The sequence below is a fragment of the Lagopus muta genome, chromosome 15 (genome assembly GCF_023343835.1).
Source record: "Lagopus muta isolate bLagMut1 chromosome 15, bLagMut1 primary, whole genome shotgun sequence".
Classification (NCBI taxonomy): Eukaryota; Metazoa; Chordata; class Aves; order Galliformes; family Phasianidae; genus Lagopus; species Lagopus muta.
In genome coordinates, this window is record NC_064447.1 from 86,735 (window position 1) to 362,528 (window position 275,794).

Sequence of the window (275,794 nt, forward strand, 5' to 3'; positions counted from 1 at the left end):
GTTCAATGATTAAATGTTTAGCGTTCGTTTTTCAGCACTTCTGTGTGCAGTCAATTCTGCAGCTCTAAAGACCCCCCCCGTCCCCGTCCCCGTCCCCGTCCCCGTGCCCACCGCCGGGTAAGGACGGGGCGGCACAAACCGCTGTCATAGGACTGCAACCACCAGCCCCGTTCCTTCCCCCAAAATCCTTGCCCCTCCTCAACGCCGCGTGGGAAATGGTTGGGGTGGGATTCTGGGAGAGCTGGGGCAGCTCAGCCTGCGCAAGAGGAGGCTCGGGGGGATCCCGGGCACGGCCATCGGTCCCTGCAGGAGCTGCGGAGAGGACGGAGCCGGGCTGCACCCGGCGGTGCCCAGCAGCGGGACCGGAGGCTCACGCTGCAGCACAGCAGGTTTCCCTGCATGTCACCGCTGAGCTCTGGTCAGCGCCGCTGGATGTTTTTGCCAGTGATCACAATGCGGGAGATGAGAGCATCCTTGTGAAATCCACCGGGCATCCTAAGGCACGAGGTGCTGCTGGCATCCTGAGGTTTTCAAGGGGCAGCAGGGGGAACTGGAGGGCTCAGGGCAGTAGCTGGGGGCTCTTGAAGGGACCGCGAGGTGGCAGCAGGACCCCCAACAGCGGAGACGTCGGCTCCCCAGAGCCCCGTGTATGGCTGTGAGAAGGGTGGAGGGTGTAAGAAACGTAGAATGTGCACAGGGCTTATGATTGCCATGACTCAGGCTTGACATATTCATATATCCCTTTCCCTGTTTCCCTTTTTCCCTTTCCCTTTTTCCTCTCCCTTTTTCCTCTCCCTTTCCCTCCACAAGAGAAGACGGCTGTACTCTGAGGGCAGGCGGAGGTAGGACAAGGGTCAGGAGCAAGGGCAGAAGGGTTTCTTTGTTGCTCAGTGGAAGGAAGGGCTGTGCTTAGCGCAGGCGGATTTGCCCTGGTGTTTCTTACAAGGACTGAGGGTGGGATGAGAGGCGCCCTGCAGTGGGCGTGCTTGCCAGTAGGCAAAGGAGAAATGCAAATGATGCCAGTCAGTCTCTGCGCTGTACTGGGGAGCCAGCCTGGGAGCAGAGCGACGTGAGAGCCCCACTGCCTTCTGCCTGTGAGCTGAACGGAAGGATTCCTGGGCTGAGATGGATCTCCATCTCTGCAGCTCCTGACCTCTTGGATTTGGTGATCTGGTGCAGGGAAGCTTTTGGCCATGATTTATCATCGCCGTAGCTAACCTGCGTGGGAAAAGTTGACGTTAGATCTTGCATCCAAGCTTTGAGCACAGCTTTGACTTGCCAGTGCTTCCCGTTGTCTCCACTTGTCTGGTGCCTCCCTGAAAAGTATGCCTGGTCTGGAAATCTGTTCTTATGTCCTAGCTTTTGTGCAGTAAAGGAGCTTTTGAAACGTTGCTTCTTGCAGCAGTTCAGTGTTTCAGGAGAGAGAAAAACACAGCTGGCAGAGGCTGGATTTCTGCTGTTAGTGAAGCTGAGCTGAGCTCTAAACTGGCTCTTACACTGGGAACGTGAGCAAAGCCTGCAGGCACAGGGGATTAGCTTTTCCCTGCGGGCTGAGCACGTCAGAGGCAGGTCATCGCTGGGAGAGCTCGTGCTTTACAGCATCAGGCCGTACAGAGAAAGTAATTCTAAAAGCAAGCTTGCCAGTTCTTTTTGAGCTGAGCGGTTGTTGAGCAAGGAAAGATTGGAGATGCTGTTCGCTCATGGAAGGCGGAGAGGCAAAAAGCAAGGAAAGGGTGTGCTGTGCATGGCCAGCTCATCGCACCTGCACCGCTCCCCCTGCTCCAAGGAGGAGCAGCTCAGCGAGCTTGGCCTGGGCCACTGAAGGGAACACAGCAACATCTGGACCAACCCCTCCATTCCCGCCCCCTCCGCACGCCTCGCCACTTTCCTGCTTTTCATGCCAGGGTGGGGCGGAGTGGCTTTCAGCTGAGTCCGGTCACGGCGCCGGCGGAACCGCCGTCCCCAGCACTGGGCCGTGTGGGCGACTGGCGGTGGTGCTGGGATGGATGGACTGCTCTGCACTGCAGAAGGAAAGCAGCAGCCCATCCGACTCCGTTTAGACTGCAATAAAGGAAATATCTCACCGTAGCTAGGAGCCAGTTGAGTCAAAAGGAGCTCAGCACCTCAGCTTCCTGGAGCGTGGCATCTCGTTTAAAATAATGGGGTTTGAAAGCTGAACAGTGTCTAGTCCAACCAGCTTATTCTCTTAGGCCGTGGTGAAGCTGAGGAAACCAACTCAGGAATGGGACACGGCATGTGTTGTGTCAAGCAGGCGATGCCTTTATTACAGCCGGGTGCGTGGGATCGCTCCACCAACACGCACAGCCAGAGAAGCAGGGACTGCAGATTTATAGGCGTAGCATGTACGTATCCATCACATTCCAAGGACATGGGCAGAAATTCCAAGAAATAATTCACATCTCTGGTGGTCATGAGATGAAGGCTAATAGTCATCCTCGCTGTCAATTTCCAACCTTTTAAGGGGGCCTGCCCAAACCGGCTCCCACTGATGTTACGTCATGCTGAGGCATCCGTTTTGCCATCTGATCTTCAACAAGAGGACGTCAATTCTAAGCCGATTCCAGAAATCCCATCAGAGGGAGCAGATGTTCCGGCAGACAGAACAAACTGTGATCTTCAAGGACCCTTGCGGCACAAACCGTTCTACAGTTCAATGATCACTAAGAAACATCCCAACCCATGCCATCCTGTGCCTCTCTGATCTTCCAGGACCCTTCCAACACAAACCAATCTACGGTTCTTTGATCATCAAGGAACTCCCAATGCACGCCATCCCAACCGAGCCATCCTGTGGTTCTTAATGATCTTCCAGGACCCTTCCAACACAAACCGTCCTATGGTTCTATGATCTTCCAGGACTTTCCCAACGCATCCATGCTGTGGTTCTTCATGATCTCCAAGGACCCTCCTGTGCTGGTGATGTCACAATGCCGTGCTGAGCTCACAGAGGCCCCGGGGCGGGGCGGGGGCAGTGGGTCAGCGCTCACCCTGCCGGCCCCATTCTGCGGGTGTGCAGGTCTGCGAGCAGCTGTGCGAGCGGTGCAGCCATGCGGGCCCAGTTTGCCAGCGGAAATTTAACAGCGCTGCAGCGCGTGAAGCTGCTGCAGGAGCTGATGCAGGTGAGCTCTGGGTGGGCGGGCACAGAAGGGCCGGCGGGACGAGCTGCCGGCTGGAGGGCGCCCTGCCCGTGGCGCGGCAGCAGAGGGCCGGGCACCTCCGGCGGGATGCAGAGCTGCCGGCAGCGCCTCGGTGCCAGCGCCGCTCCTCTCTCCTCCCACAGGCTCATGAGCGGGTTGTGGAGAACCACAGAGCTGAGGCCAAGGAACTGCTGATGAAGGTGAGCGGATGCAGCGGCACGGGCCGGTGTGGGTGTGCGGGCTCGGCAGTGCTGCCGTGGGGCGTGGGGTGGGAGAAGTCCCCCCGTGCGGGGCTGCAGCTGCAGCCCTGCGGGCGCCGGTCGCCCCGATGGAGGAGGTGGGAGGGGACGGCGGCACGGAGCTCCGTGGGAGCGCCGGTGCCCTGATGGCCTCTCCTCCTTGCCCGCAGGAGTGCCGGAAAGCACGGGATGAAAGAGGGGCTGCTAGGCGAGAGGAGCTGGAGCAGGTAGGGTGGAGCGGGGGCTCGTCCTCAGAACTCGGCGTCCTCACGGCTCTGGCTGTGAGGAGGACCTCGGTCCCGGTCCCTTGGGTCCGTGGGTCCCAGCACAGCCATCCCACATGGCCCAGCTGTTGTCTTGCAGAAGAAGCAGCTCATCGCCCAGCTGGAAAAGCAGCTGCAGGCTGAGAGCGAGGAGATTGAGGTAGTGTGGAGGGGCGAGGGGATCGGGGCTGCCCGCCCCCAGGCTGGGGACCTGGAGGAGGGCTGCAGCGGGCACGGCGCTCACGCTTTTGTCTGCCAGGTGCTGCGCCAGGAGAAACAGCGCCTGCAAGAGGAGCTGGAGGAGCTGGAGGTGGAGAGTGCCTGGTGAGTGGGACTGGGCCCTGCAGCCCACGCCTGCACCCCGGGGTCTCTGCAGCACCCGGGGCAGCAATGGGGCTGCAGCGCTGCTGGGCTTGGGGCTCGGGTTCCGTTCGGCACGTGGCGGGACGGAGCAGCCCCATCCCAGCCCTGGGGTGGGCGCACACTGCTGGGGAGCCCCTGCGGTGACAGAGGCCGGCACCCTCCGACCGAGCCTTGTGCCCTACAGGCAGCAGCATCAGATGGAGCTGGAGGCAGCCCCCGTGCCTGGGGCTGTGCTGCCGGAGCTGGTGGAGGCACAGCTGGTAAGGGGCAGAGCCCACCGCACCCCCAGCCCACCCACAAGGGTCTCCCCGGGGACGGGGCTCCCTGCAGCACCGGGGCTGTGCTGCTGCGCTGCCGGCTCCCGCTGTCCCGCACGAGCCCCGGCTGTGCAGCAGGGCCTGACCACCGTCCCTGCCCCGTGTTCACCTACAGGAGAAGGAGGAGCGGGCGAGGAGACGAGGACTCGCCTTCTGGATGGAGTGAGTGTCCCCTCGTTGCCCCGTGCCCAGCCGCCAGCAGCCGGGCTCCCGGCGGGGGGCTGATGGCCTGGACCCCCACTGCAGCCGGCGGGGCTCCCAAACGGCCCCTTCGGCACTGTGTGGGGCTGTGCTGCCGTGGGGGGGGACGCCTCATTCCCGGCCCCCTTTCTCTTTTGCCCCGCAGGACGATCTGCGTCATCCTGGTCTGCCTCCAGCTCCTCCTCGTTGTTGTGCTGGGCTCTGCAGTGCTGTACGCCCAGCACTTCGACCAGGAGCTCTTCTATCGGCTCCTGCCTCGAGTGCTGCCCCGGGCAACGTACGCTTCCCTGGCGTACTTTGCGAGCAGCACCCTGCGTGTGGTCTGTGATGGGCTGCTGCCCATCTGACCGCCGGGCTCGGTAGCCCCTCCCAGCTCAGGGCTGCGCGGTGGGGCGCGGGGAGAGGGCTCTGTCCCCATGGAAGGGGCCTCTCCTGTGCTCCTGCCCCCCGGGGCGCACAGGCACAGCTGTGGGGCAGTGCTGACAGGCGGCTGAGTGCCACCCCTTTGGACTTCTCAGTGAGTTTCTACTGTCGTCGTGAGCCGTCGTCGGCTGAACACCACCTCCTGCGACGACCCAGCGCACTGGAGGGGTCCGCACCTGACACCAGGACGTGGCTGGATCTACGAGCGCTTTGCTGCCTGTCCCTCTTTCCCCATTTTCTGCCTTTTTGTCATCTGGTATTCTTTGGCTCTTTGTCACAGCCATTGCCTACAGTTGTTACATCTAATGTTATTCATTGCAATCAGCCCATTGGCCAATGTTACCACCAATTGGTTGTTGCTGGCTGTTAAGAAAGCTCTCAATAAATGGTCATCTATTATTCCTCTGAGTTTGGATGACTCCATTGCGGTAGCGGCCCTTTGCTGACCAGGGGAGGCACGACTCAGGAGACGGAAAGAGATTCCGCCCTTCAAAAGGCACCGAGTGGGACGAGACGTAGATGGGAAGAGAAACGGGATGAGCAGCGCCCCTCTGCACACAGACGTCTGCTGCTGTGTCTGCACAGATCTCTTCTGCCCAGTGGAGTTTGTCCATGAAGGCTGCAGCAAAGAAAAAGTGTCTCTGCTGGGGGGCTCTGGAGAGGCATAGAGATGGAAGACAGGAGAAATGAAAACCAAAAGCAGAAGCCCAAGGTCAAATGGTGCCAAACAGCATAACCCCAGGAACAAGAGGCTGAACCCCTTTAGCAAAAGCCTGAAGCCAAGGCCCAAAGATTTCACCCTTTTAACAAGAAGTTGCACCCCAGTGCCAAATGCTGCACCCCTTTCACCAAATCCCGCGTTAGCAGGACTGGTGGCTGTGGCTTTAGACCCCTGCCAACATTTATGGGCGGAACAGCTTCAGGGAAGGGTTCGCCGGGTGGTCAGGGGACGGCGGCGCGGGGGCACCGCCGCCGGCCCCGTCCGTCCTCCGTCGGAACCGAGCCGTCCTCCGTCGTTGCGGCGGGGCGCCGCCGGGCTGCGAGAAGCGGCGGCTGACCGCGAGCGGCGGGACCCGGCCGGTGTCCGGGAGCGGCTCCTGGCTGAGCCGGGCAGCCCCGGAAGAGAGGGAGCGACCGCACGGATCGAGACGCGTTCGAGCCCGGCACGGAGTCCGCAAGAGCCTTCGGCTCTCGCCGGCTCCAATCATCGGCAGCGCTGTGCTGAGCTGCTGCCCCGCAGCCGCAGTCCCCAAGTGCCGGTTTCCGTCTGTGCGTCCCCGTGCGGAGCTCCCGGAGCCGCGTGGAGCCGCTTCGTGTTGGCCCCGAGGAGGGAAGCCGTGAGGGGGGATGATTGTTCGGGTGGGAGCTGGTTGGGAATGCGGTCATTTCTCTGTTTATTGCTCTGTATGTTCAATGATTAAATGTTTAGCGTTCGTTTTTCAGCACTTCTGTGTGCAGTCAATTCTGCAGCTCTAAAGACCCCCCCGTCCCCGTCCCCGTCCCCGTCCCCGTCCCCGTCCCCGTGCCCACCGCCGGGTAAGGACGGGGCGGCACAAACCGCTGTCATAGGACTGCAACCACCAGCCCCGTTCCTTCCCCCAAAATCCTTGCCCCTCCTCAACGCCGCGTGGGAAATGGTTGGGGTGGGATTCTGGGAGAGCTGGGGCAGCTCAGCCTGCGCAAGAGGAGGCTCGGGGGGATCCCGGGCACGGCCATCGGTCCCTGCAGGAGCTGCGGAGAGGACGGAGCCGGGCTGCACCCGGCGGTGCCCAGCAGCGGGACCGGAGGCTCACGCTGCAGCACAGCAGGTTTCCCTGCATGTCACCGCTGAGCTCTGGTCAGCGCCGCTGGATGTTTTTGCCAGTGATCACAATGCGGGAGATGAGAGCATCCTTGTGAAATCCACCGGGCATCCTAAGGCACGAGGTGCTGCTGGCATCCTGAGGTTTTCAAGGGGCAGCAGGGGGAACTGGAGGGCTCAGGGCAGTAGCTGGGGGCTCTTGAAGGGACCGCGAGGTGGCAGCAGGACCCCCAACAGCGGAGACGTCGGCTCCCCAGAGCCCCGTGTATGGCTGTGAGAAGGGTGGAGGGTGTAAGAAACGTAGAATGTGCACAGGGCTTATGATTGCCATGACTCAGGCTTGACATATTCATATATCCCTTTCCCTGTTTCCCTTTTTCCCTTTCCCTTTTTCCTCTCCCTTTTTCCTCTCCCTTTCCCTCCACAAGAGAAGACGGCTGTACTCTGAGGGCAGGCGGAGGTAGGACAAGGGTCAGGAGCAAGGGCAGAAGGGTTTCTTTGTTGCTCAGTGGAAGGAAGGGCTGTGCTTAGCGCAGGCGGATTTGCCCTGGTGTTTCTTACAAGGACTGAGGGTGGGATGAGAGGCGCCCTGCAGTGGGCGTGCTTGCCAGTAGGCAAAGGAGAAATGCAAATGATGCCAGTCAGTCTCTGCGCTGTACTGGGGAGCCAGCCTGGGAGCAGAGCGACGTGAGAGCCCCACTGCCTTCTGCCTGTGAGCTGAACGGAAGGATTCCTGGGCTGAGATGGATCTCCATCTCTGCAGCTCCTGACCTCTTGGATTTGGTGATCTGGTGCAGGGAAGCTTTTGGCCATGATTTATCATCGCCGTAGCTAACCTGCGTGGGAAAAGTTGACGTTAGATCTTGCATCCAAGCTTTGAGCACAGCTTTGACTTGCCAGTGCTTCCCGTTGTCTCCACTTGTCTGGTGCCTCCCTGAAAAGTATGCCTGGTCTGGAAATCTGTTCTTATGTCCTAGCTTTTGTGCAGTAAAGGAGCTTTTGAAACGTTGCTTCTTGCAGCAGTTCAGTGTTTCAGGAGAGAGAAAAACACAGCTGGCAGAGGCTGGATTTCTGCTGTTAGTGAAGCTGAGCTGAGCTCTAAACTGGCTCTTACACTGGGAACGTGAGCAAAGCCTGCAGGCACAGGGGATTAGCTTTTCCCTGCGGGCTGAGCACGTCAGAGGCAGGTCATCGCTGGGAGAGCTCGTGCTTTACAGCATCAGGCCGTACAGAGAAAGTAATTCTAAAAGCAAGCTTGCCAGTTCTTTTTGAGCTGAGCGGTTGTTGAGCAAGGAAAGATTGGAGATGCTGTTCGCTCATGGAAGGCAGAGAGGCAAAAAGCAAGGAAAGGGTGTGCTGTGCATGGCCAGTTCATCGCACCTGCACCGCTCCCCCTGCTCCAAAGAGGAGCAGCTCAGCGAGCTTGGCCTGGGCCACTGAAGGGAACACAGCAACATCTGGACCAACCCCTCCATTCCCGCCCCCTCCGCACGCCTCGCCACTTTCCTGCTTTTCATGCCAGGGTGGGGCGGAGTGGCTTTCAGCTGAGTCCGGTCACGGCGCCGGCGGAACCGCCGTCCCCAGCACTGGGCCGTGTGGGCGACTGGCGGTGGTGCTGGGATGGATGGACTGCTCTGCACTGCAGAAGGAAAGCAGCAGCCCATCCGACTCCGTTTAGACTGCAATAAAGGAAATATCTCACCGTAGCTAGGAGCCAGTTGAGTCAAAAGGAGCTCAGCACCTCAGCTTCCTGGAGCGTGGCATCTCGTTTAAAATAATGGGGTTTGAAAGCTGAACAGTGTCTAGTCCAACCAGCTTATTCTCTTAGGCCGTGGTGAAGCTGAGGAAACCAACTCAGGAATGGGACACGGCATGTGTTGTGTCAAGCAGGCGATGCCTTTATTACAGCCGGGTGCGTGGGATCGCTCCACCAACACGCACAGCCAGAGAAGCAGGGACTGCAGATTTATAGGCGTAGCATGTACGTATCCATCACATTCCAAGGACATGGGCAGAAATTCCAAGAAATAATTCACATCTCTGGTGGTCATGAGATGAAGGCTAATAGTCATCCTCGCTGTCAATTTCCAACCTTTTAAGGGGGCCTGCCCAAACCGGCTCCCACTGATGTTACGTCATGCTGAGGCATCCGTTTTGCCATCTGATCTTCAACAAGAGGACGTCAATTCTAAGCCGATTCCAGAAATCCCATCAGAGGGAGCAGATGTTCCGGCAGACAGAACAAACTGTGATCTTCAAGGACCCTTGCGGCACAAACCGTTCTACAGTTCAATGATCACTAAGAAACATCCCAACCCATGCCATCCTGTGCCTCTCTGATCTTCCAGGACCCTTCCAACACAAACCAATCTACGGTTCTTTGATCATCAAGGAACTCCCAATGCACGCCATCCCAACCGAGCCATCCTGTGGTTCTTAATGATCTTCCAGGACCCTTCCAACACAAACCGTCCTATGGTTCTATGATCTTCCAGGACTTTCCCAACGCATCCATGCTGTGGTTCTTCATGATCTCCAAGGACCCTCCTGTGCTGGTGATGTCACAATGCCGTGCTGAGCTCACAGAGGCCCCGGGGCGGGGCGGGGGCAGTGGGTCAGCGCTCACCCTGCCGGCCCCATTCTGCGGGTGTGCAGGTCTGCGAGCAGCTGTGCGAGCGGTGCAGCCATGCGGGCCCAGTTTGCCAGCGGAAATTTAACAGCGCTGCAGCGCGTGAAGCTGCTGCAGGAGCTGATGCAGGTGAGCTCTGGGTGGGCGGGCACAGAAGGGCCGGCGGGACGAGCTGCCGGCTGGAGGGCGCCCTGCCCGTGGCGCGGCAGCAGAGGGCCGGGCACCTCCGGCGGGATGCAGAGCTGCCGGCAGCGCCTCGGTGCCAGCGCCGCTCCTCTCTCCTCCCACAGGCTCATGAGCGGGTTGTGGAGAACCACAGAGCTGAGGCCAAGGAACTGCTGATGAAGGTGAGCGGATGCAGCGGCACGGGCCGGTGTGGGTGTGCGGGCTCGGCAGTGCTGCCGTGGGGCGTGGGGTGGGAGAAGTCCCCCCGTGCGGGGCTGCAGCTGCAGCCCTGCGGGCGCCGGTCGCCCCGATGGAGGAGGTGGGAGGGGACGGCAGCACGGAGCTCCGTGGGAGCGCCGGTGCCCTGATGGCCTCTCCTCCTTGCCCGCAGGAGTGCCGGAAAGCACGGGATGAAAGAGGGGCTGCTAGGCGAGAGGAGCTGGAGCAGGTAGGGTGGAGCGGGGGCTCGTCCTCAGAACTCGGCGTCCTCACGGCTCTGGCTGTGAGGAGGACCTCGGTCCCGGTCCCTTGGGTCCGTGGGTCCCAGCACAGCCATCCCACATGGCCCAGCTGTTGTCTTGCAGAAGAAGCAGCTCATCGCCCAGCTGGAAAAGCAGCTGCAGGCTGAGAGCGAGGAGATTGAGGTAGTGTGGAGGGGCGAGGGGATCGGGGCTGCCCGCCCCCAGGCTGGGGACCTGGAGGAGGGCTGCAGCGGGCACGGCGCTCACGCTTTTGTCTGCCAGGTGCTGCGCCAGGAGAAACAGCGCCTGCAAGAGGAGCTGGAGGAGCTGGAGGTGGAGAGTGCCTGGTGAGTGGGACTGGGCCCTGCAGCCCACGCCTGCACCCCGGGGTCTCTGCAGCACCCGGGGCAGCAATGGGGCTGCAGCGCTGCTGGGCTTGGGGCTCGGGTTCCGTTCGGCACGTGGCGGGACGGAGCAGCCCCATCCCAGCCCTGGGGTGGGCGCACACTGCTGGGGAGCCCCCGCGGTGACAGAGGCCGGCACCCTCCGACCGAGCCTTGTGCCCTACAGGCAGCAGCATCAGATGGAGCTGGAGGCAGCCCCCGTGCCTGGGGCTGTGCTGCCGGAGCTGGTGGAGGCACAGCTGGTAAGGGGCAGAGCCCACCGCACCCCCAGCCCACCCACAAGGGTCTCCCCGGGGACGGGGCTCCCTGCAGCACCGGGGCTGTGCTGCTGCGCTGCCGGCTCCCGCTGTCCCGCACGAGCCCCGGCTGTGCAGCAGGGCCTGACCACCGTCCCTGCCCCGTGTTCACCTACAGGAGAAGGAGGAGCGGGTGAGGAGACGAGGACTCGCCTTCTGGATGGAGTGAGTGTCCCCTCGTTGCCCCGTGCCCAGCCGCCAGCAGCCGGGCTCCCGGCGGGGGGCTGATGGCCTGGACCCCCACTGCAGCCGGCGGGGCTCCCAAACGGCCCCTTCGGCACTGTGTGGGGCTGTGCTGCCGTGGGGGGGGACGCCTCATTCCCGGCCCCCTTTCTCTTTTGCCCCGCAGGACGATCTGCGTCATCCTGGTCTGCCTCCAGCTCCTCCTCGTTGTTGTGCTGGGCTCTGCAGTGCTGTACGCCCAGCACTTCGACCAGGAGCTCTTCTATCGGCTCCTGCCTCGAGTGCTGCCCCGGGCAACGTACGCTTCCCTGGCGTACTTTGCGAGCAGCACCCTGCGTGTGGTCTGTGATGGGCTGCTGCCCATCTGACCGCCGGGCTCGGTAGCCCCTCCCAGCTCGGGGCTGCGTGGTGGGGCGCGGGGAGAGGGCTCTGTCCCCATGGAAGGGGCCTCTCCTGTGCTCCTGCCCCCCGGGGCGCACAGGCACAGCTGTGGGGCAGTGCTGACAGGCGGCTGAGTGCCACCCCTTTGGACTTCTCAGTGAGTTTCTACTGTCGTCGTGAGCCGTCGTCGGCTGAACACCACCTCCTGCGACGACCCAGCGCACTGGAGGGGTCCGCACCTGACACCAGGACGTGGCTGGATCTACGAGCGCTTTGCTGCCTGTCCCTCTTTCCCCATTTTCTGCCTTTTTGTCATCTGGTATTCTTTGGCTCTTTGTCACAGCCATTGCCTACAGTTGTTACATCTAATGTTATTCATTGCAATCAGCCCATTGGCCAATGTTACCACCAATTGGTTGTTGCTGGCTGTTAAGAAAGCTCTCAATAAATGGTCATCTATTATTCCTCTGAGTTTGGATGACTCCATTGCGGTAGCGGCCCTTTGCTGACCAGGGGAGGCACGACTCAGGAGACGGAAAGAGATTCCGCCCTTCAAAAGGCACCGAGTGGGACGAGACGTAGATGGGAAGAGAAACGGGATGAGCAGCGCCCCTCTGCACACAGACGTCTGCTGCTGTGTCTGCACAGATCTCTTCTGCCCAGTGGAGTTTGTCCATGAAGGCTGCAGCAAAGAAAAAGTGTCTCTGCTGGGGGGCTCTGGAGAGGCATAGAGATGGAAGACAGGAGAAATGAAAACCAAAAGCAGAAGCCCAAGGTCAAATGGTGCCAAACAGCATAACCCCAGGAACAAGAGGCTGAACCCCTTTAGCAAAAGCCTGAAGCCAAGGCCCAAAGATTTCACCCTTTTAACAAGAAGTTGCACCCCAGTGCCAAATGCTGCACCCCTTTCACCAAATCCCGCGTTAGCAGGACTGGTGGCTGTGGCTTTAGACCCCTGCCAACATTTATGGGCGGAACAGCTTCAGGGAAGGGTTCGCCGGGCGGTCAGGGGACGGCGGCGCGGGGGCACCGCCGCCGGCCCCGTCCGTCCTCCGTCGGAACCGAGCCGTCCTCCGTCGTTGCGGCGGGGCGCCGCCGGGCTGCGAGAAGCGGCGGCTGACCGCGAGCGGCGGGACCCGGCCGGTGTCCGGGAGCGGCTCCTGGCTGAGCCGGGCAGCCCCGGAAGAGAGGGAGCGACCGCACGGATCGAGACGCGTTCGAGCCCGGCACGGAGTCCGCAAGAGCCTTCGGCTCTCGCCGGCTCCAATCATCGGCAGCGCTGTGCTGAGCTGCTGCCCCGCAGCCGCAGTCCCCAAGTGCCGGTTTCCGTCTGTGCGTCCCCGTGCGGAGCTCCCGGAGCCGCGTGGAGCCGACGTGGAGCCGCTTCGTGTTGGCCCCGAGGAGGGAAGCCGTGAGGGGGGATGATTGTTCGGGTGGGAGCTGGTTGGGAATGCGGTCATTTCTCTGTTTATTGCTCTGTATGTTCAATGATTAAATGTTTAGCGTTCGTTTTTCAGCACTTCTGTGTGCAGTCAATTCTGCAGCTCTAAAGACCCCCCCGTCCCCGTCCCCGTCCCCGTCCCCGTCCCCGTCCCCGTCCCCGTGCCCACCGCCGGGTAAGGACGGGGCGGCACAAACCGCTGTCATAGGACTGCAACCACCAGCCCCGTTCCTTCCCCCAAAATCCTTGCCCCTCCTCAACGCCGCGTGGGAAATGGTTGGGGTGGGATTCTGGGAGAGCTGGGGCAGCTCAGCCTGCGCAAGAGGAGGCTCGGGGGGATCCCGGGCACGGCCATCGGTCCCTGCAGGAGCTGCGGAGAGGACGGAGCCGGGCTGCACCCGGCGGTGCCCAGCAGCGGGACCGGAGGCTCACGCTGCAGCACAGCAGGTTTCCCTGCATGTCACCGCTGAGCTCTGGTCAGCGCCGCTGGATGTTTTTGCCAGTGATCACAATGCGGGAGATGAGAGCATCCTTGTGAAATCCACCGGGCATCCTAAGGCACGAGGTGCTGCTGGCATCCTGAGGTTTTCAAGGGGCAGCAGGGGGAACTGGAGGGCTCAGGGCAGTAGCTGGGGGCTCTTGAAGGGACCGCGAGGTGGCAGCAGGACCCCCAACAGCGGAGACGTCGGCTCCCCAGAGCCCCGTGTATGGCTGTGAGAAGGGTGGAGGGTGTAAGAAACGTAGAATGTGCACAGGGCTTATGATTGCCATGACTCAGGCTTGACATATTCATATATCCCTTTCCCTGTTTCCCTTTTTCCCTTTCCCTTTTTCCTCTCCCTTTTTCCTCTCCCTTTCCCTCCACAAGAGAAGACGGCTGTACTCTGAGGGCAGGCGGAGGTAGGACAAGGGTCAGGAGCAAGGGCAGAAGGGTTTCTTTGTTGCTCAGTGGAAGGAAGGGCTGTGCTTAGCGCAGGCGGATTTGCCCTGGTGTTTCTTACAAGGACTGAGGGTGGGATGAGAGGCGCCCTGCAGTGGGCGTGCTTGCCAGTAGGCAAAGGAGAAATGCAAATGATGCCAGTCAGTCTCTGCGCTGTACTGGGGAGCCAGCCTGGGAGCAGAGCGACGTGAGAGCCCCACTGCCTTCTGCCTGTGAGCTGAACGGAAGGATTCCTGGGCTGAGATGGATCTCCATCTCTGCAGCTCCTGACCTCTTGGATTTGGTGATCTGGTGCAGGGAAGCTTTTGGCCATGATTTATCATCGCCGTAGCTAACCTGCGTGGGAAAAGTTGACGTTAGATCTTGCATCCAAGCTTTGAGCACAGCTTTGACTTGCCAGTGCTTCCCGTTGTCTCCACTTGTCTGGTGCCTCCCTGAAAAGTATGCCTGGTCTGGAAATCTGTTCTTATGTCCTAGCTTTTGTGCAGTAAAGGAGCTTTTGAAACGTTGCTTCTTGCAGCAGTTCAGTGTTTCAGGAGAGAGAAAAACACAGCTGGCAGAGGCTGGATTTCTGCTGTTAGTGAAGCTGAGCTGAGCTCTAAACTGGCTCTTACACTGGGAACGTGAGCAAAGCCTGCAGGCACAGGGGATTAGCTTTTCCCTGCGGGCTGAGCACGTCAGAGGCAGGTCATCGCTGGGAGAGCTCGTGCTTTACAGCATCAGGCCGTACAGAGAAAGTAATTCTAAAAGCAAGCTTGCCAGTTCTTTTTGAGCTGAGCGGTTGTTGAGCAAGGAAAGATTGGAGATGCTGTTCGCTCATGGAAGGCGGAGAGGCAAAAAGCAAGGAAAGGGTGTGCTGTGCATGGCCAGCTCATCGCACCTGCACCGCTCCCCCTGCTCCAAGGAGGAGCAGCTCAGCGAGCTTGGCCTGGGCCACTGAAGGGAACACAGCAACATCTGGACCAACCCCTCCATTCCCGCCCCCTCCGCACGCCTCGCCACTTTCCTGCTTTTCATGCCAGGGTGGGGCGGAGTGGCTTTCAGCTGAGTCCGGTCACGGCGCCGGCGGAACCGCCGTCCCCAGCACTGGGCCGTGTGGGCGACTGGCGGTGGTGCTGGGATGGATGGACTGCTCTGCACTGCAGAAGGAAAGCAGCAGCCCATCCGACTCCGTTTAGACTGCAATAAAGGAAATATCTCACCGTAGCTAGGAGCCAGTTGAGTCAAAAGGAGCTCAGCACCTCAGCTTCCTGGAGCGTGGCATCTCGTTTAAAATAATGGGGTTTGAAAGCTGAACAGTGTCTAGTCCAACCAGCTTATTCTCTTAGGCCGTGGTGAAGCTGAGGAAACCAACTCAGGAATGGGACACGGCATGTGTTGTGTCAAGCAGGCGATGCCTTTATTACAGCCGGGTGCGTGGGATCGCTCCACCAACACGCACAGCCAGAGAAGCAGGGACTGCAGATTTATAGGCGTAGCATGTACGTATCCATCACATTCCAAGGACATGGGCAGAAATTCCAAGAAATAATTCACATCTCTGGTGGTCATGAGATGAAGGCTAATAGTCATCCTCGCTGTCAATTTCCAACCTTTTAAGGGGGCCTGCCCAAACCGGCTCCCACTGATGTTACGTCATGCTGAGGCATCCGTTTTGCCATCTGATCTTCAACAAGAGGACGTCAATTCTAAGCCGATTCCAGAAATCCCATCAGAGGGAGCAGATGTTCCGGCAGACAGAACAAACTGTGATCTTCAAGGACCCTTGCGGCACAAACCGTTCTACAGTTCAATGATCACTAAGAAACATCCCAACCCATGCCATCCTGTGCCTCTCTGATCTTCCAGGACCCTTCCAACACAAACCAATCTACGGTTCTTTGATCATCAAGGAACTCCCAATGCACGCCATCCCAACCGAGCCATCCTGTGGTTCTTAATGATCTTCCAGGACCCTTCCAACACAAACCGTCCTATGGTTCTATGATCTTCCAGGACTTTCCCAACGCATCCATGCTGTGGTTCTTCATGATCTCCAAGGACCCTCCTGTGCTGGTGATGTCACAATGCCGTGCTGAGCTCACAGAGGCCCCGGGGCGGGGCGGGGGCAGTGGGTCAGCGCTCACCCTGCCGGCCCCATTCTGCGGGTGTGCAGGTCTGCGAGCAGCTGTGCGAGCGGTGCAGCCATGCGGGCCCAGTTTGCCAGCGGAAATTTAACAGCGCTGCAGCGCGTGAAGCTGCTGCAGGAGCTGATGCAGGTGAGCTCTGGGTGGGCGGGCACAGAAGGGCCGGCGGGACGAGCTGCCGGCTGGAGGGCGCCCTGCCCGTGGCGCGGCAGCAGAGGGCCGGGCACCTCCGGCGGGATGCAGAGCTGCCGGCAGCGCCTCGGTGCCAGCGCCGCTCCTCTCTCCTCCCACAGGCTCATGAGCGGGTTGTGGAGAACCACAGAGCTGAGGCCAAGGAACTGCTGATGAAGGTGAGCGGATGCAGCGGCACGGGCCGGTGTGGGTGTGCGGGCTCGGCAGTGCTGCCGTGGGGCGTGGGGTGGGAGAAGTCCCCCCGTGCGGGGCTGCAGCTGCAGCCCTGCGGGCGCCGGTCGCCCCGATGGAGGAGGTGGGAGGGGACGGCAGCACGGAGCTCCGTGGGAGCGCCGGTGCCCTGATGGCCTCTCCTCCTTGCCCGCAGGAGTGCCGGAAAGCACGGGATGAAAGAGGGGCTGCTAGGCGAGAGGAGCTGGAGCAGGTAGGGTGGAGCGGGGGCTCGTCCTCAGAACTCGGCGTCCTCACGGCTCTGGCTGTGAGGAGGACCTCGGTCCCGGTCCCTTGGGTCCGTGGGTCCCAGCACAGCCATCCCACATGGCCCAGCTGTTGTCTTGCAGAAGAAGCAGCTCATCGCCCAGCTGGAAAAGCAGCTGCAGGCTGAGAGCGAGGAGATTGAGGTAGTGTGGAGGGGCGAGGGGATCGGGGCTGCCCGCCCCCAGGCTGGGGACCTGGAGGAGGGCTGCAGCGGGCACGGCGCTCACGCTTTTGTCTGCCAGGTGCTGCGCCAGGAGAAACAGCGCCTGCAAGAGGAGCTGGAGGAGCTGGAGGTGGAGAGTGCCTGGTGAGTGGGACTGGGCCCTGCAGCCCACGCCTGCACCCCGGGGTCTCTGCAGCACCCGGGGCAGCAATGGGGCTGCAGCGCTGCTGGGCTTGGGGCTCGGGTTCCGTTTGGCACGTGGCGGGACGGAGCAGCCCCATCCCAGCCCTGGGGTGGGCGCACACTGCTGGGGAGCCCCCGCGGTGACAGAGGCCGGCACCCTCCGACCGAGCCTTGTGCCCTACAGGCAGCAGCATCAGATGGAGCTGGAGGCAGCCCCCGTGCCTGGGGCTGTGCTGCCGGAGCTGGTGGAGGCACAGCTGGTAAGGGGCAGAGCCCACCGCACCCCCAGCCCACCCACAAGGGTCTCCCCGGGGACGGGGCTCCCTGCAGCACCGGGGCTGTGCTGCTGCGCTGCCGGCTCCCGCTGTCCCGCACGAGCCCCGGCTGTGCAGCAGGGCCTGACCACCGTCCCTGCCCCGTGTTCACCTACAGGAGAAGGAGGAGCGGGCGAGGAGACGAGGACTCGCCTTCTGGATGGAGTGAGTGTCCCCTCGTTGCCCCGTGCCCAGCCGCCAGCAGCCGGGCTCCCGGCGGGGGGCTGATGGCCTGGACCCCCACTGCAGCCGGCGGGGCTCCCAAACGGCCCCTTCGGCACTGTGTGGGGCTGTGCTGCCGTGGGGGGGGACGCCTCATTCCCGGCCCCCTTTCTCTTTTGCCCCGCAGGACGATCTGCGTCATCCTGGTCTGCCTCCAGCTCCTCCTCGTTGTTGTGCTGGGCTCTGCAGTGCTGTACGCCCAGCACTTCGACCAGGAGCTCTTCTATCGGCTCCTGCCTCGAGTGCTGCCCCGGGCAACGTACGCTTCCCTGGCGTACTTTGCGAGCAGCACCCTGCGTGTGGTCTGTGATGGGCTGCTGCCCATCTGACCGCCGGGCTCGGTAGCCCCTCCCAGCTCGGGGCTGCGCGGTGGGGCGCGGGGAGAGGGCTCTGTCCCCATGGAAGGGGCCTCTCCTGTGCTCCTGCCCCCCGGGGCGCACAGGCACAGCTGTGGGGCAGTGCTGACAGGCGGCTGAGTGCCACCCCTTTGGACTTCTCAGTGAGTTTCTACTGTCGTCGTGAGCCGTCGTCGGCTGAACACCACCTCCTGCGACGACCCAGCGCACTGGAGGGGTCCGCACCTGACACCAGGACGTGGCTGGATCTACGAGCGCTTTGCTGCCTGTCCCTCTTTCCCCATTTTCTGCCTTTTTGTCATCTGGTATTCTTTGGCTCTTTGTCACAGCCATTGCCTACAGTTGTTACATCTAATGTTATTCATTGCAATCAGCCCATTGGCCAATGTTACCACCAATTGGTTGTTGCTGGCTGTTAAGAAAGCTCTCAATAAATGGTCATCTATTATTCCTCTGAGTTTGGATGACTCCATTGCGGTAGCGGCCCTTTGCTGACCAGGGGAGGCACGACTCAGGAGACGGAAAGAGATTCCGCCCTTCAAAAGGCACCGAGTGGGACGAGACGTAGATGGGAAGAGAAACGGGATGAGCAGCGCCCCTCTGCACACAGACGTCTGCTGCTGTGTCTGCACAGATCTCTTCTGCCCAGTGGAGTTTGTCCATGAAGGCTGCAGCAAAGAAAAAGTGTCTCTGCTGGGGGGCTCTGGAGAGGCATAGAGATGGAAGACAGGAGAAATGAAAACCAAAAGCAGAAGCCCAAGGTCAAATGGTGCCAAACAGCATAACCCCAGGAACAAGAGGCTGAACCCCTTTAGCAAAAGCCTGAAGCCAAGGCCCAAAGATTTCACCCTTTTAACAAGAAGTTGCACCCCAGTGCCAAATGCTGCACCCCTTTCACCAAATCCCGCGTTAGCAGGACTGGTGGCTGTGGCTTTAGACCCCTGCCAACATTTATGGGCGGAACAGCTTCAGGGAAGGGAAGATGGCATTGGGCTACGGATGTGAAGTGCAAAGGGTGAAAAAAAAGCTCTTCGTCGGTTCACTGCTCTCTGATGTGGCATCTTGGATGGGGAATGGAATAAACCCCCCACAATTCAGGAGGAAACAGAGTCCTGTGTTCCACCTGGACTGCCACAAGTCTGTGGGGGCAGATGAGATTAATCCAACAGTGCTGGGGGAGCTGGTGGAGGTGAAAAGCCAAGCTGCTTTCCATCATCTGTCAGCCCTCCTGGTCAACTGGAGATGCACTTTGGCCACAACAACAGGCACCGCTATGAGCGTGGGGCAGAGCAGCTGGAAGTCAGCGTAGAGCAAACAGACCTGGGGTTGACACTCAGCTGAACACGAGCCATCAGTGTGCCCAGTGGCCAAGAGGACCAATGGCATCCTGGCCTGCATCAGAAATGGTGCTGCCAGCAGAGCAGGAAGTGATTATCCCTCTGCACTCGGCTCTGGTGAGGCTGCATCTCCAGTGCTGTGTCCAGCTCTGGGCCCCTCGCTGCAAGAAGGGTCCTGGGGAGACCTCACTGCTCTGTAACTCCTGAGGGCAGCAGTGGTGAGCTGGGGGTTGGTCTCTGCTCTCACCTAACAGCGAGAGGACGAGAGGGAATGGCCTCAAGTTGCACCAGGGGAGATTCAGGCTGAACGTTAGGAAATATTAGTGCTCCAGCAGAGTGGTCGGGCTGCAATGGGCTGTACTGGCAGCAGTGGAGTCGCCGGCCCTGGAGGTGTTCAAGGAACATTGAGATGTTGTGTTGAGGGACGCGGACTAGTGAGAGCTATGGGTGATCTCAGCCTTGGTGATTGTGTGATTCTGGGTGGGGGATTGAGGGGAGACACTGGGGGGGGACGAGGATCAGAATGGGGGAACAGAAGGGGTGGGACGGGGGTTGGGGTGAAAAGGGATCCTTAGGGTATGAATAGGGGGACTCATTAGGGCAGAACGGAAGCCCCTGGTAGTCAGAATGGGGAGTTTCATGGGGGAGGGAAGGGGGGGATGAGGAAGGGATTCTAGGGGTCAGAATGGGGGTCTGAGGGTTTGTCCTGGTGGGGCGAGGGGGGTTAAATAGGATCAGAATGGGGGAATAGGAAGAGTGGGACGGGATAAGGGGAGGAGGAAAGGGACCTTGGGGGTCAGAATGGGAATGTGGGGAGAACTCAAGGGAGGCAGTGAGGTGGGGGGTGGAGGAGGACTGCAGGGATCAGAATGGGAGAATTGGAGGGAGGAGGGGGCTCCAATAGCCAGATGGGAGGGGGACCACAGAGGAGGGTGTGACCCTGTGGGTCAGAAAGAGGGATTGGGGGGGTTGCTGCTGAACCACTGGGGGGGGACACAGGGCACCTCCTGCCGCCAAGCAGAGGTCCTGAGCGATACAGAAGCTCCACTGGGCCAAAGCAGAGCAGCATGCGAACCCTGGCTCCCTTAAGCCCAGTCCCCTCCTCAGTGCCCCCCCAAATACCTGTAGAAGCTGAGGTGGTGCACACTCCCCATCTGGAGTGCTGTGTCCAGGTCTAGGGCCCCCAGTATAAGAAAGACAGAGAGCTGTTGGAGAGGGTCCAGAGGAGCCACAGAGATGATCGGGGGCTGGAGCAGCTCCCTTACGAAGGCAGGCTGAGGGAGCTGAGCTCGTTCAGCCTGCAGAACAGGAGGCTGCGGGGTGACCTCATTGCAGCCTGCAGTACCTAAAGGGAGCCTACAAACAGGAGGGGAGTCAGTTCATGGAAAGGGGAGATAACTGCAGGACAAGGGGAAATGGTTTGGAGTTGAGGGAGGGAAGATTGAGGTTGGATGTCAGGGGAAGTTCTTGACAGAGAGCGGTGAGGTGCTGGAACAGCTGCCCAGAGAGGCTGTGATGCCCCGTCCATCCCTGGAGGTGTTCAAGACCAAGTTGGATGGGGCCCTGGGCAGCCTGGGCTGGTATTGAATGTGGAGGTTGGTGGCCCTGCTTGTGGTGGGGGTTGGAGCTTCGTGATCCTTGAGGTCCCTTCCAACCCGGGCCATTCTGTGGTGCTGTGATTTCTTTGTAGGAGAGGCGCTCCAGCCCTCTGATAATCTTAGCGTCCCTCCATCCGGACCCGTGGTCGCGTTCTGCATTCTTCGCTCGTTGCTCTCATGGGATGGTGCAGTGATCGCACAGCTCCGCTCAGCACAGCCGCAGCTTTCCCCGCCCGCTGCCTCCACTACTCCGTTTTACCCCGCTTTCCATTTCCTTTCCTCATTTCCCCTCATTCTCTCTCTTTCCCTCACGTTCGCGGGGGGCCGCGGAGGCGCGGTGCCGCCCGGCCGCGACGCGGGGCGCGGAGCAGCGCCCGGCAACACCGCGACGGCCCCGGTGGGACAGCGAAGTCCCGCGCGGTGCGGCTCCGCCCGGTCCGGAGTTCCGGCGGGGGGCGGCGGAACGGCGCGGAACGGCACCCACAGGGGAGCGCGGCGCGGCGCGGGCGCCCCAGGAGCCCGGCGTGGAGCAGGGCGGTCTCCCCCCGCCGCCCCGTCTCGGCACCGCGCACGTGCGCTGCGCTGCTCACCCTGCCCGCGAGCGTCGCTGCCGGTGCGTCTGTCCCACTCTGCGTGAACCGCCGCGGTGACCCCGCGCTCCGCCGCTGCGTGCGGAGATGCGCCGCTCTGCGCGCCGCCGCCGTTATGCGCGCAGCTCCGCCCCAGCGGGCCCTCGGTGACCGCCAGAGCCCACGGACGCCCCCCGCGGCACAGCAACTCCGTGAGCCCGCGCCGGGGTGCTGTGCTGGCGGGCGGACTTGCAAATCCGCGGATCCTCATGGACGCCCCCCACCAAAAATACCACAATGGGAGATTCCCCCCCCCCCCCCCCCCCCCCCCCCCCCCCATCGCAATATGTACTAAAACGAAGTAGGGGAGGACCGCCAACCCCCCACCAGACCCCAATATCCGTAGGGACACCCTAAGAAACCCCAAACAGGAGGACTGCCCCCCAGGGACCCCGTTAGCTATGGGAACCACCCCCCAAGGACCCCAGAACAGGGGAGGACCCCTCCAGGGACCCCTAGGGGGACCGCTCCCACGGACCCCACCACAGAAACGATCCCAGGGGGGTGGGTGGTGAGGGTCTCATAAGAATGGATGGGGGGCTGTGGGGCTGCCCCACATTGGGTCCCAGTGGGAAGTTGTGGGATAGATGTGGGACGGCCCCCTATGCATGAGACTCAATGGGAGCTTCTGGAGCAGCTCCATGTGCAAGACTCAGTGAGAAGCTGTGGGACAGAGATGCAGCAGCCCCAGAGGTGGTGCCCAAGGGAGGATATGAGGCAACCCCACGTGTGGGTCCTATGGGAAAGTGTGGAGAGAATCACAGAATCACAGAATTGTAGGGGTTGGAAGGGACCTCCAGAGATCATCGAGTCCAACCCCCTGCCAAAGCAGGTTCCCTACAGCAGGTCGCACAGGTCGGCATCCAGGCAGGTCTTGAACGTCTCCAGAGAAGGAGACTCCCCCACCTCCCTGGGCAGCCTGTTCCAGTGCTCCGTCACCTCACTGTACAGCCGTTCCTTCGCACATTGGTGCAGAACTTCCTATGCTGCAGTTTCCAGCCGTTTCCCCTTGTCCTGTCTCCACTCACCACTGAAAACAGTCCGGCCTCGCCATTCAGCCCCCCACACCTTAGATATTTATAGACCTGGATCAGGTCCCCTCTCAGTCTTCTTTTCTCAAGGCTGAACAGACCCAGTTCACTCAGCCTTTCTTCATAGCAGAGATGCTCCAGGCCCTTCACCATCTTCGTGGCCCTCCGCTGGACTCTTTCCAAGAGATCCCTGTCTTTTTTGTACTGGGGAGCCCAGAACTGGACGCAGTGCTCCAGATGAGGTCTTACCAGGGCAGAGTAGAGGGGGAGGATCACCTCTTTTGACCTGCTGGCCACGCTCTTTTTAATGCACCCCAGTAAGCCATTGGCCTTTTTGGCCACAAGGGCACACTGCTGGCTCATGGCCGACCTGTCGTCCACCAGGACACCCAGGTCCCTTTCCGCAGAGCTCCCCTCCAGCAGCTCATCCCCCAACCTGTACCGGTGCATGGAATTATTCCTCCCCAGATGCAAGACTCTACACTTGCTTTTGTTTAACCTCATCCGGTTTTTTTCTGCCCAGCTCTCCAGCCTATCCAGGTCTTGCTGAATGGCAGCACAGCCTTCAGGCGTGTCAGCCAATCCTCCCAACTTCGTATCATCGGCAAACTTGCTGAGGGTGGCCATTATCCCCTCATCAAGGTCATTGATGAAGATGTTGAACAAGACCGGACCCAGCACAGACCCCTGAGGAACACCGCTGGTTACAGGCCTCCAACCGGACTCTGCACCACCAACAACGACCCTCTGTGCTCTGCCAGTCAGCCAGTTCTCAACCCACCTCACTGTCCACTCATCTATCCCACACTTCCTCAGCTTTGTTATAAGGACGTCATGGGGGACAGTATCAAATGCCTTGCTGAAATCAAGGTAGACTACATCCACTGCTCTCCCCCCATCCACCCAGCCAGAGACAACATCATAGAAGGCTACCAGGTTGGTCAAGCACGACCTCCCCCTTGTGAACCCGTGCTGACTACTCCTGATAACCTCCTCTTCTTCCAGTTGTCTGGAGATGACATCCAGTACAAGCTGTTCCATCACCTTTCCAGGGACAGAGGTGAGGCTGACTGGCCTATAATTGCCTGGGTCTTCCTTCTTGCCTTTTTTGAAGACCGGGGTGACGTTGGCTATCTTCCAGTCTTCAGGCACCTTCCCCGTCTTCCAAGACTTCTCAAAGATGACAGAGAGCGGTTCAGCAATCACCTCTGCCAGCTCCTTCAGCACCCGTGGATGAATCCCATCGGGTCCCATGGATTTCTGAACATTGATGTTGCCTAGGCGCTCCCGGACCACCTCTTCCCTGACAGAAGGGGGGTCTTCCATTCCCCAGATCCTCTCACTAATCTCCAGGGTCTCAGATTCCCAAGGGGGAGCTTTTTCACTGAAGACAGAAGCAAAGAAGGCATTCAGTATCTCCGCCTTCTCAGCATCCCCCGTTACCAGAACACCCCCGTCACTTAGCAGGGGAGCCACATTCTCCCTAGTCTTCCTTTTACTGTTAATGTACTTGAAAAAACCTTTTTTATTATCCTTTATCCCCTTTGCCAGATTTAATTCCAGGCGGGCTTTAGCCTTCCTTGTCGCATCCCTGCAGACCCTGACAACATTCCTGTATTCTTCCCAAGTAGTCAGACCCTTTTTCCACATTTCATGGGCCTTCTTCTTTCCTTTGAGTTTGCACACAAGCTCCTTGCTCATCCACACAGCTCTCCTGCCACCCTTTCCCGATTTCTTCCTCACAGGGACGCACCGATCCTGAGCTTGGAAGAAGAGCTGCTTAAATGCCGACCAGCTCTCACAGGCCCCCTTGCCTTCCAACACCCTAGCCCATGAGACAGCTCCAAGTAGGCCCCGAAAGAGATCGAAGAGCTCCACATGTGTCCCAAAAAGAAGCTGTGGGGCAGGTGAATATACATGGGTCCTACAGGAAAGCTATAGGGCAGTCCCACATGTGGATCCTATGGGATCCACCCCACAGCGCAGTCTGAGCCATAGCAAGATTCATAGCACAGCCCTGACCCAGAGAGAGAAATATGGGGGGACCTACAGAGAGATCAAGATCCACAGTGTGACCCATAGTAGGGCTGTGATCCACAGAGGAACCCATAGCAGGATCTGATCCATTGTGAGACCCATAGGGGGACTCAGACCCACAGGGGAGCTGTGACCCATAGAGGGGCCCCAAAGCAGGACACGTAAAGCATCCCATAGCAGGATGTGAACCATACTGAGGTGTGGCCCATAGCCCCTATAGCCAGACCCACAGGGAGCCCTGACCCATACATACGCCACCTGTTGCCCCCCCTTCCCACTCCCAGCCCCACAGAATTCCTTGGCCTCATAGAACTGTGGGGCAGTGACATTTATTGCTGAAAGAGCAATGGGGCGGCTCTACAACAGGCTCCGGCCCTGCACCAAGACCCCCAACTGCCCCATATCTCCCCACAGCAGCTCTACAACACTCCCAACCCCAAAGCAATCCCAAGCCCCATAGCAGCCCCAGCCCCACACACAGCGATGCTCCCCAGCCCCACAGCTGCCTCACAGCAGCCCCACTCCTCCCCCCAGCCCCACAGCACACCCATCCCCATTGCTGCCCCCTATCTCCCCATAGCAGTCCCATGTCATTCTCCAGCCCCACAGGTAGCACCCGCACATTTCTCCATCGCTGCCCCATAGCGCTCCCCAGCCCCACAACCACCCCCCATTTGCCCCCCCCCCCCCCCTCATTCTTTTTGAGCACCGGCCCCGCCGCCACCGGCCCCGCCGCCACCGGCCCCGCCGCCACCGGCCCCGCCGCCACCGGCCCCGCCGCCACCGGCCCCGCCGCCACCGGCCCCGCCGCCACCGGCCCCGCCGCCACCGGCCCCGCCGCCACCGGCCCCGCCGCCACCGGCCCCGCCCTCCCTCATCTCTTTGTAGTGCCGCCGGAAGAAGCCGACCTGGAGCGGAAGGGGCGGAGTCAGCGTCGACCGCTGTGGGCGGGGCCTCTCTGTAGCCCCGCCCCCCCCCCCCCCATTACCCCCTCAGAGACTGCTCCCCGCGCAGCCCCGCCCTCACCTTACGCAGCACCGCTCCCGCCGCAGCCGCCAGCAGCAGCCCTGCCGCCACCGCGCCCAGCGTGGGGCCCAGCGGCACCGGCGGGGATGCGGGGCGGAGCTCCGTGCGGACCTGCGGGACGGGGCGGGGTCAGCCGGGGGGTGGGACCAGGGGGCTCCGAGGGGCTCGGTGGGAACTATGGGGCTTCATTGGGTCTACGGGGCTCTATGAGGCTCCGGGGCACCCACGGGGTCTGTGAGGAGCTATGGGTTCTGTACGGCTCTGTGCGCCCAATGGGGCGCTATGGGGTCTACAAGGTTCTGTGGGCTCCGTCGGGTTTATGGGTGCTATAGGGTCTATAGGGTTCTAGGAGGTTTCGCGTGCTCAGCACGGTGCGTGGGGCTCTACGGACTTTACAGGGCTCTGGAGGGCCTGCGGGGCTCCACGCGCCCCACGGGGCTCAATGGGTCCCCCCTCCCAAAGCCCCGCCCACCTCCAGGCGGTCCCGCCCCACATTGCGGTAGCGCGGCTCGGGCTGCAGCTGAACGGAGCTCTCCAGTTCCACGTGGGGGAGGGGCAGCTGCCGGGAGAGGAGGGGGGGCACTGCGCCGCGGCCCCGCCCACAGCGCTCCCCCATGCCCACGCCCAGCCCCCCCCATCTCCCACCACATCTCAGACCCCATAGCACCCCACTCCTCCCGCAGCCCCACGGCACATCCAGCCCCGTGGCTGCCCCACACCTGCCCCATAGCAGCCTCGGCCCCGCAGCACAACCCACACGATAGCGTTCTCCAGCCCCATAGTAACCCTTTTGCAACCCCACAGCACTCGCCAGCCCCACAGCTGCTACCACATCTCCCCCTAACAGCCCCATAGCACATCCCAGCCCCGCGGCAGTCCCGCATTCCCCCATATATATCTCACTTCATAAAGTTCTCCGGCCCCACAGCCACCCCGCAGCACTCCCAGACCTATGGCAGCCCCATAAACTTCCCCAGCCCCATTGCATTCTCATGCCCTACAGCTGCCCCATGGCTGCCCCACAGCACCTCCAACCCCACATGTCCCCATCGCGTTCCCCATCCCCAAAGCTGCCCCCCGGGGCCATGCAAAAACCCCACAGACCCCATAGATCCCAACGGCCCTTCCCACACCACCACGCAGCCCCAATACCCCACCCCACATCTCCCTGCAGCCTCATATTACATACCACGTAACACCGTTCCACACCTCCCGACATCCCCACACCAAATACCGCCATATCCCCCCTACATCCTGCTGCCCCGCACCCACCTGCTGCACCCAGTTCCACCGCAGCCGCCCCCCAACGCTGAACTCCACGCCCCCGGGGGGCAGCGCGCGGCCCCACGGACAGCGCCACTCCTGGCAGGCGGCCACGCTGCAATCCTATTGGTGGAGAGCGGCCGGGGGGCGGGACCGGGGGTGGGGTTACAAAGGGGCAAAGGAACAGGGCGTGGCAAGGGGGCGGGGCGTACAGGGTGGGGTTACGGGGAAGGGGCGGGGCCATATAGAATCGATGCGCGAGAGGAACGAGGAGCACGTCCCAGGAAGACGGCGGGGCTAAGGGGAAGGGCGGGGCCATGTGGCAGCGGGGCGGAGCCGACGAGGGGCAGAGTTATGGGGAGAACGCGGCTTGGGGCGGGGGCAATAAAGGGGCGCGGCCAAGAGAAGGGGGTGGGGCCATGGGGCACTCACCACCACCGGGTTCCGCAGCAGGAGAGGGGTGGGGTCCTGAACCCCCGAGGAATACGGGGCAGGCACACAGCCCTGTGAGAGAATGGGGGGCACAGTGGGGCCAGCAGTCTGTGGGGGCAGAGCCCCCATAGCAGGTCTCATCTCTACAGAGGGACGCATTTCTATAGCAGAACTGTAGACCCTATAGCAAAACCCCAGCCGTGTAGGGAACCCCCACACCCGCAGGAAACCCCCAGCCCCACTGGGGACCCCCACACCTGGAGCAAATACCCAGCCCCATAGCGGACACCCCCATACAGTCAGCCCCATATCGTCAGCAGCTTCCAGTCCCAAAGGGAGCTCCCAGGCCCGCAGCAGGACTCAACCCCATTAGGGAACCCCCAGCCCCATAGTGAGGCCTATGAATGTCCCAATAGCAGGCCCCGATCTCCACAGTGGGGCCCAGCCCCATAAGGAACCTCTAGACCCATGGCTGACCCCCAGCCCCAAAGGGAACCCCCCAAACCCATAGGGGAACCCCTGACACATAGAGAAATCCAGCCCTACAGCAGGACCCATACCCATAGGGGAAACCAGACCCTATAGCAAAACCCTATCCCTGTAAGTGTCACCACCCCCCAACAATCCACAGCAGAGCCCCAGCCTCATAGGAGAACTCCAGACCCATAGCAGAATCCAAACCCGTAGCAGAACCTAGCCCCACAGTGGGACTCAACCCCATAGAAGATCCCCAAACCTACAGTGAGCCCCCATCCCCATAAGCATCTCCAGCCCCACAGAAGAACCCCATCCCCATAGGGCATCCCCAGACCCATAGAGGAATGCAGACCCACGGTGGAATCTGGCCCCATCGTGGTACCCAGACCCATACAGAACTCCCAGCCCCACAGCAGATCCCCGTGCACCTCCAGACCCATAGCAAGACCCGGACCAATAACAGGACCTGGCCCTGTAGCAGAACCCACCCACAGCAGGACCCAGGCCAACCCCAAACCTGCCGACCCCAGGAAGGGGGTTGGGGTCTGAGACCACTGGGGAGCGGGGGGCAGAGCTGTAGCGGGGGGGGGGGCAGGGACAAATGGGGCCGAAAGGACGCGACGGGACAGTGGGGGCCGCGGAACGACGAGGCCCAAGGAATTCTACGGCGCCCCACGCGTCCTGCGGGGCTCTACAGGCTTCTAGAGGACGTCGGGCTTTACGGGGCTACGGGGTTCCGCGGCGCGTCCCCAGGGCCCTCCGGGCTGCCCTTTGCTTCCGCGTCCCTTCCGGCCCCGCCCCCACCCGCGGCCCCGCCCGAACCTGCGGCCCCACCACCCAGAGCTCCTCCCAGAGCTCCGCGCCGCGCAGCCTCGTGGGCACTCGGACGGTGGCGTTGCCGGGGGGGCGGCGCGCGCCCTGCGCCGCCAGCTGGTAGCGGTGCTGAACTGCGGTCTGTCCTGCGGGCACCGAGCGCGTGGAGGACGGAGAGCTGCGGGGCGACGGGACGGCGCGTCAGGGTGCGGCCGGGCACCGCGGGGATGCGGGACGGCCGCGGGGACGGCGGGGGAACGCGTGGGGATGCGGGGGCGGCCGCGGAGATGTGGGGACGCTGGGGAACCCGCAGGGACGTCCCCTGTCCGTAGGGATGCGGCACGTTGGGTCGCGGGGACGGCCGTAGGGACGTGGGGTGACGGGGACGCCCATGGGGATGTGGGGAGGGGGACGGCTGTGTGGGGCGAGGAGACGCGGATACGGGGCGGCGGCACCGGGGGGATGTGGGGCACGTGGGGGGCCCACCTGGTGAGTAGCAGCACAACGCTGTACAGCACTGGGAGCACGGCACGCACCTGATGGGGGCTCACGGGTGGGGGGACGCTGCGGGGACAGCGGGACACGTGGGCTCACGTTGCATCACTGTGTCAGCCCCACAGTGTCACCACCTCACCCTGTGTCACCCACTGTCAGACACACAGCATCCCATCACGTCACACCGTGTCACAGTGCCACACAATGTCACAGTGTCACAAAACATCACACACAGTGTCACTGTCACAACCCCACAAGGGTCACACTGTGTCACATACTGCCACCCATGTCACTCACACCGTGTCACACCATGGCACATCACTGCGTCACTAACCGTGTCACCTCATGTCAGTGTCACGGTGTCACACTGTCACGCAGTGTCACACAACATCAAAGGAACCACCCCACCAGTGTCACATAGCACAGCGTTAGCACCACAGTATCACACCGTCACCCTCTATCAAATTCCCAATGTCACACCATGTCACACAGCATCACGTGATGTCACCGTGTCACACTGTCACCCAGTGTCACACCACGTCACACCATGTCACGATGTCACAGCCCCACACAGCACTGCAGTGCCACCCATGGCCGTGCGGTGTCACAGTGTGATGCTGCAGTGTCACCCACCTGCTGGCCAACGCCACCACCTCCACTCTGTCCCCCAACTCAGCCTCGTGGGGCACATCCATGGTGACAACAAACACGAGCTGGGGGGCACAGGATGTGGGGCTCAGCCCCATAGCACCCCATGGGGCCCCATGGAGTCCCATGGAGCTCCACAGGGCCCACAGCACCCCACAGAGACCCATAAGGCCCTATGGAGCCCCATAAAGCACACAGTGCCCCACAGAGCCCATGCAGTCTCATAGCTCTCCATGGCACCCCATGGAGCCCTTAGAGCTTCATAAACTACCATAGAGCCCACAGCACCCATAGCTCTCCATAGCACCCCACAGCATCTCATAGAACCCCCTAGATCCCACAGCACCCCACAGCATCTCACAGAGCCCCCTAGATCCCACAGCACCCCACAGCATCTCATAGAGCCCCCTAGATCCCACAGCACCCCACAGCATCTCATAGAGCCCCCTAGATCCCACAGCACCCCACAGCATCTCACAGAGCCCCCTAGATCCCACAGCACCCCACAGCATCTCACAGAGCCCCCTAGATCCCACAGCACCCCACAGCATCTCATAGAGCCCCCTAGATCCCACAGCACCCCACAGCATCTCATAGAGCCCCCTAGATCCCACAGCACCCCATGGCATCTCATAGTGCCCATAGGCCCATAGGGCCCATAGAGCCTTGAAACACCCCACAGAGCCCTTGGAGACTCACAGACTCCCTTAGAGCCTATAGCATCCCACAGAGCCCCACAGCACCCCACAGAGCCCCACAGCAGCCCACCTGCTGGCCGGCCCACAGCACAGGGTGGCTGATGTTGCAGAGGATGCGCCCACCTCCTGGAGACACTGAGCTGCAGTGCTGTGCCAGGGACCTGTGGTGGGGCTGTGGAGCACTGGGTCAGCAGTGGGAGGTGTGTGGAGGGACCTGAGGTGGGATCTGGGGGTGGGGTAAGGAGGTTTGGGGCCATCTGATTGGGGTTTGGTGTTTTGGGGACATGGGATTCTCTGTGGTCTTGAGGGCATCTGGAGAAACTCAGGGGTCTTGAGGGCCTCTGGATGGGATTGGGGTACGGGGACATGCAGGAACCTATAGGAACTTGAGGAAATCTGGGGCCTTGGGGACATCTGTAGAGGCTGTGAGGATCTCAAGGGCATCTGGATGGAGATTTGGGTGCTGTAATGACATCTATGGGGTCTTGAGAACACCGGGATGGGATTCTGGGGGTCCTGAGAGCATCCAGAGGGGCTCTGGGGGGCCTGAAGGAGTGTGGGGCAGCCCCTGTGGTGCGGCAGTTCCCCTGCTCCCCGTGGGCACCTGCAGTGCGGTGGCCTTGCGGTAGGAGAGCGCCTTGGGGTGCTGCAGCTCCACGTGGGCCCCATAGGCGTCCTCCCCGACGTTCTGCACGGTGACGGTGACGGTGACGTCCTCAGCGGCACCCACCACCAGCTCCTCCAGCCTATGGGGCGGCAGCATTGGGTGTGGGGCGGGGAGGTGGGGTGCCCCGCATGAGGTGAGGCCACGGGGGAGACATACCCTTGAAAGCCGAGGGCCACGCGCAGCTCGGGCACACACTGGTTGTCCTCACCACAGTTCTTCTCAAAGGGCAGCTGGGGGCCGGCGCACATGCCTCCATCCCAGCCTCCCAGCGCACGCCCCGGCTGCATCCATTCTGCTCCATCCCCCACATCTCCGTCCCATCCCTCCATCCCCCACATCTCCGTCCTGTCTCTCCATGTGCCCCACGTTTCCAACCCAACTTTTACATCCATTCCATGTCTCCATCCCTCCCAATGTCCATCCTGAATTTCCATCCCTTCTCCACTCACCCCAACCATCTCCATTCCATCCATCCCATCGCCTCCATCCCCATCCATCCCTCTCCCCATACCAATTCCCACCCCACATTCTCCACCCACCCCACGCACCCATCCCGTCCCTCCAATCCCATCCCATCCCTCCATCCACGCACCCCAAATTCCCACTGCAACCGTCTCCGTCCTGTCCCTCCCTCCCATCGCACCCTCTCCATCCCCATCCCACCTCCCCCCACCCCACACTGCCATCCCATCCCATCCCACCCCACCCCACCCCACCCCATCCCATCCTTCCGTCCCACCTTCTCCAGGCGCCCACCGCAGCTCAGAACATTTCCTGAACACCTCCCGACCACCTCGCCCGCCCCAGGCCCCCACCCACCTCTCACCCCCCGCTCTCCCTCCCCTCTCGCCCCCCGCCGTTCCCGTACCGCGGCGCTCACGGCCCACTGCGTGTCGCGGCTGAGCGCCACGCGCAGCCCCTGCTCGTGCTGCAGCGCGTCCCCGCGCGCTTCGAAGGCCACCCGCAGCCCCACGGGGCTCAGCGTGTCTGCCGGGCAGCCCTGGGGACCCACACACAGCGCCCGTGGCGGCGGCGGCCCCGCGCGGGGCAGCTCCGCGCCCCCGGCACCCGCGCCGCACGCACCGCCAGAGCGACGCCGAAGGTCCGGCAGCGGAGCCCTTCGGCCACGTGCGCGGTCCCGTTGCTCCTGGCGCCGCCCGGCACGAAGACGGCGCGCGCGGCGCGGCCGGGGTCCAAGTGCAGGCGGTAGCGGAGGGCGGCGCCGAGGGAACCTGCGGGCGGCAGGACGCGGCGCTGCGCGGCTCCGCGGGGCGCTGTGGGGCCCGGCGGGTCGGGGGGCGTCGGGAGGGGTTGCTGGCGAGGGCCGATGGGACTCGAAGGGTCCTGAGGGCACCCGGAGGGGCTGGGGGTCCCACGGGTAGCCGATGGGTGGGCGCCCGCCCACGGGGGGCCCGTGCTCTCACCCAAGCTGTCACGGCTCTTCTTGGTGCCGACAAAGCATACTTCGGCTGTGGTCACCACCGCGGCCCCGGCGGCGCTCAGCTCCTCCTCCTCTGCCCGGTGGCAGTCGAGGGCAGACGTCGGGATTTCCGGGGGACTGAAGGTCACCGTCACCTCAACCTTCAGCAGGGGTGGGGACCTGCGGGGGCGGCGGCGTGGAGGAGGGGAGAACGTGGGGTGGGGTGAGGTGGGAAGGGGTTGCAGGTGGGGGTCGGGGTGGGGACGTGGACAGGTTGTGGTTGGGAATGGGAATGGGTATGGAGATGGGGTGGGGGTGGGATGGGACGTGGCTGGTTGAGTTTGGGGATGGGGAGTTAGGGCTGGTGTTTGGCCGGGATTAGGGTCAGAGATGGCAATGTATGGGGCTAGGCCGTTTGAGCTGGGGATGGTATGGGGCTGGGATTGGCAATGGGGCTCTGGTGCGGCACTCCCACCTGAGCAGCAGCACCTGTCCCTGTGCGCCTACGGCCAAGTCCGGCAGTCTGTCCCCTGTCAGGTCGCGGCCCCCACTCAGCGCCTGCCCAAAGTGCTGCGGGGCGCTGCGGAACGAGGAGCCTGCAATGCGCTGTGGAGGACAGAACGCACGAGGGTGGGACCCGACCTCCAAGCGGCAGCTGTGCACTGTGGGGTCTGTGGGACCTGGGGGCTCTGAAGGGCCCTTCGGGGTCTTTGGGATCTATGGGACGCTGTGGGGTTCAGTGGTTCTCAGTGGGGTGGTCCCACCTGGCTGTAGTGGTCACTTATGCCACCCTTCTCCCCACAGAAGATGTAGACGGCGCCACGCTCGTCATCCTCCATGGGAGCACCCACGGCCACATCATGCAGCCCGTCCCCGTCGATGTCCCCAAGGCGAGCAACGCTGGCCCCAAAGCGCCCCAGTGGGTGTCCGGCCTGACCCCGCAGCATCCGGTGGCACCACAGTGCACGGCCCTACAGCAAGCAACACGTGGGGGGCGCGGGGACAGGTGTGGGTCAAGGCTGGGACAGGAATGGGAATGGGAATGGGATGGGATGAAGATAGGGGTGGGGATAGGGATGGGGGTAAGGATGGGATGGGTGAGGAGATAGGGATGGGATGGGGTGGGGTGGGATGGGATGGGATGGGATGGGATGGGATGGGATGGGATGGGATGGGATGGGATGGGGTGGGATGGGATGGGATGGAATGGGGTGGGATGGGGTGGGGAGGGATGGGGTGGGATGGGATGGGATGGGGTGGGGTGGTGTGGCATGGGATGGTGTGGGGTGGGGTGAGGATGGGATGGGTGTGGGGATAGGGATGGGGATGGAGTTGGGATAGGGGTTGGACTGGGGTTGGTTTGCAGTTGACTTATTGACTAGCTGAGCACCATGGGGCCGTGCTGGGGGTCCGTACCTGTGGCAGCACCGTGCAGACCTCCACGCGTCCCCCGGTGCCGTCTCCGTAGAACATGGGGACCCCCACCAGCAGTGCCACACCATCCCCTGACCCCTCCAGAGCGCAGAGCGCTGCCCCAAAGTAGGAGCCCACCTGTGGGTGACAGTGTCAGCCTCGGGGCTCCTCCCGCCCCATGCCATGCCCCACACGTCCCCCCCGCCATCACCTGCCGCCCCATGGCGTCAGAGCGCAGCTCCCACTTCCCCCCGTGGTGCAGCACGAAGAGGAGCAGGCGGCCCACGTGGTGATACCGGGGGGCACCCAGCACCAGCGCCCGGAGCCCCCCCAGGGACAGAGACTCAGTGGCGTAACCTGCGGGCAGGGGGGCAGCGGGTCAGACCCATGGGGGGGGTGGCCCTGCAGCTCCTCGTGGGGTCATGGGGACATCCACAGCTCTGGGACCCCCATGGGATCATTGCCGCACCCAAGACCCACACAGCGACAGCTCTGTCTCTATGGGGACCCCGTCATCTCCTGGACTGTCACAACAGCCCCAAGAGCCCCGTGAATGCCCTGAGACCCCCCCCAAAACTCCGTTATCCCCATGGGATCACCACCATCCCATCGCCCTTGTGAGAGCCCCTCTATCTCCATGACCCAAGTGGGGACAGCCACCGACCCCAAAACCCCCGCGGGTGGCCCACTGCCCCCTGATCATCAGGAGGACTCCAACATCCCCTCGGGGATGCCCTCCACCAAGAGACCCCCATGAGGGTGCCGAGACCCCCCGCCAAACAGAGACCCCTCTGAGGAGCCCAGGACCCCAGGTCCTCACCCAGGTACGCGTCGCTCGCGCCCCCAGCCCCTTCGGATGCGTTGACAAAGGCGACCTTCCCATCGGCCCCGTAGACAAAGGCCCCTCCGGCCCAGTCATAGGCGCCCACTGCTCCGAGCACCGCCCCCTCCTGCAGCGGGGAGGGTGGGGAGGGGTTGGGGGGCTGAGCAGGGCGGGATGGGGCCCTGAGGATCTCAGGTGGGCTTAGGGGTGTCTGAAGGGGGTCGAGGAGTCCTGGGGAACTCTGGCAGGTTTGGGGGCATCCGGTGGGTCCCTGTGGGTCTACGGAGCTCTGTGGCGCTCCGCGGGCTCTATGGGGCTCTGCGGCACCTCGGGGGCCGCATGGGGTTGTGACGGGCTTCAGGTCTGTGCAGACAGGCGTGTGGTGCTGGGCTGGCGGTGGGGACACTCACGGGGGTGAGCAGAGCGCTGAAGCCCTCCTGAGCCATCTCCAGCTGGAAGGAGCTCCCGAAGGCCGGCTGGGTCCCTGGGGGCACGGTGGGGTGAGCTGGGCCCTGGCGCCCCACGGGGCCGCGCCGCAGAGCCATACCTTCGATGGCGAAGATCTTGTCCTGCAGCTGCTCCTGGATGCCGCGCAGTGCCTCAAAGTTGTCCACACGGAAGACGTGCGCCTCGGGGGGGGGCGAGGCGATGGTCTGCAGCTCCGCCACCGCCTTGGGGTCCTTGAAGGCGCTGCCCACCTGCGGGGACGTCGCTCACGGTGTCCCACCGCCCCGCCGTCACACAGCCGTCCCCGAGCTCTGGGTGTCCCGCTGCCCCTGCTGCTCCCCACGCCGTCAGTGCCTCGGAGCTCGCGGGGCCCGTGCTCTGGTGTCCCAACCCTCTTGGCATCCCCACAACTTGACATCGCACTGGCGTCCCCCGTGCTCCTGGTGTCACCGCAGCATGAGGTGCCCTCGCGTCCTGCGTCATCTCTGCGTCCCCATGGCCTCCATCTCACCTGGGTGTCCCCCAGAGCTCCCCGTGTCCCCGCGGTGCCCCCACGCTCCGGTGTCCTGGCACTCTGCGCCCCTTCTCACTGCCCCACGTTCCTGGTGGCACCTCCATGCCCCAACCTCTCAGTGTCCCCAGTGCCTCTGTGTGGAGCCCCCGCCCCCGTCGCTCTCGGTGTCCCCCCAATGTCCCTCGGGTGCCCCCACAGCTACTGGCGCCCCATAGAGCCCCCTACATCCCACAGAGCCCCGTGGCGTCCCATAGTGCCCGACGGACCCCACGGAGCCTCATGATGCCCCGCAGAGCCCTGAGAGACTCAGAGAGCCCTATAGAGCCCCACGGTTCTTGGGGAGGATTTGGGGGAATTTGGGGTTTGGGGATTGGCATTGGGGTTTTCTGGGGGGAGGGACTTGGGTTATGATTTGGGGGCAGTTTGGAGGAATTTGGGGCTCGTGATTTTTGGGGACGGTTTGGTGGCAAATTGGGGGGAATGTGGGTTTTGGGTGATGAGTTTGGGGTTTGGGGGAAGGGGTTTGGGGCATGGTTTGGGGGGAATGAGCAGAATTGGGGCCTTTGGGTGGGTGTGGGGTTATGGAGTGGGGGGGGGGGGGGGTGGAGCTTTTGGTCAGGCTTCGGGTGGGAGCCGGGGAGAATTTGTGGGGAATCTGGGGGACAGGTCTGGTTTTGGGGATTCGTTAGGGAGTTGTGGAGGTGCATCGGGTGGATTTGGGATTCTTGGTTTTTCCGTGGGGGAATTGGCGCTTGGGGGCGAATTTGGGATTTGGGAGCTTTGGGGATTGGGTTTGGGGCACGGGAGATGGATTTTGTGGTTTGAGGGTTTTGAGAGGCGGATTGTGGGAGAGGAATTTGCGGCCTTTGGAGATGAATTCAGGATTTCGGGTTTTTGGGGGATGATTTGGGGAGAATTTGCAGGAATTTGGGCATTTTGGGTAAGGACTTCGAGGAGAGCGCGGGCATTCGGGGCGTTTTGAGGACGGATTCGGGGCAGGATTTGGGGTCCCGCAGGGATGCGGGGCGAGGAGCTCGGCACGCCGGCTCACCCCGATGGCGTAGCGGACGACCCCGGCGCGCTCGGCCTCCGGGATGACGTCGCCGTACTGCAGCGCGTCGCCGTACTTCTGCCCGTCCGTCACCACGATCAGCGCCTTGGAGGCCCCCGCGCGGCTCCCCGCCAACACCCGCGTCCTGCGCGCAGCGGCGTCAGCGCCGGGCGGGCGGGGGCGAGGGGAGGGAAGGGGGGTGGGCGGCAGGGGGACGCACAGCGCGACGCGGATGGCGGAGGCCGTTTGCGTGACGCCTCTGCGCTGCTCCACCCCCAGCAGCAGCCGCTCCAGGTCCTCCGCCGGCAGGCGGTCGAAGTCGGGGAAGCCCACGTGCACCTCCACGCCGGTGGAGAACTGCAGCACTGCGAACTGCGGGCCGCGGCCACGGCACCCATCGTACCGCGCGCGGCCCCCGCAGAGCCCCTCAGAGCCCCTCGCAGCCCCATGGCCCCGCAGAGCCCCACAGCGCCCCGCAGCCCAACGTGGAGCCCACGTGGCCCCACGGAACCCCGCAGAGCTCCGCTCCCCTTAGCCTCCAATAACGCCCCGCAGAGCCCCACAGCATCCCACAGAAACCCACAGAGCCTCACAGGGCCCCACAGCACCCCACAAAGCCCCACACGTTACACTAGGTGCCCCATATATTATGTGGGGCAACCACAGGTACCCATAAATTTCATGGGGCAGCTCCAAACACAGCGGGACGCCCCGCAAGGGATGTCAGGCAGTGCAGAGCTGAGTCTGGGCGCCCCATAGATTCACTTGGGTAACCCAAGAATTCTATGGAGCGCCCCATAGATTCTGTGGGGCCCTGCTGCGGGGCAGCCCCATAGCACCGTGTGTCACGCACGCGGGTGTTGGTCCCACGGAAGCGTTTGATGATTTCGATGACGAATGTCTTCATCTGCCAGAAGTCAAACGCTGCCACGCTTCCGGAGCCGTCCATCAGGAACACGATGTCGGAGGACGATGTGGGGCAAGCTGTGGGGCAGGTGGTGGGGCAGGCGGTGGAGTGCAGCAGTTTGGTGAGTCTCATCAAACCCGTCCCCACCCACAGATCCCACTGAACCCAACGCTGAGTCTTTGCCCCACAGATCCCAATGACAACAGCATTGGATCCTTTCTGCCTCGCGTCTGCCCCATAGATGCTATATCTGCCCCATAGATCTCACCAACAACGGCACTGTGTCTTCTCCGCCCCATGTCCACCCCACAGATCCCAGTGACAATGACATTAGGACTTCTGTGCCCCATCCTGGCCCCACAGAACCCACAGACGACGGTGCTGGGTCTTCTCTACCCCACAGAGCCCCTCTGCCCCACCGCTGCCCCCCACGTGCCCCATACCTCGTGGGGTGGTCACTAGGGAGCCATCGAGGAAGCACAACCCCGGAACCTCCGCGTTCTCCCCACACATCCGCTGCGCCATCGGGCCACAGGCCTGCACCCCACAGCATCCCACAGAGATCCACAGTGACCCATAGCACTCCATAGAGCCCCACAGCACTCCAGAGAGCCCCACAGTTCCCCATAGAGCCCCCATAGCATCCCATAGAGCCCCGGAGAGATCCATAGTGCCCCACAGAGAACCACAGTGACCCATAGCATCTCATAGAGACCAACAGCACCCCACACAGACCCACAGTGACCCACAGAGACACACAAAGCCCCATAGAACCCATTGGGCTCAATAGACCCCCATAAACCCCATAGTAACCCACAATACCCCACAGAGCTCCACAGCACCCATAGAGACCCACAGAACCCCACAGAACCCATAGAGCCCAGCAGACCCCAAACTCCATAGTGACCCATAGCACCCCACAGAGACATAAAGCCTACAGAGCCTGACAGACACCATAGACCTGTGAGAGCCCCACAGCACCCCATAGCACCCACCAGGAGCTGGGATCCGTTGGCTGCCATGGACATTCCCATTGCCATGGGACCCGTATCCAGGAGGTCTGTGGGGCAGGGAACCCCATAGCACCCACACTTGTGGAGCAGCTCCAAAACTTGCCAAAGGACTCATGTGTGGGGCAGCACCACACCACCCCCTGCCCCATAACCTGCCATTGGGACCCCCTCCGATCTGCCTGATATCTTCCCATAGGACTCATACATTGAGGCCACCCCACAACTTCCCACTCGGACCCATACATCAAGGCTGCCCCATAACATCCCATTAAGGTCCACATATAGTACTGCCCCACAACTCCCTCAGGACTCACACATTTGGGGCTGCCCCACACATGTGAGGCTACCCCACAAACTCCCCATTCAGTTCCACATACTGTGGCTGCCCCACATCCCTCCCCCCTTCCCCGGCCCACCCCACAACTCCCCATGAGACACACATTTGAGGCAGCTGCACACCACACCATGTGCCCCACATGTGTGGGGCTGCCCCATAGCTCTCACCACCAACATCTGCATCCCTGCAACTCTTCTCCCCCACACGGCATCGATAGACACGGCCTCGGCCTCCCAAGTCCAGGGGAGCCCCAACCAGCACCCTGTGATGGGAGGATGTGGGGCTCAGTTGGGTGCTCCATAGATCCCATTGGGTGACCCACAGATTCACTTAGATACCCCTTCAATTCTATAGGGCACCACACAGATTACACTGGGTCCCCACAGACTATGTGGGGCAGTCATAGAGTCAGCAGGGAGCCCCCTAGGACATATGGGGCGCTCCATAGGTTCCATGGGGCACCACTAAATTCAGTGGGGCACCGCATAGATTAAACAGACCACCCTACAGATTCAGTGGTGTGTCCCACAGATTCCGTGGGGCAGCCCTAGATTACTTGGGGGGATAGATGGATTCAGTAGGGTAACCACAGATTCCCATAGGGTGCCCCATCAATTCTGTGGGGCAGTCACAGAGTCAGTAGGGAGCCCATAGGTTATGTGGGGCACCCCATGGATTCACATAGGTACCCCATAGATTATGTGGGCTGCCCTATAGGTCACACTGGCCACCCTATAGCTTCCATGGGGCACTGCACAGACTGTGGGGCATCTCAAAATTCAGTGGGGCACCACACAGATTCTCCAGAGCATCCCACAGGTTATGTAGAGCGCCGCACAGCTTCTGTAAGTCACCCTCTAAGTTCCATGGGGTGCCTCATAGATTTCTATGGGGTGCCCTACAGATAACCACAGTGGGCTCCCATTTGCCCCATGAGCCACCCAATACATTCCACGAGCCACCCCAAATATTCTATGGGGCACCCCATGTATTCTGTGGGTTGCCCCACGGAATCCTGGGGAGGCTCCACAAGCTGTGGGGCAGCTCCATACCCGTCGTCGCTCTGTGCCACACTGAGGCCGAAGGAACCAGGACCCTCAAAGGCCACAGCAGAGTCCAAGTCGAGGGCAGAGCTGCAGCTGTGGGGCAGAGCTGTGGGGCGGGGGACACCCATGGGGACCCATACAGCCCATAGCCTCCACAGAGTCCACATTGCCCCATAGGGCTCTGTAGACCCCACAGAGCCCCACAGAGCCCCATTAAGTCCCAAAGGATCCCACAGAGCCTCATAGAACTCACAGAATCCCATAGAGCCCCACAGATCCCACAAAGCCACACAGGCACCCCATGTTCCCCATTGTCCCTCTGTCCCCATATGTCCCCATGTCCTCCCCCACCCCTGTGTCCTCCAGGTCCCTCCACCCCTCCATGTCCCCATGTGCCCCCGCATCCTCAAGTCCCCTGTATGTCCACATGTCCCCAATGTCCCCACATGTCCCCAGTGTGCCCCCCATGTCCCCCGGTTTTCCCCATCCCAATATATCCCCCCTCATCACCCCACATCCCAATATCACCCCTCCTCACCCGACCCCCCCACATTCCCATATTGCTCCTCGTGACCCTGTATCTCCACTGACCTCCAATGTCCCCCCATGTCCCCACATCCCTCCACTGTCACACCGCCCCCCCATTTCTCCCCACATCCCCACGCTCCCTCCCATCCCCACGCGCCCCATCCCAACGTGTCCCCGGTGGCCCCAAAAGCACCGCATTTGGCTCCAGACCTGCGCCGAGCAGCAGCAGCACCCACAGCCCCATGGCGGGGAGCAGGGAGGTCTGCCCCACACCCACAGCCCACGCGCGGCCGTGGGGGGCGGAAGTGGGGAGAGGGGGCGGGGAAGGGCTGAGAGAGCCAAAAAAGGGCAAAAGCCAAACGGGTCTGCTCCGGAACTCTGCCCCACAGCCACCCCGTAACTGCCCCACAGCTGCCCCATAGCTGTCCCGCTGCGCTGCCCTGCATCCCCAGTCCTGCAGCCCGTGTCCCCACGCCCCCAGTTCCCCCGATGTCCCCAGTGTCCCCACGGGCAAAGATGACCAGAAGTGACAGAAACGGCACCGACCGGAGAGTGGTGCTCAGAAATGGGCAGGAATGGGGATGGAGCCAAAGGGCAAAAACTGGTGGGACCGGAGCAGGATGGAGAGCTCAGAGCCCTGCTGCCCCAAAGGGTGGGGGGGTCCCGGGTCGGGGCTGGGGGGAAAAGGGGCAGAACTGGGTAAAGAGGGAAAGGAATGGAAGGAAATGGGGAGAAAAAGGGGAAATGGAAAGAAATGGGGAGGAGGGGGAACTGTGATGGGGGGAACGGGCAAGGAAAGACCTGAAAGGGTGGAAATGGGGAAAAAGGGGAAACGTGCAGAAATGGGGAAAGGGGGATGGAATGGACAGAGGGGGGAGGAGGCAGAAATGGGCAAAAAAAAAGAGGGGAATGACAAAAAGGAGAAGAAATGGGCAAAAAGGAGCAGGAATTGTCAGAATGGGAGGGAATTGGATTGGGCAGAGGTGTGGAAAGAAATGGAAGAATATTGAGAGAAATGGTCCAAAACAGAGGCACAGAATGGGAGGCATGGAACTCTGGGGAATGGGCAGCAGGAAATGGGCAGAAATGGGCAAAAATGGGCAGAAATGGGCAGAAGTGGGCAGAAATCATGGGCAGCAAAGTGTCAAATGGGAGCGGAATGGGCGAGGAACGGAAGCAGAAATGGGCAGAATGGGGAAGGAACTGGGAAGAAATGGCTGAACGTGAGAGAGCCACCCAGCTGTGGCACTGCCGTGCTGCCCCACAGCTGCCCCACAGCTGCCCCACAGCTGCCCCATACCTTCCCCATAGCTTCCCCACAGCTGCCCCACAGCTGCCCTACAGCTGCCCCATGACTCCACTGTCCCCCAGGACCTCTCCATGTCCCCACATCCCCACGCTCCCCCATCCCGGGCTCCCCCCCGCCCCCCCGCGCCCCATCCTGACATGTCCCCAGCGGTCCCAATGTCTCTGTGGGGTTGGAGGGCTGTGGGGCAGCAGAGCCCGGGGGTGTCTGTGGGCCTAGGGTGCCGCCGCCAGAGGGAAAACGGGGGTTGGGGATTGGGGGCACTTTGGGGTTCTCCCCCATCTGTCCGTCAGACCTTCGGACTCCCCCCCTGCCAGGGTCTCTCCCTCCACACCCCCCGCTCCCCCCAGCCCCAAAAGCACTGCATTTGGCTCCAGACCTGCGCCGAGCAGCAGCAGCACCCACGGCCCCATGGCGGGGAGCAGGGAGGTCTGCCCCACACCCACAGCCCACGCGCGGCCGTGGGGGGCGGAAGTGGGGAGAGGGGGCGGGGAAGGGCCGAGAGAGCCAAAAAAGGGCAAAAGCCAAACGGGTCTGCTCCGGAACTCTGCCCCACAGCTGCCCCATAGCTGTCCCGCTGCGCTGCCCCGTAGCTCTGCCCCACATCTGCCCCGTAGCTGCCGCACAGCGCTGCCCCACGTCCTCAGTTCCCCGAGTGTCCCCGGCGTCCCCGTGGGCAGAAGTTGTCCAAAAGAGGCAGAAATGGCCCAAAGCAGAGGCACTCGGTAACGAAGCGCCCCTTCGAGGCGGAGTGGCGGCCGACCCGACGGGAGCGGAACGGAGTGAACGGGGCGCAGCAGCGCTGGGGCCTCTGGGACCCCCGGGACCGCCGCGCACGGCGGGACCCCCAACCCGCAGCGCCGCCAGCGAGCGCGTAGCCCCGGCCGTTCGGGGGGGGTCAAGGCCGCCGGGCGTCCCGGGCCGGATGCGGCGCTCTGCGGAGCTCCGCGGGGCTCTGCGACCGCCGCTCGTGGGCGCGGGGGCTGCGAGGGGAGCGCCCACAAGTGCGGTGCGGAACCCCCCCGGGGCTCCTTCCCCGTCCTCAGCGCCCGCCTGAAGCGCCGGGGGGGCACGAACTGCCCCACACCGCCCCGCACCGCTCCGCACCGCCGCTGCTTGGGCTGCGGGGCGGTTTCGCTTCCCACGGATGTGGGGCGGCCCCACGGCTATGCGGCAGCTTCCCCAATTGCTCGGGGGGGAGGGGAGGGGGGAGGGGAGGGGGGCGCGGGGCTGAGCGCCGCTTAGAGGGACCGCGGCGGCAGCGCGAGGGGAGCGGAGCCCGGCCGGAACCCGCGACCCACCCCTACCCCCCGCCGGGCGCTGCCTCCGACCCCCCCCCAGACACCCGCCGACATCCTCATCCCGAACGGATCGCACCGCCCCTGAGCGGGCGAATTGAAGGGAAATCGGGAAAAGGGGAAGGAAGGGGAAGGAGGAAACGATGGAAAAGGAGGGGGGGGGGGGGGTGAGACAGAATGCCAGGAAACGGGAAAATGGGACAAAAAGAGGAAGTGGGGAGTGGGAAAGTGGGAAAACGGAGTGGGGCTGAAGGGGGGGAAATGGGAAAGGGCGGGAAGTGGGGGGATATAAAGGGAAAAGGGCATAAAGGGAAAAGATGCAGAGGAAAGGAAAGGGAAAGTGGGAACGTGAATGGAGGAGAGAAAAGAAAGCAAAGGGAGTGGAAAAATGAGACGGGAAAATGGGGGGAAACGGGAGAAAGGGGAAAGCGGGGAAATGGGAAAAAAACAGAAATGGGTTCATGGGGAGAAATTGGGAACGAGAGGAAAAGCAGCGGGGAGGAAAACGGAGGGGGGGGGGAAGAGGGGAAAAGAGAAAATGGCAAACGGGGAAATAATGGGGAAATGGGAAAGCATTTGGAAATGAATGAAGGCGATGGAAAGGGGGGGAAGGGGGAGCGGATAAATGGGGGGAGGGGGGGGGGGAGGAAGGGGAGGGGTGTGAAACGGCGCTCGGCAGCTGAAATGGCCGGGAACCGTGGGAACGGCTGGGAAGGCGGGACAGCACGGACAGACAGACGGACAGCTCGGGGCGCGCAGCGGGGATGGGACGGGACGCACGGATGGACAGATGGAGCCCCGCCAGGCGGCGCTGAGCTGAGCCCGACCCGCAGCGGCCGGGGGGCAGGCGGGGGGGGGGAGCGGCGCGGGCAGCGCTCGGTGCGGGAAACGTCGGAACGTCGGCAGCCGAAACGTCGGCGGGAAGCGCGGGAGAACGAATGCGGAGAGCGGGCTTAACGGTGCCGCCGTGCGGCCACACGTGGGTCCAACACCGCCGTCCGCCGTGGAGCGGAGCGCGGCGGTTTCCTATTTTCTGAGCCGGGTTTCTTCCTAAACGCGGCTGGGGTGCAGCGGGGGGGGGGAAGGAGCGCGGAGGGGCGGACGCTCCCGTACCCACCGGAACACACAGAACGGCCGTAAGCGCAGCGGCCGCGGTGGAGCCCATAGGAAAAAGTGGACTGCGGGTGCGGGTGCGCGGTGCCGCGATGTCGCGATGTCCGCCCCCGTTCGGGCTAAGCGCTCCGGCACTGAGGAACAACGGCTGCGCCGCCGCACCTCGGCCCGGCCGGAGCGCCCCGGGGACACGGCGGCACGGCGAGCGGCCCCGCGCATCGACGGACCGCCAGGAGCCGCGAGCGGCAGCGAAGGGATCGCGGCGTCAGCAATGACAGCAACAGCGCCGGGGAGAGAAGGGGCCGGGACGAAACCCGGGGGCGGGGTCACAGAGTCGACGCGGGGGGGGGGGGGGGGCCGACGTCGGCGCGGACGGACCGCGACCCGGGAGCGCCGCGTGCAGGAGGAGCGGACCGTCGGTAACCCGGCCCGACGCCGTGCGGCGACCGCGAGGAAGCGGGAGGAGCTGCGACCGTGCGCTGACCGCGGCGTCAGCGGCTCAGCGGGACGCGGCGGCTGCGGCCCGTGGTGCGGAACGGGAGGGGAGGAACGCGTTGGGGGCCACGAACCCCCTTACCGGCGGCCGGCTGCGGTCCATGGGGCTGCAGTGACCACGAACGGCAGGGTACAAAATCCTCGGGGCGTCACAGAGGGAGCACGGCAAGGGGCTGCTCTGAGCTTCAGGAGAGCGAAAGTGGAACTTGTCAGGGCACCGCTTGGCAGGGAAACGTGGCAGAAAGCACGGGAGGGGAGGGGGCCCAAGAAAGCTGGTTGGTATTCAAGGCCCATCTCCTCCGAGGCCAGAAGCCATGCATCCCCAGGAAGAGGAACGCAGGCAAGGGTACAGGCAGGCTTCCGTGGATCAACGAGGAGCTCCTGGACTTCCACTCAAAGAGGAGGTCTGTGGGGGTGGAAGCAGGAACAGCATTACCTAGGGGGCTGCAAAGGAGCTGCCAAAGCAGTCAAGGATTGGGCTCGGAAAGCCAAAACCCAAACAATTAAATCTAGCCAGGGACATCAAGGGGAACAAGAAATTCTTGAACAAGAAATTCTTGTAACCAAGGTGGATCCGTGATAAAAGGTGATAGTGATAGGACCATAGGGAATGGTTTCAAGCTACGGCAGGGGAGATTCAGGCTGGACATCAGGAAGTATTACTGTTCAGAAAGGGTGGTCAAGCACTGGAATGGATGCCCAGGGAGGTGGTGGAGTCACCGAGCCTGGGGGTGTTCAAGGAAAGGCTGGATGTTGTGTTGAGGGACGTGGTTTAGTGGGAGCTGTTGGTAAGAGGTGAACGGTTGGACTGGATGAGCTTTTAAGTCTTTTCCAACCTTGGTGATTCTGTGATTCTATGATTCTAAAAGGAAGGCCAGGGAGGATGTGGGCCCTGTCCTGAAGGAAACAAGCCCTGGTCATGAGGGATGTGGCCGAGGTGCTCCATGACTTCTTTGCCTCAGCCTTCACTGGCCAGGGCTCAGTGCCACTCTGCCCAAGCTGCAGAAAGCAATGGTAAGAACTGGGAGAAGGCAGAGCTGCTGCAAGCGAAGATGGGGTTTGCATAATCAATAAATACACACAGTTGTTATAATTAAGAAATATACAGGAAAGCTAAGCTCAACAGGTAATCACACCAAAGAAGAATGGATGGAAAGCTTTCCCTTGTCTTGGGCTCGCTGAAAAGATGCCAAGACGAGCGACTTCCAGCAGAGATTCTGCCCACCAGCAGCCAGCTCTTCAGTGGGCCCAGGAGAGGCGCAGCCAGGCTCCCCCCTTCCAGCAGCACAGCCGAATCGCCTCACCTGTGCTCCCAGGGCTGCCTCACGGCTCGCCCCAGGTGGTCGTGGTTCAGGCCGTGGTTCAGCAGCGCCCGCACAAGGTTCAAGACCATCTAAAGAACATAAAGGCACAGCTGCGTGGGAACCTGATGAGTTCTGAGGGAACTGGCAGTGAAGCTGCCAAGCTGCTGCCCATCATATTTGTCCTGGCAGTCTGGAGGAGTTACCAGCGATTGGAAAGGGAAAAAGAATGATCGGGGAACTGCAGTCGGTGTCAGCTCTGTGCCTGGCAAGATCGTGGAGCAGATCCTCCTGGAGGCCCCACCGAGGCACGTGGAAAATAAAGGAGGTGATTGATTGTAACCAGTGTGGCTTTGCCAACATCAAATCATGCCTGACAAACTTGCAGGTCTTTTAATGACAGTTACAGCATCAGTGCATAAAGGAAGAGCAGCTGGCATCATCTATTTGGACATGTGCAAATCATTTGGCACTGTTCTGCACGGCAGCCTGGTCACCAAGGCAAGGACAAATGGCTGTGATGGAGGGATGGCTGGCTGGATTTGGCATTGGCTGCATGCTTGCACTCGACTGCTCAGTGCCCACGTGGAGACTGGTGGTGAGCAGCGTTCCTCAGAGACCAGTGCTGGGAGCAGGGTGATCTTCCATCTTTGTAGGCAGCACGGGCAGCAGGATCCAGCCAACCTCAGCAGTTTTACAGATGGAACCGAGCTGAGTGCAGCTGAGGGAAAGGACGTCGTCCAGAGGGATCTGCACAGGCTGGAGAGGTGTGCCCGCATCAGCTTCGTGAACTTCAACAAGACCAGGTGCAGGGTCCTGCATCTGGGTTGGGGCAACCTCAAGCACAGTGCAGGTTGGGCAGAGAATGGCTTGAGAGCAGCCCTGAGGAGGCTTTGGAGTGTTGGTGGACCAAAGATTCAACATGAGCCAGCAAAGCGTGCTTGCAGCCCAGGAGGCCAAACAGATCCTGGGCTGCATCAAGAGAAGCGTGACCAGCAGGGAGAGGGAGGTGATTCCATCCCTCTGCTCTGCTCTTGTGAGATCCCACCTGCAGTTCTGCGTCCGGTTCTGGAGCCCTCAGCACAAGGACACAGAGCTGCTGCAGGCCATGAAGATGATCAGAGGATGGAGCACCTCCACTACGAGGACAGGCTGAGAGCCGGGGCTGTGCAGCCTGGAAAAGAAAAGGTTCTGGGGAGACTTTATAGCCCTTCCAGGACCTGAAGGGCCTACGGAAAAGCTGGGGAGAGACTTTTTATAAGGGCATTTATAAGGACAAGACGAGGGGAAATGGCTTTAAACTGGAAGAGTAGATTTACACTAAACGTTAGGAAGAAATTCTTTACTGTGAGGTGGAGACACTGGCACAGGCTGCCCGGTGAGGCTGTGGATGCCCCCTGCCTGGAAGCACTGCTGGGAGGCCAGGCTGGATGGGGCTGTGAGCAACCTGGGCTATGGGAGGTGTCCCTGCCTGCAGCAGGGGGTTGGGATGAGATGCTCTGAAAGGTCCCTTCCAACCCAAACCATCCTGTGATTCTGTGATCTAATTCTGACTTGTAAAAAAAAAAAAAACCTTTGGACTCCACAATTAGGCACGTTAATTAAATGAAGTGGCTACAGGAACTGCTGCGCACCTGAGCAGCTCCATGCTGTGTCTTTCCAGCACAAATGAAAGCACTGAGGAAGACAGCAGGACTGGCAGCAAGGGCAGTTTACACTCAACTGTGAGTACATGCCTTCCCAGCACAAGCTGTGAGAAGCCATGGTGAAGTTCTTTGTGCCGTTCACTTTCTTCATTTATGCAGAGCCGTGTCTCGGGGCCCTGTCCCAGCACACCGGCTGATGAGGATGACTGGCACCCCAAGGACTGTTTTGGACAGGTAATTTTCACACCAGCTCACTCACCTTATTTCCTCCGTGCAGCTTTATTTTGAGATACAGAGCCAGACCAAAAGTACAGGTACTGCTTCAGGGAAAGGAAAGCAACACAGAACGTACGAACTCAGCACTTTATTTGATCAGTGCAAGCTCACAATTACTCCAGATTCGTTTTCTCCAATAACTGAATTCATAAATAACAAGTTAGTGATTCCTTTAAGCACAGGTGACCGACAGCCAAGCCCTGAATCCGCCTCCCAGCTTTGTTCTTACAGCTCATCGAGGAAGGGAGTATTGCCCAGGTCTCCGCTGGCTGCCATCGATTTCTTCCCGCTGACAAATTTCTTTGCAGCCTGAAAATACATCAGAAAATCAGTGTAAGGAAACGTTCACTACAGCAGTCAGAAAGCAAAGAACGCAGCACACCCACAGTGGGCTCCCTTGTGCTGCCTGAGCTTCGGCTGCTCCAGCAGGACAGCACAGTGACACGAGGAGGCGCTGGCTCCTCAGAAGGGGTCACCCTGCACGGCAGTGAGCGACAGCCTGCGGGATCCTGCGGCCCTGCCACAGCTCGCGTCACAGCAGCAATGGGCAAGCGGAGACTGGGAAACATTTGCTGACTTACAAGTTCCGTCCCTGACGGACTTTTGGACAGAGTTTGCTTCAAGTATCATGAAGGCAGGAGCTCAGAACGGCACATGTGGTTGTGCCAACGTCCTGCTGGCAGTGCCGCAGCCCCAGTCTGCACAGCGAGCACTTCGCCCTCGGCAGTCCAACAAGCTGTGCCACCACGTGCCCAGACTGAGACTTGCGCCAAGTCTCAGTGCTGTGTGGGGCTTTGTACCCTCATCTACACTCATTTTATGTAAGTCAGTAAATATATCGTCTAATTCATTGACTTCTGTTAATAAAGATGTTAAAAGCCAGCCAGCTGTATTGTTGATGAACCGCCTCTCTCGTGATTTAAGGACACACGGATGAGCGGCGCCTGTCAGGAACTCGCACAGCCACGAAGGCACACGCGGCAGGGACTCACATTCACAACATCAGCAGAGGTTACAGAGTCGATCCTCTGAGCGACCGCAGCGGGCGCAGTGTGCGTGCCGGACTGCAGCGCCTCGCAGCCGATCTCATTCAGCAGCCCTTGCGCCGTCTCCACCGACATCAGGTAGGCAGCCTTCAGCTGATTCCTGCCCCACAACAGGGAGAGGTGAACACACCCGCCCCAGGACCACCACAAGCGCAGCGAGGCCTTCAGCCCCTGCAGCTCTCAAGACCCCTCTGTTCTGCAGCTTCTTCCCTTTCTGCAGTGAGCAGAGGGGCACTGCAGTCACACGCAGGCAGTGGGGAATGAGGCGCCGTGCCCCGGGACCATGCACTGCCCTCAGGGCCGGGGATCCCCAGCTGAGCAGCGTCTTTCTGCTTGAACTAATGAATGCAACTGCTCCACCACAAGACAAAATCATCAAGCTGACAAATCAGATGTGAAACTGGTCACAGACTGTCATCAAGACCAGACACAGAAAAGAGCCATTCTCGCGTAACTGACAGAAGCACAGATGGGAAGTGGGGAGCTTCCCTGCTGAACAGTTCAACCTCAACCTTTTGTTAAGGACCAACAGGCTCTGGCTCTGTTTCCCTTCTTCCCCTTGAGTCAAATCTGCACAGCAGTGCTGTTCTGTACAGCCCAGATGTGGCAGCTCAGTGCCTGCAGCACTACTGAGCAAAACGCAGCACAGCCCAAGCCAGGAGCCCCAAGCCAGGCTGGCACTGCTGGCACTGCTGCCCCTCTGGAGGTTTCCCCGCACTGAACTCCCCTAAAGGAACACAATCTTGGAGCACCTGGATGCAGTGCTGCTAATCCAGTGCTTCACATTTGCAGATCCTCAGCACTGTTGTCTTCTGAAGGCTCAGAGCACAGCTGCTCAATACAACTGTTGCTGCAGTGTGAGTGCAGAGCAAACTGCCGACACTGCAGCCCAGGATTCCAGCATGCTGGTTGTAGTATGAAGCAGCTACCTGCAAGAATTAATTTACCTAACAAGATCCTTACAGGAAATACTGCAAGCAGAGGGTTAGTGTCGCCCCTGAAAAATACTGGAGAGCAAAGCAGTCCATTGGTGGTGCTCCCACATCACTGCGAGGCGCTACAGAGCCCTTCCCCACAAAAAGGGCCCCAGCCGCAGCGCAGCACAGCCTGCACTCACTTTGCCTTTGCGACGTCCTCCTCCGTGACAGCGCCCTGCGCGGCTGCCTTCAGCTGGTTCATAGCAGCTCTGATGACCTGAGGAAGACGAGATCGCTTAGGGCTTCTTCCAGCATTAACCGGCAACGCGGCGTCTGATCTTCAGCTGCAAGCTGAGCAGCTTTGCAACAAAACTAAAACTACTGCAATCGCTGCCAGAACAGACTAAAGAAAGCAGCGTGGGTTGGAACCACCACAAATTAAGCTGTTAATTTGTACGGCACCTCCACCCTCCACGAGAACATTTCACCCCAACCCACACCTCTCACGCTGACCCACGCAGCCCTGCAGACAGCAGCACGGCCCGCAGCGCGGCGCCCCGCCGCCCACACCTGCATCGGGCGCTTCTCTCCGCCCAGCTGATGCAGGGAGCCCAACGAGCTGCTTCTGCTGCCCCATCGCCGTGCAGCTCTGGCACAGGCTGCCAACACCCCCATTCCAGCCAGCCGCTCACCTCCCCAGTGTGTGCAGCCTGAGATATGGTATAAAACCCAAAGATTCCGGAATCCGAGTAATTCACGTTAAATGCAGAAGCCTGCAAAACAAACACCGTTATCCATTGTTTCAAGTATCACAATGATGCAGCATCAAGCAGAGGAAGACATTTACTATCAGGGTCCAAAGGCTGGAGGATGCCAGGCCACATCTGTGCAAGGATGACACTGAGGAAAGAACTACAGGGGCTGTACTGAAGGTAGTGCTCCTGTTTTATTACATCAGCCCACGCCATCAGAGGAGGACGTGGGTGGGATGGTGGCAGAGGCTGAACCTTCCCACCAATTTAACTGCATTTTGCTGCTGTGTCGCAAACGGCTGCAGGGGGGCACTGACAGAGCAGTGTCTGACATGGAAGTGTGTATACAGCCAAGGGGTCTCACTGACTTTCCCCCACAGAAAAAATGGCACCCACTGACACCATGAACAGCTGTGAACGCTGATGGAGACCCAGCGGTGACTGCTGGCACAGTGAGAGCTGGGGGTGCCGCATTCTGCAGTGACAGCAGCTCACCTCCGCTGGTGCAGGTTTGTACGAGTGCAGCATGCAGCTCCTGTTCACTGCTGGTGAAAATGCACAGCGAGTGGCTGTGCTGAAGAACTGTGTTCTGTAGCTGAGGATTTGTTCTATCACATGGCATTGCTGTGCTCTTTGTATCTATTGTCATTTCCATTGAAAGGAAAATTGAAAAGGAAGCACTACTTTCAGAATGAGCCACGTAACTAATTATGACCCTAGATGGAAATGGCAGCTCTCAAAGGACAGCACGGCTCTTACTCAAAACCTCAGAGTGCAGGACCCCCTGGAACTTACATCAAAAGGCTGCGTGGTTGCTTTGGCAATGCCCTGGTACAGCTTGCTGGTAACATTGCCTCCCCTCTTGATAAGTGGTCCAGCACCCAAAACGTGCTGCAGGACACTGAAAGCATTTGCTTCTGCACTTCCAAAAGCAGCTCCTTCTGCTACAACAGCAGCGTGGACAAGGCTGTGGCCACTCTGTTCTCGGATTTCTCCTAATAGTACAGTAACAGGAAAAAAAGGTAATGCACTGTTCAGTTAAAAACTATTAGAGGAATAAAAACATTTGTAGCCAGGAGTTTCCTCAGAGGGAAATCAAGGTGTGGATTTCTACATCTGCACTCCTTTTACTTTAAAGCCAATCCCCCTTGTCCTCTCACTGTGCTGCTGCAAAAGGTCGGTCCCCCTCATAAGCTCCCTTTAAGCCCGCAATGAGGTCTCCCTACAGCCTTCTGCTCTCCATGCTGCACACCCCGGCTCCTCAGCCTGCCTGCACAGCAGAGCTGCTCCAAGCTCCGAGCATCTTCATCGCCTGCCCTGGCCCTGCTGCAACAGCTCCCCCCCTTGCTATGCCAGGCCCCAGGCCTGGACGCAGCACTGCAGCTGGGGGCTCTGAGGGCAGAGCAGAGGGGGACAATCCCCTCCCTGCCCACCTCCCCCCTCTGCTGCTGCAGCCCAGGATGCAGTCGGCCTTTGGGGCTGCGAGCGCACGCTGCTGCCTCACGTCCAGCTCTTCGTCCACCAGAACCCCTGCGTCCCTCTGCGCAGGGCTGCTCTCTGTGAGCTCTTCTCCCAGTCTGCACACACCTGGTGCTGCCCCGACCCGAGCACAGCACCCCGCGCTGCGCCTTGCTTGGCCTCAGCAGGTTCTCGTGTGCCCCTTCTCCAGCCTGTCCAGGTCCAGCCGGGTGCCGCCCTCCCTTCTGCTGTGCCATCGCAAACTGCTCCGCGATCTTCCCAGGCACAGAGGTGATGCTCACCAGCCTGTAGTTCCCCAGCTCCTCTTTCCTCCCTCTCTTGCAAATGAGTGATGGTTCCCTCTTCACCTGACAGCCACAACTTTTCAAATATGATGGAAGCAGCTCAACAGCCACTTCAGCCAGCTCCCTCACCCCCACCATGCACGTCACCCAGGCCCATAAGGTGGACTCGGACTTGTTCTGCACATACAGTGGGATTCTGCTCCCCCATTTGTCAGCAAGAAGCTCAGGAGTGTGAAAAATATGGGCATCCTGCCACCAGTGAAGGCTGAAGCAAAGAAGTGAGTACCTCAGCATTCTCAGCCCCCCCTTGTATTTACCACAGGGGGTATGCTCTCCCTTGTCTGTCTCTGCTGACCAATGCACCTACAGGGCCCCTTCTGTATGTGGGGATGTCCTGCCCCTCACCAAGTTCAGTTCCATCTGTCTCAGCCTCCCTAGTCCCATCTCTGCAGGACTGGACAGAACTGCAGTGCTCTTCCCAGGTCACAGACCCCTGCAGCCCCTCACCATCCTCATCCACCAAGGCACTCTAAGTCTCCCTCCGTATTTTGCAGTCTCATTGTTGCAGCCTCCCCTGGCCCAACCTGAATAAGCAGGAGCAGTAGCCATTTCTGGCTTTATCAGACCCCTCAGTCCCTTCCCAACATCCCACAACAGGTACTGCTCCTCTCTACAGAGGCCACGCAGCCCACAAACAGATGCAGCACAGCCCAGAAGCTGGTCCGCGTGCACACGGGGGGCGTTGTGCCTCTGCTCCCGGCTCCCCCCCCCACCATGTCCACCGCCCTCTCAAAGCCCTGTGGGCCCCTGGCTGCTGCAGGCTGCTCTCATCTCAGCCTGAGGTCTCCTGGATTTCCAGACCTGACTCTCATGCTGCCATCCTCACTGCAGAACAAGCCTGCACTGGAGCTGATCGCCTCGGAGAAATGTGAAATATTTGTCCTGTTCATCATAGAAGTGTTTATCCTCATCCTAGAAGCTGAAGTTATCCCACTCAAGTGGTAACAATTTCCTATTTTTCCATCTGACTACAAAGTGATCTGACACCCCAACCAAAGAACAGACTGCAGTATTATACAGACGCTGCTCTGAAAGAGCAACACAGAGCTTTGCGTTTCAGAAAAGGCTTCACACAGTCCAACAGCCCTTCCCAAAGGAGCTACCAGCAGCTCCAGTCAACTTCCTGCCTTCCCCAGCTCTTTAGAGAACCTCCCCATACACAGTGAGCTAAAATAGACGCTTGCATTCCATGTTAAGATAGACATGATTGTGCAGGTCAAACTTTGTCAAGCATACGGGTTTTCTTTTTCCCAAAACAGTGGGAGAAAGAAAATCCTCTGCTTATTTAGAGAGACACCCCTGAGCGGGCATTTCCCACACAGAGCATAGAGCACAACTGTGCAGTTTTCATTGCAACTCAACGAATAGCGTTGTAACAACACCAAGAGGAGCCCCGGCAGCAGAGCCACACTCACCCCCCCGGTAGGTGGCCTTTGCACTGGAGATGCCGGCTCCGCTGCGGATATTTAGGAACTGCTCTGCCACTTGCTTCAAGTCGGAGTGCTTCACACCTGTAATGCAACGGTTTATTCCAAGTAATGTCACGTTATTGGAAAACCATCAGTGACAAAAGTTTCTTAAACGCACCACAACACAGAACTTGTACAGCAGTTTCTTTTCTGACCCTCAGCCCACACGGCCATACGCACCTATTCCCACGAGGGCCATTCGCGAACTCGTGAAGTTGTTCTGTACAAAGTGGTGAAGCTGCAACAGGAAGGCAGAATTGTAGGTATTTTGTACAAAAAACAAAAGAGGCAGAAATGTTTGTGACACCTGCTGTTCGGAGCTCACACTTCTTAAAGCCACCACCCACCATGCTTCCCCGCCCATGAGAAGCGCTTTGCTCGCACTGCGGACTGCTGCTGTACGCCGACGTCTCCCCAAGAGCCGTGCAACCACAGCCCTTCTAAATGAACCCAAAAGCCCTGAGGAGGCCAGATAAGATGATCAGCACTGATCGTACATCCGCCCAGTTCTTTTTCTCTGCCTGCCTTTCTCTATCCTCGGTAAGGAAGCGGGGAGAGATTTATCAAGGAGAATCCTACCTGCTCGGATGTAATTTTTCCGATTCTGTAGTCTGGGCAGTACATGGGGTTTGCCAGAGCAGTCTTGTAAGCTGCAGCATGCAAGTTTTCCAGCAGTCCTAACAGGAACAAAGTTTCCAGTGCTGAGGATTAGCAATAGATGGCAGCATGACGCTGGTGAAACCCAGCTGCGGCGCACTTACAGCGCTCATTCACAAGACCCACAGCCCCACACTAATAAAGTTTCATCCAGCAACAGATCCGGGCTGGGTGTTCCTATTCAGCTGGACCTTATAAAAGCTCTCAAGGACTCACAGATGCTCAACACTTTCTGGCCTCACAACAAGGTATAACGCAGCCTGGTTTGCATTCATTTCTGGGGAGGGTGGGTGGCTTCAGTAAAAAGCAGTGGCCATATGTCATATATGGGCTGCAGAAACTTGCGGGCTTATGAAGAAGTTAGGTAACAACAGAAAGGCCGTATCTATTGGCGGGCTGGGCTGAAAAGTAAAGCGGTCAGGGGACGGGGCAAGAGTTTTTCAAAGTTCTTTGTTTTTAAGACGCACCCACAGCACCAACACAGCAAATGAGAAAAACACCTACCGACTTGAGGGCTCTGAAACGCGACCGCTTTGTCGACTTTCAGCTGGGGCTGAAGATCAGCAACTTCCCAGGGCCTGAATTCCGGAGCCGTGGTGACGTTCAGGAGGTACTCCATTACGGTGTCACTGGAGAGAAGCAGCGAGAAAGGCATTGAGAACCAGCAGGTGTTTCTTTGGCAGTTGAAAGCAGCTCTGACCAACCCAACAACAACCCGGCGACACCGAGCAAAGCCCCCAGAGCGGCGCAGCAGCCGGCCGTGCCGCAGGCACCGCGATTCCCCTTCAGCGCGGCGCTCGGGCGCTCAGTGACACGAATGTGGAGCCGCGCGGCAGCGTGCTGGTTTGTTTGCTGCCGCGCTGAGAGCAGCCCCGCAGTGCACAGAGCTGGGCGGTACCTACACGTGGCCACGCAGGCACTGCACGCAGTACGCCATCTTCTCCCTCGTTGAGAACACGCTGCAACACAAGGCACACAGAGGGGTTTCAGCTGGGAGCACAAAAGATGTGGACTTCCACACGTGCTCCCCACCGATGGAATCTTTCAGCGAGATACTGACGGGAGCACCAGTGTAAAGGAGGGAGAATAGCAGCATTTCAACCCACAGCACGTGGGTTGCTCAGCACAACACGCATCTAGCAGTGGTGTGGGAAGCACCCGGTGATACCGACTGCATCAGGGCCATAGCAATCTGGGACATGGTGATAACTCACGGTAAAACAGCAAGACTGAAGAGTAAAACCTGAAAATGGGTATAAATATCAAAGTAATTCAGAAATTGCTCTCAGTGGGCAGAAAACTGTCTGCCTCACCTCAACGCATTATTTTCCTTAGCAAAAAGAGCAGCATGCAGAGTAACCTACCACACTGTATAGCACAACCTCACTGCACAGCTGGCACACGCTGGTGCCCTCATTCCTCCGAGGAAGGTTCTCTAGGCTTAGGACTCCCAAACTGGGAAACTCATCTACCACCCAAATTGTTCACAGAACTACAGTAGGAGTGTTATCTATTTCCCAAGTAAGACAGACCCACAGACCTCAGTCAGTCTCACCTTCAAGACAAGGAAGGCAGACAGAACACAGAAGCTTCCTATGCAACCCTCCCTTCGAGGCACGCACCCACCCACACACCGTAATGCTTTCGGTTTCCTTTGCCACCTTGCTTTACTCCCATCGGGCCAGGTTACAAACCTTAGGCTGCCCCCAACAGCTTCGATGCCACGAGTAATCCTGAAAGAGGATGCTCCTTTTGTAGTCTATTAAAAAAAGAAATGATAATTAAAAAGAGACTTAAGATTACAGCTTTGCCTGACACGGGTCAGTGCTACAGCAAAGCTGAAGCAGCCCGTGCTTACCCATTCCTACAGAAACCACTGCCCATACAGAGAAGCTGAGCCCATTTACCACGTCCTTATTCCCATTCTATCCCTCTCCCTGATTTCCCAGCACAATTACCCTGTTCCCCCAGCCCCATTCTATGGGAACGATCCAGGTTTGGCTAAATGTTTCACAGGATTCTTTAACTTGGATAAACTTCACACCGCCAGGACAAGGAAATCCTGCATGTCCTGCCATACTATGGGAGCAGCCACAGCACGGCTGGGAGCAGCCACAGCACGGCACCCAGCACCGTCCTCCTGGCAGCAGCACCAGAAGAGACTGCTAGAGCTCAGCACCCAGAATCCAACCAGCACTACTCCTGCAGAACCCTGCAGCAGCTGTGTTGGGGGTTTCGGTGCACACCTTCTGCCTGCCCATCTTTGGAGCCATGTAAGGACTGCTGGCAGTGAACGTGTATAATTTGTTCTTGAATCTGCTGGCACATTCCTGCCCCCAGAGCTCACACCAACCCTGGTGAGTTGTGAGAAAAGCCATTTGGGAACATCTCTCATACACATCTGAGTTGACGTGTGACATCCAAGTCTTTTACCACAGCTGAAGCACAACGAGCCCCATCCTGGTGTGACACAGACACATCAACTATGCAGTGAGAGACAGTGTGAGAGAGCACAGCTCCTCACAAACAGCCACAAAGCAACGGCGTTTCTCCCGCACTGGCATCCCCAACCAGCAAGGAACGCTGTCTGCACTGCCTGCACTGCGGCACAGCTCTTACACACTGCTGCTCTCTGCTGTCCTGAATCTTCTACCACTCTGCACCACCAACCATGGGAACAGAACAGCCACCTACCAGAGGGGAGGCGAGACGAAGCAGATGGGCTGTTCCCAGGTTAGCGGTGGTTTCATATCTGCTGCCCGCCCTGATGAACACACCGATCCTCGAGGCCGGAGAAAAGTTCTCCAGAGATGCAATAATTAATCCGTTTGGTAATTTTGTGATCTGCATTAAAAGCAACATTGGGTTTCTGAGACACTGGGTGTACTGCCACAGTTCTGCTTTGATTTAAAAAAAAAAAAAAAAAAAAAAAAAAAAAAAAAAAAAGGAAAGAGAAAAGAAATATCCGCGCCGAAACTGACCTCCAGATGCTCCACATCTGCAGACAGCTTCAGCCGCTCTGCAGTCGCTGACACCGCTGCTTTAGGTGCTACTTTAAGGGAGTACAGCCTCTTCTGGAGGAGAGAGCAGAAGGAAAGGAGTTTGCTGCTGTCACAGTTCTGTGCTTTTTGGTTTCCAGTATTCCACATCATTACATTATGTTGGGAGTCAAAGTGTTGAAGCTCCATTCCTGGTACCCATCCCTTCCATCACAGAAGTCACGGGCTGCAGCCCTTGCGGGGAGGCGGCCTCTGGCTGCCTGGCAGTGCTGCTGGAGGTGCTTTCCTGGCTGCTCCTAGCTTTTTGAGTTTGACTTGGCCTCAGGAACTCTCTCTCTTATCTTATTTATTAGTCTCAATCTCAATTACATTGCATTATACTGTGTTACCTCGCATTCCGATATCATAGTAAAATAAGCTTTCTTCCATAGGTCATTGCTGCTGTTTTTTTCTTCCTTGAGCCCAGCTCCCACCTCCCTATCCCTTTTCCTTTTTCCTTCCCATTTTGTGGGGCTGGGAGGCCCAGGAGCCAACAGCCCCCCATCACAGGACAGATTGATCTAGTTACCGACCCAGGGGTCATTGCTGGGGCCTGTCCTCTTCAATATCTTTATTGATGACCTGGATGAGGGCATCGAGTGCACCCTCAGTAAATTCGCAGATGACACCAAATTGGCTGGAAGTGTGGATCTGCCTGGGGGTAGCGAGGCCCTACAGAGGGATCTGGACAGGCTGGAGAGCTGGGCTGGAGCCAATGGGATGAGTTTCAACAAGGCCAAATGCCGGGTCCTGCACTTCAGCCACAACAACCCCAGGCGACGCTACAGGCTTGGGGCGGTGTGGCTGGAGACTGCATAGAGGAAATGGACCTGGGGGTATTGATTGATGTTGGGCTGAACATGAGCCGACAGTGTGCCCAGGTGGCCAAGAAGGCCAGTGGCATCCTGGCTTGCATCAGAAACAGCGTTGCAAGCAGGAGCAGAGAGGTGATTGTTCCCCTATATTCAGCACTCGTGAGGCCGCACCTCGAGTACTGTGTCCAGTTTTGGGCCCCTCACTGCAAGAAAGATATTGAGGCCCTGGAACGTGTTCAAAGGAGGGCAACAAAGCTGGTGAGGGGTCTGGAACACAGGGCTGATGAGGAGAGGCTGAAGGAGCTGGGAATGTTCAGCCTGGAGAAGAGGAGGCTCAGGGCAGACCTCATTGCTCTCTATAACTTCCTGAAGGGAGGTTGTAGTGAGCTGGGGGTCAGCCTCTTCTCTCGTGTCATCAGTGATAGGACCAGGGGGAATGGTTTCAAGCTACGGCAGGGGAGATTCAGGCTGGACATGAGGAAGTATTACTGTTCAGAAAGGTTGGTCAGGCACTGGAATGGATGCCCAGGGAGGTGGTGGAATCACCGACCCTGGGGGTGTTCAAGGAAAGACTGGATGTTGTGTTGAGGGACATGGTTTAGTAGGAGCTATTGGGAATGGGGGAACGGTTGGACTGGGTGATCTTTTAGGTCTTTTCCAACCTTAGTGATTCTATGATTCTATGTTGTGTTAGCTCCGTGACAGCTGTGTTAGTTAATTCCTATATTCTAACAAAGCAGCTTATTTTAAAGTTGACATACATTAAACAATCCAGGATCACAGAACAAAAATATGCATTCCCTTTTAATTCCTCAAATTGCTTTTCCATTACAGCTGAAACTTCAAAGCAATGACTTAAACGAGACCTCTGGGAATCCAAAAAGCAGCACCTCGGTACCAGTGCCCTTCTGCTTTCCTTTGTGTAGTACCAACCTCCCCAGCACCACGTGGTCTATAGGAACACCACACAGGAATTAACTGAATGAGCCCCTGCAATCCCTATCTGTTCTGTGGGGCAGAATCACAGAACTTAGTCTGGAAGTGACCTCAAGGATCATCAAGAATACAATGATACATACCTGGTACAGCAGCTCAGCCTCAAGGCAGGACATCTGCTTATCTGTTTTCCAGTTGAGGGGGGGGGACACCGCCAGAGCCCTCCTTCGGGCACCAGGCAGCAGCACCAATCACAGGACAGTTTGGGTTGGAAGGGACCTTTCAGAGCATCTCGTCCCAACCCCCTGCTGCAGGCAGGGACACCTCCCATAGCCCAGGTTGCTCACAGCCCCATCCAGCCTGGCCTCCCAGCAGTGCTTCCAGGCAGGGGGCATCCACAGCCCCACTGGGCAGCCTGTGCCAGTGTCTCCACCTCACAGTAAAGAATTTCTTCCTAACGTTTAGTCTAAATCTACTCTTCCAGTTTAAAGCCGTTTCCCCTATCACTGCATACCTTATGAAACGTCTCTCCCCAGATTTCCCAGAGACCCTTCACGTCCCGGAAGGGCTGCAGGATCCCCCCGGAGCCTTCCGTTCCCCACGCCGCACAGCGCAGCTCTCAGCCCGTCCTCGCGGCGGAGGCGCCCCGTCCTCTCACCATCTTCGTGCCCCCTTTCTGCCCGCCCCGGCCCCGGCCGCAGCGCACGGCTCAGCGCTGCAGATACGGCCCCACAGGAGCCGCAGCACAGCACTGCTCCTCCGCAGCCGTTCAGCGCCCAGCACAAACACGGCGCTCCGGCAGCCGCTCCCATCGCAGCAGCGCAGCCAAGGCCCTGCGATACAGCCGGCCCGGGGCCGAGAAGGCCACACCCCGGACCCAGCCACGGCCACACCGCGCTGCGCCGCGTCCGACCTTCAGCGCTGCCACCCGGCCCAGCCGCCGGCAGCTACCAGACAAGCTCTCCAGCCTCAGCCTCGGCCTCCCTGCCCTGCCCCACTCCCCTCCACCGCCCCGAGCGCCGCTCACCGCGAGGGACCGGGCAGACAGCGGGAAGCGCTTCATGGTGCCGTGCCGCGCCGCGCCAGCAGGGCGAGATGGCCGTCCGCGGGGAGGACTCTGCCTTCCCGGTGTGCCCCACGCCGCGCGGCACTCTAGCACTGCGGCGCCGGGACTCTACTGCTCCGGGAAGGGCGGGGCCGTGGGCGGGGGTTGGGGGTGGGGCGGCCGGGCGGTATTTCTGGGCGGCCGCAGGGCGCTGTGTGTGGAGCTTGAACGGTTTGTTTCCCCACCATGAGTTCGGTGCCGCCCGTCTTCATCAGCTCTGCGGAGGTGGAGCGGCTGCTGCCCCGTGCCAGCCTGCTGCTGCCGGGACTGGAGGCCGCGCTGCGCAACTTCTCGGCGGGCGCGGCGGGCGGGGTGGAGCAGCCGCTGCGAGCCGTGGTGCCTGTGCGGCCACATGGGGGGTAAGGAGCGGGCGCGGAGCGGGCAGGGCTGTTGGAGGGAGGAGGGGGGTGGGGGGCTGCGGGTGCGCCCGTCCGTGCCGCCCCGTACCGTCGCTGAGCCGCTCTCTCCGCAAGGTTCCTGGGGGTGATGCCCGCATACAGCGCCGCGGACGACGCGCTGACTACTAAGCTGGTGACGTTCTATGAGCGCCGCGGGGACTCCGCCGCGCCGTCCCATCAGGCCACCGTTCTGCTCTTCGACCCCCGCTGCGGCTCCCTGCGAGCGGTGCGTCCTGCGGGGTGCGGACGGGGCCGCTTAGAGGGCGGCGGGGATTCGGGGAGCCGCGACGGCCGGCTTTAGTTATTCTGTCGCGACGGCGGTCGATAAATGGTGGGCGACGCGTTATCTGCTGCCCCCCGGGTGCTCCGCTGCGCGCTCCCTGCGGCGTGGGCCGCGGTGCCGTGTGTGCCGCGTCTTGCTCGCTGCGGGCGTCGGGCACTCGGTGTGTTCTGTGTGTCTCAGTCTGCTGTTGTTTGTTTGATTTGGAAGGTCCTGGACGGCTCCGTCATCACGGCGAGGCGCACAGCGGCGGTTTCTGCCATAGCTACCAAGGTCGGTGTCGGGCTGCCCCGATCAGAGCGGAGCCTTGTGGCCCTGTGCGGTGCTGCCAGGCTTGTGGGAAAAGGGTTTGTTTCCCGTGGGCACTCCTGAGGATGGTGGTCTGACGAGGACAGCTGTGGGGTGGCCGTGTGACAGCCGTGCTGAGGGTGGGGATGCAGACCTTGGTGTGCGTTGATTTATGCTCTGTCAGATGTGGTTGCTTTCAAACTCTCCCAAAGCGCACCTGGGGCTGTGCTGCTGTGATCGGGCAGAGCAGCTCGCTGTCCATTGCACAGCAGTGCCGTGGCTCCAGCTCAGCCAAGTGAGAGGAAGGGGATCTGGAGCTAAAGAGCGCTCCTGATTTCTGTGCCCAGGTGGGGCTGACCTCAGTGCTTTGCTAGCAGCACTCCATGCCTGCCTGGCTCTGTCTGTAGTGCTAAAATGGAGCTGGCAGAAAGCTGAGCAGAGGAACCCATCCCCAGGATCTTCTCCTGCTCCCAGGGCAGAAGAACTTGCAGTACTTGTGGAACACGATGCTCATCTGCCATCCATCCCGCCGTGCTGCATGGGACACTGACTGCTTCCCGCAGCCTCTGCTGGCTCCGAGGAGCTTTGGCTACTGGAGGGGCTTCGTGACAAGGCCCTCACTGCTATCCACTGCTCCGGGAAGCTCTCAGCAGTGTCTGAGTTCAGCTCATAGCTGTTGTCATGTCCCCTCTTTGACACTCAGCTTTCAAAAACCCAATGCTTTTATGCAAGGAACCTTTCAGATTAGCGCTTCAGTGCCTTTGAAAAGGAATGTTACAAAGAGTCGTTGCTACTGAAAAACGCAATAATGAGATTTTTTTCCCCCCCCTCAATTTTCTTCCAGCAGAATAAGCAGTGAGAGCCTGCACAGCTCAAAAGCTTTTCATGCAGAAGCGAGTGGCTGTAGCAAAAGCACAAACAAGAGACAAAGGTAGTGTGGGGCTGTGCTGCAGCCCGTGCTGCTCTCCTGCCAAGTGCTGCTGAATCACAGGAGGGAACTAAACCAGAAAACCCGAAGCAACCACAGAGCTGAACCTGGCAATGTATTCCTTGGGCATTCCTGTTCTTACTGTCCAGTGTTTCCTACATCAGCAGTTCACTGTCTCTAGGTCTCTTAGGGAGGTTACAGAGTACAAATGCACAGCAATACAGTATCTGGGAAGCAGCATTTTTCCTCATAGGTTAACCTAAATGTACCCCCTGCTGTGCACCTGGGACAAGCTCAGGCAAAGTAGGGAAAAAGATCCCCCCCAAAGTTGTGTCCCGACAGTGATTGTGCTTCTGTTGGTGCCCAGCAAATGCACTTCAAATCTGAGGGGTGCTGTCAATCAGATGTGATAGGAGTGAAAGCTGCCGAGTTATTGAGGTCCTAAAAGCTCTGGGAATATTGGCAGCTGAGAAGGGGAGAGGTGGAGTTGGTGCCCTGCTGGGGCAGGGAGCTCAGCTGCAACCTGGCTAGCAAGGAGTAGCCTGCATCTCAACAGCTCCTGTTCTACCACTGTCGTTATTCCCTTTGCTTCCTCAGCCCATCAAAAAAGAAGTGGGAGGATGCTGAAAGCACACAGGTGTTGGTGCTGCAGGGGGATGGGAAGGAACTGGGGACATTGCAGAGGAGAGCCAGGCTGGGGTGGGGGATCGCCCCTCTTGATGGGGGCCTGGGTCCAGCTAGGATGGCTTCTTGCAGCACCTAGGCCTGTTGCACTGTGATCTGTGGCTTTATAGCTGCAGAATAAGTTCTGTCAGGGGCTGCCCTGTTCTCAGCCAGTGCAGAACAGCGGCATCACAGTTCCCAGCTTTGTTTGTCACGTGGGTGCAGTATGTTCTGCTAATGCTGCTGTGTGCCGTGGGAGCTCGTCGGCCCGTGCTGCTGTATCACACAATCACAGAATCACCCGGGTTGGAAGGGACCCCAAGGATCATGTAGTTCCAACCCCCCTGCCTAGCAGGGCCACCAAACATACATATTCAGATCAGGTTGCCCAGGACCCCGTCCAACCTGGCCTTAAACACGTCCAAGGACGGGGCATCCACAACCCAAGGGGAGCAGTGGTGCTGCTGGCACCAGCCGTTGTGTCGCTGTGTGTGTGAGCAGCTCTGCATGAAGCCGTGGTTCTTTTCCCTTAAGCGTCTACGAGGACTGCTTGCTTTTGTGGTATCTGAGATCCGTTTGCACCAGCTGGTCTGTTTTCTGACCGTCTGCTCGCTCTGGTGCTGTCTAGCTGCTGATGCCGAGGTCTGCAGAAGTGCTGTGCATTCTGGGAGCCGGTGTCCAAGCGCGCAGCCACTACGAGGTCTTCACGGAGCTGTTCCCGTTCACGGAGGTAAGGGGCGCCTGGGGCTCTCGCTCCTCGGTGCCGATAAGTGCGGCTGTACGAGCGCTGACCGCCCGGCTGCCCGAAGAGAAATTGCGGTAAAGAGAACCCAACCCCAAACCCGCCTACAGGAAGAGAACGGCTGGCCTCCTTCGGCAGGGAGAGCCCCGGGCCGATCCGTGCGTTTCCCCGCAGGTCCGGCTGTGGAATCGCAGCGAGCAGCGCGCGGTGAGGCTGGCGAGCGCCGTCGGCGGCGCAGTGCGGGTCTGCGGCACGGCCCGGGAGGCGGTGGTCGGGGCCGATGTGATCGTGACGGTCACCATGGCGACGACTCCCGTTCTGTTTGGAGAATGGGTGAAGCCGGGAGCCCACGTCAACGGTACGCCGTGCTGCTCCCCGGCGGCAGCTTCGCTGTGCGCTGCCTCGGTTCCGCGCGGCCGCTAGCCCCGCCGGCCGCTGCGCTGACAGCGACGCGTGCAGAGCGGCTCCCGGAGCGGCCGTCCGTCCTTCCCCGCGTCTCCGTTTGTTCCTTTCCGTGCTGCTCGTGTCGGTTTTCCCCGGAGCCGACAGTCGACAGTCGGGCGCTACCCGGGTGCTCGGAGCCTTCGGGTCGGACCCCCCCGCGGCGGTGCTCCCGGGCGGGCCGCTGGCGGTGCTGAGACAAAGGGCGGATTGTCGGGGCGCGGCGTCAGGCCGTTCCCAGGGGGCCGCAGCAGCCCCGAGCCTGCACCAGAGGCAGTGGCGGCCTCGGTCGTCGAGGCGACGTGGACACAAAGACCCCTCTGACCCTCTCGAACCCCTCCCCCCCACACCACTTGTTACTCCACCAGCAGCTCTTTTCAGAAGGGTTTAACTGCAAAAACTGTTTAATTAGCCCAGAAGCTCTTAGCGATCTTTCTGTGCTCGGAGGTTAGGCCCGTGGATTTGTTTCTTCTTGTGGATCATACCTGCAACCTGCGTGCCTTGTCCTGCTTACAGCTGAGACAGGAGAAACTGCAGGTTTGAAAATCCCTGTTAGCAACACTGCGCTCTGCCTGCATGCGGGTCCTGGCAGTGAGCCCTGCTTGGGACAACTGCACGGTGCTTCCAGCTTCTCCGTTTTAGGCAGGCAGCACAGTCACAGTTGGGTCACGTGGAAGGGTGACAAACCTCGGATGCTTTGGCGCTGATGCGATGAGAGGAGGGGGCTGTGAGAGACAGCAGGCGGAGGAGGTGGTCCACGTGGGCCTCAGCTCTCTGGAGGCTCTGTGCAAAGTTGGCGTTTGTTAGGAGCGTATTTCAGAGGAGATTGCTAGCTCTGCTTAAGAAAACAAAAGCCACAGAAAACAAGCTGTTCTGACTCAAGCTGGTCTGGTGCTGCTTATGAAGAACGTGAGAGCTTTGGTGATGGGATGCTATGCCTCTGTGCTATGCCACATTCCCACCTGTCCATGTCCTCTTTGCCTTTCTGTGGACAAAGCACGTTTTGAGTTTGCTCCCAGTGTTTCTCTCAGCTGATGGTTGTGCTTTCTCAGCGGTTGGAGCAAGCAGGCCAGACTGGAGGGAGCTGGACGACGTGCTGATGAAGAGCTCTGTTCTGGTTGTGGATTCCAGAGAGGCAGCACTGACGGAGTCGGGCGATGTCATCCTGTCCGGGGTGAGTCTGGGTGCCCTGGTGCTGTGGAGCAGAGTTGAGATGAGCAGTGCTTGGCCTGGCGGGGTGCTGCGGGCTGGGTGCTGTGCTGGGGCTGCATGGTGTGCAGCTGTCAGATGGGGAACTGATCTGAGATGTCTGTGATGTAGCCGCGCACCTTCTGTGCCAGTGGTCACACGGCCTTCAGCGCTGCCCTTGGTGTACAGTAACCAAGTGCTGTTTTGGAAGGCGTGCATTTCTTGCACTCTTTGTTAATTAATATAAATATTTGAAGTCTTTGAATCAAATGTGTCCCCTTGCTCCTGTAAGATCTCAGTGAGAGTGATGCGACTCAGAGCTCAGGATGAGGAGAAGCAGTGAGCCGTTCCTGTTCTGCACAGCTGCACTCAGCGCTGCTCTGCCTGAGCCATGGTGCAGAGCGGCAGCACTTCCCTCCTGGTGTCTGACACCTGGGGATGTGGGGGTGGGACGCCATCGGTTCTGCTGGTGGATGGCGAGATGCCCGCTAGGAACAGCCCGGCTCCTGAGGGTGGTCTGACAGCTGCCCGTGGTGGTGCTCTGTCCTTCTGTCTGCTCTGCAATTTGCACCCCTCCGTGTCCTGCAGCACGGGGCACTGATTTCTTTCCCCATAGGAAAGTTTCCGTGATGGGATAGTGAAAAGGACAGAATTGCATTGACAATCACTTAGAAGCATATGTTTTAATGTACATACGGATATTACACTGCTGTAAACACGTCTGTTTTGCAGGCAGAGATTTTTGCTGAGCTGGGGGAGGTGCTGAAGGGTACAAAACCAGCGCTGCCTGAGAAAACCACAGTCTTCAAGTCTCTGGGTAAGGGCAGCCCCAGCAGCGCACAGCCTGCCGGAGGGGCTCTGCCCCTTGTTGGGCTGCACACAGGAAGGCTGCTGAGTGGCTGTGGGAGCTGCCTTGTAATTTGTCCGTCAGGGCTGGGTAATAAAAGGTGATAAGAAAGCAAAACAGAGTGGGAAAAGTAGGCTTCCCGTTTCAACATCATCCAGTGTGAGTGCAGAGCACGTGGATGCAGCTGCGGCTGTGTGGTGCTGTCTGAGCTCCGGGCTGACTGCACGTGGCGGGAGGGCACAGAGCATCTGCAGCCTGTGGGAAGGGCAGCAGTGCTGGTGGGCTGCAGTGTGCGGTGTGCTGCAGCTGCAGGGGTCAGGAGCGCCGCCTGTTGTGTTCACACTTACGTCGGCTTCCCGTAGGATGGTCAAGAGCGAGTGGTGGCAGCGACTTGGAGCGCAGCGATGGGGCTGCCAGGATGGGGCTGCCACTTTCTGCTGTCCACCTGTTCCCTTCTGAGCCAAATCCCATTCTATTTCAGGGATGGCCGTTGAAGATACCGTAGCTGCAAAGTTTGTATACGATGCGTGGTCAGCTGGAAAATGAAGCGAGAGCTCTGCAGTGCCAACGAGGTCATGAAGCACCAGCAGATCACTTGCACTTGGTTCCCTTGCATTTCTGGTTAACAAGATGGGCAGCAACCCCACCTGAATGCAGCTTTCAAGAATGAAAACTAACACTTCACGGGACTTTCTGCTGTTTTCTATAGCTGTTAGGTACCTGCAGCATTGCTAGCAAACATCTCGCACACAGTGTGTGGATGATGGCAGCACTTACACTAACATGGTGTTCTTACTTGCTTTGCTATGCCCTTCCTCATTGTTTTTGGTGTGGCAGTCCAGGGTAGATCTCATGCTTTGAGCAGGCTCGTTCCCACTGGGGTAGCAGGCAGTTTGGAGACTGGAGTTCCACGTGTGGAGCTGTGATGGTCGCAGTGCAGTGCTGGCTGTGAGTGGCTCCTCAGCCCTTCCAGGGAGCAGAGCCGGTCTGTTCTGCTGGGATCAGCCCCCAGCAGTGCCCCATTTCCTGCCCCACACCTCACTGGTTTTTATTTAGGAGCACATTCCCCAGCAGGATCTGTGTGCAAAGCCGTGCCTTCCCTGCAGGCAGGCTTTGTTGTAGGAGACCTGGTTCAGGCAGGCTGAAACTGTACTGAATCCCTCCCTTGCTGCTTTCCTGCCTGTGGTTTTGCCTTTTTTGTGTTGGAGGGACTCGCCCGAAATGTCAGTGCTGAAAATGTGCTTTGATTTAATGTTTCCTCATGCTGGGAGGTTTCCTTAGTCGCCTATGGTGTATGCAAGCTGTTCTCAAAGCGTCTTGGTGGCTGGAACAGCACCGGCTGATTTTGGCCAGTGGAACTTGGAGTGCACAGGGAAATGGATTCCACCTGGCTGAGTTGCCTGTTGGTAGCAGTGCTCATCCCCACGGGTCTGTGCTGGGGCAGAATGTCTGTGGTCCTCCCTTGCAGCAGAGCCAGGAATGCTCTGCAGAAGGAGGGAATCCCATTCTGTGCCGTTACACGATGGCTGCATGGAAGGCTGGGTGGCGGCTGAGAGCAGCCTGGCTGTGCATGCAGCCCGTGTCTGGAAGCTTCATTTCAGCTGCCCTTGCACCTTCCTGTGGCCAGTCTGCCTCCTGTGCCCGGGGAGGAGCGGGTGTGGGAGGAAGGAGGCTGTGAAGCCCTGCGTGTGGGAACCTGGTTGGGAAATAGGTATGTGTGGAAGGGGTTAATGAGGACAGTGTCAGCTCAGAACAGTGAGGCAGGGCAGTGGGAAGGCAGGGAGCAGCAGTGTGCATGGGTGCAGTTTAGCACATGGACGAGGTTTAGCACGATGCGGGGGGCGGGGAAGGGAGGGGGATGTGTTTGTGTGGGTAAAGGTGGGACTGGACTGCTTTTGCTGCTGTCAGCAGAAATGAGGACAGACATTCCTCCCCCCAGCTCTGCATGTGTTAATGACAGCAGCGTCACCCCAGTGTTTTTAGTGCTTTTTGCTTTGTATCATTTGTGAAGTGCTGAGAAATGTGTCTGGGCTGAGGCTGTTACTGCAGAGCTGGGGAATGCGGGGGGCTGTGACAGCCGGGGCCGCAGCAGTGCATTGTGCGAGCCCCAGGTCCGCGCAGGGCAGTGCTGGGGGTGGCTGCAGCATGCTGCTGGTGGTGGTGCCCAGTCCATTACGGCCACCTCAGAGAAGCTGGCGGTGCAGAGCAGCGCTCACAGTGACTGTTGGCAATGGGAGCTGCTGTGAGCCCAAACTGAAACCACTGGGCTTCCCACCGCCCCGGGGGGGAGCCGGGCTGCTCAGCACAGTGGGGCCACTTGGGTGCCTTCTCCAGGTCTTCAGAGAGCGAAGATTAGGCCTCGCTGCTCTGCTTCCTTCTCTTACCGATTGAGAATCTCAAGATTTGTTGTAACTCTCGTCTATGTTAAAATTAAATAGCTCCTGTTCGACTTGTGTGTTGGTGTCCGTTACTTCTGTTCTGGACAGCTGGGTGGGCTTTGCTCTTTTAGACCAGGAGGGAAGCACTTCTGGTGTTGCGGCGATTGCTGTTCTGGTAAATGGGATCACTGAGTGAGGGGGAATGCAGATCTGCTTGCTGGGATGCTCAGTGCTGTGTCCATCCCCTGCACAGCCATCAGTCTGTAAGGAGATGACATCGTGGTGCTCAGCTCTGCTGCTGTGAGACCTCATGGCTCTGCAGTTTGCATTTGGGTGGGATTGTAGGGCTGTACATAAAGCACATCATTTCTCCTGCTGAAATGCACCATGCAAATGTTACTGAGGAGTTGCACCTGCAATTCCCTAATTAAATAGTTCCAAATTATTTAAAAAAAAAAAAAAAAAAAAAAAAAAAAAAGCTATGGAGAAATGGAAAAACACAAGTAGGGGAAAAGGAATGTGAATCTTACTGTTTTTCCCCAGTTGTCTGACATTGCTGTTTTATCCCAGAGCTCCATGTGCAGGACAACCTGCAAGAAAAGGCTCTCTTTTCCTCTCCCCCCATCAGGAAATGGCAAAGTGCAGATGGGTGTTCTGAGCTGCCTGCAGGGCACTGTCCTGTGTGCCTCTGGGGTTCCTCCAGGTGCAGCTCAAGCAGGACGAGGGTCTCCTGGGGGCTTCATGTGCTGTCTGCCATCTGCACAGAATTAATGGAGACCACAGAATCACACGGTGACTTGTGTTGGAAAGGGCCTTGAAGATCTCCCAGCCCCACCCTGCCGCCTTCCAGCTGCCCCCAGCTCCGTCGGGTCCAGCCGTGGCTCTGAGCCCCCAGGGATGGGCACCCACAGCTCCAGGCAGCAGTGCCAGCGCCTCGCTGCCCTCCGAGGGAAGGATTTCCCCTGCATCTCACCTACATCCGCCTCTTGTAGCTTAGTCTTTTCTCCTCATCCTCTCACTGTCTGCTGCTGTAAAAGGTCGGTCCCCCTCCTGTTCATAAGCTCCCTTTAAGTCCTCCCTTTAAGCCCGCAATGAGGTCTCCCTTCAGCCTTCTCCTCTCCATGCTGCACACCCCGGCTCCTCAGCCTGTCTGCACAGCAGAGCTGCTCCAAGCTCCGAGCATCTTCATCGCCTGCCCTGGCCCTGCTGCAACAGCTCCCCCCCTTGCTATGCCAGGCCCCAGGCCTGGACGCAGCACTGCAGCTGGGGGCTCCGAGGGCAGAGCAGAGGGGGACAATCCCCTTGCTGCCCACCTCCCCCCTCTGCTGCTGCAGCCCAGGATGCAGTCGGCCTTTGGGGCTGCAGTTGGCACAGGGAAATACAGCGTGCCAAGTAGCAGGAAAGAGAAAAAATGCAGCACAAAGTCCAGCCAAGGAAAGCAATGGTGAGTAAATCAGAGGAGACAAAAATGTGGAAAGAACGGAGCGTGACAAATAGATGATTAACTGCAATTCATTTCCACAAACGCCACGCGCTCTGAAGGAAAGGCACTGCACCTCTCCAGCTATGGGACCGGTCAGTGGGACGCCAGCCCTGCTCATCGTCTGCCTGCCTGCTCCTGTGAGCTGGATGTGTATGCATCCGCCGTGCCGGGCTGAGGTGGCACTGAGCAGCATCAGCACCGGCTGCACGGCTCTGCTCCTCGGCCTGCCTGCCAGCCGTGCCCTGCAGGGACGCGCAGAACAATAAACGCGGAAAAGAGCCGTCGGCCTCGCGACCGCAGAGGGAATTGTTTCCTGGTGCCGCTTAGGACGCCGTGTGTGCCGGCACACAGCGAGGCAGGAGGAGGTGCCGCTCACCGCTCTTGGATCTCAGCGGGGATTTCAGGCACTCCTCAGCAACAGCAGCAGAAAAACGTGAGCGGCAGCGCGGAGCTGGCTGATACTCCTATTTACCTGAATTCAGACACGAGCAGAGGCGATGAGCCCCGGCCGGAGCCAAGGAGCAGATTTTATTCTAGCAGAGCAGCAGCACTGAGAAGAGCAGTTTGCAGCAATCTAACACGGGGACGGAGATAAACCTGGAAGCCTGGAGCTCTGGGAATGCTCGGTGCTGTTTTGCAGAAGAACGGAGCGGCTCGTTAAGCCGGGCGGCGCGTTCAGTAAACCCAAAGACCCTGCCCATGTAAGCAAGGAGAACGAGCCCTGGATTACAGCTCTTGGCTCTCACTGTCATGAACTACTGGCAGAGTGTGCCCAAATCCACACCGCAGCCTGCACACCTCTGCCACCAACCCAGAGTGAGGAGCCCTGGTCTGACTGCACATCTCTGCGTTACCGTGAGCTCTTTGCATTCCATGAGCTCCTTGCATCGCCGTGAGCTCTTTGCCCTTTGCATTAGCAGTGGTGTGAGAAGAGTCGCATGCTGTTTTGAAGCAGGAAAAGATCTCAGCGTGCAGATCAGCAGATCTCAGCAACGGGGATGCTGTTTTACAAGCAGGTATCCACAGTCTTTCCGGGATCCTGGAATGCCTGTTTCCTTTTACTCACAGCACTCAGGACTTTTTTTCTTGGCCCCAGCTCCACCTGAATGCTCTGTAGGTCTTCATCAGAACACAGCATCAGGGCATCTAAATCCATTTTTTCCCTCATGAAGACGGGTAGGAACTCATCCAGCATCTGTGAGGCCAGAAACACCTCCAGGGGTGTGCTCTCTGCTTCCTCGTCATCCCAGAGCAGCTCCTCCTCCTGCCAGGGGACATCTGCCCCACTTCCAGCATTGCCCTCCATGCTGCTCTCAGCACTTTCGTTCTGGAAGAGCTCGCTGGACATTTTAAAGCTGATACCTTCTTTCTGGGAAGACACAGTTCCGGGATCTATATCTGCAGCCAAATTCCTTCCAAACACAATCTTGCCGAGACCTGGCCGTGTGAAAATGGAGAGCTGGCCGTCATCATCGGGTAAGTCATCCTCCTCCCTCTCATCGAACAAGTGCATCACGCTTCCCCTGTCCCTGCCGTCTGCCTGGCCGTTGCTTTGTGGCTCCTGGCTTCTCGTGCTGCCGGCCGTCCTTTTTGCCTTCAGTTTGAAGGTATCCTTCAGGTTTTTGGAGAAAGGAGCTGCTGTATTCGATGTGAAGAGAGTCGGCAGCTTCACCCTGGAGTGAGTCCCTCTGGAGGAGGTCACCGAGCCAACCTTCTCCTTCTCCTTCTCCTTCATATAGCTCCTGTTCATTTCGTGCTGGTGCTTCTCCTGCCGCTTCTCGCACTCCTTGATCTGTTTCTCCACATTCCTCTGGGCCTGGGCCTTCTGTTTGGAGACCTTCCTGGGGTTGGCCACGTTCTGTTCCATGGCGGCCCTGTCCAGCAGTCTGACACACTCGTGGCGATCTCTGCTGGCAGCCACGTCCAGCGCCGTGCGGAGCTCGTTGTCCAGAGCGAATATGTTGGCACCGAAGTTGACCAGAAAGGAGACGCAGTGGATGTGACCGTTGCACGCGGCGTGGTGGAGCGGAGTGTTCCCCCAGATGTCACATTTGTCCGGATCGCCTCTGAGGAGGAAAATGGCACAGAGTGAGTGGCACGCGGAGGACAGCACCGTGCGTGAAGCAGTGAAGCAGAACCAGCACCCAACAGTTACCTCGACTGCTGCAGGAGCGCGGCCCGATGGCAGCAGGTCGGCCTCGCTCCATCCTGGGGAGCCGTGCTGCACCCCGAGCAGCGTGGGCAAACCCCGATCACCGCTCACCCATGAGTTTGCTGTGCCCGCGGTCCCTATGGAGCAGCAGGGTGTCCTTCCTACAGCGGGGGCTGTGGGGCTTTGGCACAGCCCTGCCTGCTCCCTGCCCACCTCAGCTGCCCACTGCCATGCGGCAGCAATCAGCAGCACACCCGGCCTCTGCCTGCACCTTGGAACAGAGGGCACGGCTGCTCCCTGACCTTCCGGGCGGAGTATTGCAAAGGTGTTTCTGCCTCTTGGCACGACAAAAATCAGGACAGTACAGGGAGGATCCCTCACCAGCTGCAGCAAAGTGCAATTAATGCGCCCACACAATGGCAGCGGAGCAGCAGGGGGTAAATGAGGAGCAGCAAAATGCGGCTCCTTCATCTCCATTGGTGTTGGGTTGGGCGCAGACAGATTTCGGTTTCATTCAGTTCTTTTGTTTCCTCCACATGGTTCTTTTGCTTGTGGGGTTTGGAAAGTAGAAGTTCATTGGGAAATGGGAAAACAAAAGAAACAAAATAAAAGCCATATTGTTTTCAACAAAATTTAAAGCCAGTGAAAATAATTGCAACCCTTTTGTACTGACTGCACACGGAGCTGCTGCCTGCAGGCTGGGATGGGCCTGGCTTGGCTCACGGAATGTCAGAATCACAGAGTGGCTTGGGTTCATCAGGATCATCAGATTCCACCCTGAGCTGCAGGCAGGGCTGCCAACCACAAGGTCAGGAGTAGAAAAGGTCGCACAGGGCCCATCCAGCCTGGCAACTCCAGGGATGGGGCATCCTCAGCATCTCTGGGCATTGGTGCCAGCACTGCACCACTCTCACTGAAAATCTTCCCCTGACATCCAAACTAAATCTCCCCTCATTTAGAATCACAGAATCACAGGATGGTTTGGGTTGGAAGGGACCTTTCAGAGCATCTCGTCCCAACCCCCTGCTGCAGGCAGGGACACCTCCCATAGCCCAGGTTGCTCACAGCCCCATCCAGCCTGGCCTCCCAGCAGTGCTTCCAGGCAGGGGGCATCCACAGCCTCACCGGGCAGCCTGTGCCAGTGTCTCCACCTCACAGTAAAGAATTTCTTCCTAACGTTTAGTGTAAATCTACTCTTCCAGTTTAAAGCCATTTCCCCTCGTCTTGTCCTTATAAATGCCCTTATAAAAAGTCTCTCCCCAGCTTTTCCGTAGGCCCTTCAGGTCCTGGAAGGGCTATAAAGTCTCCCCAGAACCTTTTCTTTTCCAGGCTGCACAGCCCCGGCTCTCAGCCTGTCCTCGTAGTGGAGGTGCTCCATCCTCTGATCATCTTCATGGCCTGCAGCAGCTCTGTGTCCTTGTGCTGAGGGCTCCAGAACCGGACGCAGAACTGCAGGTGGGATCTCACAAGAGCAGAGCAGAGGGATGGAATCACCTCCCTCTCCCTGCTGGTCACGCTTCTCTTGATGCAGCCCAGGATCTGTTTGGCCTCCTGGGCTGCAAGCACGCTTTGCTGGCTCATGTTGAATCTTTGGTCCACCAACACTCTCTGCCCAGCCTGCATCTGTGCTTGGGATTGCAAGTTTGGTTTTAAGGTGGGGGCCGGGCAGGCTGTGCGGCAGCAGTGGCAGTGCAGCATGTGGGCAGGGTGCAGCTGGGGGCAGTGGTTTTCCACTCAGACTTACAGGAACACACGTGTGCATCTCTGCTTCCGTGTCCGTTCCCAGGAGCCAGCGGCTGCAGCAGAGCACAGCAAATTCCTCAACCCCACACCAGCAGCAGAGCTGTCACCCCCAGCCTTGCAGGGTCCCACAGCCCTGCCTGGGGTCTCTCCTCACCCCGCACCCCGCTGGCCTCGCAGCCTCATTCATGTGATAGTGAGTGGGGTACAGTTTTGTGGCCACGATGGCTCCTCGGTTCCTCTTTCCTTACTGTCCCAGCAGAAAGAAGGAAGCAGATCTGCCCCCCTCGTGTGACACAGACAGGCAGAGCACACCTCCTGCTGCCTGGGAAGGCAAACTCTCTGGAGACAACAGGGCTCGCTCATGCTGTCACACTGACTCGTCCGCCAGGGTCTGTGTGTGCTGTGGGCCCAGCACCCTGCAGGATGCACCCCATGGAGGGAACGCCTCCTCACCGCACCTCTGTTGGGAAACTGCCTTTGCTTCAGGGAAAGGATGAATTTATTAAAAAAAAAAGATCTAAGAAAGCATGGACTGAACAGCAGACTGAGCATCTCCCAGAACTCAGCTTCCCCCCAGCGAACACCCAGTGAGCTGCTGGCAGCACCTGCTGAGCGCACCGGGATGCGCAGAATGGAGCGCTGGGACGGCAGATGCAGAGGTGCCCCACACCAAGGGAGCAGGAGCACGTGGAGCACATGGAGCAACACGAGGCCCTTCTGGGCTTTGTGCCCTCTGCTGCAGCTTCTCTGAGCGCATGTGGAAGTTTTAGCTGTTCTCAAGGCAGAAGGGGTTTTCTGAACTCACACCTTGAGGTTGCTCGGTTATTTGTTCCCTGGGCAGTCGTTCCCTGTGCTCTGTGGACTCAGTACCTCCTTGCAGCCTCCTTCATCGCACAAGTTAATTTTTGCTTTCCCTGGAGGCGCAGCCACAGCAATGGAGTCCAAAGGCCCTTTTTACAGTGCAGCCACAGCCCCGCCTGAGCTCAGCTGTACAGCAGATCTGTGGCAATCCCATCGGGGTGTGATGTTTTCAAAGCTGCTTCTAGGCAAGGAGAACTGAATGCATCCAAGTACTTAATCAAACGTTCCCCCCAATCTCCTTCACACCATTCAGACTGAAAACACAATCCAGAGGACAACTTAACCTCCATCTCACCCCAGAATGAACATTCTCTTTACTCTGTTTCCCCCCTCCTAAACCTTTCGAGAGAATCACAGCACGAAACGTCAGCCCTGGAGGGAGCGCTGCAGCGACGGGGACACGACCCCGTTCGGTGATGCTGCAGGACGGTGCCCTCCCACCGTAAAAAAGGATTGCCACCGGGGAACGAGGGGCTGCTCGGCCACGCCGTGCACGGCAGTTCGCAGAGCTGGCTGCCCGAAGGGGCGCCGCGGCTCCGGCAGCTCTCGGGGCGTCGCTGCGGCGTGGAAATAAGCGCTAATTGGGTCGGCGCCGCAGCCCCGAAAGAGGGAGGCCGCCCCACTCACCCTCTGCGGCAGATGACCTCCAGAGCCTCCAGGCGCCCGTGGTACGCGGCCAGCAGCGTGGGCGTCATCCCGTCCTCATCGGAAGCGTTGAGGTCTTTCCGAGTGGCTTCTTTCAGCAGCTCCAGGTTGCCGTCGGCCGCCGCGCGGTGATACCTGCTCGACATCTTCAGCCGTCAGCAGCCCGCCTGCAGGGCGGCCCGCCCACGGCCGGAGCTGCGGCATCGCCCCAGGCGCAGGGCGGCCGACGGGGGCAAAGTCCTGCCTTGCGCACGGCGGACGGCGTTCCCGCTTCCCTTCCCGAGCAGCGGCCCCACCGCCACAGCACTGCTTCCTTTCTTGCGTGGGGTGCTGCCGAAATGCAGGGGGGTCCTTCACCTTTCTGGTGTCTCAGCTGCTGTTGCTGTCAGCTACGTTTTCGATACAGATGGAGCAACGCGGCTGATTTCCTCCGGGCAGCACAGAAGCTCCAGCAGCAGTAGCCTGCTGCTCCTGAGCCCGTGGCTGCACACACTGCTGGTGCAGATGGGACGCTCCGCCCGGCCTCGTCCTCACAGGCACAGGTCTCAGTTATCACAGCATCACAGAATGGCCCGGGGTGGAAGGGACCTCAAGGATCACGAAGCTCCAACCCCCTGCTGCTGTGTGCAGGGCCACCAACCTCCACATTTAATGCCAGCCCAGGCTGCCCAGGGCCCCATCCAGCCTGGCCCCCAACACCTCCACGGATGGACGGGACATCACAGCCTCTCTGGGCAGCTGTTCCAGCACCTCACCACTCTCATAGCACAGAACTTCCCCCTGACATCCAACCTCAATCTCCCCTCCCTCAACTTCAAACCATTTCCCCTCGTCCTGCTGTCATCTGCCCTTTCCTAGAGCTGACTCCCCTCCTGTTTGTAGGCTCCCTTTAAGTCCTGAAGGCTGCAATGAGGTCATCCTGCAGCTTCTCTCCTCCAGGCGGAAAGAGCCCAGCTCCCTCAGCCTATCAAGTTTAGCCTGTCAGTTTAGACATCATTTCCATTGATGACAGTGGAGCAATGGGTTACCCTGTGAGGGAAAGCCTGTGGAACTAGAGCACAGGGTTGGATGCTAGGAAAAATGTCTCCTAAAGAGCAGTGATGCATTGGAACAGGCAGCCTGGGGGGGAGGGAAGTCACCATCCCAGTAGGGACCCAAGATCCACAGAGATGATGTGGCACTGAGGGATGTGGGCAGTGGGAAACTTTGCTGGTAAGGGGACATTTGGACTGGATGATCTTGCAGGCCATGAAGATGATCAGAGGATGGAGCACCTCCACTACGAGGACAGGCTGAGAGCTGGGGCTCTTTACCCTGGAAAACAGAAGGCTCCAGAGAGACCTTATAGCCCTTCCAGGACCTGAAGGGCCTACAGAGAGACTTTTTATAAGGGCGTGTAGGGACAGGACGAGGGGAAATGGCTTTAAACTGGAAGAGTAGATTTACACTAAACGTTAGGAAGAAATTCTTTACTGTGAGGTGGAGACACTGGCACAGGCTGCCCGGTGAGGCTGTGGATGCCCCCTGCCTGGAAGCACTGCTGGGAGGCCAGGCTGGATGGGGCTGTGAGCAACCTGGGCTATGGGAGGTGTCCCTGCCTGCAGCAGGGGGTTGGGACGAGATGCTCTGAAAGGTCCCTTCCAACCCAAACTGCTCTGCGACTCTATGATTCCGTGATTCCCAATCCTGTTTTCTTATGTTCAAAAGAATTACTGAGGGAAACAAGCAGGTCACAGCTGAGAAGAAATCTGAGAATGCTGAGACAACACGAGCTCACTGAGCGCCACGGGCTCCCTGCTCTCCTGTCGCACTCACGGCGGCTGTTGGCTCATTGTGATGCCCTGCCAGGTTGCATCCTCTGCTGCCTCTGCTGCCCCGGTCCCCTGGGGTCGCACCGACCCAGCAGGGATGCTGGGCTGCCTCCCCACACGTCCTGACTGCAGGCCATGGTGGGCACAACAGCCGCCTTTGGGGTTCCTTCTGGAAATGGTTCCTGCTGCAGAAGTACGCTCCTTACCGCACCTTCGTGACCACTCTAGTAATTAGTTCAGCACGCAAAATGTTGATCTCAGTGATGGTTATTCACTAACATCTCAAAAGGTTTCCTTCAGAGGGAAGTTTTCAACTGATGCCATTGTTCCAAGTTTTAATTGGGGGCAAAGCAAAACCCCCTTCAGATGCAGAGAAGCTCTGGGACCTCACAAGCTTTCATCCTTTATGTTGCCAAAGTGGGCACCACAAAAACGAGGAATAAAGGAGGAAAGACTGAACAAAATCTCCATCTATTCCCAAACTCCTATTTGCTAATTTATGTCCCATCTGAAAAGCTCAACTTAAAATGTGTTACATGATTCAGCAGCAAGTGAAGTTTCCCAGCCAGAATGCAGACATTTCTTTTGAAAGCGATGCTCGAAGCACAGCTTTTCCAAGTCCTGGGCAGTTCGAATGAAGCTTTTCTATCGGGGTTTGAAAAGAACTTTGAACTGTTCCTCTTGCAATGGAAAAGTGCTACGAGGTTGAGGAGAAGCACCGCGCTAATGGTGCTGCTGTGAGCTAGGCGTTACCGAGCCAGCAGCTCCCGTTTTGTCTTCGGATTTTGCGGTGTCTTTGGTGATCACTGTTTCCTCCCAAGAGCAGCACCACCGGTCGCACCCGTCAGCCTCAGCACAGCACGTTAGCTGCTCACGCAGCTCAGAGCCCCGTCTGCCTCCTCAGCTGGGAGAAAAGCAGCGCTGCTGCCGCGCCTGCTCTGCACGATGCGTGCTCCGGACCAACGTTTGCTCACCGCAAACCGGAGAGCAACAAAAGCGGCGCGGCGAGGGCTGAGGGCAGCAAAGGCACCCCTGCAGCAGGGGGGGCCGGAACCATCGGGCTCAGAGAGCGCGGAGATCGGGCACGCGGGGCGATGGCCGCCGCGCAGGGAGGATGGCAGCGTATTGGAACAACCGCAGAGACTTCACTCCTTCCCTCCTCGCAGCCGTCCGGGCTCCCGTGGGGAGGAAATACCGCGGGCGTCCGACCCGCTGCGGGGCCGCGCTCGGATGCGTGCGCTCCGCGGAGCCGGGCGCTGCGCCCGCTGTTCTGGGCTGGTCGGCACCGGGCGATGCCTTTTGTTTTCCTGAAGTCCGAAAATCAAAGAAACAAAAGAAAAAACACAGAGAAACCAAAGAGCGGAGCTTGCAGGGCTTTGGAGCAGGAAAACGAAAGAGAGCCGAGGAGCCCCTTTATGTTCCAGGACGCGAAGCGGCCGTTCAGCATCGCTCCGGGCACCAGCGGGCGGCTGGAGCAGAGCTGCTCGTCAGGCAGCGGCCACGCAGGAATCCGCGCTCAGAAGGGAAGCGGCGGGCGGTGCCCGGCAGCCCGGGAAGGTGCCCGGCGTCCGGCTGTGCGCAGCTCCGTGCCGCTGCTGCGGCGCCGCCCTCAGCCCGCAAAACCGGAGAGATGAGCCAACGTCTGGCGCTCACACGCAATAACTGACACAACACCCGTTATTCCCTGCACAAATCCTTCATGGCCACCATAACACTTCTTTCCACTCCTACGACCCGCTTCCTCGCTCTCTCACATTTCCAGAATTCAGAAGCTTTCAATAGTATGAGTCTCTTGTTTCTTTTTTCAAGCCTGTCTGACTTGCAGAGAACTGAAGCAGCTGGGACAAAACACAGAACCTCCTCCCTGGGCCTCACAGCTCTGAAGAGCAGAGCGGGGCAGAGCCTCTGAGCTCTTTTGGTCCCAAATTCTGACAGGGACATTCTCTTCTACCTTAACTACCCCAAGGGTTCTCTGCTAAGCACGAGATCTGCCCTCAGCATTGCAGGTTTGCCCAGAAGGAGAACCGGACACCCTCAGGTGCATCCAGATCCCCCAGTACATTTGTTTTAAATCACCAGGAAATCAAAGCAGCACAGAAGTCTCATTTTTAAAAGCAGCTCCCAAAAAGTCTGCACCATCCGGCAAAGAAAGAAAGGGAATAAACTCAGAGCAAGAAAAAGTGCCTTAAAATCAAATCCAACAACCCCATGGCAAAGACTTTGCACCACCCAGCCATCCCTCAGAAGCCCTCCTCCTTCCCAGGGCAGCCCAGAAACGAGAGGCAGGTGAGGTGGCACCCACCAGAAAGGCTGCACCTGTGTGTGTCCCCATATAAACCCACCTGGGCAGCACCCAGGAGGCTTGTGGTGGCTGGGAGGGATGGGGCTGCTTGTGGGGCAGCAGTGCTCTAGCACTTTGAGGATGAGGTGAGGTTGGGGCCAGGAGGAGCTGGGCCATTTCCTTGCTGCTCTTTAACGAGGCTCTGCTTTGCTTGCAGGCTGCTGCTGCTCTTTTTGTTTGGATTTTTGCTGTTCTTGGCCCCTAGGGCCTTAGGGGAATTGGACCTCTCAGGTAAGAATGAATGAATTACTGGGATCTCCCTGTGCTACTGCTGGTTTGAGGGGCTCTGTGTTTGCTTCGAGCCCCCTCCTCTGCTGCTGGTGTGAAAGGGGCTCTTGGATTGGGGTTGAGCTGGCTGATCTTCCCTCTGCAGAGAGCGTGACCTGCCTGCAGGACAGGCTGGAGCTGGAGCTTCCCGGGGAGCTCGGCAATCACTCGTGGCGTGTGCGTGCCGTGGGTAGGTGTTGCTGCTGCCCTGGCTCAGCTGTTCCCTCCAAGGCTTGAAGTCAGCTGCTGCCTGCAGGGCTGGCTGTTCCCTTCTCCATAGATGTGAGTGGGGAGGAGATGATGTCCTGTGAGCACACTGTGGATTATGAGAAGCTGCTGCTCAGAGCCCTGCTGGTGAACTGCACTAGCCTGGAGGTAAAGCGCGCTTCTGTTCTGGGAGCATGATGTCATGGAGTGTTTGGGGTTTTTCTGCTGCTTGAGGTTGGGCTTAGTAGGATTTCTACCTCTAATTTCTACTGACTTCTCTACTGTGAAGGGCCCCTTCTGCTGGGTTACTGTTTCCTGAGTGCTTCCTCTTCCAGCTGTGCGTTAAAGACCTTCAGATGCTGCTAGGAATGCTGTACTCTCCTGTGATGGAGTGGAGAGCTACTTTAAATGATACCTGTAGGAGCTGGAAGGGGCCCAAGGGTGTCAGCACCTGGCAGATACATGTATGCATGAACACATAATCTGAGCTATGTAGAGCTGTTAAAGCAGAGTGGGGAGAGGCCCAGAGGCCTTCCTGGTACCAGCTGCTGTCAGGCACTGGAAGTACCCCTGGTACTTGCTCCAGGAGTGCCGGCATCGCTGCCAGGTGCTCTCTGAGGCTCTGCTCCCGACTCCCTCAGTGCTTTGTGTCCCTCTGCCTGACCTGCTGAACCAGAGAGCCCATCTCTACCTCAGAGCTCCTGAAATACCGGCTGATGTTGTACCAGCTCAGCTGCTTATCCTAATGATGAAGGAGCAAACGGTGAAGGGCTTCTATGCTGCACTGCTGTTCTTTCCTGAGTTGATGTCCCTCCTGATTGAAGCCTGTCTCCCTGCAGCACGGCCAGCACCAGCTGAGGCTGCTCCTGCTGCTGAACGGTACCATGGGAGAGGAGAGGAACATCACCTACAGCGCTCAGTGCAGCACTGCCCGCGGGGATGAAATCATCGCTCCTCTCTTTGTTGGTGTGACCGAGTGCACAAAGGATTCCATGGCGGTGGGTGAGGGCGGTGCTGTGGGTCCTGCCAGGGGCCTTGGGGCAGGCTGGGGTCCCGCGGAGCGGTGTCTCTGGGGAGGTCTGTTGGCTGCAGCCCTCCTCGGCACGGCGCTCTGCTCTTTGAGAGCCGTTCTGCGAGCAGCCGTGCCCAGTGCCGTGGTGCCATACCGTGCCTGGGGGGTGGGGGCTGCTGGCGCCGACTCCAGCTTTGGGGACGTGTAGCAGAGATTTCTCTTAGAAGCAGACAGTGGTTACAGCTTCATCTGAGGTAACTCTCATGCTCTCTTTCCTCAGGTTACCTTCCCAGGACCAAGTCTCAGTGATGAGCACCTGGTAGGTGTCTCCCTGCTGGCAGAAGGTGTCTGTTCTGGACCCAAAGACAGCCTGTGGCCTTCAGGCTGGAGTAGCTACCGCTTGTTGGGGAGTCTAATGTGTAACCTCAGTGCAGATACATCAAATGCACAGCCTGTGCTGTGGTGGCCCAAAGTGCCCTGCTGCTGCGGGGCTGTGCTTTCACTTCTAAGGGACCCCTCCTGCTCTGCAGGTTCAGGTGGCTGCGCTGGCTGGAACTCTGACAATTGATGATGGAATCAGGGTTCACCAGCTGAGCCTCGAGGAAGCCACGCAGCACGGCTACAGCTTTCTGACTGATGGACACCACCTGGTATTCCAGGCAGCCTTCACTGCCATTGGAGTTGTCTCCTACAAGGTAGGAGTGTGGAGCTCATGCTGAAGGGATGATGCAGCTTTTTCCGGGGCTGGAAGCCTTCCTCTGATGGAAGTGTTTGTGGGTTATGGCTAGAGCTGAGTTCATCTGGAGCTGTGCCTAATGGTATGAGCAGGCTGTTAGTTTGCAGAGTTACCTTGAGTTGTCTGGCCCTGCTCAGGGTGCACCTGCAGCATCACGGTTCTGCTGGGGTTCTGCCTGTCCTTTGAGCAGAGCTTTCCTAAAGAGTGAGCGTGCAAAGCTCCACTTCCTTCCTGAAGGCCAGCAGCCTCAGGTGGGCATTGCGTGGCTCTGCAGAGCTTCACCTGTGCTGCCTTCTGCACTGAATGCCTTGCTCTGCATCCTGCCCTGCAGCACAACCACGAGGCGCTCTACACTGCGGCACTGAAGCTCACGTATGGCCCTCCTGAACACAGACTGACCGTGGAGTCAAGAATGCTTTGTGCTCCAGGTAATGCGTGGGAGAAGCTGCCTGCTCCTGCTTTGACAAGGATGTTCTGCTTCAACAAGGATGTTGTTGCAGGTTCGGTGCTTTGTAACATGACACACATGGCTGTTGCCATCCCAGCCTTCCCGGGGACCCTTATGGCTGTGGCTGTAGAGGACGAGACCATCCCAATGGACCAGCTCCAGGACAAAGCCATTACTCTCAACACAACAGGAGGGGTCAACCTGCTTGTCAGCAGGGGAGACCTGAAGTCTGCAGTGAGTTGATGTTCTGGGGTTGTGGGGGTGGCTGTGCTCGCAGCTCTTTGGGCTTTGCTTGTTACGAAGCACGCCATCTCTGACTGGATGGGTCCTGGGTTGGCCACGTGTGCTGTGACTGATCCAGGGTGGCTGTGGCCCAGATAAATGTCATCTCACTGGGTAGCAGATAAGCATCACCCTCAAAAGTAACTCAGACTTCATGAACTGTCCTTTGAGAGCAGCTGGAGGTTGCACTGCTGTGAGGTGGGCTGCTGTTGGAGATGCCTGGAGCAATGCAGGTCTTCTGCTCTTCATGCCATGTGGCTGCAGAGCAGACTGAACTGCTCTGTTGTAGGTGTTAAGGGCAACTCTTGCATTATGCTCTAGGAGAGTAACTTGTCTTCCAGCTACATGGGGAGAGCTGCCCTGGAGTTGAGTCCTACCTGTCCTCCTTGAAACTGACTTTTCATTTCCACGGGGAGACTGTGGCAATGGTGATGCGCCCGGAGTGCCCCTGTGACCAGCACGCACCAATAGGTCAGTTATGCCCTGCTCAGCTGGCAGACCCCAACTCTGCCCATTCTTGACCTGCTCCTTCCCAGGAAGTTCCTGTAGCCAAAATACAGCAGCTGTTTGGCAGACTGAGCTGTTGCTATTTGGGCATGACTCCTGTACCTCTGTTCCAGCTGCTGTATGCACTCAGGATGGGTACATGGATTTTGAAGTCCTTGCTGGCAGTACTACACCTCCGCTAGCCCTGGACACGCTCAGGCTCAGAGATCCCATGTGCAAACCTGCCTTCAGGTCCCCCTCAAATGACAGGGCCTGGTTTCACGTCCCACTGAGAAGGTGTGGGACCAGGTACTGGGTGAGTTCCCACTGCTGGCAGGGGGGGGCTTCGTGGGGGGAATGCCCTCAACTAATGCTGCTGTCGCTTCTCAGCTTGAAGGAGAGAAGATAATGTATGAGAATGAGGTGAGGGCACTGCGGTCTGACCGTGTGCTGCACAGGATCTCAAGGGACAGTGAGTTCAGGTGTGTCAGGAAGTCTCTCTGGCTGAGACTTGGCTGTGGGTATGCTGTGCACAGGTGTGAGACTTGCTTCTTGTTCCCTGCCCAGGTTAACGGTGCTGTGCTCCTTCAGCAATGGTGATGCCTCCATCTCTGTAGGGGTTGAAAACCCTCCCCCCCTGGCTGCTTCCATGAACCAAGGCCCCCTCTCTTTAATTTTTCTAAGCTACCCAGGTAAGCCATCCCCAGGCTCAGGGCAGTAATTCATGCTTGAGATGAGGAAGGGTGTGCAAGTCTGGGTGTGTGGGCTTTGTGGGGCCCTACATGCTTCTCTTCCTCCTGCTGTGCTACTTGAGGTGGAGGAGCTGATTCTGGAGCTGAGTGCCTCTGGCTCCAGGAAGAGCTGCCAGCCAGCAGAGCAGCTGGCTTCAAAGCGCTTGGGTTTCTTCAGGACTACTGTCGTGCAGGGACTCACCTACCAAGGCTTTGGCTCTTGCAGAGGACTCGTACAGGCAGCCATACCGTGACGACCAGTACCCCATAGTGAGGTACCTCCAGCAGCCCATCTTCATGGAAGTGCAGGTCCTGAACCGCAATGACCCCAACCTCCATCTCCAGCTGGATGACTGTTGGGCAACAGCATCAGAAGATCCGAGCTCGCTTCCTCAGTGGAATATTGTTGTTGATGGGTGAGCGCCCCGCTGGAGGCACGCTGCCCTGTCGGCTGCGGGGTTTGGCTGCTTCTCCCCTCGCCCCTTCTCTCTGCTTTCCCAATCGGAGGCATGGGGCAACAGGCCCTGCTTTGGGGGGTGCTGCTGGGCGCCGCTGCCTGGTGCCACGCATGGAGGCGTCCTGAAACTTGCAGGATGGTGCCTGTGCTTTGAACTGTAGCCTGCGGCTGGAAGCGGAGCAGCCTGGGCTGTAGGGAGGCGTCCTCCCGTAGCAGGGGGGTGTTGGTGTCTTAGAGGTCCCATCCCACCTCGGCCACTCTATGGCCTCTGCCCTACCACCGATGGGCTGCTTCTCCTCCCTGCAGGTGTGAGTACGACCAGGACAGCTACAGGACTGCGTTCCATGCTGTGGGCCGCGGCGTCAGCTATCCCAACTATCGCCAGAGGCTGGAAGTGAAGGCTTTTGCTTTCGTGTCGGACAAAGCCCTCCCCGGACTGGTGAGTGCCGCTTATCGCTTACTGCGCTCAGCAAGACCTCCCGTCTCCTGTAAGCGAGCGGCCACATCTGTTCTGTCCAGGTGTACTTCCACTGCAGCGCCCTCCTCTGCGACCGCTTCCAGCCGGACTCCCCCTTGTGCACAGCGAGGTGCCCCAGGCCGCCTAGGAGCAAGCGAGGTATCGCCCCGGCGCGCCCTGCGTCCTACGGTAGTGCCGACGCGCGGCACCGCGCCGCTCACTTCTCTCTCCCGTGCGCGGTTGCAGGCGGTGTGAGGCCGGGCGCCAGTTCCACGGCGAGCCTGCAGGGTCCGGTGCTCCTGGTGCCCCGCGGATGGGCGGCAGCTGGAGGTGAGGAGTGGCGCTGGCGTGCGCTGCCCGGCCGTGGGGGGCGGCCCCTCAGCGCGGTGCTTTTCTGCTCCCCTTGCAGGGGACGCTGCGCTGAGCCGGGCGACGTGGGCTGCGGTGACTGCGGCTGCTGTTGGCGTTCTCTCTCTGGCGGCCGCGATGCTGTTATTTATGGCTCTTCTTAAATGCCTGAAAAGAAGAGCCCTGATGGTAAATGCGGTATATTAATGTTTGTTATCAAACTTGGATTAAAAATGTGGCTTTTCAGGTAAGAGATGTAGCTCTGGAGTTGGTCGTGTAGCTCCTTGGAGGTAAACGCAGGTGTCTCGGTGAATGGAGGCAGTGCTCCCCAGGTCTTCGGGCAGAGGAACCGAGCTGAAAACAGAAGAGAAGCCCCCAAAGCTTTAGGGCCTAAAGCTGGTGGCTGTTTCTTTGTCTCAGGAAAGCCGCGACTGCGAGAAAACAGCCGTGTGAAAGCAGCCCCTCTTCAGCTGCTCCTTCCCTCCCTTCGGAGAAGGGCTGAGCTGCTGCTTCGAGGTCAGCGCTGAGCACTGCGGCGTTCAGGTCTCCCCGTACTGCTCGGTAACGCAGTCGCCCCGCTGGCTTCAGAGCCGCGGGGCGGAGCAGTGCGACGCGGAACAGGCACCGCTCAGCTGAGCAGCGCCCTCCGAAGGACGAGGTGTGAAGTGCACGGAGAATGGGAAGCGGGCGCTGAGACCCAGCGGGTGCGGGGTGGTGAGACTGCGAAGTGTCCCTTTGGAAGAGGTGGGCTGGGGGGAGGAGGATCCCGGTGTGAGAAAAAGGCGCGTATGTGACAGGAGAAGTAAAATGCGAGTGTAAATGCAGTGGGGTTCTCATCTGGAAGAGAAACTACACCTCCTCTTCCCTCCTTCCCTGTTTAAAGAGCACTTTTAGAAGGAAGCTTGTGGCAGTGGTTGGTGTTAGCTCTCCAGTAGTTCTGCTAATGCATTGCACACCTCAGTGCTAAGACTGCAGGAGGTGCCCGCTGTCCTTTAGGCTGTCACTTGGATCATTATACCACCTTCCCCTCGAGCAAGGCTTCAGAGAATGAGTGGGAGGCTCTTCCTCTCCCTGAGGAAATGCTTCTCAAACAGAAGCAAATGAAACTGGAGGTAGACCAGGTTTTAATCCAGGTTAAGGGTGGCTTGCAGGCAGCCCAGTAGGTTGAAGTGCTCTTTCTCCTGCAAGCCAAGAGCTGGGAGAGCACAACTGCTGCCTCTGTTTGGTGCCTCATCTGAAGGTGTGGCTGCTGCTTTTGTTGGGCTGTGTCTCCGTGCAACTGCTTGTGCCCAATTGCAGCACCTTGCTGGAAGCTGGCAGAGGCAAAACTAACTGAACTTGCTACAGGATTTCCTGAGCCTGCTATTGTGAGCAAGGCCAGGCTGTGAGCAGTGCTTTCACTTGTACAGCGTTGTTGCTTTCTCTACCAATGCACTGATTTGAGAATAAACTCCTGCTTCTGGATGGCACAAGTGGAGAACGTCAGCTCTGGCAATTGCCTTTCCCTACTAAACTAAATGGTGTTGGTCCCAATGGCTTTGGGTTACTGAGATTCTCCTTAAAACTGAACGTTTGGATTGTATTTGCTTTTAATCCAGTGAGAGAGCAGACAGCAGAGCAAAAGCGCTGGTCGGTGCCATGAGCCACTTCAGAATCTCCCATGTTCCAGCATCTCAAGGATGCTGTGCTGGACATCCTACTGCCCTGTGAGCAGAGCACAGAAGTGCTTGTAGTGGGCAGCTGGATAAGAAAGGTGTGCAGAGCTCTGCTGGGGCAAGGAGTAGTGAAGCTTTTCTTTAAGCTAAACTTGTTTCTTAGCATCACTACAGAATTATTCATTGTTGGTTTCAACTTCTTGTAAGTAGGTGGCGCAGTGCTGTGTGGGACTGGGTCTGTGATGCTGCCACAGCTCGGGGGGGGGAGAAGGCATGGAGCGGAGCTCAGCTCCCACTGCCACTCCTTCACAATAAGCATTGCTGATGGGCTGACTATAATTCCTGAAAGGATTTGAGGCAGATCCTAACAGAGTGCTGCAATCCTCAATGGATGATAATCAAGGTTGTCTTGAGCAGGATTCCCTTTACCCTGACCTCCATCATTGGATGCTCCCAAGGACCTGGCAGTGCCTGGAAGCCAGGGGGAGGCAGAAATGCTGGGTGCAGCCTGCTGTGGTGCAGGAGAGCTCACAAGGATCCATCCTAGAGTACTCAGAGCTGGCCAAGGTCAGCGCCAGGTGTCTCTGAATTGTCCATCACTGGGAATCTAGAGAGGTGCCAGCTGACTGCCAGCCGGAGCAAAACCTCAGTACCTGTAGGCCTGTCGGACTCACCTCAGTGCTTGGAAAAAGGATGGAGAAAATTACCTTGGGAGGTTCTGAAGGACAGTGCTGTCTTTGGCCAGAGCCAGTGGGGGTTCACAGGGGAGGTAGTCTTTAACAAATGAATTTTCCTTCCATGGTGAAGTCACCTGTCCTGTTGGTGGAGGGAAGCCAGCTGCTGTTATCTTTAGGATTTCAGTAAAGCTTTCTATCCTGTATCCTTCTAGATAAACTGCCCAGCACTCAGCCCAAAATGTAATGTGAGGGGTCGGCCCTGGGGTTATGGTAAATGGGGACAGGGCTGGGGTCAAGGCCCCTCTGTGCTGCCACAGCGCTCCATTTTAGGGCTGCTTCTGTTGAACGCTTTCATCCACATCTTCGATGGAGTTTTGAAGGTGTCTCAGTAAGCCTGCCCCCAGATGGGGAGGAGCTGTTGGCTTTGTGGAGTACAGACAGCCTTGCAGGGAGCCAGGCACCACCAACGTGCAGTGTGACAAGCGGTGCTGCGTTCTGCACTGCACAGCCAGCCCTGGTGGCACAGCAGCCTGGGCCAAGGGATGCTGCTGAGCAGCCCTGCTGCTGGGGGTTTGGCTGCTGCAGGTGTTACCCACCAGTAGTGATAGCAAAAAACTGCATGCGTGCTCAAATGGTGTCTTTGTTCCATCTTCCTGATGGATTTCTCCTTCCCTATGTTACATAAACAGTACTACAGCCCTCTCTTTCCTTACAGAGAAACTCAATTTTGTTTTTGTCTTCCTGCTACCAGCAGGAATTTTATGGAACATTCTATAGGGGAAAAGTTTTGAAACATCCACAGCAAATATTTTATTGAACAAGTGTGCTCCTGCTCAAAAGGAAAACCCTTAGGGAAGTTTTGAGGGCAACTCTTTACTTGAGAATAAATAAGAATAATGAGGCAATGTGGTTAAACAAACAGCACTTTATTAAACTCAGACAGATAATGCTTAGAACTATGACAGCATTTTCGAAAATGGAAAAAGTTTAAACAAAGTGAGAGGTTACAACCAAGATGCAGAACAGGCCACTTAAGCACCCAGAGCAGGGCAGAGCAGAATGGCAGGCTGCAAGCTGCTGCAGTGAGGTGGCAGTGAGTGCAGGAAACCATCCCTGCAGCTGTACGGGTGTGCAAAAGCTTACACCACAATTAAGGTGTGATGAAACCTGCTTTCCTCTCACAACACACAGCATTAGTGTGGTATACTCACAGTATTTTAACACGGGCTGGCAGCACTTAGAAATTTTTCACCTTTCAAAAGCATTTCTGATGTTCTGGGCTTTAACGCTTATGTATGAAATGGCCAAACTGCTGCGCACGCGTTGCAAACAACAGTGCAGCCAGAGCTCCAGGAGCACAGGCAAACACTGCCCAGCCCTTCTCTTACCCAACTGCCCCCAACTCTGCTGTGACAGTTGCATCCCTCTCCCCAACTCTGCAGAACATTCCCTCGCTCACGCAGTGTCATGCTGTGCTGCTCAGCGCGTGCTCCCACCATTGCTGTTACAGTGACAATGCACGATGCACGCCGGCTCTTTCAGCTCCCATATGAAGTGCACTGAGGTTGGATGCTTAACAAGTAAACGATTACATTGCAAAGGACAGACCTGCACAGCGGAGTGTTTGAAGATGGGCAGAATCCCACTATTTGTTCTTTCGTTTGTTGTCAGAGAAGTCCATGACAGACAGACTCTTCTGTGGCGAACTTCCATTAACTTCTTGCTTCCTCGCCTGGCTCCTGCACAGGAGAAAAGAACAGCTTTATGTCTGCTCTCCCCTAAGACTGCTGTCTAACTTTCTGCCAGAGCAGCTAAGCAACACGAGATGTAAGCCTGAGACTTCTGAACATCCGCTGCTGCTCTATGTGCCACAGCTCTCTGAAAAGGCACCGAACGCAAAAAGAGCGATCTGCCAGCGCCTCTTTAACATCAAACTGTAATTTGTATGTAGGTTATCAGTACATCAGTACGTGCTGCAGGAGAGACAAATCTTTCCCGGACCTGGTGGGCAAAGCAATGGGCCTGGCAGCACGCCTCGGAGGAGGGCTGCAAGTCCTGGAGGTGTGCAAACACACTGGGCTTGGCACCAGTCTTCTCTTCCTGAAGTACAACACCCTCACAGGAAACTGTGCATCCCTGAGAACCATGCAGAAATGCTGCTGTGATGAAGGACCAAACTAAGAAAGTCTCAGAGAGAGCAGCTGCAGCTTTTCTCCTTGCTCCCCCCTGTGCTTACGAGTGACCATCAGCCCTTCCTTGCTGTGAACGCACTGGCAGGCAGCAGGTGGCCCTCCAGCACAACCTGCCAGGGCCACCCTCAGCCCAGCAGAGCACAGCTAAAGCACAGCTCCCTAAGCTGGCCTCCAAGCCCTGAGCTCCTGGCGCATGTGCAGACCTGACCTGCAATCCAGTACACGCGTAGCATCCAGAAAAATGACTCACTCCTACTAAAGCCACCCACGCTCTTCCCTTTATCAACTCGTGCTCCTATTCCAAAGCTACATTTCTGTCCATTTCTCTACAAATGCAGGTAAGCTGAGATAGCTGGGTACTGTGTTGTGCAGAAAGAACGCTGCTGCATCCTCTAGGCACACCTGAAAGCATGCTTTGAGGATGTTTAAATCAACATTAATTCTGAGATAAAGATAAATTTTGATGTTACAGTGTTAGCATATGCAGGTTTTTCAAGCTCAAAGGGAGGAGGTTTAAGGTTGGACATAAGAAAGCCTTTCAGAGTGAAGGTGGTGAGGCCCTGGCACAGGTTGCCCAGAGATGTGGTGGATGCTTCATGGCTGGAGACAGCCAAGGCCAGGCTGGGGGTCTCAGAGCACCTGATGGAGCTGTGTGTGTCCCTGCTCATGGCAGGCAGATGGATCGGATGGCCTTTAAAGGTCCCCTCTAACTCTAAGGATTCTGTGATTGTAACTCTCACCAAAATCCATACTAATGATGAGGTTTAATGTTGAAGCACCAAAGCAGCCAAAGATGCCCCAGCACCAAAAAAACATCCATTAAATGAACCAGAAGTGGTTCACTGTTAAAATTAAGGCAGTAACCAAAGCAGCAGTGCAGGTGCAATTTGAAGTCAGGATGCAGAAGTCAGGGCTGTTACCTTGAGGCACACCAGCAGTTGACCAGAGCTGAAAGAATGATGTAACAAACACTCAGCACTCCAGAAACTCCCAGTGAAAGCGCACCCAGGCCACAAAGCACACAGAGCAGGGCTACGCCCCCGATGGATATCACAACACCTAATAAAACAAGACAGAGAGTATCATTTAAACACGTTTATATACAACTGAGTTAGAAAAGCAGGTGTTCGACCACAACCCCAAAGTAAAAGCATTTGGGAAAATGGAATCAACCAGCTGATGGGGGAACAGCCAAGAGCCTGGCCCTAGCAGGACAGCACTGGAGGGCAAAGTAACAATGCCTTCCATAAAATACCAGAAACAAAAGCTTTGCATGGCCAAGATAACTGGTTCTGCCGCAATCAGGGGTTCAGATTAGAAAGGCAATTAGGATTTCCTTTGGTACAGAATGCAGTTAATCAGATGACTGCTCTGAGGACTACACGCAGAAATCTTCAAATGCTTCAACTGGGACTCCAAAAAGAAGAAAAGAATAAGGAAAAGGTTTCTGCCTGAAAAGGAAGTACGTAGATTCATGCATACAATACCTTCCATGATTATCACACCAACACAAGCCATTATGACTGTCGTAATGACAAAGATGAGGAAAAATGCCACAGGAATAGTAGACACTGCAATGAACATCAGGAGCGATAAGGCAACAAAGGGATGGTCATCCAAATACAGGCCCAGGCGGGAGTTCATAAACGCAACGACCTGCGGAGGGAAGAACAGCGTTCAGCTGTATCTCATCGTAACTCCGCGGCCGCAGCTCGTCAGTGAGAAGCAGGGGAACACCTTTTGTAAGTCTGCAGGTGGAAACAAATCCCTTCTGTTAAAGCAGTTGTACACTGGAATTTCTGTGTAGAAGAGACATTTCTTTCCCTCTAAGCAAATACGTACTGTAGTTTATTTGTGGAGCAGCACAAACATGTCACCAAACAGCCACTCTTCCGCCTTAATGGCTATACTGGTAAGACAGAAGTGCAGAACAGTGGTCCCTTCATCTCGACTGCTGAAGATATGGGAGGGCTGCCCTTCCCCTGCACTCCTGAGTGTTTGCTCAAGAAAGAGAGCCCCAAGATTCCAAATAAAGGAAAAAAAGCATCACTGAGATAAACTGGGGCACTGCATCTCAAGAGCTGTAAAGATCCCGGCTTCGGAAGTGCACCACAGACAGTTCTCCCAGTTCTCACGCAGACCTACGTTTGAGTTGCTGTGGATGGACTGCACGATGAAGTGCCATTGCTTCTGCAGCTCCTGCAGCTCTTTAGACATGCTGGGACCTGCAGTGCCGCTGCCAGCCCTCGGAGCCACCGACCTCCCCTGCAGCCACGGCCAGGCGGAGGCAGACTCGTGCAGGTGTTTCCTGAAAATAAAGGAAAAGCTTTTGCCAAAACAGAGACTATACATTTTGTTGTTAATGTCATTTGTAGCCTAAAATGTTAGGTTCACAAAGGAAACCTAACGCACAGGCCCTGAAAGCTCTTCTGGAACTCCCAAGGGCAGAAATAAGTATCCAGGTGCCCTACCTCCTTCCTTACAGCCCGGATATCCCTAATTGAACAATGCCTGCTTTCACAAAACCAGCTAACAGTCAGCAGAGCACTCTTGACACTAAGCAGAACATCCTTTTCCTGCTTAACAAGTCCCACACATCATTGTTATCCAGGTCAGCATGGGGGTCCTCTCCAGTACAGCACTCTGAACTGCAACTCAAAAAAAAACCAAGAAGAGGGCAATATGGGGTCACAAAGAGGAAGGCTGCTTACTTTGTATCTGAGGGTTTTGAGACCCCCACCCAAAACCAATGAGCACACGCAAGGAGAGGGACTCTATGGAATGGTTTTGGGGGGAGAACTGAATGTTTGGACCGCTCAGGAAACCTTTTGCATAGGTAAGACCAGTGAGGTGTATCAGCTGAAGGGCTTTTGTTCAGGGGGGCGTGGTTAGGGCAGGCATCATAAATTAAGAATGCCTGCATCCTAACACATCGGGGCTGGTGAGGGCGTTTCCGCATTGTGCACCACAACCGTGACCCGTTTAACCGCGGGGGGACAGCACTGCTGGTGAGAAGAGCTGGGGCTGTGCAGGTGGAGAAGAGAAGGCTGTGGGGAGAGCTGAGAACGGCCTTCAGTGTCTAAAGGGGAGCAAGAGGAGAGAAGGGGACAGACTCTTCAGCAGGGTCTGTGGTGACAGAGCAAGGGAAATGGCTTCAAACTTCGACAGGGAGGTTTAGGTTGGACATAAGGAAGTCCAACAGAAGTCTGTTACAGTGAGGGTGGTGAGGCCCTGGCACAGGTTGCCCAGAAATGTGGTGGATGCTTCATGGCTGGAGACAGCCAAGGCCGGGCTGGGTGGGCTCAGAGCACCTGACGGAGCTGTGCGTGTCCCTGCTCATGGCAGGCAGATGGATCGGATGGCCTTTAAAGGTCGCTTCCAGCTCTCAGTTCTCTGTAAGCCGGCTTTCCCTGCACAGCACACAACGCTCCCGGGCCTCCAAACGCGGCCCGAGCGGAGCGCAGCAACGCCGCACAGCAGCGGCGCCAACCGCCCCCAGACGCCAACTGCTGCGCCGGCTCCATCATCCAAGGACACCCAACGCCACGCTCGGCTTCTCTGAATTCTGAACACGTAACCACGGCGTCAACGTTACTTTTTAAATAATTTTATATTAACTGAGTAACGTACGATTTTATCTACGCTGCCGCTACATCCGCACCCCCGACACGGACGGTACCAAACGCCGAACTCGGCTGCCCGCCGCGCCGCCTCCTCTCCTTCCGCGCAGCGCAGTGGGGGAACCCACGGCCCCCAAACCCCACGGCCCCCAAACCCCACGGCCCCCAAACCCCACGGCGAGACCACGGCAACGCTGCCGCCTCGCTCGGGCCGCCGCCCGCCAGGCCCCGCCGCGGGGAGGCGCGGGGGCAGCGTAAAGGGCGGCTCTACGACCCGGCCCTGGGACCGGCCCCCGCGACCCGACCGCATGGCTCCGGCCCCGGCCCCGCCGCCATCGCGCCCCCCACTCACCTCCCGCCGGGCCGCGGCTCGCGTAGCGCTCGCTTTCGGAGCGCGGCGCCGCCTGCTGTCTCCGCCCCTGACGGCCGGGCCGGGCGCTCCGCGGGGGCCGGGCGGCTCTGTCGTCTTCTGCGCCCTCCCGCTTTGTCCCCCCCCGGCCCGCGCCGCCTCGGAGGGTGCTTCCGGGCTTCGTTCGGCGCTGAGAGCCACGCAGCGCGTCCCGGAGCCTCCTACTTATTTCGATTCTTTTACGGCTGAAATTAAGGACGGAAAACAACCCGGGCCGCAGCCGCGCGGCTCCTCTCGCAGGGGCGGCGCAGGGACCGCCCGCACGCGGCTCCGAGCCCGGGCCGTGCCTCGCGGGAGGGGCGGCTCGGCGTGCCGGGACCCGCAGCCGGCAAGGTGGGGAGTTCTGCCCGGCGCCGCCGCGGAGAGCCGCGCCCCGGTGACCCGGAGCCGCCGCGCCCGGGCCGGCAGCCGGTGTTGGTGCCGGGCTCCTCGCCGCGCCGCCCTGAGCTGTGCCAGCAACACGTGCCTTTCTGCTTCAATGACTGATTTCGGATTGGTGCCACCGTGGGAATGTTGGGAAGCCGATATGAAATGTGTCGGGGTTATTTTGTAACAGCAGCGAAGCACGCTGTGCATTTAATCTTCACACAGGGTTTATGAAGTACTTCGTTTCTTTTTAGCACGCCAGGCTGCCTGCAGGCGGTGTGCGAGCCGTGCGGAGGTCATCGAGCTCTGCAGGTACAAAGAAGTAAAGCAGAGATCTGTGTTTCCGTGAGCTCATCTGGGTGCTGCTGGTGCAACACCAGGCCTCCATCAGCAGTGGGCAACTTCAAGCCCAGATATGGGTGGACATAAGGAAGAAGTCTGTTACCGTGAGGGTGGTGAGGCCCTGGCACAGGTTGCCCAGAGATGTGGTGGATGCTTCATGGCTGGAGACAGCCAAGGCCGGGCTGGGTGGGCTCAGAGCACCTGATGGAGCTGTGTGTGTCCCTGCTCATGGCAGGCAGATGGATCGGATGGCCTTTAAAGGTTCCTCTAAAAGAAGGGGAGCAGGGAGGACCCAGGGAACTACAGGCCGGTGAGTCTCACCTCCATGCCTGGGAAGATCATGGAACAGATCCTCCTGGACAACATGCTCGGTCACATAAAGAATGAGCATGTGATCCGAGACAGCCAGCACGGCTTCACCAAAGGAAGGTCATGCCTAACTAATCTTGTGGCCTTCTATGATGGAGTGACGGCATTGGTGGACGAAGGGAAGGCGACCGATGTCATTTACCTGGACCTGAGCAAGGCCTTTGACATGGTCCCCCACCACATCCTCATCTCCAAATTGGAGGGAAGTGGATTTGATGGGTGGACGACCCGATGGATAAGCAATTGGTTGAAAGGCCGCAGTCAGAGGGTGGTGGTCAATGGCTCTATGTCCAGGTGGAGGCCGGTAACAAGTCGTGTCCCCCAAGGGTCTGTCTTGGGACCGGTGCTCTTTAACATCTTTATTAATGACATCGATGAAGGAATTGAGTGCACCCTCAGCAAGTTTGCTGACGACACCAAGCTGAGTGGTGCGGTTGATACGGTGGAAGGAAGGGATGCCATTCAGAGGGACCTCGACAGGCTGGAGGGCTGGGCTCGGGTGAACCTGATGAGGTTCAACACGGCAAAGTGCAGGGTTTTGCATTTGGGCCGGAAGAACCCCCGGCACCTGTAGAGGCTGGGAGGAGCGGTCCTTGAGAGCAGCTCGGCAGAGAAGGACCTGGGGGTCCTGATGGATGAGAGACTGAACATGAGCCAGCAGTGCGCTCTGGCAGCTCGAAAGGCAAATGGGATCCTGGGCTCCATCAGGAGAGGGGTGGCCAGCAGGGACAGGGAGGTGATTGTCCCTCTCTACTCGGCTCTTGTGAGGCCCCATCTGGAGTACTGTGTCCAGGTGTGGAGCCCTCAGTACAAGAAAGACATTGAGATTTTGGAAAGGGTCCAGAGGAGGGCGACTAAGATGATGAGGGGGCTGGAGCACCTCCCCTATGAGGACAGGCTGAGGGAGTTGGGCTTGTTCAGCCTGGAGAAGAGAAGGCTGCGGGGTGACCTCATTGCAGCCTATCAATACCTGAAGGGAACCTACACCCAGGAGGGGAGTAAACTCTTCAAAAGGGCTGACAACAGCAGGACTAGGGGAAATGGTTTTAAGTTGAAGGAGGGAAGATTTAGGTTGGATGTTAGGGGGAAGTTCTTTACTAGGAGAGTGGTTAGGCCCTGGAACGGGCTGCCCAGGGAGGTTGTGGATGCCCCCTCCTTGGACGTGTTTAAGGCCAGGTTGGACGGGATCCTGGGCAACCTGATCTGAATGTGTATGTTTGGTGGCCCTGCTAGGCAGGGGGGTTGGAACTACATGATCCTTGGGGTCCCTTCCAACCCGGGTGATTCTGTGATTCTGTGATTCTCAATTTGTATGTATGTATATGTTAAGTGAATGTAGCTAGCTGTAACATTACAGCATGTCATTCAGTGATAATGCTGCCATGAGCTTTAATGGCTCTTGAGGACATTGGAGTTGTGCACAAAGGAACAATCATCATCATAACTGTTGCTTAACTGAGCTTGTCTTCTTGCCAGCATTACCTTGAATTCACAGGAAGGTGCTCCTATTGCAGAACAGCACCAGGGACTTTGTACATCTGTGACCGAAAGCAGTCACACTTAGCAGTGCTGGTTCTGTGCCCCCCACTGCTGGCTTGTGCTCATGGGGCAGCTCGTGGGGGGAGCTTTCATGCGTGGCCACAAGGCGCCATCTCCCACCTTGAGCTAACATCACAACCAAGGAAAGCAGTGCCGTTGTGTGAAGGATGCCTGCTGTTCTTGTGGTTTACAGAAAATGTGATGAATGGCACCTGAAAGTGCTGGTGAGGAGCTGTGGTGGCAATGGAAGGGTTGCTCGGTGGGCAGAACACGTGCAATGCCTCTGCCAAGGGCCGGCATCAGGAAACTGCTCTGGATTTCCTGCTGGGTAGTAACAGCTCAGTCTGTGCTGAAATTGGGAGGATGCTTTCTCTTGGGACGTGGTGACAGTTGTGGCTGGAAGACAAACACACAGACTGGTGTGGGAATGCAGGCGTCCCATTGGCTTTGGATCTTTGGGGAGTTTGGTTCTGAATGATTAAAAATGAAATAGCTTTCATACTATTGCTAGAGTACCTAGGATGCATTTGGGGTTTTTGTAGCTTTCAGAGGTGAGGCTGACCTGTGTGTTTGCTCACTGATTCCAGAACTGAGTCTCCATAGCTACAGCTTGGCACAACACAGCGCTGAGCAGGGCTGGCCACACAGCTCTGCAGAGAAGGGAGGAGGACATCCTGGCCTCCTGGCTCCAGCTGCACTGTGACTGCAGCAGTGAAGGTGAGCACTGAACAGCAGAGTGTCAGAAATCCCTGAGCTGTATTGGGTCCACTGAGCAGAAGGGAGGTAAACAGGGGCTGTGGGTCCTCTGGCTCAAGCATTCAGTGGAAGCACGAGGCCTGCTGGCCATACACCTTTCTCATTTCCACTTTGTTTTGACGTGCATTTGCTTCTCATGGTGGGAACATCTGCTGTAAACCATCATTAGGGGCCTGGAGTGACTGGTGCCATGGAAAAGATGGAGTAGTGGGGAGGAGCCTGGGTTTGGGAGGGGTGGAGGGGGGGTAGGTGTGAAAATCTGGCCTGACAGATGGCTGGAGAGAGTTAGAAAGCTTAAGGTGAAAATGGAGCTTGAGGAGGACAAGAAGGGAAAGACAGCGTCTTTCTCTGGGAGGAGAGGGGGTGGGGAACAGTGTTGTTGGGTGAGAAGGCTGATTGCTTTGATATCTTTCGTTCCCAGAAGGGTTCTCTCATTTTTTTGTTTGTTTGTTTTCAGTGCATGTGCTGATCTGAGGCGGAAGACCAAAAAATTCTCAGGAACCAAAGCAGAGATGAAAGACAAAGCAGAATGAAGCCAACACAGAGGGTGAGTTCTTTCTGCAGGGGCTATGAACAATTCATATGATTTTCAGCTTGTGGCTGACGGTACATCATTGAGGAGGACTCTGTTTGAAGCTTGTTCCATGTTCTTTAGACAGAAAGCTGTATAATATATGTAATATAATAAAAGTAACCCAAGGGCTGTGTTAGAAGGAGCAGTGGTTTTCTTATGAACCCTTACATCTTCATGAATGAACAACTCTCCCAGCAAACTGCTCAGCTTATTCTCACCCAAAAGCTCAATACTTTTGTCATTAATCAAGAAAAACTCACACTACCTGTATAATCAATGATATTGAGATGTTATAATTATGAAATAAACAAGAGAGTTAGGCAGAGCACATTATGATAACAAAAAGAGAATAGATAGAAAGGTTACCTGTATTCTGGGCTCACTTACAAAACCGCAACAGAGAGAATCTCCAGCAGAGATCCTTTTCCCCTGGCAGCCAGCTCTTAAATAGGTCTAGGAGGGGTGCAGCCAGGCTCCAGCCCTTCCAGCAGCACAGCTGAATCGCCTCACCTATGTTCCCTGGCTGACGCAGCGCTCGCCTCAGGTACCCGGCGCGCCCACACGCAAAAGGAGAGATGCCATTCATGTCTTTAGAAGGTTTTTTGAGAATCTGATTATGGAAACGCTGTGTTGTGAAGAGAAAAAAACGGACATTAGAGGCATTGTATTCCAATTGAGTTGGCTGTGTATTCCAATTAAGTAAAAAACCTCTGATCAATCAGTTCCCATGTACTGCCTTTAGGGAGCTGCACCTGGTAGCGCCTTGGTTCTGGGTGTCTGCGTGTGGGCACGCTGGGTACGGGGGATCAGTCAGATCAGTCCTTTCCCAAAACGACGCTGAGGAGGGCACGGTTTTGTCTGTTTGAATGCCAGGTTTGGGCAGCCAGGATTCCCAGGCCTCTATGAAAACTTCCCCTTGCTCTAATTGTGTATTTGAAGTTATGTGTAATAACGTGCAATTTTTCATACGTAATTGTGCAGGGTAACAACTTGATGTTTTATGGCAATTTAACGCACTGGCGTTCTGATACCACGTGCTTTCACCTTCTTTTTCTGGTGATCTCATTGCATATTTGGGAATTTGTTTCTTGTGGATCTCCTGAGCAAATATGGTTTAGAACGATGAGAAGGACCGGGGGTGTCTGCTTATACTAAAGAAAAATGCTTCAGAAATACCTGACAACACCATGGGGCTGAATAATTTTGAGGAAATATCGTTAGAAGAACCTCCTGCCAGATGCCCTGGCAGTCATTGTGAGTAACTTCTTCAAAGCAGCGTAATTCATAAGCATCTTCAGAACGTCTTTGTCATTTCTCTGCAGTTGCAGAAGGACTCGGTGTACAACAGGAGCCATGTGGGGCACTTGCCTGAAGTGCCCCCCGTCCCCCCTCCTGCTGCAGCTGCACCTTGGGAGTTGCGCGAGGTTTGTGTTCTGTCAGGGTTGTGTTACACATGCTGAGCTGATTTTAGGCTCTGTGTGACACCAGGCCATGGGCACACTGTGAGTTAAGGGCAAGGAAAGTACATAAATTACTAATTTTAAGCACTGGGCAGGTGGTGGGGTGTTCTATTAGCGTTGCTCTTAGTGAGAGGAGTGTTGTTACACCTTCTATTATTATTTGGTTATTAAGCCAGTCAAAATCAGTTCATTACGTATATGGTTCATTACTATTTGTGGCTGAATTTTTGGATTAAAAATATTTTCCTTCCAGGCAGATTGTGATTTGTTTACTTTATTTGGCTACTTCATAGCAGTGCACAAAAAAACCTGAATCCAAATGATGGTCCCGAAACAGCTGAGAGCTCGGCAGGTGCAGCATTGGTCTGAATCGGCTGCTTCAGGTGCACAAATAAATCCCACGTGCCAGCACTCAGAGGGAGGAGGGAGAGAGGGTGGCTGTTTCCTGCCATGAGCAGCCTCACAGTTCCTCATCTGCCTCATTTGTGTCGCACTTTGTTTCCCCAGTGGTGTCTCTTAATAGTAAGAGACCGTTTGTGAAGAAATTGGAGTGATTTCTGCTGTAAAGTTTGTCATTTCACACTTTGAGTGAAAACTGAAGATTTTAACTGCAAAATCTATTCTGATTTTTTTACAAAGGGTAAAATAATTAAATGAAACGTTGCATAAACTTTTAAAATTGTCGTCCGGAAATCAATTAGACTTCCTAGGGATGTGTCGAGGTTTATACAAGGTAGTTTAGCCACTGGCATTTGTGTCCCATGGGCAATGCACTTTTGCCAGGTGACTTTTTCTCCTCTCCAGAGGGCAGATTTCCTCCTGGTGGATGCTTTGTCCAAGCAGTTGCTTTCAGTATCACCACTGGCAGAATTTTGCATCCAGCAGTTCTGTGTTTTGGGAAGAAAAAATATGTCTTTGAAAGCAGGCCTCACTGGGATTTGCAGAGGTGGAACAGTTCATGGTTCTGTGTTATACACCCTCTGAGTGTGTATCTTCACTAAAAATAATTGCAGTCCCACAGCCCTTATGCCTGTGACTCTTGTTCAAATTCTAATCTAAACAATGATGAAGAGCCAATCCACTGATAGTAGCTGACTTGTGAAGAACGTGGAGTGAGCAGAGGGAAGAAATCTAGTACAAATCCTGTATTGATGTGGGGGAGAAAGATGAGAGTAGAATTTGTTGATTTGTGTTATTATTCCACTATTGCAAGTACTGAGTGATGGCAGGTAGTTAACAAAGGCTGGAGAAATAGGAATTTCCTCAGTGTAAGCAAATGTAAGGAGGAGAGGATGTGGGGGAGGAGAGAGTGCTAGCTAGATCCTGATGCTTTTGTTTGTCTGTTTTGAGGGGGGGCAGGGCACGATCGCTCCCACTAGAGTTGTGTAAAATTACTTCTTCCTATGAGTGGAGCATTGGGATCTAAAATAAATTAGTCTTCAAATTACTCTGAGTCAGATTTGTATATTTGTCTGTGGTGCTAATTGGTCTGTTGCCCTGTTCTAGCCCTGAGAAGAAGTAAAATCACTGTGCTGTATGTAACTGTGACTTTTCTTACCCCTCCCATTTCAGCTCGTTCTTAAGAGCAGATGCTATCCTCGCTTGATGCAAGAAGCATCATGGACTTTGGCAGCTCCATTCAAAGAACAGAGTTACCACCGAAGCCCCAGTGACTCCATAGCTAATAACTACACTCCTACTGCGCGGGACTTAAAGCTGAAAAATCTTCACGTACTGAAGTCCTCTTCGATGACGAGGACACCGCCAGGTCCAGCGGGGCAGGAAGCAGGCACACCACGTATCCGTATCCGAATCTGTCTGTGGGCTCAGCCTTGTTTGTTGTGTGCGTTGTCTGTTCGTGCCTTGTCTGCAAAGTGACTCTGCCTTGGTAAGTGCTTACCAGTGTGTTACCTTAGGGTCAGGAGAGACAAGTTTCCAGAAGCACGCATAGCTATACTAAAGGTAAGGCCAGGCTGTGGTCATTTTGTGAGGCTCCTCCTCCCAAATAGCCACGTGCAGTTATTTGGAGGAAACTGTGTGCAGCGCGGAAAATGAAGGTGATACAACTCAGCTCCGATCCTTGTCAGAAGTAAAAATGGGTACCAGCAGCACGGCACAGAAGCAGGCTCAGTGTGTGCAAACGAGCATTTCTGCTGTGCTCATGTTCACAAGGAACGGGCATCAGTCATCCTCTGAGCATCAGCGCCACTAACCTTGCTTCATTCACTTCTCACGTCTCAACCTTGCAGCTGATCTGTTAGCAACCTGTGCACACACAAACCCTACAGTATGAGATAATTCATGCTGCTGATTCAAAACATGTTGTGATGTAATGCAGATAAGGATATTAAGAATTGCTTCTGCTGTTTAAGTTTACCTATATTGTATCTATACAGCAAAAACGTTGCTCAGATGTTATTGCACTCATTGCAAGTAACAAATTAACTCAGTTACTTAGTCTGTTAAGTGAAGAGCTAAGAGTTCAGGTTTATTTCATTATTATCTAGTTAGATGCCCCCTGTCTGAGCAGTGACACATCCATAAAGCACTGTTTCCTACACGCTTGCAATGCACACGTGTCCTTCATGGCTGCTCTGCTCCTCCAAAGTTGTAAGAACTGTTTATTTTCCCTGGGGTAGATGGTGTGTAATAGATTTGATATCCACTTATTTCCCTGTGCATCGTGTAAGAAGTGATTATTTTGTTTCATTAGGTGTCTTCACAGTTTCTTAATTATACACCTGGTTCTTCTACTCCGTGTGCTTCTGTGGTATGTGAGTGGGATGTGGGGGGCAGGTCACATTATTGGAGAAAGATTGGGATGTATTTATTTATGGTTTAAAGTCCCGTCTGTTTGTGCACCTGGTAAGAATTCGTACTTTTCCCATTTTTTTACATGCAATATATCTGGTGGAACAATATATCTTATTGAACTGCTTTAAAATTCAAAAGCGAGTGCAGCGGGGCAGAAAAGATGGTCTGTGCAGAGGGTTGGAAAGCACTGACATTGCAGGGCTGAGCCCTGCACCTCAGTGAGGTGCTGTGCCATGTGGTTAGCTTTGATTTGCATCAGTGTTTGAAAAATATGTATTATGTCATTTTCTTAACTGGTGCTTAAAGCTCTGAAAGAATTGGCACCTTCCAAGAAGAGGCTCGAAACTGCTCCAAGAAGTCCACGTGGTTCTGATAGGTAATGTTCTGTAGTGGTGTAAGGACACACAGTCACAGCTATTTCTGTTACTTGAGTTGTGCTTTGATTTTCTTTTGACTTGGAGGATGCGATGTGCTTCCAAGCATGAGATGTTAAGTCTCTACAAAAAGGTATGTGCATCAATACTGACATTCTACTGTGTTCTAAGCCAGCATCGTTCACTTCTTAGTGGCAGAGTACATTCAAGTCATGGGCGTGCTGACAGTGCCCTCCTCTCACAGGTATTGACATGAGAACCCCGAATTTAGGTGGTGGAGATACAGCTCCCAGCTGTGCTGTGAGCCTTTAAATGCTCTGTAATGCTCCTGGAGTTGTGTCAAGTTGAGTATTCTACTCTACTGAGTATTTCTTTTTACCTTTTTGTTATTGTTGTTTCCTGTGTTCCTCTGAAAAACAAAGGGAGAAACAGTCCTCTCTGGCATTGCTATGGCATTGGTCTGTGTTAAGGTAACGTAGGGATCTGTGCCATACAAACGACACAGTGGGGATTTAAATTCTGTTCAACTAAGAGCTTGATAGTGCGCAGTAAGTCAGGTCTGCAGTGCTGCTGAGTGCTGTTCATCCTGGGCAGTGAGGCAGGATCCCGATGGAGAACCCTGTGTAATCCTGGCACTGAAGGCTGCAGTGTAACATACAAGGGCTGCTCCAAAAGCAGTGCCTTCAATTTCATTGCACTGCCCCGCGCCTCCAGAGGCAGATGTTAGTGGGATGGCAGCAGAGGTTGAACCCTCCCACCAACACTCTGTTACATTTTAGTGTCTTAATGGCACCCACTGACCACCATCGACGCCTGTGAGCATTTATGGAGACCCAGCAATGGCTGTTGGCACAGCGAGGGTCAATGCTGCATTTCAGCAGTGGTGACAGCAGCTGTGCTTCACCTCTGCCGCTGCAGATCTGTACGAGTGTGATGTGGAGCTCTTGTTCATTGCTGGTGAAGATGCAGAGCTGCTGCTGGTGGCTGCATTGAAAAACAGTGTTTTGTGGCTGAGAATTTGCTCTACCAAATGTTGTTATTGTGCTCTTTGTATCTATTGTCATTTCCATGGAAATAAAGAGAGGCACTGCTTCTGGAGTGACCCACAAATATTTGTGAATGAGCCAATTTGAACTTTGGCTGAGATTGTCAAGATTTTGGAAAGAGAACCACCTGACAATGGGAGAGAGCTCGGGCATAATAGCCATTACTGTGAGGAGATCTGGCTCTGATAGAATTGCTTGCAAGATGTTGCCCTTCTCAGCAGTACTGTGTAGCTGGGAAGTTCACATGATGTTAAGTGGCAGCTGGTTTTCTCTCTGTTGAAGTAAATTGCTATCTTCAACAATTTTATGGAGTTTCTCTTATGAATCATTGAAGTACTTCATCATAGGTTGTATTTGTCCTTAGAGCAGTGCGGTGTAGTCTGCCCACGTTGATTTGGGTATCCACTGAAGCTTCCTTGCTCACCAGAGCTGTGTTTTGTTTCAGCAGTACCCCGCTGTTACGCACTTTGGATCTCGTTTCCCTGCGTGCAGCTGCACATGGGCCAGAATTTGATGCTGCACGTTACACAGAAGATCAACCACTGACTCCAGAAGAGCAGTTTGTTGTCATGCACTCGCACGAGGAGGAGATGAATAAGCGAGAAAAGTCACCTTCAGGAAGCGATATGGAGGTATTTAGTGTTCATTTCCGTTTTGAAAGCAGTAGCAGCAGTGCATGTCGGCACTACGTCTGTAACCTCTTTGCTTAAGTGGAGCTGAGAAGAGGATGCAGTGCCTGAGGTTTAGGAGATGCAAACAGGAATATTCAGCAAACTGCTGTTAAATTTTTTTTCCCTTCGTACTTGTTTCTCAGTTTGCCTTCTATATAATGATTTTGCAAGTAAAACTGTCTTCCCAAATTCGTAACCTCACACATTGGTGGCTTCTACTTCAGAGGTCAGGAATTTAGTGTGCTGCACTTAATACACACTTCCATCAAAACAGATGCAAGTGTGATCAAAATGTCAGACGTTTAAAGAGGATTGGAAGATAGGCACAGCTACAACTCATGGTGCTCAGTTACCTTTTGATTGCAGAAAAGGTTCAAGTAACAGAAAAGCCCAAATGATTTTGAAGTAATCATAGCAATGAGGGGAGAAGTCATTGTGGCCTTCCACTATTTGAAGGGAATGTATAAAAAGGGAGGGAGGGGGACTGTTTACATGGCTGGATGGTGATAGGACAAGGGGGAATGGTTTTAAACTGAGATAGGGGAGGTTTAGGTTGGATATGAGGAGGAAGTTTTTCACCAGAGGGTGGTGAGGCACTGGAACAGGTTGCCCAAGGAGGCTGTGGATGCCCCATCCCTGCAGGCATCCAAGGCCAGGCTGGATGTGGCTCTGGGCAGCCTGGGCTGCTGGTTGGTGACCTGCACACAGCAGGGGTTGGAGCTGGATGAGCATTGTGCTCCTTTTCAACCCAGGGCATTCTGTGATTCTATGGTAATTCCCTGTCTACCAGAAGCTCTTACACAGCATAACATTTTGAATGTGTTTTGCAGCGGTATTGGCACTATGTGCACAGCGCAGTGCGGGAGGACATGTTGGCACCTCAGGATGAGGAAGTGATGAATGCAATTTTAAAGCAAATTCCAATTCCTATTCTTGCTAACCCCTATCTGAAGAATTCACTTGTGAGTTTAAAAGAAGAGGTTAAGGAAGACTATTGTATCAGCCTCATGAAAGCCATTGGTAAGACTTGTAATCTCATAGTGATTTAGCATATGTAAACTGCTGCACTTGGAAAGCAAATCTGATTTCTGCTCTTAGCACCAGTGGAGGGCTCTGTCAGGATCAGCAGAACTGCAGTAGGTGCATGGCAGAATGTCAGCATTCTTCCTGAAGTTCCATATTGAACAAACACCTGTGTATTCAACCTCTGCCAAGGAGGTGATTTTGTAAATCAGACTGTAGATACTCTTGTTGTGCCCATATGCCCATTTGCTTTCCACACCACACTCCAGCAGTTTTGGAGCCTATTAGAGACCTTGATACAAACACAACACAGCAGCTGTGACTCCAGAGATATTCAGAGTGCTTTTTGGGAGCACATGTAGAGGGGCGGGACGGGCAGAGCTGTTCATTCCCAGTGCAGGGGAACAGCAAAAGGGGCTGATGTCAATGCAGAAAATGGGAGATCTGTGCCTGTCCTCCTTCACGGGGTGCAGGCTGATGGGAAGGCAGACTTGGGTGGATCAGTGGTCACAGAGTACTCATCAGTGTGAATGGAACGAAGAGAACGAGTCCCTGATGGGTGTCTTGGTGATAAAGGGCTGCTTCTCATTCTATTCTGTGTAGTGTGACTCATACCTATAAGAGGGGTTTATTTTCTATGAAATGGCAGCAGGTAAGAATCACTGTTAGTTTTTAGCAAATCAGAGGACTGATTTACAAATGGAATGTGTTTTCTCAGAACTTGTACCTGGGCACTGAGCAGTGCCTGTGCCGTCAGCTGACAGCAGCCCTAGGTGTGCAGCACTGCGTGCAGCTGCAGCTGCTTTCTGACATCTGCAGAAGCATGTTGTAAGGCATGGCATTTATTTCCACCTGCGTTGCAGTGGGTATAATGCCGTCCTTTCCTCTTTAAACATAGGAGCCACGTTTGGCAGTGTTCAGCCTTCCCACTTTGAATTTTTTAAAGTCTGTTGATCAAGTATTTGTAGTCTCCTTTTCACAACAGCATGGAAAGGAGAGACTGCTGGGTTTTCGCTCTGCTTTCTCCACTCTCCAATCTCCAAGTAACCTTTAATTTGCTTTTCTTTGTTGGTACAGTCTGTGTGTTTGTGGTTCCCATATGTGGGAGAGCTCAGTGTGCAACTCCCAGGTTTTGCAGACGTTCTTGGGGCCGGCAGAACGGAGCTCTGTCCTCTGGGAGAGAACACACGTCAGCCCTTGGGTGCCATGCTCTTCCTCGATGCAGTGAAGGCTTTGAGCAATAATTTCTGCAATCACAAATATTTAAGAAGCCTTCTAAAAATTCTGCTTGGAAGGGAGATATTTCCACCCTCACTTTGTGGACCAGGAAGGAAATGAAGCACCCAGTACCCAGCTTGGGAAGGCAGGATGAAAAGTTGTTTCTACATCTCCTGATTTTAGAGCCAGGACCAGACCCTGTTTTATTTTTCCAAAATAACTTTATATGTGTGTTGGTAACTTGATTACTGTGCTGTATTTCACTGAAAAAACTTACAAGGAATGGCAGTGCAGATTTTAAATGAAGAATTCCATGCTTCATGAACTATGGAGAGCCTGTGTTCTCATATGCAGGTATGACCATGCATGCCCTCTCACCGCAATGTAGATCTGATTTATTCCAGTTGATTACATCCTGATGGATCCGGCTGAGAGAGAGAGACTGCTGGTTGGAAGAACCCCGCGCCCGTTTCCCCTGAGAGTCATCCGGGCACCCGTCCCATGGCACAGTTCTTACAAAGAAGCAAAAAGCTGGAATGAAAGCAATCTGTTTGTTGTGAATCCACTGATGCACGCTTTACATCAGCTTTGGCTTTCTGAGTAAGAAATTGCAATTAACATTATGTTGGGATTGTATGGCTTCGTTAGAGAGCGCATCTGCTGACCGATGCTGCAGAGCTCCGAGCGGGGGATGGAGGGGGAATGACAAAATCTGTTCTCTGTTTTCTAAAGAGTGTTTCATTTTCAGAGCCTGCAGGAATCTCAGCCATGGAATGGTTGTTTCCTGCAGTGTCTGGCTGTGAGTGAGGGACGTGCACTCAGTGCTATGAGAAAATCATCTCCTTTGTTAAATGGTGTTATCCCAAATTCACTTTGGGATAAGGCTTGAAGCTCAATGAAATAGTAATGTAGAATTCTCAATGTTATTGCTGAAATTAACAAAAGAAAACCTTTCGCCTCTGCTAAAACCGAGTCTGTTTCAGTTGGAAGTTGCTCTGGGGACTCTGAGGCGTGTTTTCATGGGGAGTTAAAAATGGTGTTCAGTAACCCTGCGTACTAGTAAGCTTTTACCATTTAAACATTGATGAAATGTAGTTGTTTTTTTTTCTCCTGGAGTGTACCCAGGTGGGTGCTTTTTACTATTAATGTGGGGCAGAAGCAGGAGCTGTTGTTCCGGGTGCTCTTACTGTCTGGACTCACTAATAAACCTGCAAAAAAGACAAGTAATATTCTGAGCATTTTATCAAAAATTAACATAATTTGAAATCTGCAAAATGCCAAATGAAGTTTGTGAAGCTCTTTACATTTGCCAACTGCAAAGGACAGTTGAGCAAACAACCAAGCAAAAACTGTGGAAATGCACTTGCTGGACAAGTTGGCAGTGACGTGACCTGCATAAGCAACGAGGTTTTATTTGCGTTTGTAAGTTCACTCAAGACCTGGCTGTGTGTCGCTGCGGGCTTTGCTCGTTTGAGCAGAACTCCTCGCAGCGCCGGCTGTTCGCTCCCGCAGGTTCGGCTGCCTGCGGTTTGTTCGCACTCAGGAGCTCCGAGGCGGGGAGCCGCCGCTGCCGCCCGCCGGCTTCGTGGGCGCCGTTCGCAGGCACTGCGCGGAGGCTCGCGCCGTCCTCCTGAACAAGTCAGTGCCCCCCGTCGTGGCGGTGGGGGGGTGGGGATCTGAGGGCTGAGCTGCGGCAAGAGCTGCGCGTTTCAGTCTTATTTCCTGGCATGAAGTAGCAGTAAATTTACATAGAAATGTTAGAGTTCTGGTTGAGTTAATGTAAGTTAAGAGAATGCGATTACATTTCAGTTTCCACTCCTATGGATTTTATTTGCAAGATGGAGATTCTTAGTTAGGTGTGTGTTACAGGTCCTCAGCAGGTGAGATGAAGTACAGAATTCACACTGACTGCAGCAGTAAGCAGCCATTCCCATTCTGATCCAGGGCCAGCTGCTGTCAGTGGAAAACTCCCTTTGCAGATGCACTCACCTGTAAGTCCCTGCGTGCTGAGACATCTCTGAGGCAGGAAAGAAATATGGGAGCAGAGGAGTACCCTTGGTCTTAGGCAGGTGGCACTGATGGCCTCAGGAAGTTTTCGGACTGTCTGTTCTCTGGTTAGTTAAGTGGAACCACACAAAACCACAGCGTAACCTGCTGTTTTGTCGGAAAGTGAGTGGTCCAACCAATTCATGTTTCAGAGCGCTAGAAATGCGGAATGTTGTTGAACAGTGTATTTTGATGGTTGGATTTATTTATCAGCTTTGCACCCGTTTTACAGTGTATAATTGTAAAGGTAAGTTGACTTTCTTATTTATTTCAGTACATTTGGAATGAACTTGGAAGCCTTTGGATTATAAGTATTTCCCCAGAGGTGTGAATGTCTGCCCGATCTGACATTAACCTGGGACGCTTTGCTCTGGTGTGAACCTGTCGATACCAGTTAACTCATGCTGTTTACAAAGGAAACAAAAGAACTCCATGGTTAGAGGTGTTTCCTTTTAATACCTGTCTCTAGCTTCAATTCCCTGAGAATCGTCATTAAGCCGTATCTGTTTCAAAGGGTGGCTGAGATGGCAGTGGTTCCAGAGACACCTGAATCAAAGGGAAAAGTGAACGATAGAGAAAAGCATCTGGATGCTGAAAGAGCAATTGCAACCATGAGGGTGCTCGCAGCAGAGCAAATGGGAATAAAGTGACTGGCAGGCTGGAAACTAGAAGGAAGGGAGGCTAAATCTGCCCCCCCGTCTGCAGGAGTTGTGACCAGAAACGTGGCCTTTTCAGCATGGAGATCACTCATTTAAGGAGGTGTCTGGTGCTGGTAGGCGACTTCGTTCCATCATCAGGATCTCAAGGCTCCCATTTAATGCTGATAATTTGCCACCAGTGTTCCATCTATTTCATATTCATTTAAACTAGTCTTAGGTTCCCATGCTAACAGATATCTTGATGGTGTTTCTCCAGGTGGTGGCAGATGCAGTTTAGTCTGACACCTAGTTATCAATTCTGTGCTCGCTTTTTGGATTGTGCTCATTCTTTGGGTGATCTCCAGCTTAGATTTCATTACAAGGAGGAAGCCTGAGAAGCTTTTAAAAACTTTGTCTGCCTTGTTTTCTTTTAGCTGGATCCCCACTTGTGCATCGATTTTACGTGATGAGAAAAGGAAGTGGCTTCATTTTGCTCCTGGAAATAGCAGGGATTCACCCCAGCAAATCGAGAGCTACTTCAGCTCCGTGGCGACTCTCATGTCGTTGCAGCTCCGTCAGATGGTTGTTAGCTCCTTGGAGGACCTTCTTCGGTTTTTTATGATGCACGAGGTGTGTGCCACCAGGTGCATCTGTGCTCGCTGCTTCCAGCATTATGTGGGGATGGTAACTCATGCAGTCACAAAACATAATTCTCTTTGAGGCTGAAATACTCCAGATAGTTTTAGCCTTACTGGAATAGGGCTGAGCCCTTCGGATCACCGTTCCTACTCAGTGGATTTTTTTCAAGGGCGAGGAACTATTTACTCAAATAATGATTTTGCAGGTCTGGAGTTATAATTAAGAGTTTTCGACTCCATCTTGAGGGGATGTGCTGTTTTTTAATGGCATTTTTGAGTTTTATTTGCCTTGACCTTAACCTGGCCAACCTGTTCTCATAAAAGCACACAAATTACCCTCTTTACATCAGAAGTGTGCAGCTGTATGTAATCCTTTGCAGAGAGAGCTTGCGTTTGGTGTCCCTGTCTATACCAGACGAGTGCCCTGTATTATTTCAAGCAATGCGTTTAATTATGAAAATGAACATCAGACTGCAAGAGATTCTGTGTTTCTTTTGGCTACCACAGAGTTGTCTCGCAGTGGAAGTGAGTTTGTTAAATATCAGGTCACACAGAATGGCTGCTGTGATGAGGCAGGAGCCATAATGAGCATGGCAGCTGAAATGCTGCACAGCAGGCAGAGGTCAGAGATGATGCCCATGGCAGGCTCCCCTCGTGGCCGGCTGCTGCTGCTTTTTGTTTGGTGGCTTGAAATTCTTACAGCTTCCACATTACCGTCCTAGATGTGGGTTAGCATTTTGTTACTGTAGAAGCAATTTTGGGGTAGGACAGTTCTTATTAACCATCAAGACAATTAAAGCAAGCAAAAAAACCCTACAGAATCTTGTATTTGATGCTGGGTTTTATTTCTGATAATGATTTTTTCTTCGCTTTGGGTTTTAGTTCTGCATGGCACTTGGTGCTTAGGCACCACGAGGCAATTAGGCTTAGCTCCAGCTTCCTAATTCTGTGTCTTACAGATTCCTTTAGGAGTTGGCATCTGAACATCTTGTATGTTGGTGCAGCAGTGTTCTGACTAAGAGCTGGTGAAGAAAATCCCATTGGTGCTCTGTAGTTAAAAGAGTGGGGACGTGGGTGACAGTTAAATGATTACAGTTGTAATTGATTTATTTGGCATGTTCAATTTTCATTCTTTTCCCCAAGGACGGGAGTGATTTTGCAGAACCCTATCAAGAAATGCAGTTCTTTTTGCCTCAAATACTGATAGTCAAACTCAGTGTGGAAGAACCCAAGATTGTCTTTGAGCCACCTTTGAACGAATGTTGGGATTTCATCAGTCTGTGCTTCAGGGAGATCCTACAAAGCGCAGAGGGGCTTCCAAAGGTACTGCACAGATTGCAGCTCCACATAAAGTACAACTTTGTGAATTAAAAAACACGTGGTGTGAAATGTTACCTACGAGAGTCACATCCAAGGAACTGCATTTTGTGTTATAGAAGGTATTGTAAATGCTCTCACATCACTTGCAGTGATTCCCTTTAGGTAGAGAGAATTCTCTTTCCTCAACTAAAAAGAGATGACCTCGCTCTCAGTACAGTCAAACCAGACGAACCGTTGTTTGCAGAGTACATAAACAAACTTGAGGAGATCTTTGAGAACAACATGCTTGGCCCACAGAGGTGAGTTTTGTCTGTTGACCCTTTTGCCCATCACGTTCTTACATTCCTAAAAACACTGATCTATTTGACTCAAACATTAAACAATTTGAGCCAATTTGTTTCTTGCTATAACAAATCTTCACATTGGAAGCTTGTGTTTGTTTTTGTCATCTACTGTGTTTAAGGTACTTAAACATGTACAGGAAATACAGCCATCTTTTGAACAACGATGCACAGCAAGACGTTACGGATTTCTTGAATGGAAGTCCATCCTTAGGAGCTTTAAGAGAGGTAATACATAACTGACAACCGCTATGCATTCATACAGCACATCACACCTGGAGGTCACTCCAAAAGCAGTGCCTCCTCTTTATTCCCATGGAAACTATAACAGATACAAAGAGCACAGTGATGCTGTTTGATAGAGCAAGTTCTCAGCTACAAAACACTGCTTTTCAACAGTCACCGCCATTAGCTGTGCATTTTCACCAGTGCTGAACAGGAGCTGTGCACTGCGCTCGTGAAGCTCTGCACAGAGGTGGCCCAGTGTCACTGTCACCGCTGCTGAGATGCAGCACCCACCTCCATAAACATTCATAATTGTTGATGAACATCAGTGAGTGTCATTTTTTGTTCATGGAGGAATTCAGTGATGCCCCTTTGCTTCATCTGCGCTTCCACGTCAGACACCATTCTGTTGGAGTGCCCCATTCTGTCAGCTCTGTCACGCAGCAGTAAAAAGTAATGGAGTGTTGGTGGGAAGGTTCAACCTCTGCTGCCACCTCACCAATACCTGCCTCTGTCAGAGTCGGCCATCACATTAAAACAGGAGGCATTACTTCTGGAGCAGCCATCGTACATTGCTGTTCTGAAGAGTTTCAATTCAGATGGTTTGTTTCACCCTTGGATCACATGGGAGTCCATCTCCCTTACTCCATAGGGCTGCTATGCTGAAGGATATTTCTCTCTGGCCTTCTTCTCTGGGTTCTGTTGGATGCCAGCTGAAGGCTGTCCGGAGTACCTGGTGAATCTGGGTCTCGCTGGTCTGTTGGCTGTCTTGTCTTTAGCCCTGCCCCCTTTCTTTGCTGCATTTGTGAGTTAACCTCTGCCCGAATACTTCCTGAGGCATCTTCTGGTGTTCCTTAATGCGACATTCTCCTGTGCGAAGATTTCAGCCCTGTTTCCTTGTTGGGAATTAATTAGCTGTTGTTTAGCATCATTCGTCTATGAGCTTGAAAGACAAACAAAAAAACATAAGTATCTATTATTTTCCATTTGTAGAAGATTGACAGCTTCACAGAACTGAAAAGGGAGATTGCTTCCATGCGTGTCACTGTCCCTCTGGCCATGTTCTGCCTGGATGCTGCACAGCTGAACGAGGAACTCTGCGTTCGGACGCAAAATCTTAGAGATGCACTGATTGACTTTGAGGTGATGGAAAACAGGGAGTTAAATAAAAGGTGCGTGTTGTCAGTATGTGTGGTTGTTGCTTTCTGTGTGCGCTGCTGCTGTGTATCTGTGTCTGAGATGGCTGCATTCACCTGCTGCCTCTTCTACCAACACAGGCACGTGTGGGGAAGGACCCCAGATTGAGTGTAAAAGGAACAGAATGCTTTCCCTGCTGGCACCCAGCTAAAGCAGGGTGCAGAGTGCAGTCTGTAGATCAGCTTCTCTTGAATCTGACTTTTTTTTTTCCCCTGGGGAAGCAGTGGTTCTGATTGCATACTTGTGGCAAATTTAACAATAGTACATTTAAAAAAAAAATTAAAACGAGGATATAATTTGACTTTATTGTGATGGGATAATCATGGATCTCTGAACTTAAAAAATAAAACAATTACCATCAGGGACAGAATTATTTCACAGTGAATAGAGACAGAGAGTAGCTGTTTGTTTCTGTTTTAAAGGAAAGGTTCCCCTCACTTACCCAGAAAGAATCTCCTGGTGGAGACCAGCTGTTCTTCGTGGGGCCTCTGTCTGCACTCACTGAGGGGCACCGAGGCCATGAGCTTGTTTGGGAGCCCCGGGCTGCTTTAGTGGAACTGACCTCAGTACAGAGCAGGAATCTGGGACAAGGGCATCTATTGCTCTAACAAAGAGGGAAAACAGCAGCATTTGTCCCTGTTTTCCATTCCAATGTAAAAAAGCTTTTTAAAAAGCTTTTTAAAATTGATTTTTCATCATCTTTGTACTTTGTTTCATGCCGTGCACCTGATCTTATATTTGTGGAGGGATTATGTGAGCTCTTGCTTACTGCATTCAAACTTTTATTTTTGCCACAAGTCAGGTCTTGAAAAAGTAAATTCTAAACTTGTGGGAAATAAACTGTTGATGTGCTGCTGTTGTTAAATTGGACCCAATTTGATGATTGCTTTATTATGTATCAGTTCCTACAAACACAGCAGAGAACTGATTTTGCAGGGTAAAATGTAATCCTTAATAAATGTATCTCTGTTGTGTATATTCATCTGAATAATTGGTGTGTGAAGGACAAACTCCACGAGCAGAATCTTACATCTCTCTTCACCAACAGGTGCAGTTGTAAGCCTGTTTGTTGTTTTCCTTCCTGTAGGATTTGTGGTGAATATAATTCAATTGCAAACAGAATGAGCAAGCTGCCTCTGAACACAGCAGAGCTGGTGGAACTGGACGCCTACTTAAAGCAATCCAGTCGGATCACTGCCTCCAAACTGAGGCAGGATGTCTGTGAGGCCGCCCGCAGGCTGCAGTTCCTCATGGACTATGCTGACCTTTCTGGTTTGTCTCCATATACAAACATTCATAGGTGGATGCTGGGCTCTGTGTGGGTGAATGGTGCATCTTGTAGAGTGAAGATGAAGTTCGGCTCACTGCAGGCTTCCTGAGTCCTGCAGCGCTGCAGTGAATGGCGGGGGCTAAACAAACAGAATGTGAAGATGGAAATGTCAGTTACCATGCTATAGCTCTTGTGAATCAGTCAGCATTGACGTGCTCTGGAATAATAATGATTAACATTGTTTTATCCACTTCATGGAGGTGTAATCTACATATTTAGTTTGGAATAATCTGTCACTTCACATAGTTGGACTCGAATATCGTTTCACAAATATGTATTCTGGCAAGCTCTTCTTAGTGATTTCTCTGTCTAGTTAATGTCTAGAAGTTTACCTTCTTCACGGGATTTTAGAGTTTTGCTATCAGTCTAACTTGTTTTAGCAAAAAGTTCATTATCTTCAGCTGCTGGCTGAAGATCATTCAGCCAGCAGCTCGAAAAAATAGGAGGTTCATTCCTAACTCACTTATTCCTGAATGCAGTCTTGTCTTCTTTTGCTTCTACTTCTCAGTCTATTAGGTCACTGCTTCAAAGGTAGATTCTTCAAGATGTCTGTATATACAATTTTCTCCTTTTAGGTTATGACATACAGCTGAATAGCACGGTTCTCCATTGGCCCAATCAGATCGAAGTGATGTTTGAAAACTGTGCAGATGAGCTGAGCAGCAGGAGGGAACACGCAGAGCTGGTTTTGCTGGAAAGGTACGTTGTGAAGATGTTTTATTTCATTGGATATTTCTAAAGGAAGAGAACACCTCCTTATCAGTAAAAGAGAGAGAATTGCAAATAAATAGAACTTGGAAAGCAGCTGAGAAAATAAGAGAGAAACCTGCTTGAAAATATGATGGAAATTTCTGAGAAGATGTTGGTCAGGGTAAATGAGAATGTATTTTGAAAGGTTTGAAAGGAGAAATGAAGGAATGGCTGAGTCCTGTTACATCTGTTTGCGTTGCTCCTTTATCTCCTTCAGGCAGTAAAGGAGATAAAGTATTTAAGGTAGAGTAGTAAATGTAAGTGAGCTGGGTCGGTTGGGAGGTTTGAAAATGAACTTGGAATTGGAGTGTGTAGTATTGATGCAACTGATGCATGGGTTTTACTGGGGTCTGTACTTTGTGCCGGTTCTGGGGTCACATTTCATGTGACAGCATTTGTTGTAATTCATTAAAGAGCTGAAACCTAAAAAGGAGCAGAACAGAGCACCACCTCACCTCCGCTGTCTTAACTCAGGTGTTCGCGGTTTGATGAAACGCTAGAAGGTTATAACAGAGAAATAGAAAGCTACAAGAAGCAAGAAGTCATGACCATAGAGGAGATGAGGAGCAATGCTGAGAAACTGAAGGAGCTAAATAAGAATCTAGATGAAGCAGTGGCTGAACTCGAGGTTAGTATTTTTTGTGTCAGCTATGAGGTGGGCTGCAGTGTTACAGGGTGAAAAATGCTTTTCGGGGCTCTGGGCGCACACTGTCAAGCAGGCTTAATGATTCCCAAATTCAGGAATGTGTGGCTGCTATCTTCTTATCCCACAGTATGACTGCTGAGTTGAAAAATGTGTTTTGGGGAGGAGAAATATTGATTGAAGTCCTTTAAATGGAATAACTGTAATTGCAAGCAGTCAGCAGCAGCAGGCTGCTGCCCATGAGAAACAGTTCTTCGGACAGAGGTGGCAGGAGGATGCTGGGGAGACAGGTGCAGTTTTTCCTGAGTTGTGCTATTGGAATTGTGTACAAGTCTCTCTGCTTATTCTTTAATTAAAACCAAATGTTTTCCAGCTCCTTGTATCATTTCTAGAACTGCCAATGGGTATTAATGTTTAATATTAATATTAATATTTAATGTGTGTATTATAGCACAGACAGGAAAGTTTTCAGGTGATAGAAGGAAGCTGAACACCAAGATTCCTAGATTCTATTAGAGCTCTCCAGCCAATATAGAGTGGTTCTGGGCTGAGCAGTTTCTTGGTTGTGTCTCTATTGGGATCTAAGAGTGGTTTCCTTTGAAAGTCTCACAGGTATTGTGAGGCTTTATTAATAATCTAAACAACAACAAGATGAAATTTCTGCATATACAGAGCCTTAAGGATCAAACGTTTAATGAAGTTCTGCTCAAAAGAGAAGATTGGACCAACAAAATCAGCATGAGATTTAGATAAATTGCTCCAATCCCTGTGTATCAACTGCTGTAATCTGACTGGAAGGCAGCCAGTGCATCCAGCTGTGTGAGTGAGCAGCACTGCTGCGCTATAGGCAGGGCAGAGCAAATCACTGTGCTGGTGCAGTTTGTCACTACGTACAAAGCGAGGGATGCATCCACGCAGTGTAAGTGACACTGAGCAGATCTCGATTGATCTCGATGTTCCTCTGCCTCCGGCTCAGATTGAATGACTACATGTATTAGAAGAGGTCTGTTGGTGTGCAGACGCAAACTTTGGATTAGGTCTGAATTCAGGCAGTGTTGTGCTTCCCTTCCTTACCTGTAAAATGAAGAAGGCAGTGATTTTCTCTAAATCTTTGCGTGTTCATTTATACTGCAGGAAATTTTGGACAAAGACAGTATTTATTATCAATAGATTCAGCAATTAATGATTTGTTTGGTTGGAGTTCCCAAATGTTTCTGTGACAGAAGCTCAAAGCAAGCAATTCATAGTGAAGACAATTCCAGTGTGACTGAAGTGTTTCAGGGTACCTTGGAAGCTTGTGAGACACAGCATTACTGCCCATGTGCTGTTACCTATCAAGCACTTATTTCAGTAGTAAGAGATACCAACAGTTAAAGGGAGTTTACGGGAACGCGTTTGCCTAGAAGCCATGGGCGTGAGTCTGCGTACGTGTCTGGCCTTTGGCATGTAAAAAATTATAACCAAAATTAACTATTAGCAAGTTCTTTTTTTTAATAGAAATAAGATTTTTAATTATTATTATTATTTTAAATAAAGGCAATAAATAAAGAAGAGGAGTTACTTGAGCGGGAGAAGAGTTACTTTCCTTTACTGCAGATTGTGTTCACAAAGAAGCAGCCCATTGAGCAGCTCTGGATAACGGCATATGATTTCCATACCAAGTCTGAGGAGTGGATGCACGGTGAGGCACTGATGAGATGTGTTGTTTAGTGAGTCAGGCAGGAGCTGGAAGGGTTGCCTGGTTGTTGTGAGATAACAGCTCTGAAGAGAGAAGGGTTGGAATCCAGCACCAAAACAAAACTGTAGGCACGGACTTTGCAGTGATATTAAACAAACAAAACCTGAGTGATTTCCAGAGGGAAGATATGATCCACCCTGAATTGCTCACTCTGTTCTCTTTGTGTTGCTGCATTCAGGATTTCTCCAGAAATTGAATGCTGATGAAATTACTGAAGAAATTGGCAATATGTGGAGAACGATGTACAAGCTCAGCAAGAGTTTTCCAGACCTGGCCGGGCCGAGGCGTTTAGCAGAAAGCACAAAATACAAACTTGACAAGTTCAAGCAGCATCTTCCTGTCCTGTCCCTTGCCTGCAATCGCGGAATGAAGGAGAGGCACTGGGAGCAGGTATGTCAGGCTCTGCCCAGCCTGGGGGGCACTGCTGCACGTGCCGGGGACAGTTCTGTGTGCCACCGTAAGAAGGTCTGTGCTTTGTAGATCAGGTTCTGAAATCTCCAATGGTACAGATCTGAAGTCTTCCAAAGTAATTTTTGGCAGAAAATGGAGTGGGTCGGGTACACGAGCACTGCTCAGCGTTTATTTCTTGCTGTTTGATAAATCTGTGACAAGTGTACCTCCTGCTAATAGGTGTTACTTCTTACTTCATTTTCAGATTAGTGAAATAGTGGGATGTGAAGTCAGGCCCAACGAAGGTACTACTCTTCTAAACATGCTGGAACTGGGACTCTCAAAATACATTGATCAGTAAGAAGCTCACTCTGCTTTTTTTCCGTTCCTTCTTTTTACAATCACTATTTCATGTGCCAGATAACAAATTACAGTTTTAATCTTCTTGCGTGTTAAAAACTCCCATATTTTCTCAGCTTATTTTAACAAAGCCTGATGGAGCTGTCAGGTGTCTTTGTGGAACAAAGGCAACAAAAAATGGTCATATTCCCAAAGCACATAATTTCTGCATTCAGAATTTTCTGTCCGTATTTGTATCTAAACTAATACTAATTTCTCCACCTGGTGAGCTTGGAAGCCCATACATATTCCCCAAGATGAGAATCTGTGTGAGAAATCCATGTAAAAGTTAGCAGCTCTTTGGTTGCAAAAGCATTTCAAAGTTACGTTTCATTCCAACTTAGGCTGGAACCCATCGGAGCAGCTGCAAGTAAGGAGCATTCTTTAGAGAAATCAATAGAGAAAATGAAATCAGAGTGGATCAGTGTACAGTTCAGCCTGGTGAAGTACAGAGATACTGTGAGTAAATGTGAGCTCTACATATGCATTGTTGGAAATAATTATTTTCATTTTCAGTATTAGAGGAAGTCACTGTTGTTTCATGGTGGTGTGGTGGAGAGCAGTATCATACCAGGGCCTGGGCAAATGTGTCCATTACTGCATTCTTCTGTTTAGACCTTCATGTCTGGGAACATTTGTGATCTCAATATATTCATGCGTGGAAATTGGTGAGACTGAGAGCTTCTGCAGTTTCATATGGAAAGGTGAACAACGGTGAAATGTCTCACTTACCCAGAAGACAGAGGAAATCACATACTATGGAGAAGAGAAGGCTCCAGGGGGACCTTACAGCCCTTGGAGGACTGAAAGGGCCTGCAGTAAAGCTGGGGATGGACTTTTTATAAGAACATGAAGCAACAGGACAAGGAGAAATGTTTTTAAACTAGAAGAGAGTAGGTTTAGACTAAATGTTAGGAAGAAACTCTCCCTCATGCCAGTGAGAGTGGAGACACTGGCACAGGCTGCCCGGTGAGGCTGTGGATGCCCCCTGCCTGGAAGCACTGCTGGGAGGCCAGGCTGGATGGGTCTATGAGCAACCTGGGCTATGGGAGGTGTCCCTGCCTGCAGCAGGGGGTTGGGACGAGATGCTCTGAAAGGTCCCTTCCAACCCAAATCGTCCTGTGATTCTGTGAAAAGGTGGTTATAACCACTAGCATCCCTGGCTCACTTCCCACTTGCAACACTAGTGTCTCCCTTGACTTTGAAATAGTGATTCACAGTAGAGAGACTGTATCTGCAGATGTGTTTTGGGCCTGCTCAGTGCCTTGCTGCTTCCCTGCCTTCAGCCATCAGAGAACGGGGTGGCAGGAAGCTGGGTGAGCATGAGGTTGAGAAGCAGTGAAAAGGAGCAACTGCGGTTTACTTTAACATGGGATGTATTTTGCAGAACAACAGCATCCTGTCAGCAGTTGATGACATCCAGCTTTTACTGGATGATCACATTGTTAAGACTCAGACGATGTGTGGTTCTCCCTTCATCAAACCAATGGAAGCCGAATGCCGGGTAAGAAAAAGCTGGTATGGTTGAGCTTGTGTGTCTCTCATGATGTGGTTTCTGCAGTGCTTTCATGTGTTTTGTATAGTTTGATAGTTTGAACCATTTCAAGGGATCACACGTTCGTATTTTTCTCCAAGAGCTTTGAATTGATGGTGTCCAGACAAAGGTGTGCAAAGCTCGCTTTACAGCTGAAGCAAACATAGCTGCTGATCCCAGCAGTTCTGCCCACCATTTGCTGTAAAAAGTGGTTGTGCAGAAGTGTGCCTATCGTTTAGAAGGAATATTCTTATATTTTTAAAAAATAATGCTGATGCTTTGCTCTGGTAGCTGGCTTGGCACAGCTTTTGGATGCTTGCTGCAAACTTGATCCAAAATTAGTTCCCAGCTGGAGTGCAAAGGCTCAGAAAGAAAAATCAGTGGGTTTTTGCTGTTGGACACCTTGTAAGCCACTGTAGGCTTCTCCACAAACCTCTGCCAGTACAAAAGTTGTGAACTGTGAAGCCTTGTACAAATACTTGAAAAGCTTCTCGCTCCTTCGGCCTGCATATTTATTTTGCAGGTGTGTGTGCTTCATTGAGACATACGGTGTCCTCTCACTTGGTTGCTAGCTGCAGATCCCCGTCAGCCAGATAACTCCTGTAAGGGGGATCACCTTGAAGAAAGTGGGAAGCATGAGCCGTAGTCCCATATTCCTTCAGATCTGAGTTGGAGAACTGTTTTATGACCTAATCAATTAATTTAAAGAGAAGCAGGTGCAGAATGCTGTTCTGAACTGCTGTTAAGTGAGAAGTCTTTCATCAAGTAAACTGTATGGGGATTAAGGCATGCATTAATGGTGCAGTATCACTCTTGGGATGCTTAGGCTTTTTTTAATAGGTTTCTTTCCAGTTTGTCAGAGGAAACTCTTCCAGTGATATTTTTCCAAATAAAAAAACATGGGAATGCAGTGCTGCATTACTTTAGTAACCCGAGGTCTTCTACTGTCACTCTTCTAATCAATCTACATGTTCAAGTGGCTGCTCGTTAGTCTTACATATTAAATGTTTTCAATGCAGGCTTGGGAAGCAAAGCTGACTTTAATGCAAAACATCATAGATAGCTGGCTGAAATGTCAGGCAACATGGTTGTATTTGGAACCAATTTTTAGTTCAGAAGATATTGTAGCTCAAATGCCAGAAGAGGGCAGAAAGTTTGGCATTGTGGATGCGTACTGGAAGGACATCATGGCACAAGTGGTGAGTGCTAGCATTTAAAGCACGTACTGTCATGTATACTAGTGACATTGTGGCTGCTGCTGAGAAGATGGACCTGCTGGGTTTTAGAGCTCGCTGTTTGCATTTAAGTCACAAGAAGGTCTGAAATCTGGTGTTGTAGTAAAAGGGATTTCTCTGGAGGATGGATGCTGTGGGGTGACGTAGGGCTCCAGTGACATTTTAATTTTAAATTGTTTGTACAAACATTTAGTAAACTTTCATCAATTTATACTGCATTTGTTGTAATACAGGTGAAAGACTCGAGGGTACTTGTGGCAACTGAGCAACCCAGGATGTTAGATAGACTGCAGGAAGCAAACGCTCTCTTAGAAGACATTCAAAAGGGATTGAATATTTACTTGGAAAAGAAGAGATTGTTTTTCCCGAGGTAAATTAATTAATTAATCGGGCCTAAAAATCTGTAAGCTCTTTCAAACAGTTTCTGCTGAGCTGTTAAGTCTCATCTCATAAACATGTGTGGGACACAGTGCCATGGGACAAAAAATGAAACTGTGTTCTTCTTTCCAGATTTTCATGAGTGTTTCTCTGTTTGAGCTAAGTTTGCAGTGCCAAGGGCAGGCAGATGTGGGGAAAAAGTCTGTCTGGCATTGCTTCCATCTGTGCTTAGAAGCACTTCGTCACTCACGGGGCATTTTCGAGGCAAGCTGCTACTTTGCCCTGTCTGTTTTGGGCTCTGTCTCTGCCTTACCTTCTTTGGCTGTGCAGAGATGTGCAGTACGTATGACTGATAAAGGATTGTGAGGAACAGGATTCTGTGTTTTAGCAGGTCTTTGTAACTCCTCTGGTACATCTGCTCTTCCCAGAGTTTTACGTGGGTTTGAGAAACCATCTTCTTCCTTCACTGCATGAAAGGAAATTTGTGCTGAAATTCTGACTGAAGCAAGTGTTATAAGTTATATGATGTTAACAGTAACTTAAAAGAAAGGGGTCTGAAATAATAATTTCTCCTCTGTTATGTTGACATTATAAGCAACAGTAAGAACAATTTATCTTGCAGGCAGTATATGTTTAATGACAGTTTTTGTGCTTGGAATGTTCATATTCATTAGTTGTACTTTTCTGGCAGATTCTTTTTCCTGTCTAACGATGAACTGCTGGAAATACTCTCTGAAACAAAGGATCCCCTCCGAGTGCAGCCACACTTAAAGAAGTGTTTTGAGGGAATTGCCCAGCTGGAGTTCACCGAGAATTTGGAGATTCTAGGCATGATCAGTTCAGAGAAGGAAATCGTTCCTTTCATAGATAAAATCTATCCTACAAATGCAAAAGTAATTTTTTTTTCTTACTGTGATATCAAATGTATGCTTTGCTTACAGGCTATGTTTTTGGGGAATGAAATTTAAAATGTTTAGGATGAGATCATGAAAGGCGTTTAGGGATGGAAAACAAAAAAGGAATTCCTGCAGAAATGAGTGAGGTGTAACAGCTTGGTAAATTCCTCGAGCGCTTCTCTGCCTCAGCGCACACCGCATAGGAGACGTGGCACAGCCACGCTGTGCAATCATCTGTGTAAATGCCCAGTGTATGGATAGCTGTGCCTTCAGAACATGGCACAGCATGGCTGAAACGCAGAGGAATGAGGGCAAGGAGGAGCGCCACCGAGGAGCGCAGCCCGCAGTCAGGGCGGCTGGGCAGCCAAGCCCAGAGGCTGCCCTCCATCTTTGTCCTGCAGGGCAGGCTGTGCTATAGAATGGTTCGGGTTGGAAGGGACCCCAGTGTCTGAACACTGCTCTGTTACTTCGTTATACCTGCATTAAGCCTGGAATAAAAGGCAGGAAAGCAGCAGGATAGGAAATGGTGGGAAAACAAGGGGGAAAAATGTGGGATCTTGAATGCTGGGATCTGTGTTACTGTACTCCCACAGAAGTTGTTCCCCCAGCTGCTGTATCAGAGGGGTAACTTGCTTCATCTCAGCTGTTGCTGAAACTAGTGGTAATCCACGAGGCAATTCGTACTCTGAATTATATTGCTGTGCTCTGAGTATAAGGCACTTCCAAGATTGTTGAAGGCAAAACCTGATAATCGTAATTCCACTGTTTGTTGTAGTCTTCAAATTCGGAAGTGCTGATAAGTATCCGGGCAGTTGGACTGGATGATCTTAGGGGTCTTTTCCAACCTTGGTGATTCTTAAATTCCGTCTCATTCCCTCCTTTTTCTGTTCTCAACCTGAAGATATGAAGGTGAATTACTAAATGGTACCCAAACAGAGATGAGAGGTGGGGAATGTTGTGAGGTCCACAAACCACCTTTTACCCCCTAAATCTTCCAGGAATAAAATATCCTGTGATAAAATGACCAAGCTTATTTGGCTGTGCTGGCTGGCGTCTTGTTTTCTTTTGTAGGAAGCCCTGTGTGTTGATTCCACTGGATTCTCTGCAGTTAATTGATTTGCCTGCCTGAAGGCAGTGTTAGCTGCAGAAGTGCCTGTCAGAACCTGGGAAATTTCTAGCTACTTTGTCCTCCTAAATGAGAGAAAAGTCAATTAGAATTTGTTGTATTTCAAAGGATTTGCACTTTAAGAAGAACATAATCAGAGAATGCTTATTGACTCAACTGCTTTTCCTACTCGAAGGGCATGGTAGAAAAATGGCTTTTGCAAGTTGAGGAAATGATGCTGGCCAGTGTAAGACAAGTTCTTCAAGATGGCATAGGAGGATACGTCAAGGTAATTGGTCCTGAATTACAGTGCAAAATAAGTTTCACAAGCAACTGTATGTGAACAGATTGTTCCCATTCTTCTTAGCCAGGGCAGCCTGTTTAAAGATCAGGGAAATCCTTATCCTTGTTCAGTACTGTGCGTGAAGTTTCAGTTCTAATGTTCTCAAGTAAAAAGTGACAAAGCTTTCCACGCTAGCTCTCATTTATTTTCAGCATGAGACAAAAGAAATTGGGGAAAATACTTATTACAGTGCTGCGATCAAGTGTGTTTATGTGCCTTTGAAATGGATCTTTATGTTCAAGGTTCCTCGAAAAGCTTGGGTTCTGCAGTGGCCTGGGCAGGTGGTGATTTGTGTTTCATCCATTTACTGGACAGAAGCAGTATCTGAGGCCATAAGGAAAGGAACCTTACAAGTAAGATTTTCTTCTGCTGTTGCCCTAATCAGAGTTTAGTGCTTATTAATAAAACCTCTGTCTAACCAAGATGATCAGTTAGCAACACACTGCTTTCTGTTTCCTTGCTCTCATTGACTCTGTATCTTCAGTGGCTTTGCTGGGGGAAGTGATGTTACTGTTCTACAAGATTATGCTGGCGTATAAATGAAAGTACAACACAAACAGTCATAAACTGGTGTTAAGCACTGTCTTTTTATTCCTACCTCCCATCTTTACCTGCAAAGCTCCAGGAGAACCTGGAGGCAACAGTCTTTTCTTGCAGTGTGTTACAGCTATTTGCCTGCTGCTAGATTCTCTTACCATAAAGGTGAAGCAGACAGATTTGTTCTTCTGTACAGTCTTGTTATTTCTCTTGGTGTGTCTGTGGTACTGCTGTCATCACACAATGTTCAAATAACGCTCAGTCAGGACTGATGAAGTGCATGATCAAGTAATGGAAATAATTCTGTTGAAATTTTGTCTGAAGCTAATAGCGTGTGTGAGAATTAATTCGGGGATTTGTTCTGTCAGTACATTGGACTGCTTTTTAACCATGTACTGCATTTTAAAGCTAGCACCTTGTTTCTGTATCCTTACTGCACATCTTCTATCTGACTTGTCTGTGGTGTTTAACACTAGCTGAAGATCCTATTCCATACCTTCAGGCACAGGGTTGCTGGCTGCCCGTTTCTCTGGCCTGCTGTGGTCTGGATGGCAGCACAGCTGTAGGACAAGTCACTCTCCCTGGTTTGGGTATTCTGGAAGGCTTGCTGAGGATGCACTCAGTCCCACTGCCTAGATCATGAATGCAAACTCAGGAGAAAATAATTTAAAATGTTCTTAGTTAAGTTAGGAGAATCTTAGGTTTGTATCAGTATTAATTTACAGCTAACTACAAATTGCGGAAGAAATATAATCCAAATCTACGTGACAGTGAGTCAGCACACCTCCTGTGATAGAAATCTGGCATTTCTACTGGGGAAAAAGCACTTCTGCTTACGTTATATTTCAGGCCATAAGGCTTTCTAAAATGCTCACAGTGCAATAGAACTGCAAAGTGGAAAAGAGAATGTAAACTGTTGAGTGATGTTGGGCGTCCCGTCACTGCGCTCAGACAGGAGCTCTCTCTGATGCACCCATGGGAGCTCAGGAAGCACTTTGCCGTTGCCTTCATGCCTGCACTCTGCTTCTGTGACAGGATTTCTTGGAGGAGAGCAATCAGCAGATTGGAGACATTGTTGACTTGGTGAGAGGTAAACTGCCCAGCGGGGCCCGGCTGACTCTCGGAGCTCTCACTGTCATCGATGTGCACGGTAAGGACGCCTTGTTCCATACGGGCAGCACTGATGTACTTTGCTAAACCATGGAAAGTGGCAGCTCCAATTCTTCCTCCACCAAACAGAAGATGAATTGCAGGGTTAATCATTTTCATTGGTTAATTCCCAGGAGATGAAAATCAGGTGCAGTGGCTGGACTGGTGCATGGGGTCCAGCTATTGATAGAGGCGCGAGGACCTCAAGCAGCCTCTGTGAGCTGTCTCAACACTTTCCCAGTGGCCCTCTGTTTTTCTTAGAGCAGCGGGGCTGAGGGGAGCTGCTCACACTCTCGCTGGGGAGCAGCAGGCAGCATTCTCTTGCTTTTCCAGCATTTTCACTGCTTGAAATGAGCAAAATGGTTCTGCTCAGTCATGCTAAAAAAAAAAAGGTTGTTCTCTTTCTCTAAAACATTCTTATGCTATCTTAGGGCATTAAAATCATGATTTCATTTGTTATGTCTCTACACGTTGCAATGATTTGTAAGGTTTTTGTTCATGCATCCTTCTAGTCTTGGCTGAAATTCTCTTTGGCTCCATACTTAACTTGGTTTTTGGGTTGCTGCAATATATCAGTGAAGAAAGAAGAAAAGTTAGCCTTGGACTTGAATGTTTAACCATCATACAGAGTTCAAACACGCAGCTGTGTAACTGCTGAGGATCTTGCATCTTGCACCTTAGAGACAAATTCTGATGTAAGCAGCATTCTGTCACTTCCTGGCTCGTTTGTGGTCTATTTATCAGTGTGGAATTTGGCCATAAGAGTGGATTTTGGTGGTTTTTTTCTGCAGTATCAGGGAAAATAAGTGTCCCATGTAGGCTCCTTCAGCCACTGACTTCAAACAGCCTTTACAAAGTTACTGCACAGTGATGGAGATTGCTCAGCCTACACAGCTCTGCGTCCGCTTAGAATTGGCGCTGTGATCTGGATCAGGTGGAGCTGGTTTCCTGTATGAAAGCTGGGGATTTCTTTCTGACATGAAATTTGTCCTACTGCTCTAAATGTGTGTAAGGAAATATGCTCTTATGTGTATGTAAGGAAATATTATTTTACTTACACAGTGTTCTAAGTCAACAAAGATAGTAGAAGTGTTTGGATTTTTAAAAACCATCTGTCCCCGACTCTGCAGCTCGTGACGTGGTTGAAAAATTGGTTGAAGACAAAATCACAGATCTGAATGACTTCCAGTGGATTTCTCAGCTGAGATACTACTGGGAAGGGGAGGATGTGATAGTGCGAATGATTACCACAGAAGCCAAATATGGATATGAATATCTGGGCAATTCCTCACGTCTGGTTATAACCCCGCTAACAGACCGGTGTTACAGGTGAGCTGTGTTGTTTATGAATAGCATCTTTGTTTAATGATTTGCAATCTGTATTTGATTTCATTTGTTACAGTTAATAATTGTAGGAGCTTTAGCCTCTGAGAGTTCCAGGAAGGTATTGGAGGCAGATCTTACCCATATTCTTTGTCCAAATGCGTTAAGGTACATTTGCAGCACTTAGATTCCTGTACTAGTAGAGTGCTAATTTCTGTTGTACACAGGAAGGTGCCTCTGAAAAAAGCTGGGAGGTGATATAGTGGAAATGTAACAAACTGTATGGTAATACTGGTGTGTTTATTCCTGTAAATAAGGCATAGATGTGAGTGTGCCCACCTGTCAAATTAAGAGCTGCTATAGTCACTGGTGCCTGACTGCTGGTAGGTGGGTGACTCTTCCACTGCTTACTTGCAAGAGGCTGGAATGGAAACACTTCGTCCTCTGAGGGCATTTGGGTCTTCACTTGCAGTGTGCCCTGGAGACATGGGTCATCTCAGGGGTAGTTTTAGATTTTGAGATTTAAAGATGCTTCTTGATAGCTGTCCCCAGGCAAATACATAGGTTGTGGGAATGTTACTCGGGGAATGAAGTGGCTGCAAGCTCACTGTTGCTCTCAAACTGCAGCTAAATGGTGACATTATTGCCTAGGCCAGCAACCACTCGCTGTTCTGCCGTGCACAGGGGTAGTGGAGAGATAGTGGGACTGCTGCACTGCCTGCAGATAGGGGTCATCTCCAGCAGTGTTAGTGCTAACAGTGAGCAAGCAGTCTCATCCCAATTTAGCAACTGCTTTTGGTGGCTGAGTTTTTGAATGGCTTGTAAAAGAAAGAGATCACTCTACTATTAGCAGGGCTGCCATTTTTAGTATGAATATCGCTTGGAGAGCATGGCCATTGCCTCATTTAGGGAAACAACCTTCATGCATTTTTGGCCTTCTCTAAAGATTGGCTTTGTTTATAAAGCCAGCTTAAAGTTGTCATCATGAGAGCACCATGTCTTTTGCAAACTCTGCCGCTTTCCCTGTGGTTCTGCACATTTGATTGTACAATTGAGGATATACAGAGTGGGTGCATGTAATAAAAATCCTCAACATTCCTTGCAGGCCAGGAAGGTGCCTGTAAGCTTCCACTTTGGGGAGCCAGCTGTGAGCTGTTAGCAGGTTGCTAGGTCAAGCTGCAAAGTACACATAAATCACAGCCAAGGGAACCTGTGTAGGAAGATACTGGTCCAATCCTTCAGAGACAATTTACCATCAATAATTACTGTTTCTAATGGCTGTGCTCTTTACATAGGACATTGATGGGTGCCTTGAAATTAAATCTTGGTGGTGCTCCAGAAGGACCTGCTGGGACTGGCAAAACAGAAACAACTAAAGATCTGGCAAAAGCACTAGCTAAACAGGTATTAAAATGTAGTTGGTTTGGTTTGGTTTGGTTTTGGGTGTGTAGGTATTTCTTTCAATGCTCTTCTTAATCAAATATTGTTTGTTCTCTGCCAGTTCAAACTTAATCCAAAGTAGTAGTTGGTAAGAGCATTGCATTTTGTATCTTGTCTATGTGACATCATTGTGCAGTCATCCAAAATTGGAAATAATAATCCTTTGCTGGTTTAGACTTTTATAATGGCTAACAATTTTATAATGGATTTGGTGTTAATCCTGAGAGATGTTGTCTCTGTACTGTTGCAGTGCGTGGTCTTCAATTGCTCAGACGGTCTCGACTACAAGGCGATGGGCAAGTTCTTCAAAGGCCTGGCGCAGTCTGGGGCTTGGTCCTGCTTTGATGAATTCAATCGGATTGAGGTCATTTTTTAGCTCGGATGCATAATACTGAGAGCTGTATTGATACATGGTATTGATACTCCAACTAGGTGCAGTTGGATTTAGGTCAATACTAGTAGGCCTAGAAATTCCACAGAGTTTTCTATTTTTGTATGTTTTAGCATCTTTAACAGCTGAATTTCTCTATTTGTCTGCTATAACTTGTATTTTAATGAATGTTAGCATTCTCATTTTTCAGTGTTCTGTCACCTGAGCAGGAGGCACTGAGGATCAGCCGTGGGCAGCTTTACCCATGGCTTGCATTTCCCCTCCGTTTGGGGCACTGGCCGAGTCGGTCTTTCTGAAGATGCTGAATTCTTTGCAGTGTGAGGCAGAAGGCCAGCGCTTCTGGGGCATCCAGAGGAGCCTCCCAGCCACTCGATTTAATTGTCCACGTTCAGGCAGATTGTATTTTCTCTGGGAGGAGGCTTTCAGAGCCTTGTGGTATCTGCACGTTGGTTCAATAGAGAATGGGAGTATGGCATTTCACAGAATCACAGAATCACCTGGGTTGGAAGGGACCCCAAGGATCATGTAGTTCCAACCCCCCTGCCTAGCAGGGCCACCAAACATACACATTTAGATCAGGTTGCCCAGGACCCCGTCCAACCTGGCCTTGAACACGTCCAAGGACAGGGCATCCACAACCTCCCTGGGCATTTCGGAGGATTGCTTTAAAAGACAGCTAAAACTGAGGCTCGATGGTCAGTCTGGGCCTTACATTGAGTGGGTCTCACCTGGAGGACTGCAGGAGATAACCATCAAAATGTGTAAGCCTGTGTATTTCTGATGTTTTCCAATCCACTCTGCCTTATTAGGTTGAAGTGTTGTCCGTGGTCGCCCAACAAATACTTAGCATACAGCAAGCTATTATCCGTAAAGTCAAAACATTCATCTTCGAAGGCACTGAGATCTCTCTCAATCCCACCTGTGCTGTGTTCATCACCATGAATCCTGGCTATGCCGGCCGGGCTGAGCTGCCTGATAATCTGAAGGTAACCCTAGGATCCTGATTTCTTGTAAAATTAAACAGAATTTGCAGTTTCTCATCTATTTTGATAAGAAAAGCTAGACAGCAACCAAGTAATACAATGCTCTAACTCGTTCTGCTGTGCTGTTCACTGAGTGTGTAAACACAGGGCTGTACAAAATACAGACAGAAGGTCTCGTGACAGTCAGCCTGATAACAGTTTGCAGCTTTAGCTGTGCTGTCACTAAATGGAAATTCTTGTGGTGTAAAATGGCTTGGAGTTCCAAACCCTGATTTGATTTCATTTTAACAACTTCTTGAGAAACTGCCGAGATCAATAGGGTTCTTTTCCCAGCCTTGGCATGCATTCTTCACGTGACCTTGTACAAGCCATTAACCACGCCATGTGTAGTGTGTCTGTTGCAGAAATGAGATGAATAATGCCTTCTGCTTGGGTCTGTTAATAGTTGTTTAGAATTGTGACTCTAAGTATTTGTTCTTACAGTGCTAAGCACAGACCTCTTGGTAAGATCTTGTCCTAGTGTGATCTCAGATGGAATGAAAGAATAACCTGGCTGTTATAAGCTCACAAATCACAGAGATACTATTCGTACAAAGCAAGCACAGCTTACTGCCAAATTCCGCAGTGTGAGCTTAAATATTCCTTTCTTGTAGGCATTGTTTCGAACAGTTGCCATGATGGTTCCGGATTATTCTTTGATTGGAGAAATTTCACTTTATTCCATGGGATTTTTGGACTCTCGAAGGTAAGGCATGCTGAATTTTCCACCTTGGTTGAGTCTAATAGACCTCATTCCTCCGTCAAGCACGCATGCATATATGTACTTTAAAGCATAATGTTCTGGAAAAGCCATCTTGTTTGGTTGCTCTAGAAAGCACTGTTTGACCCCCTGCATTATTGCCTGTCCTCATTTACCTCCTCATGTTGACAGATACGTATCTCTGCACAGAACCACTTGCAAAATGCAATGTAACTGAAATTGCTGAGTGGCACACATGGTCTCTGGCACATGACAGTGTACAGTTTTGCTTCCGAGGCATGGTACAAGTATTACGTGGTTGGTGGGTCTGCACAGCCACAGTCACTGCAGCAATTTTGATGCTTAAATTATTTTCTTGGCATGGTGAGACGTTTTCCTTCTCCACGTGCTATTTTAATTCCCCCAGTCTTGCCCAGAAGATCGTCGCCACGTACCGCTTGTGCTCAGAGCAGCTCTCGTCTCAGCACCACTACGATTATGGCATGCGTGCTGTTAAATCTGTGCTGACAGCAGCCGGAAACTTAAAGCTCAGGTACCCAGCTGAGAGTGAGAGCGTGCTGCTGCTGCGCGCTTTGATGGATGTGAACCTCGCCAAATTCCTGGCACAGGATGTGCCCTTGTTTCAGGTAAGCTGTCACACAGCTGCGCCTGAGCTCTGTGGTGAGAACCTGCAGGAAAGGTGTTTCCTTATGAAGATCAGCTGCTCCAGGTGCTGCCGTGTTGCTGGCCACAAATCTGGATGTGCTCTTTGGTTCCACGAGTATTGTCTTGAAAAACACTCAGTGGTAGCTCTGAAGTTATGCTGTGAAGTGTTTATAAGATAACTGCTGAGGGCACTGATTTATTAGCAGAAACATTGTTTTTTGCCGTTTGCATTCTAGCTTTGTGCTGCAGAAAAGGTGTGGACAAATAAATCGATCAATTAGAAATTTGAAGTCGGATGAAAACAAGTTGTTGCTGCTGAAGTATGCTGCTTTCATACAAGATAAAGACTGTGCAAAGCTACAGATCAGACAATAACATGAAAGACCCAGAAGCTGAGGTGTGAGCACGGTTATCACTAGCACCACCTCAGAATACAGAGCTTCTGTTTAATAACTGAGCATATTCAACAGCTTTCACTTTCCTGTAGCACAGTTTGAGACACCTTTGCAAAAGGTTAACCTTGCTTTTACAGCATCAGTGTGTGTAGGAGAATTGCAGGGCTCCCTCCTCTCTCGTGCCTGCGGAACACACTGATGGCTGCTGTTAGTGCCTGGGCGTTAGCTTATGAACACGTTTCCTCTTCAGCTCCAGCTACCTGTACAGCTGTTGTTTTCCTTTCAGGTTGCAGTGCTCTGCGAGTTCTCCCTTTTTGTAATCTGTGGGTTCAGATGATGTTTTATTCTGTCTCTCCTCAACAGAGTATCATATCTGACCTGTTCCCAGGAGTGGTTCTTCCCTCACCTGACTACGAGCTCTTTGCCCAGGCAGTGACTGCAAATATCAGGAAAATGGATCTTCAGCCGGTTCCGTGGTTCATTGGGAAAATTATTCAGGTTCTTCTCACACTTATTTCTTGGGGAGATGACAGAGCAAATGATTGAGAAATATTCTTCATTCTTTCTCTGACAGTGTCATGAATGAATCGATAGATAATAGCCTCTGTGATCAGTTAATTTAGTGTTACAAACAGTGTGTATTTACTGAGGAAAAAACATGGAATAATTGTCTGTTTTGCTTACAGTTTGAATTTGGACAGTTTGTGAAGGAGCTAATTAGTTGGAGCTTGAGCCTGATGATTCAGGATGAAACATTAAGCGGAAGCTGTTAATGGCCATCACAGTGCTGCGCAGCAAACAGGGCTCAGGGCTGGCAGGCAGGCTGTGGTCTCAGTTCTGCCCAGTCTCCTTGGGAAGGGCTGGTGTGTCCCATCATGGCTTAGCTTTACCTTCAGCTTTGTGTTCCTGCTGTCCCCCATGCACTGCAGTGTTGATGGCCTTGCAAAGAAAGCTTGGCTGGTTTCTGTGTGAGCAACACAGCCTGGTGCTGTTGGGAGCAGAACTGCAAGGCATGGGGCTGGTTCATTAGTAGTTAATTGGCTTACGCTGCTTTGCAAACCATGCTTTATCTTTCATTAAGCAGGGGCAGTATTAACTGATCTGGGATTTAAGATATCAGCCTCAGCCTGAGGTTGAGCAAAACCTGCTCAGGGCTCCTCGTAGGGTTCTGCTTGAAGGCGTTCAGGTGGAAGGCTTTGATGTGAGGTCTGGCAGACCTGCTGAGAGCACTGAAGAGGTCACCACCCTTACAGTTCAAAGACAGCCGTGAGGGAACTGCTGCTTTGGCACATCCTCAGAGCAGCATTTCCAGTTGCTGTGTGTTTTCTTCACTGATAGCCATTCATTTCATTGGAGGCTTTCTGCACTGGGCCACGATGAGCAGTGCTCGGTGAGTGCACCGCAGTCTGTGCAGTGACTGAGACAGCTGAGGAAGGATGCTTAGCAAGAAGGACAAATCTGGGGAAGGACTGCTTGAATTACTTCCCTGTGAATTGTCATAATCATAGGATGATGCTCCGATGTGGGTCAGTGCCTTCATGGAGTGCAGTGTTTGGCTGCTGTTCTTCCTGCTCCGTCTGAGCGCAGGGCTGCTTTCATACACACTGCACTTTGTGCAATGTCCAAGCTGAGTGTTGTGTTGCTGCTGCAGATATACGAGATGATGCTGGTGCGCCATGGCTTCATGATTGTTGGAGATCCCCTGGGTGGGAAGACGTGTGCATACCAAGTGCTGGCTGGAGCCCTTGGGGATCTGTGTGCAGGTAACTTTGTACAGCCCCAAACTCACCGTTCAGTGAAATTAATCCTATGACTGATGGTATTTCTCTTTGCAGTGACACACTGAGGTTGGTAGTCATCCTACATTCTGTTTTCTCAACCAATGAAGTTGCTCTTCATTGAACTATTTTGTCTTCTGTATTTTCCGGAAGTAGTTTAGTCTGTATTACCAGAGTAATAAAACACAGTAATGTGTTTATACTTCTTTGCATTTTTTAAGCATTGTATCAGTTCATAATACCCTTGCAAAACATGCAAAGCAAGCTGTGATTGGAGATTGTAAGTAGTCCCCTTCAATGTACAAAATCTCTCGTGCTCTATTTGTTCTTTTTTAATGTGCTTTTGCAAAAAGCGCTTGGCACTTTCCTTGTACAAGTAAGGGAAATTATTATTCACTACTGCCTAACCTCAGATGTCTCTTTTCTTTCTTGCCCTGTGCAGCTGAAGTAGGAACCTTCAAAATGTTCTTACTTGGATGTTGAATAAAACAAACCCATCCAGCTCCTCTGTTTGTCTTCCTACACAGCAAAATCAATGGATGAATTTGCTGTTGAATACGAAGTTATTAATCCGAAAGCGATTTCCATGGGACAACTGTACGGCAGCTTTGATCCTGTAAGCCATGAGTGGACAGATGGGGTTCTTGCACATGCCTTCAGGGCACAGGCATCTTCCACTACGGATGATCGAAAGTGGATTGTGTTTGATGGCCCAGTGGATGCAGTTTGGATAGAGAACATGAACACTGTGCTGGATGACAACAAAAAGGTAGCCTTGTTCTAGCCAGCTGTCTGACACTTGAACACATACCTTACTGTAGCAGTAGTAGCAGCATTGCTTCCATGGTGGTCAAAGAGTGTAATTGTGGCATGCTGCAAGCATTAGGAAAGGCTGGTGTGCTTATATGCATTGCTTTTTTTAGTTCCATGGTTTGGTTCAGTAGAAAATTGCAAGCTGTTAATCCTTAGAAGGCTTATCTTGCTTCAACTTCATTGAAATGAGGTAACTAACTGAGGTTATTATTGAACTGAAACTGAGGTTTATTTATGGAACGTTTTAGGAAACTGAAATGAGTAAACTCAGTTCTGGAACCGAAAACTGAACTTGTGTAAAAAAATTTGGTGAAAATTAACTAAAGAAAAGCTGCAGATCATAACTGCTTTTCCTTACATAGTTATTTAAAGATACAGTGTTGCTTCTGCATGCCATTACAGTAACATGTGGAAAAATTGAGGTGAGGTCAAAAGGTAGCAAGTGGTACAAGAACACAAAGGAGTGAATGACAAGTGGCAGCACGCAGAAGATGTGGTGATGTATGAGTGTATGACAGGCGTTGCTTTGTCTGGTAGATTAACACTGACATGAGTAGGTCACATTCCCATGCTGTGTTCCTTCTAGCTGTGCCTAATGAGTGGTGAAATAATTCAGATGAATTCCAAAATGAGCTTAATCTTTGAGGCAGCAGACTTAGAGGAAGCGTCTCCAGCAACTGTTAGCAGGTGATGTGAAAGCCCTCCAACATGGAGCGTCCCACCTTCTGCATCTCTTCCTCTGCCATAACTGTTCATTCTCCCCAGGTGTGGTATGATCTATATGGACCCACAGCAGCTGGGTTGGAAGCCACTGAAGGATTCCTACATGCATACACTGCCTCCAAACCTGCAGGAAGAGCACCGGGAGCTGGTGAGAGCATTACTTACCGGCAGAGGTCCCAGTTAGCAGATTGACTTTAAGGCAATGCTCAGTTTGCCATCTTGAAAGCGAGCGTGAAGAATCAAACCTGGTGAAGTACGGTCACTATTTTGAATGTCCCAGGTTTCTTAGAGGCTGTTGTAAATTGTTTTATAGTTATCAGTGTCAAATGTCAGGGCATGAGAAGTGGAGGTGCCATGAGAAACAGAAATGCAATGTGGGAAAAAATGAAAGATTAGAAATGTTTTGAACTCGTCCTTCTTCTTTCTGAGACATTTATAGAGTGCAGCTTGAGAAATACTTGAGAAATAATTAAGATATTGATAGCTTGATCTTCTGTGGCCTACTCACCTTAGGCACAGTTGGTAAATTGTCCTTCGTGTGTTGGATTTCTTGCACAAGCATGAATACAGATTGTGTATTATATCTTCATTATGGTTGCAAATGAATGTAGGTGTTCGTGGCAAATCAGTTTTTGTCAAAATTCAGACTCCAGTTTATTGGTCATCAAAATGTAGTGAAAGAATCAGAAAAAAAATCAGTTCACTATCACTGTCTGGTAGTGATAGGATGGGGGGAACAGTCTTAAACTAAAAGAAGGGAGAGTTAAATCAGACGTGAGAAGGAAATTCTTCACACAGAGGGCAGTAAGGCCCTGGAACGGCTGCACAAAGAGGTCATGGTGCAAATCCCTGGCGCTCAGGGGGTTCGCTGTGCCCTGAGCTGCTGGTCGACCCCCCCATGGCAGGGGTCGAAACTGGGTGATCTTGAGGCTCTCTTCCGACCAAAGCCGTTCTGTAGTTCTGTGTTTCAATGGTTGGGTTAAAAAGTCTTGATTTCTTCCTCTAACAAGACTTGTTTTGAGCTTTTGCAGGAAATTAGGACCAAATTCAAAAGAAGTGCAAAGCCTGTGGAAGCTCTTTATTGACAAAGTCCACTTGGTTCATCAAAGCAAAGTAGTTCTTTCTGAGTCAGCAGATAGGTTGGCATGCCTTCAGTGCATGCCTTGAAAAAAAGGCCCTGAGAAGAGCCTAGGTCACAATTTCTCCTCCATGTTTTCCCTCTTGAGATCGCAGAGCAGATCCCATCGCCTGGCTGCATGCTCCAGCACTCCCATAGGTACCAGTCTGTGCTTTCAGATCTCCTGCTGTGGCACCGTATCTCTGCTGGGTCCTCAGTAGAGGCCAGTCTTTTTCAAGGGAGGTTGAGGCCCTTTTCTTTCTTCACACTGGAATAATTTTTTTGCTGTCTAAGCAAAGCAGTAGCCTCCCTAGGCTGAGCTACTGCTCTGATGTTGGGATTTGTAGCTGGGTGACAAAATTTAGGGTGAAATTTAAATTTAGGTGTGGCAGAAGCTTTCACCATCAGGTGATGACAGTAAGATTTTGTGATCACATCTGCTGCCTCACAGTGCTCATTTCCTGATCTTCCTTCTGCCAGCTTGGACAGTTTCAGTTGTTTTATGTTTTACTGACAGAGAATTGGAGACAACGGGCAGTGTTCCAACTGCTGCACTGTTAAAAGCTGTTTTCCTTTTTCCTGCAGGTCAACAGCATGTTCATGTGGCTAGTTGAGCCCTGTTTAGATTTTATTCACCATCACTGCAAGGCCATAGTACAGACGTCCTCTATTCATCTGACTCACAGCTTGATGAAACTCTATACTTGCCTGCTTGGTAAGTATCCTAAATCTCAATCTTTTTATTCCTTTTTTTTTTTTTCTTTTCCCTTTTGTTCTGTAACAAGATGAAGGTTATCAGATGCAAGGAATTTCCTTGCTGCTTCAGATCCTATGACACAAGTCCATTCTCACAGATCAGTATTGATTGCACAGTGCTTTGGCTGGCATACAGAGCTTTTGCACCGGGGCGTTGGTGTCATTACAGAGCTGCACGTGGCCTTGTGAGCATATTTCACATGCTTTGTGTGCTGTCTGCTGGCATCTGAAAGAAAAAAAAAGAAAAAAAAGGACTCTCTGTGAAAGCTTCTCATTCATTTCTATCTCTAATTATTTGTAGCACTTTACACAGGCAAAGTTTTCACTATGCTCTGAGTTTGTCTCAGAATACTTTGTGCAAAAATAGGTTTTGAGTTGGGGTTAATGTTGTTCTTAGCACTTAACGAGAATTCAAAATATTGTTTTAGATGAAATAAGGCCACCTGAGGAAGAGGGGAAGGAAAGCATGTCAAGTCAGCAGATCGCCTTGTGGCTGCAGGGGCTCTTCCTTTTTGCTTTGGTTTGGACGATTGGCGGGACCATCGATGCAGACAGCAGAAAGAAGTTTGATGTGTTCTACCGTAACTTGTTAATGGGGGCAGATGATGGAAACCAACGCCCCAAGAATGTGAAGATCACCAGAAACAATATCTTCCCAGAAAAAGGTACTTAGTAACTGCACTTGCCTGGATTTTGATGAAGCTGTAAGTTCGCTCAGCACCTTAAAAGAGCTCTGGGTGTGCTGCAGAGCCAGCCTCTGCTGTGTGCTGCACGCTGGGTGCCTCCTGCCTGTATGCCTCATGGACTCAACGCTGCAGCTGAATCTGACCTGGAATAGCTGTGTGCTGAGCACAGCAGAGAGAGGAGGAGGGGCTGTCCTGAGATAAAAAGGTCTTTGTTGTCTCTCCGTGTTGGACTTCTCACACTGACGTTATAGAAGTTTATTCTAATCAGTGGGTTTCCCCGTGTTCTGTTGTTTTTAATTAACAGGGACTGTTTATGACTTCTATTTTTACAAGCGTGGGAGTGGGCAGTGGAACCTGTGGACGGATTACATCTCGCAGGATGAACAAGTTATCTCCCCAGGAGCTAAGGTTTACACTGACGTCTCTCACTGTAGAAAACAATTATTTGGTTAAATGATTTAAAGGTGTAAATCAGTTACCTTTGTGAACTCCTATTATGTTTAATGTTTGAACTGCAGCATTTCATCACTGTAGGCCCCTATGTATTAGTTCTGTGTCCCTGCACAGTATGCATTAACCAAGCAAACAGGTCAGTGCTTGTTTGGCAAGGACCAAGGGTCGTGGATCCCTCCATTTCCACATCCTGATGGCATTTGCAAACTGTAGGAAGTGTAGTACAGCAGTGATCTGTATAGAAGTACCAATTCTGCAGGTGTAATTCCAAGATAATTGATGTTTGTCCTGCTTTTATTAGAGAGAAATTCTGACTGTCCCTCCCTGCTTGCACAGCAGGGGAAAGAATTAAGCTGTGCTCGGCCATGCAGTTCTCTTTTCAGGCTCCACGTCGTGTCTATGAGCCATGTAACAGGTAAATACCATTTGGGCTGTCGACTGAACAATCTCTGCTGAACAGGCAGTGCCATCTGCACTGTCTAGCAGAATCTCATTCTAACCTAGGTTTTCAGGGAGGAGAATTTCATCAACATATATTTGTGCTACAGGCCTCTTGTAGCCGCATGAAAGTATTCTCATTTGTGTAGCATTCGGTGTTTGATCTTCACAAGCTGTTTCACTTCCCTGTGTAACAGGTCTCAGAGCTAATCATTCCAACAATGGAAACTGCCAGACAGGCGTTCTTTCTGAAAACATACGTGGATCATAACATCCCTTTGCTTTTTGTGGGTCCCACTGGCACTGGAAAATCAGCTATAACAAACAATTTTCTACTACAACTTCCCAAGCCAACGTATATCCCAGTTTTCATCAACTTCTCTGCAAGAACCTCGGCTAACCAAACCCAAGACATTATCATGTCCAAGCTGGACAGAAGAAGAAAAGGATTATTTGGGCCTCCTCCAGGGAAGAGGGCTGTGATATTTGTAGGTAAGACAAGTTTCTCATGTCTTTCTGTCATTTAAAGTCTGGCTTTAGGCCAAGGAAGTAATTCACTGAGATAGTGAGGCATTTGTTTTGCCTCAGTGCTCCTTGTTTTTTTCAGGCGCCCAGGGGAAAGTTAGCACTGCCCCCTGCTGAAAGGTTTCTAGCTGTTGGAGCAGTACTCTTGGGAACAGTTTGACTCATTTTAAATGTGTTTGCAGTGTGATGCAGTATGAAATCACCAACCATGCTTTATTAAACCATCAATGTAATGCCTACAAAGTACAATGTCATTTGATTCTGCTTTTACGAACTACCAAAATAACAATGTAGAACCTTTTTCTACCACTCCTCCCATTGTTTTTTATTCTTAGCTTCATAAAAGAGATTCCTAAATGCTGAGAGGTTTTTCCTTACTACCCCTGCTTTCCACAGATGACCTAAACATGCCGGCCAAGGAGGTGTACGGAGCACAGCCGCCCATCGAGCTTCTCAGGCAGTGGGTTGATCACGGTCACTGGTATGACCAGAAAGATGCCTCCAAGATTAATATCATAGATGTGCTGCTTCTGTCAGCTATGGGTCCTCCCGGGGGCGGCAGGAATGATATCACAGGTAGGAAATCTGCCAAGGGTGGTACAAAGTCTGTATGCACGAGGAAAAGCACCTCCAATTGAATTTCAGAGGCCGGTTTCATTTTGCTGATGGCAGACTCTACGCTTGTCTGTCATTTGGATTGCTCCAGGAGGAAGTATGTGTACTCAAGGTCAAAACTGTAACTCTTCCAGAATTAACTCAATCAATATTGGGAAGTAGATGATGAAATGGCAGGAAACTTTAAGAAACTGACACTTTTTTTTTTCACTTTTCACTCATTGCAAAGGGAAGATAGCATATCCTCCTGAAAGGTCTCTCTGGCTACACTAACAGTTCTCACCTGAAATCCCATTTCCTGTTGCTGAGACAGGCTGCTTGAATTTACTTAAAGGCATGTTGCTCAAAAATCTGTGGTGCCTGCCAAATCACTGTGAGGAGGGTAATATTTTCTAATGGAAAGCCTTACTGTAGCTACAGCTACATCATTATATTCACTTAGCCTCCACATAAAGATTCTAGTACAGGTATACACTCTGAGGAGGCTTTATTAAAATAACTATTTTGACACTGCTGATTTTTTATAACTTAGTAGTGTGTATTCTGCATACTTTCATGTGAAATGTGAGAAGAAGGTCATTGCTTTTGTGAAGCTTTACTGTGCCTTATCATGGATGTCAAAGCTCCTGTAATTGAAATTTGGGTGATAGTGGCTGTACTGTGATGGAGATTTGTGGTTTCCTTATTAAAAGCAGTCAATTTAAAGAGGAATATTGACATATAAACCATGAACCCGTTTATGTTCCTTTGGTGTCACTGCTGTGGCAGAAATTAGGCAGAAACAAAATAGTGGAGCTGCAACCAGTTGCAAATCTGTGCTAGTCGATCCTAGCCAGATGCTGAGGGCAGGCAGGAAAGCACTTGGACGTTCCTAGATCCCTCTGGTGTTCTTGGTGTGTTGCAGGGCGCTTCACGCGGCACTTGAACGTTGTATCTATCTGTTCTTTTGATGATGGCATTCTCACCAAGATTTTTACTGCAGTTTCTGATTGGCACTTCAGCAAAGGCTTTGAGTCCATCTTTGTAAGGTAATTTGATGCATTTCCTGCATCACCTTTGTCACGTTTTCTCCTGCAGCTTATCTGTGGATCTTACAATGTCTCTCTTTTCCTTCTTCAGGCTTGGTAAGATAATGGTCCACGCGACAATGATGATTTACAAAATGGCAGTTGAGAATTTCCTTCCAACTCCTTCAAAATCCCATTATGTCTTCAATCTCCGAGATTTTTCCCGAGTTGTTAAAGGAGTGCTGCTCTGTCCTCACACTCATCTGCAAGTAAGTAGTTCCGTTGTGTTGCTGTAGGAAAGAGCAATGGGAAGAGTGAATTCCAATATTACGAAGGGAACATCTCAAAATACATGAACTATGATTTCAGTTGATTTGCATTTGCAATTGAGATGGCAGTTGAGTGCCTTGCTGTGTAATTTCCCTCTCTGATGGAGGGAAACAGCTGTTATTTTTGCTGATGTTCTTTCCATGTGTGGCCCAGGGGTCCAAGGCCAATCTGTTACAGCCTGTACTTCGGGCCATCCCACCTCGTGTGCTTTCAAACAAAATCTCCCACAGAAATAAGCATGTGAAAAGACTTGGTGTTTCTTTTCAAGTTAATGAGCTTGCCAGTGAACAAGACAATGGGTTGGCCCAGGATTTGGGCCAAATATTACAAAAGTATAATGACGGATATGGAGGATTTTCATCCTTTTGCTTTTTCTTCCATTTTCAGCAATATTGCTTGGGAATTTCTAGGAATATTGGAAGTCGTATTTCTACTGGGGTAATGTGTTTGGTGCAAGAATAGAACAGGATGACTACCAGCTATTCAGGGAATGTCTTGGCCAGTGACAGAGGTTGGGCAGGGATAGGGCTAGAGGCTGTGTCAGTAAGATTTGTTCTTTATGCACAGGAGTGGGGAGATTTGATACAGCTGAGAAAAATGCCCTGACAGAAGAGCCACAGGTCACTGGTTAGGGAAGCTAGTCAAGTGAGCAGATGCTGAGCCATGTGCCAAATGGCTTGAAACTGAAGGATTCCCACTGAGCTTAGGACAAAATACAGCAGGGTCCAGATGGACATTTCTAACTCATCCTGCCTGAGCAATATTTACCCATATTCTTGTGTGTACCTTTTCAGAATGAAGACAAACTGATCCGCCTTTGGATTCACGAGGTGTACCGAGTTTTTTATGATCGCTTAGTTGATGAGGAGGACAGGGAAGTATTCTTTCAGATGGTAAAAAAGACAACATCAGATAGCTTCAAGCAGAACCTCGATAAGGTATTTTTCAACAACATGCTAGACCCACGTGTTTCAGAAACACTTAGACACTGAGATTGCACTAGTACTGGACGTGTTTTGAATGATCTATACCACTGCATTCATAAAGTTTGGCTTTTCTTCTGTTTGTATTATGTATTATATGCACTCCTACGGAAACTAATACTTCATATCTGCATGATCCAGATCTTCAAAATGATTCTGCTTTGGTACAGAGGACCGCATGGGATAACTGCCTTTCGTTGTTCACTTGTGCTCCTGCTTAGCATACACTGGAATGAGTCACTGGGAGTAGTGGGCACTTTTCTGAGAAATCTTTTGGCAACTTTTCCTGCTTTTCACAGCACAATCACCGCTGACATGGTGACATGTGCATGGCAGAAACTTGCATGCCTGCTTACAGAGTATTACTCCGTTCAGGAGGCTTTTCTGTTTCACCCCTCCACCCTCTTCCATTCTCTTTTTTTCTTTCTTTTGTCTTTGTTTCTTTTTTTTCTTCCATACTAAGATGATAACTGAAATAGCTGGAAAATGGTGCTTCTCACAGTATTATTATTATATGGATAAGAATAATTATTGCTTTAATGAAAGTAATTCTCCAGTAGTCTGAATTTTGTGTCAATTCCTGTAGGTACTGAGTCATCTCTCACCCACTGGCAAGGTCACTGATGATCATATTCGCAGCCTTTTCTTTGGAGACTACCTGAAGCCAGACAGTAATGTAAAAGCGTATGATGAAATCACAGACTTGGAGCAATTGACAGCTGTGATGGAATCCTACCTGGAGGAATACAACAATACCAGCAGAGCACCAATGCCCTTAGTCATGTTCAAGTTTGCTGTTGAGCATATCTCAAGGATATGCAGGGTACTGAAACAGGATAATGGACATCTTTTGTTGGTGGGCATTGGTGGAAGTGGTCGACAAAGTGCTACCAAGCTAGCCACCTACATCAGTGCATTTGAACTCTTTCAAATTGAAATTACAAAGTCCTATGGAGTCAGTGAATGGAAAGAGGATATTAAACGAGTCATGCTGAAGGCTGGTGTTGGTAACAAGAACGTTTCCTTTTTGTTCTGTGATAATCAAATAAAGGATGAAACATTTATAGAAGACATCAACATGCTTTTAAATACGGGTGATGTGCCTAATATCTTTGCTGCTGATGAGAAGGCTGAAATTGTTGAGAAAATGCAAAGTGCAGCAAGGATGGGGAGTGAGAAAATTGAAGCTACTCCGCTTGCTATGTACAATTTCTTTATTGAAAGGGTGAAGAAAAATTTACATATTGTCTTAGGTCTGTATATAATGCATTATTTCCTAGAATGGCTTTTCTGCTTCCTAGCTGCAGAATAAGTTAGATAATAATCGTGGTGTTCTTGCTGTGTTTTTATATTTCCCAGCAATGAGCCCCGTTGGTGATGCGTTTCGGAATCGATTACGGATGTTCCCGTCCCTGATAAACTGTTGCACCATTGACTGGTTCCAAACCTGGCCTGCAGATGCTTTGGAAATGGTTGCTAACAAGTTCTTAGAGGAGGTTGAACTTGAAGAAGACATTAGAAAAGAGTAAGAGTTTATTTGTCAAGAAACACAATGCAAATGTTTACCTCCCCCTTATCAGACCTACGTGGCCAGGACGCTGTCTGTATGAGTGGGCCAGGCTGAATCACCTCTTTGATTACAGTGCGAGCCAAAGGCATCTGATATACATGTCAGACTGTGCTCTTTGAAAGAGCATTTGAAAATCTGAAAAATATTTCATGTAGTAGGGAAAAATAATTCTGCCTTCACTAACACTGACAAGATTTCATAGACAAAATAATTTTCTCATTATTAATTGAAGTAAAAAGAGATGATATTTACAGTAACCCAGAAAATTTTTCTCTAGGGTTGTGTCAATGTGCAAATATTTCCAAGAAAGTGTGAGAGAGCTCTCCATCAGCTATTACAGTACGCTGCGAAGACACAACTACGTAACACCAACATCGTACCTGGAGATGATTCTTACCTTTAAAACTCTGCTGATTAGCAAAAGGCAAGAAGTTGACACAATGAGAAATCGTTACCTTACAGGGCTCGAAAAACTTGATTTTGCATCTTCACAAGTAAGTCTCAGTGAAAACACTGAACGTGTGGCATATGCATACTTTAATAGAGGGGCTGTATAAGTGGAATCAAACTTACAGAAATAAAGCTTATTAAATTCCTTCTTCACTGTATTCAGGATGCTGTTGATAACTTTCTATAGAAAGCATCCAGAAAAGTGAGGTTATTGCTTAGTGATTTTAACTTCAGACAATAGCACTTAATAGAAAGCTACATGAAGCTGATGGTATCATTGAGTGTTAAAGGGAAAAAAGGAACAGATGCACTTATTTTCTCAAAACCTTATATACAAAAACCATTCCTTAGCTTCTGTTACCCTTTCTAAAACAGGAAGAAGTTGAAGAACATTGTAAATCCTTAACAAACATTGATTCCCCAATGGATTCCCAGTGGGAGATTGATTGGGGTCTGCGTAAACAGCCCCCCTACAAGCATCTAATCCAGGGACTGAGCTTCCCAGTGCGAAGTGGTGGAGCTTCCAGGCACTGTCCTGACAAAGAACATCTAATGCAGAGCTGTTGCTGTCTCTAAATCTGTGTTACAGTCATAGTTTCTTTTGGATTCAGTTTCTCCACCTGTGCAATAAAAGATTATTTGGGGTTCCAGAAACTGAAACTGACAGTGAAGAAAAAAATACAATTGATCAGTTTATTTCTCATGATTGAAATTAAGTGGATCATGAAGAAGGAACCATGGATGATTACAAATACTCTTTTTAAAAATTCAATTCCTTTCAATAAAACAGCTCTTACTAAAAATAGGTCAGAGAACTCTTTTAATAATTATTCAAAGTCTGATGTCCCTTTTTCACTTGTTAATGTCTTCGCATCTTTCTCCCTAAGACATCAAGAGTGTGAAGCTTGTGGAAATGTTTACAAGGATTTCCTCTTGATTTCCTGTTCATCAGGTTGCAGAGATGCAGAAAGAACTGACTGCCCTTCAGCCTGAACTGATTCAAACTTCTGCAGAAACAGAGAAAATGATGATCCAGATTGAAAAAGAAACAGCTGAAGTAGATGCAAAGAAGGAAATCGTGTCAGCAGATGAAAAGGAGGCTAATGAAGCAGCAGCTGCTGCAAAAGCTATTAAGGTACTGAATGGGGCTTCGGCCTGGAGAGCGATGGGTTTTCAGCATCTTTCCAAGTAAGTCTGTATTCTGATGTGTTAGCGGGGTGAACAAGATGTTCCTGATATAAAGAAGGTAAATTTTGGCTGCTTAGTGTGTGGCTGTTTCACAGTACCTGCAAATCTTCCTTTACTGGTTCCCATCCCAAAGATTCATAGCTTTTATTTCTGTAGTAATAATTCTGCTTTTCAGCAGTTGGAGTACTGAGGTCAGACAGATTCCAGGCCCAGCAATGGTTTGCAGATGGGGTTAGGTGAGCTGATGTCACAGAGCTGTGTGAAGCCCTGCCAGGCATAACCTAAGAGATGCTGATGCAGCCAGTTGTCTGTAGCACAGAATTTGCAGTGGGGAGCTCCAGGATTCCTCAGTATATTTTTGGAGCTAGTTGGAAAGGCCATTGATAGATAATTACTAAGATCTGGGTATGTGATAAAGAATTTAAGCTACTCGGTATATGCTTTCTACCTGATCGGCGCTCTTAAATTAAAAGCAGTTGTATCTAACCTGTTTTAATTTTCTTTGTCAGACCAGAGAGACTTTGAGCTTGAAAGCTTGGCTGGCATTCTCAGCTCTGGGTTGAGTGTATGGAATTTCCTAACTTCTCTACAATCCTTTCCTCCTCAAACTGTGCAGACCAAAGTAGTTTCCTCTCCAAGAAGCACAGTGTTGTGGAGACTCCTTATTAGATACTTCCAGGCAGAGTGTTCTGTGAAACTACAGGCATCTCCCCAATGTCTTGACAGGACGAATGCGAAGGAGACCTTGCGGAGGCCATGCCAGCTCTGGAGGCAGCACTTGCAGCTCTTGATACCCTGAATCCTTCAGATATTTCTCTTGTGAAGTCCATGCAGAATCCACCTGGTCCTGTTAAGCTTGTCATGGAGAGTATCTGTGTCATGAAGGGGACTAAACCAGAGAGGAAGCCTGATCCGAATGGCAGTGGTAATGAAGTGTTTGTTATCCCTGCCCCAGGAATGGTTGGGTGCTGTGTGTTGCCCTGGTGGAGCATGTTTTTGTTAGCGATGGCTTAGGGCTGCTCTTGATAGCTGAGAGCTTACTTTGCTATTACAGCATCCTGCACTTGCTTGGCTGCTGCATAAGCTTTGTAGGTATGATCCCAGAGGGCACAAAGTCACAGTTTCAACTTGCTTTGACCCAGTCTTGTGGTTAACTTCACCTTGAGGGGCTCCTCTGTAATCCCTGCTGCAAAACAGCACCAGATATGCTGGGAGACAGAATTCTGGCTGTCCCCTTGCCATAGGCTACCGTTCTAACCAACCCTTTCTTTCTCGTGTTACTATTGTGAGACTGCACAGGATCTACAAGGTGGGATAGGAAAGACTTTTACTTCACATCCCCACATTTCAGCTCTTAATAACAGAAATAAGAGTTCTGTAAATTTGTTTTTCATCCAAAATTGTCTTGTCTAGATTAGGATGTAGTGCCTTCATATAGGCATTGATTTGTCTGATAAACTGGTATAATTAAAATAATATGGTAAGAAAGACTGCATAATAATTTGTTTCCCTTGTTGAAGTAGAATTAATATGTAATTAATAAATTCAATGAGTGTTAGCAATACTGAAGTTCCGGTCTGAATTTCTTCAGGAGAGGATTTTCACAAAATAGTTGGCCGTGCTTGCATAGTAGAATTTGACTGCAAAGTCATGATAATAGTTCTTCCTGTTAAGTTTTGTTTGTTTTTTTTTTCAATTTGAACATGCATGACTTAGGCCTGATTTTTGTGTTGTGTGCAATGCAGGTAAAATGATAGAAGACTACTGGGGGCCCTCTAGAAAAATTCTTGGAGATCTGAAATTCCTGGAGAGCTTGAAGTCATACGACAAGGATAATATTCCTCCAACTGTAATGAAGAGAATTAGAGAGAGGTTTATTGATCATCCAGATTTTCAGCCAGCTGTCATTAAAAATGTCTCATCAGCCTGTGAAGGCCTGTGTAAGTGGGTGCGAGCCATGGAGGTCTACGACCGTGTTGCAAAAGTGGTTGCCCCAAAACGCGAACGTTTGAGAACTGCAGAAGAGTTACTGGATGTTCAGATGCAGAAGCTAAAAGCAAAGCAAGCGGAACTTAAGAAGGTTGTTGATCGCCTCCAAGCTTTGAATGATGATTTAGAAAGCATGAATGACCGTAAGAGAGAATTAGAAAATAATATTGAACTCTGCTCACAAAAGCTTGTGAGAGCCGAACAGCTCATCAGTGGTCTTGGTGGAGAGAAAGACAGGTGGACAGCAGCTGCACGGTTACTGAGAATCCGGTACACAGACCTTACAGGAGACGTGTTGTTATCTTCAGGAACTGTGGCTTATCTGGGAGCCTTTACTGTAGACTACCGTTTGCAGTGTCAAAAGCAATGGCAGGTTCTGTGCAATGAGAAGAACATACCGTGCTCCAGTGATTTTACCTTAAGCGGCACACTGGGGGATCCAGTCAAAATCCGTGCGTGGCAGATTGCTGGGTTGCCAATTGATTCTTTTTCCGTTGACAATGGCATAATAGTTTCTAACTCAAGGAGATGGGCTTTAATGATAGATCCTCAAAGGCAAGCTAACAGGTGGGTGAAGAATATGGAGAAAGCCAACAAGCTGTCAGTCATCAAATTATCTGACGCACATTATGTTAGGACATTAGAAAATGCTGTTCAGCTTGGAACACCCGTCCTGCTGGAAAATATTGGAGAAGAACTAGACGCTTTCCTAGAACCCATCTTACTAAAGCTAACATTCAAACAACAGGGAGTAGAGTACATGAAATTAGGGGAAAATATAATCGAATATTCAAGAGATTTCAGGTTTTACATAACGACCCGCTTAAGAAATCCTCATTATCTTCCTGAAGTGGCTATTAAAGTTTGTCTGCTCAACTTCATGATTACACCGTTGGGTCTTCAGGACCAGCTTCTTGGAATTGTAGCTGCAGAGGAAAAGCCTGAACTAGAAGAAAAGAAAAATAAACTGATTATAGAAAGTGCGGCCAACAAGAAACAATTGAAGGAAATAGAAGACAAAATCCTGGAAGTCCTTTCCAAGTCAGAAGGAAACATCTTAGAAGATGAAACAGCGATAAACATTTTGTCTTCGTCCAAAGAGTTATCTGAAGAAATATCTGAAAAGCAAGAAGTTGCCTCAGCAACGGAAATGCAGATAGATTCTACTCGAGTGGGGTATAAGCCTGTTGCTGTTCATTCAGCTGTTGTCTTCTTCTGCATCTCTGATCTGGCAAACATTGAACCCATGTACCAGTATTCGTTGACTTGGTTCATTAACTTGTATGTTCAGTCCATTGCTAAAAGCAAAAAGAGTGAAGATCTAGAAGAGAGGATTAAGAATATAATAGAGCACTTCACAACAAGCATCTACAACAACGTCTGTCGCTCACTGTTTGAGAAGGATAAGCTGTTATTCTCTCTCCTCCTGACAGTGGGCATAATGAAGGGAAGAGGCCGAATAGATGATGAAGTCTGGCGTTTGCTACTGACAGGAGGGGTTGCTCTTGACAACCCTCATCCCAACCCAGCTCCAGACTGGCTCTCTGACAAATCATGGGCAGAGCTTGTGCGTGCGTCTTGTCTGAGAAACCTTCAGGGCCTGATGGAACATGTAAGAGAGAATTCTTCAAAGTGGAAACGAGTCTATGACTCTGCAAGGCCCCACGAAGAAAATTTCCCAGATGCGTGGAGCACACTGACGGGGCTGGATCGTCTGGTGATTCTCAGGTGCTTGAGACCTGACAAAATAGTTCCAGCAGTGCAGGAGTTCATCACAGAAAACATAGGAAGGACTTTTATTGAACCACCTACTTTTGATCTTGGACAAAGCTACAGTGATTCCAATTGTTGTGCCCCTTTGATTTTTGTGTTATCGCCAGGTGCTGACCCCATGGCAGGTGAGATTGATACTGAAAACATTTCTTTTTTTTTTTGTCTAATTAAGTGACTCTGAGTCTGACCTTTAAGATGTCTGTAGGGCATAACACAGCAGTGATAGAACAGAAGATGTTTAGATCTAGCTATATATATAAAATGGTAGTAAAATTGCTGGAGTGGGGTGAAGGAAATGGCGATACCATATCTGGGTCTGTGAGCAGCAGTTCTGGAGTGCAGAATTTCTTAACATCCACACCAGTTCATCATTCGTGCTTACATTACGGTTCCTCCCGTGTGAGGCTGGGAGTTGTCCCCTTCTGAAAGTTTCCTCACTCTGTTACTGAGTAAATGGTGTATATGACCACATTAAAAACACATCTGTTAAATGGCCTTTAAGAAATAACCACCTCATTTATTTTTAAACCTGGTTTTCCGCCCAAAGGATTGTAATATCAGCTGTACTATAAGGATTTCCAGGAGGTACTGGCTTGAACAGCAAAGTAAGAGATACTTACAGCCCATAGGTAAGGGCTCAGTTCACAGGTCAACCCCGTATCAGACTGTGCCCATGAAATATCAGGGAGCAGTGCAGGCTGGAGCTGAGCACTGGGGACTGAAGAGGAGGCTGGGCATTTAGCCTGGCTGCCAGTTATTTTTGTGGTGTTACTTTGTTGTAGGTCGGAATTTCAGTGCATGCCTGAGAAAATGCCTGATGCAGTGTTGGGTGCTACCTGTGGGTTGTTGAGGTGTTGCTTTTCTTTTCTTTTTTTCTTTTTTTCAGCTGAGTAGAATATCTGTTGACCTTTACTCCTTTAATTCTTGCTCCATTATAAAAAAATAAGTGTAACGTGGGCCTAGTTTCTAATAGACTTTGTCTGTCTGTCTTTGCATGTGCACAACTTGCATCGTAGGTTTGCTAAAATTTGCTGACGATGTTGGCATGGGAGGTGCAAACATTCAGACTGTGTCGCTTGGACAAGGTCAGGGCCCAGTGGCAGCCAACGTGATCTGCCAGGCAGTCACTGCCGGGAGCTGGGTGGTACTGCAGAACTGCCATCTTGCAACCAGCTGGATGCCTGCTTTGGAGAAAATCTGCGAGGAGGTGATAGTGCCTGAGAGCACCGACAATAAGTTCCGGTAAGGGATTTGGTATTTTGTTCTTTTTCTATCAGCACTTCTTGTGTGCTGAAGGCACCAGCAAAAAGAAATGAAGCTTGTTCTGTGTGAACAGCTGCTTACAACATTCATATTGTTTGATATGCAGGGATAAAGTAAAGATACCTAATTGGGATGTCATCTTTTCTACTTGTTTGATATACTCTACTTTATGCTGCATTTATAGAGACGTAGATGTTCTCATTATAGCTAGACAAGTAATAAACCCCTTACTTTGCGGAAAATCGATACTGGGGAGTTGTCAGTATTGATGACTCTTGAATAACGAGCAATTTGATTTTTTTGCAGACTGTGGTTAACCAGTTATCCATCAGCAGAATTTCCTGTTAGTATTCTCCAGAACGGCGTCAAAATGACAAATGAACCTCCAAAAGGGGTCAGAGCAAACCTGCTTCGATCGTACCTCAACGACCCCATCTCTGACACCGCATTCTTTAGCAGTTGCCAAAAGCCAGAAATGTGGCAAAAACTGTTGTTTGGTCTTTGCTTTTTTCACGCTGTTGTGCAGGAAAGGAGAAACTTTGGCCCATTGGGTAAGGTTCAGATTATTTTCCAGATTGATTCACAAAGGTTAGTAGTTTTGAAATGCATTATTTATTATTAAAAAGCTGTACTGTTGCCAGCATATTGCAGGAGTGCAATCTGTACTGAACATAATAAGGTTTATAAGCTGTTACCAGTGATTCTTGTTCAAGCAGAGTTGCTCCTGAAGCTCCTGCAAGTGTTACCCTGGGGGAGGGTTAGAAAGTATCCATTGCGTCAATAAATCATACAGCATTTGCATTACATCGTAGCTCACTGGATTAGTTTATTACTCCACTGTTCAGTAACTGCAGTAATTTACTCACCACGTACTTATCAGGGTACTTATCAGCAGTGCTTCTATTCATGTGTGTACGTTTTTAGCAAAGCCAGTGCGCATGTCTGCTTGGTGTAAAACTGAAAGTCAGTAGCTGCGGCGTGTTCATAATGCAACTATGGAAAGATGTATTTAGAGAGATACTGAATTCTGACATTTTCCATAAAATGCAGAAACACGGGAAATTACAGATTTCGTATTTATAACTGTATATATATGTATCTTACACTCTGCGTTAGTGTGCATGAAGCTCTCAGCCTTCCATTCTGATTGAATCTGCCTTCATGCTGTGACTGCTGTGAAATGTTATTTTTTCACTGAAAGCCACTGTCCCTAATGAGCAGCTATTTGCATTAACACAAGGATGCCAGAATGAAGTTAGTCTTCACTGGCTGATGTGGTTTCCAGGGCACACTTCGTATTTAAAAAGTTATGGCTGTCAATCAAGGTCCCCAGAGACTGGAAAAAGGGAACCATCGCTCATTAGCAAGAGAGGGAGGAAAGAGGAGCTGGGGAACTACAGGCTGGTGAGCATCACCTCTGTGCCTGGGAAGATCGCGGAGCAGTTTGCGATGGCACAGCAGAAGGGAGGGCGGCACCCGGCGGGACCTGGACAGGCTGGAGAAGGGGCACATGAGAACCTGCTGAGGCCGAGCAAGGCGCAGTGCGGGGTGCTGTGCTCGGGTCGGGGCAGCGCCAGGTGTGTGCAGACTGGGAGAAGAGCTCACAGAGAGCAGCCCTGCGCAGAGGGACGGGGGGGGTTCTGGTGGACGAAGAGCTGGACGTGAGTGGAAGGCCAACTGCACTCTGGGCCGGGGGCAGAAGGATGGTTGCAGAAATTTACCCGTTTATCAGTTTGTGCCAGGTCTGGGTTTTCCTGGAGGATTCCTTTACCTGGAGCATAGGGCTGTTGTTGGTTTTTAGTTGCTTTTGTTTTTATTGTAATGCTACTCTGACTATTGTATGGATAGATGGGCAGATTTTCCAAAACCCGAAATCAGTCAGTTAATTTGAACTCATGTTCTTGCTGTCTCCAGATAGCAGAAGGTTAGTTGGAGGTAACAAACAGATCTCTGTTCTACTTTGGGTAAAACACAGTGTTTCAGGAGTGAGTGGAGCCAGACATCTGAGCTGATGGTTTACCTGCACAAAGAGCGAGGGGATACAATACTGTTACAGATTGGTATTCCTCACCTGGCTGTTAGTTGTTCAAGTGAATGCCAGGGCTTCACCTTGGCATTGTGTGCAAGTTGTGATCTTCAGCTCTACAATAGCAATGTTACACCAGTTCCCCTGCTTCCTAAGCATGGTTTTCAGCATAGGGCAGCATTCATTCACCCCATGTATCTTTCCTGTATTGGACAGGTTGGAATATTCCATACGAGTTCAACGAGTCTGACCTCAGGATCAGTATGCAGCAGATCCACATGTTTCTGAATGAATATGAAGAAGTCCCTTTTGAAGCTCTGACGTATCTGACAGGTATAGGCGTTGTGCCCTCTAATGCGTTTTGACTTTGTACCAGCTGAAAGTACCTCGCTGTGATGAACAGATGAGTGCTAAATAAATGTAGCGCTTGATAAACCTGAGCTTCCACTCAGGTTTACTTTCCTGGCCTTCCGCATAATGGCAAGGTGGATCCCAGACCTTCAGACTTCATGGCTGTCCTGGCTTATGTGTGGCTGCAGAGTTGCTCCTGGTCCAGCAGACCTCCTGGTCTTTGCTTCATATGTCAGATCAGGCAGTGAGTGGCCTGTTGTCACGGAGTTGACTAGATCAATGCCCATGACAGGGGCAACAGGCCTCTGCCCTCCCCTCCCCCCGCCCCCAGTCCCACAAAAATGGGAAGGAAGGAAGGGAGGAAAAAAAGCAGTGGCAACAATCTATGGAGGAAAACTTATTTTACTATAATATCGGAATACAAAATAACACAATATATACAATTTAATTGAAGTTGAGATTAATAAATCAGACAAGATAAGAGAGAGAGAGTTCCTGGGACCGATTCAAACCTGAAAAGCTTGGAACGGCTAGGAAAGCACCCTCCAGCACCCACTGCAAGGCAGCAAGAGAGCGCCCCCCCCCACCCGGAAGGGTCAGATCCCGTGACTTCTGTAATGTACAGGGATAGGTACTTGGAATTGGGGCAGTGACACCTTAATGCCCCGTACACGACATGATGTTTTGATGTGGAATACTGAAACCATAAAACAAACAAACAAAAACAAAACATAGAACCATGACACCTGTGCTTCACTGCAGCTGGCTGTGCGTCAGACCCTGACACAGAAAGCATTGGTGGTTGGCTGTAGGGTAGGATGTGGTCGTCCTCTCAGTTTAAAGCAGGGGGCATTGACCTGGGTAAGGCATTTTATTTTTATATTTATTTATACAGCTGGCTTTCTCCAGAAAGGTTGTTGGTACCACCTTTGTCAGCCTTACAAAGATAATTCCTGGTTTTTGCAATTGTTACAACTAGCTTTGTGAAAAATAAAGTAAGTAGTCATCATCAAAGTAGTAACTTTCAGTGTTTCTTCTACTTTATATCAGTGCAAACCTCCCCTCGTTGCTTCTTCATTACTCAGGGTCTCTCCCACCCATTCTGTATGTTGATGATCCCCTTTCTACCGTACTGGTGCATAATCAGCTCTGAGTTGGGTGAAAGGAAGAAGACAAAGATCAGCTATACAGCACTGCTCAGATCTTGACAGTTCTTGAAGCAAAACAGATGTCACTTGAAACATGTCATTATTCACTGTGACATAAGCAGCAGTTTCTCAGACCAACTCAGTGTTCCTTATAAATGTTACCACTAAGATGCACAGTTTGGGTCCATAGTCCCAAAGATGTTAAAGTGCATAATTCCACTGAATCCAAAGTTTTTAGTTACCATCATTCTGTTGATTCAGTGGTACCTAGAAACTTCTGAGGATCTGGAACCTCAGGATTTCAACTTACTAGTGGTGTACATTAATGTAAAACAATTTGTATTTGTTCATTAAATTTAATCTTTTCGTTCTGGTTTTCTTTGTCCTTTCCCAGGGGAATGTAACTATGGTGGGAGAGTAACAGATGATAAAGACAGGCGGCTTCTCCTGTCCCTTCTGTCTACAGTCTACAACAAGGATATAGAACAGGACAAGTACATGCTTGCACCTGGAGGTGACTACTATATCCCACCACATGGGCCATATGAGGTGAGGAGACAGCACGTGTAAATTCTCTCTTTAATTGTTGGGAAAAAGCTCGTCTACGCTGCGCTTCAATACACTGAATACAATAAATAAACGTACAGGAAATAAAAACATGAGGTTGCAAAGCCATGACAGACTGCATCTATGAAATACGAATTCAGTACTTAATATCTCACACATGGCAGTGGACATGGAGTATTCTGATCAAGTTGTTGTGGAGAGCAACTACTGTGCAAATTTCCAGCACACTTCTGAAAGGATTACCAAGTAAGGCTTCAGGATTGTACAGGGTAACTTTGTACCCTCTTGGGAGCACTTATGCCTTGATAGCAGTGATCACAGTGAGACAGTAGGAAGGCAGGCATGTATTCCATGTTTGGCCTCTCTTTCCCTTCTGCTGATGTCTCAGAGTTCACCACTAGATGGGATTGGAACACAGTTGTTTAGCCTGCAGCTGTAAGCACTTGCTTTTTGTTGCATTTCTTTCTTTTGCTACTTATGTGAGGGTGGAAGGCCTCAGTGAGTATCTGAACCATTCAAAACTGCTGTGTGGACTGGATAAGTCAATTCCTGAGTGACTTAGGTGGGGGCTTAAATTTGTGACTCTACATGGGAAAGTTCTAACCAAGTTGGATGTACTGATCATTTATGAATATATCACTGCCTGAATTCTGTTATTTGTATGTTTCTTTTACAGTCTTACATTGAATACCTAAGGAGCTTACCAAGTGTGACACACCCTGAGGTGTTTGGGCTTCATGAGAATGCAGACATTACCAAGGATACTCAGGAGACTAACCAGCTTTTCAGCGGAGTGCTGCTGACTTTGCCGCGGGTGGCAGGAGGAGGTGGCAGGTCCCCTCAGGTAACAGGGGGAACGATCAGCTTGCAGCCTGGAAAGTTGCTCGTGCCTCACGTGCCCCACATCTCAGAGTAACCCTGCACCTCCCATCACATGAGTGTTATGTAGGTGTGTAGGGAACAGGGGGTGGGTGTGTAGAGAAGCAGATGTGGACTGGAAGAACTTGGATTGAAGTGGGTGTACTGAGGTGTGCTGGCACCACACAGCAGCACCTGGTTGAGTAGAATATGTGGTTTGAGTGGGAAAGTTTCTGTCATCTGTCGCGTTTTAAAACAACAGTGAAGTGCTGCATTTCAGTCATGAATTGTAGGTAGAACCCAGTTTGCAAGCACAGCTGGTGAAGAACCTCCAGTCGCATCCATCCCGAGGCACTTCTACAGCAGGACACTGATTGCAGTCTGCCTTTTCAGCAGTAGAAGTTCTTCCACTGCCTGGCTTCGTCCAGTGGCTGTGTGACTGTCCGAGCTGTTCTCATGAAGGGGCAGCCTCTGGAAAGCCAGGAAGTACCAAGCCTACACCAGGCTGCAGTGTAATAACGGGAGGCAGAAGGTCTTCCCTGTGACGACTGTGCTCTAATGGCACTTTCACTCCTATGTGCTCACTGAGTGTTGGTTTCTGAGGTATGATTTTCTCTTCCCCCTGACTGCTTCAGTTCCTGTAGTCCCAAACTTAGAACTGTGTGTGACTTCTGTGGAACAAAAAAAGGGATTGGTTTGGTGCAGCAAAACTGCTGGAACCCAAACCTTGCTGTTGTCAGCCCTTCCAGGGGACTTGGTGGTGAAGGTGCTGGGCACTGCTTTCCTTCCTCTCTGATCCTGCAGCTCAGGTTGCTCCAGTCCAGTCCGTGCCCCTTTACTGCAGGTAGATGGTCTTTCACACCCCTCGGATGGGATATTATACACAGGCGGATTTGTGAGGAAATGAAACCAGTGGAGCCTCATTTCTTGTGAGGGTGTGCAGTGATCGCATTCTGATGTGTAACGTGCTGGGAGGAAAGCTGCTCTCGTGGCTGGGATGCTCCTGTTGTCTGCCACTCATTTCTTCCTGCATACCTTTGCTTTTTCTTCATTACGGCAGTAGGGGGACTGCGCCACCTATCTGCTCTGCTGCCTCACAGTTGCCTGAAACCCTTTTGCAAATTAAATTTGAGTTGTCGGTACATTTAAAAGCAGAGAAAAGGAGCTGCAGGTGCATGCAGAGACAGACAGGCTGCTGTACAAGAAAGTAGTTATATTTACCTATGCATTACCTATGTAGTTATACAGCAAAAATGGAACGCCTGTCATGTTTCGAGGAATTTAATGAATAGAAGTTCTCATTTCCGATTTATGATTTCAGAAAACTGTTGAAGATTTGGCACAGGACATCCTATCCAAATTACCAAGCGACTTTGATGTTGAGGAGGTGATGAAGATGTACCCAGTGCTTTATGAAGAGTCCATGAATACGGTCCTGAGGCAGGAGCTGATTCGATTCAACAGGTATGGTTGGCTCTGCGTGCTGTGCAGCACTGCTGGCATTGAGGAGTGCTCGTGTGGGATACTGCTGGCAGCTGGCAAACTTTAAGCAGTTAAAAGCTTCTCACAATACATGCTTCTTAAGATGACGGATGATGCTTTGTCTCAACATTATTAAAAAAACCTGTGGAAGTTGCAGCTAACTGCCTAAACATAAAAATAGTGCCCATGTTCTTGTAGCAAGAACTTAAATCAGTGTTGAATTTGTTGTGCTGAGATGGGGCTGCCTGCTTCCTTCTTTATAAGTTGTGCCCGGGCTTCTCTGTTCCCAGCACACTGCAATAGCTGCTGTCAGAGACTTGAAGCTCTTCTCATTTCTTTCCCCCTCCTAGCACGGGATTTTTACTGCCTTTCATTTCTGTGCATGTGTTTGCTTTTCCCAAGGTAAATGATTTTTGATTACTATAAGAGATAAAGACTTTCTGACAGGACATTCCCCAGCTTTGTTCAGCCCTTTATTCGAGCTGAAAGTCTATAGCCAGAAAAAAAAAGTTAGTAGATGATGAGGTGATGATTTCTGTTTTATCTGAAGGCTTACTCAGGTGGTTCGCAGCAGCCTTGTTAATATTGGCAAAGCCATCAAGGGCCAAGTGTTAATGTCGTCTGAACTTGAAGATGTTTTCAACAGCATGCTAATGGGAAAAGTGCCATCGATGTGGGCTGTCAGATCCTATCCGTCCCTGAAGCCCCTGGGGAGCTACGTGTCCGATCTGCTCTGTCGGCTGGGCTTCTTCCAGGTACGCAGAGACCAGCAGGTTAAGGACAGGCTGGCAGGAAGGTGATCGGGTGCAATGTCTGCTGCTGTCCTCCCTCAGCAGAACCCAAGAGGCTCCCAAGGGTTGGGAACTGCTGTGCCCAGCATGGATAGCACTTCTCTGCAGGGTGACTCCAGGAGTGCCTCCTTTGTGCCACTGCAGTGCAGCATTTACTAGTTTTCATTTTCCTTCCTCTAGAACATGTGTTTTATTTTGCACTGATGCCTTAATGACTGTCCTGCTCAAAGGGCACTGACCAGTTACAAGCAGTCCCACGGGGCGTAGCAGGCACTGCTACATGTTACGTGTGTGACTGCAAATCCCTTTCGAGTTCAATAAGCAGTGGCACCACTTCCACATGCTTTTTGAACAAACTATTCGATTCTGTACTCTGTCTTCCATTATTTTCCTCACATTCTTAGCATGTTTAAGTTACTTAAACGCTCAGCTATGCCTTAAATAGCTGAGATAGTGAGATGTAGCAAAGTTCTATAGAGGTCACAGAGGAGAAAGCTAAATGGAAGAGTGGAAGATTTGTATGAGGCAGCAGAATTCTGTTTGCTGCACTAAAGCACCATATACATTCCTTTAATTTTTTTTGCCTCCAGATGGCTTGGAGCTGTGTGTGTATCTCCTGTCCTTGCACTGTTCCTCCTGCTGACTTCCTGATTTCCAAAATAGACACTGGCATCTTTGTGCAGGACTCTGTTGGGTTTTTATGTGCTATCTTTAGTGATACACTGTCCTTCCAGTGATAGGAAGATAACATAAAGTAAGATAATCTTTTTCATGTTAGGAAGTCGGTGTTTAAAAGACTGTGAAATAAGGAATATTGATTTGGAAAAAAAAGACGATATGATGAGTGGCAATACTCAGAGGGTCCAATCAAGGGTTGGATCTTACTGTAGTGTTTGACTGCATCTGTGAAGGCATCTCCTCCTGCTGAATTTCCACAGCAAAGCCAAAAAGTGTACTTTTTTCCTTCTGCTTTGTTTTTTTCTCTATATTCAGGATTGGGTCAGAAGCGGGCCGCCCACTGTCTTTTGGCTGTCAGGATTCTACTTCACTCAGTCTTTTTTGACGGGGGTTTTACAAAACTATGCCAGAAAATACACCATCCCCATTGACCGCATTGGATTTGAATTTGAGGTAAGAACACGTGGAGGAATTTGGCTTTTCTTGAGCAGCTTGAAAGATGTTCTGGGGCAGCAGGGAATGGAGTTTTCAAAAGAAATCCTATTGCAGGATTCAACATACTCAAAATAAATAGTAATATTAATATACTCCAAATGAAAGCAGAACAAAGCAAATGGTTTCTTCGTTCCAGGTGCTGAAACAGGAGGACACGATGGAGAAAGTACCAGAAGATGGGGCTTATGTGAAAGGCCTTTTTTTGGAAGGTGCACGATGGGATCGAGAATCCTCGGTGATTGGAGAATCGCTTCCAAAAATCCTGTATGATCCCTTGCCCATAATATGGCTGAAGCCCGGAGAAAGTTCCAGATTTCTTCATATGAACGTCTATTCCTGCCCAGTGTACAAGACAAGCGCAAGAAGAGGCGTCTTATCCACAACTGGCCACTCAACCAACTACGTTCTCTCTGTTGAGCTCCCTTCAGAGCAGCCCCAGAAGCACTGGATAAATCGCGGTGTGGCAGCGCTGTGCCAGCTCGATGACTGAGACAAGTCAGTGCTCCCTTCATTCGTAATTAAAAGATATGCTTTGCTCTCCGGTGGCTGTTTGTTGCTTTTTATTGTAATATATTACTATTATTTTATTTTTAAATACCGCTATTTACTGCTGGCCTTAATACAGCCCCAAATTTCTTACGTTTCTTTGGCCATTCTGACCCCCTGCACAAAAATGAGTAAGTCATAGAATCACTGAATCACTGAAGTTAGAAAATATCTCTGAGATCAGTCCGACCATCCACCTACCACCACTATTTCCCACTAAACCACGTCCTTCAGTTCCACATCTATGCAGTTTTTGAACCCCTTCAAGGACGGTGGCTCCGCATCCCCCCTGGGCAGAGCCCATTCCAGCTCCCTACCCCTCTTTCAGAGGAGAAATGTTTCCTGATGCCCAACCTGAATGCCCTGGAACAACTTGAGGCCATTCCTTCACCTTGCTGCTACTATTGGGTCTTTTTGTTTGTTTATCCCCAGATAAAATTGGGCTCAGAGAGTTTTGCTGCTGATTTCAATGAGAATCTAATCCACAGCTTTTGCAAATAGGACTTTCTACACCTTTTGTCCCAGGAGGATGTGGAACAAGGAGTGAGCACATGAGAACAGTCTCTTCTCAACATGTAGAACTGATCTTCCACTAGAATGAACTGCTAGAGCTGTTCTGTAAAACGACAATCACTGATACTCCTTGGATATGTGCGCTAGAATTTCCATGGAAGAATTCTGGAAAGCACATGCAAAAGGAGCCTGCTGTCTCCTGGAGCAGCATGCTTGCCTCGTCATCCAGTAGCTATTAAATTTCTGTATTAATGACATGCTTATCCCAGGTGCCTGATCAGTGGAGCTAAGTTTCCTTTCTCCCACAGTCTATTGTACCTCATGTCAGACTAATAATCATCTATTATTTTGTACTAAAGATGGATTCTTAGAATTTTGATATATGCAGTACAAGGGAACAACAGAGATCAAAGCAAACATTAAAAAAAAACAAACAACCCAACAACCAACAAACCACTGCATCCACTGATTTGGGGTCACATCTTTTTTCACGGAATCACAGAATCACAGAATTGTAGGGGTTGGAAGGGACCTCCAGAGATCATCGAGTCCAACCCCCTGCCAAAGCAGGTTCCCTACAGCAGGTCGCACAGGTCGGCATCCAGGCAGGTCTTGAACATCTCCAGAGAAGGAGACTCCACCACCTCCCTGGGCAGCCTGTTCCAGTGCTCCGTCACCTCACTGTACAGCCGTTCCTTCGCACATTGGTGCAGAACTTCCTATGCTGCAGTTTCCAGCCGTTTCCCCTTGTCCTGTCTCCACTCACCACTGAAAACAGTCCGGCCTCGCCATTCAGCCCCCCACACCTTAGATATTTATAGACCTGGATCAGGTCCCCTCTCAGTCTTCTTTTCTCAAGGCTGAACAGACCCAGTTCACTCAGCCTTTCTTCATAGCAGAGATGCTCCAGGCTCCTCACCATCTTCGTGGCCCTCCACTGGACTCTTTCCAAGAGATCCCTGTCTTTTTTGTACTGGGGAGCCCAGAACTGGACGCAGTGCTCCAGATGAGGTCTTACCAGGGCAGAGTAGAGGGGGAGGATCACCTCTTTTGACCTGCTGGCCACGCTCTTTTTAATGCACCCCAGTAAGCCATTGGCCTTTTTGGCCACAAGGGCACACTGCTGGCTCATGGCCGACCTGTCATCCACCAGGACACCCAGGTCCCTCTGTGCAGAGCTCCTCTCCAGCAGGTCATCCCCCATACCACAAAGGTCATCCCCACCCCTGCCTTTGGCCCCTGCAGCTCAAGCAGGACCGGCTGTACACCAACGTGACTGCACAGCTACCACAAGGACAACCTTCTTGAGAAGAGAATGAGGCTTCAGAAATCTGTAATTAAGGTCAGTTTAATTAAAATTGGTCTTCTAAAACCACAGTCTTTTCTTAGATTTCATGAAATTAACGGGTATGGTTTCTACTTTTAATATGACTAAAATTAGCTGAAATACAGCACATGCTTTAAAAAATAAAAGCTCATTATTATCATTTTGAACAGCTGCATCTGATTACAATTATCAGATCAATAACGGATCAATTACTCATGAGGCCAATGTGACATCAGAGGGGACAGAGGGATGTGAATATGAGGGGAGTGAACATGAGGGACATCATCTGAAATGACGGCATTGTGAAGGCTTGTGGAGGGTTGAAGAAGGGTTTTGATTTGTGCTGAGGAGCTTTAGAAGGCGGATTTAAAAGACGGAGTGAAGATGGTCTAAGCGGTAAGCATCAACATCGGAACATTCAATATCTTGAACTATTCCAGCATTGACATACAGAAGCTTTCTGTGGTACCTGGTGGTGGGAGAATCATTTGCTTGTAAAGAGTGAAATGGAGCCCTTGGCAGTGAGGGCATCAATGCTGCATAGCCCTTCTTGCCTTTGTTTTGAACTTTAAAAAACAAAGGCCTGATTAGTTGGAGCAGGTTTTTCCTGAGGGAAGAATATGGAGTATAATTACAAAATACAGTGCTTGGAGATGAACTGGAGTTGTGTTCTTTAATCCACCCTAAAGGACTTAACACTTCTATTTCCTGATACTTCTCTCAGCGTTAGACTGCATTTTTCTTTTTTCCTCCCCTGGTGGAACTGTAGCTGTCTCCTTGAAGCTTGAAGCATCTTTTCTTGTGGATAAAGCAGGCTCAAAGCAGAAAGGCTGGAAAAGGAGGGTACACTGCAGTGCTTAAATGTGTAGTATGAAGCAGTAGTCCATTGAACATGGGTACACTTAAAACTGTCATTAGGAAAGGATGTTTCATGGCAAAGAAAGGTGTGAGAATAGCAGAGGTTACCAGAGGTCTGACTTAGGGTGCGATGTGTAGCATCCATGACAACCTTGTTTGGAACCCCATCGTTTTCAGAATAATGGATGTTTGTATGATATTTTTCTGACTTCAGCTGCTTCTCTACAGCATTGCAGCTATTCACACACTTCTGCCAGTTATGGATGTTAGCAGGTGTTAACCTCTACAACCAAAGTCCCCACTGTAATTCTACTCTACAGGCAAAGCCATTGGTTTAACCAGTTAGTGCATGGTGTGCTTGGAGAGCAGAGCTTTGCTGTAATGTATAAAGCTGCTTTAGATTAGGTCTGATTCAGGGGCAATTGCTGGCAGGCCTTGTAGCCTCAATGGCGAAGTTGATCATCAGAGACTGATGGTTTCCCTCCTTAGTTCTTCCAGACTCTTATCTGCTAAAGTATGACTGAATTTTATGTGTGTGAGTAAACGGGGGAAATCTTCACTCTAGCTGGTGACAAGAGGCACAGTCACCTTCCCTACCTACACCCACTGATGTTCTCTGCTCTTGGAAAGCTGAGTCAAGCATCAGCCATACTTAAAAATGCCATTATTGAATGGTTGGATATTAGGAAGAGTTAATTCTCAGAAAGAGTGTTTAGGCATTGGAACAGACTGCCCAGGGAAGTGGTGTGGTCAGCATCCCTAGTGGTGTTCAAGAAATGTGTAGATGTACTTAAGGACATGGCTTAGTGGGCTGTATTGGTGATAGGTGGATGGTTGGACTGGGTGATCTCTGAAGTCTTTTCCAACCTTAATGATTCTGTGAGGGATGTGTTGGTTTGGGCACATCCCGACTGCTCAGCGCTTGGCTGGCGCTGATTGGACCCATCTCTGAGCAGCAGAACCATCGCTGCTCTGGGAAGGAGCTCTGCTCTCCATCTAGACTTGAGCTTACATGGCTCAGTGACTCACTTTGTGCTCTTAACACCGAAAAAAAAGAACTTAGAACTGGAGGACTGAGTTTCTCCAGGCTGAGAACATATTTAAAGATGTAAATGAAGGTTTTGTAGAGATAAATAAAACATCTAGAAAAGAGGGAATTCTTTAGAGGAGACACTTTGCCATGTTCCCCTTTGTGAGGGTCAGGAGCAGCTGAGTTGCTTTACTTAATGATTACTGACATTGGAAGAAGTGTGCAATGTATTGGGCTGCCTTTACTGCAGAGGGAAAGCAGTGGAATTTACTGTTAGAGATTCTTCTGCAATTCACAAACAGCCGTTCCTGTGCTGGGGGCCCCAGGCCTGGATGCAGCACTGCAGATGGGGCCTCACAAGAGCTGATGGAGGGGACGATCGCCTCCCTCTCCCTGCAGGCCGCCCCTTGTTTAATGCAGCCCGGAACACAGCAGGCGCACGCTGCTGCCTCATGTCCAGCTTCTCTCGTTCATTAAGAATGAACTTTCCAACTTTCTCTGACCTTCCTGAAGAAAGATAAACATGATAAACGTGTTAGACATTGGAGTTCACGATCTTTCTTGCCCGAGATGCATTTAAAAAAACAAACAAAAAGACCATTAGTTGGACTGACTTTAATTCCATTATGAAAATGGGAAAGAAGGTGGACAGCTGAAATTCCATGTAATGGCAGTAGCAGAATATCTGGCTCTGCAGGCTTAGTATTTCTCAATTTGAAACTCTTATTACAAACCAGAAGAGGAAAATATCTGTATTTTCTGAAAATCTAAATTCTCAGCCTTACTAATAACTCAAGGCAGATAAGGGAATACTGTATACAGGCATTACAGAACAAAAGCATTCCTTCCTCAAAAACATCAGAGGCAAGTTCAGCGAGGGATGCTGAACAACAGGCAGGGCCAGAATGTTTTCTTAGGAGACCAAACTTTTTCTTACACCTTTTCTGTACAAAAAGATGTTTCAGAAGTAGAAAGTACTGCCTCTGATTCTATACTTGTTGGGTTACGAAAAGAGAAAATGATACAATGAGAAGGCAAAAAGGCCCCAGATTCTTCTGACAAGCTCCTGTAAGCTAGAATATTTGGATAATTAGAAATATTAGTGACAGGTGCAGATCTTGAAGGTCCCTCCTGTAATTCATAATTCTGAACCTGAACATACAGGATGATCAGGTAAGTGGCATTCTGTCTGTGGATAAAAGATGAGTGTTACTGGCATCAGTTCTGACAGATAGGCAGTGGGGCCATAAACAGGATCTAAGTGTGTTACAGCAGCAAACATGCATCACTAGGATACATCAGATGACTTATTCCTTCTCACTGCTGTGACACTTCCCTTGGAACGGATTGTATCACTGCCACAGTGTAAGGAGAGTTTTTTCTCCCCTAGAAATGCAACTTGGGCACACCAGGTAAGCGGGTGCCACGTCTCAGATGCACTGATGTGCTTCGTTGCTAATGTTAGTGCTCAGGCTGGTCTCCTAAGCCCTTGGCTATCTGTAACCTTTCTCTTGGTGGAGTGAGGATTTCCAGAAAGAAGACACTCACATATTCCTGGCCAGATGTCATATGCACAAACCACACCTGTGCTGCCGACCTGTTCACCTGCAGTTGTCCAGACAGCTGGCTCAGCTTTCCTTCAGAAATAACATCAAGTGAACCTGAGGGTTGTTATTCTAAACTGCTTTCAGACCCTCCAAGTAGAGTGATGCACAGGGAACAGGCAGAATTTACTGGATGGAGAGTAAGGGAGAGTTGAAGAAGTGCAGGAATCCAGTGCATCACAGACTCTGAGGAACTAGGAGGCATTTTAGGACATCTTCCTGCAATTAAAATTAATGTGTAGGAACATTTCTTCACAGTATTTGCATGGCCCTTGGAAGTTAATACAAGTGCTGGCTGAGAAATCTGCCTCCTCTGACCTCCCCAGCACAGCACTTTTGAGGCTGGTTCTCCTTCCCCTCAGAACTAAACTCATACTGTGATTTGATGTAAGTAGTCTGCAATTCTGGGGATGGATGCTCACTCAGGAAAGAGTTGTGACTATAACACAGAAAATTCAGAGTGCTCGTTTACACGACCATTTATTTGCCTGCTGAGTCACACTTTGTTAGCCATACGAATTGTTAAAAAAAGATACGAGCCATAATTTCATGACAAAGAACGTGCCTAAGCTTCCATTCAAAATCCTTCTCTCTCCACCATTTCCAGCCTTGGTGAGTCTATGATTCTGTGATTTTGGTTTGCTCAGCTAATATCTCCCTACACTGATATATCAGAACTAAGGACGGGAGAACAGTGTTTCTGAAGGATGAAGCAGTGTATAATCATATTATTTCTTGCTGTCTCTGACTTCCATCATCTCCCTCTTCCTAAATGAAGGGAGTTCTGTTCTGTGTTTTCCTGGCAGTAGGAATTGGCAGAGCCCACACGGACAGAAAGAACAACAGTTCTACATGTTCAGTGCAGGGTTCCTCTTCCATGAGGCATTCCCAGGAAATAATAATCTGGGAACATTTACCTCTGTGGGCTGAGCCAGAAGGGCAGCCAGAAGTTGGGCTGGGCTGTTGCACTGCCTCCAACACTGGGCAGTGCCCGTCACAATGTCCAGCTCTCCTCCCTGTTCCCTTGCACTTTCTCACCTGCCTGAAATGATAATTTTTCATTCTTCTAAGTACATTCCCTGCGGGGACCCATCATTCTGTTCCATATGTCATCAGTTTAAACCTATTTTTAAGGTAGACAAGAATATCGCTGTCATCTTCTTTCTGTTGGGACTTGGAGAGTTCAGGAGGAGTTGGAGAGCTGAGAAAACGAGATTTCATTGAGCTTTGCCTACATTAATAGAAAATAATACACACTGCATTGGGCAAATGTGCTTTGTTGCCACCACTAACTTCTGGTTGGAGCAGCCGTAGCTCATGCCTCTCGTCCTTCAAGCAGCTGTGGGCTGTGCTCATGATGTCTCCCAGCACAGTGTGGCTCCTGTGGGCTACTTGGCCTTATCACTACTACCAGTCTGAAGCAGGGAAGGCTTTGCCAACTTGCCTCTGGAGATCAGGGAAGCAGAGGGCTCAAACAGAGCCAAAGTAATCGCGGCCAGGGAAAAAGAGCTGCCATCTCACTTCCATTCATGGAACACCAAGGTTGGAAAGACCTGCAGGATTATCTAGTCCAACCATCCACCTATCGCCAATAGCTCTCACTAAACCATATCCCTCAACACAACATCCAAATGTTCCTTGAGCACCACCAGGGTCAGTGTTCTCTGAATGTAGGAGACTGAAAAGTTTCTTTTACTGTTAAAGATGTGATTCTGTCTGCAATGTTAGGTTAAAACCTGACGCTGCAGTATCTGCTGAGAAGGCTGAGGTGCTAGTTTTGTTGGCAGGCTCACCACGTGAAAATGCAGAGATTCCACAACTAGCTTAAGCTTCACCAGTGGCGATTCCCTGAGGGGAAAGTTTTTACATGAGAACAAGAGGAACCCAACACAGTGTTATGCTTTTTGCTCCGTAGCAAATTCCAAACATGGAATTTCACGTCCACCTCCTCTCTAAAGGATGGGGAAAGGAGCTGACACTAAGGCTGGGCTATTGCTGAGCCATCTACAAAAAAAAGAAATCCCTTTCATCCCTTTGCTACTGTCTCTTTAGAAAATACACTGCATCATAAAGGTACTATGAAACCAGCACGTTTCTTTTTGCTGACCCTTGCCCTGAATCATAACTGAGCATATGTAATCCTCAAACAACAGAAGAATCCTTCTATGGATTAAGAGGATTTGAAAAACCGTTGTAATTCATCCTGATGTTGAAGTATCACACCTCATTCCTTGCCAAGTGCCACTTTTATTGATCAGTCAGTGGCTGAACTGTAGCAAATACCAGCCCAGCCCTGGCCATTGTCTGCATCACATCCGTGGCTTTCTGGAGAGGCCTCAGGCGATGTGGGAGCAAGTGACCAGAACAGCTTCATTCACAGCTGTACACACAAACCACCTGCACTACAATCCCAGTCATCACAGCTGAAATGATGGGTTACGAAATTTCATCGTGGGATTTCAGGTATAATGGCTTAGAAATCTTCCTCAACTTTTCCTGGTGTCGAAACGTACGGCCTTTTTTCTGGGTAAGACCCATGGGAGGCAGATGGATCTGGAAAAGAAAATCCCACCAGTCAGGTGCAAAAGGAGATGTTACAAAAACAAACAAACAAAACCAGAAAGAAAGTAAAAAAAAAAAAAGCATACACACAGACTATTTCATTGAATTTTCAATAATTCCTTCACTCTTTGGAGAGGGCAACCACGCTGTTTGAAGTCAGGTTATTAGATTTCCAGGCAAAGAACTCTCTGAGGAGTGATCAGTGGTGTGACTGAGGCCTCAAACATTGCGTTTAAGAAAATCCTATCTATTTGAGGTTTTGTTAATTCTGGATTTTGCAATTTGAAATCAGATTGTGACAATAACATTGCTGAAATATGTCTGCAAGCAGTATTCCAAAACAGCAAGACATAGAAAACCTGTGAAGTTCCTGAGCAGAAGTCTGAATGAAGTATGCTTTCCTCATACCTAGCCAGCAAGCCACATCTGTGTCTTGAAATACCGCCTTCTTATTCATCATCATATATACTGTACAAAAATGCACAGCCAGCGTCATGGGTTCCAGAAGCCAAAGGGGCAACAGGTAACAGCTTCTCCTCTGCCTGACAGTCCTTGTACAGTGGGAGTCACACAGCTGTATGCCCCCAGGTGACGGAAAAAAGGTCAGTGACAGCAGTAGATGCTACTGATGCTGGAGCTTGACCCTTTAAGACAGTGCTTTAGGTGCAAATAAAGGTACTGATGGCTTAGTTTATATGAGAGCACTGATACAGGACTATCCCTTAAGGGTTTGAAGTGGATGCAAAGCATATGTTCTGATGCTCCTTTCTAGGGTCACAGCTTGTTAGACGCTCGCTGTTATTCTGCATAGTGGAGAAAAAGAGCAAGCTGTATGTGCAAGACATGCTAAAAGTGAAGGTATTTTAGGCAGGCATCCAATAAGATGCAAATTAATTTGGACCACAATCACCTCGGTAAGTAAACTCTTGATGTGAAAATGTAAACTAACCAGCAGAAGAACAAAGGCAGTGCCTTTGGGAGGGCAGTATGGGAGGCAGCGTGTAGTAATGCGGACAGGAGCAGCTGGATGCTGAGGAAACTATATTGCCTGCTGCAACAGATGACATTGCTGCACCTTCACTAATTTCCCTCATCTTGAGCAGGTTTTTTTCTAGGGACAGGTGAGAAGAAGCAGCAAGGCAGGAAGGTGCTTTCTAAGACCTGATCTATGCCAAGGAGAATAGTTACAGGCAACACAGGCCATGAAGATGATTCGGTCTATGACACATATAATTAATGTAATTAAATAGTTTTATTCTGTTCTACTCTCTCGTTACATGAAAGATGAACAAATGGATTTAATTCTGTTACCATCTTTCTCTGCAATCCATTGAGCAGTGAATCTGCTCACACAGTGACAGTCCCCAGAGCTCTTCTCACACAACAACAGCAGGGTTTGACTCCTAGAGAGGAAACAAGCTGACTTACAGCAAGGTGGGAGAGATGTCTGCATGCACCTGGCTTACCTGGCTCTGATTTAGCAGAGCACCTGAGCACAGGTGGGATGTGCGGCGTGATGACAGTAGTATGGGCTTATTATTTGAGTGACATGTAGGAGCTAATGAGGTGCACCTGTGGTGAACAGACATACTCACAGGTCTTGGGTAGGGGATGTTGTAGTGAAGTCCAATTTCTATTCTTGCCTCACATTCTTCTATGCACTGCTTAATCAGCTTCGGATCTGCCACCTAAGATAACAGTAAGTTAAAAATTAATATTTTGTCGAAGTACAAAAAATCAGCATTTCAAAACTCAAGCCTTTTTTTCCTCTTCCCTTCCTCTTTGCAGTTCCAAGGATACGATGATAGAGTTTTTCACATCTGTACTTCTGGGCTCAGTGGCACAGAGCAGCAGTACCCAGAGGCTATCAGGACTGTGAGAGTAGAAGAGGGTTTTACTCAAGTTTGGTGTTTTCTCTGTACAAAAGACAATGCGTGCATAAACTACCGCTACCCCATGAAAAGCCCCACTCTTGCATTCAGCACAAGGCAAGGCAGAAAGGGAAAGAGAAGGGTGACACATGGGTGTCATTCTGTCCTGAAACTCACACTGAAGTCAGAAACGTAGTGTTCATCTGCACTTAACTGTGATTTTTACATCAGCTGAATTTAGTCCTGCACTGCACTACAATGCCTGCTCCAAAAATAATGCCTCCTATTTCACTTTGTTGCCATGTGACAGATGGTAGCAGAGGGCACGTGACAGAATGCCTCCTAATTATTTTCAAGGAAATGACAACAGCTACAAAGAACAAAGTAACACTACTTGGTAAAGAAAAATCTCTATCATTGTTCACAAGCATTGATGAATGTCAGTGGGTGCCATTTTTCCAGGTGGAGTTCAGTGCCACCACTCCCCTTCATCCACACTTCCATGTCAGACACCATTTTGTCAGACTGCCCCATTCTGTCAGATCCGTCACACAGCAAATAAAAAGTAATGGAATACTGGTGGGAAGGTTCAACCTCTGCTGCCATCCCACCAACAATCAGTGCTGCCTCCAATAGAAGGCACAGCTTTCAGAACAGTCCTGCTATCAATTGTCTAAGTCCTTCTTTTTTTGTTTTTTTAACCAAACATTGCCAGGTTTCATCACTAGCTGTACCAGATACATTGACAAAGGTTAAAGAAAATCACTTCAATGTAGTTTGTACAGCTTCATACAGATCAAGAGATTGAGTTGTGTCTTTTAGTGGCACCAAAGCAGCCATTTCTTCAGTGACATTAGTTATAATACCTCAAATGACAACAAGTTGAACCATAGCTGTAGCATCAGCACCTTCATCTATCACCAAAAGTTAAAATTTGAAATTAGCAGCTCTGCCCTCCAAATTTCTTTTGATAGATGTTCCTGTTCCTTCACTTCACTTGGCTACAGGCTGGTGAGACAAACCAATGTTAGAAAACTGGGTTTTAATCAGGACAAATTGTATCTGCCATGCTTTCCATCCATTGCTCAATAAACTCACCATCAATCAGTCAGTGGGTGTGATGTTTTTGCTATCAGATTTGCTACTGCATAACAAGCTTCGATATTAGAGTCCATCTAAGGTGTAACTTTAGAAAAAAAAATGTTGAGAAGATATTTTTTACAGTTCCGCTATTTCTTTTCACAAAACATTCCTTGGTATGCACTGAATTTGCAGCATGTGTTTGCACATAATGACTTTTCAAACAGTACTCCATCAAATCAGACACAATTTCCTTGCTAATTAAGCAGTGCCGTATTAGCTGTCTTGGCAATAAATACTCCTCTGTCCATTTTTTGTTGAACACTCATCCTTCAACCACAATTTTTCATTGTTTGGGACTCTGTTTCCTTTGGAGATGGCAGGAGATTGGCTGAGTCCTTCCTGGCAGTGGTTGGATCAACACATCGAACAGCACAGCGAGCAGCACAGCGAGCAGCACGAGCAGTGCTCATCGAGGTGATGTGGCTGGCCTTCCTCAAGAGTTAATGGAGATCTCAGAGGGTTTGAGTTCTCTTACTAAATGTCACCCCTGAAATAATAAGCTGTAACTCAAATGCACCTTAGAATGTGTTTGTACCAGCATTTATGGTGAAGGAAATTTGGGAAACCATTTCTTATATTCACACCTTGGCATCCAGCCACCAGGAGCGTGCATAGCACAACAAAAGGAGTCAGAAATTGAAACCTGCAATGACACTCACTTACATCTTTGTTTTTTCGGAACAATGTTCTGGCTTCTTTTATAATGTACTCCCTCTCTGCAGCAGTTTCTTCCACCTGTCCCGACGCTGACTGCCATTTCTTGGCGATCCGGAATACCTTGCGGTAAAGGCCCAGCACTTCTTGTCGTGTGACTGCTGCCATCTGAAACAAACCAACACCACAAAAGCCCCGATGTATGTCAAAGATCACCACGCGTTCTGTTTTTCTACACAATTCAATTGGCTTAGGAGTATTTCCACCACCTAAAGAAAGAACTGAAACAGCTGTAAAAAGCAATTAGCTGTTGAAACCTGAAGACCCAGTCCAGCAAAATATCAGTACTGAGACTTAAATCTGCCCCAGAGCAGGCAGCCTGAGCTCCTGCCTGAAGTTAAGGGCTCGCTGCAGTGCTTTGCTGAACCAATCACCAGCTCAGGAATGGCCATGTTTTCCCTCACTGCTATTTTGCAACAGGCATTGGGCGAGTCACCGAAACTCTGAGGTGTCCCCATTGTGTTGTAACAACGCCGACCCTGTCTGCGCCAGTGCCTTCAGATCTGTGAGTCAACCACACGATGACAGCACTACAGCACTGCTGAATGCCAGTATCGGTGTGGATGGGGCTGCTGAATCACCGCCTGAACTCTGATTGATCACCTGAGGCCAGCACTGAGTCAGCCAAGGAGCACAGGTGAAGGCGATTCAGCTGTGCTGCAGGAAGGGGTGGAGCCTGGCTGCACCTCTCCCAGACCCATTGAAGAGCTGACCAGCAGCAGGGAAGGATCTCTGCTGGAGATCCACTCCACTGGAGTTTCCCATGCGAGCCCAGGATATGGGTGAGTGTACCTATCATGTCTGTTGCCCGCTTTGGTGTAATAATGTCATAGCCAAGCTCTCTGTTACACCATACCATCTCATTCATTAATTGTATACTGCTATACCATAACATTGGTATATTCATTAACTGTACATGGTGCCAGATGCAAAGCAGCTCGTTTGCTGCGCTACAGCAGCGTATAGCAATGATTCAGGCAGAGTCTGATGTGATGAAGAGGTGATGAAAGCAATGTTATCTGAGCATCACAGGAAGCAGACAAACAGTGAGTTTAGGACAGTCCCGAGCGCCCCAATTTTTGGAGAGCTGGCTACCTGCTCTCCACACTCCAGGTGTGCCAAGAATCTGTGTCAGAAATGAAGAATTAAATCCCATTCTCATTCTGTGTAAATGAGTACTTTGTCATGTAAGCGGTGCCACTAAGATAGATCCCTTTCCACCTGGATTATATTCACCAAAACAATGACTTCAGGGATTGTCAAAGGTATTTTACTGTCCCTGAAGGACAATGCAGCAGCACTGCAAAGTAAGTGCGTGAGTGCGATGAGGAGTGAATGCTGAGCACAGTACCTGACTGGGCTGTCTTGGGACCTACTTGCCAACTTGGAGCTCCAGTTGCTGAATGTACCCTGAAATCAGACCACAGCAGTTAGAAGCAGGGTCACCGCTGTCCTCTGGGAAAAGAAGGCCTTCCATCACCTTGGTGTACTGCAGAATCTGATTCCTAAAACACGCCCCCACGTTACTGCAAGAGGTTTGGCAACTTGGATGTTTCACCTCCCTGTAGTCTGTAGTAATTCCTGTTACTGGGGAAAGCAAAGAGTGGTCAGGATGAGGCCATGCAGCTCTGAGAGACGATCCCACCAGGGCACCCGCCCTTACCAAATGTAGAGGCACAGTGCTGACCTAAAGACACAATTTGGTGCTCCGTGCTTTTGGCTAAAACTTCCCAACACTTCACTCCCAGCCTGTTCTGTAAGCATTGCCATCACCTGAAAGCTCCTTGTTTCATAACCTCTGTAGAGGATCTTAAATACAGACATGAAATTCTTTCTCTGATTATTGAGAGAACATTTGTATTTCCATATTTTAAAATATTTACCTAATCGGATATTTTCCTCCACGTACAAATTGATTTCTCTTAGCCAGCAGAAATTATTTCTAGTAAATACATAGGGTATTTCCAGGGAGCAAGTACCTGTGATAGAACAGACAGGCAGCCCCACTCGTCAATCACTTCGGAACAAAAGCTTCACTTTATTCACTCTACAGCTCCAATTCTGGGAAAGAAATAAAATCAATCATACACAAAACCACTCATGCACTTGTATCTTAGAAATCATTGCTTCCTGCTGTGTTCTTTTCCAAGTAGCAGCAGCTTGGTTACAGGGCTGCCCCACAGCCTGAGTCCCACACCACGGCCTCACCCTCTGCTTCTGTTCCCAGGCGTTCTCTGGGAGCTGCTCACACTTGCAGCTCCCCAGTGCTAATAAATGGGAGTGTGCTCTTGAGAGCTTCCTTCTAGGTTTTCACATAATCCATAAATAATAATAAGAGGAATAATTTCAGGGGAAACTAAGTTTTGAATAGATATTCCAATTGCATCAAGTTCCTGCAGCCACAGCTCAGGACCTGTACCTCAGAGCTGTAATCACAATTAACACTTCTGGATCTTAAACAACACAAAGAATCTGTTCATTAAGATTTTGTCTGGAAGTTTAGGAGCAGCATTCTTTTCTGCCACTGTCCGCTTCCTCTCCTCCCCCTGGAATTTACTTCTCTGTTCTGCAATGTCTTGGTGCTGGAAGGGACACAGGGCTGCACAGCCCCTGCTGCAGCACTGCTCTCCTTCCTGCATATGCAGGGTGATAAACATGGAAAGCAGACCTCCACTCGCCCTCAGCAACCAGCTCCTCCTGCAGCTGCCGTTAGTTAATGATTTGCACAGTTCCTGCACAGATCCATGAAGGTGTGAGGAGCTCTGTGCCTCCTCCTCCAGAGCCAAGAGCAGACAGGACAAAATTCAAAGCATGGGTCAGACTCTGACCTCAGAATACAAACAGGGAGTGATTCCACGGAGAAAAATTACTTTCAACCTAAAACGTGAAGAAGAGATCCATTCTTTTTGTTACAAACAGAACCCACACTGACAGAAGTGTAAGGAAGAAAGTAAGGAATTAGTGCAATTCTGCAGCTGACACTACTTGTATTAGTTTTGTGGGTGTGCAGAATGACTCTGAGTGGGACAGAAAGGAGGATAAGGAAGGATTTTGTGTCCTCTTAATTACTCATCATGCTGCTTACATCCTTGGCATTTACATCATGATTATATTTCGCAGCTCTGGAAAGCAAAGTGGATGTTGCAGCACTTTCCCACTAACGTGCATCTCACGATGGTCACCACTCGTGTCTCTGTGGAATGCAGCCCACAGATGTTATCCACAAGTGCTTTTGTCACAGAGTACAGAGCTATGCCATTTGCTGAGCAAATCTCAGGTGTTTACTCCAACAGAGCAAACAAGGAGAGGTCGAAGGTAGGTCTGCAATGTGACAAGTGGTGGGGTGCAGGCTGCTTCAGGGCAGGTGAGTCAGCAAGCCCTCCAGGAAGAGACTGGTGGATGATGAGGCGCAGCCCAGACTGCTGTGGGGCTGTGTCCTTCTTTTCATCTACCTGCAAATCCGTTACAGCAGGCAGGTCAAGCGCTCCAAGTGTCCCATTGTTCCCAAACCTGCAAAGGCGCCTTGAGCTTTCAGGAGCTACTGCACAAAGAAAATGCAGTTTTTTTTGTTGTGTTCATTAAAACAAGTAGTCCTCTAGACTACAAAAGGTAAAAGCATGTTTCTCTTTCAAGAAACAAACACACATGCCTTTGATTTTTTTGGATGGTCAAAAAAGTCAGTGCAGAAGTTCAATGGCCTGAATAACCAGTTAAACACCCGTCTTCTTTTGCTATTTGCAGGTTTGCATAGCATTCAAATTAAAAGTGCACACAAAAAGAAGGAAGGGAATCTGTCAGCTGCACTGTGAGGTGGCACCAGGAGTGCAGTGTCAGAGCTAGAATGGGGGCCAAGTGGCACGGACACTCATTGGCGAGCAGCAAATTCACAGTGTGGGCAGCCCTCTCCCAGCTTCACGGCTCCTCCGCCGCACCATACGTCTGTTTCATGTCATCCTTCCACGTCAGTCATTAGCTACTCACTTTAAGCATCAAATCTGCAAGCAGCAAGCGCAAGGAGGGCTTTAGTCAACAAAGGGTGAAAGCTCATAGGGAAAAATGGATATTTCAAAACAACAGATTTTTACTAAGATCTAACTAAGGCATGCATTAGGAACACAGACGCTTAATGATGACGCTGAAAGCATATCTGCCCAAAGGAGAAGGCAGGGAACAGAACACTGCATGGAATCTCCTGACAAGGGAGGTTTGAACTTCTCAGGTGTTAAACGTTTTACCCGGTGGCAGTACGCCCTACACTACTGGCAGGGTTGCTCTGCCAAGTTGCTGGGCTCACCGTGGAATGAAGTGACATAATTCAAAAGCATAACGCATGAACGTTATGGTATAAAACATGATCACCTTCAGCCTGAACAAGAATCTATATCTCATATTTTTAAATGCACTCCTTGGCTAACATTCATTTAAAGAGATACAAAAAACCTGTGCATAGCCAAATGATAGCACTCAGCTAAGCAGCTCATCTCCTGCCACTAACACAGCAATAAGGCTCGTTTCACACCCACCCACAGCAACAAGAAGTCAGCAATCTACACTCGCCCTCGGGCACATTTCTCTGGCACACTGTGGTGGGTCAGGGAGAGGAGGGCCCAGGCTCTGTGACAGCTGCACACTGAATTCCAGAATTCACCTTCCATAAAAGTAATTCTGTTCTCTCTTACTCAAATCAGAGACATGGTGATCTGTGACAGCTATGTGCCTGCAGTCTGCACCTGGCAAAAAACTGTGTTTGATTTCCACTGCTTTCCATTCTTAATGGAACATTTACACCTTTTTCTTTTATAGATTCAGACAAAACCAAACAATAACAAGACTTCCATCACAGCTAAAGTATTCTGTTGTCACATGGTGAAAAATGAACTAAGCTGGAAGATCACACTGTTTCACACTACATCCTCATTTCCACCAGCGATACAAACCTGCACGTTTCAATAAAATTCCACCAAAGACCAATTTGATTCCAAGCATTTCCAAGCAGTTTGCTACAACCATAAATCTCAGCAAATTTGATGACAGAGCAATTGAATCGAGTTACTTAGTAATGACACCAGAAAGAAAGCAAGGCGGCTTTAGAGTGGTTGTCTAATTTGTAACACCAGTACCTTGCTGCTGGCAGGCTGAAGTGGTTTGAAACACCAAGTACCACCTCTCACACAGCTGAAGTCCCTGTGCCTGTGCTGCCCATCAGCTGCACTGGGAGTGCTGCCTTTCTGCTGCTTCTGGGAGCACTGCCTGCACCTGGCTGTCCATTCAGCTCCCTCCTACAAAGGGGCTGCCTGTTGGTGTCGCCTTTTGGTGAGAAAAAGGAAACAGAACACAACGAGAATGGAATTAAGTAGTAAGAGTGACGGCTTGGATTTTATCACTGGTTTCCAGTGCAATTTCAAACAAGTAAAATTGCATAAAATGAGGATTCTTTGCCATTCTCTTTATTTGAATAAACAAAAGTGGAAACCCTTAACTCGTCCCTTTTGATGACAGCTTTCATTCCCTCTCTCTAAGGCTGTTGAGACATCACCTGGTTTGCATGGGATGGGCAGAGTGCGCTCTGCCAGCCTCAGAAGGAATACAAACGCTGACCACACTGCAGAGAGGCGGTGGGAAAAGGAAACAGGAAAAAAAGCTTCTTTAAATATCTCTTAATTAGTTGTTACAAAGCCAGCAGAGTTCAGGTGAACTCTACGGCACGGTGAGCTCGCCCCTAGCATCGTGCAGCCTTGCCACTCATCATTTCAGAGACTTAGAAATGCCTTCTCACATTTAGCTCTGTTAGTCACAAAGGGAAGAAGAGGTTTTAACGCAGTGCAACACACGCAGCAGAGAATGCACAGCTCAGCTCCCCCTGCTCACCCCGCACGATGCTCATGAACACCCAAAGACGGGGCCGCAAAGCCCATCACGGACGCGCTCTTCCATCGCCCCACTCGGGGCCGAGCAGCTCGGTGCGCACAGCGGGCGGCCCGGGGCTCCGCTCCGAGCGCCTCCCGCACAGCACAGCACCGCGGTGCAGCAGCTGATTCCCGGCAGCAGTTCGCGCTGCTGCGGCTCCTCGGCCGCTCCCGGACGAACGCGGCGCGTCGTGCTGTGGTGAGCGAGCAGCGATGGGCGGGGCGCGGCCGGGCCCAGCATCCCGAGCCTCCAGCGCCGACACCGGGGGACGGCGGAGCGCCGTAGACCGGGAGGAAGCGGGGAGACCGCCCAACCCAGCCCAGCCGGACCAAGAAGCCCCGAGCCTCCCAGCTGGGCCCCGAGCACCGCCGGCGCTGCGGCCGCCACAAGGGGCCGGGCCGGGCCCTGCCCTGTCCTGCCGAGCCGCCGGACCGCATAGGGGCGCTGCAGGCACGGGTGCCGCTCTGCCCCCTGGCGGCCGGGGCGGCCTTGCCCCGCACTGGGCGGAACCAGCCCCAGCCCCAGCCCCAACGCCCGCCCTCCCGCCTCTCCCTCCCTCCGCCTCACCCCCGAGTCCACTCGCTCGCTCTCAGTACCCACTTTACTTTCCAGCAGAAGCTCCTCCAGGCTGCGCTCTCCGCCCTCGCGCCGTGGCTTGGCTCAGCTCGGCTCCCTTCTCCTCTCGTCTCGTCTCTCCCGCCGCGCCGGGCGCGGTCGGCGGAGCCCCAGCCTCCACCGTGCGCACGGCGCCGGGCGCGCTGTATGACGTCACGGCGCCAGCTGACCGCTCGCCCCCGGAAGTGATGCGGGGCTCCGCAGGCTGGCCGGGATCGCGGCGGTGAGTGACTGGCGGCGCGGCTCTGCCCTGCGGGGACGCGGCGGGACCCGCGCTCTGCCCCTCGGCGGCCCTTCGGCCGTCGCCGCCGCCCCTTGACGGCGGGGCGTCTCTCGTTTGCGCGGGCGGCGGCCGCCGCCGGGCCCGGCCGGGAGCCACAGCCTCGCCCGGAGCTGCCGCGCGGGCGGTCCGTGCGGAGCCGCGGAGCCTCGGGGCGAGCCGGGGGCTCGAGCGGGGCCGGGCGGGGCCGAGCCACCGGCGGGGGCTGCCGCGTTCCGTCCGAGCCGCCCTCTGTAGCGGCCCCGGGCCGGGCAACGCGGCCGCCTCGCTCGGGAGGTTCCCGCGGTCCGGGCCCCAGCGCTGGAGGTGAGCCGCGGAGTTCTCGGGGGCAAAGCGGAGCTCCAGGAAGGCGTGCGGTGCTTGGCCTGGAAGGCAGGCAGTTCTCTGCTGTCTGAACACACCGCCTTTGTAGAGCGGTTCCTCTCTCCGTTCGCCTTTCGGTGCAGCTATGAGTTCCTTACCGGGCCGTGCCTGCTGCGCTGCCCCGGCGGCTCCTGGGCCTGCAGCTGGGCGGTCCGCACTGCTGGGGAGCGCTGCTGAGAAGTACAAACCGTTCCTGTCGGTGCTGGAAAGAGCTGTTTGTTTCTGATCTTTTAAACAGTTAATGCTGCCGATGTGCCATCCTTCAAAATGTTTCACTGATAACTGGAGCACAAGTACTTATGTACAGCATTAATCCACAGCTGTAAGTTCACTTCAAACGATACCATCCATAGTATAATTAGAGGGGAAAGCAGGTGAAGCACTCGAAGAGCTGAGCTGTAGACCCAAAGCACAGAACGGGCCAGTGGATCCTGAAATATCTGTCAGGCCTCTGTGTTGGGCAGCAGTCCTTGTGTGCTGTTTCCTTCTTGGGGGAGCCATTAGTCAGAAGGCATCTCTTGTAAGCACACTCTGATTGTTGGCCTGGGAGCCTCTTCATTTAACAGTTGATGTGAGACTGAGATCTTAGTGTTTTGTTGGGCTAGCAATGGAGAGAGGGAACATCCGAGGGCTGCTGTTCTTTAAGTGCATCTGAACTCTGCTTTGTTTTTTCCTGCTCTGAGGAGCTCCTCTGAAGGAGGAATGGTTCTGTGTGAGAGTGGAGAGGTCTGGCTTCGCCTTCTTGTCAATTCCAGGGTTTGTCTTAAATCTTACGCCTCCCCTGCACACGTGCTAATGGTGTGTGGGAAGGCCTTACAGCCCTTTACGTGGAAGGCGACATACAACCTGAAGCAAAGACTTTCTGCACATCAGCAGGAAAAGGAGAACTTGTGATCTGCATGGAATTAGTTCAAGTTAGCAGAACTGACATTACAAATTCGCTGCAAGCATCTTCTCTTGCAAGGATTCCTGAAATTCTGATCATTTTCTAAAATCAAGTTCTATGCAGGCACAAGTTAGATCTTTAAATAATTTGACAAAACTATTAATGGCAGACTACGCAGCTCAGTGTGATGCTTTGAAACTGCTTTCCTCTTGAGACTGATAACCTGTGGTATGATCCATTGTCTGCTGAGTTAGGTGCCTTCCTTGCCTGCTCTCTTACTTTGTTTTGGAGTTGCCCATTGCCATATTCATAGACAATTTTGCTTCACTTGTTCTTATTGATCTTGGAAATTCATTCATAATTATATCTTTTAACTTGCATGGATAACACAGTAGGAGAGGATGATCAGATGAACTGAAATGCTGATTTTTGAGGCAAAACCCAGAACAGCTCTTTTGAAAGTCATTAGTTAAAATTAGTTAAAGAGGTATGTACTGAGGAAGAGAAGCCACCAGTCCGTTTGACTGACTTCTAAGACAGAGGGGTTTGTTGTGATGGAATTGCATGTGGATGAGGGTGAGGCTCCATCCCACTGATTTCTTTGCTTCTACATTAAGATAGGGGAGAAAATCCTATGTCGTGTGTGCATGTGCACTGGGGCAGGGCAAAGTAAAGTGGGGAAAAATGGCAGTGGAAGAACAGGGAATGGCCACGGCTATTCTAAACCTTCAGACCTTGTAAACTTACATTTACTCACACCAGAAAATGATGTGTTTGGATGTGAACAGATGTATGCCTGTGAGTCTGTGTTGAGTACCCCAGTACTGCTCAGAATGCTGATGTAGAGCCTTGGGGCACTGCAAAAATGTTTGGGGCTTTGGCTGTTTGTGAAAAGTTGGAAGATGCAGAACCAGGGTCTTTGTCCCATCAGGCACACTGGTCTGTAAAAATAAAGGTAACAGGAAAGCTTGTTGGAGTAAGAAGGAATTGTAAAATTAAAGGTATGTGATGTTAGAAAAATAGGACTTTCTATTGTGCTCATCCTTAAAAATAAAAGAGGAGCTGAAGATTTCTAGCTAAGATTTTGGGAGACTGGAAGCTCAATCTGTAATGCTCAAGGGACTTGCTAGGCATGAGATAAGAGCAGACCCTTATCCCCTCCATGGGGATTCCCTGGCTGGGCTTCTCCACTCCAGCTCTTTCTCCCTGAGGGTCTGTCTCTTGTCTTGACCGGTTAGCTCACTGTCTTCCTTTCCTTACCAGCCCCTGTTTGGTAGGCTTTGTCTTCTGGTTACTGGACATCTCATAATTCCTTTTCTCTTTCCCCTCCCTCCTTCTGAAAATACTAGGTTAATTGGCTCTAGTGTTTTGCAGGCTATCTGCCTGGGTGACACGGAATAATTGTATCCCTGACTCTAACTTAGTCAGTAGTAATGACATAGTAACTAGACTGGAAACGATGGTAATTTTGTGGCAACTTGCCTTCTGGTGATATGCCTCCTGCAATAAACCCTATATAACACTGCTGGACTGCCCATGCCACTATTGTTATTGTTATGATACCGTGGGATGTCTCAGACGTGTTGTTTGAGACACCCAGCCTCTCCTGCATCACTTGTTAACTGCAGTTTGAGTCGGGTAATTGCTGACCTGGGCTGCAGCCTTTCAGAGAGCGAGAGGAATCACAGAATCACAGAATCACCCGGGTTGGAAGGGACCCCAAGGATCATGTAGTTCCAACCCCCCTGCCTAGCAGGGCCACCAAACATACACATTCAGATCAGGTTGCCCAGGACCCCGTCCAACCTGGCCTTAAACACGTCCAAGGAGGGGGCATCCACAACCTCCCTGGGCAGCCCGTTCCAGGGCCTAACCACTCTCCTAGTAAAGAACTTCCCCCTAACATCCAACCTAAATCTTCCCTCCTTCAACTTAAAACCATTTCCCCTAGTCCTGCTGTTGTCAGCCCTTTTGAAGAGTTTACTCCCCTCCTGGGTGTAGGTTCCCTTCAGGTATTGATAGGCTGCAATGAGGTCACCCCGCAGCCTTCTCTTCTCCAGGCTGAACAAGCCCAACTCCCTCAGCCTGTCCTCATAGGGGAGGTGCTGCAGCCCCCTGATCATCTTAGTCCCAAGAAGGAAGACCCCAGACTTGGAGATGTGCTCGTGTTGTTTGCTTCCACCTCATCTTCACCTTTTCTCATGACATCCAGAGATTGTCCCTGTCACCAGGAGCTTGGCTGTGATGGTTCTATGTTCTGCTCTCTGTTGTAACCAGACCAGAAGAAATACTGGGGGAAAAAGGTCAATCAAGGCTGCTTGCCTAGCAGTTAGCTTGAGAACTAACCCTTTTGGAGTCGGTAGGTCTGCATTTTATCTGTCCGGGAGGACAGTGCTCCTGTCAACTGATGTGTTATTGAAGTGGAAGCAGGAGGTTGGTGGGTCAGGGGCTGCTTAGTTGTTTGTATTAAAGAGCTCTTTTGTAGAGGTTGTAATAGTGTAGGCAAACAAAGACAGGAGTGCTGAAGAGAGTAAGCTGTGATGATCTTCTGGTGTCTCGGAAGGAAAGTTAGAAATGCGGTTCTGTCTGGGACATCTGCTTTGTGAAAAACAAAACTTAGAAAAATGTGAGACTGCTAATACTGACCTTCTGTTGCAGATCTTTATTGCCAGAAAGCCAGGCTGCTGAAGACAGTGTGACGATTTGTTGTCTCACTTCTCCTTTTTAGTAACCGTGTTCTTTAAAAACACAAAACAATTCAAAGGATTTTTGTGCTCTTGAAAAATACCGCTCTTATTTCTGCATCCAAGTAGTAGCAGACTGTGGCAAATTGTCAGCTCTTACTCTAATTTTTTTCCTAGTGTAATATGAGTTCTCCTTTTTGCAGTTTTGAAACAATTACTGCTGTCAGTGTTAGCCTTTTGTTTGGAAAATTAAGAGGGAGACAAATCATCCTAGCACCAAATGGATATGGGGGGCATGTGTAGCTTAGTGAAGCTTAGGCCTGTAAATCTAGATGTCCCAGAACTTGGCCATGTGCTGGCTATTCAATATTTTCATTACAAGTGGGTCTATGTGGAGATCCTCAAATACTCTGTATTAGCACTCAAATGGGTGGTCCAGAAATGCTACGGGTCTGATACACAACGCATACTGCCTGTTAGGGAGTTAGGGAGTGTACTTGTTGTGAGACACAGGGACAGATACCCACACAACTTACCAGGTTTCTGAAACAAACAGCAAGTGAGTGAAATCAAGGATAGGTGAAAATTTATCTACAAAGCATGGTGGCTGAAGCTGCCACCAGGCTGGCAAGGGGGAGCTGATGCTCTGTGTTATAACTGGTAATGTAAGTCAGAGGGCTCAGAGGGTCTGCTTAGATGTTCTTGCTGCAGTTAGCATCTGCACACTGTGTAAAGAACTGGTGCTGTGCACTGTGATGGGCAACTCGTTAGAGAGAGCTGAGGTCTCTGCAGGTGACTTTGTGTATCTTCTGCTTCAAAAATGGCAGTCAGTTTTAAAAATCCAAGTGCATGCTCTTAAAATGCTATAAGGTTTCTGTTTGCTTTTAAGCCTTTCCACTTTGTACAATGCCTTGTACATAACTTGGTGTTTATTCCAATATTTACATGGCTGGGTGCTCCTGCAGTTCCTGCACAACTGCATGAAGAGAGTGATTCGGTCGGCTGGCAGACTTCACTGAGATCGGTGGCAGAGCTTCTTGTGAGCATCTGATGCCACAGGTGATGTCAGGAGGCAGTCTGGCTCCCGCCCCATGCTGCTGGGTGCTGCTGGGCACCTGCGTGGTGCTATTGGCTGATCCGAGCTGTGCTGGAGGTGGTACACCACTAACCAGAGCTGCTACGATGGCTTTCTGGTTTTGCGGGATTAGTGTAGCTTTCTGAATTGCTGGGAACAGGGAGAAATATGGAGTTATGAACTTGTTACCTCAGTTTTAAGCATAACTAATTGGTACAGAAATCACTGACAATCCACTTTAATCCTGTTCTGCTGTACAGAAGCAATGGAAGTACCTCCATTTCTTCTGGGTGAAATCTGCTAGTCAAACTCAGAGCACTGCAAAATCCACACACACCCGGCTCGGTCTGTAGACCGAGGCTGTTTTTTGAGTCACTCTGGTTTGGCTGTAGGATAGTTGCAGATTTCTGTACTTTATGGAGTTGCCTGAGACAAATTAAGGTACGTATTTGCAGCGCAGCACTCAAATGCTCAGAGCCTGGTGTGTCTGTGTCAGGCATCTGAGAATCGTGGTTTCTGCAGGTATTCTGATCGGCACGTTTGCTGAAGTGGTGTGAAACGGTTGTGTCTCAGCATATAAGGTAGCTCTGCCCCTGGCATATACTGCTTTTGTTGTGAATAGCACATACTGAAGTGCTGGAGATCTGTTATGTTGTGCAAAAGTTACAGTGAACCCTGGAAAAGTGATGAAGGAATTGATTATACATCTTGCATGTGAAGGGGAGAGGGGAAAGGCTGACAGCTGTAACGAGATGGAGATGAGCTGCGTGGTGACTGAGTCTTTATTTCATGAAACTGGTGGATTCAAACACACCCAGGGTTTGAGTGTTGAAGTGTGTACTGGATGAGAAATGGCTTGGAATCCAGCCTGGTTCTGGGTTCAGCTTTATTGAAATTGATGGTGTCATCTAGAATGGCTGCATCCTCTGACTGTCATATTTCCCCTCTGTTTTGCTTGTAGCCTAAACAAATTTCTCAAAGCAAGTACTTCTGCTCTGTCAATTGGTTCATTAACTTATTTATATTACAGAACCACCAGAAGATACCTTTCTACCATTGTGCATTAGTTAGCTAACCAGACTTGGGTTTATCCTGTGAAAATACAATCACAGAATCACAGAATCACAGAATTGTAGGGGTTGGAAGGGACCTCCAGAGATCATCGAGTCCAACCCCCTGCCAAAGCAGGTTCCCTACAGCAGGTCGCACAGGTCGGCATCCAGGCAGGTCTTGAACATCTCCAGAGAAGGAGACTCCACCACCTCCCTGGGCAGCCTGTTCCAGTGCTCCGTCACCTCACTGTACAGCCGTTCCTTCGCACATTGGTGCAGAACTTCCTATGCTGCAGTTTCCAGCCGTTTCCCCTTGTCCTGTCTCCACTCACCACTGAAAACAGTCTGGCCTCGCCATTCAGCCCCCCACACCTTAGATATTTATAGACCTGGATCAGGTCCCCTCTCAGTCTTCTTTTCTCAAGGCTGAACAGACCCAGTTCACTCAGCCTTTCTTCATAGCAGAGATGCTCCAGGCTCCTCACCATCTTCGTGGCCCTCCGCTGGACTCTTTCCAAGAGATCCCTGTCTTTTTTGTACTGGGGAGCCCAGAACTGGACGCAGTGCTCCAGATGAGGTCTTACCAGGGCAGAGTAGAGGGGGAGGATCACCTCTTTTGACCTGCTGGCCACGCTCTTTTTAATGCACCCCAGTAAGCCATTGGCCTTTTTGGCCACAAGGGCACACTGCTGGCTCATGGCCGACCTGTCGTCCACCAGGACACCCAGGTCCCTTTCCGCAGAGCTCCCCTCCAGCAGCTCATCCCCCAACCTGTACCGGTGCATGGAATTATTCCTCCCCAGATGCAAGACTCTACACTTGCTTTTGTTAAACCTCATCCGGTTTTTTTCTGCCCAGCTCTCAGCCTGTCCAGGTCTTGCTGAATGGCAACACAGCCTTCAGGCGTGTCAGCCAATCCTCCCAACTTCGTATCATCGGCAAACTTGCTGAGGGTGGCCATTATCCCCTCATCAAGGTCATTGATGAAGATGTTGAACAAGACCGGACCCAGCACAGACCCCTGAGGAACACCACTGGTTACAGGCCTCCATCATCCTAGCAAATCTTTCTGTCCACCTAATAAATTAGGATGAAGCACATATTGGGAAAAGATTTAAAGCTTCTTGATGGGGCTGAGTATGTAGGGTATTGCGTGGTTAGAGAATGCAAAATAGAGGGAGGGATTCAGGCGTGATGTGCTGGAAAAGCTGTTTAAACAATGTGCCTTCTGTGAGCAGAAGTCACGGTGCTCAGGGATAGGCTTTGCCCCAGGTGGGGTTGGGCACAGTCCCAGTGCTGGAGCTCATGGGAAGCCACTTTCAGCCATAGCATTTGGGTGGTGCTGTGTGGGCACTCAGAGCTGGCCCTTGACCTGCTGCCAGGTGTCAGTCAACCTATCTGGTCCTGCACTGCCCACCTGCATGCCTTGCTTCCACTCCGAGGCAGATGTATTTTGTTGAGGCAAACTGTGTCCTAGTTGTTTGGGTTCCTTGAATACTGCAGTTTGATTCCAAAAAGTAAGGCTAACCAGAATGTTTTGTTATCCTGATGTGAAACAGGTCAGCAGAGTTCCCATTCTTCTTTTCATTGGTCATGAGCTGACTCTAGTTCACTGAAAAATGTTGAAGCAGGAAGCCTGACAAACTTGCAGTTCACTGTTAACCAATTACAGCAGAGCTTTCTTGCTTTTACACTGCATCTAAGTAATGAAGAAGTAATTCTGCATGAATGCATATCTTCAGTAGAGACGTGGAGCTGTGCTGCAGCCCCCGCTAGTGTGCACTTGTTTAGGACTGTGCGAGCTGTGCTCTGAGCTGGCGAGAACCCACAGCATTTCTGCGGTGTTCCAGAGAGCCCAAGCCACAGTGGGCAGGCAGACACGGATGCAAAAAACACAAGGGAGTAGATCAGGGTCCCAGCAATCCTGAGGTGTGCTTCTTTTGCTCCCTTATTTTCCCCAGGGACTGCCATCTGGGTTCACTAACGAACACTGGGGTCTGCTCAGAGCAGCTGCAGTCTGAAGCTCCTGGTGTAACCAGGGAGGTGCTTTGGGTTGTGGTGTCCAGCTGTGCCTCTTCGTTGTGCCCCAAAGTCTGAGTTAAAACCCTTGCCCTGGAGAGCTGGGCTCTTGCTTTCAACTTGGAATGCATGCTGGCTGCCAGTGTGTGATATAGTCCGCTAGAAACTGAGGTTTGGTGGATCATAGGCTTCTGAAAGAGTCCTTATCTGTTTGGGGAGCAGTTTGTTTGTTGTGTGAAGTTGCCATGCTAATGCTTTTTTTTTTTTTTTTTTTTTTTTAATGGAGACTGCAAGATATTGCCTCTCCACTATTTCCACGGGTTCCTGGGGGAGCAAGGCTGCAGGGCTCCCTGTTCTGCCTCCCCTTTGTTCCCCAAGTGAATATAAGAACAATTACTTAGCTGAGAGGCAGGCAAAATAAATGAACAGAGAGGTGGCAGCTGTTGAATTTTGTGGAATTTTGGGAAGCTGTGGTCCGATAGAAACCCAGACTGGTGCCTGCACTGCACGCAGCAGGAGTGGTGGCACAGGAATGGGGGTCTGTACAGCATGACATGTTGAGAACACAGTCTGAACAACCCTCTGGGAGGACTGGATCTATGGTATGTAAGGTGAGCTTTGGAGGCAGAGGACGCGTGTCTGTAGGGAGCAGGCTTTTTGGAATATCAGCTTCAAAAATTGTCTAAAAATGTTTCAGTGAGGGTGCATTTTTGCTCTGTGGGTATGTATGACAGTCAAAAGTAGTGCCTGACAGTTCCTGGCCTTCTCAAAGTGTTTTGGATGCCTGCTTCCATGGACTTACATTTTTTAGAATAGCCTTGATCTAATGTATGTCGTATTCTTGTTTGCTCAGCACCATCTGTGTAAGGGACTTCTGTTTGAGGAAAACTCGCTTTATCTGGAGAATGGCACATGTAAGAATGTGTTTTATGGCTATCTTTCTACATCCACCCTCTACTTTCTACTGAGAAAACAATGGGACAAGCTAATTTTCCAACTAGATTCCTCACAACCAGGTCTCATGTAAAAAGTAACCATGCAGAAAAGCAGCTTTTGATCTCCTGCCTGCTCCTTAATTGCACTAACGGTGACAGTGAGATATTTCAGTGTTTGCACGGTTAAGCAGAGGAGCTGCCACAGCTTTCTTGTTTATTTTTTCTCTACATCAGCTCTGAACAGAAGTGATGACAAGGAGCTGCAGGTGCAGCACTTGCTATACAAAGCAGACGTGCCTTTGTCTGTCCTTATCTCGAAAGAGCTTCTCAGTTATCCTGGTAAAGTTGGGAATTGAAAAGAAATGAGGCTGAGTCAACTTGACTGAACATGGAAAAACAAACATGAAAAAACAAACATGGAAAAGAATGTGCTAGAGAAGGAAAAAAAAAAGAGAATTAATTTCTAGACCCAGATTATGCTGTACTAGGGAGCAACTGTCTGGTATTCACAGATTAAACAGTGGCTTAGCTAACATGCATTGATAGTGGTAGCACGGAATGACTTAAGCTAGAAGGGGCTGCAGAGATCAGCCGGTTCCAACCCCCGTCCCTCTGCGCAGGGCTGCTCTCTGTGAGCTCTTCTCCCAGTCTGCACACACCTGGCGCTGCCCCGACCCGAGCACAGCACCCCGCGCTGCGCCTTGCTCGGCCTCAGCAGGTTCTCGTGTGCCCCTTCTCCAGCCTGTCCAGGTCCCGCCGGGTGCCGCCCTCCCTTCTGCTGTGCCATCGCAAACTGCTGAGGGTGTGCTCGACGCCATCCTCCATTGGTCCCAGTGGTTAAAGAGCGCCGCTCCCAAGAGGGACCCGTGGGGGACGCTGCTTGTCGGCCTCCACCCGCACGCAGAGCCACTGAGCGCAGTGCTCTGGCTGTGAGCGCCGACCAGTTCCTTATCACTGAGCAGCACCTTCAGATCCAGCTCTGTTCGACACACAGACGAGGACGTGGCACAGGACCGTGCCGAAGGCCTCGCGTGGATCCGGGCAGGCGACACCAGGTGCCCTTCCTTTGGCCACTGATGCCAGGCTCCGTCGCAGAAGGCCACCGGACGGGTCAGGCGCCATCCTCTCTTGGTGAAGCCGTGCTGGCTGTCTCAGATCCCCGCTCATCCCTTACGTGCCTTGGCATCTCTTCCAGGAGGATCTGCTCCACAGTCTTCCCAGGCACAGAGGTGATGCTCACCAGCCTGTAGTTCCCCAGCTCCTCTTTCCTCCCTCTCTTGCTAATGAGTGATGGTTCCCTTTTTCCAGTCTCTGGGGACCTTGCTTGACAGCCATGACAACCCCATGTTAGTTTTGCCCTGAGGGCCTGAGATGAGGAATGAACTCTCCCCTGCTGAAAGCATTAAATTAGCCAGAAGTCTGTGTTTACTTTTAACAAATATTTGAACTTGTCCATTGTATTCAGTACTTGGTCTGTGCTTTCTATAATAATGCATAGTTAGTTAATGCTACTCAGTAAGTGAAAAAGTGAACCAGTTTTATAAAGTTTCTTTTAACAAATGAGTTTGGACTACAGAAGTTTAAGTGCTACTGCACAGTTTAGTGCATTTTATGGTTTTCATTGTCTCTTTGAAATGTAAAGTTTTGTTTCAGCCCTTTTGTTTTACAGTGTTCCATGTGGATCCCAGAGGGCCTGCAGGTGGCTGTGAAAGCCAATGGAATGACTGCCTACATCATAGGAGTGATGTAAGTAGAAGTCTGCTTACAAGGTCATGGCTGCAGTGTCAGCTGTTGGAACTGCAATTGCTTCTGGTTCAGCAGTTGCAGTGATCCTCTGGTGCCTCCCCTGTGGAGAGCATTGTGTGCCTGTTCAGAGTTGGAAATTGAGGGGGCACCCGTGATGCTGTTCCCTATGACCTGCTATGTTAGAAGTCATACCTCCTGCCCACAAAAGATAAATAATGCACTGTGAAATTCCGTACTGTGCTGGTGGCCTCTGTCTAACTGTTTGCAGGAAGCTGAGGCTGGGGTGAGGCTTGGTGAAGCTGGAGCCATTGTTTTTGCCTTGGCTGAAGAACTGCTTCTGGTTTACTGGCTGGGGGAGCTGTGTACCTTTTAATATATGGTGTCTTAAACTTGTTTATGAGGACTTCTTAAACTTTTATTCTTTTCCTATGTCATGGTATTTCCTGCTTTTTAAAATTCACTGTAAATACCTCGTGATGCAACACTTTATTAAACAGAGTAATGCGTGGCTGTATTTTGTTATTCTCTGGACGTAACCAATAATTTCTATTGCTGCAATGTTAGTCATTGGAGGAAAATAGTGGGTGTCTTAGATATCTCCTTTGCATGTTCTATTAACTTCCCCACTACAATTCAGGTGCTTTCAATTGAGCGTGGTGTTCTGTGTGCCAGTTATTGCCCAATCACTCTGTTGTTTACTCCCTTCAACTCTTGGTTTATGTGGGATCTGGTCACTTGAAAACATGAGATAAAAACGCACTGCTTTATAGGGCTTGAAAAAAGAAAAACAAAACAAACCATTAACAGGGTCCTTCCAATCTTATGTAGTCTTCCTGTGTTACGTTCTGGGTAATATGGTCTACACATCCTTTGTTCTTAGAGGGTGGCTTTCCTTTAACTGGCTGCAGTCTTCCTGTGTTTCCAGCTGCTTTCTCTCCTCTAGAAGGAAATAGAGATGCCTTGCTAGGCAGTTTCTGTTGTGTGGAAGATGGGCATCATGCTGATTCATATTTACTGTAGGTTGTTACTCAGTGCTTGTCTGAGTAATCAGACTGCTCTGGGAGTACCATATCCTGTAGCGCTGAGTGCGTCCAATTGTTAGTCCTGAGTTTTGGTCTTTTACTAGAATAGCAAAACTGGTGATCAGCGTCGTCTCTTCTGTCTCACTGTTAAGTTGTATAACCATCTTACAGTAATTTTGCTATTAAGTACTGATTCTTTTGGGAATTGGTGCTTTGCTGCCAGCCCAGAGTAACCTTTGGGTCAGTTACGCAGGACACTTCTTATTTGAAGTTTCCATTCCAACTAGGAGAAATATACCCATACCTCCTTTTCTCCCTTCTCTGTCACTGACATGACCTAGGTGTGACATTTGCTTTGCTCTCCAGTTGAATAAGTAGCTCCGGCCACTGATCTGGGAACGCTTTCTTTATACTCACTGAGCATGGTGGTCAGCGCAGCTCCTTACGCTGCAACCAACCCCTTCCTCCATCCTCCATTAAGGAAAGCTCTGAATTCTTGCTTGTTTCCTTCTGAGGCTCTGGCTGCCATCATGGTTTGATGCTGAGTGATGTGGGAAGTGGAGGCAAGTAGTACATGAGGCAGATTGAGCACAGCTCAAGCATTCTATAAAGGAGCAGCTGAGAGCATGACTTGTCTCTTAGAAAACCAGTTGCACTGAGTAAATGCCAGTGGATGCAGTGCAGTTTATTATTATTTGTAGGAGGAAAATGAAGGGCGTGAGTGCTAAATTGTTTGTAAGAAATCACTGGAAGAGTAAGAATTGGACTTGGCATTTGAATTCTGATGAATTTAAAGAACAGAAGAAAGGCTGATATCTGGGAGTTCATGTGGAGTTCTGCTGTGGAGCAGCAAATTACACTGTCTGGTAATATCCTGAGAAAAGGAGTGGTGCAGACTGGAGAAGGCAGCGTTCCCTGGGTTTGTGGCAGCTCTGCAATTCATAGCTGTGAGCTGCTGAGGACCCATGAAATTCCTACAAATGATTTATGTGGAGATGCGTATCTTAGTGAATCATTTGAGATACAACTGAAGAAGAAATTATTCTTGAGTATGTTAGATTGCATTTCCCTTGCATATAGAAATCATGTCGTGGAGTTCATCTTCAAAGCAATTTTAGGAGTTTGTTCCTCCTGCTATAATAATAATAAAAAATTACACCAATTCTGAGTGATGAATTGAAGAATTCTTAAAGCTCGTTTTGTTAGTGTGGATGGAATCCCAATGCCTGCCCACAGAGCTGCAGCTGCACTGTTTGCCCCATGCAGGCACAGTGGTGGGAAGGATGTGTGTTCACAACTGCAGCGTGTGCTGCTGCTCTGACGTGGCTCCCAGCTTATAGCAGGAGGTTCCCTTTCTCCAGAGAAAGAGCACGGGAGGATGGCATGACATCTGTTTGCTTTCTTCATGTGTACTTCTCATCTCTTCTCATACTTGTTCTGTAAGCTGGAAGCAGTAACCAGAGCTATGAAGCAAACCCCATTTGTGTCTGAGGCTCCAACATGGAAGAGGATTATGATGAGCAACTGCTTTCTGGTGATGCTCTAAGAAACAGACATGGTGGTGCTGGCAGGGCAGTGCCAGGCTGTCTGGTTACTTTTTATGGCATCATTTAAGATCCCTTCTCTGGGGGTGAGAAGTCCCTTCCAAGTATGGAACACATTAGCATTGGGGTTATGAAAATGAAATACAAGGAAATTGTTTTGGCGTTTTAATTTTTATTTTACCAACTGAACTGGGATTACTGCTACTTCTGTGTGCCTGGTCTGGGTCAGGTTTCCTTGTTGCTGGCCCTCCCTTACCTCCACCCAGTGTTTTGTTTCACTGTTTTGTGCTCTGTAATTAAAACGTGGGCAGACTTTAAAAAAAAACAAAACAAAAAAACATTTCCTTTAAAATATTTCTGGGTTAGAGCAGTCTGTCACGATGAAATCCGCACATGAATCAACCTCTTTGTAACCTATGTTGCCATAAGAATTTTAGGAATTTCCTTTATTAGGACCTGTTAATATACAGCAGCAACTGAGCGAGGTGAAGCGGCCTGGAATCGCCCAAAGTTTCCAGCATACACTGACTTTCTGCACACTATTCCTTTTCAGCAGGCGAAACGGAAGTATCCTGAAGCCTGTCTCCTTCCGGTGAATGTTATCCCACGTGTAATGCTTGCAATGCTTTTTGTGGAGAAGCAGCTCTTTCACTCTGAAACTGTTTTCCAGGTTGGCGGACGGCCGCCAGCGGCATGGTGCGATGTGCTGAGGGGCGGCCGCGGGGCTGTGGCACGGCGAGGAGCTGCTCTGAATGAAGCCAGGCTCCCTGCACCATGGGCCAGTGCGTCACCAAGTGCAAGAATCCTTCGTCTACCCTCGGCAGCAAAAATGGGGAAAGGGAAACGGGCAGCAAATCGCATAGCAAGAGAAGTGCTGTCCACAAAGATGAGCAGGCTTCGGCGTGTGGGAAGTCTTCGGGAGACGTACTTGTGAACGGGACAAAGAAAGCGGATGCTGCTCTGGAGTCCGGTCCTTCGGTATTTTCTGGGGATACAAAGAAAGACTCTGTCTCCAGCGCGGAAGAATCGTCCCTCCAAAGGATTGGAGAGTTATTTAGGAGATACAAGGATGAACGGGAAGATGCCATACTGGAGGAAGGAATGGAACGATTTTGCAATGACCTCTGTGTTGATCCCACTGAATTTAAAGTGCTAGTTCTGGCTTGGAAATTCCAGGCTGCTACTATGTGCAAATTTACAAGGTTAGTTCCTGCAGAATTTTAATTATTTTCATATGTTAAACTGTGTCCTATCATCTGTATCAGAGAGACAGCCTCATTAACTTCATGTAGGTATTTCTTCTAACAGTTGTGCTTCGGTGCAGTTCATTCCTGTGGCTGCAGAAGGTAAGCTTTGCATTGTCCTCTCCTGCTCCCTCACATTAGGCTTCAGAACTGAAAATGTTTCTGGACATCACACTACTAATGATGAACAACATGGAGATGTTCTATAGACATTGGTTTGTTCTTGACTAACAAAACCAGTTTTTCTGTATCAGCACTGTCTTAAAGTTAAGATTTGACAGAGCAAATAACTTTTGCTTTAAAATAATGTGAGAGTCCTTAGTAGTTGCTGTCAACTCTGTTGTTACTTTCTGTCAAAAAGTGTAAAGCAAGCTCGTTGCTAAGAACTGTTTGTGCCCGACTGATGTTACACATAATGTCTTTCTCCAAGACTAGTCCTGTTAAAGCTTAGAGACATGCTTCTGCAGTGACTGGTGTTGCAGGCTCTGTCTGTCCTGACAAGGCTGTCAGTTAGTGAGCCCATAGCATTTCCAGTGCTGCAGGAAATGACAGAATGGCTGAAACACACCAGAAACCTACCCAGTCCACCACCAAAAATCCCCAAACCAAAACACCCTCCCCACACACTGAGTTCCCTACCAGTGTCCAGGTAAGAGCAAGCAAAGAGCTTTTATTGGAGTTTTTGGTCAGTTGAGATCGATTTGAGTAATTGTAACTATTTTTACTCAGCTTATAACATTTAAAATTACTTTGGTGTTCTGAGCCTTCAGCCAAGCCTCTGCTGTGCACTGAACACTGACAGCTTCCCCTGCCTCTGCAGCAGCCGTGTGGGTGTGGGAGTGTGCTGAATGCAAACGTGGATTTTCCAGGGGCTGAAGGAGAGCAGGGCTGTGCAGTATGGGAAAGGAGTTGTCGGTGTCTGATTCTGCACAACCAGTTTCACTGGACTGAATTCTGATTCTGCCCAATCATTTTAATAATGATTTGATTTTCTGGGAGAGATGCAGATCCAGTGGTGAAAGATTACCTCTGCTCAGCAGTGTGTTCCATGATAGGGGCACAGGGGTGGCTTTGGCCGAAGAAGGGAAGGCAGTCTTCTGATCTCCTGCGCTCTGCGCTCTTCTGTCTTCCCTCCACCCAATTCCACATCACAGTCTGTGGTGTGGTTGATACCAGCTGGTTGCTACACTGCAACACTTGCTCCTGATCATGAAACAAATCACAGTTAGCTACCTGTCCTCGTGGCAGGTTGTTGGTGTGCTGCCTGGAGCCCTGCTTTGAGCAGTGTCTGTGTGTTGCATTGTAGCCTGCGCCATGTGGTGTGGGGCACTCTGCTCGTGCCCTTGCTGACCATCACAGCTGGCACCGCTCTGCCTTTCAGTCTGGAAGAGCAGCGACACGTTGAAGGAAGGCCAGCGCTCAATGGCTCCTCCTTGAGAGCAGCTTGTCCAGAGCATGGGCCCTCAGGCACAGGCAGTATCACATGGAGCTGCTCTGTATGTGGTGTTGTGGAGCAGCTGTGGTATTTTCCAGTGTGTTCAGCACTTCTCCTGTGGCTGATGTGGTTTGCTCTGTGTTGGTGAAAGGCTTGGGCTGTGGGAGTACCGTGTATTGGGAAGGCCGTACTGCAGAGCTTTTCGGGTGCTTGCAGTGCCCCAGCTGGGCTGGCGTGTGTGCTGTGGGGGGGTTCCCCAGCCAGGAGGGACCTGGGGCAACGTCTTACCCAGAGCTCGGGGCTGGGGGCATCCACATGCTGCTGAAATCGCTCACTCTGACCTACTGAGGGAAGTGCTCGGTGCATGAGAAGTGTTCACACTAATTTTTCTTCTCTCGCTTAATAGGAAGGAGTTTTTTGAAGGCTGTAAAGCAATAAATGCAGACAGCATCGATGGCATTTGTGCACGGTTTCCCAGCCTCTTACATGAAGCCAAGCAGGAAGATAAATTCAAGGATCTCTACCGCTTCACCTTTCAGTTCGGCCTGGACTCTGAGGAAGGACAGAGGTCGCTGCATCGGGAAATAGCCATTGCCCTTTGGAAATTAGTCTTCACCCAAAACAAACCCCCCATTTTGGACCAGTGGTTGCACTTCCTAGTAGAGAACCCCTCAGGAATCAAGGGAATCTCCCGGGACACATGGAACATGTTTCTAAATTTTACTCAGGTGATCGGACCAGACCTTAGCAACTACAGTGAAGACGAGGCCTGGCCTAGTCTCTTTGATACCTTTGTGGAGTGGGAAATGGAGCGGAGGAAAAAGGAGGAAGAAACCAAATGTATTACATCTTCAGACACAGAGGGTCTGTGTGCAGAAGAACAGACTTAACAGCATTTAAGCGGCAGTGATGAAAGCAACCTGTTGCCCTTCATGAGATGTAAACTCTGGATGTTTCTGGAGGTTACCAAGGCTCCAGATTTCTTTTCTACTTTACACCTCTTTCTGCCTTGTATTCGAAAGGGCTCTAAAATGCTGTATCATGTTTTAGGCACTTTCTTAACTTTGGTTATTCCTTTTACTCTTACCCTGAAATATTTGACCCCGGCTACAAGTTAAGCATTTTTGTTAAGACTTCAGATTAGTATAAGTAAGTCTGATATTTCTTGCACAATGTAGATCTTTTTAGTTAGGTTAAATTAACATTGCTAAATTATACAGTGCCAGATTAAGTTTTTCATACTATGTCTGTCAGGGCAGGTCTGTACTGTGCGTAGTGCTGTTTACATTGTTGAAAATTTAGGCTATAATAATTTTAAGGTTTTATACCAAGAATATAGCAGTGTTAACTTGAAATGCATTAATCCCCTCCTAATAAGGCCCTTAAAAAACAACGACAACAAATCCAACAACATAAGCAACAGCTTTTTGTAATACGGCTCATTGCCACTTGAAGCTAACTCCTTGTGACCGAGTCAAATCATTCCTTTTTATTTTCAGTTTCAAACTAAATGTTGGGACTGTTTTTATAAAGTTACTGTACCTGTCAGTCAACTGAGTGGTAGATGAGGATTTGTATCGAAATCTCTGACACAACACGTAATAAAAGAGCAGTGCTACCTCAGTTTTATTGAAAGTGGACTTCTTGGTGGACTTCCATTTTCTTTGGAAGTTTATTTTTGTGGTTACAGGAGAATATTTTTACTTGACTAAAAGAACCAAAGGTTCTGCTTCTTAAGTTTCTTAAATATTGACAGAAGCAACACACAAAGCCTGTCTTCAAGGAAAACTGCGGTATAATTCTGCTTTAATTTGTTTGATTTATACCTGAAGCATTATCTTACTTGTCTGGCAAGCACAGTACTTCTATGTGAGGAACCAGTTTTTTTAAAGCTATGCTTAATTGCTAAATTGCAGTTAATACTCCACACTTTCTGGAGCAACAATATCGGCATCTGATGACAAAGTGAATTCGTAATGTGTTCTTAATGACAACAGTGTAGACAAGTCATTTTTAGACTGATTTGATAATATTTGGAAAGGAGTAAATTTATTATTTTACAATGCCTGTATTGGGACTATTTGCCTGTTGAAATTGTTGTGACTTAAAGGGAATTTTATTAACACTGGTTGAAGCTTTTTTTGGTTATTGATGTTAACTTTTTTAATTGTATTACGCCAACTTTTTTACACGTTTTGGTAAAAAGGGATAATTGCCAAGGCTTCCCATGAAGCCCATGTCAAACTCATGAAGCCAATACATGTACATCACACACCTTTTATTTTCAGAGCTGTACTTCAGGATCGTAAAATGGCTTCAGTGAAAAATCGAAAGCAACAAAAACCCTCAAAACTGAACGGTCATCTCTAGCATCTCACAGGTTTTGTGACAGTGTGTAAAAGCCGAACTTTCGGGGGTGAGCTTGTTATTGGGTCTGAGGTGCTGTACAGTGCATGTCTGCTGCTGAGCTAGTGGAGCGTTTGCCTGACTTCTGTGCTGGGCTCTGCTGATGCACAGCCTGCATGGCAGCTTGGGGCAGAGCTCATACATCACTTACAATCCCTGGCTGTCTAAAACTGCTTAAAAACAAGCCCACGATGACTGATGGCATCTCCTCCTGTGACTGGAGGGTTTGGTCTGTGCTGCTTTGGCAAGCTCCTCTTGGGAGAGTGAAGCAGTGGGGAACAAATAGAGGTGTAGCTAAGCCTGTCCCTGGGCAGGAGGGGCCCTGCTCAGGGCGTTACAGGCAAATCTGCCCCAAGGGTGCCCTGCTGCTCTCATCCTCCATGCTGCCCTAACAGCACTGGCACATTTTGGCAGCAAAACTGTATTTTTGTTTGGTGAGCAAAGCAGGCATTTGTGCTGTTAGAGTGGAATCGTTGAGACTTCTGCTGGTGCTCTTCTTTAAGCAAGAGAAAAGAGCTCTCCAGCAGAGGCCGCTTTGCTAGAGAAAGCCCCAGATGGAGGCCTGAGCTCATAGCAGATGAAGGCTATATGAAGTTTGGGACACTCGTTCAGCCGCTCAGTGCTCTCTTCATCGCTTCATTTGTTAGTTCTAAAGTGTTCGGTGCATAAAAGCTGTGTTCACCCAGTGCAGGGTGCAACTCTGCACATACAGAGCTGGAGCAGTGACTGCTGCTTGTCTGCACAGTGAACTGCAGCAGCTCGAAAAGGGGGGGATTAGAGATTAGAGATTAGAGATTAGCTTTGTGGAACACATTTATCTGGTGGTGCGGAAGATGGATTGCAGTAAGAAAATAAATTTGTAGTACATCAAGGCTTAGCCATTTCAATGCATCAGACACAAGACAGCTTCTTTCTTTAGACAGCAGCATTGAGCATAGTGGAAGGAACAGTATTTTCTCTGGGAGGCAGGCATGCAGCTGTCAGTGAATACTGTCCTGTGCTTTCAGCGCACAAGGAAAACTGCCCACAGGTGGGCTTGGCAGAGTGCTGTTGGTTTCAGTCTGGCCTTGGTGCTTACGGGGCAGTTACAGGGTGCAAGCCAGACCTGTGTCTGCTGTGAACTCCTGCAGCAGGAGCTGTGGTTATGGGGCAGCTCTTCTATAGCAGTGCTGGTACTTGGTGCTCCTACCCCCAGCAGCACTGCCTTTCTGTGCCACTAGAGTGCTGCTTCAGATGCACTTCTGCAAAGTCTGCAGCAATATTGGGGCCTCTGAAAATGTGCTTGCCTAGTGGTTAAACTGTGAGTACTTGTGGAAGAGGTGCAATGCTTTCCACTCTCCATATAATCTGTCTTCAATGGCCACGGGACTGGATCGAGCAGTGACGCAGATCAAGTTGTCAAAACCATTGGATCTGTTTAGTTTTTTTTCTTAGAGTATGCATTAGAAATCTTAATGCATGAAGTGAATCTGCTGCAGCTTGGGATAACTACAGATAACTATACAGATCATTGTAGGAATTTACTGGGAATGTGATCTGTGGCATTTTATTGCCTTCGCTTATACACAAAGAAGTGCAACTTGTGCACTGGGCACTGTGCAGTGTTACTGCAGTGCCTTGGCAGCTTGGCTCAGTGGTGCCAGCTTCTCCTGCGGGTGTGATTTTGGGTCAAAGACTGTCAGTGGATTGATTCAAGTGCAGATTTGAAAGATTTCACCCAGAGTTGGCCATCAAACTTGATGAGTAACTTAATGGAAACTGAATGTGGAGCTGTGTGTTTATTTGCTGCTGGTGCTATTCTGTATGGAGAATTACAGCCTTGTTATGGGTTAAGCTATGGGTTTGTCCCAACTGTTGCTGTGGCCATCAGAGCCCTGAGGCCCCCTGAGGTCCTGTCTCACCTTCTGCTTCTGTGCACCCACTGCTGACATGAGCATCTTCCTTACGGTTCTAAGCCTTGTTTCCAAAAAATAACCCCAAACAAACAAGCAGAATTAAACACCATGTGGTTACTGTCTGCCTCGGATCTGACTCAGTGTGCTGGCTGAGGCTGTGCCGTTCCTACTCACTGTAAGAGAACAGGCACTGTGGAGGTCTGGGTCTTGCAGCCCTGTGTTCTGCGACGTGGCCCTTGTGGCAGGAATCAGTTGGGCGCCTGATTCTTTGAGCTCCCTCTGCTTGAAACGTGTGCGTGTGAACTTCCCCTTTCATACTGAAAAGGAAGATGCTTAGCCTGAAACTGAAAACTCTTCAGTGTTTAATATACAGCAAAACACAAACTTTGAAGGCTTTTGTTTTTTTTCAAACAAGTAGTAAAAGATAAGTGCTTATTTCTGTTGTGTGTAGAGACACTGGTGTTAATTTTTTTTCTCTGGATTATCAAAGATTGTATCTTTGGTTTATATCTTCAGTTAAAGTGAAATACATGAGATTGTAAGAAGGAAGGCCATAATTCCTTCACCATGAAGTACGTAGGTATCTCTACCTCTTGTCAGACTTGAGTAGTTCAAGTTGATCATCCTCTCCCAGGCTATGATGCCTGGATAAGTAATGTACACTTTTTAATTGACCCATGTTAAGTGTTACCTATTTACCATACTTTTTGGTATCCTGCTTTTGGTCTGCATGCAGTCGACCCTTTGGAATGGAGCAAAGCCAAGCTGGTAAGGGACATGTGAGTTCCAGAGCGCAGCGGTGAGTGGAGCTGCTCCCGACTAGCTCAGGGCCTTTCAGCATCGCACCTTGTCTTTCCACTTCAGGCCACAATGAATGGGAGATGGAGCAGCTGCTCCCCAAGAAGGGACCGTCTGGCCCTTTCATTTGCTCTTGAAAAGCATCAGGAACCCACCTGATGCAGTGCTATGAGTGTATTTCTTACATGTTCCGTACTTTGTTCCATCTTGAGCTGTGCAACAAAAAGTGAAGGCTGTGAAAGGGCTGCACAGCTGCTGCTTCCTCCCTGTGCTCAGTGTCTGCTCAGGATGAACGCCTTATGCTTAAAGCAGAGCTGAGAGTGCTCAAGCACGCTGGAGATGCTGGGAGGTTCTCCTTTTCTGTTCTTAGAAAGCTTCTATCTTTGCATAGTTGCATCCTGAAGATAAAATCTCTTTCTAGATGACATGCATTCTACACAAAGAAAAAACACATTTGTCTGCAATGCTCTTGCTTCTTGCTTGCAGATTCTCCTTGGGCTTTGGGTTGGCTGCGGCTGGGGCAGCACGCTTGAATGTTGCCGATGGAGCTGTCCCTGTGCCTCAGGAGTGGCTCTTTAGTCAAGTTTATCTTAAAAATATGCATTCTTTCTTATCAGTAAGTTGAAATGGGCCCTCAGAAAGGAAATGGGCCACCGGGGGTGGTGGGAAGGCCTCATGCTGCGAGTTGTCCATTATCTGGAGTTGCAAGAGAGATGGATGGACTGCAGGATGAGGTTCTCACCCTGCACTGCTGGGCTCCATCCCAGCCGACCTGGGGCACAAAGTGAGCCCGCGTTGCTGCAGCTGTGTGGAGGGGGAGGGAGCACTGACAGCCAGCCTGGAGATCTGCAGCTTGCAGCACAGACACTTGTCGTAGAGCTCAGCCCTGGCGTGGCCACATCACCCTGTATGGAAAGAATGTGTTTTGGTAGTGTATACTCCCAGAGAAGTGAATAACTGTAAGAAAACAGTGGAAGCATCACACCTTTGTGCAGCTTCCACTGAACTGTATGTGAACACTGCTAGCTACCAGTCTCCTCAGTAAGCCCTCAAGGGCACTTGGGATCAAATCTACCATTCTCCGTATCAGGAGTAATCCTTGCTTTTCGGACTTACCAGCAGACACGACGTCTGTTTTCTCCAGTTTTCTCGCCGCAGGAAATGATGAATGTATTGTCGTGGAGCAGAACCACACTTCCTCCTCCAGCCGGCACCATCACGAGTGCTGCGGAGTTGTAATGCTTGAAAAGGCTGCAGTAAATTCCGTTTCATGCTGGATATCTTTTCGAGGATGTGGCCAAGTGTGAAGCCATGATCTGGAGAAAAAGTGGGAAAAGTTTGAGGTGATGTTTCTATACTGAGTCTTATCTGCTTGGTTGCTTTACAAATACTTCTCTTGTGTTGTCTTGCTCACCGTTATTGTCTGGAACAGAATGGAAACAGCGTCCCACAGAATGTGCAGTCTGAGGCACAGTGCACGTAGGTTGTGATGAGAAGGTTGTTACTTGATAGCAACCCTGAGTGCAATGCTCAGTCCCTTTTGGAAGAAAAGCATTAAGGTTTCTCTTTACTTATAAGCAAAGCATCAGTCTGTCCATTACTGACATCTTGTGAAGTTTGTGCCAGATGTATATTAAATATTTTGGTGCTTTTTCTAATCCAAGTTGCCATTCATTCACCTGTGAGATTGTTTACTTCTGTATATTGAAGCGTCGACACACCCGCTAAGAAAAACAGAAAAAAAGCCCTGAAACCCCATCACCGCCAAAAAAGTATTGCCTGTAGTCACTCTGTATCCTGAGTACTGTAGCTTTGCAAATGTTCAGAGCTGACGGGTCTCCATCCGTAAGGTCTGAGGGAGGGGATGGCCAGAGAAACCCAGTCCCTGGGAGAGGGAACTTGCACGTTGCTCTGTGCGTTATGAACAAATGAGTCATTTGTCGTGTTTATATAATGACACTTTGGTGTTCACTTTTTTGTGAAGCTTTGTACAAAATGTTTTATTTAAACCTGCAGTCCTTTTTACATTTTCAATTAAAAGGGGAAAAATTAATTATTTTTTAATGACTGTAACTAGGACTCTCGCTACTTTTATTTGTTATCCGCTTCCCAAGCAGGAATCCTTGCTGCTTACTAAACCCGTGCAGGGAGGTGCCTACCCTGTTCTTAAGTGCATTGGGATTAAAATGGCCTGGTTTACTTGCACAGATTTGTAGTGCGCGAGGTATGTGCAAGGTGCTGGATGTGGGCAGCCTCACAGAAGAGGGGCTGTGTGCAGGGACGAGTGTGGCAGCACGGGCAATCGCCGTTCCCCGCAGCAGCACTGCATGGACGGTCAGACTGCCGTCCGGTTTTGTAGCAGCAGTGACAGAGGGCTCAGTGGTTATCCCAGTTTGAAGAGGGCCGCCGAGCTCACCGGGCGTGGATACAGGACCTTTCTAAAACAAAAGAAATTAATGGCTGCATTCATCTCGCTTAATAAGATACTTCATTTGAGGAATTTTGGAGGCTTTAAGCTATAGGTATGAAAAAACCTGAAGTGAGCACCATTGTGCACGCTGCCTGGCACTGCCATGGGCTGAGCTGCAGTGCCCTTTCCCTGCCATCGCTCTTTGCTGCAGTTCCTGCTCCGTCAGCTCAGCCTGGGAGGTGGGCATGGGGATCTGGGCAGGGATGCAGGAGGAGGTGACGTCTCCTGCCGACTGCATTTCATCATTTCTGGGACAGTAACTATTTCAAAGTTATCTCAGCATATTTCAATTCATACTAAGAAACTCTTGGTCTCACTTTCAAACTTGGAAACAAACATTTCCCTTTTTTTTTTTTTTTCCTCAATGCCCCAAGCTTTTTCTGGGCATTGTTGTAGTTCAGTCTGTTGATAAGAGGTGGTGAAGCAACCTTTGGTTCCAGGTGTGCAGAGCTCAGAGCTGATGCCAGGCTGTACCTCATCTCACACTACTGCTGGTCAGGGCTGGCTGCTGCAGCAACTCTGCACTTACAGCTCCCCACCAAAAACACGGTGAGTAGTTTCTGCAGCTGCGTGCTGAGATGGCCCAAACAAACAGCCCTTGCCCTTCCCACTGCAGCCAAGTTGCAATCTTTTGTTTCCTAAGGGGTGTGGGAGAAAAGAGATTGTCCAAGAGGTATGAATCACCAATTCCTCCTTTCCATGAAGTACAGTGCTTTTCCAGAAAGGAGGCCGTGACTGTTTTGGGAGCTGGCACAGCTGGAACAGGGAGCGTGGAGCTGCTGAGCAGCTGCTGCAGGTACGGCACAGTGCTGCAGTGAAGGCAGCCCTGCGGTTCAGCAGTGCCCCACATGGAAACAACTCACTGAATTCCATCACAGTGATGGGGTTTTACAGGACCTCCCTGCACTGCCCTCCGCTCTTCCAAAGCATTTGCTGAATTCAGTGCCAGGGAAAAATGCCACAGCCAGAAGCACGAACGGAAAAGGCTTCGTGCTTTTAAGATGTTTTGAATAGCTTTTATTTTTAGAATTTATAGAAGATACAGTGTGAAAGCCCATTGTTCCTACAGCAAGGGCTCTTTACAAAGACATCAATGTTTAAAATAACTACAAAGATCTTTACAAAAGACTGATTAAAAATTTGGCAGCTTAACAAGCACTGCTCCCTCCGTCATCTTTTATTCCCATCAGACCAAGGCCGGACTGTGATCCATGAACGCTGCAACATAAACAAGAGATGTTATTTCTGCTCAGGGCAGCCTTGATGCATACAAGCTAGCTGCTCTAGCAGAGAGAAGCCTGCAACCCCCCAGTTAAGCAGATTGGAAAACTGCATGTATTATTTTCCATCCAACAACTTTTGTTATTCTTTTTGAACAAGAAGTTTATCAGTCCCCTGGGAAACAGTAATTTGGGAACCTCACTTGGCATGAAAACTCTCCCAAGCTTGGGATGGCACTCCCTTCTTCCCAACAGTCCTGAATATGGCTGTTACATGTAGGCAGGATTTGATAACAAGCTTGTGTGAGAATCCGTATGTGCAATCAGCACCGCTCTAATGAGGTAGAAACTGCTGCTGTCTCACTTTGCCTGCTATTATTCTTTGAAGTGATGGGCAACCAGCTAAATGATCTTTTCTTAAAAACTAAGTGTTTTGGAACAAACTTGCTAAGCAGCTACTAGAAACTGGACAATTACAGCAAATCATGCCAAGAGCAGCATGTGTGCATACTGAAATGGTTTGTCATGGGCACTGAGCACAAACAGACTCTTGGCTCAGGATGCTTCACTCTTCCAGGAGCAGTGGTCCACAAGATAACACAGCATCACGCTGCCACTCCTCAGGAAGCTCTGCAGGTAAGAGTGGCAGGGCTGGCTGCCCACAGCGAGAGAGGTGCTGCCCTGTCCCCCTGCTTCTCTGTCAATGCAGCTTTTGTTAAAGGGAACTACAGACAAGCAGGGGTAGATGTGCGACCGAGTGGAGACACAGCCAGTCACTATGGCCTTGCTTGGGAAAGATTTACACTTTCTAGTCCAGCTACCACGAGACACCTATTAGATTGTGGCTGGGCTGTACTGCTTTGTTAGGTGGTTTGAAAACAATCAAACACACAAAAACCCAACAACCAAAAACCTGGCTGCTGCAGAACCTCAGCCCGATTCAGTTTGACACACAGAAAGCTTGCTTGTGTGTCAAGACAATTGCAAAACTGTATCAGCTTCGAAACAGCGACAAAATGTCCACCAGGGGTTTCATCCAACCAGAAAACCCGTGCAATTAATTAACGCTCTGGATTTCACCCCTGCTAATCTGGAGCATGGCTTATGAGAAGAATTTACTGATCAGTTTTATTAGCCTCATATGAAAGTCAGACAATACAACAGCTTCTTGGGCCTTTTATCACGCTTTTGTTTCCTTTTTAATGAAGATGAAAATAAAAGCATGAGGCAGTAAGTTACCTGTTCATTCCAGGAAAGAGAACAACGCACAAGGTGTTATCCTGCAGACTTCTATAAAGCTTTTTTATATGGTGGTCTAACTTCTTCACCTTTTTCTTTACATCCTGCTCCTGCACAACAGAATACAAGTATTACAATGACCCATTCTTCTGCAGGTATGTAATGATCACATTTAGAAATGTTTTATGAGGAGACTGAGCTGGGGCAGCGTCAGGGACTGAGCAGGTAAGGAAACAGTGACTGTTACAGCTGGCATTTGGAAGTGCACCAGCTCAGCTGCAAGGAGAGCTGCATGCTCTACTCAGATGGCACTACAACTTCCTCCAGTAAAAGGGACAGCTACAAGCAGACCAGACCTGTTCTTGCCTGCAACACTACGACACAATCCACTTCTCTCTCTGACTTCTGTACCATTTCCTACACCTGTGCACTGCTTAGTTAGCTCTCAGGTGGTAGGCTCCAGCCGCCGTGTAACATCACTCACTGCCCTGTGCATGGACACATGGCATCCTGGCTCCCAGGGCAGTACGTGGTTCGGTGTTATTCACCTTCACACTGATGAACAGTAACAAGCCAGCATAGCCTTAAACTCACAGAGTCAGACAGTGGTGCCATCTTCTCACTTAAACTGTTTCCTCTTTGCTTTTCACTGCTGTGATTCATTTGCCAAATCCATCTCCAGAGGTGACCTGAAGCAAGAGCGTGCCTACTTCTGAGCGTGCTGCCCCTCACAGCCCAGCCATTTATAGCTTCCAGGGCATCTGCCGCACTTCGCGATTTCTGGAATTCTGAAAAACAAAGAGAAAGGGATTGTGATTTAACACTTCTTGTTCCCTGTTCTTTGGCACCTGCAGGGCAAGGCTAAAGGTGGAGCAGGAGGAAGATGAGAAACTAAATCACTCCAGTGAGCAGATCCTATCTTGCTTCAGGCAAGTGTCAGACTACTGAAGCGTCAGATAAATACAACAACACTCATCCAGTTGTTCTCCTGACTTTCTAGAAGGGATCACTAGTCGGTGTGAAGTGCAGAGCAGCCAGGCATGCTTTCATTGGAGTATTTTAAATAGTGGCACTTGGAGCACACGTGAGTTTCCATCATATTTCCAAGAGCTGCTGAACAAGCTTGCATGAAGGAAATAAGCAGACTGCACTGCAAAGCTACTTACTGAGAAAACAGCAGGTGCTGTGCTTTCCACTCTGGAGATCCTTTGGCAGGAAAAGAGTTTCCAGGTCTTTCAACAGACTGAATTCTTCTTGCAAATCTGTCTCTGTTAATGACTTCTTTATTCCTGCCACATAAATCACACCTTCGTTTTCTATATCCAGTTCCAGTTCCCTTATCAGAACATCACAGTCCAGTGTAGCAGCAGTGATGGGTCTCTGAACCTGAAGTGAAGTGAGGAACAAATGCAACACATCAGCCAAGGCAACTCTGTCTTCTAAGCTGCTGTTTTAAACGATTTTGTTTCACTATCAAAACTCTGTTAGCTATTTCCCTTTCCTTGAAAAATGTAACTAGTGAAGGATAGCTTAATGAGTCATGAAAAAGGAAAAGATCATGTTTGCAGTGCAAGAACACTAGACAAATAAGAACCCCATTCTGCTTATTCAGCATTTCAACACCCAGCAACTCACTCTCCATTTTAAAGGTGGAGTTGCCAACTCAGGGTGCTTCCTAACACCTTTCTGCTGTCCAACAGAAAGGAAACGAGACCAAAGCGTAAGTTGCCTTGGGAGCTGGTGGCAGCACAGCCAGCCAAGATCCACCCACACTCTATGCACTACGTAGATTTTAAAAGACTCACGCTGGCCCATATTCCTAAATGTAATTTAGGCTTTTGCTATTTACTTTGCTTACCTTAATGCACGATCCTGCTACCTCAGCTCCATTTAGGCTTTCCACAGCAAGCTGGGCAGCTTCCAGCACGCTGTACTGGATACAGACATATGGCTCGAAACAAAAGGACAGGATACCTCAGGTTTATGAATAGCAGATATTAGCCCTCCCCTTTTACAAGTCAGGTCTCAGGGTTCTTTTCTGTTTTAAATGGCACATAAAGGCTTCAAGTGGGTGATACAGGTAACACTCTAGATACCGCAACTACTAAAAACAACCTTCAATTAGCTCAACTATTAAAAACAACCTTCTTCTGCCATTACAGGCCTTGGTATACCAGCTCTGTTGAGGGGGACAAAAATCATCTCAGCATTATCAACACACGGTTAAAGCCCTGCAGCTTGGACAGCAACATTGTACCATATCAGCTGTGTTCATTCTTGTCAATGTCTGCAGCAGCTTTCACGTGTACTGAGAACTGTCCCCCTCACACCCCGCTCCCCAAAAATCACCAGAATAACTGGTATTTAAGTGGTTGTAATCTATAGCTTTCCAAGAGATTACTCTTGACTTCACTGCCTGTCAGCACACTGAATGCTGCTAGTGCTCCTCACCTGGTACGTTTCAGTCACCACTGTGAGGGATCTGATCGGCCCACACCTTCCAAATTCTTTTTTCACAGACTTCAGGCAAAAGTCTTCTTCAAAAGGACCTGCGTAAATTGTCAGCATGTCAGTCAGCTTGTTTCTCACCTGTAAGAACACAGATTAGAGAAGCAACTTCACAAAGCAAGGAAACTATCCGCTTCCACCAGATACATCATGGGTCTTCCCAAGCTCAACATTGAGGACAGTTCACACTCAAAAAAAAATGACTACCTTTTCACAAAATCCAGCAAGACGGTGAGATGCAACATACTCTGGATCCAAACTGAACTGAATTATACTGAATGTGGAGAGGGGAACATCTTCCAAGGCTCTCTGAAGAATCTGGAAGGAAAAAGAGTATGAAGTTCAAAGAGGTAACTGTATTGCAGCAAACCTGAAGCAGAGCTCCTGACCTTAATTCCCACCTCTAATTCTCATCACTGTCTAAGGAAAACCTCCAGCAGAAATTATTCTCTAGCGAGTCATGAGATAGTGACAGAGGATCAAAGCTTATTTTTCAATGTTCAAGTGGATTCAGCTAACCTAGTTAGGTTATTCAGCTAAGCTGGTTAGCTAACACCCTTACTGAAAGTACTGTCAGTCAGCTTTTTAAAACATGACCCACCCACCGCCTCAGGACAAGAAGAACTTTTAACAGCTTGGATGCTTGCTCAGACCAACCCACTCTGTGTCCATTCACCTGTTTGTTGGAAGTGCTGAGGTCACTCCGACAAAGGCCAGAAGAGTCCAGTTCCTGTCTACCCAAAAGGAGGGGCTTCTGGCCCATCCCCTGCAAGCAGGCCAGAAAACTAGCAGAGAGAGAAAAAAAAACCTGCACATTACAGTAGTTGTCAATGTGGTGAGTTAAAAGCTTTCAAGAAGTGCCCATTATTGAAAAATGATACAGTTCATTAAAGATATTTTAAAGAATGTTTTCGTCCTCAGAAGTCCTGAAAATGCGTCCGAAATTTAAGATGTAACTTCTGAAAACGTGTTAGTGCTACTCTACAATTCAGTGTCTCCCTCTGAAGATACTGGAAGCCTTCCAAAAACAGGACAAGTCTTTCATTTCACTGAGGATTCAATCAAAGGAAAAAATATGCATCTCTGAGAATCTTGTTACCATGGTTTGGATAAGTGTGGAGGATCATTCAGCTGCTTCTGGACCCCACACTGCTGTGGCTGCATCACAGATTTGTTTGGTGAGACTTCAGTCTGCCTTTCAGCTGCCAGCAACATTTCCAAGTTTAGTTCTGCTACCTTGTGGAAAGAAGATGAGCAGTTGGCTTTCATCTCTGTTAATTGTAACTAACCACCAACCATGTGCTTGCTCCATGAGTTACCTGGCCACATTCCACAGCAGTGGAGAAACACAGGCATTCATCTTTTGCCTTAATATTTTCTGTTGTCATTTTCAAGCAAGCAGTATTTAAGCACCATCCAGCAAGCACATCCAAAAAGTGTTCTCAAAAACCAGCAATGCAAGAAAAAGATTTAAGACTCATAATTGGCATCTTGAATCGGTGCCAAAACATAGAAGGTCCCTCACTTGTTTCACTGAGAAAAAGACAGGCTGTCCCACAGGCTGTGAGTGTCAGAATCTTTCTCTTCCCAATGCCCCTGTAAGAGGTCAGCAGCAGTGCTGATTCACGGCAGTGTCTGAGTACTGGTGATGTTCCAAGTTACTGAGATACCAAGATACAGGCTGGAAGTAAGCTACCACAACCAAGGCTTATACCACAGCTTCATTTCCTCAGTAAAAGAACGGGCAAGAGTGTTTATTCATCGTAAGCACGACAATTTGCATGCTCTGCCATTCAGGAGATGAGACACAGATACCTTTGCTGGTCCTTTCTTAATAAAGAACTGAGCCAATTCCAATGCAGCTCTAGCATCTTCTGCAGGATCGTGACCAAGCCTCTGTTGGCACTGGATCTCCTTCCTAGGGCATCAAAATTAAATGTACAGGCAGGTTACCTACTTTTCCATACTAATTAACATCTTTTTTTTTCGAAACGGGATCCTTTTCAGCAAAACAGCTTTCCTCTCTAAAAACCATTTCAATTCTGTGCAGCAGCATTTTCGCTAAATATTTCCCAAAGTTACTGCAAGAAACCTTTCTGCCATATTGAGCAAAACACTGTTCACAGGGTTTGAAAGAAGCAGTGCAGCATAATAATTCTACGATCATTCTCCATTTTCTCCCTTGATCAATGACTGAACTCACAATTTGCACACAGGCAAGGAGGTAACCTCCAGCTCTGGGAAGTTTGGAGCTGAGTTGTGAGCACTGCACTGCTAAGACATGCTATGATAGTTGGCATTGGAAGGGATATGATTAAGTCAGTACATCATACTTACCTAAATTAGCATTTCTTTCTGGATAGCTGCAACAAATATCATTTGTGTGAGCCAGAGTGCATCTGCTGTACAGCATACACTATACAGCTGCAGTAAAGCTGGTTTTGTGGTTCACATACAAACAAGAACTTGGTTGTGCCAAGCATCTTTGCTCAAAACCAGGCCAAATTGTTGTGCTGCTTAATGTTTCAAGGAAACAGTAAATTCTTCATTACTGTGTTCATTTGCTTGTTCCTTTGAGTTTTAGTGGAAAAAAATACTCTGTTGCTACTGTTGGAAAAGCAGGACCCTATGACCCACAACTGTTCAAATAGTTCCCATGACAATGCTGTCATAATCTTACCCTAAAACAGCTTTGGCTAGAAATTTTAGCTTAAATCTTCGGCCTTCATTTCTGGCAAAAAGTAATGAAGTATCAATAACACTGGGATGGATCATCTGGAAGAAAGGAAATATCACCAGTTTAATTTAAGAACAGCAGTCAGAGAATTGGGCAATAACTCCATTGTTATCTGTGCCCTTTCATTTCAGTTGCCAGTTTCTCACTGACAAATAATTGGTAACGACAAAACAGATGGTAATAATGAAACAGGCCCAAATCTCTTTTCTAACACTTTGCTGGGAAGACCAACGTTGGATTAGAAAGATTCAGGGATTTTACGTTGGCTTAATTAAATATAGTAAGGACTTTGGTTCTTCCCATGACAGAGATGTCAGAAGCACCCAGAAGCAGCAGACAGTAATGCTTCCTTTGCACATGTATCCCTGTCTAATCAGATTCCTCCCTTCCTTTTGGGTTGAGAAGAGCAGATAGCAAGTTTCATATATGTAAGAGCAGTCTCTCTCTTTCAAATCCTTACAAACATAAGGCTATGCATAATGAAAAGCAATTAACAAGTGTACACTAATAAAAAGAACTGTTTGGACCTTTTACGTCTGAAATGAGTATCGCAGGGTTGGGATAAACACTCACTTGCAAAGCCTGAAGATCAGCATTTAGAGAATGACCCACCAATACTGCATCATGGGGAAGTATCTTTTTCAGTCTGGTTTGTATGTCTGGCAATCTTGTTTTCACTGGAAGCAGCATTTTCCTTGTGACTCCCGAGTATCTTCAAAACAGAAATTAGATGAGGTACAAGCAATGCATTAGCAACAGCATTTACTGGAGAACATCACGAGCAGGGCATGCAAAATATGAATCCAGCATAACTTATGACAGAATGCTATTTACTGCTTTCTCTGCGGGCATATTCCAAGAGGAATCCACCAGAGGATGCACAGATATTAAGCTGCTGTGCTGCCACATCTGTTTGTGTCCTCTCAAGCATGACTTATTAAGCAATGCAGTTCTCAGCATCAGATAACACAGGTAACAAAATCCTACAAGGCTGTTATGCAAGGAGGTGCTTCACACAACCTGAGTAAACAGGCACCTCATCTCCTGCGTAAATCCAAGCCAAGACTTGGAGAAGAGATGGTTTGAGTTTGGTCTGCTGCAGTTGTAATGAGCCCAGCCCTAGAGCTGTGAGCAAGCAGATGACCTATGCTATTCTCTATCTACCGATATGCAAACTTAGCTACGGAGCAGAGAAAGCTGATTTACAATCCTGTAACTTACTCACCCTGTGTCCTTTTTTATATCCAGCCCTGAAAAATAGCCTGTACGGTGATAATTTACTTATTGAAGAACTTTTCCTACAGCACTGCAGAATGACAATGCCTAGCTGACAAGCAGATGCTCTGTAGCAGCATATACACAATGCTGGTTATTCTAACCACGTAGCACAAACTGCATTCTTAACAGTGAGTGAAATGCAAGACACCACTGTGAGAGCATGCACACCAAAGTGTTCTGACAGACTGTATAGAAGGCTTGATCTGAAAGGGCTGCAGGTCTTAAAAGATGACGATAAGAAACTTTAATGGAAGTCACCTGGTGCAGTAGTTCACTATCACACTTTCTGGTTTGACTAGCTCATTCATAAGGCACTGCCCCTCTGCATCCACCAAAGAGACACGAGTGACTTCATTCCCTCTTGCAGTCAGGCACTGTTAGAACAAAGCAGAGGCAGGCACTGGATCGGCTGATGCTGCCATTCGGATTCCTTAGCTTTGACTACAGGCAGTGTCACTACAAATCACTTTACTCGGAGATCCACCACTTGCAGCTTTCATACCATACCATGCTTCATTTCAAGTGGTAAACGCCTGCCCTAAACACATCAAACACACAGCCAAGCTTAACACAAAGAAAACCTCTACAGGGAAATGCTGAATTCACAGAATCAGTTTGCACTCTGCAGTGCAGAGCTGCCATTGACAGTGTCTTCACCTAAGAAGAAAATGCAATTTAAAAGCAGACCCCAGACCACATCATTAGTCACTCAAAGATGCTGCCACAGAACTGTGATGGCTACAGAAAAGACGTGGGACAGAGACATCTTTGCACTCCCAAACCCTGGGGAGGGCAAAGGCAGGGAACTGTAAACAAAAACCTCAGGAGTGACTACAGCACTGTCAATAGCAGATCCAGATGCTGCTGTAGGAGCCAGCACAGAACTGAGCTCTCTGCTGCACTGCTCAGGACAAAGATAACTTTGCTGATGTCTCCAGAACCACTGAGTCCTTTCCATGGCTGCATTAGCACTGGTACCATCAAAGAATGGACTGTAAGCAGATACGTCAGAAGTGGTTTAATAAATGCACAGGGTGCTTGGTTTGATTTGGAACAGCCAATAAGAGCTTGGCTGCTTGACTATGCTTTGCAGGATCACACATTTACTGTTACCATTTCACAATCCAGACCGAAGAGGGGGCTGCTGTCTGTCCTCTGAAGATCACACTCTGTGTACATATAACCCTTACATCCTGGTGAATCTAAAATGAAAAGACACATTTAAGACACAGACCTCTTTCTTCTAATAGTTATCATACAACATACATCACCAAAAATCTCATTCATTTTCAAAATTAAAAAAAAAATCATACCAACGAAAACCTCAGAAAACCAACCTCTCATGGGATAATCGTTCTTTTTCAGCTCTTCCAAAGTTAGAGTATAGCTCGTGAGGCCTCGTTTTTCTCTGCCATATTTCCGGATGATGGGATCACATTGCAAGCCTGAGCTTTCAGGGACACATTCAACACCAGTGGAAATCAAGCCTGGAATGTACAGAATGGTCTGTCAGGATCAGACAGCACTCCTTACTTGCAGTCTGCACAAATAGGCACATTCAAAGGCTACACCACTGTACATATATCAGGATACTTAATATACACTGGCATACAAGTTTATCAGGACACTTAAATCTACTCCCAGCACAGCTACTGACACTGCTAGCAGCTTGTGAGCCGACTGTACTCCAAATCTATCTCACATTCCTCTCAGCTGAACAGAGGGGACACCTTCCTGTGAAGCACGACAGTACAGTCATTTGTTATCTCATGTAAGCCACAAAAAGCAGCTCTCTCTTCTTTCTACTTTCTCTACAAATTTATTTCCCCAAAGTATTATTCACAGAAAATGTGCTGTAAGTGTGGCTCTAGAAGCAAGCACTGAACTGACATCACGATCCACAACTGTATAAACTTTACTATTTTGTAGGTGATCCTCTGCAGGCTGCACTTCTAGAAAACTGTACCTGATGTCTCAGCTCTGTGACAGCGCGTCAGGCTTACAGACAGGGTGCTACAGGACTCTCATTACAGTGAAAGTAACAGCTGCTTAATCTCCCACTTAGGACTTGAATTCAAGATCTTTGTGTTACACTTCTAACAATTTCAGTGAAGTTCTTTCTCATGGTAGTTTTGCAGATTTTTTACATGCCTGTTGGATTACAGTTACCTCTATAAAGAGTGTAAAAATAGGGTATCAGTTGTCAACACACCTGTTCTTTACCTTCATTTGCAGCTCAGTATAACTAAAAAATAACGGACATATCTTACAATAAAATAATCACAAAAGGGGTAATGAAGCATCAGAATTTTCTACTAAACTTGTCAAAAGAAAATCTGCTTTTTGCGTTTACTTGTTACAATAAACCCCAGAGAGTTCCTGAAGTAGTCAGTGTAAGTAGACTCTTGGCATAAGCCATTACACTTTTTCTTTTTACTATAGCAGCATGCTAGGATTGCACAGGGTGCAAAGATATTAAATTACTCCTGAAAATGAATTGCTGCAACTGAAAGAGAGAACTCAAAGCCAAGTGAGGTACCTTGTGCAGTGCCTTGAGGATTCGGGTTCGCTCCTTCACCACACAGACTGGTTAGGAAGTTAGCTGAAGGGGGTGGTAACGTGAATCTCTGAAAACAGAGATGTGTTAGAGACTTGGAAACACAGCAGAAATGTCAAGCATATAAGATGCCTCTTTATCGCCAGTCCACTCCAAGTTAGAGAAGGAAGGACAGAAAGGAAGTATATTTGGCATTTTCTGAGGAAAATTTGAAGAAATCTGTTCTCATGACACACAGTATAGAATTGTATGTTACAAGGAGAAAACTTTGCCTTCACTGATGTGATTAAGAACACAAATCCCAGTCCTACACTGATAAGGACCTAAAGCAGTTCCAGACTTTCCATGATTTTGCATTTGCTGCAGTTTGGGGAACTATGCTAGATCAAAGCACTCTTCCCTTTCCCTTTCCCTTTCCCTCCCCTTCCCTTCCTTCTTTCCCTCCCTCTTTCCCTTTTCTCCTTCCTCCCCTCCCTCCTTTCTTGATTTTGCTTGCAGCTCAGAAAATTAAAATGACTCTTAATAATCTTGAAATAAATGGGAGAAACTTGACATAGAGCACACACAGATTTTTCAATCAGTGGGAAGGGAACAGCATAACTCTATTAAGATTCTCCTCACTCACACCCAAGAGCATATTTCAAATCAGCAGAGGTATTTTTAATCTCCCAGGCAGCCTGAAGAAGTCAGAAGCATTGAGGACTGAAATGCCACAGCATAGACATTTCACCTGGTAAGGCTGCAGAGATCTAAGCCTTGAAAATCTGTTTCTCACACTGCAGCCCTGGCCTCAGCTTGAGCTGTCAGAGCCTAGAGAGATGCTCGCATTCACTTGGTGAGCAATCAAAGGCAGCCGCTTCCTGCTGGAAAGGCCACAGTCTCAAGCAAGCAGTGGCAAGCAGTAACCAGGGCACAGCTTCAGCACTGGAAGAATTTTAGTAGACAGCAGTGCAGGGACTTACGTGCTGGAACACTTTTCGGAGGTGTTTGAACTGTAAATAGAATTTGTAGAAGTGGAGCTGGCTCATTTCATGCAGAACAATAACCACAACCCCAGCCAGACGGCTTTGGTGATAAACATGGCACCAGCTGCAATAAAACAAATAAATAAATGAATACATAAAACTCAAAGCAACACAATCATCATGCACTCTTAGAAACAAACTTGGAGCCAGACCAGCTTTTAAGTCCATCAATGGCAAAAATGTCAAGTGACTTCAGTGAGAAGAGGCTCGTATCGCTTGTCTCAGCCAGCCACAACACAAGAGACACAACACAAGAGACAGAGAAAGAATGAGTTGTACCTGAACTCCACTCCTGGCTCAGATATAGGTTCAGGTCTTACCATACCTCACTTATATGCATCAGAATACAAACACAAACCAGTATCTCCCGCTGTAGTGATGCAATCTGGTCAAACTAAGATTACTTCATCAAAATGAAAAATTCACAAAATCATTTTCTATTCAGTACTGAAAGCCTGAAATGTTTTTTGCATGTAGCTTTACTGCAAGACACGCTGCATGTCACCAAACTTGAGTCAACCAAGGCTATATACCCCCTCAGCCTTTCAGCAGGAAACAGAAGAGTTACTGAGAAGATGAAAAAAGGCAAAGTGACTAAATCGGCTTTCCCAAAACACTCCAGAGAAAACACTTCAAATACACCTGGCACAAAACAGTATAGTGCTAACATTTTAACAGCAAATTTGTTTTCTTGGTGTGTGAAGCTGCTGCTCCACAAATTTTGTTTCTGTGACTGCATGAAACAAAAGTATGGAATGCTAGAATTTCTATGAGAATTCTGGTCTGCAACCAAGCCTAACATGAACCATATCTACGTAATGCAAGCTGTCAGTACGGCCTTGTAAGAGTTCCAGAGCACAACTGCCTTCAGAGGCTCGCACAGCACAGGGGGCACAGCACAGGGCTGCCTCCTGAGCACAGAGGTGCTGTACCTGGGCTGGGCTGCATTGTGGCGTTTCCCCAGGGCTGCGTACTGTAGAAGCTCGTACAGCTGCTCTGGGCTGATCTCACAGTCCTCACCAAGCAACGCTGCAGACAAGCGAGATGACTTCTCCTGTGAGAAGGAAAATGCCAGTAAAGAAAGGTTTCATGTGACCACACACATTTGTGGAACAGGAGGTGAATTATGCAGTAAAACAATGTACTGTTTGGGCAAAAGCAACAGCATGTAAAATAACTCTTCCATTCATTAAGGTTTCTTTTGAGCCCACATTTCAACATCAGAGTTACCATTAGCATCTCAGTAAGGTACTTCAGAGATGTCCTGCAAAGACCACCACATGCAGACATCTGCATTTACATGAGCTGCATGCAGCTGTCTCACATGTGCTTCGACAGAACCCATCTGCTTTGTGTAACTGCATCAGCTGTTGGGGCATTCACTGACCCTGCTGCAAAAAGTGTTTCACAGCATCCAAAGGAGCTGCAGGCAGAGAGGGTCAGAGACAGGACAGAACCACACAAATTAGCACAGCAGTTCGTTAAGCCATGATCCCAAATTTACCAGCTCTCCCAAGCCTTTTGGCAAGCATATACATTACCTTGGAGAACTCCAGTGACTGTCCGGCCACGGAACTGACATGACCAGTAAAAATTTTCCAAGATAGTATTTTATTACATAACAAGAGGACATCACCAAGGGCAGATCATACCTGACCCATCAGGTGACCTTCTGCAATGCAGTAACAGCACTGGTGGACAAAGGAAGAACAACTGATGATTGCATGGACTCATGTAAGGTCTTCGACATGGCCCTGCTGTGTTGGACACAGCACCCGGCGGGACCTGGACAGGCTGGAGAAGGGGCACACGAGAACCTGCTGAGGCTGAGCAAGGCGCAGTGCGGGGTGCTGTGCTCGGGTCGGGGCAGCACCAGGTGTGTGCAGACTGGGAGAAGAGCTCACAGAGAGCAGCCCTGCGCAGAGGGATGCGGGGGTTCTGGTGGACGAAGAGCTGGACGTGAGGCAGCAGCGTGCGCTCGCAGCCCCAAAGGCCGACTGCATCCTGGGCTGCAGCAGCAGAGGGGGGCGGCGGGCAGCGAGGGGATTGTCCCCCTCTGCTCTGCCCTCGGAGCCCCCAGCTGCAGTGCCGCGTCCAGGCCTGGGGCCTGGCATAGCAAGGGGGGGAGCTGTTGCAGCGGGGCCAGGGCAGGTGATGAAGATGCTCGGAGCTTGGAGCAGCTCTGCTGTGCAGACAGGCTGAGGAGCCGGGGTGTGCAGCATGGAGAGGAGAAGGCTGAAGGGAGACCTCATTGCGGGCTTCCAGGACTTAAAGGGAGCTTATGAACAGGAGGGGGACCGACCTTTTACAGCAGCAGACAGTGAGAGGACGAGGAGAAAAGACTCTAAGCTACAAGAGGCGGATGCAGGTGAGATGCGGGGGAAATCCCTCAGAGGGCAGCGAGGCGCTGGCACTGCTGCCCGGAGCTGTGGGCTCCATCCCTGGGGGCTCAGAGCCACGGCCGGACCCGACGGAGTTGGGGGTAGCCGGAAGGCGGCAGGGTGTACCGGGGACGGCGAGGGCCTCCCGACCGGACACGCGGCGCTCTCCGATGCCGGCGCACCGCACGCAGAGCTCCGCCCGTCCCGGGGCCGCTGACGCCAGGAGCCGCGCCGTGCCGCGTTCTGTCACAGCTCACCATCGCTGCCCTGCTCCTCTTGCCGCCCGCCCGAAGCCCCTCCGCGTCCCGTCCCGCGGTCCGCTTGCGGCCGTTCACGCGGTCGGACCGACCCGCCATGGCCTCGCCGAGGAGCCGAGCCGAGCCGACAGCGCCTGCGCGCAGAGCGCGGGGAGTGCGCAGCCGCGGGGCGGGGAGCGGGGCAGGACCGCGGGCGGTTTGAAGCGGCGGAGATGGCTACGAAGCGGCTGGCCAGGTGCGGGCCGCGGCACATACCACTGGGCCGGGCCGGGCCGCCCCGGGCCGCCCCGGGCCGGAGCGGTCTCCTCTCGGCCCGGCGCTGAGGCCGCCCCGTCCCGCAGATCGCTGGGGATGGCGCGGAGCGGCCGGAGCGGCGGGGTGACGGAGTGGCGATCCGGATTCGGCTTCCTGCTCGTCCTCGACTTCGAGTCCACGTGCTGGCGGGACGCACGGCAACGCCGCCCCGAGATCAGTGAGTGCTGCTCCGGGAGTGCCCGGCTGTGTGCGGGGTGCGATGTGCGTTTGTATGTTTGCGGGGTGCGATGTGCGTTTGTGTGTTGCGGGGTGCCCGCGTGCCGCACTTGACACGGACGCGGTGTTTTCCTCCCGCCGCTCTCGCTGTGCTCCGTCCCAGTTGAGTTCCCGGCCGTGCTGCTGAACGCCGCCACGGGGCGGATCGAGGCCGAGTTCCACGCCTTCGTGCAGCCGCAGGAGCAGCCCGTGCTCTCCGAGTTCTGCACGGCGCTGACCGGCGTCACGCAGGTATCCCGCTGTGACTTACACCTTTCGGTGCTCCTTTAAAGGGCCGAAGGCAGCCAAACCTCCAGCGGATTGCAGTCTGTACTGACGCGGGTGTTTCTCTATCCGCTGCCCAAAGAAACAAGTTGACGAAGGAGTCCCTCTGCACATCTGCTTGTCACAATTCTTGAAGTGGCTTCAGGAGATACAGAAGGAGAAGAAATTTCTGTTCATCTCAGAAATCCCAAGTAATGCCATTCCAGAGACAAAGATGTGTGCTTTTGTTACTTGGACAGGTAGGCAACGTTCCCTTTTGCTTATTGCACAAAGCAGAGCGCATTAAAAAGGAATCCTTGGTGGGACTGTTATCTGTGCCTGCTTTGGGACTGTCCTGCACTGATGGCCATAAGGCAGCAGTGCTCACCGCCCCATCGCAGGGCTGCCGCTGATTTGTAGGTGGCTGTGCACCGTCTTGCCCAGCTGTTGGTTTGTTTGCTTGTTTGGTAACCTCTGGCTTGTTCAGGTGAGAATAATGCCCAATTGGCAGAAGTTAGGATTAAAGAAACATTAATTCTTTGCTTGCTCTTGTCTTCCCTGTGCAGACTGGGACCTGGGCGTGTGCTTGCACTACGAATGTAAGAGGAAGCAGTTGCGGAAACCTGGCATCTTCAATTCCTGGATTGATCTCAAAGCGACGTACAGGGTGAGAAAAACCAGTAAGCTGGAACATAGGTCTGTGTTATAACCTCAGATGCTAATTGTATCACACCTACCAGGCAGCACTGTGTTCCAGTAATTAGAGTTACCCGACTTCTTTCATTCTGTGTTGTTGCACAAATAACAAACTGCATGCCTTATGACTGTAAATTTTAATAGAAATCATAATGCTAGGGAAGTAACGTGTTGTTAGATAAATTTCTGATAATCGTTGGAGAATTTTTGAGCTATTCTTCTTTTCCTGGCATCTTTTGCTTGCTTGCTGCCTGGACTTCCCTGTTTTTCCTACAGTGCTCTTACTGTCTTACATTGCTACCTAGAAAGTAGTGGTCCTTGTCTGCTCAGCAGTTACATCAGGACGTAGTGTGGGAACTGTATTCTGACCAGAACAGTACTAGTACTGATCAGAGCAGTGCTAGTAACACTGAAAATGGATATCTACTGAGGAAATGAAAGATTGTTTTTATGGTGGTGGGTTTTTTCTTGGTTGGTTTTTCGGTCTACACACAAACAGGAGTTCTGTTGCAGCCAAGGAAACATTCAAAGGAGCGATCCAGGAGTTTGCCTGTCCCTAGTGCTGGAGCTCAGGCAGCAGATTTAGATCTCTAAAGTCAAACAACGTGATCAAGGGGAGAACCAGGGAGTCCTATCTTTCCTTATTTAATTTACTTGGAACATACATATTGCAAAGGCATAAGTTTAAAAATATATATATACAACAGTTTAAGCATCTTAAGATGTATTGTAATTGTATTCTTCAAGGCTGTTCTTTCTGTTAAGGCCTTTATTGATGTAAGGCATGAAGTGCAAATGGATGATTGCTGAACAAAGGTAGAGTGGATTAGTTTAAGACTGGAAGAGGAAGGAATCATTGTTCTTTCCATTCTTATCTGCTGTTGGTAATGCACGTGCTTTTTGATGCTCATTTATCACAGTAGTAACATGAAGAAATCTGACTTGCACAATGGCAGTGGGAGATTTATTATTCCTTAGGTGATATTTTGGAAGTGCTTTTCACTCCACTGTGAACTGCTGCATCTTAACCAGCCGCATGTTTCTCCTTAGGCCTTCTATAACAGAAAACCTAAAGGGCTGAGCGGTGCTTTACAGGATTTGGGGCTGGCTTTTGTTGGACGGGAACATTCTGGTAAGTGTGATTTGATGAATCTCTCTCTGTATATGAATATATATAATATTATTTCCAGGTAGTCCAGACTGTAGCCTTCTGGTCAATAAAACCATCCAAGTAGAAACAGCTGAGAGGTCAGAGTTTGCCATTTTTATTCTCATGCTTAATTTTAGAATTCCCTCCCAGAGCTTTTGTGTGTGTGTGCTCCACAATATCAAGTTCTGAGTTGCTTGGGCATGAAAGGAAAAAGAAAGCGAGGAAGGGATAAGGAAACTTGGTCTTACCTGACAGCTCATGAGTAGCTTATGAGTATGAAAGAATACAAACATAATATTTATTTTTAATTTTTGATATAGTTAATACGAAACAGGAAGGATTTTAACAGTTGTGGCTATATATTCAGCTACACGAGTTCTTAAGTATATGTACATGTTACTTTTCCTAGTGTATGGAAATGTTACTTGTCCTCTAATAAGAACTGTCAGCAGTAGTAGATTAAAAGGAAGATATCAATATATAACCATACTTTTGAAGGGTTGGATGATTCTCGGAATACTGCTCGTCTTGCTTGGAGGCTGATTTGTGATGGGTGTGTGCTGAAGATTACTAAATCTTTGGATAAGGTTGGTCACTATTTCATATCTTTCCTCTACTAGTCTTGTAGCCTGAAATACAGGTGAAGGGTGAATCTTGAGTATGAACTGAACAGAATACCCTTAGGCCGACACTCTTGTTAGTTTTGTGCAGTGATTCCTAAAGCTTCTGGGTATTTACTTTCCAAAATCTCTTTTTGTTAATGGACTCCTAGTCCTGTCCTAGGAAGAACTTAATTTCCAGAACGCTGAATACCAACTCTGCTGACAAGACTCTGCCAGGAAGTAGCAGCAGCCTTGAAACATCCAGAGATAGATCTTGCAAGGCAAGCTCTCTGGCAGAGAGAAACCACAGTGGTACTGCTGGAATTATGGTAAATTCCCACGTACAATCTGCAGAACGGGCCACTTGCAGTGATTGCGCCCCAGACATGCATGTTGTATCTGGCAGCAGCTCAAGGACTGATTTCCGTGAGGAAGTCCGAAGCTCTTCCACAGTATCTGCTGACAGATTTCCTCTTCTTGGACACGTGCAGCAATCTCACAGTACTTTGTCACCAGGCATTCAGCAAGGACTGAACAGCGGGCATCTCATGAGCGCAGCAAGGTACAGCTCTCCAGTGTGTGGGTCAGGACTAGTACTTGTCTCCACCACCATCTCCTCAGTTAATACCTCCAGTGAGGATACAGGCACTCATTCTGATTGCTTGTCTCTGCTAGCTGACTGGGAAGATGTAGCTCTAATACCTAAATCTCAGTCTGAACCAAATTCAGACTGCGTTCAATCTGAGGAGGACTCAAGTACAGACATCTTAACTGTGTCTGAAGAAAAAACAATTCCAAAGCAATCGGCTGAGATCAGTTCAGGTGATCAAAGTTTGGGGAAAACTCTGGTACCCACAGAACCTCCTGGATCTATTGTTTACAAAAGTCCTGATACTACTATCTATAATGTAGGAATGGTACAAAGGCAGACTTCAAATCTTTCTGCCTTTAAGATCCCATCTGCAAAGGTAAATGCTATTTCTTCCCAATCAGTATTAATGAGAAATTATTCTGTTCCTTCTGAGGTTCCCAAAAGAAAGCCAACCAGTCCAGCAGCACTCCCACCAGCAAAAAAACAGTCTTTTGCTATCTATCAAGAGAAAACTGTGTCTTCAGATCATGCCTTACCTTTGAGAAATTTGAATTTGTCCAAAGCATCTCGCGCCGTTCTGAGCTCCACAGTCAATACAAATCAGTCTGTAACAGCTGTGCAAAATCAAAGACTAACTCCCCCTCTGTGTAACTGTGGTCGAAGGGCTAAAAGGCTCTATGTGTCAAATGCAGGTCCAAATCATGGCAAGGCTTTTTTCTGTTGTCCTGTTGGCAGGCGTGAAGGTAGTAAGAGAAGTTGTGGATACTTCAAGTGGGAAAATGCATTTCTAAAAGAGAAATCTCATGATATCACCGTGAATGTAGATGCTTTGACCTCTCTTGGAACGTGCTCCAGCACTTCAGGAAATGATTCCAACAAATATTTGTTCCTCAGACCATCTATGAGAACTTGAAGCTTTTTAATTTGGTGGTTTGAATCTGAATCTCAGTTAACTGTAGTTAATGAAACTGCGGCAGTCCAGTGTCAAATACATGTTCTCAGCAGAGGATGAAAATAATGCTGCTTGGCTAATGTGGATGAAAATTGCAGTGTTTAAGCACGCAGACATACCCATGTTGACAAGGTTGGAATGAGACAGAACAAATCACTGTGCTGCAGTTAAGGTGTGAGCAGCTGCTGTTACGCATCTTAAACTCCTACTTCATCATCACGTGCCTTAAATTCTTTGCTAATTGAGTCCTCAAACAATTTAATGATGTAGATTTTGCTTTTATACTATTTTTACTGAATATACTTGTAGAGATTTTTAACTGTAACTGTTAAATATGTATTTGTAAGTTATGCTGCTCAGAAGTGATTACTGAAGCAAGTGTTGTAGTAAATTCTTGCGATTTTTCTCATTTCAGTAATAATAAAGATAAAATGCAGTTTAAAAATGGTTCATTAAGTTTATTTAACACATCATCCACTGCCCTGCCCTCCTTATAAGAGAACTGTTGTGTCATTTGTGCCTGCCTGCTTTTGTGCTCTCCATGTGGCACTGGGGCAGCTGAGTGCTGGGGGTCAGGTGAGACTTAGTGAAAATGTCAACTAAGAGACATCATGTATCTTCACATTACTGTGTAAATCAGCATTATCTTATTTTGTTTAGAGAAACAAACAAAGCAAAAAGGCACTGGAACCCACACGCTATGTTAAAGCAGCAACACAACCCAAAACCCAAAGCATTCTAATATCTCCTCCACTCCTTCTGGCGTAGTTCATTTCTTCGGATCTTCCCGCTAATGGTTTTTGGCAGCTCTCGAACAAACTCCATCTAATGGGAAAGGGAAGGAATTACAGTACAAAATAATTCATTTCAGATGTGACTTCCCCTTGGTGGCACAGCCTCACAAGCGGTGTAATAGTTGATACGTGCTTTCTTATGGTCATGACAATTTCTTAAAGAATTTGGATAATTGACGACTCACTTTCCGAGGATACTTGTATGGAGCAGTAGCTTTCTTAACGTGGTCTTGTAGCTCTTTCATCATTTTTTCTGGATCATGTGAGACGTAGTTGGGCGTTAAAACAACAAAGGCTTTCACTACCTTGAAGACAATAAGGGAACAGAAGGTGAAGCAATGATGAAACATCATACAACAGTCAGATTTGAAAGATTGGTTTAGCTTTCACATTTACCAAACGTTCATGTGCAAACTGCAGAATAACAAATACGACAAACAGCTATGCCAATGTTGTATGTTTGTCTGGACTATGGGGATAGTCAAAAGGGGAAATACTGGAATGCAGATGAAAAGCTTCAAATTGTGCTTTGGTTATGTTGGATGTGGGGTAATTGCCGTGGTCTGTTTTTCTGGTTAGACATATCTGACAGAGTAGAAATGCCAATTTGATTTTATTCAGTTCAAAAATTCCATCACTGGATAGACTAATCCACTGGAAGCTGGTCTTCCTCAGCCACGGTGTGCATAAACCTCCCTTTTACCTAAAATGTGCTTAGCTTGTTTACCTCTCCCCTGATGGGGTCTGGACTGCTGACAACTGCTGATTCCACCACTGCAGGATGCTCTATTAGAGCACTTTCTACTTCAAATGGTCCGATGCGGTATCTTTAGAATGGAGATAAAGGTTCTTTATTTGTACTTGACACACATAAACACATCTTGTCTGAATCAGCTCTATTGTTTGTGCTGGCAGATGTATTGTTAATCAGTTTGATTTACCCAGCAGAATTAATGACGTCATCAGCTCTCCCAACAAACCAGAAATATCCATCTTCATCCATGAGCCCCCTGTCTCCAGTAACATAGAAATCCCCACGGACCGTTGCCTTTGTTTTCTCTGGATCATCCTAGGAAATATTAAATTCTGTTTCGCTTAAAGGCTACTTGGAAAATAAAATAAATTGCATTCTAGTAGATTCATGATCAGCAGGAATATTCTGTGGGACATTAATAATAAACAACAATAGATTATTAATTCACTATTATCAGCCCATAAAGCAAGACATAGTTGATGATTGGACAAGATGGCCTCTTCCAACCTTAATGATTCCATGATAATAGGCTGATAGCATCCCCAAAATTTAATATGGTTTCCTGTTGTAAGAACTGAGAGCACTGTGTTTGTTTTTCTGATTCTGGGACTGAACATTTGAACTGAAATGGAAACAAAAAATGCTGTGCTCAAAACACTAGATGGAGCCCAGTTCTGCACTGAAGATACTTGAACAGTGTCCCCACTTCTCAGATGGGGTTTCTAGCCCTCTGACCAAAGGGTATTTGGGGACTCGGGGAGCAAGCTGTTAGAGATTTCCCTTTTTATTAAGCCAATAATAAATAAAAAAAAAAGTGGATTCAGCTTGCTAGGCAAGGCGCTGTCATCGACCAACTAACAACTTGTGTATGTAGACTAAGCAGCTGCATGAAAAAAAAAGGAAATTCTTTCCTTCCCAGGGGTTTTTAGACATCTAAGCAGTATATGTAAATGAAATGAGGCACGGATTCCTTGGCAGAGACTTAACATGGCATCTGCTTTTGCTGGAGAAGCGTCCTTACAGTATAGCAAGTAAAGAGGAAAAGTGGTCTTGTAGGTTTTACTTTGATGGCAATGTCTCCTTCTTTTCCAGGAGGCAGAATATTACCGTTTTCATCTATAATCTGAAAATAAGCAAAACAAAACTTTATTGTCTTTGAGCCAAATTGAAAAGCATTATATTAATATTATAGAATCTTAATACTCATTTAAAATTATTTGGAGCATTGGATGTGAGTCTGACCCTGAAATTACAGTGTCAGCTTAATGCAAATCCACTGTATCTCACACTGTTTTTTATCTGAGCAATTCCCAGTACTATGAAAACATGTAATGAAGTTAGTAAGACTCCAAAGAGGTTAAGTAATGAACGTGAAAACAGAAGAAGCTGCTAAAAAGCTTAGAAAGGTAATAAAAATCTCAAACTATATTGCAAATATTGCCAGAATTTACTTCATCAGCTTTGTTATCCCCAAAGAAATATGTTCGCCCTCTTCGTTTACTCAGTAATTTGACTTCCATCATTGCCTTCCCATCCAATAGTGGGCTGTCATCTATGTCATCCCACTGAGGCTGGTGCAAGAGGTGTGACTGCTCACTTCCACACTGCGTTTGGGTCAGTAACGTACTTGTAATCCATTCCCTGTGGAATGATGCTGCATAGCACAGTGCCACGCTAAAGCTCTTAAACCTCTTTGATGGCAACTGACGATCTGAGAGATGGCAGTGCCACCAGAGGTGCCATACCTTGACATCATACCCTGGAGATGGCTTTCCCATAGAGCCAGGTTTAATTTCCATTCCTTTAAAATTTCCACAGACCAGCACCTGTAATCAATATTTTTCTCAGTCAAACAGTGACTTGTATATTCAGTCTTTAGCTTAGGTTTAGGAGACTCAGCTAACATAACAAACTTCTGTAGGAAGTAATGATCCCTTCATTATAATCATACATCCAGTGAAATAAATGACTCTCTGGAAATCTTGCCCAGAACCGCAAACAGGGTGAGCATTCCAAAGGTAGAGTTCAAAGCAGAATTTGGAAGGAGGTCATGAAGAGTGCATCTCACGTGAAGACCAGGCCTTGGATTTTTTTGGGAGTCTTATGAGTTGAAAAAACTGTGTTTTCATTGTTACATATTGGAATTGACTTTCTCCCTAAAAGTCACAACTGCTGTAATAGTGATGATGAGTTTGTGTTGCTGGGATGTGGTGAAGTGAGGAGGAGTACGTAAACCTAATACAACTGTGTACAATCTTTTTAATGGCTTTTTCTTGGCAAACTGAATAGAATTTATATGCTTTTCACCTGTAAAGCTTAACGTACAGTTTCTGTTTGTCCGTAGCCTTCATGGATATCCAGCCCCGTCCATGCTTTCCACTCAGCCATCACCTCGGGGTTGACTGGCTCCCCGGCGCTCACACAGTGCCGCAGGCTGTTGAATGTGCAGCTGGAAAGAGAAAGCAAATGACTCCAGTTATGTCTACTGTGTCCCATTTGCTGCAGTATTCCTGCACTGTGGGGGACCTTTCTACACAAATTGCTGTTCCGTTTGAACTGTGCAGAGCTAAACAACAACAAATCTGAAAATAGCAGAAGAAAGAAAGAAAAAAAAGCTTTCTGTTTTACTTCTGTATTATTTGGAAAATCTAATAATGCGATGTTTCTAGTCCTAGAGTCTGAACTGGAGCCTGGACCAAGGAGGAATAATGAAGTTCAACCCTGCCAGTGAGAACCCAGTGAGGCCGAGATGTCTCTCATACGTGTCACTGACCGTACCGACACACACTTCATGGGGAGCACACTACTGGTGGGATATAGGAGGGGAACAGAGGGAAGGAGAATGTGACAGTAAAAGTATTTCTGAGTGTTAAGTATGATACCATGCTGCCTTCCACTGTTGCTTACAAAGTCTAAGGTGGTACCTCAAGCATTTATTCTGACTTTATTCACAATAAATGAGACTTAAGGTGTTGAGAAACACACAGTCTGAGTTCCTGTTTACCTCTGTGAATGTGGAACAAAATCAGAGAGCTGAGCACTTGGCTCACTGCTCTGATGGAAGACACTGCTGGGGACACGGCCTCGGCTTACCTGGGCGGCTGGTGCTGCACGAGCATTCGGTAGGCAGTTGGGGCTGAGCAGAAGACAGTTATGGGAAACCTTGACAGGCTCTAAGGAGTTCAGAATAGTAAAAACCAATGTGGTCAATATAGGCTGTGAGGTCTCATCTGCAATATAAGAGATGTAATGGCATCTGCCTGCATCAGGCTTATGAAACACACAAACAAAATATTAGTGTCTTAAAATTATAATATTAGTGTAGCACAGCAGTTACATTTATTTAGGTTTTTTTTTCTCCAAAACAGAATCTGCATCATCTTACAATGGGTTCGTTACGCCAGAGCTTTGCACTCCGAGAAAGTGTGAAATCCTCCTACCGGAGCTGCTTTGTAATTGCAATTTAGGGAGAAAAAAAGTGAAATCCTAAACCTACGTTTTTAGATGTCCTACAGGACTAAAACTGAAAGCGTTCTCCAACACAGCCTGGTGTTACCTAGCAGCTCCCACCACCTCAGAAGGGGTGAAGTGGCGGTACTCTTTTACAAAGGGTAAGAAGTTGTGTGTGGAGAATGGAAGACAATATGATGTTGATGGCATTTGTTAAAGGAATTCAGCCTTGCTGCCTCCTCACCCCTTACCACTGAGTTACACGGTGCAGGCAACCAGCACTCTCACTTATCTATTAAAGTCACTCATTTTAATAACAGATTAGCTTTGCAGATCCCAGCCCAATCTCCTCTGTGTTTCATTTCTAGGACTAACAGCAAACAGCTGCAAGGTTGGCTCCCCCACATACCTCAAAGACAGCAGGCGGGCTGAACTGCGGCATCTTATGCACAAATAAACATGCCCCTTGACTCCATGCTGAAAAAATGCTCCACGCTGCTTTGGCCCAGCCCGTGTCTGAGGTATTCCAATATATATCTGAAGAGGTCAGGTTCAGCCAGTACCTGATAGCAGAAGGAAGCATAGCCTACAGTCCATACTTAGCAGAAATAAAGCAAGTAGTAAAACATCATGAGATGTGCCAGGGAAGCGAATCTGGCACTGTTTGGCTTGGTTAAGTAGCATTTAGATAGACCTGAATGGCTGAGCATGACCAGGTCCTGGCAATGGCAGGGTGCAGCAGGATGGACTGATGCTGCATGTTTCCAAGGGAAGTTGTAGCGATGGAGCAGCAAAACCTACCTCAGGATGTGCTGGTGCATGAATATAAGATTGCTTGACTCACTGTTAGTGACAAGGATGGTTTTGGTTTACCGCATATGGTTTGTTATTCTCTTCCAGTTAGACTGAAGTGCACTGCCCTATCAATTTTATAAACAATATTGCTTTATAAATCTGGAGATTCTGAATTATCAGCATTTCATTCCTCTAGGAGCTCTGTTGAACCCAGGCACACACGAACCCAGAAGCCTGTCAGACCCACGTTCTCCCATTTTGGATACGGACTTTATGAACTTATGCTGATGTTCATTTGGTGGACTGTCTGTTAAGTGCTAGCTTACTTATTGGACACACGGCAAAAGAGTTATCAAAAGTTAAAGAAAATGTTAAAAAGAAGTTAGTATGTCTATTTGGCTGCTACATTCCATGCACACTAGGACAGCTGGACTCAAAATGTGCCTTGTTTCCTGGGAAAAACAACCAATCAAACAAATCTCGGTTGGGTCTCACAGAAGGGTTGTTTTTTAAAGCAGCGAAACAAACGTTTCTGGTTAAACCTTGCGTTTCTCTTCCTTCTGCCACACCACCAATCTGTCTGACGAAGCAGTGGACATACCTTCCATTCACTGTGAGGCCAATACCATAGCTGCAGTGGGAATGTTCTGTCATTTTTGGAGCTCCCGTCGTCCCACTAGTAAAATAGATGGCCATGGGGTGTTGAGACTTCGTGGTTACGCACTGGTGATCAGATGGAGCATTTCTTTAAAATGAACAAAATGAGGAATGAAATGATTTGTGTGACTTACACGTTCCTGAAGATGTTCAGAATAACCTCTGCAGCAATCAGAAGTGCCAAAACCATTTATATTTTTCCACTGTGCAGACCCAGAAGGATTGGCACCTGCAGCATTTCTCATCCAAAGCAAATGGAAACACTCTTATCTTTACTGAGGCACTGTCACAGTGGTGGTTACTCACTTCAGGAGATCCTTGAAGCTCAGCCATCCCTCTCGGTGGCTCTCTGATACCAGCAACTTGAACTTCAGAGACTGGCAGTCAGCCTCTACTGACTCTACAGCTGATGCAACAGAGTCATCGGTGATTATGCCCTTTGCCTTGGATTTCTGTAGGCGATACACAATGTCCTTTGCTGTCAGCTGCTGTGTGCCAGGAATCAGGACGGTTCCTAAACAGGAGCAAGTGGAATGGAAAAAATAGCTTATATGTTGCTTAATAATTCTTGTACTACTAAGACTTCAGCTTACTTGGTGGTTTTGAGTGAGACAATGCTGTACCATGACATTCTGAGTTGAAAACATCAGCAAACTGAGCAGGTAACAGATCCCACAGGGGCCATGTGAAACACCTGGCTAAATGTGGGCCAGCTTCACTGCAAGGTTGCAAGAAGGTGCATTTGGGATGCATCACAAGTGCTGGAGAAAGGAGAATGTCAAAGGAGAGTGGGCTCATAGTGTTTCCTTAACACCTAGGGCACATGCAGAACTACACAGAAATGCCACATTTGGCATGAAGGGCATTCCTGTTTTACTAGTTCATCCTCAACAGCATATTTCTAGTTCTGCATGCATTAAGTAGCAAGGACAGGTTTAAGTCATGATTTCCATCCCCATATGCCATTTGTATCCTCTCACCAACCTGTTCTCATGCAAGCCACGTTCAGCAGCCACCACTCTGGGATCCGTGGCAGAAGCAGTAGAACTTTGTCCCCACACTGCAGACTACAGGCACCAGAGAGTACATTGGCTGCTTTCCTGGACAGCAATCCCAGCTCCTCAAAGCTCCACTTCACCTCTTCTCCATCACCATCCACCCACCACAATGCAGGGTTCTTAGGCTTTTTTCCTTCCTATAGAATGAGAGGGTACAGTGCAAATGCTTCGCTTAAGGAACATACCACCTTTACCTTAATTAAGTCTGAGGAAACAAAGCGTTTGGCACTAATTCAGTGCTGGAGGAATCCGGGGATGAAGCTGAAATTTGCCACTGGCTCCAAATGAGGCTCTCCTTCAGGAAAAGCTGCCTACAAATATCATGCTAGAAATTCCTTTCCTGAGCTCATGTTGTTTCCCTCTGCAGAGGCTGTCCAGCCTTCTGTTCCTGGCCACAAAAAAAGCTGCCAATGGACACAGCTGCAGCTGAGCTGTGCCTCAGTTTTACAAACTCTCTGAGCTCATTTCCAACTTATTCTTGAATTGGGCCTATTTGTCGCTTCTGAAAATTAGATCTGAGGTTCAAAACCGCAGTGTGATGTCGAATCAACATCCCTCATAACTAACAGATATGTGAAAAATGAAATGTATGCACACAACGTGCTCTTAAGGGGACTGATGCCTTTAGCAGTGACATTGTGTAAGTCACTTCCTGAGCAAAGAAAACTTCATGGAGGCAGCAAGAACATGGTATCTTGCTATCTGTTTGGTGGCAGAATAACACTAAGGTTGATCTTCAGGGAGAAGAGTTTAGTTGTGTACTTCAGAGGGCAAAACTCTTCAGGTGTTCATTCCTTGCTTAGTTTGCAGCCTGCCAAAATACATTCCCCCTGCAAATGGAGCAAATGCTCGCCTTGTGTCAGACAGGAGATACCTCTGCTCTGCTTCTGCTGCCAGGTGGACACCACTGTATTCAGCCCCTCATCATAAAGAACCTGTGGACTGCATCCACAGAGACTAGGACAATATAGTAAGAAGATAGGTCATACACTTACACTTCACCTCTTTTTTTTTTTTTATTCCCCATCCTTGCTTAGAACTTGTGCCTGTTTGGGCACTCAGAGTGTTTTGCTTTTGTGGACTGATAGCTCTGATAGCTCCTGATGCAAAGATTTCACGACTGTAAAAAGAATGGGGAGGTTTGGCAATACACCATGTTACTCATTTTGCTGGCAAGCAATGAGATGTGCGGGGGCTGAGTGCTTTGCCTTGCACACACAGGCGGGGTGCATGTCACAGCTGGTAGGGGAGCCAGCACAAGGCTCCAAGTGCTCCAGTTGTTCTTGTCCTTAAGGCACAAATTTACTCAGGGTCAGTGTCACCAGGGTTACTGATTAAAGGAACACTTGGGCCCACAAACAAGGCAGCATGTGGCCTGAGTGGTTTACAGGTTCAAACTACATGAGATAGTCATGATATTGTAACCAGAGCACAACTGCAGCAGCGTGCTGGATGGATGTGCCTGGCAGCTCTCAGCTTTTCAGCAGCAGAGCAGACAAGTAGTGTTACCTTTTCTACTTCAGTCCATCTGTCTAGCACATCGCTCGCAAAGTTGAAGTACTCTGGCACCTCTGGTCTGTACTGCTGTTTCATGAGTTCGTAACTAAATGGGGTTTGAGCTACGGAGCTCTGGCTGCAAAGCTGGCGAGATCTTCTCAGGGAAGCATGCAGGGACACGATGCTCAGGGCCTTCAGTAGACACTGCATGGCAGCACCAGCTCAAGCAGCCTCCAAGAAATGCTGCAGATACAAACCTGGTGTTAGCTATGTAGTTTCAAAACGGCATTTACTAAAAGCAGTGGAATGAGCTGGAATAACAATAGCTGGTATCTGGAATACCGGGAGAGGACAGCTCTGGTTCTGCTGCTGGGTCCCTGCCTTCCACAGACCATCACACAGCTGCGATCCCCACCGTGCACCCAACTTGCCACGCTCAGGACGCCCAGCAGGGCACTATGCCCATGAGTCACAGCCTTTCCCTCCCTGCAGCTCGCACCCAGCTGCTAGACAGCACTGCTGTTACATAGCAGGGACACTGAAAGCACCTGAACTGTGGCTGCTGGAAATGAAAGGACTGCTGCTGACTGAGAACACTTAAGTAGCAGCGTGGACTAAGACGGTGCATAGAAAACCAACAGTCCTGTGTGAGTTACTGGCTGACTGCAGTGTTACTTACTACAAAGGCATCTGCAGTTTACCCTATTAGCACTGGTGTTATGTGCTGTATGAGATGGGGAAAGTTGAAAAGGACCCGAGATAAGGGATTCAAAATGCGTAGCTGTGTTTCTCTACAGTCAGCTTAGCAGGAGGGCAGAAAACTCAACAATCATAATTTTCATGCATTTATTTACAAAATAATACAAACACTGATAGCTCCTTGCTAAATTAATAATCATCCAGCTGTAAACCCACATGATTTCAGTGAATTAATGAAGCAAAGGGACAATTTTTGATCTGTAACATTCAATCTGTTTATGAAAGACAGGAGAGAAACACAATGAGATGAAAGGTGTGGAGAGGCAAGGAGAACAGGGAATACAGACAGACAAGAGGCATACCTGTCTTGTTCCAGTCTTGGACCAGAAAGCGTCCTGTCCAGCAGCAGCACAGCTCGTGCAGAGACTGTTACCTCACCTCTCTGTCTCTCAGCCCTCCAACAGCTGAGATGCACCTCAGCTTTGGCTGCTTGCACAAATCCAAGGCTTTGGTTGCACAGCTCTTCTAGCACTGCTGCTGTGCCCAGTGACCGCTGTCCGTGTCTGTTCTGCGTACTTTGGACTCACACAAGGGGCAGCCAGGTCCCATCTGGAGAGAAGAGCTGACAGGTTTCTGCAGAGTTCAGAGTGGAAGCAGAAAGTGAGGTGAAAATCTCTCCTGTTTCCTTCCATGCTCCGACCCCTGGCCCCAGAAAAGCACAGCCTTAGGACCTTGCTTGCTGCAGATAACTCCAGCTTGTTATACTCTGTTTGGGGCAGCACAGGGAACAACAGACCATAACCACAGCAGTGCAGCTGTGTCTGTCAACTCCTGGGGCGCTGCAGCTGGCACAGCACTCTGTAAGCACTCTGCCTTGTGGCCATTACTATGCTCTTTTTGCCATTAGCCCATGATGAAAGGGTCGCATTTGCCAGGGAGCTGGGGACATGGCTAACTGGCTAACCTTAATTTGGGGCACCAAGATTTACTCCTAAGGGTTTGGCTGTAAGAGTTCCTCCTGCTCCATTTCTACCCTCAAGCTGCAGCTCCAAGGTCAGCAGAGAGATTGCTAACAGCCATCTATATCTTTGAAGCCAAGAAGCTCCACATGCTGATCAGAAAAGGTGACACCGCAGCTTTTCTGCAGGCAGGATCTGCATGTTTGCCATGTTGCCCCTGGGGGTTCAGCTCATGTCTGTTGGTGACAAGCAGACACTGAAAAGGAGATACTAACCAGCTCCTGCAGTGGTCATTTCCACTGAAAAAATGTTCCCCCAAATAGTGAATCTGCTCTCCACCTCACAGCAAAGGGAGACCTGCATTCTGCAGGAGGACATTGTAAAAAGCTTGTTGGAACACAGGCAACAAAATCCTACCAGAAAGTGAATGAACAGCCTGAAAGGGATTCCCTAGCCAGATCACAATGCTGCAGAGGAGGGTGACAGCAACTAGTTTGTGATTCGCATCAGTAAATTTGCCAGGAGTGTGCAGGCAAAATTTCCAGCTCAGGAAGCAAACCTCATCCTGAGGAGGAATGTTTCTCCCATAACTGCCTGCCTGTATTACTGTTTTGTTAGGGCATAAAGCTGATTTCCAGAGCACCAGTGAATGTTTCCAAACCCCTCAGCACTCCTCACCACAAAGGTACTCTGGTTATGTCTGGGTGATTAATTGCATTCCCCTGGCTCAGCTCACAAGTGTGCAGTACCTTTCCCTCACAGTCAGACACAGCCTGCACAGCTCCACAGACCACTGCCATAAACCTTGAGACCTCAGAGGTTCAGTGACTTCAGAGCTTCATTTGTACATGTATGGGTTGGGAGAGGAACTCAGGGAGAGAAGGCCGTCAGGGTTCTGGTGGACGAAGAGCTGGATGTGAGGCAGCAGCGTGCGCTCGCAGCCCCAAAGGCCGACTGCATCCTGGGCTGCGGCAGCAGAGGGGGGAGGTGGGCAGCAAGGGGATTGTCCCCCTCTGCTCTGCCCTCGGAGCCCCCAGCTGCAGTGCTGCGTCCAGGCCTGGGGCCTGGCATAGCAAGGGGGGGAGCTGTTGCAGCAGGGCCAGGGCAGGCGATGAAGATGCTCGGAGCTTGGAGCAGCTCTGCTGTGCAGACAGGCTGAGGAGCCGGGGTGTGCAGCATGGAGAGGAGAAGGCTGAAGGGAGACCTCATTGCGGGCTTAAAGGGAGGACTTAAAGGGAGCTTATGAACAGGAGGGGGACCAACTTTTTACAGCAGCAGACAGTGAGAGGACAAGGGAAATGGTGATTTGAAGAAGTAAATACACAATATATTTTGGCAGCATATCCTTATGATGTACGATGTAGATGTTGAATTGTTGTATAATATGATTAATTCTTGCTTGCAAAACTGTAATAGCTTTTAGATGTGAGTAGTTAATTACGGGCATAGCGTTACAGACTAGAAAGCATTTTGTAAGGCTGTTCTGCTTTAGCCAGGGATCTCCAGCAAAAGAAACACAATAATGAAAAGGCACAATCAGGCTTATCAAACATCAAAGAAGATAGGGCTGAAATGCTCCATTCTGGGGGAAGCTTAGAATGCAACATGTGGGTGTTAAGATACTCCCGCTATCCTCCTTATCTTCCTATTTCCCAGTAGATCACTGAAAGACAGGATGCAATCTCTATCCCAGAACTAATAGATGTGCGGACAATAATGGCTGCGTAGGCAAATGTTACGATTTTGGTACCTGTAAATTGCTTGTAATAGGTGTTCTCCTACTGAACACGCGTCAATGAAGAGAGTTCATCTAGAGGGCGAGCGGCAAAGAACATTGGAGGAAGCAACCGACTGGGCTGTCATGGAGCTGAACGGACACTGGATGGCAGCAGAGATCGTGGAATAGAGGGCTGAAACCTTTGTAAGTCACTACCGGAGACAGGCGCCTATCTGTTCATTATCTCGTGAAGGAATGACGAATATGTACTATCTGTGAACATATAAGGAACTCCTAAACATGTAATCTTAAAAGCTCTTATGGTGGAATTAACCCCCAGTGCTTCCTGGTGCAGCTAAAAAAGAATACCTGCTTAACAGTGTTGGAAATATCCAAATAATTTTTGTCAGGACGGTGTAAGAGCAGATTTTATTCGCGATTGCAATGGCGGGCATCCCGCAAGCATGAGCGCACCTATGGACACATCATGACAGCCTTTATACCCTGTTTTCTCCCCCTTGCCTCCCCCCCTTCCCTGTTTCCCCACTGGCTGGGTACTCCAGGTTCACAATCTTACAGAAGGTTTACATTTGCTATTTACTTGTTAATTTATTTGTTACCTGGTGTCAGTCAGCAGCCATTCTGTGGTTTCCAAGATGTCTTCTCGGTGCTCTCCTTGCCGTATTGATACGGTGATTTTCTTTAAAGTGTTTGTTAAACAAAGAGGATGGGGATGATGCCAGGCCTTCCGATGTCCCTTCTGGCGCTTCCTCGGGAAGGCCATCACTTGTTCTCTGGTTTGCTCTCGTGCAGGATATTCTTGCAGTGTGTGACAAAATATACAGATATACACCTATATACAGAGTGCGCGTTCCTGAGAAGGTTCGTCTAGAGGATAAGTGCTGTAAACTATCAGAGATCTTCCCCAAGTTAAGTAGAAGGACTCCCAAGAATTACAATGTTAGCGGAGATCATGAAATAAAAAAATTATCCAATTCTAATGCAGAAACAACATTTGATTCCCACAACAGCAAGAAAACTTTGCTGGACTGAAATGGATTGAAACTAAAAGAGGGGAAATTTAGGTGAGATGTTAGAAGAAAATCCTTCCCTCAGAGGGCAGAGAGGTGCTGGCATTGCTGCCCAGAGCTGTGGGTCCCCATCCCTGGGGGCTCAGAGCCACGGCTGAGCCTGGGGCAGCTGGAGTTGGGGGACAGGGTGGGGCTGTGAGGGCCATTCCAACCCAACGTGCTGAGATTCTGGGGTATGATTTGTGACCAATATCCCACTAATACTGTGACAAATCCCACTGATAGTTGGCAATTGCTGTAGGGTTAAATGAGTCCTGAAGGCTTGCCAGGAACCAAGTTTTATGTAAGACACAAATGGCACCTCCTGTTGTAAATTGTAAAGAATCCCACCAATTTACACCAGTGTACACACTTTCCCCTTCTGCAGCCCAGCTGGACTCTGGTTGCCAGCAGCACAACAGCCATGCTCCCAGCAAGGCCTCCTGTGCCATCATGCCTCGCACTGTGTTCCCCCCATTGCACACTGCGCTCCGGAGCCGCTGAGCAGCAGGCAGCCCTCAGGAGCCACGCGAAGTGTGGGTCTTTGTTCTGGCACTGCAGCCTTTGCCCCTGGAACTGAATTTCTGAGGACAGAAGTGATGAGGACAGGAGGCGGTGGTGCTGGGTCACAGCCTGGCTGCCTTGCAGTGACACAGGCTGGGTGCCATGTCACAAACCTGAGATAAGCTTTACACACACACGCTATCCATACTCATTATTAGAAGCAATTAACATTTTCCAGGTACTCATTAATGCGTGGTAATGTCGCATGGTAGAGGGTAGAGCCCTTTGGAGGCCGATCAGCCCTTCCTTCATCCATCATCTTCCTCTTTGCGACCCTCGGCCGCCTTCCTTCTTGCTTTAGCTAAGCCGGATCCCCCCATAGGCCGTCTTTGCTCCCGTAGCATCAAGCAATTTGCTTACAAAGTCCTCGCACGCACCAAGTAGATTACGGAGACGTCCACCGAGCCTCTGCCGAGCAGACAAAGCGGGCTCTGCTAACGAAAGCAAGCGCCGCGCATCCAGCGCAAGGAGCCCGCACTCAGCGCCGGGAGGGAGCGCAGCGACAGACGGCGCCGAGCTGACCCACAGCGGCGGCGCTGAGGGCGGCGCTGAGGGCAGGGCGGCGCTGAGGGCAGGGCGGCCGTGTGACGCCATCGCGGCGCGCGGCGGCGGGATTCTCCATGGCCGCGCCGGAGGCGGCAGCACGGAAGCGGCGGCTGAAGGGGCATTTCGCGGCTCGCGCCAAGCGGCCCCGCGGCGGCGGCGGGCGGCAGCTGGAGGCCGGCATGCGCGGCATCCTCATCACCTGCAACATGAACGAGCGCAAGTGCGTGGGGGAGGCCTACAGCCTGCTGGGCGAGTACGGGGACCTGCTGTACGGCCCCGAGCAGGTGCGTGCGTGCGTGCGTCCGTCCCGAGGCGGGGCCGGGGGGAGGGCGGCCACGCGGTCTCCGCTCCGCGCCCTGACGCGGATCGCCGGCGCTGAGCGGCGTTCTGGCCGGCCCGCGGTACCGCCTGGCAGCTCCGCTCGGCGCTCACCGCGCGGGGCGAACCGTGTGCCCGCAGCTCTCGGAGCCCGCGGAGCGCCTGTCGGGGAGCGAGAGGGAGGAGGAGCGGGAGGAGGAGGACGACGACGACGACGCGGAGGCAGCGCTGAAGAAGGAGGTCGGACAGATCCGCGCCTGCACCGAGCGGCAGCTGCGGCGCTTCCAGTCAGTGGAGAGCGGCGCCAACAACGTCGTCTTCATCCGCACCCGCGGCATCGGTGGGTGTGCCGCGCTGTGCCGCGCCACACAGGGCCGGGGCTTCTCCTGGGGCCCGGTCAGCCCAGAAGGCCGGCGGCATCCTGTGCTGTATCAGCAGTAGGCAGCCAGCAGGACGGGGAGGTTACCGTTCCTCTGTTCTCAGCCCTGCGGAGGCCACGCCTCGAGAGCTGCGTTCGGTGTTGGGCTCCTCACTGCAAGAAAGATATCGAGGCCCTGGGGTGCGTTCAGAAAAGGGCAGTGGGATCTGCGAGTGGTCTGGAGAATGAGTCTCACAGGGAGCAGCTGAGGGAATGGGATGGTTCAGCCAAGAAGAGAAGTCCCGCAGGAGGCCTTACTGCACTCTACAACTCCTGAAAGGAGGTTGTGGGGGGCGGGGGGTGGACCTCTGTGCCCAGCTAACAGCAATGGGATGAGAGGGAATGTTCAGGTTGAGGATTAGGAACAATCTTTTCTCCAATAGTGTGGTCAGGCCCTGGAATGGGCTGCCCAGTGAGGTGGTTGAGTCGCCATCCTTGCAGGCGATCAAGAGCAGGGGAGATGTGGCAATGAGGGATGTGGTTGGTGGATAAATTTTGGTGGTAGGTGGACAGTTGGGTGAGGTGATCTTAGAGGTCTCTTCTGGCTATAATGATTCTACCATTTCCCATTGTCCTTCCCACTGGTTTTGCAATTAGCGGAGTTTCTGAAGGCAGAGGAATCGGCCTTGACAGAATGATCCACAGCTACCCAATTTTGGTGCATGGAAAGAATTCTCAGAAAAGGGTTTGAGGCTGAGCGCTGTGCAGCTAAGCGTGCGTTTCCCCAGCTTATACCTTTGGGGGAGGAACAAGGGAGAAGATCTTTCAAATTGATTCTCACACCTAGTTGTTTCCTTGTAGAACCTGAGAACCTGGTGCACCATATATTAAAGGACATTCATACCACTAAAAAGAAGAAAACCAGAGTAATTCTGCGCATGCTGCCCATTTCTGGAACTTGCAAGGCTTTTCTGGAAGATATGAAAAAATACACAGAAACGTTTTTTGAGCCTTGGTTTAAAGCCCCCAATAAGAGTACTTTCCAGATCGTTTACAAAGCTCGTAATAACAGTCACATGAATAGAGAAGAAGTAATTAAGGAGCTGGCAGGTACGTATAGATCACATACAGAGCTGAACCTAAGTACACAAGCGGCACACGGCTGCATGCGTAACAGGCTAGGCTGTTTGAAGAAAAGTGCTGTAAACAAGGAGGCATATTTGTTGCTTAACACCTGTATGTTGGGTTACAAAAATGTCTCTAAGGCTCTGAAAAGAGCTTGACATCAGTGTTTCCTGTTGATGTCTCAAGAGATGACAAAGCAGAACAGCATGCAGTAGTGAATTCTATTTGGTGTGTCAGTTATACGTGGTTTGAAATGACTACATCAAGTTGTTTGAATGCTATACTGAAATACACACTTTCCTATTTCCATTTAATGTGGAACTTGAAAAACAGCTCTGCAACAAGTTGCATACTTTGGCGTCTTGTTTCTTGCTAGTTACAATGGGATAATTTAGTTACTGTAGTCCTCCTGGTAGTATTTCTTAAGAATCCTAGTCTGTTCTGCTGTTTTACACAATTGCAGTAACTAATGATTGGTCACAAGTAGAGGGTTGTTATCTCCTCTGACTTGTGTTCCATTCAGGAGAGTAAACTGATGCTCTGAAACTGTTTTCCCAACGTTTTTTAAACTATATTTTGTTTTACAGGAATTGTGGGCAGCCTTAATCCAGAAAACAAAGTTGATCTCAATAATCCACAACATACAGTTGTGGTAGAAATAATAAAGAATGTTTGTTGCTTGAGTGTGGTGAGAGACTATGTTCTATTCAGAAAATACAATCTACAGGAGGTGGTGAAGAGCAACAAAGAAGACACGCAACAAAACCCATCAAATGTGTCTGAAGAACAGAACTCAACAGCCGTAAAACCAGAAACCATGGAAGAGAACTTGAAGGAAGTAATACAAGAACAAGAGTGATGGTGCAATGGGAGCTGAACTCCATGGGAATTATATGCAAGCAGTGTAGGAAATGTGGTAGAAAACAAAGATGGACACAATAGAAATAAACCTATAAAAATATTGCCTGAGAATTCAGAAAGGAAAAGTGGGTTTTGTTTTGGAATCTTGCTTTTAAAATTCATATGGAAGAATTGTAATGGTTGCTGCTGGTGGAGCTGACGCTGCTGTGGGTTTCCAAGTGCTTCACCTCTGGTGAGGTTTGCTGCCATCCTTCAGCAGCTTTGTTCAGTCTTTAGCTAGCACCAAAGTGTGCTTCCATGCATGCATCTATAAAGGCTGCCAGCCTGCCATACACTGAACCTTCTGTCCTATCTGATGGATACAGAAATCAGAAGGCAGGGCGGAATGAGCTCTGCCAGGAGGTGTCATCAGAAGTGAGGGACCTGAACAAGACAGTTGCTTGGAGAGGGTTTTTAGGGAAGTGATCTGACAACTTTTGGGGCTGCAGAACTCAAATCTATATTTCTACAGGAACAACAATGTGAGCTCAAAATCCTGATTTTTTTTCCCCCTATGTGCATCTCTGAAAAAATATGATAAGTCTTGAAAGGGCATTGGAAGAATTGCTGTGATCGAAGTACTTGAATTCTATGAGAGGATGCAGAGTAATAGATGGGACTGCTGTAGAACAGAGGTATTTGCAGGCATTGCAGATGATTTCAGGAAAAGCTCCATGTGTGTGCATCAGCTGTGTATGCAGCAGTTTTCAGCTTGCAGCAAATGCTGCGTGCAGCCACTTAACAGAATCCTTTCCAACAATTTATTGCAAATAGGTTTTTGTTGGGGTCTTTTCAGAAGCATAATCCTTGGGAGCAAAGTTATGAGGTCTGTGTTTTTGTTTTTTCTTAGATCTCAAAATTTGGATTTAAAAACTGCTTGGAAATTTCTTACAAGGAGCTCTGCAGTGCCATATTGGATAAGGTGATATGAGCTTGGCTTTTCATACAGGTTTAGCCTCACAACATTCATTTTGTTCCATGTTGAAAATGAATGTCTGGGTTGTCAGTTTGTTGTGGCACTTGTAGATATCACACTGACTTTAAAACAAACCAAGCCAAAGAGTGCAGCTGCAGCCTGCTTCCTGAGGGGCTGGAGCACTCTTCCTGCACAGCTGCCTAGCGTCAGTGTTCCATTTCTAGTGCAGATGCTCCTGGGTTGCTCATGGGAAAAGCCTGTCCTGAAGAACTCTGCTTTTTCCTTCCCTGATTTAGCAGGAACGATTTGTTCAGGTCTCTCTCAATAGTGTTTCCATTTTCCTCTTCTCTCAAAACTGTTACAGAAGTGGAAACTAAAGAGGGCTTTTTCTCTTGTCCAGTCTTCCTTACCATTCGGTTATTAAAGATCTGCTTTCTTACCTCCATCAGTGTTTTCTTCTGAAATTAAAAGCTTTTTGCATATGGATGAAAACTGATAGTGCTGAGGTTATCTGGGGCGGAACTGCTGGAGCTCAGGCACAGCAGCCAGCTGCCACGTTTGGTGGGAGCTGATGTTGGTCAGTGTGGCTGGAAACAGCCCACTTGGTATTACAAAGGCCAAGGGCTCATGGATACCTGTATAGAGGGGCTGGTTATTTTTTCCTTCTATCTGTCACTCCAAAATGCAAGAAGCTGCTGAATAGCTCCCATTCCAACTGCCAAACCTGTGTCTGACACACAGATGCTGTCTCTGCTGCAATCTCAAAGGTGTACATGTGTGTTTCAGTTGGTTTGCTGTTTTCTTTGTTTGTTCCTTTGATTCTTTTTTTTTTTTTTTTTCCAGTTTTTTTTTTTTTTTCAGCCCTTACTGCGCTTTGATTATCTTAAAGCGTTAACTCCCAAATTGAGGAGTTACCAAGATTACAGTAGGTGGGGTGCATGCAAGGTCTGTAGCTGTTTCTGGGCCTGTTGTTACCTGCTACCGTGACTCCTTGTTCATAAGCCTCCTGTGGGTTGAAGTGTGCGGTACTGGAGAATTAACAGGCTGCTCCTTCTCCTGGTCATCACTCCTAGGCACATCGCTGTTCTGAAAAGTGTCAGGCAGTGGCAGAAGCTGTGCTTGCATCTGCCTTGCTGGGTAGGCTTGGTTTGTGTTCAGTGAGAACACAGGCACTTAAAGGCTGCACAGGTGGGAGTTGTAAAACGTGTGCGTTATCACCCATTTGCTGCCTAGTGGTGTGACACACACACAGCCCTGGGTTGGTGCTTACAGCTGTAATAGAACAGCTTTGTCACAAGTACAATTAGTGGGGATGGGTTTTGTGCATAGCTTCTCAAAAGTAAATCTGTTCCCTCTGTTGCTTGCTTCCTTTTGTCATACAGATTTTTGATTCAGAATAGCATAGGTCTCCATCCTATTTAATCTAAGGAAGAATTTGGTGGCTGGTGGAATAGCTCCAACTTCTTCTTTTAGGTTCTGTAGTGTCCTTATTTCCCAAATAATATTAGTCATTTCTCTGGCATAACCACGTGTTTGGGCTTTTCGGTTTGCTGTTAACTTAGATGTCACGAACGGAGTCTAACATTTCATTTTCTAGCCTCTCCCCATTTAAAAAGGGGGATTGGGGTTTTTTTGATTACTTGTTCTTAACACTCTTACTGATTCCTAAATTCACAGAAAATCACATACATTAACTCCTGCACTTGTGGCAGGGCTCCCAGAGCCTCGCAGTGCTGCACTGCTGGGAGGGGGGCAGGCTCTCTTCACTGCTTTGCAGCAATAGAACAAGGGGCAACAGGGGAAACTGGAACATCGGAAGTTCCGCACAAACATGAGGAATAACTTTCCTGTCAGAGTGACAGAGCACAGGAACAAGCTGCCCAGAGAGGTGGGGGAATCTCCTTCTGTGCAGATATTCCCAACCATGCTGGATGCCGAGCTGTGCGACACGCTGTAGGGAACCTTCTCTAGCAGGGATGTTGGACTCCATCTCCAGAGCTTCCTTCCAACCCCTGCCGTTCTGTGATCCCTGTGGATCCCCTCCATCTTGAGCGTTGAATGAAGGCGAGCCCCATCTGCACCTTGCCCCCCAGTTTCGGCCACCTACCTCCCCCCCCCTCACCCCCCATATCAAGCTCTGCTTTCCAGTTTAGACCACCTGCACCTCCATTTCAGCTGTGCCCTCCAATTTTAGGAATCCAGTCCCCCTGCATTCCTCCCAGTTTCCTCCCGGTGAGGGCCATCTGCCTACCCCAGTGTAGCTGTGCCCACCCAGTTGGAGCCATCTGCCTCCCGCTGTGGGCACTGTCCCCGCATGCCCCCCCCACACACTCACTTTGGAACTCCCCCTCCCCTCCAGCCATGGCCCTGTATCAAGCAAAATGTTTTTTCACAGTACAGCTGTTCCAGCGCAGTTTAATGTGGTCTTGATGCTGTTAGTAAAACCAAGGCAATTTCCTTTCTCAGAGGAAGAACACTGATCTCCTTGGGGCTGCCAGGGTAAGACGTGGTACAAAACTCCCTGGCTTCAGTTACAAACGTGTCCACCTAAGGACCCTGCTGCAGACACGTGCACTCCCGGGCCCTTTGGAGAAAGCTGGGGCCTTCCAGGTGCCCTCCTGTCCCCTTCGTCCCCACGGAGCTCCTGTTGCTGGAGGGAACGGTGCGATACCGGCTGAGACACGGGCTGCCGCACCGGGACTGCGCCCAGAGGCAGAGATCATCGCAGGAACCGCACTCGGGACAGCGCAGGCATCCCGGGCCTTGGGGAACGCTCCCGTTGCAGCCCCGATTGCTCTCAAAGCAGAGCTCCGGCTTCCTCACGGTTACGGATGACGAACGAGACGACGGCAGCACTCTGCTCGGGAGCGGCGCCACGGCTCTTCGCTCTCCACTCAGAGGCTTTCCGCCGTCGGGCTGCTTCTCGGCTCCCTTGCCGAGAGCTCCGCCGCCGCCGTTCCCAGCACCTTCCCCGCCGGGGCGGCACCACGCTGCGCTGGGAAGCCGACGGCAGCGGCGTGCGGAGAGCGACGGCCGGGCGCTGCGGGCGGGACTCGGGCCGTCGGGCGGAACTCGGGCCGTCGGGATACGCTGCCCGCGGCGCTTCCGGGGGCGGCCGCCGCTCCTGCTCTTGCTCCCCACCCGTTCCCGTCAGCAGCGCCGGCGAAAGCCTTCTGCTGGCTTAAGGGCGGCTCCGGTCTTCTTAAAACCTGAACTGCTCGGGGGGAAAGGGGCCCCGATATGCAGAGGAAGCTCTGCTCTGCTCTGCTCTGCTCGCCCGTGTCTGATCTCACTTGTCCCTGCAGGCCCCCAAGGTCAACCGGCAGGGTGGAATCCTGTCCCTGAGCCGGGGGTGGACTCCAGAGGCAAGTCCCCAGTCTTCATTGCCTTGATATTTGCTCGTACTTGGTGGTGGACCTGCGGTGGACATCCATTGGGACAGCCCTTACGTTGCATGCTCGAAGCAGTGCGCTGCCGTGAGGACGCACTGCGGTGTGATGAGAGATTCCTCCGTGAGAGATGATTCCTGTGCCCACCTCCCACGGACCCGTGCAGGGCTTCTGTGCCACACATTTTTATAACCATCAGCCATGGGCCGGAGCCCGCAGGTGCTGCAAGCAGAAACACGTCAGCTTTTGCATCGGAACCGCCGTCCCTCCCCTCAGGGCACCGCCGGGCCACTCACTCGCAGCCGCCGGAGAAGCCGTGCCCGGGCCGGCAGGCGCCCAGCAGCACCACGAGAGGCGGCAGCAGCACCACCGCTCCCGGAGGCGCACAGCAGCCCATCGCGCCCGGCTTCGTCGCCGCCGGCGCTCGTGTCACAGAACCGTTGGTTCCGAGGTTTGTGCCGCCGTGGGGGGGTGCGGGCAGGAGCTGGAGGGGACCCCCGGCTGCCTTCTGCCGTAGCAACGCCCTCTGTCTTGTATGGATGGATGCGGAGCCACACGGTTGAGTGTGCAACCCAGGTTTGTGAATGACAGCAGCACGAATTTCAGGCTCTGCCCCAAAGGGAAACAGCTGCTCCTAAGGCCCTCGAGGCGTCACGCGCACCAGAAGTGGCTCTCAAACAAACCTTGCTGTGGTTTTGCGTGCTGTCCTGACGGCGGTGCCCCAGATCTGCTGAGGGTGCACAGAATGCCTCAGAGGGCAGTTTGCCTTGTGTGGGTACTCAGCTGTCCCCTTAGCGCTGTTCTCCGGGAGGTTAAGGGGAGTGGTGGGACGGATGAAGGGCTCCGCGTGTGTCTGAGGGAGGGATGGGTGTCTTTGTGGAGACAGGAATGGAGCAGCGCCAGCAGTACTGAGGAAACTCAGTCATGGCCCCAAAGCACACGATGCCCTCAGCAAACAGCACCGATCTGCGCTGCAATGCAGCAAAACCCGGGAGCAAAGGGGAAAAGTTAAGTGGGGAGGGGAATAGCTTACTTGGGAGGAGCCAAGCAAGATGAGTAAGTATTGAAAACAAAGAAAAGGGGCAACATGGAGGCCGATACGGAAATCATGTATAAGCAAGCTGCACGTTGGTTTGTTTGCGTGTTTTATTGGGCCCTGCATCCGATCACTGTAATCCACCTTAATATTTTGTTAAGAATTATTCTACACAGAACTCCAGGGCTGGGGGGCTGGAAGGGACCTCTGGAGTCCTCCAGTCCAACCCCAGGCATCACTGAGCAGCCCCAGCCCATCAGATATCCATCAGCACTGCTCAGATCCCCCCTCAGCGTTCCCTTTGCCAGGTGCTCAGCCCCAGTACTCCCTGCCTGTCCCCATCAGGAGGGGCTCCAGGCCCAACCCACCAGTTGGAAACCCCAAATGCCAAGGATCACCGACTGGTGGGATTGCTGTGCGTGTCATTGCTAATGAACGCCAATTAACTCATGAGCAAGAGACCATTTTTGCCACGTGGACGGAAAGTGAGCGCAGCCCACCCGACTGCAGGCAGCTCCAGCATCCACAGACCTTACAGAAGGATGAGGCCAGCCACATCTCCACCTTATTTAGGAGGATAGGGGAGTGGTGACAGGACAAGGGGAAGTGGCCTCAAGTTGTGCCAGGGAGGTTTAGGTTGGATCTCAGGAAAAACTTCACTACAGAAAGGGTAGTGAAGGGTTGTTTTTAAACACATCCAGGGACGGTGACTCAACCACGTCCCTGGGCAGCCCATTGCAGTGCTTATATATGGGGTTACAGGGCACAGGGCTGGGGCCAGCACTTGGTGCAAGGGAAGCAGTCGGAGAGCCGCACGCCAGGGAGGGCCTCCTCGGGCCCAGCCTCAGCTGGCTTGTCTGACCGGGACGGTCACCCAAGCTCCCACCAGAGCAGGGAAGTGCTGGGGAGACTTGATACGTGGAGGGCTGTCCTTGAGCTCTTGTTCAGAGCTTCTGCCCTGGCAGTGTATATTCGCATTTAGAATACCGTGTCCAGTTCTGGGCTCTCCAGTTCAAAAGAGACACGGATCTCCTAGAAGGAGTCTGGCAGAGGGCCACAAAGATGACAAAGGACCTGGAGCACATCCCTGATGAGGAAAGGCTGAGTAAGCTGGGTCTGTGCAGCCTGGGGAAAAGAAGACTGAGGGGAGATCTGATCTGTGTTAATTAACACCTAAAGGGAGGTGGGAGGCAAATGATGAGGCCAGGCTCTTCTCGGTGGTGTGTTGCAATAGGACAAGGAGCGCTGGCCCAAAACTTGGACGCAGGAAGGTCCATACAGGCGTGTGCAAGAACTTTTTACGTAAGGGTGACGGAGAACTGGATCAGGTTGCCCGAGAGGTTGTGCAGTCTCCTTCTATGGAGACATTCCGGACAGGTAGGCCTGTAGGCCTGGGTGCCTACCTGTGCGACCTATTGTAGGGAACCTGCTTTAGCAGGGGGGTTGGACTCACTGATCTCTTGAGGTCCCTTCCAACCCCTGCGATTCTGTGATGCTGTGACATCAAGAGCTATTGTCTGGGTGGTCTACAGCTTCCTCACAAAGGGAAGGAGGGAAGAAGACACTGATCGCTTCTCTCTGGAGAGTCTACGCTGGAGGTGGCAGCAGCGTGATTCCTTCAGTGCAAGGTGGCAGGAGTGCAGCTGCTGCTGCAGTTTCCAGAGAGCCAGGCGGGACCCTGCAGGCAATGGCCGTCAGAGCCTCTCGCCACCAAGCGTCCGGCTGCCAGCAGTGGGTGAGCTCACTTGGACGTTGCGGCCGGGAGGTGCTAACCGGCGAGTCTTACATTTCCACTACTGAATTTGGTATGGAAGCACGCTAACGATGGGAAATACGCCTGGTGTAGGAAAGGGGATGTCCTTAGCCGAGGTATGGAAAACTGAAAGAGAACAGGTGGAGCTGCAGATGTGCCGATAAGAGTGTAGGCACGTGACGCTGGACTTGGCAGGTTTGCGGGAGGGTCTAGCTCCCCGTGTTCATATTTCAGCCATCAGCCTTTGTACCAGAGAGGCTTTATGCGCTTGGCTTGCTGCACTGCAGCACGTTTCACGTGCGTGGGTAACCTGTGCCAAAGCGCCCTGGATCCCGACCCCGTTTTCTATATCACATCTTGTCCTCGGTGGCCTGCGGTGTCAGGGGCACACCGAGCTGGAAAGCATTCCCTCTCAGGGTTGTGGAAGCACTATAGAAGTTTGCCACGCAAAGTTGTGGATGCCCTGTCCCTGGAAGCATTCAAGGGCAGACTGGAGGGAGCTCTGGGCAGGCCGACTCAGCGGGTGGCATCCCTGCCCTCGGCAGTGGGGTTGGAGGTAAAAGCTCTTAGTCGTCCCTTCCTACCCCAGCCATTCCGTGATTCCGTGTTTCTATGATGTAAGCACCGGCCCCAGCAGCCCTGGTGCAGCGCATCACAAAGGGGCGGGGGCTTCCCGGGGCCGTGAGGTCACAATGCCCCACTGTGATGCCATCCCTGGGCACAGGCCTTGCTCTGCGCCTGCCCCAAGTGCAACACTTGCTGTAGCGGCTGTGGTGGTGGTGGCAGCATGGCACGAGTGTGGGGGGCCACGGCCCCTGCCCGCCTTGTCGTGCTCCTCCTGCTGATGGCGCTGCGTTCCCGCGAGATTTGTGCTGCTCCGCTTCGAGCACAGGCAGCAGGTGAGTGGGCAGAGACGGGGCCAAAACTGGGAAAACGGGGGGCCTGAAGTCACCCTTCCCTGGGGCCACCTTCCGGGGTGGACGTTAGGCAGAGGGTGACGGGCAGCACCGCAGGAGCCGGGCAAGAGCCCGTGGCAGCGCTGTTCCCCAGGGCTGGCTCCAGCCGTGCCGGGCCGCGGCTCTGCCGCTTGCTGGCTGGAGCACAGCCTTCATCCTGGGTGATGTCCTGGGGCAGACTCTGTGTGCTGGGAAAAGCGTGAGCATTTCTGCTCTGGCCTCGTGGTACGCCCCATAGACGAATCCCAGTTTCCAACACAGAGCCCCGACCGCAGCCCAGAGGAAGACACAGGTGTGTTTTCCTCCGGTGCTTCGGTGTGACCTTCCTTTGTGTACACCAGAGGCGTCCCAGGAAGACAGGCCCGAGGGGCAGCTGCTTCTTCCCTGCGGTCCGTAAGGGTTGTTGCGCGTGGCGTGGAGAGCGCATTGTGGAAGCTGCCAGGTGGCAGCCAGGAGGTCCTCCCGGCCGCTCTGCAACTGTGCCATCGTGACCTGAGTCTTTCTCCCGCCCCGTCACCTGACCCACCTCCAGTTTCTAAGGGAGAAGAAGATCACAACATCCCCAGCAATGGGAACGTCTCTCATCAGTTCTTGATTCTTGATTCTAGATGCTGACTTTGGTGGTGGTGAATCGACCTATTCAGATGTTAGTCTGAATCCAGGTCTTATGCCTTGGGATCAACCCAGAGGTAGGTTCTGAGTGCCTGTTTCCAAGAAGGCAGACAAATTTGTGCCCCAGTAGCATACAGTGTCATTTCAGATCCTCTCAAGGTCTTCCTAACCTGCTTGTACCTTGGAGGTCTTGCACAGATCAGTCATGAGTAGTTTGTTACTGGGAGAGCGGCCACGTTTCAGTGGGAAGGTTACCCCTGCCTCTCTCCAGTTGCGAGAACGCAGACCTTCTTCTTTGCGCCACGTCAATCCCTGACCCGCCACCACACCCTGCAGGCCACTGAGGAAAAAGTAGCCCCGACATGCAGAGGAAGCTCTGCTCTGCTCTGCTCGCCCGTGTCTGATCTCACTTGTCCCTGCAGGCCCTCAAGGACAACCGGCAGAGTGGAATCCTGTCCCTGAGCCTGGGCTGGACGCCAGAGGCAAGTCCCCAGTCTTCATTGCCTTGATATTTGCTCAGACTTGGTGGTGATAGCTCAGCAAGCTTTCAGCTCTTCACCGGCCAGCGTGACAATGCTGGGTGAAATGCATGGAGTCCACTGATTCCTGGCTGCTGCATGCTCCCACTGCTGCCTTTGTCTCTCTGACTCCGAGGTCTCCCAGTCAGAAAGCCTCAAGGGGCTGAATTTTGTTCATGAGGTCTCGGAGGGCTCTTTCACGTGGCCTGGAGAAAGTATTTTGAAAGCTGCTGAATGCCAGCCACCAAGGTCCCCTGGCCCCTCTGCAACTTGGGAGCTTTCGTCCTGCGTGTGGCTCGCGTGTCACTGCCTGAGCCCCGTGTAGTCACTGTAGGTTCTAAGGAAGAGAGAGGTGGCCACGTGCAATGGGAACGTTTCTCATCTGCCCTTGACGACAGCTGTGTCCGTAGGCAGTGGCTTGTCGAAGCCTCATCTTAATCTGCTCCATGAGACTCAGGGCAATCCCCCAGCTAAGTCACTGGAAGGAAAGGGTCTGTAGGTGTTCCCCTTCCCTTCCCCATTCCCTTTCCCTGGGCAGTTCCACTTTCAATAGCACGGCGCCACTGCAGGCACCCAGCAACTGTTTTCAAGGCGCTCCTGCGTTGAAGAGAGAGAAGAGGGTTGTAAAGTAGCCCCCTGTCACTCCCATCTGAAGAAGTATGTGGGCAGGTTTGACGGCAGCTGCTCTGTCCTGTGTGTCTTTACAGATGTGGATGGCGGAGAATGGGATCCAGCTTCCCAGCTGGGTTCCAGGCCAGAAGGTCCGGCGGATCTCATGGGTATGTCATGGCTTTTTACTTCCTTTGAGAGCTGCCAGCTCAAAGCTCTAATGTCAGCCAGGCACGTCTGAAGGTATGAGAATCCAGACGTGCCTTTGCGTGCCCTGTCACCGCATGATTCCCCGATAGCACCTGCCCCTCAGTGACGCCATCATGCAGCTGTAATGCGTAGATTGCAGTGTATGGTGGAAAGTTCTCGTGGTTCTTTGGTTGCAGACGTGGCTCCGCAGAGGGCGTTGCCAGATCCTCGACTGGCGTCCCGCTGGCATCCCAGAGGTGGGTAGTCTGCCTTCATTGACTTCACCAGAAAGAGCACTCACATCAGAAATCGGTTTGCCTGAAATTTATCTTAAAACTTTCCATGAAGGTCCTGAGACATGGATTGAGGAGCTGAAGACAGGAAAATATTCCCCTGTCCTCAAGGAAATGAAGGAGGATTTGGAGAAGGCAGTCCCTGGTGCGTATATTTCCATCTGTTCACCAAAAGACTTGGGAAGCTGAGGTTCTACGTGTATTCGTGGAGAAACTGTAGCATGCATAGCAGGAAGGGACGGGCCAGAGCCTTGCTGTGGTGCTGCTCCTGTGTCTGAATCGGCTGCAGCTTTTGCCCGTTCCCTTTGAAAGAGGGCATTTAGCATCACCTTGCAGCTTGTCAAAAACGCACAGCGTGCACTGTGAACAACAAACTCACCTGCAACCTGCCGGTCTCCCAGCAGGCCAGGTTTTGCTGTCCGTGCAACAGAACTGGAAGTGTGTAGCATTTTTTTTTTCAGTGAATGACACTTTCAGACTGGTGACGAGGCGCACCGCAAAAAGCCCAGGCTTTGTTCCTAAACTTTCTTGCTGTATCTTGCCTCCTGAAGATACCATCATCCTGATGAGGAGCACTTACTTACAGTCCCATGCTCCTGCCTTCTTTCGAGAGAGGCAGACAGAGAGCCTGTGCAGATGGGGAAGGCAGCAGTCTCACGCTGCCCATCTCTCGGAAAGAAACAGAGGACACGCAAGCAACTGGTCATGCAGTTAAAGGTCTCTCACAGTGCTCTGTGTCTGTGGTTACATGTTGTACAGCTCCCACTGCACCCAGTTCCCAGGAACTTGTTGCATGAGGCACAAGGCATGACAGAAGCCTAGAGCGGGATCCCTCCTGTGAACCGAGGCGCGGGGGGATACACTGACCCACACAGATGGGGCACTGGCATTGAGGGATCCTTCTGCTCCTTCTCATGGATAGGTCGCCGAAAGGGAGGAGCATTCCGGTTTTAGTTTTCTTTCCAAGTGAACTGTGACTTCACAGTTCCTTTGCAGAAGGGAAGGGAAGGGAAGGGAAGGGAAGGGAAGGGAAGGGAAGGGAAGGGAAGGGAAGGGAAGGGAAGGGAGGTTATGGGTCAGGCTGGGTGATGTACGTGAAGTGCCGTGCCTTGCAAAGCTGTCTTTGCCGGCCACTCCAGCCGTGAGCTGCTCCCAGTGCCTTCTGCCATGGTGCAGTTGAGTTTAGAGCTGGCGTGAGCTCCAGGAGGACGTTCCTCTGGGTAGCTCCACGCACTGTTAGATTTGTACAATCGTGGTTCCCCACGTGGGCACCCAGGATCTGCTTCCAAGCTGCTTCTGTGTGGAAGGGAGAGAACAGCGTCGTGAAGGAATCTCCTGTTTCAATCGCATGCTCTGCCATTCTGACTGGCAGAACGTCTAAGTAGAGTCGCTCTGTCCTGTGCTTGTTTGCAGGTGTGACTGGAAGTGAAGGTCATCCAGCTTCCCCTCCGAGTTCCAGGACTGAAGCTCCGGCAGATCACACGGGTATGCCATGGCTTTTTAGTTCCTGTGAGAGCTGCCAGCTCAAAGGCCAAATGTCGGCCAGGTCTCTCGGCACGTGTGAGAGCGAAGTGCTGCGTGTGTGTGCCCTTTCCTTGCACGATCCCCCGGTATGCTCCACTGTGCTCCACAGCGATGCCGTCGTGTACGGAAGCTTTTCACGGCTCTTTGGTTGCAGAAGTGCCCCCAGGGAGGGCTTTGCGTGTCCTTGGCAGGGGAGATTTAATTTCATGCATTCCGTGCAGGTCCGGAAAGAGGAAAGGGTGCATCTAGAGGAGGGTATTACGCCTGGTGGTCATCCCGTGTCCAAAGGAAACCCGTGATGAAAATAGGGGAGGCAGTGCATGGCAGAACTAAAGGGACTGACCAAAAGACTGTGCAGAAGAAGCCGTTGCAGGAAGGCAGCAGTGACACGCAGCCAGTCTCTGACCGAAATGCTCAGGCAGAACAAGCAGCTGCTTTGCCAGGTAATTTCAGTCCCGTGGTCATCCGGTGTCCCCAGCCAGAATCACTGCGTGCCACCAGGCTCTCCCTGCCTGCTCTTGCGCAGCAGGCCAGCAGCCAAACCTGAGCGTGTTCCTACAGAGCACGTGCTACAGAGGAGCCCGAGGGCCATGAGCCCTGCCTGGTAGGAGCCTGCAGGAGTGTTTCTCCACTGGGCTGGCTCCAGCTGTGCCTTGTGCTGGCTGGAGGCTGACCTTCAGCCTGGGGAATGTCCTGGGGGAGAGCTCCGGACATGAAATGTGGGGAAAGTGTGAGGGTTTCTGCTCTGCAGTGCTGCCCACGGACAAAGCCCAGACCCCAGGGCGGAGCCCGGCCCTCAGCCCAGAGGAACAGATGGGCAGTGCCGGTGCAGCCTCTCCCTACCCAACGGGAAGTGGAAGCAATCCTTCTTGTCCTCTGGTGCTTATACACCGGAGACGGAGGTACCCACTGATGAAAAAGGAAACCTCTTGGCTCCGTGAAGCGCACTGTGAGATCATCTGCATTGCAGATGACAGTAACCTGCGGCACTGTCTTGGTTCTTCCAGGGGTGGACGTAGGGAAAATCACGAAGGCTGCTGTTGGCAAGGAGCTGCAAAAACGCCACATCCCAGTGGTTGCTGTGGTCTCAGCTGCGCTGCTGTCCGTGCTGACGCTGGCCTGCATTCCTATGCTATGGATGTGGAAAAAACACCTGTGAGTTGACTTTTCCCCAAGACACTGTATCGCTGCATTTGGCTACAAAGCATTTGTGGTGACAGGATCCTGATGGCCAAATCAGCTGCTGGCAGTACACTGCCAGGATTTATGCTGCAAGGCCTTTCAAGCGTCCCTCGATTCCCCTCGGTGAGCAGTTCTTTCTGAAACTCATTCCCACAGGGCGCGCAAGAGAGAACGGGCAGCTGCAGGACAAGCTCCTCCTGACACCGACTGCGAGAGAGATCAGAACGCAGGCAAAGGCCGAGCGGAGCTGGGGGAGGCTGCAAAGGAGGATGCACTTGACCAAAGAAACAACTTCTCCATCCCATCATGGTGGTCCTTCGAAGCAGAATTTGCCGAGCTGTGCAGCAGAATCAGCACAGACCCCTCCCTTCAGCCCGCATGTCCCAGCAGCTCTCCCGCTGACAACATCGCTTCCGTTCATACCTGCAGTCCTTAGGACTCCCCTGAGCCATCCAGTGCCCCTGTTACCGGTGCTGAGGGCTCAGGTTCATTTCCATCAAGTTCCATCTTTATGATCAATAAAAACATCCTATTCCAAAGCTGCTGCTGTGACCATTTCCATTGGGTTACAGGGCACGGGGTCGGGGGCCAGCACTTGGGAAAGGATTCCCTCTCAGGGCTGTGGAGGCACTATAGAAGTTTGCCACACAAAGTTGTGGATGCCCTGTCCCTGGACGCGTTCAAGGCCAGGCTAGAGGGAGCTCTGGGCAGGCCGACTCAGCGGGTGGCATCCCTGCCCTCGGCAGTGGGGTTGGAGGTAAAAGTTCTTAGTCGTCCCTTCCTACCCCAGCCATTCCATGACTCCGTGTTTCTATGATGTAAGCACCGGCCCCAGCAGCCCTGGTGCAGCGCATCACAAGAGGGGCGGGGAGCCTCCACCCGGCTTCCCGGGGCCGTGAGGTCACAACGCCCCGCTTTGATTCCATCCCTGCACACAGGCATTGCTCTGAGTGCTGAGAGACTGCCTGAGAGAGCGCACTTTGGGTTCGGCTCCTCACAGCTGAGGAGATGCAGGGCTGCGGCCTGCGGCACCTGCAGCAGCCGCCTGCTGTGCCTTCCCCGTGCTCACAGGAAGGCCGGAGCCGGGAAGGACTCTGCGCCTGGGGCAGGACAACGCTGGGTACATGTAGGACTGGGGGAGAGGGGCTGCAGAAGAGCTCTGTGGAGAGGCACCTGGGGCTTCTGGTTGGTGACGTGTTGAATGTGGGTCAACCGCATGCCCTGGTAAAGCAGTCGGTAATGCAGGCTGACCGTACCCTGCTGGGTACAGCCCTTGCTGAGCACTGATTCTTAAAGCGTTAACTCCCAAATTGAGGAGTTACCAAGATTACAGTAGGTGGGGTGCATGCAAGGTCTGTAGCTGTTTCTGGGCCTGTTGTTACCTGCTACCGTGACTCCTTGTTCATAAGCCTCCTGTGGGTTGAAGTGTGCGGTACTGGAGAATTAACAGGCTGCTCCTTCTCCTGGTCATCACTCCTAGGCACATCGCTGTTCTGAAAAGTGTCAGGCAGTGGCAGAAGCTGTGCTTGCATCTGCCTTGCTGGGTAGGCTTGGTTTGTGTTCAGTGAGAACACAGGCACTTAAAGGCTGCACAGGTGGGAGTTGTAAAACGTGTGCGTTATCACCCATTTGCTGCCTAGTGGTGTGACACACACACAGCCCTGGGTTGGTGCTTACAGCTGTAATAGAACAGCTTTGTCACAAGTACAATTAGTGGGGATGGGTTTTGTGCATAGCTTCTCAAAAGTAAATCTGTTCCCTCTGTTGCTTGCTTCCTTTTGTCATACAGATTTTTGATTCAGAATGGCATAGGTCTCCATCCTATTTAATCTAAGGAAGAATTTGGTGGCTGGTGGAATAGCTCCAACTTCTTCTTTTAGGTTCTGTAGTGTCCTTATTTCCCAAATAATATTAGTCATTTCTCTGGCATAACCACGTGTTTGGGCTTTTCGGTTTGCTGTTAACTTAGATGTCACGAACGGAGTCTAACATTTCATTTTCTAGCCTCTCCCCATTTAAAAAGGGGGATTGGGGTTTTTTTGATTACTTGTTCTTAACACTCTTACTGATTCCTAAATTCACAGAAAATCACATACATTAACTCCTGCACTTGTGGCAGGGCTCCCAGAGCCTCGCAGTGCTGCACTGCTGGGAGGGGGGCAGGCTCTCTTCACTGCTTTGCAGCAATAGAACAAGGGGCAACAGGGGAAACTGGAACATCGGAAGTTCCGCACAAACATGAGGAATAACTTTCCTGTCAGAGTGACAGAGCACAGGAACAAGCTGCCCAGAGAGGTGGGGGAATCTCCTTCTGTGCAGATATTCCCAACCATGCTGGATGCCGAGCTGTGCGACACGCTGTAGGGAACCTTCTCTAGCAGGGATGTTGGACTCCATCTCCAGAGCTTCCTTCCAACCCCTGCCGTTCTGTGATCCCTGTGGATCCCCTCCATCTTGAGCGTTGAATGAAGGCGAGCCCCATCTGCACCTTGCCCCCCAGTTTCGGCCACCTACCTCCCCCCCCCTCACCCCCCATATCAAGCTCTGCTTTCCAGTTTAGACCACCTGCACCTCCATTTCAGCTGTGCCCTCCAATTTTAGGAATCCAGTCCCCCTGCATTCCTCCCAGTTTCCTCCCGGTGAGGGCCATCTGCCTACCCCAGTGTAGCTGTGCCCACCCAGTTGGAGCCATCTGCCTCCCGCTGTGGGCACTGTCCCCGCATGCCCCCCCCACACACTCACTTTGGAACTCCCCCTCCCCTCCAGCCATGGCCCTGTATCAAGCAAAATGTTTTTTCACAGTACAGCTGTTCCAGCGCAGTTTAATGTGGTCTTGATGCTGTTAGTAAAACCAAGGCAATTTCCTTTCTCAGAGGAAGAACACTGATCTCCTTGGGGCTGCCAGGGTAAGACGTGGTACAAAACTCCCTGGCTTCAGTTACAAACGTGTCCACCTAAGGACCCTGCTGCAGACACGTGCACTCCCGGGCCCTTTGGAGAAAGCTGGGGCCTTCCAGGTGCCCTCCTGTCCCCTTCGTCCCCACGGAGCTCCTGTTGCTGGAGGGAACGGTGCGATACCGGCTGAGACACGGGCTGCCGCACCGGGACTGCGCCCAGAGGCAGAGATCATCGCAGGAACCGCACTCGGGACAGCGCAGGCATCCCGGGCCTTGGGGAACGCTCCCGTTGCAGCCCCGATTGCTCTCAAAGCAGAGCTCCGGCTTCCTCACGGTTACGGATGACGAACGAGACGACGGCAGCACTCTGCTCGGGAGCGGCGCCACGGCTCTTCGCTCTCCACTCAGAGGCTTTCCGCCGTCGGGCTGCTTCTCGGCTCCCTTGCCGAGAGCTCCGCCGCCGCCGTTCCCAGCACCTTCCCCGCCGGGGCGGCACCACGCTGCGCTGGGAAGCCGACGGCAGCGGCGTGCGGAGAGCGACGGCCGGGCGCTGCGGGCGGGACTCGGGCCGTCGGGCGGAACTCGGGCCGTCGGGATACGCTGCCCGCGGCGCTTCCGGGGGCGGCCGCCGCTCCTGCTCTTGCTCCCCACCCGTTCCCGTCAGCAGCGCCGGCGAAAGCCTTCTGCTGGCTTAAGGGCGGCTCCGGTCTTCTTAAAACCTGAACTGCTCGGGGGGAAAGGGGCCCCGATATGCAGAGGAAGCTCTGCTCTGCTCTGCTCTGCTCGCCCGTGTCTGATCTCACTTGTCCCTGCAGGCCCCCAAGGTCAACCGGCAGGGTGGAATCCTGTCCCTGAGCCGGGGGTGGACTCCAGAGGCAAGTCCCCAGTCTTCATTGCCTTGATATTTGCTCGTACTTGGTGGTGGACCTGCGGTGGACATCCATTGGGACAGCCCTTACGTTGCATGCTCGAAGCAGTGCGCTGCCGTGAGGACGCACTGCGGTGTGATGAGAGATTCCTCCGTGAGAGATGATTCCTGTGCCCACCTCCCACGGACCCGTGCAGGGCTTCTGTGCCACACATTTTTATAACCATCAGCCATGGGCCGGAGCCCGCAGGTGCTGCAAGCAGAAACACGTCAGCTTTTGCATCGGAACCGCCGTCCCTCCCCTCAGGGCACCGCCGGGCCACTCACTCGCAGCCGCCGGAGAAGCCGTGCCCGGGCCGGCAGGCGCCCAGCAGCACCACGAGAGGCGGCAGCAGCACCACCGCTCCCGGAGGCGCACAGCAGCCCATCGCGCCCGGCTTCGTCGCCGCCGGCGCTCGTGTCACAGAACCGTTGGTTCCGAGGTTTGTGCCGCCGTGGGGGGGTGCGGGCAGGAGCTGGAGGGGACCCCCGGCTGCCTTCTGCCGTAGCAACGCCCTCTGTCTTGTATGGATGGATGCGGAGCCACACGGTTGAGTGTGCAACCCAGGTTTGTGAATGACAGCAGCACGAATTTCAGGCTCTGCCCCAAAGGGAAACAGCTGCTCCTAAGGCCCTCGAGGCGTCACGCGCACCAGAAGTGGCTCTCAAACAAACCTTGCTGTGGTTTTGCGTGCTGTCCTGACGGCGGTGCCCCAGATCTGCTGAGGGTGCACAGAATGCCTCAGAGGGCAGTTTGCCTTGTGTGGGTACTCAGCTGTCCCCTTAGCGCTGTTCTCCGGGAGGTTAAGGGGAGTGGTGGGACGGATGAAGGGCTCCGCGTGTGTCTGAGGGAGGGATGGGTGTCTTTGTGGAGACAGGAATGGAGCAGCGCCAGCAGTACTGAGGAAACTCAGTCATGGCCCCAAAGCACACGATGCCCTCAGCAAACAGCACCGATCTGCGCTGCAATGCAGCAAAACCCGGGAGCAAAGGGGAAAAGTTAAGTGGGGAGGGGAATAGCTTACTTGGGAGGAGCCAAGCAAGATGAGTAAGTATTGAAAACAAAGAAAAGGGGCAACATGGAGGCCGATACGGAAATCATGTATAAGCAAGCTGCACGTTGGTTTGTTTGCGTGTTTTATTGGGCCCTGCATCCGATCACTGTAATCCACCTTAATATTTTGTTAAGAATTATTCTACACAGAACTCCAGGGCTGGGGGGCTGGAAGGGACCTCTGGAGTCCTCCAGTCCAACCCCAGGCATCACTGAGCAGCCCCAGCCCATCAGATATCCATCAGCACTGCTCAGATCCCCCCTCAGCGTTCCCTTTGCCAGGTGCTCAGCCCCAGTACTCCCTGCCTGTCCCCATCAGGAGGGGCTCCAGGCCCAACCCACCAGTTGGAAACCCCAAATGCCAAGGATCACCGACTGGTGGGATTGCTGTGCGTGTCATTGCTAATGAACGCCAATTAACTCATGAGCAAGAGACCATTTTTGCCACGTGGACGGAAAGTGAGCGCAGCCCACCCGACTGCAGGCAGCTCCAGCATCCACAGACCTTACAGAAGGATGAGGCCAGCCACATCTCCACCTTATTTAGGAGGATAGGGGAGTGGTGACAGGACAAGGGGAAGTGGCCTCAAGTTGTGCCAGGGAGGTTTAGGTTGGATCTCAGGAAAAACTTCACTACAGAAAGGGTAGTGAAGGGTTGTTTTTAAACACATCCAGGGACGGTGACTCAACCACGTCCCTGGGCAGCCCATTGCAGTGCTTATATATGGGGTTACAGGGCACAGGGCTGGGGCCAGCACTTGGTGCAAGGGAAGCAGTCGGAGAGCCGCACGCCAGGGAGGGCCTCCTCGGGCCCAGCCTCAGCTGGCTTGTCTGACCGGGACGGTCACCCAAGCTCCCACCAGAGCAGGGAAGTGCTGGGGAGACTTGATACGTGGAGGGCTGTCCTTGAGCTCTTGTTCAGAGCTTCTGCCCTGGCAGTGTATATTCGCATTTAGAATACCGTGTCCAGTTCTGGGCTCTCCAGTTCAAAAGAGACACGGATCTCCTAGAAGGAGTCTGGCAGAGGGCCACAAAGATGACAAAGGACCTGGAGCACATCCCTGATGAGGAAAGGCTGAGTAAGCTGGGTCTGTGCAGCCTGGGGAAAAGAAGACTGAGGGGAGATCTGATCTGTGTTAATTAACACCTAAAGGGAGGTGGGAGGCAAATGATGAGGCCAGGCTCTTCTCGGTGGTGTGTTGCAATAGGACAAGGAGCGCTGGCCCAAAACTTGGACGCAGGAAGGTCCATACAGGCGTGTGCAAGAACTTTTTACGTAAGGGTGACGGAGAACTGGATCAGGTTGCCCGAGAGGTTGTGCAGTCTCCTTCTATGGAGACATTCCGGACAGGTAGGCCTGTAGGCCTGGGTGCCTACCTGTGCGACCTATTGTAGGGAACCTGCTTTAGCAGGGGGGTTGGACTCACTGATCTCTTGAGGTCCCTTCCAACCCCTGCGATTCTGTGATGCTGTGACATCAAGAGCTATTGTCTGGGTGGTCTACAGCTTCCTCACAAAGGGAAGGAGGGAAGAAGACACTGATCGCTTCTCTCTGGAGAGTCTACGCTGGAGGTGGCAGCAGCGTGATTCCTTCAGTGCAAGGTGGCAGGAGTGCAGCTGCTGCTGCAGTTTCCAGAGAGCCAGGCGGGACCCTGCAGGCAATGGCCGTCAGAGCCTCTCGCCACCAAGCGTCCGGCTGCCAGCAGTGGGTGAGCTCACTTGGACGTTGCGGCCGGGAGGTGCTAACCGGCGAGTCTTACATTTCCACTACTGAATTTGGTATGGAAGCACGCTAACGATGGGAAATACGCCTGGTGTAGGAAAGGGGATGTCCTTAGCCGAGGTATGGAAAACTGAAAGAGAACAGGTGGAGCTGCAGATGTGCCGATAAGAGTGTAGGCACGTGACGCTGGACTTGGCAGGTTTGCGGGAGGGTCTAGCTCCCCGTGTTCATATTTCAGCCATCAGCCTTTGTACCAGAGAGGCTTTATGCGCTTGGCTTGCTGCACTGCAGCACGTTTCACGTGCGTGGGTAACCTGTGCCAAAGCGCCCTGGATCCCGACCCCGTTTTCTATATCACATCTTGTCCTCGGTGGCCTGCGGTGTCAGGGGCACACCGAGCTGGAAAGCATTCCCTCTCAGGGTTGTGGAAGCACTATAGAAGTTTGCCACGCGAAGTTGTGGATGCCCTGTCCCTGGAAGCATTCAAGGGCAGACTGGAGGGAGCTCTGGGCAGGCCGACTCAGCGGGTGGCATCCCTGCCCTCGGCAGTGGGGTTGGAGGTAAAAGCTCTTAGTCGTCCCTTCCTACCCCAGCCATTCCATGATTCCGTGTTTCTATGATGTAAGCACCGGCCCCAGCAGCCCTGGTGCAGCGCATCACAAAGGGGCGGGGGCTTCCCGGGGCCGTGAGGTCACAATGCCCCACTGTGATGCCATCCCTGGGCACAGGCCTTGCTCTGCGCCTGCCCCAAGTGCAACACTTGCTGTAGCGGCTGTGGTGGTGGTGGCAGCATGGCACGAGTGTGGGGGGCCACGGCCCCTGCCCGCCTTGTCGTGCTCCTCCTGCTGATGGCGCTGCGTTCCCGCGAGATTTGTGCTGCTCCGCTTCGAGCACAGGCAGCAGGTGAGTGGGCAGAGACGGGGCCAAAACTGGGAAAACGGGGGGCCTGAAGTCACCCTTCCCTGGGGCCACCTTCCGGGGTGGACGTTAGGCAGAGGGTGACGGGCAGCACCGCAGGAGCCGGGCAAGAGCCCGTGGCAGCGCTGTTCCCCAGGGCTGGCTCCAGCCGTGCCGGGCCGCGGCTCTGCCGCTTGCTGGCTGGAGCACAGCCTTCATCCTGGGTGATGTCCTGGGGCAGACTCTGTGTGCTGGGAAAAGCGTGAGCATTTCTGCTCCGGCCTCGTGGTACGCCCCATAGACGAATCCCAGTTTCCAACACAGAGCCCCGACCGCAGCCCAGAGGAAGACACAGGTGTGTTTTCCTCCGGTGCTTCGGTGTGACCTTCCTTTGTGTACACCAGAGGCGTCCCAGGAAGACAGGCCCGAGGGGCAGCTGCTTCTTCCCTGCGGTCCGTAAGGGTTGTTGCGCGTGGCGTGGAGAGCGCATTGTGGAAGCTGCCAGGTGGCAGCCAGGAGGTCCTCCCGGCCGCTCTGCAACTGTGCCATCGTGACCTGAGTCTTTCTCCCGCCCCGTCACCTGACCCACCTCCAGTTTCTACGGGAGAAGAAGATCACAACATCCCCAGCAATGGGAACGTCTCTCATCAGTTCTTGATTCTTGATTCTAGATGCTGACATTGGTGGTGGTGAATCGACCTATTCAGATGTTAGTCTGAATCCAGGTCTTATGCCTTGGGATCAACCCAGAGGTAGGTTCTGAGTGCCTGTTTCCAAGAAGGCAGACAAATTTGTGCCCCAGTAGCATACAGTGTCATTTCAGATCCTCTCAAGGTCTTCCTAACCTGCTTGTACCTTGGAGGTCTTGCACAGATCAGTCATGAGTAGTTTGTTACTGGGAGAGCGGCCACGTTTCAGTGGGAAGGTTACCCCTGCCTCTCTCCAGTTGCGAGAACGCAGACCTTCTTCTTTGCGCCACGTCAATCCCTGACCCACCACCACACCCTGCAGGCCACTGAGGAAAAAGTAGCCCTGACATGCAGAGGAAGCTCTGCTCTGCTCTGCTCGCCCGTGTCTGATCTCACTTGTCCCTGCAGGCCCTCAAGGACAACCGGCAGAGTGGAATCCTGTCCCTGAGCCTGGGCTGGACGCCAGAGGCAAGTCCCCAGTCTTCATTGCCTTGATATTTGCTCAGACTTGGTGGTGACAGCTCAGCAAGCTTTCAGCTCTTCACCGGCCAGCGTGACAATGCTGGGTGAAATGCATGGAGTCCACTGATTCCTGGCTGCTGCATGCTCCCACTGCTGCCTTTGTCTCTCTGACTCCGAGGTCTCCCAGTCAGAAAGCCTCAAGGGGCTGAATTTTGTTCATGAGGTCTCGGAGGGCTCTTTCACGTGGCCTGGAGAAAGTATTTTGAAAGCTGCTGAATGCCAGCCACCAAGGTCCCCTGGCCCCTCTGCAACTTGGGAGCTTTCGTCCTGCGTGTGGCTCGCGTGTCACTGCCTGAGCCCCGTGTAGTCACTGTAGGTTCTAAGGAAGAGAGAGGTGGCCACGTGCAATGGGAACGTTTCTCATCTGCCCTTGACGACAGCTGTGTCCGTAGGCAGTGGCTTGTCGAAGCCTCATCTTAATCTGCTCCATGAGACTCAGGGCAATCCCCCAGCTAAGTCACTGGAAGGAAAGGGTCTGTAGGTGTTCCCCTTCCCTTCCCCATTCCCTTTCCCTGGGCAGTTCCACTTTCAATAGCACGGCGCCACTGCAGGCACCCAGCAACTGTTTTCAAGGTGCTCCTGCGTTGAAGAGAGAGAAGAGGGTTGTAAAGTAGCCCCCTGTCACTCCCATCTGAAGAAGTATGTGGGCAGGTTTGACGGCAGCTGCTCTGTCCTGTGTGTCTTTACAGATGTGGATGGCGGAGAATGGGATCCAGCTTCCCAGCTGGGTTCCAGGCCAGAAGGTCCGGCGGATCTCATGGGTATGTCATGGCTTTTTACTTCCTTTGAGAGCTGCCAGCTCAAAGCTCTAATGTCAGCCAGGCACGTCTGAAGGTATGAGAATCCAGACGTGCCTTTGCGTGCCCTGTCACCGCATGATTCCCCGATAGCACCTGCCCCTCAGTGACGCCATCATGCAGCTGTAATGCGTAGATTGCAGTGTATGGTGGAAAGTTCTCGTGGTTCTTTGGTTGCAGACGTGGCTCCGCAGAGGGCGTTGCCAGATCCTCGACTGGCGTCCCGCTGGCATCCCAGAGGTGGGTAGTCTGCCTTCATTGACTTCACCAGAAAGAGCACTCACATCAGAAATCGGTTTGCCTGAAATTTATCTTAAAACTTTCCATGAAGGTCCTGAGACATGGATTGAGGAGCTGAAGACAGGAAAATATTCCCCTGTCCTCAAGGAAATGAAGGAGGATTTGGAGAAGGCAGTCCCTGGTGCGTATATTTCCATCTGTTCACCAAAAGACTTGGGAAGCTGAGGTTCTACGTGTATTCGTGGAGAAACTGTAGCATGCATAGCAGGAAGGGACGGGCCAGAGCCTTGCTGTGGTGCTGCTCCTGTGTCTGAACCGGCTGCAGCTTTTGCCCGTTCCCTTTGAAAGAGGGCATTTAGCATCACCTTGCAGCTTGTCAAAAATGCACAGCGTGCACTGTGAACAACAAACTCACCTGCAACCTGCCGGTCTCCCAGCAGGCCAGGTTTTGCTGTCCGTGCAACAGAACTGGAAGTGTGTAGCATTTTTTTTTTCAGTGAATGACACTTTCAGACTGGTGACGAGGCGCACCGCAAAAAGCCCAGGCTTTGTTCCTAAACTTTCTTGCTGTATCTTGCCTCCTGAAGATACCATCATCCTGATGAGGAGCACTTACTTACAGTCCCATGCTCCTGCCTTCTTTCGAGAGAGGCAGACAGAGAGCCTGTGCAGATGGGGAAGGCAGCAGTCTCACGCTGCCCATCTCTCGGAAAGAAACAGAGGACACGCAAGCAACTGGTCATGCAGTTAAAGGTCTCTCACAGTGCTCTGTGTCTGTGGTTACATGTTGTACAGCTCCCACTGCACCCAGTTCCCAGGAACTTGTTGCATGAGGCACAAGGCATGACAGAAGCCTAGAGCGGGATCCCTCCTGTGAACCGAGGCGCGGGGGGATACACTGACCCACACAGATGGGGCACTGGCATTGAGGGATCCTTCTGCTCCTTCTCATGGATAGGTCGCCGAAAGGGAGGAGCATTCCGGTTTTGTTTTCTTTCCAAGTGAACTGTGACTTCACAGTTCCTTTGCAGAAGGGAAGGGAAGGGAAGGGAAGGGAGGTTATGGGTCAGGCTGGGTGATGTACGTGAAGTGCCGTGCCTTGCAAAGCTGTCTTTGCCGGCCACTCCAGCCGTGAGCTGCTCCCAGTGCCTTCTGCCATGGTGCAGTTGAGTTTAGAGCTGGCGTGAGCTCCAGGAGGACGTTCCTCTGGGTAGCTCCACGCACTGTTAGATTTGTACAATCGTGGTTCCCCACGTGGGCACCCAGGATCTGCTTCCAAGCTGCTTCTGTGTGGAAGGGAGAGAACAGCGTCGTGAAGGAATCTCCTGTTTCAATCGCATGCTCTGCCATTCTGACTGGCAGAACGTCTAAGTAGAGTCGCTCTGTCCTGTGCTTGTTTGCAGGTGTGACTGGAAGTGAAGGTCATCCAGCTTCCCCTCCGAGTTCCAGGACTGAAGCTCCGGCAGATCACACGGGTATGCCATGGCTTTTTAGTTCCTGTGAGAGCTGCCAGCTCAAAGGCCGAATGTCGGCCAGGTCTCTCGGCAGGTGTGAGAGCGAAGTGCTGCGTGTGTGTGCCCTTTCCTTGCACGATCCCCCGGTATGCTCCACTGTGCTCCACAGCGATGCCGTCGTGTACGGAAGCTTTTCACGGCTCTTTGGTTGCAGAAGTGCCCCCAGGGAGGGCTTTGCGTGTCCTTGGCAGGGGAGATTTAATTTCATGCATTCCGTGCAGGTCCGGAAAGAGGAAAGGGTGCATCTAGAGGAGGGTATTACGCCTGGTGGTCATCCCGTGTCCAAAGGAAACCCGTGATGAAAATAGGGGAGGCAGTGCATGGCAGAACTAAAGGGACTGACCAAAAGACTGTGCAGAAGAAGCCGTTGCAGGAAGGCAGCAGTGACACGCAGCCAGTCTCTGACCGAAATGCTCAGGCAGAACAAGCAGCTGCTTTGCCAGGTAATTTCAGTCCCGTGGTCATCCGGTGTCCCCAGCCAGAATCACTGCGTGCCACCAGGCTCTCCCTGCCTGCTCTTGCGCAGCAGGCCAGCAGCCAAACCTGAGCGTGTTCCTACAGAGCACGTGCTACAGAGGAGCCTGCAGGAGTGTTTCTCCACTGGGCTGGCTCCAGCTGTGCCTTGTGCTGGCTGGAGGCTGACCTTCAGCCTGGGGAATGTCCTGGGGGAGAGCTCCGGACATGAAATGTGGGGAAAGTGTGAGGGTTTCTGCTCTGCAGTGCTGCCCACGGACAAAGCCCAGACCCCAGGGCGGAGCCCGGCCCTCAGCCCAGAGGAACAGATGGGCAGTGCCGGTGCAGCCTCTCCCTACCCAACGGGAAGTGGAAGCAATCCTTCTTGTCCTCTGGTGCTTATACACCGGAGACGGAGGTACCCACTGATGAAAAAGGAAACCTCTTGGCTCCGTGAAGCGCACTGTGAGATCATCTGCATTGCAGATGACAGTAACCTGCGGCACTGTCTCGGTTCTTCCAGGGGTGGACGTAGGGAAAATCACGAAGGCTGCTGTTGGCAAGGAGCTGCAAAAACGCCACATCCCAGTGGTTGCTGTGGTCTCAGCTGCGCTGCTGTCCGTGCTGACGCTGGCCTGCATTCCTATGCTATGGATGTGGAAAAAACACCTGTGAGTTGACTTTTCCCCAAGACACTGTATCGCTGCATTTGGCTACAAAGCATTTGTGGTGACAGGATCCTGATGGCCAAATCAGCTGCTGGCAGTACACTGCCAGGATTTATGCTGCAAGGCCTTTCAAGCGTCCCTCGATTCCCCTCGGTGAGCAGTGCTTTCTGAAACTCATTCCCACAGGGCGCGCAAGAGAGAACGGGCAGCTGCAGGACAAGCTCCTCCTGACACCGACTGCGAGAGAGATCAGAACGCAGGCAAAGGCCGAGCGGAGCTGGGGGAGGCTGCAAAGGAGGATGCACTTGACCAAAGAAACAACTTCTCCATCCCATCATGGTGGTCCTTCGAAGCAGAATTTGCCGAGCTGTGCAGCAGAATCAGCACAGACCCCTCCCTTCAGCCCGCATGTCCCAGCAGCTCTCCCGCTGACAACATCGCTTCCGTTCATACCTGCAGTCCTTAGGACTCCCCTGAGCCATCCAGTGCCCCTGTTACCGGTGCTGAGGGCTCAGGTTCATTTCCATCAAGTTCCATCTTTATGATCAATAAAAACATCCTATTCCAAAGCTGCTGCTGTGACCATTTCCATTGGGTTACAGGGCACGGGGTCGGGGGCCAGCACTTGGGAAAGGATTCCCTCTCAGGGCTGTGGAGGCACTGTAGAAGTTTGCCACACAAAGTTGTGGATGCCCTGTCCCTGGAGGCGTTCAAGGCCAGGCTAGAGGGAGCTCTGGGCAGGCCGACTCAGCGGGTGGCATCCCTGCCCTCGGCAGTGGGGTTGGAGGTAAAAGTTCTTAGTCGTCCCTTCCTACCCCAGCCATTCCATGACTCCGTGTTTCTATGATGTAAGCACCGGCCCCAGCAGCCCTGGTGCAGCGCATCACAAGAGGGGCGGGGAGCCTCCACCCGGCTTCCCGGGGCCGTGAGGTCACAACGCTCCGCTTTGATGCCATCCCTGCACACAGGCATTGCTCTGAGTGCTGAGAGACTGCCTGAGAGAGCGCACTTTGGGTTCGGCTCCTCACAGCTGAGGAGATGCAGGGCTGCGGCCTGCGGCACCTGCAGCAGCCGCCTGCTGTGCCTTCCCCGTGCTCACAGGAAGGCCGGAGCCGGGAAGGACTCTGCGCCTGGGGCAGGACAACGCTGGGTACATGTAGGACTGGGGGAGAGGGGCTGCAGAAGAGCTCTGTGGAGAGGCACCTGGGGCTTCTGGTTGGTGACGTGTTGAATGTGGGTCAACCGCATGCCCTGGTAAAGCAGTCGGTAATGCAGGCTGACCGTACCCTGCTGGGTACAGCCCTTGCTGAGCACTGATTCTTAAAGCGTTAACTCCCAAATTGAGGAGTTACCAAGATTACAGTAGGTGGGGTGCATGCAAGGTCTGTAGCTGTTTCTGGGCCTGTTGTTACCTGCTACCGTGACTCCTTGTTCATAAGCCTCCTGTGGGTTGAAGTGTGCGGTACTGGAGAATTAACAGGCTGCTCCTTCTCCTGGTCATCACTCCTAGGCACATCGCTGTTCTGAAAAGTGTCAGGCAGTGGCAGAAGCTGTGCTTGCATCTGCCTTGCTGGGTAGGCTTGGTTTGTGTTCAGTGAGAACACAGGCACTTAAAGGCTGCACAGGTGGGAGTTGTAAAACGTGTGCGTTATCACCCATTTGCTGCCTAGTGGTGTGACACACACACAGCCCTGGGTTGGTGCTTACAGCTGTAATAGAACAGCTTTGTCACAAGTACAATTAGTGGGGATGGGTTTTGTGCATAGCTTCTCAAAAGTAAATCTGTTCCCTCTGTTGCTTGCTTCCTTTTGTCATACAGATTTTTGATTCAGAATAGCATAGGTCTCCATCCTATTTAATCTAAGGAAGAATTTGGTGGCTGGTGGAATAGCTCCAACTTCTTCTTTTAGGTTCTGTAGTGTCCTTATTTCCCAAATAATATTAGTCATTTCTCTGCAATAACCACGTGTTTGGGCTTTTCGGTTTGCTGTTAACTTAGATGTCACGAACGGAGTCTAACATTTCATTTTCTAGCCTCTCCCCATTTAAAAAGGGGGATTGGGGTTTTTTTGATTACTTGTTCTTAACACTCTTACTGATTCCTAAATTCACAGAAAATCACATACATTAACTCCTGCACTTGTGGCAGGGCTCCCAGAGCCTCGCAGTGCTGCACTGCTGGGAGGGGGGCAGGCTCTCTTCACTGCTTTGCAGCAATAGAACAAGGGGCAACAGGGGAAACTGGAACATCGGAAGTTCCGCACAAACATGAGGAATAACTTTCCTGTCAGAGTGACAGAGCACAGGAACAAGCTGCCCAGAGAGGTGGGGGAATCTCCTTCTGTGCAGATATTCCCAACCATGCTGGATGCCGAGCTGTGCGACACGCTGTAGGGAACCTTCTCTAGCAGGGATGTTGGACTCCATCTCCAGAGCTTCCTTCCAACCCCTGCCGTTCTGTGATCCCTGTGGATCCCCTCCATCTTGAGCGTTGAATGAAGGCGAGCCCCATCTGCACCTTGCCCCCCAGTTTCGGCCACCTACCTCCCCCCCCCCTCACCCCCCATATCAAGCTCTGCTTTCCAGTTTAGACCACCTGCACCTCCATTTCAGCTGTGCCCTCCAATTTTAGGAATCCAGTCCCCCTGCATTCCTCCCAGTTTCCTCCCGGTGAGGGCCATCTGCCTACCCCAGTGTAGCTGTGCCCACCCAGTTGGAGCCATCTGCCTCCCGCTGTGGGCACTGTCCCCGCATGCCCCCCCCACACACTCACTTTGGAACTCCCCCTCCCCTCCAGCCATGGCCCTGTATCAAGCAAAATGTTTTTTCACAGTACAGCTGTTCCAGCGCAGTTTAATGTGGTCTTGATGCTGTTAGTAAAACCAAGGCAATTTCCTTTCTCAGAGGAAGAACACTGATCTCCTTGGGGCTGCCAGGGTAAGACGTGGTACAAAACTCCCTGGCTTCAGTTACAAACGTGTCCACCTAAGGACCCTGCTGCAGACACGTGCACTCCCGGGCCCTTTGGAGAAAGCTGGGGCCTTCCAGGTGCCCTCCTGTCCCCTTCGTCCCCACGGAGCTCCTGTTGCTGGAGGGAACGGTGCGATACCGGCTGAGACACGGGCTGCCGCACCGGGACTGCGCCCAGAGGCAGAGATCATCGCAGGAACCGCACTCGGGACAGCGCAGGCATCCCGGGCCTTGGGGAACGCTCCCGTTGCAGCCCCGATTGCTCTCAAAGCAGAGCTCCGGCTTCCTCACGGTTACGGATGACGAACGAGACGACGGCAGCACTCTGCTCGGGAGCGGCGCCACGGCTCTTCGCTCTCCACTCAGAGGCTTTCCGCCGTCGGGCTGCTTCTCGGCTCCCTTGCCGAGAGCTCCGCCGCCGCCGTTCCCAGCACCTTCCCCGCCGGGGCGGCACCACGCTGCGCTGGGAAGCCGACGGCAGCGGCGTGCGGAGAGCGACGGCCGGGCGCTGCGGGCGGGACTCGGGCCGTCGGGCGGAACTCGGGCCGTCGGGATACGCTGCCCGCGGCGCTTCCGGGGGCGGCCGCCGCTCCTGCTCTTGCTCCCCACCCGTTCCCGTCAGCAGCGCCGGCGAAAGCCTTCTGCTGGCTTAAGGGCGGCTCCGGTCTTCTTAAAACCTGAACTGCTCGGGGGGAAAGGGGCCCCGATATGCAGAGGAAGCTCTGCTCTGCTCTGCTCTGCTCGCCCGTGTCTGATCTCACTTGTCCCTGCAGGCCCCCAAGGTCAACCGGCAGGGTGGAATCCTGTCCCTGAGCCGGGGGTGGACTCCAGAGGCAAGTCCCCAGTCTTCATTGCCTTGATATTTGCTCGTACTTGGTGGTGGACCTGCGGTGGACATCCATTGGGACAGCCCTTACGTTGCATGCTCGAAGCAGTGCGCTGCCGTGAGGACGCACTGCGGTGTGATGAGAGATTCCTCCGTGAGAGATGATTCCTGTGCCCACCTCCCACGGACCCGTGCAGGGCTTCTGTGCCACACATTTTTATAACCATCAGCCATGGGCCGGAGCCCGCAGGTGCTGCAAGCAGAAACACGTCAGCTTTTGCATCGGAACCGCCGTCCCTCCCCTCAGGGCACCGCCGGGCCACTCACTCGCAGCCGCCGGAGAAGCCGTGCCCGGGCCGGCAGGCGCCCAGCAGCACCACGAGAGGCGGCAGCAGCACCACCGCTCCCGGAGGCGCACAGCAGCCCATCGCGCCCGGCTTCGTCGCCGCCGGCGCTCGTGTCACAGAACCGTTGGTTCCGAGGTTTGTGCCGCCGTGGGGGGGTGCGGGCAGGAGCTGGAGGGGACCCCCGGCTGCCTTCTGCCGTAGCAACGCCCTCTGTCTTGTATGGATGGATGCGGAGCCACACGGTTGAGTGTGCAACCCAGGTTTGTGAATGACAGCAGCACGAATTTCAGGCTCTGCCCCAAAGGGAAACAGCTGCTCCTAAGGCCCTCGAGGCGTCACGCGCACCAGAAGTGGCTCTCAAACAAACCTTGCTGTGGTTTTGCGTGCTGTCCTGACGGCGGTGCCCCAGATCTGCTGAGGGTGCACAGAATGCCTCAGAGGGCAGTTTGCCTTGTGTGGGTACTCAGCTGTCCCCTTAGCGCTGTTCTCCGGGAGGTTAAGGGGAGTGGTGGGACGGATGAAGGGCTCCGCGTGTGTCTGAGGGAGGGATGGGTGTCTTTGTGGAGACAGGAATGGAGCAGCGCCAGCAGTACTGAGGAAACTCAGTCATGGCCCCAAAGCACACGATGCCCTCAGCAAACAGCACCGATCTGCGCTGCAATGCAGCAAAACCCGGGAGCAAAGGGGAAAAGTTAAGTGGGGAGGGGAATAGCTTACTTGGGAGGAGCCAAGCAAGATGAGTAAGTATTGAAAACAAAGAAAAGGGGCAACATGGAGGCCGATACGGAAATCATGTATAAGCAAGCTGCACGTTGGTTTGTTTGCGTGTTTTATTGGGCCCTGCATCCGATCACTGTAATCCACCTTAATATTTTGTTAAGAATTATTCTACACAGAACTCCAGGGCTGGGGGGCTGGAAGGGACCTCTGGAGTCCTCCAGTCCAACCCCAGGCATCACTGAGCAGCCCCAGCCCATCAGATATCCATCAGCACTGCTCAGATCCCCCCTCAGCGTTCCCTTTGCCAGGTGCTCAGCCCCAGTACTCCCTGCCTGTCCCCATCAGGAGGGGCTCCAGGCCCAACCCACCAGTTGGAAACCCCAAATGCCAAGGATCACCGACTGGTGGGATTGCTGTGCGTGTCATTGCTAATGAACGCCAATTAACTCATGAGCAAGAGACCATTTTTGCCACGTGGACGGAAAGTGAGCGCAGCCCACCCGACTGCAGGCAGCTCCAGCATCCACAGACCTTACAGAAGGATGAGGCCAGCCACATCTCCACCTTATTTAGGAGGATAGGGGAGTGGTGACAGGACAAGGGGAAGTGGCCTCAAGTTGTGCCAGGGAGGTTTAGGTTGGATCTCAGGAAAAACTTCACTACAGAAAGGGTAGTGAAGGGTTGTTTTTAAACACATCCAGGGACGGTGACTCAACCACGTCCCTGGGCAGCCCATTGCAGTGCTTATATATGGGGTTACAGGGCACAGGGCTGGGGCCAGCACTTGGTGCAAGGGAAGCAGTCGGAGAGCCGCACGCCAGGGAGGGCCTCCTCGGGCCCAGCCTCAGCTGGCTTGTCTGACCGGGACGGTCACCCAAGCTCCCACCAGAGCAGGGAAGTGCTGGGGAGACTTGATACGTGGAGGGCTGTCCTTGAGCTCTTGTTCAGAGCTTCTGCCCTGGCAGTGTATATTCGCATTTAGAATACCGTGTCCAGTTCTGGGCTCTCCAGTTCAAAAGAGACACGGATCTCCTAGAAGGAGTCTGGCAGAGGGCCACAAAGATGACAAAGGACCTGGAGCACATCCCTGATGAGGAAAGGCTGAGTAAGCTGGGTCTGTGCAGCCTGGGGAAAAGAAGACTGAGGGGAGATCTGATCTGTGTTAATTAACACCTAAAGGGAGGTGGGAGGCAAATGATGAGGCCAGGCTCTTCTCGGTGGTGTGTTGCAATAGGACAAGGAGCGCTGGCCCAAAACTTGGACGCAGGAAGGTCCATACAGGCGTGTGCAAGAACTTTTTACGTAAGGGTGACGGAGAACTGGATCAGGTTGCCCGAGAGGTTGTGCAGTCTCCTTCTATGGAGACATTCCGGACAGGTAGGCCTGTAGGCCTGGGTGCCTACCTGTGCGACCTATTGTAGGGAACCTGCTTTAGCAGGGGGGTTGGACTCACTGATCTCTTGAGGTCCCTTCCAACCCCTGCGATTCTGTGATGCTGTGACATCAAGAGCTATTGTCTGGGTGGTCTACAGCTTCCTCACAAAGGGAAGGAGGGAAGAAGACACTGATCGCTTCTCTCTGGAGAGTCTACGCTGGAGGTGGCAGCAGCGTGATTCCTTCAGTGCAAGGTGGCAGGAGTGCAGCTGCTGCTGCAGTTTCCAGAGAGCCAGGCGGGACCCTGCAGGCAATGGCCGTCAGAGCCTCTCGCCACCAAGCGTCCGGCTGCCAGCAGTGGGTGAGCTCACTTGGACGTTGCGGCCGGGAGGTGCTAACCGGCGAGTCTTACATTTCCACTACTGAATTTGGTATGGAAGCACGCTAACGATGGGAAATACGCCTGGTGTAGGAAAGGGGATGTCCTTAGCCGAGGTATGGAAAACTGAAAGAGAACAGGTGGAGCTGCAGATGTGCCGATAAGAGTGTAGGCACGTGACGCTGGACTTGGCAGGTTTGCGGGAGGGTCTAGCTCCCCGTGTTCATATTTCAGCCATCAGCCTTTGTACCAGAGAGGCTTTATGCGCTTGGCTTGCTGCACTGCAGCACGTTTCACGTGCGTGGGTAACCTGTGCCAAAGCGCCCTGGATCCCGACCCCGTTTTCTATATCACATCTTGTCCTCGGTGGCCTGCGGTGTCAGGGGCACACCGAGCTGGAAAGCATTCCCTCTCAGGGTTGTGGAAGCACTATAGAAGTTTGCCACGCAAAGTTGTGGATGCCCTGTCCCTGGAAGCATTCAAGGGCAGACTGGAGGGAGCTCTGGGCAGGCCGACTCAGCGGGTGGCATCCCTGCCCTCGGCAGTGGGGTTGGAGGTAAAAGCTCTTAGTCGTCCCTTCCTACCCCAGCCATTCCGTGATTCCGTGTTTCTATGATGTAAGCACCGGCCCCAGCAGCCCTGGTGCAGCGCATCACAAAGGGGCGGGGGCTTCCCGGGGCCGTGAGGTCACAATGCCCCACTGTGATGCCATCCCTGGGCACAGGCCTTGCTCTGCGCCTGCCCCAAGTGCAACACTTGCTGTAGCGGCTGTGGTGGTGGTGGCAGCATGGCACGAGTGTGGGGGGCCACGGCCCCTGCCCGCCTTGTCGTGCTCCTCCTGCTGATGGCGCTGCGTTCCCGCGAGATTTGTGCTGCTCCGCTTCGAGCACAGGCAGCAGGTGAGTGGGCAGAGACGGGGCCAAAACTGGGAAAATGGGGGGCCTGAAGTCACCCTTCCCTGGGGCCACCTTCCGGGGTGGACGTTAGGCAGAGGGTGACGGGCAGCACCGCAGGAGCCGGGCAAGAGCCCGTGGCAGCGCTGTTCCCCAGGGCTGGCTCCAGCCGTGCCGGGCCGCGGCTCTGCCGCTTGCTGGCTGGAGCACAGCCTTCATCCTGGGTGATGTCCTGGGGCAGACTCTGTGTGCTGGGAAAAGCGTGAGCATTTCTGCTCTGGCCTCGTGGTACGCCCCATAGACGAATCCCAGTTTCCAACACAGAGCCCCGACCGCAGCCCAGAGGAAGACACAGGTGTGTTTTCCTCCGGTGCTTCGGTGTGACCTTCCTTTGTGTACACCAGAGGCGTCCCAGGAAGACAGGCCCGAGGGGCAGCTGCTTCTTCCCTGCGGTCCGTAAGGGTTGTTGCGCGTGGCGTGGAGAGCGCATTGTGGAAGCTGCCAGGTGGCAGCCAGGAGGTCCTCCCGGCCGCTCTGCAACTGTGCCATCGTGACCTGAGTCTTTCTCCCGCCCCGTCACCTGACCCACCTCCAGTTTCTAAGGGAGAAGAAGATCACAACATCCCTAGCAATGGGAACGTCTCTCATCAGTTCTTGATTCTTGATTCTAGATGCTGACATTGGTGGTGGTGAATCGACCTATTCAGATGTTAGTCTGAATCCAGGTCTTATGCCTTGGGATCAACCCAGAGGTAGGTTCTGAGTGCCTGTTTCCAAGAAGGCAGACAAATTTGTGCCCCAGTAGCATACAGTGTCATTTCAGATCCTCTCAAGGTCTTCCTAACCTGCTTGTACCTTGGAGGTCTTGCACAGATCAGTCATGAGTAGTTTGTTACTGGGAGAGCGGCCACGTTTCAGTGGGAAGGTTACCCCTGCCTCTCTCCAGTTGCGAGAACGCAGACCTTCTTCTTTGCGCCACGTCAATCCCTGACCCACCACCACACCCTGCAGGCCACTGAGGAAAAAGTAGCCCTGACATGCAGAGGAAGCTCTGCTCTGCTCTGCTCGCCCGTGTCTGATCTCACTTGTCCCTGCAGGCCCTCAAGGACAACCGGCAGAGTGGAATCCTGTCCCTGAGCCTGGGCTGGACGCCAGAGGCAAGTCCCCAGTCTTCATTGCCTTGATATTTGCTCAGACTTGGTGGTGATAGCTCAGCAAGCTTTCAGCTCTTCACCGGCCAGCGTGACAATGCTGGGTGAAATGCATGGAGTCCACTGATTCCTGGCTGCTGCATGCTCCCACTGCTGCCTTTGTCTCTCTGACTCCGAGGTCTCCCAGTCAGAAAGCCTCAAGGGGCTGAATTTTGTTCATGAGGTCTCGGAGGGCTCTTTCACGTGGCCTGGAGAAAGTATTTTGAAAGCTGCTGAATGCCAGCCACCAAGGTCCCCTGGCCCCTCTGCAACTTGGGAGCTTTCGTCCTGCGTGTGGCTCGCGTGTCACTGCCTGAGCCCCGTGTAGTCACTGTAGGTTCTAAGGAAGAGAGAGGTGGCCACGTGCAATGGGAACGTTTCTCATCTGCCCTTGACGACAGCTGTGTCCGTAGGCAGTGGCTTGTCGAAGCCTCATCTTAATCTGCTCCATGAGACTCAGGGCAATCCCCCAGCTAAGTCACTGGAAGGAAAGGGTCTGTAGGTGTTCCCCTTCCCTTCCCCATTCCCTTTCCCTGGGCAGTTCCACTTTCAATAGCACGGCGCCACTGCAGGCACCCAGCAACTGTTTTCAAGGTGCTCCTGCGTTGAAGAGAGAGAAGAGGGTTGTAAAGTAGCCCCCTGTCACTCCCATCTGAAGAAGTATGTGGGCAGGTTTGACGGCAGCTGCTCTGTCCTGTGTGTCTTTACAGATGTGGATGGCGGAGAATGGGATCCAGCTTCCCAGCTGGGTTCCAGGCCAGAAGGTCCGGCGGATCTCATGGGTATGTCATGGCTTTTTACTTCCTTTGAGAGCTGCCAGCTCAAAGCTCTAATGTCAGCCAGGCACGTCTGAAGGTATGAGAATCCAGACGTGCCTTTGCGTGCCCTGTCACCGCATGATTCCCCGATAGCACCTGCCCCTCAGTGACGCCATCATGCAGCTGTAATGCGTAGATTGCAGTGTATGGTGGAAAGTTCTCGTGGTTCTTTGGTTGCAGACGTGGCTCCGCAGAGGGCGTTGCCAGATCCTCGACTGGCGTCCCGCTGGCATCCCAGAGGTGGGTAGTCTGCCTTCATTGACTTCACCAGAAAGAGCACTCACATCAGAAATCGGTTTGCCTGAAATTTATCTTAAAACTTTCCATGAAGGTCCTGAGACATGGATTGAGGAGCTGAAGACAGGAAAATATTCCCCTGTCCTCAAGGAAATGAAGGAGGATTTGGAGAAGGCAGTCCCTGGTGCGTATATTTCCATCTGTTCACCAAAAGACTTGGGAAGCTGAGGTTCTACGTGTATTCGTGGAGAAACTGTAGCATGCATAGCAGGAAGGGACGGGCCAGAGCCTTGCTGTGGTGCTGCTCCTGTGTCTGAACCGGCTGCAGCTTTTGCCCGTTCCCTTTGAAAGAGGGCATTTAGCATCACCTTGCAGCTTGTCAAAAACGCACAGCGTGCACTGTGAACAACAAACTCACCTGCAACCTGCCGGTCTCCCAGCAGGCCAGGTTTTGCTGTCCGTGCAACAGAACTGGAAGTGTGTAGCATTTTTTTTTTCAGTGAATGACACTTTCAGACTGGTGACGAGGCGCACCGCAAAAAGCCCAGGCTTTGTTCCTAAACTTTCTTGCTGTATCTTGCCTCCTGAAGATACCATCATCCTGATGAGGAGCACTTACTTACAGTCCCATGCTCCTGCCTTCTTTCGAGAGAGGCAGACAGAGAGCCTGTGCAGATGGGGAAGGCAGCAGTCTCACGCTGCCCATCTCTCGGAAAGAAACAGAGGACACGCAAGCAACTGGTCATGCAGTTAAAGGTCTCTCACAGTGCTCTGTGTCTGTGGTTACATGTTGTACAGCTCCCACTGCACCCAGTTCCCAGGAACTTGTTGCATGAGGCACAAGGCATGACAGAAGCCTAGAGCGGGATCCCTCCTGTGAACCGAGGCGCGGGGGGATACACTGACCCACACAGATGGGGCACTGGCATTGAGGGATCCTTCTGCTCCTTCTCATGGATAGGTCGCCGAAAGGGAGGAGCATTCCGGTTTTAGTTTTCTTTCCAAGTGAACTGTGACTTCACAGTTCCTTTGCAGAAGGGAAGGGAAGGGAAGGGAAGGGAAGGGAGGTTATGGGTCAGGCTGGGTGATGTACGTGAAGTGCCGTGCCTTGCAAAGCTGTCTTTGCCGGCCACTCCAGCCGTGAGCTGCTCCCAGTGCCTTCTGCCATGGTGCAGTTGAGTTTAGAGCTGGCGTGAGCTCCAGGAGGACGTTCCTCTGGGTAGCTCCACGCACTGTTAGATTTGTACAATCGTGGTTCCCCACGTGGGCACCCAGGATCTGCTTCCAAGCTGCTTCTGTGTGGAAGGGAGAGAACAGCGTCGTGAAGGAATCTCCTGTTTCAATCGCATGCTCTGCCATTCTGACTGGCAGAACGTCTAAGTAGAGTCGCTCTGTCCTGTGCTTGTTTGCAGGTGTGACTGGAAGTGAAGGTCATCCAGCTTCCCCTCCGAGTTCCAGGACTGAAGCTCCGGCAGATCACACGGGTATGCCATGGCTTTTTAGTTCCTGTGAGAGCTGCCAGCTCAAAGGCCGAATGTCGGCCAGGTCTCTCGGCAGGTGTGAGAGCGAAGTGCTGCGTGTGTGTGCCCTTTCCTTGCACGATCCCCCGGTATGCTCCACTGTGCTCCACAGCGATGCCGTCGTGTACGGAAGCTTTTCACGGCTCTTTGGTTGCAGAAGTGCCCCCAGGGAGGGCTTTGCGTGTCCTTGGCAGGGGAGATTTAATTTCATGCATTCCGTGCAGGTCCGGAAAGAGGAAAGGGTGCATCTAGAGGAGGGTATTACGCCTGGTGGTCATCCCGTGTCCAAAGGAAACCCGTGATGAAAATAGGGGAGGCAGTGCATGGCAGAACTAAAGGGACTGACCAAAAGACTGTGCAGAAGAAGCCGTTGCAGGAAGGCAGCAGTGACACGCAGCCAGTCTCTGACCGAAATGCTCAGGCAGAACAAGCAGCTGCTTTGCCAGGTAATTTCAGTCCCGTGGTCATCCGGTGTCCCCAGCCAGAATCACTGCGTGCCACCAGGCTCTCCCTGCCTGCTCTTGCGCAGCAGGCCAGCAGCCAAACCTGAGCGTGTTCCTACAGAGCACGTGCTACAGAGGAGCCCGAGGGCCATGAGCCCTGCCTGGTAGGAGCCTGCAGGAGTGTTTCTCCACTGGGCTGGTAGGAGCCTGCAGGAGTGTTTCTCCACTGGGCTGGCTCCAGCTGTGCCTTGTGCTGGCTGGAGGCTGACCTTCAGCCTGGGGAATGTCCTGGGGGAGAGCTCCGGACATGAAATGTGGGGAAAGTGTGAGGGTTTCTGCTCTGCAGTGCTGCCCACGGACAAAGCCCAGACCCCAGGGCGGAGCCCGGCCCTCAGCCCAGAGGAACAGATGGGCAGTGCCGGTGCAGCCTCTCCCTACCCAACGGGAAGTGGAAGCAATCCTTCTTGTCCTCTGGTGCTTATACACCGGAGACGGAGGTACCCACTGATGAAAAAGGAAACCTCTTGGCTCCGTGAAGCGCACTGTGAGATCATCTGCATTGCAGATGACAGTAACCTGCGGCACTGTCTCGGTTCTTCCAGGGGTGGACGTAGGGAAAATCACGAAGGCTGCTGTTGGCAAGGAGCTGCAAAAACGCCACATCCCAGTGGTTGCTGTGGTCTCAGCTGCGCTGCTGTCCGTGCTGACGCTGGCCTGCATTCCTATGCTATGGATGTGGAAAAAACACCTGTGAGTTGACTTTTCCCCAAGACACTGTATCGCTGCATTTGGCTACAAAGCATTTGTGGTGACAGGATCCTGATGGCCAAATCAGCTGCTGGCAGTACACTGCCAGGATTTATGCTGCAAGGCCTTTCAAGCGTCCCTCGATTCCCCTCGGTGAGCAGTTCTTTCTGAAACTCATTCCCACAGGGCACGCAAGAGAGAACGGGCAGCTGCAGGACAAGCTCCTCCTGACACCGACTGCGAGAGAGATCAGAACGCAGGCAAAGGCCGAGCGGAGCTGGGGGAGGCTGCAAAGGAGGATGCACTTGACCAAAGAAACAACTTCTCCATCCCATCATGGTGGTCCTTCGAAGCAGAATTTGCCGAGCTGTGCAGCAGAATCAGCACAGACCCCTCCCTTCAGCCCGCATGTCCCAGCAGCTCTCCCGCTGACAACATCGCTTCCGTTCATACCTGCAGTCCTTAGGACTCCCCTGAGCCATCCAGTGCCCCTGTTACCGGTGCTGAGGGCTCAGGTTCATTTCCATCAAG

The 275,794-nt window shown here is 51.3% G+C and overlaps 13 protein-coding genes across 29 annotated transcripts; 6 read left to right on the forward strand and 7 right to left on the reverse strand.

Annotated features, from left to right (window-relative positions):
- Positions 1-25,022: 25,022 nt before the first annotated feature.
- Positions 25,023-40,662, reverse strand: LOC125700905 (integrin alpha-D-like). The gene is made up of 29 exons (XM_048962191.1): positions 40,559-40,662; positions 39,827-39,926; positions 38,942-39,036; positions 38,420-38,484; positions 37,868-37,961; positions 37,371-37,501; positions 36,738-36,889; positions 36,518-36,662; positions 35,053-35,203; positions 34,916-34,989; positions 34,503-34,632; positions 33,894-34,039; positions 33,686-33,820; positions 33,034-33,240; positions 32,745-32,875; positions 32,274-32,449; positions 31,933-32,081; positions 31,718-31,849; positions 31,006-31,079; positions 30,787-30,928; positions 30,253-30,354; positions 29,470-29,549; positions 28,828-28,905; positions 28,351-28,519; positions 27,052-27,123; positions 26,629-26,742; positions 25,829-25,915; positions 25,357-25,467; positions 25,023-25,238 (listed from the first exon to the last, which is right to left on the reverse strand). The coding sequence occupies exons 1-29, from the start codon at positions 40,590-40,592 to the stop codon at positions 25,023-25,025; spliced, it is 3,492 nt and encodes a 1,163-aa protein (XP_048818148.1). The 5' UTR covers positions 40,593-40,662.
- Positions 40,663-47,856: 7,194 nt separating this feature from the next.
- LOC125701004 (cytochrome b-c1 complex subunit 2, mitochondrial) lies at positions 47,857-60,397 on the reverse strand. The gene is made up of 14 exons (XM_048962424.1): positions 60,264-60,397; positions 57,429-57,521; positions 57,142-57,291; positions 56,142-56,206; positions 55,350-55,406; positions 54,952-55,076; positions 54,370-54,467; positions 53,971-54,028; positions 53,737-53,832; positions 51,294-51,493; positions 50,439-50,519; positions 49,947-50,023; positions 48,776-48,929; positions 47,857-48,092 (listed from the first exon to the last, which is right to left on the reverse strand). The coding sequence occupies exons 1-14, from the start codon at positions 60,297-60,299 to the stop codon at positions 48,009-48,011; spliced, it is 1,374 nt and encodes a 457-aa protein (XP_048818381.1). The 5' UTR covers positions 60,300-60,397; the 3' UTR covers positions 47,857-48,008.
- Positions 60,398-60,450: 53 nt separating this feature from the next.
- CRYM (crystallin mu) lies at positions 60,451-68,565 on the forward strand. The gene is made up of 8 exons (XM_048962427.1): positions 60,451-60,700; positions 60,815-60,965; positions 61,230-61,292; positions 63,527-63,628; positions 63,815-63,998; positions 65,134-65,255; positions 66,002-66,086; positions 66,598-68,565. The coding sequence occupies exons 1-8, from the start codon at positions 60,528-60,530 to the stop codon at positions 66,660-66,662; spliced, it is 945 nt and encodes a 314-aa protein (XP_048818384.1). The 5' UTR covers positions 60,451-60,527; the 3' UTR covers positions 66,663-68,565.
- On the reverse strand, positions 67,257-76,766 carry ANKS4B (ankyrin repeat and sterile alpha motif domain containing 4B). Its single transcript, XM_048962425.1, has 2 exons — positions 75,361-76,766; positions 67,257-72,043 (listed from the first exon to the last, which is right to left on the reverse strand). The coding sequence occupies exons 1-2, from the start codon at positions 75,522-75,524 to the stop codon at positions 70,984-70,986; spliced, it is 1,224 nt and encodes a 407-aa protein (XP_048818382.1). The 5' UTR covers positions 75,525-76,766; the 3' UTR covers positions 67,257-70,983.
- Positions 76,767-79,450: 2,684 nt separating this feature from the next.
- ZP2 (zona pellucida glycoprotein 2) lies at positions 79,451-85,692 on the forward strand. 2 transcript variants are annotated; one of them, XM_048962422.1, is made up of 18 exons: positions 79,451-79,616; positions 79,688-79,761; positions 79,904-79,987; positions 80,078-80,172; positions 80,844-81,002; positions 81,297-81,335; positions 81,547-81,711; positions 82,084-82,180; positions 82,253-82,434; positions 82,824-82,953; positions 83,103-83,284; positions 83,359-83,450; positions 83,536-83,660; positions 83,878-84,115; positions 84,463-84,595; positions 84,676-84,772; positions 84,860-84,943; positions 85,023-85,692. In XM_048962422.1, exons 1-18 carry the CDS (start codon positions 79,570-79,572, stop codon positions 85,166-85,168), a joined length of 2,169 nt encoding a protein of 722 aa, XP_048818379.1. In that variant the 5' UTR covers positions 79,451-79,569; the 3' UTR covers positions 85,169-85,692. The 2 variants fall into 2 exon arrangements, with proteins under 2 accessions (XP_048818379.1, XP_048818380.1); XM_048962423.1 differs by having other exon boundaries at positions 83,926-84,115; positions 85,023-85,681.
- Positions 85,693-88,198: 2,506 nt separating this feature from the next.
- Positions 88,199-93,582, reverse strand: LDAF1 (lipid droplet assembly factor 1). The gene is made up of 5 exons (XM_048962428.1): positions 93,458-93,582; positions 91,631-91,793; positions 90,973-91,141; positions 90,406-90,544; positions 88,199-89,032 (listed from the first exon to the last, which is right to left on the reverse strand). The coding sequence occupies exons 2-5, from the start codon at positions 91,700-91,702 to the stop codon at positions 88,939-88,941; spliced, it is 474 nt and encodes a 157-aa protein (XP_048818385.1). The 5' UTR covers positions 91,703-91,793; positions 93,458-93,582; the 3' UTR covers positions 88,199-88,938.
- A 164-nt stretch (positions 93,583-93,746) lies between these two features.
- DNAH3 (dynein axonemal heavy chain 3) lies at positions 93,747-158,229 on the forward strand. Of its 2 annotated transcripts, XM_048962420.1 has the most exons (63): positions 93,747-94,192; positions 96,718-96,847; positions 97,344-97,433; positions 98,783-98,884; positions 100,493-100,724; positions 102,041-102,110; positions 103,600-103,786; positions 104,656-104,845; positions 106,471-106,666; positions 107,579-107,704; positions 109,185-109,380; positions 110,532-110,711; positions 110,871-111,007; positions 111,172-111,277; positions 112,268-112,446; positions 113,559-113,743; positions 114,377-114,500; positions 115,026-115,179; positions 116,731-116,875; positions 117,111-117,322; positions 117,588-117,679; positions 118,066-118,180; positions 119,109-119,225; positions 120,275-120,454; positions 120,724-120,860; positions 121,560-121,761; positions 123,066-123,158; positions 123,455-123,565; positions 124,785-124,899; positions 126,029-126,227; positions 127,517-127,625; positions 127,912-128,025; positions 128,862-129,038; positions 129,689-129,780; positions 130,202-130,421; positions 131,199-131,333; positions 132,487-132,598; positions 133,141-133,382; positions 134,013-134,113; positions 134,192-134,297; positions 135,852-135,981; positions 136,451-136,687; positions 137,013-137,116; positions 137,797-138,091; positions 138,521-138,700; positions 139,644-139,767; positions 139,859-140,015; positions 140,871-141,014; positions 141,646-142,312; positions 142,419-142,584; positions 142,907-143,123; positions 144,032-144,214; positions 144,994-145,192; positions 146,013-148,154; positions 149,046-149,271; positions 149,599-149,843; positions 151,535-151,651; positions 153,212-153,366; positions 154,061-154,228; positions 155,564-155,706; positions 156,275-156,479; positions 157,509-157,646; positions 157,825-158,229. In XM_048962420.1, exons 3-63 carry the CDS (start codon positions 97,416-97,418, stop codon positions 158,176-158,178), a joined length of 12,204 nt encoding a protein of 4,067 aa, XP_048818377.1. In that variant the 5' UTR covers positions 93,747-94,192; positions 96,718-96,847; positions 97,344-97,415; the 3' UTR covers positions 158,179-158,229. The 2 variants fall into 2 exon arrangements, with proteins under 2 accessions (XP_048818377.1, XP_048818378.1); XM_048962421.1 differs by lacking the exons at positions 93,747-94,192; positions 96,718-96,847; positions 97,344-97,433; ... (5 more) ...; positions 106,471-106,666; positions 107,579-107,704 and adding an exon at positions 107,715-108,547.
- Positions 158,230-164,030: 5,801 nt separating this feature from the next.
- On the reverse strand, positions 164,031-176,478 carry LYRM1 (LYR motif containing 1). Of its 10 annotated transcripts, none has more exons than XM_048962442.1 (7): positions 176,364-176,478; positions 171,836-171,917; positions 171,337-171,443; positions 171,233-171,266; positions 169,806-169,964; positions 167,724-167,816; positions 164,031-166,119 (listed from the first exon to the last, which is right to left on the reverse strand). In XM_048962442.1, exons 5-7 carry the CDS (start codon positions 169,962-169,964, stop codon positions 166,003-166,005), a joined length of 369 nt encoding a protein of 122 aa, XP_048818399.1. In that variant the 5' UTR covers positions 171,233-171,266; positions 171,337-171,443; positions 171,836-171,917; positions 176,364-176,478; the 3' UTR covers positions 164,031-166,002. The 10 variants fall into 10 exon arrangements, with proteins under 10 accessions (XP_048818399.1, XP_048818397.1, XP_048818404.1 ...); XM_048962440.1 differs by having other exon boundaries at positions 171,208-171,266; XM_048962447.1 differs by lacking the exon at positions 171,337-171,443.
- Positions 176,479-176,517: 39 nt separating this feature from the next.
- Positions 176,518-194,802, forward strand: DCUN1D3 (defective in cullin neddylation 1 domain containing 3). Of its 4 annotated transcripts, none has more exons than XM_048962435.1 (4): positions 176,530-176,601; positions 187,342-187,418; positions 190,655-191,186; positions 193,070-194,802. In XM_048962435.1, exons 3-4 carry the CDS (start codon positions 190,759-190,761, stop codon positions 193,551-193,553), a joined length of 912 nt encoding a protein of 303 aa, XP_048818392.1. In that variant the 5' UTR covers positions 176,530-176,601; positions 187,342-187,418; positions 190,655-190,758; the 3' UTR covers positions 193,554-194,802. The 4 variants fall into 4 exon arrangements, with proteins under 4 accessions (XP_048818391.1, XP_048818392.1, XP_048818390.1 ...); XM_048962433.1 differs by lacking the exon at positions 176,530-176,601 and adding an exon at positions 176,872-186,901; XM_048962434.1 differs by lacking the exon at positions 187,342-187,418 and having other exon boundaries at positions 176,518-176,601.
- Positions 194,803-196,610: 1,808 nt separating this feature from the next.
- REXO5 (RNA exonuclease 5) lies at positions 196,611-215,569 on the reverse strand. Of its 2 annotated transcripts, XR_007380135.1 has the most exons (20): positions 215,435-215,569; positions 213,729-213,850; positions 212,734-212,860; positions 211,754-211,841; positions 210,552-210,701; positions 210,328-210,416; positions 209,473-209,588; positions 208,510-208,648; positions 207,880-207,974; positions 207,015-207,117; positions 206,299-206,435; positions 205,876-205,984; positions 205,407-205,517; positions 205,143-205,280; positions 204,550-204,642; positions 203,858-204,077; positions 203,286-203,479; positions 202,692-202,801; positions 198,879-201,450; positions 196,611-198,667 (listed from the first exon to the last, which is right to left on the reverse strand). XR_007380135.1 is itself a non-coding variant. In XM_048962429.1 (19 exons), the coding sequence occupies exons 1-19, from the start codon at positions 215,531-215,533 to the stop codon at positions 201,381-201,383; spliced, it is 2,310 nt and encodes a 769-aa protein (XP_048818386.1). In that variant the 5' UTR covers positions 215,534-215,569; the 3' UTR covers positions 196,611-201,380. The 2 variants fall into 2 exon arrangements, 1 of the variants encoding a protein (XP_048818386.1); XM_048962429.1 differs by having other exon boundaries at positions 196,611-201,450.
- Positions 213,762-220,498, forward strand: ERI2 (ERI1 exoribonuclease family member 2). Of its 2 annotated transcripts, none has more exons than XM_048962431.1 (8): positions 213,762-215,164; positions 215,776-215,906; positions 216,069-216,196; positions 216,312-216,468; positions 216,775-216,875; positions 217,955-218,036; positions 218,553-218,641; positions 218,827-220,498. In XM_048962431.1, exons 2-8 carry the CDS (start codon positions 215,786-215,788, stop codon positions 220,159-220,161), a joined length of 2,013 nt encoding a protein of 670 aa, XP_048818388.1. In that variant the 5' UTR covers positions 213,762-215,164; positions 215,776-215,785; the 3' UTR covers positions 220,162-220,498. The 2 variants fall into 2 exon arrangements, with proteins under 2 accessions (XP_048818388.1, XP_048818387.1); XM_048962430.1 differs by lacking the exon at positions 213,762-215,164 and adding an exon at positions 215,601-215,669.
- Positions 220,499-220,665: 167 nt separating this feature from the next.
- On the reverse strand, positions 220,666-230,478 carry LOC125701010 (acyl-coenzyme A synthetase ACSM3, mitochondrial-like). The gene is made up of 14 exons (XM_048962432.1): positions 230,267-230,478; positions 229,218-229,448; positions 227,635-227,845; positions 226,957-227,164; positions 226,595-226,738; positions 225,608-225,761; positions 224,842-224,921; positions 224,074-224,197; positions 223,494-223,574; positions 222,770-222,871; positions 221,936-222,063; positions 221,722-221,821; positions 221,180-221,299; positions 220,666-221,025 (listed from the first exon to the last, which is right to left on the reverse strand). Exons 2-14 carry the CDS (start codon positions 229,413-229,415, stop codon positions 220,939-220,941), a joined length of 1,737 nt encoding a protein of 578 aa, XP_048818389.1. The 5' UTR covers positions 229,416-229,448; positions 230,267-230,478; the 3' UTR covers positions 220,666-220,938.
- A 4,330-nt stretch (positions 230,479-234,808) lies between these two features.
- Positions 234,809-239,141, forward strand: THUMPD1 (THUMP domain containing 1). The gene is made up of 4 exons (XM_048962241.1): positions 234,809-235,044; positions 235,220-235,418; positions 236,298-236,546; positions 237,149-239,141. Exons 1-4 carry the CDS (start codon positions 234,835-234,837, stop codon positions 237,418-237,420), a joined length of 930 nt encoding a protein of 309 aa, XP_048818198.1. The 5' UTR covers positions 234,809-234,834; the 3' UTR covers positions 237,421-239,141.
- The last annotated feature ends 36,653 nt before the right edge of the window (positions 239,142-275,794 follow it).

Coding starts and splice junctions, on each gene's coding strand:
- DCUN1D3 (XM_048962434.1), top strand. CDS start 190,759: ATGGGCCAGTGCGTCACCAAGTGCAAGAATCCTTCGTCTACCCTCGGC. Junction 191,187..193,069: donor ACTATGTGCAAATTTACAAG/GTTAGTTCCTGC, acceptor CTCGCTTAATAG/GAAGGAGTTTTTTGAAGGCT.
- DNAH3 (XM_048962420.1), top strand. Junction 113,744..114,376: donor GGACTATGCTGACCTTTCTG/GTTTGTCTCCAT, acceptor TTCTCCTTTTAG/GTTATGACATACAGCTGAAT. Junction 127,626..127,911: donor CAAAAGCACTAGCTAAACAG/GTATTAAAATGT, acceptor GTACTGTTGCAG/TGCGTGGTCTTCAATTGCTC.
- ERI2 (XM_048962430.1), top strand. CDS start 215,647: ATGGCTACGAAGCGGCTGGCCAG. Junction 216,876..217,954: donor ATCTCAAAGCGACGTACAGG/GTGAGAAAAACC, acceptor GTTTCTCCTTAG/GCCTTCTATAACAGAAAACC. Junction 218,037..218,552: donor TGTTGGACGGGAACATTCTG/GTAAGTGTGATT, acceptor ATACTTTTGAAG/GGTTGGATGATTCTCGGAAT.
- THUMPD1 (XM_048962241.1), top strand. CDS start 234,835: ATGGCCGCGCCGGAGGCGGCAGCACGGAAGCGGCGGCTGAAGGGGCAT. Junction 235,419..236,297: donor CATCCGCACCCGCGGCATCG/GTGGGTGTGCCG, acceptor GTTTCCTTGTAG/AACCTGAGAACCTGGTGCAC. Junction 236,547..237,148: donor AGTAATTAAGGAGCTGGCAG/GTACGTATAGAT, acceptor TTTGTTTTACAG/GAATTGTGGGCAGCCTTAAT.
- ANKS4B (XM_048962425.1), bottom strand. CDS start 75,524: ATGTCGAGCAGGTATCACCGCGCGGCGGCCGACGGCAACCTGGAGCTG. Junction 72,044..75,360: donor GAGGTCATCTGCCGCAGAGG/GTGAGTGGGGCG, acceptor TTTCCTCCTCAG/AGGCGATCCGGACAAATGTG.
- LYRM1 (XM_048962437.1), bottom strand. CDS start 176,200: ATGCGGTCCGGCGGCTCGGCAGGACAGGGCAGGGCCCGGCCCGGCCCC.
- REXO5 (XM_048962429.1), bottom strand. CDS start 215,533: ATGGCGGGTCGGTCCGACCGCGTGAACGGCCGCAAGCGGACCGCGGGA. Junction 205,985..206,298: donor CCACACTTATCCAAACCATG/GTAACAAGATTC, acceptor TCTCTCTGCTAG/TTTTCTGGCCTGCTTGCAGG. Junction 204,643..205,142: donor TGGTGACTGAAACGTACCAG/GTGAGGAGCACT, acceptor TTTTGTTTCGAG/CCATATGTCTGTATCCAGTA.
- LDAF1 (XM_048962428.1), bottom strand. CDS start 91,702: ATGTCTAAAGAGCTGCAGGAGCTGCAGAAGCAATGGCACTTCATCGTG. Junction 91,142..91,630: donor CCATCCACAGCAACTCAAAC/GTAGGTCTGCGT, acceptor TTCCCTCCGCAG/GTCGTTGCGTTTATGAACTC. Junction 90,545..90,972: donor TGGTGTGATAATCATGGAAG/GTATTGTATGCA, acceptor TTGTTTTATTAG/GTGTTGTGATATCCATCGGG.
- LOC125700905 (XM_048962191.1), bottom strand. CDS start 40,592: ATGGGGCTGTGGGTGCTGCTGCTGCTCGGCGCAG. Junction 32,082..32,273: donor GAAGAGCCGTGACAGCTTGG/GTGAGAGCACGG, acceptor TGCCGCCCGCAG/GTTCCCTCGGCGCCGCCCTC. Junction 25,239..25,356: donor CGGGAGCGGTGCTGCGTAAG/GTGAGGGCGGGG, acceptor CTTCCGCTCCAG/GTCGGCTTCTTCCGGCGGCA.
- CRYM (XM_048962427.1), top strand. CDS start 60,528: ATGAGTTCGGTGCCGCCCGTCTTCATCAGCTCTGCGGAGGTGGAGCGG. Junction 60,701..60,814: donor CCTGTGCGGCCACATGGGGG/GTAAGGAGCGGG, acceptor TCTCTCCGCAAG/GTTCCTGGGGGTGATGCCCG. Junction 65,256..66,001: donor GCGATGTCATCCTGTCCGGG/GTGAGTCTGGGT, acceptor TCTGTTTTGCAG/GCAGAGATTTTTGCTGAGCT.
- ZP2 (XM_048962422.1), top strand. CDS start 79,570: ATGGGGCTGCTTGTGGGGCAGCAGTGCTCTAGCACTTTGAGGATGAG. Junction 79,762..79,903: donor AGGGGAATTGGACCTCTCAG/GTAAGAATGAAT, acceptor TTCCCTCTGCAG/AGAGCGTGACCTGCCTGCAG. Junction 84,116..84,462: donor TGGAATATTGTTGTTGATGG/GTGAGCGCCCCG, acceptor TCCTCCCTGCAG/GTGTGAGTACGACCAGGACA.
- LOC125701010 (XM_048962432.1), bottom strand. CDS start 229,415: ATGCAGTGTCTACTGAAGGCCCTGAGCATCGTGTCCCTGCATGCTTCC. Junction 227,846..229,217: donor GATGGACTGAAGTAGAAAAG/GTAACACTACTT, acceptor CTCATTCTATAG/GAAGGAAAAAAGCCTAAGAA. Junction 222,872..223,493: donor CTCCAGGGTATGATGTCAAG/GTATGGCACCTC, acceptor GCTTATTTTCAG/ATTATAGATGAAAACGGTAA.
- LOC125701004 (XM_048962424.1), bottom strand. CDS start 60,299: ATGAAGCGCTTCCCGCTGTCTGCCCGGTCCCTCGCG. Junction 53,833..53,970: donor AATGGCCCTCGTGGGAATAG/GTGCGTATGGCC, acceptor GTTGCATTACAG/GTGTGAAGCACTCCGACTTG. Junction 48,093..48,775: donor CCTCTGCTGATGTTGTGAAT/GTGAGTCCCTGC, acceptor ATGTATTTTCAG/GCTGCAAAGAAATTTGTCAG.